General features: G+C 42.3%; 1 pseudogene; it reads left to right on the top strand.

Moving 5' to 3' along the window:
* Positions 1-239259: 239259 nt before the first annotated feature.
* Positions 239260-239377, top strand: LOC126413707 (5S ribosomal RNA; annotated as a pseudogene).
* Positions 239378-288358: the final 48981 nt, after the last annotated feature.

Here is a 288358-nt window from a genome sequence, read left to right on the forward strand (position 1 = left end):
GAACTGCGACCTTCCTGACAGGAAATGACGAATCCAGTCGTACAACTGAGACGATTCCCCTTAGGCCCTTCAGCTTGATTAGAAGTCGCTTGTGAGGGACGGTGTCAAAAGCTTTCCGGAAATCCTGAGTTCCCCTGTCGATAGCGGCACCTCACTACGTTAATTTAAATAGCGTCTTTACTCGAGTGCTATTAATACCGGTCGTTGTCTGCCTCAAGCAGTTCAGGTCGCAAGTTTGGGTCGCGAGTTCGGGTCTACCAGTCAGATGGAACGCGTCTGGAGCGCAGACCGGACCTGCCTGTCTGGGAGTTGCAATGCTGCACTAGTGCAGCCGGGTGGAGCAGCAGTAAGGTCGACCTCCACAAGGCTCGCCCGACCATTGCCGTGCCGAGCCGGGCCACGGTCCTGGTGGATCGTCTGTCGGTCGTCTTACCGGACGAGGTGTTTTGGCTCGCCGATCGTTCATGAGTCGGCTGTGTGTGTGCATCGACTCCGGATTGTTTTCGTGTGTGCTTAGTTACTTTTGGGTATCGTTCAGGTCTTCGTACAAGTGTTTGTCAGGTTGTGTGTGTAGTTGCTGTCGTTTCCACTGACGACGATTTTCGATGTTGTCGGCATTCTGCGGAGGAGTCGGTCGGCTGCTGCGGACCAGGGAAGATATCTCCGCGCGGTGCAGTCGGCTGGGTCCGCTGGCGGTCCCTGCGCAGTGTCGGAGCGTGTGTGGAGCTGTCCGATCGCTACGAGCTTCTTGGTTCACCGACCCAGGACGTCAAAGTTGAGTAGTGGTTTCAATTACCCAAGCCACGTCCACTATGTTGTGGTGGTTAGTTACGGTGGTTCGCCGTTGGGGAGGTTTTCCTGTGAACAACATCGAGTGTTTCTATTACTGAAATTTAGCCGCCATTAGGTGCAATTAACTATATTAGTTGACTACAATTCGTGGGCACCAGCGGAATTTTCTGCCTTGTGGCCGTTAGTGTTCCGCTTACCTGCTTGGCCACTAACGTAATTTCAGGCAGCGTCATTTCCCCACCTGTTGTCGCTGTCCCATATGATGTGCAATTATGACAGCTAATAGATATTTCATTGTGGATTATCACGTTCATAACGTTTTGTGTTTGAGTTCTCATGTACTGATTGATGGCAAGCAAGTCATTGTGTCAGTCGGTCCGTGGCGGTCCCCTGGTTGGGTTCCGACGGATCAAGCGTAGTTGGGTTCATCACCTGTCTCACCTAAGTGAACGAGGGCAGACCGACCTCCCTGGAGGCTTCTGAGTGCTGTTGTCTTTATCGTCTTTCCCACAAGTGTTTAATTATCTGTTTTCATCTACTTAAAATTTAAGGCTTATAATTATATTTTTTTTAAATTTTTGCAAAATTAATTGTGGGCTTTCAGTCTGGCAACTTTGTTCTTAAAATTGTCTTTCAAGCTTAAACATTGCGTCCCTCTGCCTTTAAAGATTATAGTAATACATTTCAAAAGTTTCAAACGTAATTGTGGCCTTCAGCCAATTGTATTGCACCTTGCATATGTTTGTTCTATCTACTTTGCCTTGACGCTTTCCACCTAGCTGTGATATATGTTTTTTAATTATTTTGTTCGTTACTTTAATTGCATTTTTATCTTGTAGATTTTTGAAGTTTTCTTGTTTGGAGGCCTTCAGCTGTGAAAGAGTTGCACTTGGTAGTGATTCGGCTATGCGCCGCTTTGGTTGTAAATGTGTTATTAAATTACAATAAATTACACTTAGAAGGTGAAACTAATTCCAACCTTCTTTGGCCCTTTCCACGATCCTAATTACCTGTTCTGCCCATCGGGTTTAGCAGGGCATTTCACTGGCCATTTCATAAGGTGGGACATGGTTCTTAATACGATGTGTCATCATTACGGCTGGCAGTTCATGCTCTCCAGTGTGCTTCCACACCAACCACAACGTTGGTAAGGAGTTTATGTGGTAGGGCGCTCCATTCATCCAAGCAGCTCGGTTGAGAGTTCGTTGGTGCACGTTGACGTGCTGCTAACACTTCTCCCTAACGCACCACACACGTACTCGATCGTATTTCACTCGAATGAATGCGCAATCGAGTCCATTCGCCGAATATGCTATCGTTTCAAGAGCTTCTCTACTGGCGCTGCTCCAAGCGGTAGCGTATTATCTTCCATAAAAAAAAATAATTTAGGGACGAATGCAACACCGAAACGAGGCACGCTGGGAAGAAGTATAATTCAATTATCACATTGACCGGTGAATGAATCGTGTTCAAAGGTTTGGAGGTCTGTACACCCATGAAACAATATGCCCTCTCACACCATAACATCTGGACCACCAAGACAATCATGTTCGACAACGTCGGACGACCCTCCATATATCTTTCCAATGCTCCAGGTGTTTTGGTTTGGGGAGACATAATGTTGATGGGCATTCTGACCTCCACATTATGTAACAGGTATACTAATCGGCCAAAATTATTGTGACACTGCAGTCCTTACCCGTGTGCATCTTTTCATGGGTGAATTCGGCTCTGGCTTCAATTTTATGTGTGACATTGCACGACCGCACCGAAAAGCGCAATTAGAGTTGCTCTTGGAAAGAAAGGTTAATCACGGAATGGGCTGCCCGTTCCCTCTGCTTAAATCACATCGAGCACGAGTGGGGTGCGCTGGAGGGACGTATTGATGCACGTCCACTTTCGACAACAATCAACGGGCTGTTCTCAGCCGAATTGGTGGAGGAATGAAACTCTCTACAAGAACGCCTCACCACCCTGCTGCCCAGCATGGGAACATGGTGCAAAGCATACACGGCCGTCCGTGGTGATCACCCACCCTTTTGAAAACCAGGTTCCATCATTCGTAATGTCCAGGGGATTATCATAAATCGTGGCGATTTCAATGTAATTATTTTGTTTGAACAAAAGTGTCATTTCTGTATTTCAGTCAGTTACCTTCTGTACCACATAGTAGCAAGTCTTTCTATGTATGTTTCGGCAAGCTATGTTACCTGTTAGTGACATATCGTGCTTAAATTTGTTTGCCCTTATGTTGTGCTCACGGTCTATTTCTTCTGTAAATAACTCCTTCTTTCCACTTAAATCGTTTGGAAGAATCCGTGGCGTCTCTGCAGAAATTTTACTTGCAAATACTGTTTCTTGTGGTTACTATATTACACAGGGTGCATCATAATTAATAGCATAAACGTATACAGTTGAAAGTACTGATGCTAGAAGCAAGAAGTCTCATTTAAAATAGGCCCTCAAACGAACGGCTTGTAATGTAAGAGAGACTTTGTGTTTCTCAGCCACCAGTGATTTGATGCTGTGAATATATGTTTCCTGTTAGGAGTAGTACTGTACAACATTAGGGAAAGTAATTAGAGATGCTTTGGTACAAGTTCAGGTATTTTGAAGAAACGCGATAACAGTTACATGACTGTACTCGCAGTTAAAATTGGTGGTCAAGGCGTCGTCCTTCTACCTCTATGCAGGCTTATACCCGTCGCCGCAATGAGTTTTGAATATTTTCAAACATGCCTGGAACAGTTGAAAATGCTTGTCAAGCCTTGACAAGTCTTTGTTCCATTCTTAAATCGTGTGGACACGATCATTAAGCCGGCCGGTATGGCCGAGCGGTTCTAGGCGCTTCAGTCTGGAACCGCGCGACCGCTACGGTCGCAGGTTCGAATCCTACCTCGGGCATGAATGTGTGTAATATCCTTAGGTTAGTTAGGTTTAAGTAGTTCTAAGTTTTAGGTGACTGATAACTTCAGATGTTAAGTCCCACAGTGCCAAGAGCCATTTGAACCATTTGAAAGACCATTAAAGTAGCCCTAAAACACACAACAAGGAGTTCATATTACGCAATATTAGAGGCCACGTACCAGGTTTCCCCGCCGTACCCATTTTCGACCACGTCGATGCGCTACCTTTCGTCTCACCTTAGCAGCAAAATATGACGCTGCTCCATCATACATGTACCACATCTTCTGTCACTTCTCTAAGGAAACATCGTCAAGAGATCCTGCAAGATGAAGTCACAGATACCGAATGTAATACCGCCAACCAAGTTTGTTTGGTAACATGTACGGCCAAATAAGGCGATCACCTTGTATCTCTAACAACAAATTCAAAGAGGAACGTCGCTGATGGTGTGGAGACTCATGCACAGCATTTGATTTGGAGCCTAGATGACTCCAAACGTGAGAATTATGATAACTTAAACACGCTGTAACGAGTGAACCCTGCTCCATTTGTAAATCAATACTTAAGATTGTCTACAACCTGTTGTTGCACCCACTGACACGTTAGTCTAGGACCGAAGTCCGACTCAGTAAGCCTCTGAACTCGTTGTAGGTGGTACTGGTGCACTGGACTCCGATGCGTTAGTCACCAAACGGTACCGAGGCTCATGCCAGGAATTTGTCTGGCAAGTCTGCTACGGAGTGAGTTCGACTGTTCCCGGCATCACATCTTCAAGCTGAGGTGTGACCGTGCAGGGCTATCCGCTCCCGCAGCCTGTGTAAAGCTCCCAGTTTCTCTGAGGCGTTGGTGCACCCTCATAAACGTTCGACTCTCGGGGTGCCTTCTGGCAGGGTATGCTTCTTGCTACAGTCGTGCAGCCCCCTGTGCATTTCCGTTAGCCCTACTATACACGAAGGATATCCACCCACACTCGTAAGACACAACTGACGTTTGGCAAACAGCGGATGTGTGTAGCACTCTTACAATATACTGTACTGTTTACAACCCCGCGTTTCGGAAATGTAAATGAAAACCACAGGACAGATCAGCATGCAGTGTTTACTCAGAATCACGTCAGTAGTAGCTAGTAAGCAAAAAGTCACAACTATCTCGGAAACGGTTCATTTACAGATCTTTGTTTATGGAACCGTTTTTGCTCCTGGAATCGTGTACTGCATGAGTATACGCCAATAATTATGACACACCCTCCATGCGTGTTTTTCTTACAGTTTCAACTATCGCACTCAAAAATTAGAGATATGTAATCCATTTTTTTCTATTTGCGGACACTTATCAGGAGTCCTGGTACAGGCTGAAGCCTCTGCGACGCACTACATTATCACACCACCAAACGAGCCAAAACGAAGTGTTTCAGCCCACTGATATTGTGGGATACAGTAAAATTCATTTTCTACATTAATCACTCAAGCGTACTACAAAAATTTTCTGAGGAGGTAAAGGAAGCGTGGTAGGAAGCTGTCCAAGGGCGTGTTTTTGGTTCACGAGTACTGTCACACTTGCTGTGTCTTTGGGTCATTCACAGTGCACCTAACCTCCTTGACATGGCACTCAGTGACTTATTCGTGTTTCCTCGGATGAATAAGGCAGAAATAGACTTATACAACCAGTATATACCCCCACTCATCCCTTGCTGGGAAAAGCGTTTCGGACAGAAGGGAAAAACACCAGGGCAATTTTAGATGTCGCAACTTGTTTTTTCTGAGATTATAAGTGAAACTTTATGGTTGCTCCTCGTATAGCGGCATTAATAAAGCTTGAAATGCAACAAAAATGCCTTTGTACCTGCTAGTGGTTTAGGGCGAGGAGTGAGGGGGAGCGATAGAAAATTTAAAAGATAAAATAGATTATTACAAAAATGGCTTTCCATTTAAGATCAACAAAACCAAACAAAACGGATTCAAAGGCTTCAGAAGCTGCTATTGAGCCTACAGATATTAAATATTTTTAGATCCGTTACTGAAATTATATTGATTGTCAGAATAAATAAAGGAAGGATCACCAAAACACTACTTGACTCTTCATCATCATCAGTGTTGTGACCAGACGAAACTACAATTGTCCAGCCATAACTGTGGGTTCTTAATATCTTTGAGAGAAGGTTCATAGAACTAGAACACAGGAAGTAGTTCACTTTATTTGATAACTGAATAAAAGATTAACCTTGGTACAGGAGTACCAGGTAATTTACAACTGTCATTAAATAGCAAAGCATCACACAATGCACTAATTAACTAACTCTTCTCTTCAGGTACAATATTCAATGTTTACTAAAATACATGTTGATCGGAAACTGTAACAACTCGTCGGTCCTACATTATGAAGTTAATTCCGTCAGATGAAGTCACGAACTGGAGGCAGAGCTCTTCCAAGCTCGGCTCTATGTTGGCCTAAGTGCGAGGGCACTGCAGTGCCAAGTGGGGAGGTGTGGTCATCAGGAGCGCCTCCTATGCGTAGCTGCGGATTGCAGGGAGCGCTCGCAACATCTGTAGTTCGATATGCATTGCCAACTTTGGTGTGGCACTGTGGTGTCTGATAGATACCACAATCAACACATTGTATCACAAATTGACAACAACTTCGTTGCAGACAACAACTTCGTTGCTATGTGGTATATTAATGGTACTCAACAGAAAGCGACGTTAAAACTGATATGGTCATTATTTTGCGTCATAAACAAAGCTGCTAATTTCTATGTTGATAAAAAAAAGTTACAAGCGTTCTTTAGACGTCTAACGATGGGCAAATACGTTATTTAAGGATACCCACCTTCTAGATATCCACGAGGTTATTATAGTAAACTCGAAAGACTCAGAGAAAGAAATCACGTATTTTTCATTCGTATTTTACGTAACTTGTTATATGAAACTATAATTTTTTCTGCATTTTATTCATAAAAAAATGAAGCACTCCGTAATGCGTCTGAAGATAGGTTTTGAGCCCGATACCGCTTCTCATTATAGTAAACAAACATCCATTTTGCGGCTTCCCCGTCGATCTATTATGAAAAGGATTGTCATAAAAATATTTTTCTGCTGCAGAGCACCGTACGCACAAGTTAATGAGTGATCGGTACAGCCAAGAGATGAATCACTCTTCTCCCAGAACTGTCTTATCATGAACGGCCAGAAATATTAGTCTTACTGAAAACAGAGTTATTGAAGGGATATCTATCGAAGTAGAAATATTAAACAGAGTGTAAGTATACATCTCAACTTTAAAATTTTCCCGTTTCAAGGTGCCCTTCAGTGTCTGCCGCAAATCTGTTTGACCTAAACTTGAGCGGCATAGCAAACAGAGGCAGAGTGTGATGTTCTGGTCACTATTGTTGCCCTTCTTTCACTGAGCTCCGATTTTCACATTTCAGAAGCCCAGTTCACTATGTGGTAAAAAGTATCCAGACACCTATAAGTGGAAATTCATATGGACTGTGTTAAATCTTCGGCTTTATGACGGCCGTAACTCTGCTAGAGACCCTTTCAGTGGGTTGTCTCATTGTATACAGAGGAATGGCCGCTCAGCCTTTCTCAAGAGCCGAAGCTGGAGATGTCAGTGACGTTGGACACTGGGATCTGGAACGAGGTTGCCGTTCTAATTCATCCCCGACCCGTTCCGTTGGGTTTAGGTCATGACTCTAGGTAAGCCAGTCCATTTCAGGAATGTTGTCGTCCACAGATCTTTGTCTCAGAATTGCTGTTTTATGACACGGGCATAGTCATGGTGATACAGTCATCAACTCCGAATTGTCCGTCTTCTGTACACAGTACACACTACCGTAAAATTCATTCATATCCTTGCACATTAAGCGTCTCATAGCCATAAAGAAGAACCCCATTCCTGAACAGCGCTTTCTCTGTACTTCACTGATGACGCAAGACGTTCTACGAACATTTTCTAACCCCAAACGCCTCCGTAGGATTTCCAGGGAATATGGCATGATTCATAACGGCAAACTACTGTTTTCAATCATCTGCGGCTCATTACACCACCTCAAGCGTTACTTAGAATTGACTTCACACATTTTTCGCTTATAAAGAGCTGCTTGACCGTTGTACCCCAACCACCGTGCTAATTGGATAGCTGGTTGTAACTCACGGGGGATTCGTTCCGCTGATTTCATGCATTATTTCACAACCATTTTCCACAATGTTCGGCGGGCTCTGTTTGTCAGTACATGATGCCTGCCTGGTCCTGATTTAGTTGTGGTTGTTGCTTCCTATTCACACTACACAGACAGATTACCAACAATCAACTTGGGAACATTTAGAAGGGTTCGAATGCTCCTGATAAATTTGTTGTTCGGAAGACATCCAATGATTAGTCACGTACGAAGACACTAATGTCTCCGGACTGAGCCTATCTGTTGTTACTGCTTCCCTACTGACAACACGATGCTCCCTATCTCCTTTTATACTGGCGAGTACATCGGTCGTGAGATCTAGGGGTTATTTGCGTATTAGATAGGATTGTCCGGACGCTTTTGATCGTTTAGCGTGCATGTCACATATAACAAGGAAAATTTATGCCTTCTTCCAGAACTTATTCAATCTGTGCATTAGTTTGGCATATCACCTAGCTTGACATATCACCTGTTGATATAAAGTGCATTCTAAACAGTAACCAAGAATTGGAGGAAATTGCAATATATCAATGTTTTTTACGAAATCAATGCCGTCGGCTGCTTATATACTCACTTTTGTCTGAAAATGACAAACCTGTAGCACTGGTTGTCATTCACTGGATTGAAGTACCCTATTACTGGAGACTCTTTACTACCGCCAACTCTTAGCTTTGTGTTCATTTTCACGTGGGTGTAGTGTAAACCACCAGACGGACATAGTTGTGTTAATGATGAAACGTTTGTCTAATCACAGTTTGTTAAAATGTAGTGGTAGGTCGGACTTTAAAATTAAAAACATGACAGCTTGTGTTTTCGGAGCTGCAGTGCAAGAACATAGCAATTGGAACCGAAAGAAAGTACTCAATTCTCTTCTTAATGGGAATATTGAGCAAATTTAATAAAAGAGGGATTACGTCTTTATTTGTTGTTGATTTAGTTACATCGATATTTGTTTTTCTTTTTCTGTATGACAACAGGTTCCACAACTAGAGCAATTTATAACCTTATTTTCGTGCAGTTTTGACTGTTAAACCATTTTAATATACATGATCTGAAGCAATTTTTCCCAAGCCATAGTTTTGTGCAAAGCACGGAGTGAGAAAAATAGTGAATCATGTAAGCCGTCTTGCGAAACGTTGATTACTCATAGTACCAATCAAATATAACAATTTTTTTTAAACAAGCAGGCACGGCACCGACATAACATAACGTTTATGGATCGTCGTATACATTAAAAAACCGAGTTGCACTGCCTTACGATAGCGCGTGCCTTTTTTGTTATGTGTCTCTTCCCCTAATTTGTAATCACTTCTCAAAATGATCTTGTAGGAGTTTTACTTTTTATGCTGTTTAATTTGGACAAACTTAGTTCTTGACGGCACCTGTTTTAGTCCAGTGTTTGAAAATGGCCTCCCACGAGGCACGCTGAATGGCAGTGTGTTTGCGTAAAAGTTTCGCTATCAGCATTGCTGGAATGTGGCTGCAGTGCATCCCAGTATTGCTGTACGGCCCAGCATTATTGCTGATGGAGCTAGATGTCTCACGTAGTTGCCGAAGTATAGCTGGAGCGTTCGTCGTAATTAGCTAATCGCACGGTTTAAATATAGATCGTCTACGTTACAGCCGGGACGTGCCACATTTTCTGTACAAAATCATGTCGGGTTTGGAAAAGATCTTTCTTCAATCACAATTCTTACGTCACATTTCACGGTCACTTCTGTTACACCACTACTTGTAGTCACCTTGAACAGTATGTTACGAAACACTAACAAACCCATCAATTTCATACATTTCATGGCCATGGACACCGCCAAACAGGATTGCCCCTTTTGGGCACTCTGTTATTTCCTTAAATTTCCCCATTTTTACACCAGCATCTACATCTACACTTACATGATAACTCTGCAATTCACAATTAAATGACTGGCAGAGGATTCATCGAACCTCCTTTAAGCTACTCCTCTGTCGTTCCAGTCTTGAACAGCGTGCGGGAAAAACGCACACACACCTTTGCGTGAGAGCTCTGATTTCTGTTATATTATTATGATGATCATTTCTCCCTGCGTAGATGGGCGCCAAATAAATATTTTCGTACTCTGAGGGGAATTTGGCGATTTGAATTTCGTAAGAAGGTCCTGCCGCGGGGAAAAACGTCTTTGTTTTAATGACTGCCACCAGAAGTCATGTATCATATCCGTGGCACTCTGTATCTTATTTCGTGATAATACGAAACGAGCTGGTCTTCTTCGAACATTTTCGATATCCTCCGTCAATCCTATCTGATGCAGATCCTACGCCGCACAGCACCGCTTCAGAAGAGGGTAGGAAAGTGTTGTGTAAGCAGTCTCTTTAATAGACCTGTAACATGTTCTAAGTGTTCTGCTAATAAATCGCAGTCTTTCGTTTGCTTTCTTCGAAACCTGCATGATCGTTCCAGTTCAAGCTATTCGTAATCGTAATCCCTAAGTATTTTGTTGAGTTTAAAGTCTTTAGATTTGTGTGATTTATCGAATAACTGACATTTAGCGGTTTCATTTTAGTGCTTCCGTGAATGAGTTCACACTTTTCAAGATTTAGAGTCAATTAACGCTTTTGCACCATACAGGTATCTTGTCTAAATCACTTTGCAATTCGTTTTGAACAAATGATGACTTTATATTATGGTAAATGACAACATTATCTGCAAACAATCTAAGAGGGCTGCTCAGATTGCCTCCTAAATCGTATATGAAGATCAGGAACAACAGAGGGCCTAAAATACGTCCTTGGAGAACCTCAGACATTATTTCCGTTTCACTCGATGACATTCCGACAGCTATTACGAACTGTGAACTTACTGGCAGAAAATCACGAATGGACTAACACATCTGAGATGATACTCCAGGGGAACGATATTTAATTGGAAGTCACTTTTGAGGAACGGTGACTAAAGCCATCTAGAAATTTAAAAACATGGAATGAACTTGATGTCCACTGCCGATAGCACTCATTACTTCGTGAGAATAAAGAGCTAGTTGTGTTTCACAATAACGACATTTTCTGTATCCATGTTGGTAATATGTCAATAAATCGTTTCCTTCAATTTGATTCATAATGTTCGAGCACAAAATACGTTCCAAAATCCTAAAGTAGATCGACGATAGTGATATGCGTCTGTAATTCAGCGGATTACTCCTATTTCATTTCTTGGATATTCCTGTGATTTGTGCAAATTTCCATTTTTTCGCACAGTGTCCGCTTGAGACACGTCTCACCGATCGCTGCTGCATTACTCTCACTTAGAGGCAGCGCATGCGCAGTTGAGCACGTAATTCGATCGCTGCGCCATCCGTAAGAGCTTTACGATTCATCTGTGCGTGGGCACTGAGTTGTCAAATTTTTTCTCCGAAGAGCTTATTTCGTTTGGCCGCACCGTATCTACCTCTGTCCGCGTATGAAAATGATTTCCCTCTCATACGTACCCTCGCTTCCTCTTTCCTTAGCCGGCAGCACTTGCAGTGCCGAATTTCGTTATTCAAATGGTGAAACGTATTTCGGTTCAGTTTGAAAGCTGGCACGAATATTTAAAGACAGTCGATTAGTCTGAAGTCCATAGGAATGTAGCTGACAACCGGAAAGCTATGAAGTTCATAAATACGAGCAGAGCTATGGAAGATAGAATGAAATTATATGCAAAGACTGCAGTCTGAAAACGGACATTCTCTTTGCTGCTGTCGTGTTAAATGATCTGTAGCACTGAGCCACTATTGTGTTCTACATAATTCCTTAAGATTCCAAAAATTTTTGTAAACTTCATCTGATGTATTTCTATATTCATGGACAGCAAATAGACAACAGTCGTATTTTTAACTATTGTGTTTGTATACATTCCTTTCGATATCCGATAACTCTGGTCACGGATGTATAGCATTTATGAAATTCATAACTATCTTTCCGTACTGGTGAAACACAATAAAATATAAATATTTGGTTGTTATTCCACACTTATTTTAATGAATTATTAATGGAATGAATCCACACTTATTTTAATGAATCCTTATACCGATACATCGAAAACTTATGATACCAGCCGGCATATCAATACGAGATGCGCTTTACAAGTATCCGTTTGTTTAACTTCTGTACGATTTCAGAAACCAGAGAGTCACAAGTTTGGTTGCTACTGGTTTATAGTTTTTCATGTTGTTATTGGTCTTTCCAGTCCTCTGACGAGCAGTTTTTATGAGATAATCAAAAATCGTGTATCGATGTACTAATGAAATTTTACAAAAGGGTATTTATCCAGCATCAGCTAAAGAATTTAACTTTCTGAAGCTGGTAAAATATCCTTCTTCCGAACTCTATTAATCTGACCTACAATCGTATAGTCTAGTAGCCAGTAGAATAATAGCTACCTTTAGATCACGTAACTAATGAGGTAATGAATACAATTAGGGAGAAGAGAAACATGACTAGAAAAAGGAATCATTTGATAGGACCCATTCTGAGATATCAAGCGATCAGCAATTTGGCACTGGAGGGAAGTGTATGGGGTAAAAATCGTAGAACGAGACCAAGAGATGAATACAGTAAGCAGATTCTAAAGGATGTAAGTTAACAGTAGTTATTCGGAGATGAAGAGGCTGCAACAGGGCAGAGATGCACGGAGAGTTGCTTCGTATGTCTTCGGACTGAAGACCACAACGACAACAACGTTTCCCGTAGACATCTTTCATGAATCATAGTCAGCGGTCCTTGAAATAAAGCAACGAAATTATAATTGATGTTAATCGGAATAATGAGTTCTTCCCTTACTGGTAATCAGAACTCTGTATGATGGTTATTGTATAGCATAACCCTTGTTAAGCTTGCATGTTACGTTCTGATTAGATAGTGTAAGGCGCCATATTGTCTCCGAAGACATATTCTGAAACGACTAACCACTGACCAACAATAAATACCAAATCATTTAAAATAAAAGTTCCGATAGTGAAATTAAAACTCGGAAATCGAAAAGTATTTTCAATTGCCGCACCCTATACGGGACAGACAATTTCTTATCTTTACACTCTCCAGCATAATTTATGAACAACTTCGTTTCACGTCGGACATCGAAAAACGAATAATAGCAATTCCTCTGATTGATTAGCGCACGAGACTGCTGCAGCACTGATTATACAATGTATATAGGGTGAAATTACCGCAACTTATTTCACGATATACTATACTCTCTGTTTGCTTTAAAAAGGACACGTCCTGTTTCCGTGCTATATCTTTGCCTGGTGGAATGAAAAAGAAGCAGGCCGGTGTGGCTGAGCGGTTCTAAGCGTTTCAGTCTTCTAGTAAAATAGTCCGCTTTTATCCCCTTACAGGCACGAGTGTGACCCAGAAATGTGTTACCGTAAACGTTGCCCGACAATAGTGCCCGGATATGCTACAGAGCGCCGGCCGGAGTGGCCGTGCGATTGAGGGCGCTACAGTCTGGAACCGAGCGACCGCTACGGTCGCAGGTTCGAGTCCTGCCTCGGGCATGGATGTGTGTGATGTCCTTAGGTTAGTTAGGTTTAAGTAGTTCTAAGTTCTAGGCAACTGATGACCTCAGAAGTTAACTCGCATAGTGCTCAGAGCCATCTGAACCTTTTTTTTTTTTTTTTTTTTTTTTTTTTTTTTTTTTTTTTTGCTACAGAACAAGTGCTTGCAATTCATGTGGGCAGCAGTGTTTCGGACATTACTGAGCCATATTGTCGGCCATATACAATTTCTCATACCTTAACAAACGGAACTACAGCGATACATACAAATGCGAATAGCGTAAGTGCAGTTATTTTCATTGGTGAGTGAGGACAGTGTACTGAACACCACTACATTAGTATTCATTTTCAGACTAATAATTACAGCTGCTGGGAGTAGCATGTTTTGAGCTTTGTTAGTAACCCCGAGTACAAGCGGCAAGAGCAAGCAATTAATGCATATTTTGCCCTGGCAGCAGGTCAGGTGTTTAATCGTGGACGCAAACTGGTTAGTGTACACTGACAAGCACAGTCCACTTAGTGGCGCAATACGACCGTGCAGAAACCATCAGGTAACAAATTATGTGATGTGTTTGTGGGAAGACTGTTAGATGCAGAGAAAACAGAAACAACTCACTGAGCTTAGCACATATAAAGGTACCAAATATCACGTTATCTGCATTTATACCACTAACACCCTGTATTAAAATTACAAATTCAGCTAGTTGTGGGAAATTCATAGTAGCTGAGGACTCACAAGCAGCAAAATTTGTAACTGTTACACCAGAGAGTTTTCGCTAAAAAGAATTGCGACCCACCGCTAGCTAAATGGTTGTCGTATGATGGCTGATATGTACCGAATGCTGAAAATGTGTGTGTGTATGGAAATTATCTCAATGGCTCTATACCTTACGGGCCTCTTCAGCTGAACTCTGCGATGTACACACCATTAGAAATGCCAAATCACGACTCGTGAACTCGCGAAGAATAGATTCTCGGCGACAAAGCTGGTGCGGACGCAGTCGGTGAGCGGACAGTAAAGCATTTTAAGCCGGTACGTTTTAGTGGCGGACCAGTTTCTCGCGATAAAACAGCGCCGCCTTGCCTCGCAGACGCGCCCGTGGCCAGATTTGCATACACAGAGCGTCCGGGCCGTCGTTTAGTGCCCTCTGCCTTATAAATCGCACGGCCGCTTCCCCGTGGTTGGCCCCTGCAGCGTCTTCCGCCTCATCGCGTTTTACAACGCCCCGCCACCGCCGTCACTACCGCAGCTTCACAACCCGGTCGTTGCTCTCCCTCGTATCGCGTAAACACATTTGTAATGCGTTTTAATGTCACCTACTGCAGCATTAAATCTTAGTAAAATAACCAAGAATATTTTGCTCTTTTTTCATACTTTGCAGTAAGGTCCTTGTCCTTCATTAAAGCGATTTCTTCACACAATCGTTTCTTTTAATCACTAAAAACTTTTATTGGAATTGTCCCAAATGGACGAAATACAGGTCAGAAAACCAGAGATTTTCAATATTTTCAGCAGTCTCCACCAGTTCCGTGTTGTGATGCCACGTTCTTCGACGGTATATCTACACCTACATCCGCATCTACGTACGTCCTCCGCAAGCTAGCGTACGGTGGTTGTTGCAGGGTACCCTGTACCATTACCAGGCGTTTCCTTTCCTGTTCCACTCGCAGAAAGATCGACGGAGAAACCACTGCCTATATGAGTCCTAATTTCTCGTATCTTATCTTCGTCGTCCTTAACGCGGCAGCAGGACCTTTCAGCAGTGAGCTTCTAATTACGTTAGCCGAGTGGTCTAAGGCGCTACAGTCATGAACTGTGCGGCTGGTCCCGGAGGAGGTTCGAGTCCTCCCTCGGGCATGGGTATGTGGGTTTGTCCTGAGGATAATTTAGGTTAAGTAGTGTGTAAGGTTGGGGACTGGTTACCTTAGCAGTTAAGTCCCATGAGATTTCACACACATTTTAACATTTTTTTTTCCTAACTACGGTTCTCTAAATTTTCTCAATAGTGTCCTTCGATAAGAACGTCGCCTTCCCTCCAGGGATTTCCATTTGAGTTCCATAAGCATCTCCGTAACATTTGCGTGTTAGTCGAACATACCGGTAACAAATCTAGCAGGCCACCTCCTAGTTGCTCCGATGTCATCTTTTAATCCGACCTGGCGCTGGTCCCAGACGCTTGAGCAGAATACGAGATTTCGTCGAACTAGCGTCTTATATACACTCTCCATTACAGATGAACCACTTTTTCCTAATATTCTCCCAGTAAACCAAGTCGACCATTCGCCTGCATGCAAATGCGTCTAAGCACTGTGCAACTTAACATCTGAGGTCATCAGTCTCCTAGACTTAGAACTACTTAAACCTAACTAACCTAAGGACATCACACCATCCATGCCCGTGGCAGGATTCGAACCTGCGACCGTAGCAGCAGCGTGGTTTCGGACAGAAGCACCTCGAACCACTCGGTCACAGCGGCCGGCCATTCCCTTTCCTACCACATCACTCACATGATTTCACATCGCTTTCCAACAATACATCCAGACATTTAAACGGCGAGACGATGCAGGGCACTACTAATTCGGAAATTAGCGTTTGGTTTTCCTACTCATCCGCATCAGCTTACATTTTCCTACATTTAGAACCAGGCGATATTCATCACGCCAACTAGAAATTTTATGTAACTCTTTTTGTGTTGTCTTACAGTTACTCATCTTCGACATCTTTCTTCACACCACAGCAAATATCCGCAGACTGCTGCGCACCCTGTCCGCCAAGGCAGTTATGTATATACAAGATCACAGTGGTCTTGTTAGACTTCTCTGGGGCTGCCTTGATAGGTAATACCGTGGTATCTGATGGACACTCGCCGTCTAGGACAACAAGCTGGGTGCTATTACTTAACGAGTCTTCCAGCCACTCGCATATGTGAGAAAGTATTCCACATGCTCCTACCTTCGTTGACCGTGTCAAATGGTTTTCGGAAATCTGGGAATATATAACGACATATCAGTACTTCTTCATCTGCTAGTAATATTACTTTTAGTAAATACAATGAATTAATCATAAAGTGAGACATTAATGACAAATAAAAGAGTCTTATTTATAAGATATGAATCCAAAATATTTCAGCATCTGGAGAAACGGATATAAATTACAATATCGTAGTGATGTGATTTCCATCCTTTTTCTTTTGTCACTTCCTTATCTTCCCACCTTTCCTGTTAAGGATTATGTATCATTGTGAACATATAAGAGTCCTCATAATTATTTACTTCCTTCAAGTAATGACTTTTGTTTTTATTTCTTAATTTAACCCTCTTTAATATGTTACTGACTGTTGATGAGTTTTGTTGCATGAGTGCGAATAATCGGCATGGGCGTTATTTGTTTAGCCGCCATTGTGGCCATCCCACGGAGGTAACTACGAGTTGTACAAATTAGTTAGAACCTTATTATCTTTTGATTGCACAGTGCTAGTCAAATTACCGCGATTACGGTAATGCAAACGTTCACGATCACGAAAATATGATGCCAAGCCAGTAATTAGGAGAGGATAGCATTATATGACTTAGAAATGTAAATCCGTCGACCTTTCGTCAGTTTCACTCGCCCAGTGATAATTAGGTTGCACTGAGGGTAGCTACCAATCCATCGGCCACCGAATCTGTTGTTGAAAAGCGTACAAACACTTCGACTGAAATGTGCAGGAGCTCCATGGTGCATGAACCACATGTTGTGTCGTACTTGTAAAGGCACATGTTCTAGCAGCACAGGTGGAGTATCCCGTATGAAATCATGATAACGTGCTCCATTGAGCGTGTGGAAGAACATGGGGCCCATTCAAGACATCACCAACAATGCCTGTCCAAACGTTCACAGAAAATCTGTGTTGATGACGTGAAGTCAATATTACCTTCCTTCAATTGGGCCAACTGGCGGTGAATCGAGGAAGTACAGTACTTACTGACGAAACTAAAATGAGCTCTAACATGGAAATTAAGCGTTTCTGGACACATGTCCACATAACATGTTTTCTTTATTTGTGTGTGAGGAATGTTTCCTGAAAGTTTGGCTTTACCTTTTCGTAACACCCTGTATAAAAGTACACGCGTATCCAAGAATCAAAATCCAACCTTATGTCAAAATTTCAAACCCTTTCATCAAAAGCTTTCGGAGATCTGCGATTCACAACATTATAGTTCGTATATAACTACAAACGTACACGTTCGTTTCTTCTTCATTCATTGCTTTCGGATTTTGACAAAGCACTGCATTCGAATCCTCTCGCGTTTTGTATATGTAAAAGAGGAAACGTTACAAAAATCTAAATGTTGGTTTGTTCAAAAACGTTAATCTCCGAAAATTCTGGACTGAATGCTTTGAAATTCTCTCAAAACGTTGCATTCGAACACAGGCGTGTTTTATATATATAACTAGAACCTTCTGACAAAATTTCAAAACATTCCGTCAAAAACTTTCGCAGATCTGCGATTAGGAGCATTATAGTTTGTAGATAAGTACAAACGTAGATGTTCTTTTCTTCTTCTAATCACAATTTTGACACAACACGGCATTCGAGTACTCTCGTGTTTTATATACCTACTGGAACGCCACGTGGTATATATATAATATATATGTTGTAAAAGGGGAAACGTTATGAAAATTTAAATGTTAATTTGTTCAAAACTGTTGATCTTCGAAACTTCTGGATCGTTTGCTTTGAAAGTTTGACACAATGTTGAATTCCAATATGGGCGTCTTATTAGTTACCTAACAATTTAATATATTTATATATTTAATTCATATTATATATAAGTATGTATACATAAAACATTATCGAAAGCGGAACTTTTGTTATCAAAAATCTCAAAACGTACCTTTCCGATTTACACCTTACCGTAGTAAACGTTTAGGCACTTATACAAACACACACACACACACACACACACACACACATATATATATATATATATATATATATATATATATATATATATATACTTGTGTCAAAAATTAAAGCAAGAAACAACTATTTCCGCGTCCTGTGACTAATTAATGATGCAATTATACAAACTATCGACGGACAACCACGCCGACGAATACGTCACGGTACCTATTAAACGATGTTGTTTAGCCGGATAGTCCCACATCCACAATCGCTGTGTACACAGTCAAAGACAGTGTAGTGTGGCACAGAGAAGACGCCTACGGACTCTCTGCGCTGGAAGACTATAGGAAGAACGGAAGCAGGACAGTCGCAAACTGATGCGGCCCGATTTGGTCTGGAGAGTGATTCTCGACGGATTCACATCTGTAGGGAACATGGAACACGATTTCGTGACCCAAAGAATGTTGAAAGAGACCGATATCGCGGAGGATCTCTGAAGTTGTGGGCAGGAATTATGTTGACCGCTCGAACACCTCTTCAAGAAAGTGTACAGGTGACTCGACTAGGTTTAACTACGTGACGAGATCTTAGGACCTCATTTGCGGTTGTCGTGACTTGCTCTGGGCCCAGACATCATACTGATGGAAGATATTGCTCGACCTCATATAGCATTGGTGGTTGATGTGTTCTTGGAAACGGAAGATACTGTACACATGGCTCAGCCTACTCGCTCTTCCGATCTGAATGCCATGGAGCATGTCTCTGACGCACAAGGAGACAGGTTGCATCCACCAGCCAGACTTTCAAGCATTTCTGCAGGAAGAATGGGCGCTATTGCCTCGACATGAGACTGATGATGGTTCAGATGGCTCTGAGCACTATGGGACTTAACATCTGAGATCATCAGTCTTCTAGACTTAGAACTATTTAAACCTAACCAACCTAAGGACATCACACACATCCATGCCCGAGGCAGGATACGAACCTGCGACCGTAGGAGCAGCGCGGTTCTGGACTGAAGCGCATAGAACCGCTCGGACACAACGGCCGGCTGATATTGATGACATCATTCAAAGCATACCAGTATACCCCGTCACTGTCAGCACTGTATTGCTGCCACAGGTGGTCACACTCCATACTGAGCACATTAACCAGCTGTCGGAATGTGTGTGCAAATCTGTCAAGATGAAAAAAACGAAGAACATTTTTGTCTACCGTTATGCATTTTACAATTATTTACGTTCTGTATTCTTTACATAGTTTCTATATCACTATCACCTGTTTACACTGCTTTGTGGTAAAATAAACACAGCCTTTCAAAATTAAAGCGTTGAACATAAGCACTAGTGTCCGAATATATATATATATATATATATATATATATATATATATATATATATATGTATATATATATATATATATATATATATATATATATGTAAAAGCAAATAACAATATATATATACACTCCTGGAAATTGAAATAAGAACACTGTGAATTCATTGTCCCAGGAAGGGGAAACTTTATTGACACATTCCTGGGGTCAGATACATCACATGATCACACTGACAGAACCACAGGCACATAGACACAGGCAACAGAGCATGCACAATGTCGGCACTAGTACAGTGTATATCCACCTTTCGCAGCAATGCAGGCTGCTATTCTCCCATGGAGACGATCGTAGAGATGCTGGATGTAGTCCTGTGGAACGGCTTGCCATGCCATTTCCACCTGGCGCCTCAGTTGGACCAGCGTTCGTGCTGGACGTGCAGACCGCGTGAGACGACGCTTCATCCAGTCCCAAACATGCTCAATGGGGGACAGATCTGGAGATCTTGCTGGCCAGGGTAGTTGACTTACACCTTCTAGAGCACGTTGGGTGGCACGGGATACATGCGGACGTGCATTGTCCTGTTGGAACAGCAAGTTCCCTTGCCAGTCTAGGAATGGTAGAACGATGGGTTCGATGACGGTTTGGATGTACCGTGCACTATTCAGTGTCCCCTCGACGATCACCAGTGGTGTACGGCCAGTGTAGGAGATCGCTCCCCACACCATGATGCCGGGTGTTGGCCCTGTGTGCCTCGGTCGTATGCAGTCCTGATTGTGGCGCTCACCTGCACGGCGCCAAACACGCATACGACCATCATTGGCAGCAAGGCAGTAGCGACTCTCATCGCTGAAGACGACACGTCTCCATTCGTCCCTCCATTCACGCCTGTCGCGACACCACTGGAGGTGGGCTGCACGATGTTGGGGCGTGAGCGGAAGACGGCCTAACGGTGTGCGGGACCGTAGCCCAGCTTCATGGAGACGGTTGCGAATGGTCCTCGCCGATACCCCAGGAGCAACAGTGTCCCTAATTTGCTGGGAAGTGGCGGTGCGGTCCCCTACGGCACTGCGTAGGATCCTACGGTCTTGGCGTGCATCCGTGCGTCGCTGCGGTCCGGTCCCAGGTCGACGGGCACGTGCACCTTCCGCCGACCACTGGCGACAACATCGATGTACTGTGGAGACCTCACGCCCCACGTGTTGAGCAATTCGTCGGTACGTTCACCCGGCCTCCCGCATGCCCACTATGCGCCCTCGCTCAAAGTCCGTCAAATGCACATACGGTTCACGTCCACGCTGTCGCGGCATGCTGCCAGTATTAAAGACTGCGATGGAGCTCCGTATGCCACGGCAAACTGGCTGACACTGACGGCGGCGGTGCACAAATGCTGCGCAGCTAGCGCCATTCGACTGCCAACACCGCGGTTCCTGGTGTGTCCGCTGTGCCGTGCGTGTGATCATTGCTTGTACAGCCCTCTCGCAGTGTCCGGAGCAAGTATGGTGGGTCTGACACACCGGTGTCAATGTGTTCTTTTTTCCATTTCCAGGAGTGTATGTATATATATATTGTTATTTGCTTTTACACCCTCATTGGACCGCTTTAGTCAACAGCCAACGCCAACAGCTTTGATATATTCTTAATCTGCGACTATGTCCTCGCCTTTGTTATGCCATTGACAAGATAAGTGCCTCAATGCATATGTTATTGTTCCCTTTACTGTCTTAGTAATGGTTTCCCCTACGTCTTCTTATTTGTAATTTTTCTTTCTTTTCTCGGTGTCTTTCAATGCAACTTCAACGAAACTCTATGTATCAAAAGTATTACTTAATCGACTCTTCTCCTTCAAATTTATGGCCTCTAATTTTGTTTTAATTTTTTGATTACAAACAGTCAATGTAAACCTTCAGTATTAATGGCATAGTAAAGTCCATATTACGTGTACTGTGTCCATCTCAAGGGGAAAATTAAGAAAAGAAAGGAAAGTAAAATGAAGGAATCGATTACATGTAAGTAGAGCTTTGTCGTTATCTTCTATAGAAAGCATAGTAGACTAAAATGAGATCGTCGCTATGATTTAAGCATTCTCCTAAATGTGCTTAGCGATTAAAACCAGTCAGGTATAACATTATTCATTTTGCTGTCATCAAATTATTTGTAAATCTTGCTGTTGCTCTGTTGGAAATATGCCTTCTGTTCATTGCCACGACTAAATTACAACGAACGACACATAAAGTAAATTTAAAAATAACTATTTGGCTCTTTTTAGACAGCTGGCTCCATATTTCCGAATAATAGTCGAAGAATTTACGCCATCTTAAAAGGAAACTCTTCCTTAGATGAATTTAAAATGTATGTGAAAACATTCAACTAGTGTACCTTACGAGCGTTAAACTGTTGCACCTCACGACAGGGTTTGCGAAACTGTAACTCACATTGTACGAACCAGACAGTGGTACAGTAGCCTATACTGTATTATCGATGGCTTTCGTGATGCTTTAGAATCGACTAGTATTTCTTGCCTACCAGATATGAGAGCAACTCTTAAAACGTGAAGTTGTCGAACCGCTTGTCTTTCCAGCATCGGAAGCAGGGGCTGTGAATAGATTATAGCTTTACATACACTCGATCGATTATTTAGACTTCCTAGAAGGCATGCTACGATGTAATTCTATCGATGCAAACCTGATGTACGATCTACAATACAGTGTGTTTGTAGTAGAGAAGAATGAAATGTGCATACCACAACCCTTCACAAAGCAGAAGTTTTTGGCTACAATGACCTCATTGCCAAGAATAGCGTATACAAAGTACACGGTGAACAGCATCGGAATGAATTATTGAGAGGTGTCGGCTGTGATGGAATTATTGCCGAAATAAGATTCAATTTTCTATGCAGATGAGAGCGTTCAACTCAAGCTGGCCTCAAATACACGGTCAACTCAAAGGGAATATCAAGACCACCTAACAACTGGGTCGCAAAAAAGAGAATGGGTAATACTGCGGCTACTTCTCGGGCAAACTGCGAGTGTTTCCTTACTATCAAAGGTTAAATGAAGATGTAAAAAAAAAAATAATAATTTGCACAGAGACACTATTATTACATGATTACCAGGACAGATGAGAGATTAATATTACGGTAAGTTTATGATTCATAATTTAAGGATGAAGAGGATTTTCCACAAATTGTAAACAAATCTGAAGAACATAATCGGAAGCCGCTATTAACTCTTCACGTCGTATATTCAACCAAAAAAATCATTTCATGTGGGAAACAGAATTATTTTATACCATTACTTGGTAAAAGTGGTAAAATGCGTAATTAAAATACTGTCTCCCAGCAATTTTTTCCTGTAAGATCTCTACAGCTTTCAGCAACCATTTGGTACAATATGGAGACCAGCTGCAACACATGCATCGTTATTATGTTGTGACAAAACATGTCTTCTTAGTGACAGGGCGAAAACTGAGGTAATGTTAATTAAAATTTCCACAAAAAATGTGTTATTGAAATAAATCCTAAATCACAATTTCCTTGACTTTAAAATTAAAAACTCTCCAAAAAATGTTCAGTTTTGAATAACTACGAAGATTTGTATTTCATAAGGAACAGGAAACTAACATTGTCCTCATTACGTATGTCTTTCGTTCAGTGCCAACTGAGTAGTGTATAATTCCTTCGTTCTCTAAGAGAAATGTACAGAATGAACCAGAACTACACCGAAAAGATTACCCAGGTTGTTTAACGATATTTTCTATTTTGGTATAATCGACCCATGGTTTCCGGTTATGCAATTGCCTTTCGTTCTATTTCTTAGCCTCATTTATCTTTCCACTTAAAATATCCGAATATCATCCTGGGAATGTCGACGATATGCACTGTGTGTCTTGTTTGGAAGCACTTGTTCCACCTGCTCATGCGACTTCTTTTTGGAGTACTCATGGTACTGTTGTTGAGAACAGCACAGCCCACTTTACTCTTCGAACACAAGACTGCATATTGTACTGCTGACTTCCGTCTCATCTCTTTCCCTTTTTTCTCTGTGTTTTGCGTTGTCGTATCACAGACTTTTTCGATATTGCGAAGGTTTTTTCCCGTAAATAACGCTTAAGTGGGATGACAAAAGGAATAGTTTTTTTTTAAATTTATGGTACACGTCTAGTTCTGCAGGACCAAATTCAGGAGCATATCTCCAAGGTCATGGAACGTGTCAGTGCATGAAATTACAACATAAATGTAATAACAGATAAAATAAAATGTTTATGAACCCAAAAAAAGGCAAGTTACAAGCATATTAAATGCAATGAACAATATAACATAGGAATCAGCTTAATATTTTAAGGAACTCCTCAACAGAATACAAGAAGTGAGTCATGAGGAAACTACTCAGTTTTGGTTTGAAAGCGCCTGGGTTGCTGCTAAGATTTCTGATTCCTTGTGGTAGCTTACTGAAAATGGATGAAGCAGTATACTGCACACCTTTTAGCACAAGAGTCAAGGAAGTGCGATACAAATGCAGATTGGATTTCTGCCTAGTATTAACTGAGTGAAAGCTGCTAATTCTTACTGATAAGCTGATATAATTAACAAGAAACAACAGTAAAGAATATATATATATATATATATATATATATATATATATATATATATATATATATATATATATATTGAGAGGCCAACGTCAGAGTCCCCATACTAGTGAAAAGAGGTCGACAAGAGGTGTTCGCGATCTGCCCGTTTCTGAGCCAATATATCCATTGAGAATGGGAAGAGTTCCCGCAAAATATAATACCATACGACATAAGCGAGTGTAAATAAGCAAAATAGCCGACTTCTCGTATCGAACTATAACTTACTTCAGATACTGTTGGAATAGTAAAAATAGCAGCATTAAGTATTTGAACAAGAGCCTGAACGTGGGCTTTACACGACTCGTAGAGTTTGAGCTGTTCAGTTTCATTAATCATATGCCCATTCTGTGAAATTAAAATATCGGTCTTTTTAACTGTGTGTTGGAAACTGTGAAAACTGAGTCTTAATGTGATTTAGCAATAGTTTATTTTCTACAAGTCGTGAACTTATGTCATGAAGTGCGCTATTCAAATAGTGCACATCATGACATAAGCTATTGTTGTACACAGCATCCTTTAGTGTCATCAGCAAACAGAAATATTTTTAAATTACCTGTAATACTAGAGGGAATATCATTTATGTAAATAAGGAACAGGAGTGCCCCGAACAGCCGGCCACTGTGACCGAGCGGTTCTAGGTTCTGCTGTTTGGAACCGCACGATCGCTACGGTCTCAGGTTCGAATCCTGCCTCGGGCATGGATGGTTATCGTATCCTTAGGTTAGTTAGGTTTAATTAGTTCTAAGTACTAGGGGACTGATGACCTCAGATGTTAAGTCCCATAGTGCTCAGAGCCATCTGAACCAATTTTTTTGTCTCCAACACTGATCCGTGGGCACGTCCCCATTTGACCGTACCCTACTCAGAGTCCACATCACAGCCATTCTCAACACTTTGAATAACGACTTTTTTGCTGTCTGTTGTTAAAGTAAGAAGAGAACCAATTGTGAGCTACTCCCCGTATTCCATAATGGCCCAACTTCTTAATCTAATTACTCTGTACCACGGGTCACTTTTACTAAAATATTCAGAAAATGTCCATGTACAACCTCCGTAACATTGTTGGTGGAGTTCCTGATCAATATATATATATATTAATGGTGATAACGTTCATGGTATCCAGTTTCAGGCGTCTTCGCAAGAAAGGACTGATACTGGACGCTTCATCGTTAGTACGATACAGGTTCATTTTTAAAAGCTGTCAAAAGTAATGTAGTATGTTGATGATGACATGCTCCTGTTTCTTGTAAAGTGTTTCATTTTGCACGGACTTTAACATTTCTGTCAATACCAGTGTTCCTTTACGTCGTCGTAGAAAAAATCAGATGTTCAAATGTGTGTGAAATCTTATGGGGCTTAACTGCTGTCATCAGTCCCTAAGCTTACACACTAATTAACCTAAATTATCCTAAGAACAAAGACACACACCCATGCCCGAGGGAGGACTTGAACCTCCACCGGGACCAGTCGCCGTAGATGCTATTCCACCGCTTTCTAAGGACTCACCAGTTTTTTAAGAGCGTTTGCTGCTGAACAATGAATTTGTCGCGGAGAGGATTGTGCTACGCAAACATCACTAGGAACGTTTCTGCTGGCAACGGCAAGAATGATATAAACTGATTTTTCTTTTTAGGTCATCAGTTATCTGACTGATCTAAACGCAACTGGCCACGATCTCCTTTCTTGTGTCAACGTGAGCGTTTTCCACACATTCTGATCATCACCAATTCTGCGAAAAACCTCCTCATGTCTAAATTTTCAGAACACGTTTGAATCGAATACGCCTCAAACGAATCGAGTTTGTTTCCTTCCTATTTTGCCATAGTCCCAGATCATAAACGAGGGATCTCAGAAGATTCTTTTCTCAAACTGAGGACCATGTCCACTACAGTTTAAGAACTTATTTGTAAGATGTTCGAATCGTTTTCTTAGCAAGAAATGTTTCTGTTATTTGGCTCTGAGCACTATGGGACTTAACATCTGTGGTCATCAGTCCCCTAGAACTTAGAACTACTTAAACCTAACTAACCTAAAGACATCACACACATCCATGCCCGAGGCAGGATTCGAACCTGCGACCGTAGTAGTCGCGCGGTTCCGGACTGAGCGCCTGAACCGCTAGACCACCGCGGCCGGCTTCTGTTATTTATACGTGACTGACCGTAATAATTGTAATTCGAACTATTTTATCCCGCTGTAATAAACTCTCGTAAAAATAACTGTCTACGATGTTTATGTTTCAAAATATAGCCTACGGAATAGCATTATAACTGCCATGTTGTTTACATCGTTCGACACATGCTCACTGCATCACTGATCTAATACGGCTGTCAGCAGCGCTATTTGCTCTTTATACGTCAGTGAGTATGCTGTGGTAAAGACGTAGGAATTGGGCTGTACAGGAAAAGCAGAAGGGAGCGGAAATGATACAGTATTACAGAATATCCGATAAGAGATGAAATGAGAAACGGAAATATCTGACAAAGATTAAATATTTTTTTATATAAGTGAAAGGACAAACGGTAAAAAGTAACTGATACGAGCACATCTTGCGAAAATTGGTTTGCTCCAGAAACCGACCTTCGGAAGTATACTGGTGCGCAAAACTTCAGGACGAAAAGTAAGTTTCGCATGATGTGCCGCAGTCAAGAAACATACCTTGATGAAAACTGGACCATAGATGCTACATAGGGAGATGGTGTCTCCGATCCATGTTATAGTGAATATCACCACCATGCATCACAGATATTGGCTGATTGACACTTTTTCCCCATGTTTCAACTGGCTGCTGTTGCGGGACCAGTCCCATATGGTGCTTTAGCCACGCTGACCTCACTCCTTGTCATGTACAACTTTCTGTGCACGACTAGACGTCTCGCAGCAAGCTACCGCAATTTCATGCATTTTAACCAAGGAGTTGATAAGATACGCTACTTTATCTGGCTCGTCACTGAAGGGACTTCTGAGCCCCACTTAAGAAAAAAAGCGTAAAACTGCTGCAACCTGTATTTTTAGTTTCGTACATTGTGAACGCGTCGCAGAACTTCTGCAAGTGATTGTCTGTGGCTCCAGAGATGTGTGTAGTTGAATCTTAATCATTCTGTGCTTGGTTTTGCGTGCTTTCTGTGGTAATTTGGTCTTAATTATTGGCTCCAATTTCGTCGTTGATCTAAATATGCTAATAACTGTTCGGAAGCAGAAAATACTGAAGATTTTTAGAAAACTTTCGTGTAAAATGGTCTGTACTCGTAAGTTTTGCCAGGTCGATAGCTTCATGTTTTTGTACGACATGCCATGGCAAGAAAATGGGAAAACAAGGAGAAAATGGAGTTACTCGAGAGGTTTCCACCATTTAAAACTGATGTATTAATTCAGGAAAGTAGTGATTGTTGAACCTAACACATTCTTGAATTATTCGAACTCACCAAATCACGGACCAAGCAAACAATAAATGACACCATGCCATATGTCATTGTAAACAATATTTCCACTTATGCTCCAGAAGCTGATGAATTTGGAGATGGCAAAAATAGCTAGAAATATCTCCTAATTATCTTCAGAATAAAACGCGAAAGAAGGGGTTTTTACTTTCAAAGGAAATTAGAACCCCAAATATTGGAGGTCAAGCCAGATTTTAGTGCCAATCGTGGAAAACGTGAAAACTATTCTATTTGCAATATATAATCAAGAATTCATTGGATGTGTTCCCAATGTAAGCTGTTTTTATATGTGAATGGGAGAAATTTTTTTTTTATCAAACCTAGTTGTTAAGAAGTAATTTTTCTCTTTGACTAGATCAAGATGGCCTGAAAGGACTCTAATGTTCCTTTTCCAAAAAGAATGAAATAAAATACCGGAAATAACCTGTAAAAATTCAAAAACTGAGAGTGGTCATTCGCGACAAAGACTGAAAGTTCAGTCCATAAAGGGTTTGGAGAGTGAAGAACACTGGTCCCCCTTGGAGGATATGCGAGGACCACTTTGCAACTTGATTGGTGTGACCTCCAAGAGACGGCGCCGTCCTGGTGCCTCCTCCTTCCCCTAGACACAACGTCCTCCACCACCCCCCACCCCAACCCCGCTCCTCCCATTTTCCTCCTCAGACCACGACCAGCAGCAATCACGGCACGGCGACGCCTCCCGCGGGGCCGTCGCGACGTCTTGTTAGCGGGAATTCATTTGTTTCTTCCGCTGCCGCCCCACCCCCACCCCACCGGACGCTGCAGCCCTGGCTGGCCCGCGTGGCAGGGGAGCGCTTTCCTTGGCCCTTATCCCGAGTGCCATCTGCTTCCGATCTGGAGCTGTTAAGCGGGGGCGGCTGGCGGCGGTACGACCCCGTGTGCTGACGGAGGAGGAGTGGGTTTATCTCGGGAGCGCCAATCCGCAGGAGTAGATAGAGCCGTGGCCCTATCAGACGATCGTTGGAAAGATTTTTCTATCTGCCTTTCCTCTGCCCACCAGCTCTGGCGCTCTCATTCCATCACTGTGTGTCTCTCTCGCACCCCGTCTCTTTCTCTTTGTCACTGCTTCTTTCTTGCTGGCACGCTCAACAGAGTGAACGTCGTGAATGAGAGCATTCACCAAAAAAGAATTATTTTTAAAATATAATTCAGTCAACTCGGACGTTTAAGTTAACATCCTCACTAAGCTTTGCTAAGGCTGCAGTAGAATGACGTTGCGTAGAATTGACACCCAAATTTAGGGTTAGCGAAATGAATTTCTTCCAATCCATATGGGGCATGCAGCAAACCAGTGCTTAACAGTATTGGTTAAAAACAGTCTTGGTTACAATTTTAGTTTTTTAATTTTCAACGACGCGTTTCACCTTATTTAAGGATCTTCAGGTTATCTTAATTTGGTATTTTTTAGAAGAATCCTTTAGTCAGTGTAGCCAAAGGGCATCGTAGAATAAATCAGGCCTACGTCGCCTTCGTTAAACTCAGTAAAAACTTTTCGCGTCCATCTAGAAAAGTTTTTACTGAGTTTAACGAAGGCGATGTTGGCCTGATGTGCATGATTCTCCTACTGGATGTGTACAATTTCTCTACTAGGTGCCTTCCATTCCCCTAGGTGGCCAACTGTGCCCATTTGGGTGCCTATCATCCTCTGCAGGTGGCCACGATTCCTCTTTGGGTGGTCACTATTCTTCCTTTGGGTGGCCACCATTCCATTAATGTATGGCTACCATTCCACTAGGTGGCTGTCATCCCATCTTTGGGTGGCTATCATTCTCCCAGGAGGCTACCGTACCTATTTGAATGATCTCCATTCCCGTACCAGGTTAGCCAACAATCCTCTAAGTGGCCACCATTCACTCTTTCAGTGGCGAGCATTCCCCTTTGGATGGTCACGATTCCCCTACTATGTGGCTACCATTGCCTTAATGGAGGGTTTCCATTCTCCCTTCGTGAGCACCAATCCCCTAGGAGGCAAACATTCCTCCTTTGGTACACAATTCCTCCTAAGATGTCACCATTCCCCTGCTAAGCGGCTACCATTCACCTATTGTACTGTTTCTCCTGGGTGGACTTGGGTGTAAAAAAATGCAAACTAAATATTACGATAAAGTTTATAAGTAATCTACAAGTACGCCAAAGAAGAAATGATAGAAATTCAATGGACATGTTATTCCATGGGCTCTTGCGGTTCTATGCGTGAACTATCTTTCCTTTGTCATTCGCTTATCTTATCTGCTTGGATTCGGACCTAAGAGGACGTTCTAGTGTAAAGCTCATCTTGCTGTACCAGCTGATAATGTAAGCTTTACTTAAAACCCGAAAAATATAATGGTTATTTTGTCAATAGAATTTGTGTATGTGGTCAATCAATTGGTAGTCTGATAACTGGATTAGTTTTAAGTAGATATGGGTCTTAACAAAGAATTTTCATTGTTAGGCGCCATCTTAGAAAAATCTTTAACATTTTTCTTTTAGCTCACCTACGGTTAATAACATTCCTACATCAGTTATTTCTCTCTTATACTGAGCCATTGCACCAATGTGTGTTTCTTTTTTTATATATGTCACGGCTCATATTCATTCTATTACATTACACTGATAGCGAAGAAAAAGAGTCACAAATAATTTTTATTTTATTACATTACACTTGGCGCCGGTAGTAAGTGTTCTGCAGCATCTATGATTAAATATCTAAAGAATTCTTATCAGTATATATTTTTGTGTTTAAACAGCTCGGTGGGTATTCACCAATAACTGAATAAACGGAACACTTACTAGTGGGGCCGAAATCGAATCTGGAATCCTACGACCTATCTCCATTGTTGTAATTGATTACCTGTATGTATACCAGAAATAGTGAATTGCACTTAATGCGTAGAACGTTTCCATTTCATGTACCATACGCATGGGAACTACGGCAAGCAAGCTGATAGAAAACTGAGTGAGTGATTGCAGACCGACGCTGTTTCTAACATCTGACATAGACTGTAAGATAAGGAACCGAATGCACGCGACCAGGTTTCTAATTAAAACTAGTTACTAGCACCTGGGCACATGCAATTAAAACAATCTGTACACATAACTTTCTTCTAGTTTTTCAATTGTGACTATTAGTGTAGCGAGTGTTGGGTAGTTATAGTCTGAATTTTTGTGTGTGAAATGATTAGTATCAACTAGCAACATGGTTAGGCCAAATACTAGACGTAAGGTTGAGAATAATGAAAGTGATGACAATTAGAGAATATTCCTGGATCACTGACAGAAGGTTCGGGAGCTAATTAAAATGAACAAGCTACGATCCCACATGATAGTGTAGAATCGCAGATTGATATTTCTCAACCGAGTATACAATCGCTGAACGGACAAGAGAATGTCGAGACCGCGAGAGAAATCAGTTGCGACAAAGCGGACGAAAACGTCCACACGCAGGTCGGCTTTGCAAATCCAAGCGTCATGCTTGCACAGCTATTCCGGAAATTGGAATTAGTGGAACAGCAGAGGAATAGAGAGCGCGAGGAGGATATCCAACGCCAGAATGAGTATTTCGAAAAAGTTGAGACTACCCTAATCGGAACAGTGGACGAGCGGTTAGTCAAACGCGAAGAAGCGTTGATACAAAAACTGAATCGCGCTCTTGACGGTAGGGATCACCGCATATTAGAACATGTTAACAGCGAGATAGAATAAGTTGATTCTGAGGTATCGGAAGTGAAGAAAAAATTACAGGAATTACCCCATAAAGTAAATACTTTGGCAGGAGAGGTATCAGAGGTCAAAGAGGTGCAGGAATCTCTCGATGCCAAAGTTAAGCAGTTAACAAAAAGGCATCGAGGAAATACCTTTAATTGTTGAGCGAAAGGTAGAAGCTGAATTGAAGCTCGTAATGCTTGATCATGTTGAACACAAGAGTCAGCAAGGTACCTCCATGAGCCACGAACCTGTAAGACCCGAGATTACAGAAAAGCCCGTGAATGACTATGACAATAGAATCATGAACTGTGCCGAACCTAGTCCCTGTTGCATTAGTTCATGTAATGCTCAGCAGGGCGAAAGTTATGCCTCAAATCGAGGCGCGTGCGGAAACCCACTAGCAAACAGTGTAACAGTCAGTCCATATGCCGCGAATACAGGTAAAAATAACCCGATAATTGTTCGCAATGAAACACACACTCTGACCACACTAAAACAGGAAGAGTCTTTACTGAAACATAGACAATTTCAGGTATTTTCCGAAGAGAAAAAATCCTATCATCCAGTAATAAATGGTTCAAATGGCTCTGAGCACTATGGGACTTAACTTCTGAGGTCATCAGTGCCCTAGAACATAGAACTGCTTAAACCTAACTAACATAAGGACTTCACACACATCCATGCCCGAGGCAGGATTCGAACCTGCGACCGTAGCGGTCGCGTGGTTCCAGACTGTAGCCCCTTGAACCGCTGGGCCACTTCGGCCGGCCATCCAGTAATATTTATAAAAATTTAAGAATGTGTTACCTGCATCGTGGCAGGAAAGGCAAATGATACAGTTTGTTATCTCATATATTACCGGAGATGCCGCTTTATGGGCATCTGAAGTTGCAGAGAACGGTTTTTGTGGGCTCGAGCAACAGTTTTTGGCCAAATTTTGGTCGGCTAGTATACAAAAGAGATTGCGGAAACAGGTATACAATCCGGAGATGTACAATTTCAAGCAAGGAACACTTAGAAAATACTTTGAAAAGTATATTAACAAAACAAGGTACTGGCCCAAGCCGATCGCTACACGCGACGTGCTTAGGATACTGCAATCTAAGGTGCCGATCTCAATAAGGAGAGAATAGGTACACGTACCTGATAATGATTTAGAGACATTCATGTCGGTTGTGGATTCTCTGATGCAAGAGGATGCACAACAACAAAGCAATAACGGTGAGGAGATAAATAATAACCATAAACCTAGAAATAGCGGTGATGGAAATCAAAACCGAAATAATAATTGGGGACATGAAGTGGCGGCCATACTTATGAGAGAGCTAATGGACAAAAAGGAGGTAATTGGAATAGAGGAGCCCGCATCTCGTGGTCGTGCGGTAGCGTTCTCGCTTCCCACGCCCGGTTTCCCGGGTTCGATTCCCGGCGGGGTCAGGGATTTTCTCTGCCTCGTGATGGCTGGGTGTTGTGTGCTGTCCTTAGGTTAGTTAGGTTTAAGTAGTTCTAAGTTCTAGGGGACTTATGACCACAGCAGTTGAGTCGCATAGTGCTCAGAGCCATTTGAACCATTTTTTGGAATAGAGGAAGTGGTATGTCGAGCGGTAACTGCTCGCCCAATAAGGATAGAAATGAAACGATGAATCGAAAAAGTAGAAACGATGAGAATTACGGAAGTAATTTTCAACCTAAAAATATGAAACAAAGTGGCCAGTGGCGTCAGAATGTGACTGCTAACTGGTCGGCGCAGTCAAATAGACCGGAGCAGGGAGTCCCGATTAATAGTGTCGAGGCTATTCCTATGCATGGGAATACTGCGACGCCAACATGGGTTAATAAACAAAATACCTCACAAAACAGTGCGAATAGACAGCACAATGTGCAAATAGTAGAAGTTACCGAGGAGAACCAGTCAACAAACAGCAGGGGGTCGATGTAAGCCTTATAGCCGGCCGCGGTGGCCGTGCGGTTCTGGCGCTGCAGTCCGGAACCGCGGGGCTGCTACGGTCGCAGGTTCGAATCCTGCCTCGGGCATGGGTGTGTGTGATGTCCTTAGGTTAGTTAGGTTTAAGTACTTCTAAGTTCTAGAGGACTTATGACCTAAGATGTTGAGTCCCATAGTGCTCAGAGCCATTTGATGCAAGCCTTCGGCACTCGACCACCAGGAATAGAAGCGATGACAGACACGAAAATAACAACAATCGGATTGCTATGCTGCGCTATAGTGACGGCCTGGATTTGCGGGAGTATGGATTTGCGGGAGTAATTAATCAAAGAACCGCGTAAATGTTCTGACCAGCAAACAGAGATTGTGCAGGCCGCAGTACAAGTGAAAGTAAACGGTGTACTTGCTAAGGTTGTGATTGACACAGGATCGGCTCTGTCAGTCACGTCTGAAGATTTCTTTAACGTTATTAACGACAGTAAAAGACTGCCTACGTTGCCGGTTCAAAATTGTAAAATTACGGGGGCGCTAAAGGGAAATGCACAAAGTGTCAAGGCCCAGGTGCAGGCAGGAATAGAAATAGTCAATGATGCGATATTATGCACGTTCCTCATTGTTAAAAATTTAACTGCGACTTGCATCCTGGGATTGGACATCCTGAGGGAAAGGAGTGCTATAATCGACATCCCTCAGGGCTGGCGCTTCCTGCGAACGCCTACCAAGGATTTGCAATTACCATTGATAAAAACAGTGGCAAGGCACAGTAGGTATTGTCGGTGGTTCTTAATATTCAGGATAATGTACCACTAAAGGCGTATCATGAAACAAGTGACCAACGTGACAAAGAAGTCGTTCAGATACGACAGGAAATTCAATCCAAGGTTAAGAAGTCAGGATATTTAACCGATGAGCAGCAGCATGAACTCTCTAAATTATTGACTGATTACGCTGGCATACCTTTAAAATCACCTTTACTTTAGCAACAAGAGAAATACATAACTTGCGATGAGGTGCGATGCTGAGACCCGTCGTATGTAGAGCAAAGCTGAAGAATCTGGAGCGGAGCTCGTAGAGCACAGCGCCGGGTAGAGGGCGCTGTCGTCGGTGTCTCGTAGTGCCAACTTATGAACTTGCCGTGGCATCGTTGCTGTCGATACCACAGCGATCACCAAGTACTTAGTTTCTTACTATCATGTAAGTTGCTACCTGCTCGATTAGCTCGGTGGATTTTGGCCTTACAGGAATATTTATTTGAAATAAGACATGTAAAGGGAAGCCAAAATGTGGTGGCGGATGCGTTATCGCGTTTACCACAGGGCATAGGCGAATTCACTGAATTAGTTGAGCAATCATCCGAGTGTAAAGTACTGCTGTTGCAGGATGGAGCTCGACGACAGAAATATTTGTCTATGTTTAAGAACATAGCGAATTTGCAAGAGGCACATTCGCTGTGCCGAACTGTGCGAGAAATAATTAACAGTGGGAAGGATAGTGAATTACAGAGGCACTATAAAATCAAGGACAATGTTTTGTTCTACAGAAAGAAATCTAATTGTGAACAATGGCTTGTTTGCATTCCAGAAGGGGGCTTAGAAAATCTAATCTAGTATACACACCATTGTTGGGGACATTTCGTATAAAAAAGTGTACAAGAGAGATCGATACCTGTTGCTATTATCCAAACCTACAGAAACATGTACAGAGGTTAAAACGCAGCTGTACCACGAGTCAAAAGCTTAAAGTCACTAATATAGGCACAAGATGGGAATTGCACCTTATTATACCAAATAAATCACTAAGCCTGGTATCAGTCGATATCGCAGGACCTTTACGCACTGCTCGCGGAGATGTAAAGCGTATCTTGTCTATATAACTATGTGAAGTAATATGCAATAAAACGTGCCACATCTATCCCTATTATTAAGTGGATATCAATGGAATTTGTTCCGCAAGTGTGCAAGCCTATTGCTAGCTTGTCAGATAATGCTTCGTATTTTAAGAGTACGAAGTGGGAAGAATTCTTTAGGGATGAGGGGATCAAGCACATATTGATATCCCGCTTTAACCCACAAGCAAGTCCTGTGGAAAGAACTTTTCGGGAGTACAATAGATTCACGAGGACATGTGCTGCAACTGAACATACGAAGTGGAGTGAGTACCTCAACATCATTGAGCAAATATATAACAACTTGCCTCATGATGCCACAGGTTTTACACCAGCAGAGTTAATGGTTCACCATCCGGAGAGAAATGAATGGCTTGAACCCATACCTCAGCTATCCAGAACAGAAAGTCACGAGGGAAAAATAAAAGAGGTGCTGACGGCTTTGAGTCAGCAGGCGGCTCTCAGGAAGCTACGATATGACCGACAATCAAAAAAAGGTGCAACAATACCGCGAAGGAGACCTCGTATTGTTAAAGGCGTACCCATAAGCATCAGCAATGAAGAAAGTAAACCGAAAATGGCAAATAATTTACACAGGACCGTACAAAATATTAAGAATTCCAAATGAAGGACGCTATATTCTGGGGTATACCGACTCCGGAAAAATACGCGGGTTATACCCACACAATGACTTAAAATTGTACATATATACATACATTGAGAAAGAGAACATTTGTTCTTGACTTGTAATGTACATAGTAAAATACTTTAGTAAGTAAGAAATTTAATATTCATGTGTCAATAGCATTGATATTTTTGTAGTTTTAGGATAGAATACGGTGGTAATAAGACGTTCAGTCTGAAGGATGAACTTGATTTCGAAACAAAAGAAGTAGCAAAGAATAAATTGCATTGAAGGTAGAGTTAAGAGACAGTTGTCAGTTTTGTGTGTATATATTAAGATAAGAATTTCTTGGGCATTTTTTTTGTGAGTAACCAATTTTAGTAAATAAAATGTGATTTAATATTATGTGATCAAGAACTTGGCAGAGTACATGAGAAATAATAATATGTACTAGTGACTAATAATTGATTTCTCGGTGTGTGAATATAAACAAGCATATTATGATTACTTAAGAAAACTATTGAGACCACATGACAGTTTGTTTCTTCCATTAGTGGCCTTTAGCCATGTAATTCCATGCGTCTCACAGGCACTATTGAGAACTAAAGAGAACGTCTCATGTAGAGAAAGTAACTTCATGACACCAAGTTTAAGGTTGAAGTCTATCAGGTAATGACGCGTACGAAAACATGGATTGTATCCATGAATTTGGGACCTGGTCTTCGGGCAAACGGTTCCTCACTTAAAGTTTAGAATAGTTAAGGGTGTGGATCTGTGATGAATGGCTCATAGCACACATGTAACTGCCTGAGGATCGGTAGTGCAGACGGCCCAAGGCCTACTTTCGGCATGAAAGGTTGAGGTCAGTTGATGACAAAATCTTATAAATAACATCAAATTCTAATGTGGACAAAATGTTAATGTCATGACTTGTCAAACTGAAAATGTAATGTCAATCTTAACAGGATAAATTAAGTTTCAATAGAAACTATATGTGAAACTATGCCAGAAGCATCAGCGTGTGCTATGTCAGAAAAGAAAAAAATACTAGCAAACGTATCAAGACCGTGTCAATGTGCATTTTGTTTATCAGTTAACAATTTAAGGAGAAAAAGACTCTACAATTGGAATGTGACGACTGACATGGTAATTTATTTTGTTCTGATATAAAAAAGTGGTTTCAAATAGTTAATATGTGAAGACTATAGCTGTGCAGCAAAGATGACTTGACGAAATAATATGAATGGTGACATCATGTGAAGCTAAATGTTTTACACGGGGAACTCGGTAGTAAGTGTGGACCAAAGTGAATCTATATTTGGACACCAACCATTGTGACAAGGTAGAAAACTTAGTGTATTTTATACAACTGTGTACGTGCGTGTTACGGACGACGGAACAGGGTTGGAGTTTATGTAAAGTGAGTACAGAAGTTCACAGGTCATTCTAAGAGTACCAAACTTAGCTAGTCACGGAGCAATAAACTGTATAATTTTCTAAGGAAATTGACAGAAAACACATCGTGTCCCGGAAACTGTACTAAAGGTTACTCGGAAACTTGAATACGTTACAGAACATTGAAACAAACACTCGTGAATTAATATTGAATGAATGAACTTCTAATAACTCTCACTTCCCCTTAGCCGGTAACATCTGTTACGGAATTAGTTATGGGTTACTTCATGTACACGCGCATTCTACGGACACGTTGCTGAGACGGCTCCCAAGCAGAGGCGAAACTGCTGACCAGGGGACCAACGGCAGCCGCTCAACAATCGCCTGTCCGCGCGTGCCGGGTGGCGCATGGCACCTTCGTCACGTGCAGCCGCGCCACCGTCTTCGTTACATCTGCGGAGAATCGACTATCGACGACGTGTATTGCGTGTGATTAGTGCGTGTCTTGTGGTAGCAAGCTCCAATTATAGAAGTCAAAATGTCTCTGCCACGAAAAAGTAAAAAGCATGCGCCGATTATCACATATGAGTAATTTGTGTGGTATATATCAATATGTAACTACTGTCACTGTATTTTCTTTGATTGTACCTTTTCTCTGACCTAATTCACTTGGGGAACATTCAATTAATATGTCCTTAAGGAATAACAATATTCAGGTTTTATTTATTTTTTTAATTTTTTTTAATTTTTTTTATTTTTTAACACACTGGATAAATGTTGTAATAGTCCGAAGACCCTGGGTTGGTTTTTGACTCCCGGTTTGCCCCCCGAATGGGAGGGGGTTAACATAAGTCGATTTCCGGTGAGATTAGTCAACATTTTTCCGGACTGAAACTTCTGTCCCACAAACAAGAAGATTATACTTGCTCTCCCTTACCATTTGAGAAAACACATTTTAAATGATAATATGCGCAAACTAGTTTTAGAAACTAACGTACAAACATGCATGTACAATCGTGTGGAAGAACTAAACAGTACTGTGGTAAGTCTGGTTCAAATTCACCCTTTTGTCCCAGCCATACCAGGGGGCCATAACACTATTTCTCCTGGGTGGACTTGGGTGCAAAAAAAATGTAAACTAAATATTATGATAAATTTTATAAGTAATCAACAAATACGCCAAAGAAGAAGAGATAGGACTACAATGGACATGTTATTCCATGCACTCTTGCGCTTCTATGCGTGAACTATCTTTCCTTTGCCATTCGCTTATCTTATCTGCTTGGATTCGGACCCAAGAGGACGTTCTTGTGTAAAACTCATCTTGCTGTACCAGCTGATAATGTAAGTTGTACTTAAAACCCGAAAAATGGTTATTTTGTCAAAAGAATTTGTGTATTTGGTCAATCAATTGGTAGTCTGCTACCTGGACTGTCTTAAGTAGATATGGGCCTTAACAAAAAATTTTCATTGTTAGGCGCCATCTTAGAAAAATCTTTAACATTCTTCTTTTAGCTCATCTACGGGACGAGCCGTCGGTTAGGACAATTAATCTTATTTCAGATCCCACGAGACCGGACGCAGTTACTAACAATGTAACAATTTTACTTACACATTGTCTTTATATAGCGAGATAACATCCCAGGCAGAAAAGGTCTGGTCACAGGATTCCAGTTCCATTATAGGATTTCATTTGTAGATGCTATAGGATTTAATTTGTAGATGCTACTTTTGTTACCTTGTATTGGGGAATCGAGACGAAGCCACGATGATAAGTTACGTATTGCAGCAGTGTACAGAGAACAGACTTGGCAAATATTTTCTAGTGCAATAAGCACGCGACTTCTCAAGAGCATGGAATAATATCTGTAGTGTTGGGTAAATTAGTAAAGGACAATTAATTATCGACGATTACGTAACTACCCTGAGAACTGAGCTAGTTTACTCAGTGCTTATACACGTCAGGCTAAATTAAACAACATATTACACTGTTAATAATATTCCTAGATTAGCTATTTCTCTTTTATGCTGAGCCTTTGCATTAATGTTTCTTTTTTACATAAGTCAAGGCTCCTATTCATTCTATTACATCACACTGATAGCAAAGAAAAACAGTCGCAAATAAATTTTATTTTATTACATTACACTATTGACCACCATTCCCTTGTTACTAATGGGTGAGTCAGTTAACAAGGGTGAACGCAATTATTCTATATCTTTGGAATCATTAATAAACACTTGATGCATAATAGGATGCCGTTTAATCAATGATACCAGTCCCTTAATTATGAACTCTGAGAACACTGTTACCTGCTTGACATCTGGGCTGCAACTGACAAGGTAACTGACACTACACCTCTTAATACTGAATATCACTGCCTTCGACATCGGGAATGACAGGGTGGACAATATTTATTTCCATGCACACTAGTAATACATCTTCTTTCTTGATATCACACCACCTGTCTCTCTAGGATTTCATTTGTTAAATGTATATCCTTCAATTTCGTTCATTGTCATTAATTTTCAGTAACATAAAATGTAATGCAGTGCACTTCCAGCAAGACCTTGATCAAGTGGCGATAGAGTTATGGCATACGTTCATTCTTGGAAACTGGTGGAGATAAAAGTTCCAGAGGGGCTTACATGCCCTCATCACTTGCTGATTTTGCTGGCGATTGTTATTACATACAATTATTATTTCCACGTCATATTCATCGTAATCATCTATCTGATTTATAAACCACATTAAATTTCCAGGCAACAACAGATTGCAGGGGAGGTACAGTTCTCCCTCCAAGTATTGCGTTGATACATTTCAGCTTCCTTTTGCTTTTAAGGTCAAGTCTCGGCTTGCTTAGTCAACATCAAGGTAAGACTTGCTGATGTCTGTGAATGTGCATTGATGCAGTCCTCAAGCATGCTATAATTCGCTATGGGGAAATGCTTATCAGTAACTGAATGTAAAATAATGCATTTATCTCCCTGTGTAAGTCCACACATTATGTGGGATAATGGATATATTTCTGCTGAAAATATGTCTGCATTCTTCTCTTGAGCGATCACCATCTAACAGTTCAACTCATGACATGCGAAACGTAATGTTAGCTCATTCTAAACACTTGTACAAAGCATATGACTTGAGATTAGTGTTCTTCAGTAATTCATCTTTTGCTATAAAGAAACATCCAAAGAGACGCAGTGAAGCTGGATTCTTTTATGGTAATGAAGATAAATCTGTGTGTTTCCACTGTGAAGGAGGCTTTAAACGTTGGGATGAATTGGGTAACCCATGGGCTAAACATACTCTGTGGTTACCAAGTGTTTGTGATCCTTGTGATGGGTATTGATAGATACCACATCCCCTGAATAAAGATGGGTTAATTACAATGAAGGGGATAGCTAATATGAAGTTTCTCCTAACATTCAGGAAGACTGAACAACTGTTAACCCCAAACCAGCAAATGTTGTCATCTGAACAATAAGTAATCACGGGGGCTTTTAACAGTGCTCGCCTCTGTAAAACTTGTTTTCAAGAAGCGATGGGAGTGCCATTCTTTCCACATGAACACATCAGTATTTGCAATTAATGTGCACTTTTTCTTTCCTCATCCAACATGTGCCAGAATCCTGTTTTAGCTACATTAAGAGTATATTTGCCATAATAGATTCAGTATCAATTAATAGTTTTGACATGTAAAATGTATAGCTAATAGACATTTCCTTTACTTTGTCAACTATGAAAAGTAAATCACTCCTCTTGAAAGAATATCATTCTTTTTTTGTAATAACACATTTAGGTAGAACAAGCTTGTGTAACTCTTATGAGTGCTGCATAACCTAAGAGTTTTTGTTATTCATAGCACAGATTCTGCATTTCAGTAAGTGATATAGACAATTCAGATGTGGTGTAAAATTTGAGAAATGTCACGTACACTATCATAAATGATAAATAATTTTATTTATTTTCGAGATATTTGCCATGTCATTGTCTCTGGAGATGATATATCTCTCCCTGTTCCCATTTTTTGTCGTCTCGTGAAAGAGTGTATAAACAATGCTCTCCTTTATGCAGTTAAGTGATATAAAATGAAACACATTATTCCTTTCTAAAAATATACATCCTTCTTCCTTTCTTTCTTCCCTAAAAATCACGTTGTGCGTGTTTTGGCACTTTTATTCAGTGTTTGTATAATTGATTACAGGTTTTTAGCGAGCCATAATTCTGAATGATGCAGCAAGTTGCATAACACTTGTCATGGATTGCATTTTTTATTATGCTGTATTATCTTTTCTCCTCTCCTGTATTATTGTTGAAAAGAACGTTAAGTGATAACAGCACACATCAGCAGACTAAATACACAGCACGTATTTGCATACTGCTGCAATTCAAACACTACATTTTCTGATATTGTTGACGCATCTGGAATACTGTGGCTTTCACCAGCATTGATTTGAAACTTGAAGCATTTTTTACTTAATTGCAACGAAGTCCAACCTTTGCCATAATTTTTACCAACTATATATTTCTAGTGTTTTCACTCTACCCTTTCCTGGTACATACTATAGACATTACAACCATGTTTTATAGACAAATAAGAATGGAAAATCAGTTGCTGTACCACTGTGGTAATCGACATAACCATCGCACTTTCAGTCTTGCCAAAGTATTTTGCATATATTTTAGAACATTTTGGCATTTGACAAATACTGTAGATGTGTAAAGCTGTTAGTTTAAGGCTATGTTGTGTCTTAAACCAAGTGTAGTCCAAAGGTCGGACACTCAACGTTTTTGACAGTGCAGACAGCTGTATGTGACAGTAGCAGCAATTCATGGTGCTAACGTCAAGACTTTGAAGCTTCAACAATGAAGCCATATGTTAGTGACAATATGAAATTGGGATATAAAGCAGCAGTTGATTTTATTCCGTGGTTTCAGGTTTTAGGTTTTACAGGACAGTATTTAAGGAAAAACTCATGTTCTACAACTACGAGTTTCTAATTTGCTATTCATATTTTATAATCAAATGTTGGTTTTATTTGTAGAGGCTATATTATTTACTCGTTCCATTATTCAAGAGTGAATGATATGCAGCTTCGAATGAAATTTGCTGATGTGTCTGGTGAACAATTTCAAAATGGATCCTTTTTGGAGGTAGTTAAAGCAGACTCTTTGCGATTTATAAAAACATAGTTCATCATTTATTAAGCAATTGAGATGCTCTGACCTACTTTTTAATAAATATTTAGGATACCTTTGAGCACAATTCAGGTGACGCTACTCTATAACAGTATTAGTAGGCTCTGATTGGAGAAGAGAAAGGTGTGTGATGTATGTTTTCATATACAAGTATTTCGAGGCATTCAGATATTTTTAAGCACAGTCTAGATGGGGTTAAATTGTAATTATCTCTTTCGTTTTAATAGGTGGCTCTGATTGTAGGAGGGGAGAGTAGGGTGTGCAATGTATTTTTTTTAATGAATAATGCAGGCTATATTTTTAGCATATCCTAGATGGGCTTACATTATAACTGGCTCTCCTATATTATCAGGCTCAGACTAGAGGAGACAAGTGAGAAAGAGGTGTGAGATGAATTTTTTATACAAATAATCCAATCATTTAGATACCTTTGAGCACAGTGCCGATGGGGCTACATTTTAAATGGCTCTTTCACTTCAGTGGTAGACTCTGACTGGAAATGAGCCGACAGAGTTGGAATACTTTGCACTCTATGTGAGTCTGAGCAGTGCGTGGCTCGTGTTCCCGCCATCATGTAATTTACACCCTGTTTTTAACGTACTTCCAGCCAACTATGTTAATTTAAATTACTACTCTTACTGAGTAGCTGCTTTGCCTGATCGTGAGCGGCGCTAGCAGCGCGTATCGATATATCCCCTCTCGTTGTATCTTTGTTCGACTGCTATTACTTTCCGGTTCAAATAGCGAGTTCAGGTTTACCGGTCGGTGGGAATGCGTCTGGAGCGCATTCCGGACCTGCCAGTCGGGGAGTTGCAATGCGGCACTAGTGCAGTCGTGTTGGAGCGGCAGTGAGGTCTGCGTCGACATGGCTCGCCCGACCATTGTCGCCACGCGTCACTTGAGCCGGCGCACAATCGCGGTGAATCGTCGGTCGGTCGTCCTACTGAACGACGCGTTTTCGCTCGCCGATCGTTCATGAGTCGTGTGTGTGTGTGTGTGTGTGTGTGTGTGTGTGCGTGCGTGCATCGACTCCCGATTTGTCTTCATGTTGTCGGCATTCTGAGGGAGTCGGTCGGTTGCTGCTGACCAGGGAAGTTATCTCCACGCGGTGCAATCGGCTAGGTCCGCTGGCGGTCCCTGCGCAGTGACGGAGTGTGTGTGTGTGGAGCTATCCGATCGCTACGAACTTCGTGGTTCACCAACCCAGGCCGTAAAAGTTGAGTAGTGGTTTCAACTACCCAAGCCACGTCCATTCATGTTGTGGTGGTTCGTTTCGGTTGTTCGTTGTTGGGGAGGTTTTCCTGTGAGCAACACAGTGTGTTTCTAGTGCTGAAATTTAGCCACCATGCGGTGCAATTAACTGTATTGGTTGACTACAATTCGAGTGAACCAGTGGAATTTTCTGCCTTGTGGCCGTTAGTGTTCTGATTATCTGTCCTGGCCGCTAACGTAGGATTTAGGCAGTGTCTGTTCCTGACCCGTTGTTGCTGACCAACATGGTGTGCAGTTTTGGCAGCTCAGTTCACATACGCGTTTGTTTGGGGATAGTGATACTTGTAATTTTTTGTGGGGCCTTGAACTCTCCTGTACTCCGTCGTGGCAAGCAAGCGGTTGGTCGGTCGGGCGGTCCGTGACTGTCCCTTGATTGGGTTATCCAGTGTAGTTGGGCTTACCACCTGTCTCGCCTAAGTGAAGGAGGGCAGACCGATCGCCTGGAGGCTCCTGAGTGCCGTTCTCTTAATTATCCTTTTGGCAATGTTAATGTTACTGTAATTTAACTGTGTTTCATTTTTTAATTGTGCAAGGTTAGTTATGGGCCTTCAGCCCTGGAAACATGTTCTCAGAGTTTCCTTCAAATCCAGACATTATCGCCTTCTGCTCTTGAAAGGTTATTGTAATTTCCTCTGCAAGATTTTACAAGTTATTGTGGGCTTTCCACCGTTGGTGTTGCAAAAGTGAAATTTTTAAACTTAATGTATTGTTTTACCTATTGTTGCAATATACAGGGTGGTCCATTGATAGCGACCGGCCCAAATCTCTCATGAAATAAGCATCAAACGAAAAAACTACAAAGAACGAAACTCGTCTAGCTTGAAGGGCGAAACCAGATGGCGCTATGGTTGGCCCGCTAGATGGCGCTGCCATAGGTCAAACGGATATCAACTGCGTTTTTATAAATAGGAACCCCCATTTTTAATTACAAAAGGTGGTTCAAATGGCTCTGAGCACTATGGGACTTAGCTACTGAGGTCATCAGTCCCCCAGAACTAAGAACTACTTAAACCTAACTGACCTAAGGACATCACGTACGTCCAAGACCGAGGCAGGATTCGAACCTGCGACCGTAGCGATAGTGCGGTTCCAGACTGTAGCGGATTGGCAGCATAGTTTCTGTTGATAAAGGAAGTGAGACTGAGACCAATCACGACATATTCATAGCATCTGTCAACCAGGGAAAAGCGTTCTACAGTGTCAGTTGATGCAAGGTATTCAAAATTCTGAGAATGTTTCGTGTATTACGTAAATAATTACGAATGTTTCAGTTGGACAACTTTTTTCGCTTTGTGATAGATGGCGCTGTAATAGTCAAAAACGTATAAGTACGTGGTATCACGTAACATTCTGTCAGTGCGGACGGTATTTGCTTCGTGATACATTACCCGTGTTAAAATGAACTGTTTACCAACTGCGGAAAAGGTCGATATCGTGTTGATATATGGTTATTGTGATCAAAATGCCCAACGAGCGTGTGCTATGTATGCTGCTCGGTATCCTGGACGATATCATCCAAGTGTCTGGACCGTTCGCCGGATAGTTACGTTATTTAAGGAAACAGGAAGTGTTCAGCCATATGTGAAAGGTCAACCACGACCTGCAACAAATGGTGATGCCCAAGTAGGTGTTTTAGCTGCTGTCGCTGCTAATCCGCACATCAGTAGCAGACAAATTGCGCGAGAATGGGAAATCTCAAAAACGTCGGTGCTGAGAATGCTACATCAACATCGATTACACCAGTACCATATTTCTATGTATCAGGATTTTGAACGTAGTGTAAATTTCTGCCACTGGGCACAAGAGAAATTACGGGACTATGACAGATTTTTTGCACGCGTTCTGCTTAGCGACGAAGCTTCATTCACCAACAGCGGTAACGTAAACCGACATATTTGCACTATTGGGCAACGGAAAATCCACAATGGCTGCGACAAGTGGAACATCAGCGACATTGGCGGGTTAATGTATGGTGCGGCTTTATGGGAGGAAGGATAATTGACCCCCATTTTAATGATGGCAATCTAAATGGTGAGATGTATGCTGATTTCCTACGTAATGTTCTACCGATGTTACGACAATATGTTTCACTGCATGACAGAATGGCGATGTACTTCCAACATGTTGGATGTCCGGCAGATAGCTCGCCTGCGGTTGAAGCGGTATTGAATAGCAAATTTCATGACAGGTGGATTGGTCGTCGTAGCACCATACCATGGCCCGCACGTTCACCGGATCTGATGTCGCCGGATTTCTTTCTGTGGGGAAAGTTGAAGGATATTTGCTATCATGATCCACCGACAACGCCTGACAACATGCGTCAGCGCATTCTCAATGCATGTGGAACATTACGAAAGGCGAACTACTCGCTGTTGAGAGGAATATCGTCGTTACCCGTATTGCCAAATGCATTGAGGTTGACGGACATCATTTTGAGCATTTATTGCATTGATGTGGTATTTACAGGTAATCACGCTGTAACAACATGCGTTCTCAGAAATGATAAGTTCACAAAGGTACATGTATCACATTGGAACAACCGAAATAAAATGTTCAAACGTACCTACGTTCTGTATTTTAATTTAAAATAATCTACATCTTACCAACTGTTCGTCTAAAATTGTGAGCCATATGTTTGCGACTATTACAGCGCCATCTATCACAAAGCGAAAAAAGAGGTCCTACTAAAACATTCATCTTTATTTACGTACTACACGAATATGTAATAAAAGATGGGGGTTCCCATTTAAAAAAACGCAGTTGATATCCGTTTGACCTATGGCAGCGCCATCTAGCGGGCCAACCATGGCGCCATCTGGTTACCCCCTTCAAGCTAGACGAGTTTCGTTCCTTGTAGTTTTTTCGTTTGACGCTTATTTCGTGAGATATTTGGCCCGGTCACGATCAATGGACCAGCCAGTATATATATTTCCTTAATTTGCAGAATTTAACTATACGGCTTTTTGCCATCTTATTGCGTTTATTTCTTTCTGTGCACCTTGTGGGCCGTCAGCCTGTTTAGCATCTTAAAACATTGTAGTCTTCCGCCTTCAGTAATCATCGTAGTATATTTGGAATTTTGAAGATTTAATCCAGCAGCCTTAAGCCGCTCCCCGTGCTGATTTCATATATGTATACGATTTATCTTATTTGTAAATTTAACTGTGTGTCCTGTCTTTTCAAAACTGAACTTATTCTAAAGCATCTGTTTGGAGGCCTTCGACCGCGAAGCAAATTTAATTCTTCCAAAATTGTATTTGTGAACTGAATGATAATAAATTACCTTTGTGAAATGAATCCGACAGCAACTCCCTTGCCCCTTTCAACAACCCTAATTACCTGCTAGCCCTGCGTGATTCAGCGGGCGTTTCAGAGTCATTTTATGCAACTAATGAATATCTTTGAGTTTCAAGTTGAGGATGCATAGTATTATACTGTATATCTGTATTACATTCTATTTGAAAAAAGAGGGTGCGTAGAAGGCCCACTATTGTACTGTTTCTATCATTTTCCATTTGTAATACTGCGCTAAGATTGATTTGAGGTAAGTAGGTGGGAGGACGAAACGGTCGTAATTTGGTGTGTATGTAAGAAATAATGTAATTTGACACTATTTTACACATCATTTTAATACTAGGCTTTGATTGATTGGTGTTTTACATTTTCCATTAAGAAAAGGGGGCCAATACCACGGTCTTGGACTTTTAATACTGCACTGTAAATGGTAGTAGAGAGAGAGAGGGAAGGAGAGAACAGAGGGTTATTAATTTCCGATTAACAGAATTGGGCTAATTTCTAATACCAGGCTCTGTCTGGTTGCAAAGAGGGGGAAAGGGGGTTGTAAATTAGTTCGAGTATTTCCATCTTCTTCGTATTTTAATGCTGCAGTATGATCGGCTTGTGACAAGGGGGGGGGGGAGAGAGTTGGAAAAGTTTTTAGATTTTACGTCTTTGCAGTTGGGCTATTTCCGCCATTTTGGAATTTTTGATACTGCTCTGTGATACGATGGAGAGATAAGGAGTGATGCATTGTGACTGGTTGGAGACTGGGTGAAGGGAGGTGATGTTAAATTTTCCACTGATGTAACTGAGCAATTTCCTCCATCTTGGTCTTTATTTCATACTGCTCTAGGGCTGACTGGATGTAAGGAAGGGGTAGAAGAGCTGGAAAGGCGTGTTGCTTGGCACAGTTTAAGATGGTGACGACATGGTTAATAGCAATGATACTACTGAGAAGAATTACGTCAACACTTGGGCAGTGACCTCAGGATGTCAGAATTCCCAGTGGGAAGAAAAAGTGGCTCAGCATCGCCATAGCCTTACTATTTAGGACCGATTTTTTTCCATCTACCTTTTTCTCTGCTGTTGGACTAGGTATTGTGTTGTCGTCGTCATCATATAATCACTAACAAGCAAGTCGCCCAATGTGGCGTCACCTAAGATTTGCAATTGGTCGCCGAAGTTCCCCAGATGGGGCCTCGTGGCCAGCAGTGCCACACCATCAATTCATATTCTGACTGTCTGTTATGACTCTTTTTCTATCTCAGGACGGGTAGAGGTATGAAGTCGAAATTTATGTCGCATACTATGGTTTACAGTCTCTTTGTGATATAATACATTTAAGCTTCTTAGTAAAAGTAATCAAAAGGTACGGCAGATTTCGTCACATTTTTTGACACTCGCAAACTCACTCATCAAAATCTATTGCTTACTTCCTATTGACCCAGAATCATAAAATTGGGCAGGAAAAAATGATTCACAATAAAAGCAAATGAAATGATCGTGTGGCATTGTTAGCTTGGAAGCCCAATCCGGAGACGTTCGGCCACCGGGTTAAGTCTTATTTTAGTCGACGCCACACAGGACGACTTGCGTGTCGGTGACGATAATGTAAGGATGATGAAGACAACATAACACCCAGTCCACGACTGCAAAAAATCTGCACATTGAACTCATTTATTGGAAGCTTTAGAGTCCCCATCGCCTAGTACTTCGTATATCTAACGTTATAAAGGGCACCGAACTCTGAAATATTTTTACAGCTCCATCACACTCCATACCTCCATTGTAATCATCATAATTGTTAGAACACCGATGTTCAATACGTCCTTCAGTATTACCATGGCAAGTGTGGCAATACTTAGCTAATCACTCAACATCAACAACTTTTCCATTCTCCAGACAAGTAGAACTTAAGACACCAATCAAGGAACGACGTCATCGACGTTGCCATGTCCCATCAAGTGCGATAACAATGTTCCTGGTTCAACTGATATTTATAGTATCTTCTACTGCACGTTTCAGAGATGCTTCAGATACAACCGTCAAGGCACCTAAAAGTATTTTTATGTACTTGCTGAACCTACTGCTTGGAGGAGGAAGGTCCACCAAACCACAAAACGTTTGAGCAGCCTTTTCTCCTTTTCCTGTTGCATGTATTGCATACACTAACTTCAAATTCATGTCAAATGAATTATGTACAATGTCTGAAGTCATTTTCGAGGTAGATTTATTGCAGGATCTACACAGAACAACTGATTTTGACGCTAAGCCCTTTCTTCAACCTTGTTGTTCAGTTACTCCCAGACGGCCTACAGCATCACATTGCTTACATTTCGCCACTTCATTTATCAAAGAAACTAAGATGCCCACATCAACAACAACAAATTCACTATAAACAGCGTCACTGTGAACACAAAAATTTGAATCACCAGGAGGTGTGCCATGTGGGAGTTTCTTCCCTGAAGATCTGATACATGGGTTATTGTCAACAGTGTTCTTGCTTTGTTTGTGAACTGGTTACCACGGAATTTCCTTTTATTGAATTTCTTGACGTGTGGCATAGTTCGTATTTATTGCACACTAAAGGATATGTACCTCCACAAATATGTATAAAACTTGGCCAACAAACATTCAATAACACGTGAACAAACTGCTTGAGGGAAACAAAAATAAATACTAGCAAAGATAATCATTTACAGACACTAGAAACCTGCACTGTCACCAACATATACAATGTGCCATACGTATAACAGCTGGAAACGGAAATAAAGTGGTCATAGCGGCTTAGATGACCGTAACTTTAAAATTTTGTATATATAGGTCATTTTTCATTTGATACCCTATAATGTATACATCAATGTAATCAGGAAAGACTATAGAATTTGATAAAGTCATAAAAATTTTCGATTTTCCACCATTTATACACTCCTGGAAATGGAAAAAAGAACACATTGACACCGGTGTGTCAGACCCACCATACTTGCTCCGGACACTGCGAGAGGGCTGTACAAGCAATGATCACACGCACGGCACAGCGGACACACCAGGAACCGCGGTGTTGGCCGTCGAATGGCGCTAGCTGCGCAGCATTTGTGCACCGCCGCCGTCAGTGTCAGCCAGTTTGCCGTGGCATACGGAGCTCCATCGCAGTCTTTAACACTGGTAGCATGCCGCGACAGCGTGGACGTGAACCGTATGTGCAGTTGACGGACTTTGAGCGAGGGCGTATAGTGGGCATGCGGGAGGCCGGGTGGACGTACCGCCGAATTGCTCAACACGTGGGGCGTGAGGTCTCCACAGTACATCGATGTTGTCGCCAGTGGTCGGCGGAAGGTGCACGTGCCCGTCGACCTGGGACCGGACCGCAGCGACGCACGGATGCACGCCAAGACCGTAGGATCCTACGCAGTGCCGTAGGGGTGTGCACCGCCACTTCCCAGCAAATTAGGGACACTGTTGCTCCTGGGGTACCGGCGAGGACCATTCGCAACCGTCTCCATGAAGCTGGGCTACGGTCCCGCACACCGTTAGGCCGTCTTCCGCTCACGCCCCAACATCGTGCAGCCCGCCTCCAGTGGTGTCGTGACAGGCGTGAATGGAGAGACGAATGGAGACGTGTCGTCTTCAGCGATGAGAGTCGCTTCTGCCTTGGTGCCAATGATGGTCGTATGCGTGTTTGGCGCCGTGCAGGTGAGCGCCACAATCAGGACTGCATACGACCGAGGCACACAGGGCCAACACCCGGCATCATGGTGTGGGGAGCGATCTCCTACACTGGCCGTACACCACTGGTGATCGTCGAGGGGACACTGAATAGTGCACGGTACCTCCAAACCGTCATCGAACCCATCGTTCTACCATTCCTAGACCGGCAAGGGAACTTGCTGTTCCAACAGGACAATGCACGTCCGCATGTATCCCGTGCCACCCAACGTGCTCTAGAAGGTGTAAGTCAACTACCCTGGCCAGCAAGATCTCCGGATCTGTCCCCCATTGAGCATGTTTGGGACTGGATAAAGCGTCGTCTCACGCGGCCTGCACGTCCAGCACGAACGCTGGTCCAACTGAGGCGCCAGGTGGAAATGGCATGGCAAGCCGTTCCACAGGACCACATCCACCATCTCTACGATCGTTTCCATGGGAGAATAGCAGCCTGCATTGCTGCGAAAGGTGGATATACACTGTACTAGTGCCGACATTGTGCATGCTCTGTTGCCTGTGTCTATGTGCCTGTGGTTCTGTCAGTGTGATCATGTGATGTATCTGACCCCAGGAATGTGTCAATAAAGTTTCCCCTTCCTGGAACAATGAATTCACGGTGTTCTTATTTCAATTTCCAGGAGTGTATGTACCATGTATCCTTAAGAATGAGTTTTACAAAGATTCAGATCTGCAGAGTGGAAAAAACACGACATGCTTCGCACGCGAGGAATGACTCCATGGTGAGAAGGAAGCAGCCACATATTCTTAATCAAACATGTCAAACGAGCTCTGATTGGTTCTCGCGAGTGGGGAGGGCTTGCAAGTGCGTACATTCCAAAATTCCCATTGGTCAGAATGGAAAATCACGCTCTTGGTGGGAGAGAACTCTGATCTTCTGTCTCAACTTTTAGAGACAGTTTACATCATTGGCTCAGCAGATCAAAATACATACAGAAGGAAATTTTTGTAATATGTTTCTGAATTTACCATTGGTGAGAACACGCAGTCTTCACTGTAATTGGGTAGGGATCTTGTAAGTGGGAGAACCGGCACCATTTCTCTAGCACCTAGCAGAGAACACTCCTACTGTGGGAGGCCAACAGAGATGACTCTTACTTTTGGAGCACAGTACAACACTTATTCTCTGGGAGCCTTGTAGCCATCTCCACCTTTGACTTGCAGAGTTTGAACTCCATCGCATGTGCTGTGGCTGGACTCAGAGTCTGCAGCCACCACTTTAGTCACCCACTATGGCAGAACGAGTACGGTCAGAATACAAAGAAGTTGCATATCCTGATGAGGCGGCTGCGAGCTTACTCATTTCTATGTTTGTTTGGCCTGAGTGAATGCACATTGACAGACCACTTGACTTACTATGTGCTTAGTGGAGAGAACTGGGGCTTTAATATAAGGTTCTGGGTATGTTATCTACGTGGCCACTTTTAATAACTTTATTCAGTATGCACACGTCCAGCAACGTGTCCTTTTGTGAATTTTATTGCAAAATTGTGCGTTCTGTGCTGACTGTCAATTCAACCCATGTCTACTTAGCGTCTTTACTTCCTGTAATAAATTTAAATGTAACCAAAGTAACCCTGAGTTTCATTTGGTAGTTAGATCAAACGCTTCTATAACATGTCCATGTGACCTATGGACTCATGTTTTCATTCTTCATAAGACCCCGCCCTTCCCCTATTATGATTCGAGACTACTGTGGTTCCCAATGCTCGCCTTCTTCATTAATTCATCTCACATAATTCCATGGGAATAGCGATCTGTTTAGTGATATTGTCACCAGTTGCATGTCTTACTAGCATCCAGCCGCAGTCTCACAAACATGCAAATAACTCCTCACTGCCTCATCTCCTATAGTAAGCTCATTTGCAGTAAATTTTGGCGAAGAGCTATGAACAATAGTAAGGCTGGAGTGGTTCTTAACATTCACTGTTACCGAACGGACCTCAAAAATACCCTTAAAAATATATGAATGTGGGCGCCATTTGAACTACTCGAACTTATCCAACAGTATAACAGTATGTATCTTTGACTAGAACCATACAAAGCCCAATTCGGAACATAAGGGCATATAACAATTTTGCTTGCCCCCTGTAACTTTTCAATCAACGTTGACTTACCAAAACTGTTATCTCCATCGTCGTATAACTTCCTCAATCAACTTTAATTTACCAATATTGTAATCGCCAAGTCAAATTAAGCGGAAGTATTATCGAAAATGAGTTATAAGTTAAGATAAGAGGCGATCAAAAACTTTCTGGTCAAAGGACGTACAGTCCAGAATCGGTATGGTTAGGAGCATTGAAGCAATCAGCCCATCGATGCACCAGTTGATGATAACCAATTTGTAAAACACCATTTCTTCTTATATGAAGAATGCCGTAACTGCCTGATGAACATCCACTTCCGAGAGGAATCATCGACACTTCAATACTTTTTTTTAAGGGACGGAAGGCGCGATAATCGCATGGGGAAAGACGAGGACTACAGGGCATGTGCTCGAGTGTCTCTCACCAGAGTTGGCTGGTCTCTCAGATCGACCACGACCAGAGTCTTGTGTCGAATCGCGAAGAGCATGGAACTCGACGAACCATTCCACAGTGGTGGTATTGAACACATATGCTGCACACACGAATTCCATATTAGTCTTTGTCTTTACGCCGGTACTTGCATACCTGCATCGAAGTCGCGCTACGTGACGTTATGCTGCAGCAATGCGCTCAAGGGGAAAATTTCGAAGGCCTCTGATGTATTTTGAAACAGTATCCACTGTAAAAATAACACAGATTGCCAGTTTCAAGATAGATAACGTTGCTCAAACATTAAAGAAATTCTAGTCACTTGCAAGTATCATATGTTCCATGATTAAGGACCTTCTCCTGTTTCCAGGTACATGTTGGTCTAGTATCTAAAAATTTGCTGTATTTTACTCACTACAGATACCTGTAACTGCACAATTAACAAAGATTACAAATACCTTCAATGTATCTCACAGCACTTAAATGTGTAGAAACCGATGTATTTACAAATACTGCGCGCAACACTACCTCACGTCTAACAACAACAAAAACTGCAGAACATGGAGGGATACGCATTCGTTTAAATGATTCTAAAATCAATCAGGACGTGGAAATACCGACCAAAACAACATAACGTAATATAATGAAACATCTGCAGCTGTCCTCCTGATGTTATGTTATGGTATTGCAACTAGTTTCGGCGATTCAATACACCACCTTCATGTCTAAACTGACGCTGAGGTGTTAAACTCCAATCGCATACACGATCCTATTCATACCCAATATCTATGAATTGGCTTCCGTAGAATACTGTAAAAGCGATGCTTTGTATGTAACCATAGTTTTTACGGTATTCTGCGGAACCCAGTTCATAGATATTGGGTACGAACAGGATCGTGTATGCGATTGGAGTTGATTATCTCAGCGTCAGTTAAAACCGAAAGATGGTGTACTGAATCATCGAAATTGGTTGCAAAGGGTAATAAAATAACATCAGAACGACGGCTGAAGGTGTTTCATTTTATTGGGTAATTAAACCTCCGAATTCCAGTGGACCATCAGTCCAAAGGAAGGACAAATAAAAAAAAACATGTGTTCCTACGTACATTAATCTCTAGGAAACCACTCTCCGCTATATCCAGAGTTGATTAATGTATTCATGCGCGTATTCGCTAAGTTATGGTGAAGAATGAAGCATGTTTTTGACATACGCATGAAACTTTCAACGGCTGTAGTTGCTGGATGATGGCACTGACCTCCTTCATGCAGCTGTTAGGGAGAAACTGGGGTGACCTGACGAGAGGGTCGATATGACTAACCATTATTTCAGATCATTCGACTAGACAGCACCACCTTACGGATAATACTAACGCTTCAGGCTGAGAGATACTAAAAATTCTGGAAGTGGAGACGCTGCCTTCAGATTGGCGAGCGTAAGACAGCTGTCCTGTACATTGGCTAATTGGTTATAATTGTGAAAATATTGAGTAAAATATGTAATTGTACGTAGAAACAGCCAAAACCCAACAAATTATCTACTCTTACATTTACAACGGCAGTTCACAAGTGTCTGGCAGTCGGTTCATCGAACCACCTTCCACCTATTTCTCTAAGATTCCACTCTCGGACAGCGCGAGAAAAACAAATGGTTTCAATATATCAGTGTGAACCCGTACTTTATTATGATGATCATTCTTTCCAATGTGGGTCGCCCCAACAAAATATTTTCGCATTCGGAGGAGAAAGTTGGTGACTGAAATGTCATGAGAAGATCCTGTCGAAAAGAAAAACAACTGTGTTTTAAGATTATCATATCTGTGGCATTCTCCACCATGTTTATCGAAAGTAAAAGTCAAGCAGCCATTCCTTTAACTTTTTTGATGTCTTCCGTCAGTCCTGTCTGACCAGTATCGTATTCCTAACAGCAGTACTCCAGAAGAGGGTGGACAAGCGTAGTGTAGGAAGTCTCTTTAATAGACTGGTGCGTTTTCTAAGTATTCTGCCAATAAATGTCAGTCTTCAGTTTGTCTGCAAATTTTCTATCCGATCCGTTCCAATTTAAGTCATTGTTAATTGTAGTCAGCATGTGTTTAGTTGTATTAACGGCATTGAGATTTGTGTGATTCCTCCTGTAACGGAAATTTAGCGGATTCCTTTTAGTACTCATGTGGATGTCTTCACAATTTTCATTATTTAGAATAACTTGCCACTTTTCACACCATACAGATATGTAATCTAAATCACTTTACAATTGTGCCATAGTGCTCAGAGCCATTGAACCATTTTTGTAACACTTCTTTGGTGAACGACAGATGTTTGATCGCAGTATATATTCCAAGATCCTACTGAAAATCCACGTTACAAATATGCGTCTGTAATTGAGTGGATTACTCCTACCTTCTTTGTTGGATATTGGAGTGATCTGTCCCACTTTCCACTGTTCGGGTAAGGATATTTCGACGATCGAGCTGTTGTACTGATAACTAAATATGAAGATATTTTACCAGCCTTGTCTGAGAGGAACCGTAAGTGATATATAATCTAGAAATCTAGACCGGAGACTTTGTGTTACTTATAATAATGGAAGCTGCTTCCCTACACTGAGGAAATCTACCTGTAAGTTACTCATGTTGGCAGTTATTCTTGTTTCGAATTCTGGAATAGTTACTTCGTCTTGTTTGGTAAAGTTATTTCGGAAAAACCGGGTTTACTAACAGTAATTCATTGGTATTAGCATCAGAAACATTAGCATTGCTATTACGAAGTCTTGCCGCTGGTGTGCTTTACATCTAAACAAAATTTCTTTGTTTTTTGTACCTGGAAACCATTTTGGCCTACTTAATGGGTTAGAATTTTCAGCGACATATTTATTACACAATGTAATAAGGCTACACCAGTTATCACCTTTGTAATTATTATAAGCGTGTTAGACAGGTACACTATGTGATCAAAAGTATCCACACACCCAAAAACATACGTTTTTATATTAGGTGCATTGTGCTGCCACGTACTGCCATACAAGCGACCTCAGTGGTTATTAGACATTGTGCGAGAGCTGAATGGGGCGCTCCGCGGAACTCACAGACTTGTAACGTTGTCAGGTGATTGGCTGTCACTTGTATCATGCGGCTATCAGCGAGATTTCCACACTCCTAAGCATCCATCCTAAACATCCACTGTTACCGATGTGATTGTGAAGTGGAAACGTAAAGGGACATGTACAGCACAAAAGCGTACAGGCCAACCTCATCTGTTGACGATCAGAGACCGCCGACAGTTGAAGAGGGTTGTATGTGTAATAGACAGACATCTATCCAGATCAACACACAGAAATCCCAAACTGCACCAGGATCCACTGTCAGTACTATGACAGTTTGGCGGGAGGTGAGAAAACTTGGATTTCATGGTCGAGCGGCTGCTCATAAGCCACACATCACGCCGGTAAAAGTCAAACGACACATCCCTTCGCTTAAGGAGCGTAAACATTGCACGATTGAACAGTGGAAAAACGTTGTGTGGTGTGAGGAGTAACGGTACACAATCTACGATCCGACGGCAGGGTGTGGGTGTGGCGAATGCCCGGTGAACGTAATCTGCCAGCGTTTGTAGTGCCAATAGTAAAATTCGAAGGCATTGGTGTTATGGTGTGCTCGTGTTTTTCATGCTGTTTTGCGTGGCACTATCACATCACAGGTCTACACTGACTTTTTAAGCATCTTCCTACTTCCCACTATTGAAGAGCAATTCGGGGATGGCGATTGCGTCTTTCAACACGATCGAGCACCTGTTCATAATGCACGGCCTGTGGCGGAGTGGTTACACGACAATAACATCCCTGTAATGGACTGGCCTGCGCAGAGTCCTGACCTGAGTCCTATAGAACACATTTGGGATGTTTTGGAACGCCGACTTCGTGCCAGGACTCACCGACCGACATCGATAACTCTTCTCAGTGCAGCACTTACTACTTAACTATACCTGATTTTGTGTTGGCGAAACGCGATCGTATCAGCGTCGGCCGCTGCCAGCACTGTGATGCGATACTGTCAGCTGAGTAGCTCCATCCTGTAGTTTGTGATTGTACATGGAGGAGAATGCAGGTTGAACTGAAGTCTTTTAGGACGACGATTTTCCCCAGTACATGTGATGCATTATGACCCAATCAAAACGATTGCTGCTTTTTTGCGACAATTTCGAAGTGTAATTATAATTGTGACGAACTTTTTTCATCATCTGTGATAGCATGTACTGGCTTCGGTTAGCTGGGCTGTAGGTTTATTTTTAGTAGGCATTTGTAATGAACTCTGACGACACACAGGGATAGATGCTACATGCTTGCAGATAATACAGTTTTTTCAAACTACTTTTTGTCCAACACCAGCATCTAGTCAGTTGAATGTATTTCCCACCAAAAAGAATAAAGATACGTACCGTATACTCCAGCCTTTTTCCCTCTAGCTTGTAGGTGTAGGATAGAGTTTGGGTGTTTCTGTCGCTGACTTCCGGTGGTATTGCGAAATTTTTTTTCCCAGTAGGATAACTCCAGATGTATGGTATGGTCAGTTTTAGCGATATATGGCAATTTTAGGCCATCCTTGTACAGCGCTATGCATGTAGTTGTGTAATTAGGACAGATCTATGTGATTAATTATGTAATTAGGATCGGTATTTGCGACCGTTTCGGGTGGTACTGCGAACTTTTTTCCAAGCATGATAATACCAGTTGTTTGGTATAATTATTTTTCGCAATTCTAAAGCGTTTCTCTGTAGCGCTATGCATATAGTTGTGTAATTAGGACCGATCGTCGTGATTACTTACGTAATTAGGAGGGATATTTGCGTCAGTTTCGCAAGCAAAATAAATAAAGTACACTAACCTAACCTTCCTCTCCTGAATCTGGAAAGTTTCCATGTGTTGGGGGTGCACTTAGGCTTCCCATCCAGTAGAATCAGGGTTCGAGTCGCTGAAAAGTTGTGTTTCCTACATGCACTAAGTGTCTGCGCACTGAATTATTTGCGGGTGTTTAAGCGTTATGAGCAAGTTTGCATGCATTATTTCAGCGATCTACAGGTAGTTTGCACATCTGCATGCTGTGTACTGGATTATTTAGGCAGTTTTCGTGTTGTCTGCGTCTGAGTACGTCAGTGTACTGAATTATTTATGAGTAGTTTCCAGGTCTGTGAACTGTATATTGTGTCCCAAGCACATCAGGGTGAGTATTTTGTGTCATCATACTAAATAAACTAGGTAAAACCTGTCGCTAAATGGATTGTTCCAATAATAAATAAAGTACAGTCGTTCCTCTCTCTAGCAGTCCAGATATGCTGATTCCTTTTCCCACCAGTTTTCCCCTCCAGACTGCAGTGGGAGATAAACAGGCTGCAGCAGATGTGCAGCTGAGAAAAACACATGACTTTATCATGATGATGTGCTCCTATGAACTGAACTGCACGATCATGTGACCTATTGCGGTGCTCTCTAGCAGTGAACTCGCGAACTAGGTCAGTTCTTTGGTCTGGTGGATCGGAGGCAGTTGTCTCTTCTGTGGTCGGAGCCTATAGATTGGTTTTGGAAATGATAGACAGTTCCAGCAGAGACAGATGCTCCCATTCATCATGTAATGCATCTTTAATGCAAAGCATTTATTAGCAGGACCATGTTCATCATCTTCATATGTTGGTGCATTAATGCTCGCTTCGATTCTTCATGCAGTGAGCTGTGGATGCACTCCTCAGCTGAATGAGAGCTTGTATTACAGCTATTAAAACTCCCAATGTCTGGCACTAAAATCTCGCTAATGGAACACTGACCTCTCAACAAGCACTGATAGCACAGCCTCTTGTGGTGGTAACACCACACTAAGCCACTAATGCTGTAGGTAGATAATAAATTTAAACAAATTTCAACAAATTTAAAGAAATTTTTAACAAATTTAAACAAACTGAAACGAATTATATTCGAATTGAATGACAACATGAGTAGCCTCAGGAATTTCTCAGGTGTGAAGTATAAAAGGGCTGCCACCACCTCATGCTTGCATTACCTGATTGGACACCTGTGCGTTTCTTGGCACCTGACAGCTGAGTCATCACTTAGCAGGGGCCACTGGTGCACCCGGACTCCTGACGACATGTGGAGAGTCGGTGGCATCAGCGTCAGGCATCGAGTGGTGGCATGTGTTTCTACTAACGATCTTTTGTTCAAACTATATTCCACCAATTTCACCAACCAATAGGATGCTGTGAATTTAAAAAAGAACGACCCCGTACATTTGAAGAATATCAATTTAAATGATTTGCATAAGTTTTTTATATCAATGTGATCTTAGCGGTACAATAGTTAAGGGGAAGGTGTGTGTGAGTGGATTCCATGGAGCAGAACAGCAGGTTAAGTGCTTAACAATAGTTTAATTTGGATAATTTTTATGTGAAATGTAGTACAATAGTTTAAGGCGTGGGTGGAAAGGAATAATGCGCCATAAAAGGGTTTCAATAACATGTGAAATCCGAAAAGCTTATAAGAAAATTTTGGGAGGACATTACTAATTGCTTAATTTGGTGTCAAAGGCGGTACAATAGTTTAAGGAAATCTGGGTGACATGGAAGACCACTTAACAGAACAGTAGGTTGTGTGCCGACAAAGGGCAGAACATTAGGTTAAGACATCTAGATTACAGTGCCGAAATGTAATGCAAGATGTTTGCCCCACGTGATTACTTCTTACAAGAATAACATGTTTTCAAACAGCAGAGAATGATGAGCAAGAGAAATCCAACCCCACAAACTGAATTTTTTTTATAAATAAACAATATACCCTTTACTTTCCTGTTATGAGATCCTTCCCCTCCTACAATTTCCATATATTCCATACACTGCCCTGAATCTGTTAAATTTTTATACAATATTCCATACACAGCAATCAATTTTCCTCCAAATGGCAGATCAACTGAGTCTTTTTCCCAACAATTTCCTGGAGGGGGGGTAAGAGGGGACTGCGGTTTACCAGAGGGGCAAAGGTTATTTAATTGATCAATTTAATTAAGTAGTAAATGAAATTGATAAGAGAGAGAGGGCTACTCCAATAACTCAGACCTGAAAGTGTACCTGTAGCAGTGAGGGGGAGGGGTGGGTTGGAGATTTCCTGAGGGGGAGGGGGAGGTGAATGGGAGGGGGTAGGGGAACAATAGGTTAAGTGCCTGTAAATCAAAAGGAAGGGTCCTTTGAGCAGAACAATAGCTTAAGGACCTGTCAATCAAAGGAGAATAATAAGTTTGCCCCTGAGTGTATACCTGCACCTGTTGTAGGCAACGCATACTAACAAAATGGACTGGCGATCGCTTTGTCGACCTACCATAGGGCACATGCTGAATCGAAGTGACTGAAATGCTATTCATTTCTATGCAACATACCTGACATACTTGTGCTGCGAATATTAACCTTCTATCTCTAATCGTCCAAGTTGTTCTGTTTTATCTGAACAATGAGTGTATTTTGATGGCGTTATGTTTACGAATACCAGAGCTTATTGTATGACACTTACCTCCTACCACCTGTACTATCACTTGCAGCTACTACCACCTATTTGAAAAGCGCAGAAACAAAGTTGTAGACCTAACAATAATTCAGGAATTATTTTCTTCATTCAAGAATTTTTTTATATCTGCGTTTACGAGACTCAGTCATGTCGATCAAGACAATCAATCGCTGTGGCGAGTTCGGCTGGCGCTTGGTTTAGAAGTTATTCTATCTTTCTCATTCCCTTCTGGGTTACGGTGAACTAGTGAAAGGTACGAATTCTGGTTGCTCCTGGCTTTGCCCTTATCGTAGGAAGACTGACGAATTGTCGACTACATAACTGTGCTTTAAAAACATTTATATCGGCGCAAGGGACCAAGTCATTATGAATAAAACAAAACGGTACAGAGGGAATTTCTTATTATTTGTAATTCGTTACTGTGATCCACTGTCGACCCACTGTGCTTTTGTTAAATCATTTTTGAGTCGCGTCGACGTAATAACCCAAGGACGACAGCTGCAGCTGAGAGAGAGGTGTTGTACAGTCATACTCATATGCCATCAGAAATCAGACTCACTTGCCGAGGTATAGTCGGGAACGAAGTTACGCGGCAGCTGACTGTCAGTCGTCTTGCAGGATTGAGGGAAAGAGATTTTTATAAATGCAGCTATAAAATATTTGGAACTGAATTTAATACTTAAAACTATATGGACGCTCTACAAGGGCCGAGTCAGCAAATCCTCAGCGCTTACGAACTGTGTAATTGTAATTCAGCAACAAGCTCGCCTTGAAGACGGCTAAAATATCAAAGCCAGAAATGTGGGTTACCCCGGTGGGTGCCTGAAAGATGATGGATGTTGGAATATGTGTTCTTCCTGTCCAAAATTCTCACTATAACCAGAAACATAGCTAGGCATATGCCGAATCCCTTTTTGGCGTCAGTGTAATCCTGCATCGAAAGCTTTCCCAAAGTCTAGAAACATATAATGGCAGATATCTACAATGTTGTCGCCTTTACTTCAGTGCATTCCACAGACCTGTTCTTAAGAACAGTCATGTAGCATATGAAGAGTCAAAAAGTTACATACATAACTGTTTTGCTTAAATATTCTTAACCATAAGATATATTCAACTGAAAATACGTAATGAGTAAACATATTTAGATATACATGATACATAAATGAAATTGAAACTGGTTCGTTCCATAAAGTTAAGTCATCGAAAGCAATTCCATGTCACAACTAAGTAACTAACTGCCAATTTCAGAACGCACCACGTAGCCGTGTTTGAGGATTTATAATGGGCGCGTGCGTCATTTGTGTCAACATGGGTTTATTATTTTGAAGTATTCTGTTGTGGTGGAGACTTCTAATTTTCTTTTAAGAAGAGCTGCTTTTGATTTATAAGGAATTTTATTCACGGACAGTCACTACTGTGTTCTCAGAACGCGTCAGGTGTACAACAATATGTTTTCTTTCGTTGTATGTAAAGGAGAACCTCTATTTATGTTGCATAACATGAATTTAAAGAGGAACTTGGTTTATCCTAGATAATAGTTTGTTTTTGAAGAAGTTATTATTCGTTAATAATTATTTTATTGTTATCACTGTCATCGATTTTCACTGAGAAGAGGCTTGTGTCCAGTAATTGCAACTTAGACAGCGCGCGGGATCCCTCTCAACAAATTCCTGGAGGAAACATTTACGATAGATTTTCTTGCGCCGTTGAAGGTGTATGCCTGAAGAGCACAAGCAATAAATAAATAAATAAAAACAAAAACAGGTTGCCTAGTTCACAAACACACGCATATCTGATGTCGCTCTGCTTGGGGCAGAGTGGGGCGGGGAGAGGATGGGTAAGGGGCTAGACTGCCCGAATAGAAGTAGTGGAATAAATGTACATAAGAGGTATTTGGTCTACAGTAGGATGAGAGTCGTCGACGAACAGTATATAGTCAGAAATAGTACCGATGTCCAGGGTTCAAATTCGCAATGAGTCCGCAGTGTTTTACGAAATCATACGTAAGGCATTACTGATGGCGATTTGTCCATTGGAAGCTAGGCGCCACCCTACGTGCTGTACTAGATGAGTAGGTTGTATTCCGGCACTGTCTCCCACCCTCCCCCTTCTCTCGCCATCAGAAACAACTCAGTACCATACACACACACACACACACACACACACACACACACACACACACGTACACTACCACTCAGTTCCCCTGACAGACACCAGACAAGCTATCCGCTCACGGATCATCAATTACAAAGGCGCCTAGCCATGGATCACTAGAATCTATATTTCGTTTTAGTAATTCGAGATTATGAAAATGGTGGAATCCAGGAAATACGTCAGGGTCATCCCGCTTCACAGTTATAATTGTTGAATATGTCTGTATGAAGTAATGGCCATCCGATCACAGTCCTGAAATATACATTAATGCTTAGGAATTGCATACCATAAAACAATTAAGTTTCAATTCTGTTACATTCAGTGTAGAGCACTACAATTTAGACACCCTGATTTTACACTTAAAATAACATTCAGACGAGTACTGCACAAGTATAAATATGATGCAGTATCTACAAACACACGTCGTTCAACCGTGAATGCGTCTACACTAAAGGTGCACTGGGGAAATATTGCGAACTTTGGGGCGGGGTAGGAGCGCACAAAATTCATCGTACCATGCAACAGAGTTGTTGTTCGAAGTTTCGTTAGCAGTCGCTAAATATTTACATTCCGACCGCGTGCTTGTGTAATTTTCGCTGCGCAACAACGTATCAGCAGGTGATGTGACTTGTACGAGACCACTAAAGCCATGTAATAACGATGAGGGAACACAAAATTAGCATCGAAATTTGTTCTTATTCCAGCTTTCGTATTCCTGGTAAATTTTTTTTTCGATAAACAAAGAAGGGTTGTGATTGTAAAAGCCAAAACTTCATAAATTAGGGCAAAGCAATTTTTTTAACTCTGAGATCCATATTTTTAATTCTTCGTCTCAGGTTCGCTAGTCAAAGAAAAACAAACGTAAAAAGTAGAATTATAAAATAATAAATGACTTACAATTCATTTCAGAGACTTCCTACTCATACCTCCATCAACTTTCCATATTTTCCAGGTATCAATGACTGCCTCTCAACATGCAGAGTCACGTGACACCTTTTTGCAAGGCTGATATGTTTGAATGTATTAGTGGGATGTCGATTCCGGCAGCACGTTTGTGTGTTTTGCGATTCTTCTAGGACAGCCAACCGGTGTGCAACACGTCTACATATACTGAAGCGACAAGGTCATGGGATAGCGAATGCACGTATACAGAAGACCGTAGTATCGCGTACACAAGGCATATAAGTGTAGTGCATTAGCGGAGCTGTCATTTGTACGCAGGTGATTCGTGTCAAAAGGTTTCCGACGTGATTATGACAGCGCGACGTGAATTAACAGGCTTGGATCACGGCATGGTAGTTGGAGTTAGACGCATGGAATATTCCATTTCGGAAATCGTTAGGCAGTTCAATATTCCGAGATCCACAGTGTCAGGAATGTGCCGAAACTACCAGATTTCATGCACTGCCTCTCAGCACGGACGAGGTAGTACCGAACGTCCTTCATATAACGACCGAGGGCAACGGCGTTCGCAACAAAAAAATGGTTCAAATGCCTTTGAGCACTATGGGACTTCTGAGGTCAACAGTGCCCTAGAACTTAGAGTTACTTAAACCTAACTAACCTAAGGACATCACACACATCCATGCCCGAGGCAGGATTCGAACCTACGACCGTAGCGGTCGCGCGGTTCCAAACTGGAGCGCCTAGAACCGCTCGGCCACATGGGCCGGCTCAGCACCAACAGACAAGCAACACTGCGTGAAATAACCACAGAAATCAATGTGGAACGTACGACGAACGAATCTGTTACCACACAGGACGAAATTTGGCGCTAATGAGCTATGGCAGCAGACGACTGGAGCTAGTGCCTTCTGTAATAGCACGACATCCCTGAAGCACGTCTCCTAGGCTCGTGACCATATCGGGTGGACAGGAGAACCACCGTACGGTCAGGTTAGTCCAGATTTCAGTTGTTAAGAGTTGATGTCATAGTTCATCATGGACCCAAGTTGCCAAGAATGCACTGTAAAATTTTTGGTGGCTCAGTAATGGTATGGGCTGCGTTTATATAGAACTGACTGGCCGCTCTGGTCCCACTGAATTCAACATTGACTGGAAATGGTTAGGTTCGGCTTCTTGGAGCCTTTTTCAGCTCTTCATGGATTTCATGTTCCCAGACAACGATGAAATTTTGGTGGATGACAACAGTCCACATCGTCGGGCGACAACTGTTCGCGATTGTTTGAAGCACACCCAGCACGACTCGAGCGAATGGTCTGGCCAGCCATCGAACATTCATGGGACGTGATTGAGACGTCATTTCGTGGACATAGTCCTGCACCAGCAAAACTTTCGCAGCTATTGGTAGCAGTATGGCTCGATATTTCGGCAGGAGGCTTCCAGTGACTTGAGTCCATACCACATCGACTTGCTGCACTATGTCGGGCAAAATGAGGTCTGACACAATATTAGGAGGTATTCCATGACGTTTGTCACTTCTTTTTACTGTAGAACGGAGAACACCATTTACTGGCGTTACCTTGAGATCGCTTACCTATTGTAAATGGCGAGCTCTGTGATTCGTTACCGTGGGCAGGCTTACCTGCTTGCATATGGCAAGTACAGAGAACTTTACAGTATACAGGAAAGAGAAAATTATGAAGCACGAGGCAAGGCGGAGTTGGCGCACGCACTCTGTGGCTGGCAGTGAAGCCCGAGCTGTGCAGCTGGTGGGCGGAAATTGGTGCAGACGGGGGCGGCAGGTGGAACCTGGGAACACATCCTGGGCCCGGCTACACGGCGGGAACTTGTAGGGGCTCCGGCCTCACAGAGCACACGGGTTGCTGCGGCCGCCACGTAGCCGTGAATGCCACACCGTAAAGTGTTATCCGTCGTGTATACAGCCGTGAAACCTACTTCACAATTTTTCAACGAAAGAACTTGTGCAGAAGTTCTTACCACAGGGATAAATTAATGAAACCAGCAGCGAAGCGTGTGCTATTCTGCATGCCTCATGATAACAGAGAGCTGATCTGCAAACTGAATGTTATTTCGTAGCATTTGTCTTGAAGCAGTGTTACAAAGGGATACAGTATACCTGCTTATTCGTTTGAACAACAAAATTTGCTATTGGGAATTCAGTGATTTTAATTACAGTTGATAACCATGCTTAAGCAAATTACTACTACCGGACAGCGTGTGAACTGCATTTCACGTTAACCTGATTGGAATTATAATTTCTCTTTTATTTAATTTTGTCGAAAATTCCTTATCTACACGTATTTTGCGGGTATAAAAATAATTTTCCAGGCCGGATTTCGGAAAGGCATGTCCACGACGGTTCGAATATTCGTTATCAGACAACTAATAGAAAAGATGCCGATGTTTGATAAGAATGTATACTTACACGTTTCAAGAAAGCCTGTGGCAGTGTCCACGGAGAAAGCAAATGGAAGGTAATGGAGTAATCGGCGGTAACTTCAAAGCTAGTCAGGATAACGAGAATGTGCAGTGAGCAAACGAAATACAAGGTGCAGATTGAATACGGGAAGTGTAAATATTTTGCAATGGAAGCATTCTCAATCAGGGAGACTGCATCTTCCCTAGCCTATTTAACTCGATATTAGAAAAGATCCTAAAACGAGCGTCATCTACAGGAAGAGGTGTAAATGTGGGTGGCATTGTGAAATTGAAAGCGTTTATCTTTGGTACTGTCGTAATATCGGAGGAGGAAGACGAACTAATGACAACTACGCCGCTAATGAAGCCGCCACAAACATTTGGTATGCGCATCAATCAAGGTAAAAAAGTGTACTATTGTAAAAAGAGAGACGAAAGGAGAGATCGCTGACAACAGAAGATACAGAATTTCAGAGGACTAGGTCCTTTTCCCGGCCTCGGTGGCCGAGTGGTTCTAGGCGCTTCAGTCCGGAACCGCGCGACTGCTACGGTCGCAGGTTCGAATCCTGCCTCCGGCATGGATATGTGTGATGTCCCTAGGTTACTTAGGCTTAAGTAGTTCTAATTTCTAAGGGGCTGATGACCTCACATGTTAAGTCCGATAGTGCTCAGAGCAATTTGATTTGAACTAGGTCCTTTACAAATCTAGGAAGTACTGTCAATGCAATGGAGGAAGAGATAATGAGCCGGGTAAAATCCACAGAGTTGTGTCTGTTCACAATGGGCAAAGTATTCAGCAGCGAATTACTACAAACAATAGCAACACGCGTACATGAAAATTGTGCGATCAGCATTAAAGTTTGTCGTTGAAGCATGGACACTGACCAAAAGGTGAAGAGAAAACTTGTAGCCCTCGAAAACAGGTTGTTAAGAAAAACCTTTGGAACCATGTCAGAAAATGAAAGTTTTGGAAAAATGAAAAAATATAGAAATCCACAAGCTGCTGAATGGATCGGTTGTGACAATTGTAATAAAAAACAGAAGAATTGAATGGCAGTGACATTTACTGGGAAGAAAAGAGCGGATAGTGAAAGCAATGCTAGAATGGAAGCCGCAGGGAACGATAGTCTTGGTAGACCACAACCGATGTGGATGGTTGGAGGCAGACCTGGAGATCCAGGAGGCCCACGAGAACATTACCTGGGATAGAGACCAATGTAAAAGGCTAAGAGTGAGGCTATGAGCCGACACCGGTTCATGTGGCTAACTTAGTTCAAATGGTTCAAATGGCTCTGAGCACTATGGGACTTAACATCTGAGGTCATCAGTTCCCTAGAACTTAGAACTACTTAAACCTAACTAACCTAAGGACATTACACACATCCGTGCCCGAGGCAGGATTCGAACCTGCGACAGAAGAAGGCCGCGCGGTTCCAGACTAAAGCGCCTGGCCACAAAGGCCGGCCGCTAACTTAGTAAGTACCTAACTACACAAGCAACGAAGAAATGATTGCGACGTTAGCCTTGTAACCCTAGTGTTGCGTTATATTTTGCCATCACATCATACGCCAGTGCTGTAGCAGTGAGCAGGTAAATGCCGTGGGAGTGCTCACTGAGTGCTTATTACGTTGGTTCGGATTGTTCACTGTCTAAAGATACTTTCTTCCGCAAACGTTCTTTGCAAGTACATTTGATATCTGTTGTCTTCACCCACTATCACAGCTTCTTTAATCTCTCTTTGAGTTAGGCCAGTTAGTGCAAATGTTTCGGTCATTAAACATTCTCTTTTCTTCCTACTGAATTTTCAGTATTGACAGAAACGTTCAGAGATTATCTATTTTCGCTGCTCCAAAGACATTCCATAAATCATGCACTGCAGACGACATAATTTTTAGGGATTTTTGGCTTTTATAAATTTTATTGCTGATAGATATCTATATCTTCGTAAAAATAAATAAATAAAATTATATAACTTGCAGTATTCTCTTCTTATTTTCGGTTGGAATTGCTTTGATCACTGGAAAGTGTTAGTAAACGTAAATCAGTTTTCTAGGGATGTTCCTTATTTCATTTCTTCCGTCTTTCAACATTACCAACACTAAAGAAAGAAAGAAAGAAAGAAAGAAAATACAAATACTGCTTTCACTCTTCGCATATACAGCGAACTTGATTTATATGTACGTCTGTTCTGCGTAATTCTTATTTATACGTATAGTTTTTTCGGTCCCGGCAAAATATAATTTAAAATTGTGTTATTTATTTAGACTTTATATACACCGCAATGCAGTTTTAAGTAATTCGCTGTTATACGTAAGAAATTCCGGTGAAATGAATGCAGTTATGTGTAATTGTAATGAGCATTATTGTCTGAAAAGCAGCCAGTGATATTTTCCTTACCTTGCTGAAGTAAGCAAATACAGCGAGCGTACTGCGCCGCGGAGACATGGGACAAAGAGACGGTTAAGCAGAGCGTGCGTCATGGAAACAAAAAAATGTTATTTTCGATTCGAGAATATCTTTTGTGGTAACAACCGAGAAGTTAAAAGTTGATATCTGATTTTATTGCTGGAGAATAGTTCAATAACTCAGTCGCTTTCGACTAGTCGTGGAGAACAGAAAACGAAACAGTCAGAAAGTGAAATTATACGAGAGGTGGATGCTAATGAACGCAAAAGAAAATCTGAAATTACTTCACACTATGTATATTCATCAGCAGAAGAAAAAGTATTCTGAACGAGTTCTTAAAACAGAGTGCAAAATCAACAAAACGCAGTCGTCGGTAAGAAGGGAGATTATAGATTTGGAAAAGGAACATTTTACATCGTTCCAGCAAACACAGGCTGCTGTTCTCCAGATCAGTGACGATATGGTGATAGCAAAGGCGATAGATTTAGCTAGAAGTATGAACATTACTGCTCATTTCAAGGCTTCAGAATGTTACAAGGATATAAAGATGGTCATGGACTCACAGGGAGATAAATTTCCGGTGAATCGAAAGCTGTAGACGACGGAACGGTGCAACACTGGATAGGTGAGGTTCTGCAGGGTATCTTAAGGGATTACCGTCTCAAAACCTACGACAGTGACGAGACCGGTTTATTCTACAGTCTGCTTCGTAATGAAACTTTAGCGCAAAAGTGAAGAAAAGTAAAATTCGCATGCTAGTATTTTTCGTCACGAATGTAGATGGATTTGATAAAGTTCCTTCACCTGTGACAGGAAAAATCTAAGAATCTGAGGTATTTCAGAGATGTAAAGACAAAACCTAAGAATACCTATGTAATAAAAATTCTTTGAAGACTATGATTGTAATGGAACAGTGGATAAAAAAAAACAGACCATTAAAATGATAAAGAAAAAAAAAGATTATCATTCTTCTTATGGACCGATGTGCAGCACGTCCAATCCAAGTAGGTGGAACCTTTCTCTCCAGACTGTACCAGTGTTCCACAGCCGTTTGATTCGGGCATTATTGCAAATTCCAAGATGCATTACAGGAAAAAAACCTTGTTCAACATGTGATAGCACTGACCGATGCAGGAAATTAAAATCTCTCCGTTAACTTACTACGAGTCGTGCAATCTGTTTCGGCTGCTCGGCAGCTGCTTTCATTCTCCACAATCAACATTTTCTTCCGTGAAGCTGGTGCCTGGTGCATTAGTGGAAGAGACTGCTGTAGATGATGATGATGACGAAGGAGACGGTGAAGTGCCCGCTAATAAGCTAGCTCTAGTAAAGGGTACAAATTTCAACAGTTTTGTACATGTTGATGAAAATCTCGCCTTGTTTGCGAACCACAGGATGAGGAGTTTGTTGTTGATGTGTGCCTACAACGCGATTATGATCAATAAGGTGTACCACATGAAAGTGACAGTGATGCAGTTGGAGATCTAGAAACGGCAAAACTAGGTCCAGGGTTCAGTGCAATAGATGTATGTAGGCGTTATATCAGTGAGAGAACTTGTGATGAAAAAGCTCCATATTCATTAATAAGTTTGCAAAATAAGGTATATGCAGTTAATGCAGGAAAAGTGGAACAAGCCAAATTATCTGATTTCCTTAAAGCAGGATCAAATTAAATATAATCTAGTTTCTCTTTAATAGTGTAACTTTGTTGTTTGTACAGCGCAAAGTGTCAAATTACAATACAGCATCTACTTTCTCCAAATCGGAACCGAATATATTTTATCTTTTAATACTAGATTCTATCTTCGTCGTTTCTAAAATTTACAGTTGTAGACCCATTGAACAGTTTCTTTTCCAGTGAAAAATACGATGTGTATTACCGTATTTAAATCTGAATTCTAAGTAATTCATCAGTTATAAGTAATGTTTTTTCTACCCCTCGTTAAACGTATAAATCAGTTTCAGCCGTAGTAAAATTCATGTGAATTTACATTGTTGCGTTCTTCACATGTAATCACACACACACACACACACACACACACACACACACACACACACACACACACACAAGATACAGAATACTCTTGCGTTATCGAACAGTTTAATTTCTGCACTGTTAACAGATGGCACAGGGAATAGATTTCATATTTCGGTAGATGGACATAAAATGATTTACAGTTTCACATTTAACACAATTAGGATAACGCAGTGTAGAATAATTAAGTATTATAAACGCAGACGACTCTGTCGGCATCTTCTCTTGTTTGTTAGCCATTGGCCTGTGGGGTTTCGGCGACCTGCGCTTATCAGACCCGTTCGATACGAATGTATCGTATCGATATTCGACACTGGCCTCTTCTGCTCTCGCACAGAGACTTGCAATAAGCAAAATCTGTACAGATACGTAGTTTCATTTACAACTTCTATTAAAATACGCTAAATGCTTTACGTAAAATAACACAAACGCAACAAACTTCACTTAGTTTCCAGGAACGTAGAGCGCCGAAAAGCTTAGCATACTATAAAATGCAAACGTCCTTGGCCCTGTTTATTAATGACAACGTTTCATGTAACACTTGTTGTCGATGTACAAACAAAATTGTGGTATTATGCATCCCGTATCGGGATACTTGTTCGCATGATGTTTTAATTTCAGCAATCCGTGGAATTAATGGCCGTGTTTCAGCTTCGCAATGCTTGAAGTCATAAAGCAAGTGACATGATATGCCATTTTTTATCCATATTTGTGAATTATGATACTGAAAAATGCTACGGACATGCCCTAGCCACTTAATACACAATCCATATAAAACGGTTTCTTATTAAGTTCGTTCTGTTTTCAGTTTGGAAAAAATATTTGTTTTATCATTGGTTCAAATGGCTCTGAGTACTATGGGACTTAACTTCTGAGGTCATCAGTCCCCTAGAACTTAGAACTGCTTAAACCTAACTAACCTAAGGACATCACACACATACATGCCCCAGGTAGGATTCGAACCTGCGACCGTAGCAGTAGCGCGGTTCCGGACTAAAGCGCCTAGAACCGCTCGGCCACACTGGCCGGCAGTTTTATCATTACAGAGACTTTCGCTTCCAAAGCCTCCCTATAAGCCCATGACAAAATATTGGAGCACACAACTCAAAAGTGATCCACTGTTCATTAATGTCTGTTTCATCCCAGTAGCTCGAAAATTACAAATTTATTCAATTAATATTCGATATTACGAATGAAAAACATCTCATTATAACATATTTAAACGTGTGAAGTCAACTCTCTTATTCTCTTTCGGTCTCACACATCGCTCGTTTATGCAGGGTCGTTTTTCTGAATAGGGAACAAATTTCAGAAAAGAATCCTTAACCTGAGAAGAGCACAAAAGGTCATATGGACGCACAGGGGAAACTGCTTTCCAAGAGGCATGTCCACTTAAAGGTGAAGATAAAAGACCTGTGACTGTGCGGAGAAGAGCAGAAAAAGCCATATGGTCGTTCGGGGCGAAATGCTTTCCAAGAGAGATATGCCTACTTAAAGGTGAGGATAAAAGATATGTAACTGTGAGGCCGGTATTTTCTTTCACGTCTCAAATACTTTCCAAAATACATCTGGCGAGGATGTTAGCTAACAAAATGCCACAGTAATGCCCCTGAAAAAATAATCTCTCCAATTGTTATCACACCCCAAAAGTAACCTATGATAATTCGCTTTATTCTCGAAGTGTCAGTAGTGTTTCAAATGGAAATGGCTCCAAAAAATTTCAGATCTACATATATAGCTCAAGAATGTAGACTTGGGACGTGGACGTAGTTTAAATCATATTTTAAGAGGCTAGCGCAACAAAAGTGAAAATGCTTTCCTCACAGCTTCCATTCTTAATGAAAGGTAATTGTCTCGCAGAATGAGTATGCAAATAGAACATTAATTATCACAATACCCTGACGCCATCTCCTCCTGATGTGGAATAACACCCGTTGCTGGTCCATTCACGAACATATATTTTAATGACAGAGCTGCTTCTAAGGTACGTTGCGGTAGCGGGTGTAGCTCAACGGCGGTAAAAAAGTGAAAAAGACTTTTCTAATGAAGAGTAAATTGAGAGGAACATTTGACTTCAGGTAGAGCTTCGAAGTAGAAAATTTAAACATAAAAAGATTGCACTTAATGCACCACGTGTCTGCGTTAGTGTGTTCAAAATAAAGTCTTCTTCCTGTTACCACATGGGTAGCTTCGGTAATGACGAAGGTTTGTAAGTACATGATAACTTCATTCCTTAGTGTGTTTTCCTGTCTAAAGAAGACCTACAATTTTAGTGCGGCTTTGAAATATGATATTAACTAGAAACACTCATTTTAATGAGAAGCATTAGACACCCCACCGGAAATATAAAGGAAATGAACATGAAAAATGGGTTCCATGAAGAAACATTTTGATATTGAATACAAATACTTAAATATCTGTAGTAGATCATGAGTAACCGACACAGGAAACAACTGGCATAAAATTCCAGGACGATTTACTACAAAATAATTTAGAATACAGTACTGCTGTACGCCACAAAAATCTTATTTTTTCGGGACCAAAAGCGGACTCCCGTACGAGCTGTACAGCAAATTTTAGCACCTAGTGACAAGATCTGTACTCTAGCGTTAAATATGATAACTATGAAATGCATTTAAGCATTTCCCATATGTACTTTTACAACCGGCTAAAGTGTAATATGAAAATGTTCCAAGAGATGCGTATTAATACTGTGATATGTGATGAATTTATGTTTTTGTTTTCTGTGTAAAGTACGTTTAGAATTAAAATCCTAATAAAAACGTTGCTCAGACTCTTTTGGTAAGGAGACCAAATGGAGACGAACTCTGTGTATCCTTTGTTGTAAAACAAATGATAATGCACTCCGTTTATTCTCGAGATTCTGTGGCCTTTTCTTCGTCTGGCTGTTGTAAGGTAAGCAAACATGTTTCTCCGTACCGTAACATAAGGATAACATGTAAGACATTTTTGAAATGTGTAAGCGGTACTTAACTGCAGTATGAGACCGGATCGTATCATTTGATAATAACCACAAGATCCTTTGACAATAATCATTAATTGAATTTATCTATATTTTTTGCTCAGGTCCGCTTACATTGGCCGTTTCTCTCGACCGTCACGGAACGGCGTAATATCAAATTTCCTATTTTGCGCTATGTACTGGGAAAAGTTTTCATAACAGTACAGGGTGATTCAAAAAGAATACCACAACTTTAGGAATTTAAAACTCTGCAACGACAAAAGGCAGAGCTAAGCACTATCTGTCGGCGAATTAAGGGAGCTATAAAGTTTCATTTAGTTGTACATTTGTTCGCTTGAGGCGCTGTTGACTAGGCGTCAGCGTCAGTTGATGCTAAGATGGCGACCGCTCAACAGAAAGCTTTTTGTGTTATTGAGTACGGCAGAAGTGAATCGACGACAGTTGTTCAGCGTGCATTTCGAACGAAGTATGGTGGTAAACCTCCTGGTAGGTGGTGTATTAAACGTTGGTATAAACAGTTTACAGAGAATGGGTGTTTGTGCAAAGGGAAAAGTTCTGGACGGCCGAGAATGAGTGATGAAAATGTAGCACGCATCCAGCAAGCATTTGTTCGCAGTCCAGGAAAACCGACTCGCAGAGCTAGCAGAGAGCTGCAAATTCCACAATCTACTACCCGAGGCGATGGCCGCCAGGTAGCCCGTGACAGAGCACATCATCACTGGCCTCCAAGAAGCCCTGATCTTACCCCCTGCGATTTTTTCTTATGGGGGTATGTTAAGAATATGGTGTTTCGGCCACCTCTCCCAGCCACCATTGATGATTTGAAACGAGAAATAACAGCAGCAGCTATCCAAACTGTTACGCCTGATATGCTACAGAGAGTGTGGAACGGGTTGGAGTATCGGGTTGATAATGCTTGAGTGTCTGGAGGGGGCCATATTGAACATCTCTGAACTTGTTTTTGAGTGAAAAAAACCTTTTTAAATACTCTTTGTAATGATGTATAATAGAAGATTATATTATGTTTCTTTCATTAAATACACATTTTTAAAGTTGTGGTATTCTTTTTGAATCACCCTGTATATCTCACGCCTATCAATGCTAGAGGGAAACAATTTCGCCCGCATAATTACTGCTATAGCATCAATAAACAAATAAAACCTAACGCTGAAATCGATAAATCAGCAGTAACAATGCTCAAACAAAGACCATCTAAAACGAATTCTACATCTACATGCATACTCCGCAAGCCACCGTATGGAGCATGGCGGAAAGTACCTTGTACCCACTATTAGTAGTTTCCTTTGCTGTTCCACTTGGAAATAGAGCGAAGAAAAAGCGACTGTCTACATGCCTCCATACGAACCCTAATTTCTCGATTCCTAACTTGTGTCCTTACACGAAATGTATGTTGGTGGCAGTGGAATCTTTCTGCTGTGAGCTTCAAATGCAGGTGTTCTAAATTTATTCAGTAGTGCTTTTCCAAATAAATGTCGCCTTCCCTCCAGACATTTCCATTTGAGTTGCCGAAGCATCTCCGTAACACTTGAATAATGATCGAACCTACAGGCAACAAATTTAGTAACCCGCCTCCGAACTGCATCGATGTCCTTTAATCTTACCTGGTGGGGTTCCAAACACTCAGGCAGTACTCAAGAATGGGTGTCTCTTGTGTTTTACACGCCCCCACGCTTTCCTAAGATTCTCCCAGTAAACTGCTGTCGACCAATCGCCTTCCCTACTACAATCCTTACATGCTCGTTCCACTTAATATCGGTTTGCAACGTTACGCCTAGAGATTTAATTGACATAACTGTGTCAAGAAGCATATTCCTAGTATTGTATTCGAACATAACGGGATCGTTTATGCTACTCACCTGCATTACATTTTTCCAAATTTAGAGCTAGCTGCCATTCATCACACAAACTAGAAATTTGTCCAAGTCATCTTGTACTCGCCTACAGTCGATGACGAGATCCTTCCGCACAACCCAACATCATCAAAAAATGCCATAAATTGCCGTTCACTCTGTCCTTCAGGTCATTTATATATAGAGAGAAAAACAGAGTCATATCACCCTTCCCTGGGGCACACCTCACAATACTCTTGTCTCTGGTGAACACCTGCACTCAAAAACAACGTACTGGTTTCTGTACCTAGAAGTGCGTTTATTTTTCGGTACAAAACATAATATTACGATAACCAAGATTATAATTATACATTGACTCTCAACATAGGGGAAAAAGTTCTTCGACATAAGCGTTTTCTATAAATACCGTGCTGATCAGCTGACAAAAACAAGAGAGCAAATTAAAATCCAAACAAAAATCAAGAAGATTTTATGTACACAGATGATGTGAAAAGTTCATTGTCCATTGTATCAAGGATAATGTAGTGCCAATTGACCCACGTGTTACAATAATAATAATAATAATAATAATAAAAGCTTACAGTCCATGTTTCTCTCGTTATCACGCGTGCCTCTTAGCGGTGCTTCCCTCCTCTCCCTCTTCCCCTCCCCCCTCCCCCCCCCCCCCGCATCCCTTTTCTCTCAGGCTACTAGTAGGAAAGGTACAAGCCCAACTTCACAAAAGAGGTAAAGACTAAGAGGCTGATGGAATTTCAAAATTCATTAGCTATTCAGTCTCCTCCCACACTGCCTGTATTCCTTCAGCTTTCATCTCACAAAGATGCCTTTTCGAGCGAGTACTACAATTAAACCGCACCGAAAGAAAAATACTGATTCGTCATCCTTCGCAACACTCTTTCACTTAAACACTTCCTTGATACAGCTTATTAAAAATGTATATATTGCTTATTTAAATAAATAAATCTGTTTATCTTTAGTGATAGTTTAAAGGTTTAAAACTCTGTACGCAGTCTTGTAGTCTGAATTGGCCTCCCAGTTAGGGTTGCCACCAGTTATTTATAATACTGTACGTGATTTTGGGCAATTTGTCTATGTAGTTCATGAGAAAAATAAATTGCATAAATATATTTTATTTCACGTAGTTCAGTTTCTTAGGATTTACTTTACATGAATCAGTGAAAGACCACAGAATTTGATCATAAGTTTGTGTATAACGGCTTGGCTGAGTAACAAAACCACGAACTCATTTCTCGTTTTCGAACACAACTTAACCTCCAGTGTCAGTATTGTCATTTAATTTAAGAAGAAACGTCGAATTGTACCATTTTGTTAATGTAGGCGAAAATTTAAGGCTACAAAATCTTTATTATAATACGGATGATTTTAATACGGGCCGGCCGCGGTGGTCTAGCGGCTCTAGGCGCTCAGTTCGGAACCGCGTGACTGCTACGGCCGCAGGTTCGAATCCTGCCTCGGGCATGGATGTGTGTGATGTCCTTAGGTTAGTTAGGTTTAAGTAGTTCTACGTTCTAGGGGACTAATGACCACAGATGTTAAGTCCCATAGTGCTCAGAGCCATTTGAACCATTTTTTAGTAGGGCAACAGCATTATTGAACTATTATATGATCAAATATATACGTCTTAGGTCTGAAAAACAGTCGACTGCATAAAAATGGCAATAAATATTTGACACACATGATTATTTTACAAAATTGTACAAATTAATTTAATTTGGGCAATTTGTCTCCGTAGTTCATGAGAAAAATAAATCGCATTAATATTTCTTAGGATTTACTTTACATGAATCATTAGAAGACCACTTCATTCACAGAGAGTTTTTTCTGTGATGAATTTTAAGTGGCTGAATGAAAGACACAAAGCCTCTCTGTATCTGATAACAATAAGTTATTTGTGTATTTTAGGTTAAATACAGACTGAAAAGATCCTGTGAAGCTATTCGACACTGACAAATATTTGTTAAACGCAGCTGAAAGCAATAAAATTTATTTTTAAACAAAATAATTAAGCAAAATAAATAAAACTTTATTTTAATACTGTGCACTTTTTTCCTAGTGTTATCTACCGATGTATTTCATTTGCTCAAAAACCGATGTTGGTTTTTAGTGCAGCTCGCACCACAGCTGCTGCGTGTGCCACGCGAAAGACGATCTTAGTACCCCTTGGCTATGCTGCACTCCATTAAATAAGAAAATGTCTCGAAAACTGTTGGATATCATCTTAACATAAGAATTACAGAGTATCAGATGTGCATACAATTATGCAGAAGAACCAAAGGGTATATTCTTTCTTTACCTGCTTGAGTTGCAAATTGAGACACAATACCAAAACGACGCAAGATCCTTGTATGGGCTATTGAGTATCGCGACGGTACAATAATGGAGAGAATTCGACACGGTTTCGTGTAGGGACAGACCTACCGCATCCAGCGCTGCTCACGTGTCAGCGTGACATTGGCTGATAGAGAGCGGTAATAATGAGTGTATAACTGCCCTGAGACTGAGTACCGAGGTCTGGGCGCCGAAAGTGAGAACTGAGGTCTCAAAGAATGAACTACTGAACGAATCAGAACTTAACAACAGGATACTGGCGGCTTTATTGCTCCTCTGTTCGAATTTTCCGCTGAGCAAGTGCACCATCACTTGGCTCCAGACCGACTCAAGTGGGACAACCTGAAAAAAATTTCCCTCTGCCTTTTCCTTGCCCAAGCCAACGGCGACCATCCCCCACAGTTGGCAAGGCGCAACAATTAGGTCCCAGAGTCAACAAAGAAGTAATATGTTGTGTACCCTTGGCACCAGGCTGTCGAATCCTTGAATATCCTTCCAACGGTCAAACTTGGCCCCCCTGATTAGTGCCCAAGGGCTTTCCAGTCAGCTTCACCACCCATTTTGGCAACATTACGGTTTATTACATTAAATGCGCTACTGACGTCGCAGTTCATGCAAATGAAGTAGTAATGGGGATGGTTTAGTGAGATGAGTAGCTACTTTGGCAGTTTGCATTTATTATGTTTCATTGGACAAATAAGCCATTTTTATGTTATTATTTCCACGAATTTATTCGCTATATGCCACTCATCCACTTCTTCAATACCTTCCTAATTTTTGTATTTGAGCTACATTTTTGCGAAGAGGCGATGGCAGCTGAAGTTTCTCGCATCCATTTCGGAGGCAAAATTCTACAGGTTGTCCGAATAACGTCATCAGACTTCTCGTGACGACGCCTTTCTTACATGTGAAACCGTAAAAAGTTGTAAAGAGACTTGGAGCCAGCGATGGAGCACCAGGACGGCGGTTATGCCATACTGAGGTCAGCCGGACGCCAGTCAGCGACCTTCTTGCTGCCGAGCAGTACGTCTTCTTCGTCGCAACCCTCCATATGACGAAATCAGGTTAGTCACCAGGATAAACAACCGTATGATCCGCAGCCAGTCGAACATTTCCGACAGAAGAGACACCACTCATATCGTTAGATCTCTGTGCGCAGCAGGTGTAAGACGAAAATGTTTCGGTGAGGATGCTCAACCAACGTCCGAACTCCTACTGGAATCAGAAATCGTGCTAGTAGGGTTTAATGGCAGGGGCGTGTTTGGGTTGCGGGGAGCGTGCAGTTGGCTTTCCGTTAGGAAAGTGTGACCCGTTTGCTGAGGCGCTTGAGGCAACCGTTCCAGAAAAGTGGAACATCCGGATTCGAGTCTCGCTCTGGCCCAAATTATCAACTCCTACCGTTGGAATGCCGTAATGTCCTGTGCGGCTGGAAGTCGTTATTTGTTTTCTATGTTTTTCTGTTTTCCATTCTTTTCACCCCAATTATTCGTGTATACCTCCCAGCTGTTACCTGGCGAACGTTGCACATGTCCAACAGAACAGACACCACTTCTGCCTATAGTGGTGGTATTATTGTTGCACGCATAAGGACCATGGAAGTACAAGAAGCCCTGTTACATGCTGTTCGCAGACACCGATGCTGCACCCACTGCAGCAATTCGTGGAAGGGTTAAGTGGTTCAAATGGCTCTGAGCACAATGGGACTTAACATTTGAGGTCATCAGTCCCCTAGAATTTAGAACTATTTAAACATAACTAACCTAGGGACAGCGCTTCAGTCTGGAACCTCGCAACCCCTACGGTCGTAGATTCGAATCCTGCTCGGGCATGGATGTGTGTGATGTCTTTAGGTTAGTTAGGTTTAAGTGGTTCTAAGTTCTAGGGGACTGGTGATCTCATATGTTAAGTCCCATAGTGCCCAGAGCCATTTGAACCATTTGAACCAAACACGCAATCCAATGGCCTCCTCTCTACGCCAAGCCGACCACATTACCATCTCTCCTGAAAAAGAGGTACATATGATTGTAGGTCATGTGAATGTAACTTGTTTCAAACCCTTTGAATCTACCACAGGTTGTGCGAAAGATATGATTGGAGACAAAACAGAATTTATGTTTTCCGAAGTGTAGGTCTGCCCTGATTATACTCTGTAACATACCAAACACTGATTATTGATATTTCTTACAAGCAATATCGACAATGGAACACAATGAATAGAAATAAAAGCCCAGCGGTTGTAAGTCAATGGTATCGAATATCACACATCTGGCAGATCCTCCAATTACTCATCACCACCCCGAATTTAACTCACACCTTCATTACGTACCTGACCTTCCACTCGACATTCTACCCACAGAAAACCTAACTTACCCCAACCAAACATTAGACACAACTATGAGTGTCTTCGTAGGTCAAAACCTAGCAACGACGAGTGCCCGTTTATCAGTAGAACATCTTTTGACCACATAAGAAAGTATCCTACTGAACATCATCAATAACGAGAAAATATATAAGCCTCAGACGTCTGTATGATTTTAGCAGCTGCAGGACTAGTGCACTTGCAATTCATGTGAAGAGTAGCCACAATCCTATTCCAAACCAATCATGGGGTTACCAACAAGAAGCGATTTGACGAAGCACAAACTGAATCTTGAACTGAGACCTCTATGTATAGTCATAAAACATAAATATGGCAAAGGAGAAAGCGACGCTGTAGGTGGAGATGGAAACGTGAAGTACTGTAACTGTAAATAAACCTGTAACTACGTCTCAGCAGAACTTGAGGCCGGACTGTCTTCCTATAAGCGAAGAATTGCAAAGGGAAAAAGCTATAAGGGCACCTGGAGCCGGAAATAGAGCGGAAGGATGGTTATTTGGAGTAAGCCGGTCAGCTATCATCGTACCACATGAAGCAGTACCTTTTCCACGTCTCAGCACTAATGCTGCGACTCTCGCAAAATCGGCAAGCAGCAACAGCATTTAACCCAACCCGAACGAGCCTGGCAGCATTTGAGCTGCTGGGCATTTGTGTGACTTCGAACCATAACTGTTCAGCGCCGTGTCGATGACGCAGCCGCTTCTACCTCTTCAGGGACACGACCCGCTCCCTGCAGTTTAAGCGCCTGGGCGTCAGGGCAGCCACGCGCTTCGTCACGGTCCCGGGAGTAGGAGTGAAGGTCCAGCCATCCCTGTCCACGCTGAGGTATCAACAGACCTCTACGCTCTGGACACTAGAGCTTCATGCAGCCTGAAGTTAAGCCTGCAGTTAAGCAGATAACCAACTCGTGACGATAACATAATAGACCTTCTGGTGACAAACAGACCCGAACTATTTGAAATAGTTAACGCAGAACAGGGAATCAGCGATCATAAAGCGGTTACAGCATCGGTGATTTCAGCTGTAAATAGAAGTGTTAAAAAAGGTAGGAAGATTTCTCTATTTAGCAAATGTGACAAAAAGCAGATTTCAGAGTACTTGATAGCTCAACACAAAAGTTTTATCTTAAGTACAGATAGTGTCCAGGATCAGTGGACAAAGTTCAAAACCATCGAACAATACGCATTAGGTGAGTATGTGCCAAGCAAGATCGTAAGAGATGGAAAAGAGCCACCGTGGTACAACAACCGAGTTAGAGGCTTTGAGGCTCTGAGCACTATGGGACTTAACTGCTGTGGTCATGAGTCCCCTAGAACGTAGAACTACTTAAACCTAACTAACTTAAGGATATCACACACATCCATGCCCGAGGCAGTATTCGAACCTGCGACCGTAGCGGTCACGCGATTCCAGACTGTAGCGCCTAGAACCGCACGGCCACTACAGGCGGCACCGAGTAAGAAAACTGTCACCGAAGCAAAGGGAACTTCACAGCGAACATAAACATAGCTATAGCTTCGCAGAGAAACAAAAATTACACGAAGCGAAATTTAGTGTGAGGAGGGCTATGCGAGAGGCGTTCAACGAATTCGAAAGTAAAGTTCTATGTACTGACTTGGCAGAAAATCCTAGCAATTTTAGTCTTATGTCAAAGCGGTAGGTGGATAAAACAAAATGTCCAAACACTCTGTGACCAAAATGGTACTGAAACAGAGGATAACAGACCAAAGGCCAAAATACTAAATGTCTTTTTCCAAAGAGGAAGACTGCACTGTAGTTCCTTCTCTAGATTGTTGCACAGATGACAAAATGGTAGATATCGAAATAGGTGACAGAGGGATAGATAAACGATTAAAATCGCTCAAAAGAGGAAAGGCCGCTGGACCTGGCGGGATACCAGTTCGATTTTATGCAGAGTACGCGAAGAAACGTGCCCTCCTTCTTGCAGCGGTGCACTGTGGGTCTCTAGAAGAGCGTAGCGTTCCAAACGATTGGAAAAGATTACAGTACACTTGTTCGCTCACTGCTTGAATACTGCTCACCGGTGTGGCATCCGTACCAGATAGGGTTGATAGAAGAGATAGAGAAGATCCAACGGAGAGCAGCGCGCTTCGTTACAGGATCATTTAGTAATCGCGATAGCGTTACGGAGATGATAGATAATCTCCAGTGGAAGACTCTGCAAGAGAAACGCTCAGTAGTTCGGTAGGGGCTTTTGTTGAAGTTTCGAGTACATACCTTCACCTAGGAGTCAAGCAGTATGTTGCTCCCTCTTACATATATCTCGCGAAGAGACTATGAGGATATAATCAGATAGATTAGAGCCCACACAGAGGCATACCTACAATCATTCTTTCCACGAACAATACGAGACTGGAATAGAAGGGAGAACCGATAGAGGTACTTAAGGTACCCTCCGCCATGCACCGTCAGGTGGGTTGCGGAGTATGGATGTAGATGTAGATGTAGAAGACCTGCCAGCAACTCCCACCTAATCCAAGTATCTGGCGACGCAGCAGCAGCAGCTTCAGAAAGGCACACAAAAGCTGACGACTGTCACACAGGCGCACGCCATGAAATGCACCTCGTCAGTCGTCGTTAGCTGCAGTCCCGAGCCAGGATTGTAAACAAGCAATAAAAAAGTGATTGCACCCCCCAATCGCATCTTCTTCAGCACCACACCACACCCCTCTCCAACACAGAATCCTATCCCACACGAAGCCATCCCTGACACCCTGTTATACATGGGAGCTGTAGTGTGCCAGACTGAACATCTTTCTTATACGTGGCAGCGACTGCAATTAGGCAAACTAAGCCCTGCAAGTCTGAACCAACAGTGAATCATTCAGCAGCATATGCTGCTTAATGCACTGGAAGTTGTAAGTTCAGATAATCTGCTGCCAATCAGTCAGCCTCTTTTCCAACCAAAGTTCAAAGAAACCGAGAAATCAGGGACGGGCTTGTACTTGTAGTCAACATGTGTGTGTGTGTGTGTGTGTGTGTGTGTGTGTGTGTATGCATGTAAATAATCAATGTGGCTCACATCTGTGAGCTTAGTGTTGCAACTGCTGTGCAATCTTCTACGGTACAGATTAGGCACTTCGTTGTAGTTTGTACCTTATGGAAACGATTACATAGCATACTTGATATTACTAATACACGGTTACCAATTTTATTAGAGGAGAACTGCCGCACTGTCAGGAAAACGATCGACCCTTGTGCCTTTTTCTTCTTCTTCTTACTCTTACCCTTCTTTCAAAAGGATGACCTTTATGTCTGTAGCCACAGCTTCCTCATTTCATCACACCCCTTCGTCTCCATGTGTGAAGATCTTCTCATTTCAGTGACCATCTATTTCATACGGCATGTTCTTTCTTTCCGTCGATCTAGCCTTCGAAACCGTATGGTAGCCAACTATCATGTCTGATTAACGCTTTCGCATCTGTGGGCGTGCATGCACGTCGTGCTACGCCGTTACCCATGTGTTGCCAAGTATATGCTCGCCGCTTCGATTTTCCTGCAGCGCTGTGGACGTCTGAGGTGCCGACCTCTCATAGCTGCGGAAGAGCTACTTTCATATCTCAGCTAATAAAGACGTTTCCTGTGCTTTTCATACAATATACTTACCTCATTGCGTGCTATCATTTGCATTAAAAAAGAAAAAGGATCATTGTGATATCTTGAATCTTGTATGAGATATGAAGATTATTATGACCACATGATTTGCGATGTTAATGGGCGCGAGCGCTCCTCCATCCTTCAGATATAGAAGCCAATAATTCCAGAACGAAATAAGTTATTATTCTGCTTTGAGTTTTAAATAAAATTTCGATATCTTATCTGTATTTAATTTACCGAAATGTATAAGCTGACGTCAACCACAAGCTAAGTTTACACAATGTGTTTTTGCCTCCGCAAACTCTTTAAAATTTCGTGCAATATTTAATTTAATTTGATGAAGCAACTTAAGCATGACGGATAATGAAAAGAAATTATTTTCTTCATCGAGTGGAGACATCACATTGTAATATGTGAAAAATCAAGTTATTTCAAGTAACAGTATTGGAAAAATCGGATGATAAGTATTTCATATAAACCGGAACGCCGCCTCTGAACGCAGGCACAACCATTTGGCAAGCAGCTCCGCCAAACCAAAAGCCGCCACAGCACGGACAGAGCCTGTTTGTTGCAGCGAAAGAGTCAAGTGTCCAACAAGCTTTGCTTTGCGTTGCTACTTTCAGTAGGTCTTTCTTCCTGAAGAATACCCCAATTGTTTTTCTATTAGTCCAGCTAGTTCTTGTAATTCTTCTCGGGAATCATACTTCGGGAGGTTCGAAGAGAGGTTTCTCCTGCTTTATTAACGCCGTGGTTTGAGATTGTACGTCAGGACAGTTCTCACCAAGGTCTAAAAAAATTTTTTCTTAGCGTGGTAATTGTGTAACCTCCCCTTAGAAAAATGTATGAATGATTGTGCTGATAAACCCGTCACGTTGTTTGATTTTGAAACAGATGAGCAAAACTGAACGTACTCAGACATTTCTCTCTTCACTTATTCTGATCATCACTAAACTGACACAATATTTTTAGCACAACGCAATCTGACTTTCAATAATCCCTACAAAAGAATGGCCCTGACTAACAATAACCTATACCTTTCATGAATCACTTACCTCACAAAAATCTTCGTTACTCGAACTACTGCAATACAGCGAGCGCCAATACTGCCAGCTAAATAAAAGATCCTAACTACTCAAGTCACTAACTACTGATAGGCATAGTTAGCAAATGAAAGATTTTGATAGAGAACAAACAATGTATTTACCTTAATAGTGTTCAAAAGTCATTATATATATCAGTTCATGACATCCAGTGTTACAGATTTACTGTCTGATGGCCACACGTCCAGATAATCCGCTTTCAAAACTCCGCCATCTCTCTCTCCCACATCCGCCACTGCCGGCGGCTCACCTCCAACTGCGCAACGCTACGCGCTGTTCACATCCAACTGCCCAACACTACAACAGCAAATATTACAATAATGCCAACCAGCCACAGACTGCACACAGCACGATTGATGTGCTTGTTCAGTAGAAGGTTCTTATTTTGGAAGGAACTCTTGGCCGATGTTGTTCTTCTCTTGTTACCATTGAGGCATTTCTTATTTTCCTTCGTGGTGCTACCGTGATAGATTTCGTTATATCCTCGATTGGTCACTAAAATTTTTATATCAGTCACTTCTCCATCTCCTTTTTTTGGTTACAACTATGACTTTTGTCTTCTTGGTAATTATTTTTAGTTTACTTTGTTGCCTCTTGATTTAAGACCTAAATCATTTTATTTAATTATTTCTATGTCAGCCACTGTTGCAATGTCATCGTCAAATCTGATGCGTTGGGTATGAATAGAGTTAATTTTGAGTTCCAGTCTACTCTTTCATTGTTGTTATTGCTTCCTCGATCAATATATTAATTAAGGTGACAGAGGACACCCCTGTCTTACTCCTCTTCTTATTTTTACTTGTTCCTTGCTACCATTAATAACCATTTCAGTAATTTAACTTGTATACATACTCAAAATTAATCGCCGGTCTCTCTTATTTAGGTCCTACTTTGCACATTGCTTTAAATGATAACTTCCAATCAAGTATGTCAAATGTTTTTTTCTGTAACAGTGAACGCTATGTGTGTCTATATCCTCTCTGTGACCTGCATCAAAAATATTACTATCAATAGTTAAAAAGAGGATTAAAAAGAAGCAAAAGAGAAATTTATTCAGTGATCAATTTTTCCTCAGAACAAGGAAAGAAACGAGAGTACAACATTAGCAACGACTCAAATATTTGAAAGAAGATTAGTTGTAAACAGGACCAAATGTCAAGGAATATTCAATAAGGACAATCTGTAAGACATGCCAGAATTTATCCAAAGTGGTACCAAGACTTAATCAAATCATTCCCTGTAACGACACACAATCCTTATACACATTCTTCCAATGCAGTATTTTCACCATGGTGTTACTGTGATGCGCATAAGTAATTGCACCAGTGTTAATAAAATGTTTTGACAGTTCTAATGCAGTCTAGTGATATGTAACATAACAACATTAATACACTGTGTATTGAAGACTTTTCCCTAGCCAAAAGCGAAAATCTGCTGTCTATTTAATGTCGCTGCTTAATGCACGCCCGTTATTCTACCGCGAGAATTTATTTACATTGTTGGATGCTGAGGAATACAGCATGTCAAGGAATTTAACACGCTACGATAAACAGGTACAGGGACTCATTCGGAGCAGATATTGTTAGAGGGAAAACCAAATTCTCCAATGCGGCAAGGGGGTCACGTTACAAGGTACGACTGCATAAACATCTAACATTCACGAATTCCTTTTTTAAAAAGCGCCTTCTGCAGCTAATTTACAATTTTCCGAGCTGAATATCAACTTTTTAATTGTCTGTCAGTATCGCTGACTAAGTACGTCCCAAATATTTTCCCGACTGCTGAAAGTAATATTAATTCTACCTCTTTTGAAACGTTTCAATACACTGAATTAAATTTGTATGGGATAATGGAATTAAATCTGGCATTTTGGGCAACCGCTACCGGTTGTGACTATCTTATTCCTTCAATAAAATTAATTAATCCGCTATGATGTATAAACGATTAACGGCCGACAAAATTTTCGTTTTATAGTAAAAAGTTCATTACGCAATATCAGTACTGCAAATTAAAAACCGTCGTGTGATGGAATACTTATCGTTCAAATCTGAGACCGAATGTTCACCAGTTACGCGTAATATTGTCTCAAGAAATGCGCAGAGCGAATTCGATATCCAGACGTTGCGAGATATTCTAGTCATACCGGTTAGAGTGTGGGCGGCCACTGAAAAAGGTGCATGTAGTCAAGTATTTCTATCATTGCGGCTGTTTCTGTTATTTTTATATTCTAACTATTTTTATTTGTGAATTTATTTGTCAACATGAATTTCTAGGTGCAGTAGACCGAAATTATAGCACAGCTGCCAACAGCGCGGCATTCAGTCGATCAGTGTTGATTCCATACTGTTACTTTGCCACCACAGTTGCAACAGTTTACGCTAGGTTTGATTAAAGAAACGTACATCACTTTTCAATCGTGGTTCCCGCAATAGTGAATATACTGTTACATCGGAGCTCCACCTCTCTCGGCAGTTTAAATGCAGTCCCCACAGTGGACTATGTGCAACACATGGCCACAGGGTATGTACCTGCTCGTACATTGGAAGTGCCGATGACTGCACAGTTATTTGACGAAAAAAGGAAATTTCAAACGGCTGTTAAACTGTTCTACCTTACAATTAGTATTGTGAAATGCGGGATTTCCGGATTGGTTGGGCAAACCCACATACTTGGGTAACTGTTCTGAATTATGTACTACACAAATCATGCAGGGTGATCAGTTCATTAACAGAGATTTGTTTAGTTGACATACACTTAACAACGATATCCTTTAATAGAATACCCGCTCGACAACAGCACTTGGTACTGATTCATTAAATATGCGATCACACTGAGTTTTCGCTGTCAGTCAAAATTTATGTAGACTTGTCACAAAAACGACTTAAAAACAGATCTACTAAAACCTCTTTGAAATATCTAAAACATGAGATCCTGACAATCTGCGTTACTCACCAAGCTTTGCAATTACACAGTTTCTTAATCAACTGACTGAGGGACCCTCATACCACTGACTACGCACTGGTACCAAGGGACTGGGGTTACCATTAAAACAATCGGTTTTCGGTTATATCGCTTTTTTTCTGCTCCAGCTAAACTTGGCTGCTAAAACCGCCTAGAATAACCGGTTCCCGAAATAATCGATTTCGGTTTTTTATTCCCATTATCTCCTGTAGTAAACGTAGAGATCGAATTAAGGCTTAAATTTTGACTGTCAGTTTCAAGATACATAGAACCAAAATATTAAATCAAATATGCAAATAAAAGGACCTTAGTCCGTCCCCCATGTCCACTTTCCTCGAAAAAGGATAAGAGATTGAATACTACAAAAAATTATCAATATTCTCCTATTGGTTCTAATCTTTTCACACTCTGCTCAAAAATCAAGTTTTAATCAGTGATACTACCATTAATCATTACAGAATTTTCCACAGAGGATAACTTAATCATAGCTAACACTTGGTTCAAGAATCACGAAAGAAGGTTGTATACATGGAAGAAGCCTGGAGATACTAGAAGGTATCAGATACATTATGTAATGGTAAGACAGAGATTTAGGAACCAGGTTTTAAACTGTAAGATATTTCCAGGGGCGGATGTGGACTCTGACCACAATCTATTGGATATGAACTGTAGATTAAAACTAAAGAAACTACAAAAAGGTGGGAATTTAAGGAGATGGGACCTGGATAAACTGACTAAACCAGAGGTTGTACAGCGTTTCACGGAGACCATAAGGGAACAATTGACAGGAATGGGTGAAAGACAGTAGAAGAAGAATGGGTAGCTCTGAGGGATGAAGTAGTGAAAGTAGCAGTGGGTAACAGAAGAAATATAGAATTTAATTGATGAAAGGAGAAAATATAAAAATGCAGTAAATGAAGCAGGCAAAAAGGAATGCAAATGTCTCAAAAATGAAATAGACAGGAAGTGCTAAATGGCTGAGCAGGGATGGCTAGAGGACAAATGCAAGGATGTAGAGACTTATCTCACGAGGGGTTACATAGATACTGCCTACAGGAAAATTAAAGAGACATTTGGAGAAAAGAGAGCCAGCTGTATGAATATCAAGAGCTCAGATCGAAACCCAGTTCTAAGCAAAGAAGGGAAAGCAGAAAGGTGGAAGGAGTGTATAGAGGGTCTATACAAGGGCGATGTACTTGACGACAATATTATGGAAATGGAAGAGGACGTAGGTGAAGATGAAATGGGAGATACGATACTGCGTGAAGAGTTTGACAGAGCACTGAAGGACCTGAGTCGAAACAAGGCCCCCGGAGTAGACAACATTCCATTGGAACTACTGACGGCCTTGGGAGAGCCAGTCCTGACAAAACTCTACCATCTGGTGAGCAAGATGTATGAGACAGGCGAAATACCCTCAGACTTCAAGAAGGATATAATAATTCCAATCCCAAAGAAAGCAGGTGTTGACAGATGTGAAAATTACCGAACTATCAGTTTAATAAGTCACAGCTGCAAAATACTAACGCGAATTCTTTACAGACGAATGGAAAAATTGGTAGAAGCCGACCTCGGGGAAGATCAGTTTGGATTCCGTAGAAATATTGGAACACGTGAGGCAAAACTGACCCTACGACTTATCTTAGAAGATAGATTAAGGAAAGGCAAACCTACTTTTCTAGCATTTGTCGACTTAGAGAAAGCTTTTGACAGTGTTTACTGGAATACTTTCTTTCAAAGGTGGCAGGGGTAAAATACAGGGAGCGAAAGGCTATTTACAATTTGAACACAAACCAGATGGCAGTTGTAAGAGTCGAGGGACATGAAAGGGAATCAGTGGTTGGGAAAGGAGTGAGACAGGGTGTTATTCAATCTGCATATTGAGCAAGCAGCAAAGGAAACAAAAGAAAAATTCACAGTAGGTATTAAAGTCTATGGAGAAGAAATAAAAACTTTGAGGTTTGTCGATGACATTGTAATTCTGTCAGAGACAGCAAAGGACTTGGAAGAGCAGTTGAACGGAATGGACAGTGTCTTGAAACAAGGATATAAGATGCACATCAACAAAAGCAAAACGAGGGTAATGGAGTGTAGTCGAATTAAGTCGGGTGATGCTGAGGGAATTAAATTAGTAAATGAGACACTTAAAGTAGTAAGAGAGTTTCATTATTTGGGGAGCAAAATAACTGATTATGGTCGAAGTAGAGAGGATATAAAATGTAGACTGGCAGTGGCAAGCACAGCGCTTCTGAAGAAGAGAAATTTGTTAACATCGGGTATAGATTTAAGTGTCAGGAAGTCGTTTCTGAAAGTATTTGTAGAGAGTGTAGCCATGTATGGATGTGAAACATGGACGACAAATAGTTTGAACAAGAAGAGAATAGAAGCTTTCGAAACGTGGTGCTACAGAAGAATGCTGAAGATTAGATGGGAAGATCACGTAACTAATGAGGAGGTACTGAATAGGATTGGGGAGAAGAGAAGTTTGTGGCACAACTTGACTAGAAGAAGGGATCGGTTGGTAGGACATGTTCTGAGGCATCAAGGGATCACCAATTTAGTATTGGAGGGCAGCGTGGAGGGTAAAAATCGTAGAGGGAGAGCAAGAGATGAATACGCTAAGCAGATTCAGAAGGATGTAGGTTGCAGTAGGTACTGGGAGATGAAGGAGCTTGCACAGGATAGAGTAGCATCGAGAGCTTCATCAAACCAATCTCAGGACTGAAGACCACAACAACAACAACACTACCATTACTTGAGCATTACGAATAGTCGGTGCTACAGAGGAAAAACTGAGGTCGAAGAACTCTGATTTTCACGTTAATTTGTATGTTTCTGAGGACTACACGACGATGAAAGCATATTGTGTAGACACAGGGAGAAAATCACCTACTTTCTGCTTTTATTGAATACTACGAATGATTTGTTGTTAAGTTTGTTATTTTTCCTGTCACCATAATTTCCTTCCACTTTTATTATTTGATAGAAATGTCAGACAAATCTTTAACCACTTAAAGCAAATCAAGCATTGTACTTCATTACTACGTCACTTGGTAAAAAATATTTCCAGTCTAGGGTTGGTAACATTCTGCAATACGACCGGCGCCTGACGTCGACAGCGAGGAACTACTGTGCAGTCCAGGTGGGTGCAAGTCTTGCTAACTGCACATACACGCATACCTTAAGCTACTACATACGGCAACAGGGATATCATTTTCTCAGCAATTTTGTACCAATCCTCATGTGTTTGTTGCTCCTTTCTGTAGGTACTGTTACTAAAATAGCACTGATCTCTTTTTACATTTTGTGTAATAACGCAATATTCCAAACCATTACCAATCTGACGAATAAAAATTAGTGTTTATTAAAAAACGAAAAGTCTTGCCTTGCATCTATGGCTAATTGCTATTTCGGTTTAAAACTCGATTGTCAGTAAAAATTTAAAAAAAGTACTGTTATGACCGAGACCTAACGAATACTGAAAACGACCTGTTACTCAGAAATAAAACACCTGCATTAGTTTTAACAGGCCAGTTTCTCCCAGCTCTACTGGTACAATGGTCTTTTACCAATAGTTAAAGTGTATGCTTTTTTTATATTAACATAATTTAATATGTCCATCCAAATAATAAAAGTAGTTGCATTACACAACAGAATAGTGACAGAACACTGAATATACGCGGTAGTAGCCGCCTTCCTTAAATAGCGTGGGTGTTAATTTGAATATCGCATTATTCCCTATGGATTTCAATCAAATCTGTAAATGTAAGACTCGTGACTGAACGCTGTGCAAGGACAAGTTGTCGAAGTTGCATAAAAAAGTGCTGTCAAGAAGAGGGCGTTGAGATTTTCCGTGTCTGGACGTTGGCTACGGGACAGAGGTGGTTAAATCAAAGGCCTTCAGTAGAAGAAAATTCCACTCACGTGACGGTCTGATTCTTCATTAGACTCCTGCGAACCTCTCCTTGTGGACGGCAATAACGACCTGGATGCCAACGACGGGGATACATCAGACTCGAACGATGCTACCTGTATTTTTTGATATGAGACGTTCTCTCGAGACATTCGTAGAGAATTGTGGGTTAAATGTGTTGGCTCCCCAATGTGGACAAATTCAGACAAAGTAGGGATTGAAAAGACCACTACGTTTGCAACTTTTTAAAATAAATTTTGATTTGACGTTCATTTCAAATTCTTAATCATACAAGTGCTTGCGGTAGACTGGTCTGTCTCTTTTATCCAGTTCATTAAAACATTCCAAAATATTTTTGGACTATTTAGGTACGGGGCAATAACTGCATCCCATTTTCCGGTGCTATTTTATGAGCTTTTTGTCAATGTTTTCGGACTCATTAACCATCGGTTTTCCTCCTATCATTTAGTTAACTTGTTACAGTTTTTAATGGAGATCAAAAATCTAGGATTTTCCCAGAACAAGAGTGCCCATATTTGACCATTTTCTCCTCTCTCTCTCTCTCTCTCTCTCTCTCTCTCTCTCTCTCTGTCTCTGTCTCTGTCACTGTATCTGTCTCTCTCTCTCTGTCTTTGTCTTTCTCTCCTTTTCTCCTTCTCTCTTTCTCTCTCAATCAGCGTGAGTTTTCAACCTATACTCTCTCCCATACAACACAACGCCGTCGCAACGGCACACGGCAGTTAGGGTCATGGAGCACTAAAGTCATGTTTCTAAAAATTGTTATTGGTTCTGCTTTCTGCATACCGCTGTGAATTTAACTTGAAATAAACGTAAGTACATGCAAAGTAAACGATTTCGTATACCAGCCAACGACCTGCAGCCCGGAATAAACACCAGTTCACTCAGTAACCGACGCTGCATCAACACATTCAAAATGGTTCAAATGGCTTTGAGCTCTATGGGACTTAACATCTGAGGTCATCAGTCCCCTAGAACTTAGAACTACTTAAACCTAACTAACCCAAGGAGATCAAGCACATCCATGCCCGAAGAAGCATTCGAACCTGCGACCATAGCGGTCACGCGGTTCCGGACTGAAACGCCTAGAACCGCTCGGTGACAACGGCCGGCACTTCATCAACACTGCTTGGAAGGAACGCTCCACCTGCTTGTTACTATATTCCGTTAAGAGGCAGCAACAATGTAAGTAGGCTGTCTAGGTTTTTATGTTGGTAATGCCATGTAGCGCTCTGTATGAAAATCACTGACTATGCTGTGTGCAGTCTGTGGTTGGTTGCCATTGTTGGAATATTCGCCTTGTAAATGTTGGGCAGTTTGATGTGAACAGCACGTAGTGTTGCGCAGTTGCAACATTTATAGTCCAGTCCGCCGTCAGCAGCCTCTCCCATACCTCCTTGGCGAAAGGTGCCCATTGTACACCTATTGGTGTACAGTTATGTATGCGCAACATTTTGAATTTTTCTGAAGATATTGATACCTGTTGTAGCCTTTCTTACTTTTTCAACCGTGCAGGATAACCCACGGTTTAGCAGCACCCCAATATCATGTAACTAGTAGCATGTACCCTGTGAACTACCATGTATGCTTACCCAAACAGCGGTTGAGTAAACAACGTTTCACATGCTGTTTTACTCCAGCATACGCAGGCTGACGCTACTTACTCAACGCACAATTCCAAGGATGGTGGACTGCTGGTTCCTGCTTCAAATGTAAGCAATTAACCAATCCGTAAATTTCGTTGAGTCCACACAGCATCCAGGTGAATGCACTTTATGTTCATCCTCACACGGGACTCTTCGCTGCCGTCCGAGTACCTCACGCCCTCTCTCGCAGCCGGTGATACAGGGCCAGCAACAGGTGACGAATTTGAAATGTGCCGGTGCGCCAGTGCAAGTGAAACCTGTGGACTTAGGAAAATATATTATCATCAAAACTTCGCTCAGCTACACTAAAGAGGCAATACTTCACGAACACCTGCGTAATAGAATGATGGTCTGCCTTTGGAACGCTTTACAGGAGCGAATCTGCCCGACATGGTTTCGACAAGTCCTCAGTAGCTTTCCGGAAGCATCTGCAACTAGATATCTAAGCACAGATCATGCAGTTATAAAGCACCCGATACCGTCCCTGACGCTTGATAACATCCCTGATGATCAGGTTCGTATGAGGCGAATTTTGTGGCCACGACGTCCTCAAACCACTGCAGCATAATTCTGGCCTTGTGACACAGTTATCTTGCTGGAAGATGCTATTGCCAATGGGGAAGACAGCAAGCCTGAAACGATTCAAGAGGTCCACGCATTTTACCCCAAAGAATATCATAGAATCGACTGGTTTTAATTTAGTTACCGACGCATCCTGGAGATGGTGGTATGGCTACCAGCCGGTACATTGGAAGGTATATTACTCTCCCGATTACAGGTCTGAAAGATGATAAGATGATGAAGTGAGCAGCATACAGATCAGTGCTTCGCAGAGGAAAGACAATACTCTTGAACCAAGAAAACGTGCAATAGGATACAAATATAGTGACACAGACTGCAGTTACAAATGACTAAAGTTGTTCCATGATTAACTCCATACTGAACAAAGTAAAATAAGGAACCGGATAAAAATCAAACTATTAAAAAGTGGAAAACACATTTTTAGTTAGAACAGGTGTTCTTACCAGTTACAACTAGATCATGTTCTGTACTTTCGTTACTATTAGAATTTATTGCTAGTTGAAAATGAATGTCAGTTAAAACTGGTTATAGTTAGACCAGACGCTTTTTGATAAAATGACTCAGTTATAACTATTTAGATGCAAGTCAAGCATCATTTAGCTTACTCGTGACGCATTAGAACGATTCTAATGGGTCGAGTGGAGTCACATGACTCGGGCGGGGCGTGGTGAATCTCCTTGGTACACCCGCTCAGTTATTCTTCTGCTAACTACAAACAATTCGACTCTAATGCATTTCGCATGACAAATCTAAATCGAGAAATGTCATGGAAAGAATAATTTTCAAAAAGGGTGTTACGTAATGATGAAGACAAGAAAAGAGAAGTAATATAATTTCATGAAAAAAATGTAGAATAATTAGTGAACGATATCGAAGAAGTACAATAAGTGGAGAAAAAGGCACAGACACAGTACAGAAGATTCAATCAGTTCAAAGTTATTAATATTTGTGGGATGCGAAGGATAGACACAAGAATAGAGGCTATTGAGTACTACTGACGTGTAGAAGAAATTTCGGAATTATTAAAGCAAATCATGTGGCAGCTAGTCATGGTGGTTGAGACTGACCGAACGGGAAGTTCATGCATATTTTCAAACATAATAATACACATGCTAAACATCGAGCTGTGTATTTTTCGAAGAACACTGGCGTGAGACATTTTGGCAAAACGTATTTTATCTACTTAAAATCAGTTTCATATTGTGCAGTCACATTACTGTGATCACCTGTCAGAAGCCTGAATAACCACCTCTTTGCAACGCGGACCACAGCAAGAAGACAGTCAATGACGTTCTGGCAACAGTCAATGGATGTGGAGTTACGCCGACTCCAGTGCCGTGGTCACCTGTGCTGGGTATCTCAGTTGAGGACCCATGGCGCGGATAGCTCGATCGAGGTGGTCCCACAGAGTTTCGATTGTGTTCGAAACTGGGGAGTTTGGTGCCCATAAATTCACGATATACCAGTCTTGGTGTTCTTTGAACTATCCACGTACACTGCGAGCTGTGTGGTTGTCCTGCTGGTAGATGGCATCGTGCCGAGAAATCTCAAACTGCATGTAGAGGTGAACGTGATCCACAAGGATAAATACAGTCTTTTGTTGATCAATTGTGCGTTCCAGAATGAGGACATCACCCAGGGAATGCCACGAAAACATTCCCCGGACCATAAATCTCCCTCTTCCAGCCTGGACCTTTCCGAAAATGGTTGCAGGGTGTCTGCTTTCAGACGGTCACCTGTCTGAAGTCACATAAAACGAGATTCGTCCGAAAACGCCACCAGTCGCCGCTCAGTGGACGTCCAGTTGCGGCAATGGCACGCAAATTCGAGCCTTCATCGCTGATTAGCAGCGGGCAGCATGGTTGCATGGACCAGGAGCCTCCTACGGAAGTCGATACGCAGCAACGTTCGGTAAACGGTCGTTGAGTTCATCTGGTGGTCAGTTGCTCAACAGCTGCATGTCTATTCGCCTATAGACATCTATGAGCCGTCATTCACTCTTGTCATCTATGGCCCATGGTGCACCACAGCTGCTTCGACACCAGGTATGGATAGCGTCATTTTGCCACGCACAGTGTACTTTAACCACGGTTGCCCAAAAACAAACTACATAGCAGTTTCGGAAATGATTCCACCCTTGCCCGAAAGCCAATCATAATGCCCTTCTCGCCATCGAATAAGTAGCTCGGTTTCCGCATCAAGACAACTGCACTGTATTACGCGTCCCCTCGACACGCTTTATTTACTCTCCACTGCTAGTGCTACCAACTGCTGTCTGCGGGTGGGTATTGCACGATGATCTGGAACATAGGTGGAGATCACATTAATGTGAGGGGACCGTATAACTGCCACTCATTTTTGACGAGCATTTGATTCTAGTAGTAATAAAGATAATCAGTGTAATCTAGTTTTAACTAGTAAGAACATGTTCTAAGTGAAAATACATATACATCGGCAATATATGAAAAAAGGGAAACGTAAATGTCTTAAAAACAAACAAAAAATAGACTTTAGAGTCTCTCCATCTAATAAATTACACGAAAGGCTAATACAAACGAGTAACTGTCATCATGACTCATATTGATATTCGTGAATATAGAAAATAACACGTCAAGGATGCTCCAGGCTTTGTCAAGGAGAAACACATTGACATTCCTACACCCAGTGTCCAAAGAACACACATATCAGAAACTCATCAAAAACCGACACACCCATACAAAATGTTGGACAGCTATTTGGAAATGCAGAGCAAAATATCAAAGTACTGGGCCTCCTAGTTAAGGTCAGAAACAATCCTACTGGATGAATTGGACGTATATTCACACCACAAATAAAATATGAAAATATTGTATAAATTGAGGCTGGAGGGGGAAGAAACGAAAGGGAAGGGAAGGAGCTATTTACGTCATCGACATAGATATTCCGTGCGGAATCATTAGCGGTGAGTGAAAAAGTGTACTGGACCGGGATACGAACTAGGCATCATCCGCTCGCTAGGTAGGTGCGTTAACGACTGCGGCACCCGGACACGGCGTTTACCACGAGAGTGCAGACTATCTTGGCACGCTACACGGCCGTCCCACATTCCCACCTAACACCACCTGTCTGCAGTCCCTGTCCGTTTTCTCCATACTTGCTACTTACAAGGGAACCTCCCCATCGGACCCCCGCCAGATTTAGTTATAAGTTGGCACAGTGGATAGGCCTTGAAAAACTGAACACAGATCAATCAAGGAAACAGGAAGAAGTTATGTGGAACGATGAAAAAATAAGCAAAACATACAAACTGAGTAGTCCATGCACAGATACGCAACACAATGACATTCTAAGCTCAGGAGCGCCGTGGTCACGTGGTTTGCGTAAGCAACTGTGGAACTGGAGGTCCTTGGTTCAAGTCTTCCCTCGAGTGAAGATTTTAATTTCTTATTTTCGTACGATTATTATCTGAAAAACTCTTATGTTTTCATCGCTTTTTTGGGAGTGATTATCACATCGACAAGAAAACCTGATTCGGGCAAAGTAGAAGAATCTTTTTACCCATTCGCCAAGTGTACAAGCTAAGTGGGTCGACAACATATTCCTGTCATGTGGCGCACATGCCGTCACCAGTGTCGTATAGAATATATCAGACGTGTTTTCCTGTGAAGGAATCGGTTGACCTATGACCTTGCGATCAAATGTTTTCGGTTCCCATTGGAAAGGCACGTCCTTTCGTCTACTAATCGCACGGTTTTGCGGTGCGGTCGCAAAACAGAGACACTAAACTTATTACAGTGAACAGAGACGTCAATGAACGAACGGACAGATCATAACTTTGCGAAAATAAAAAAGTAAACTTTTCACAGGAGGGAAGACTTGAACCACGGACCTGTCATTCCGCAGCTGCTCACGCTAGCCGCGGGACCACGGCGCTCCTGAACCCCAGCTCTTCTTGATGTTGCCTATCTTGCGCATGGACTACTCAGTTTATATATTTTGCTTATTTTTTCATAGTTCCACACAACTTCTTCCTGTTTTTTCGATTGATCTGTGTTCAATTTTTCAAGGCCTATCCACTGCGCCAACTTACAACTAAATCTGAGGGGGGGTGCGATGGGGAGGTTCCCTTGTTAGAGATTCCTGCAGGAAGTCGGCCGTAAATGTGCATCCGTGGTGGTGGTGGTTGTTGGGATGTTTAAGGGGGACTAAACAGCTAAGGTCATCAGTCCCCCAGTGCATCCGTGCAGAAGGTGTTGGAGTCATTGCCCATCGACGTGAAGCAATTATATGAATGTGTGGTGTTTGTTCTCTGGGACAGGTCTCTACCTTCAATTTACATAATATGTATCGCAGCTGCGGATTCCGCGTGGTGTCTGTTCTTTCAGACATGTCCGAAAGGACAGACACGGCGCACTCATGAAATGTGAAGATAAAATATTGAGTAGAAAACTGGATGGTAACGTAGCGAATTTTTTCAGCTGCTTCAATAGAGTCTGTAAATAGGCAGATAAAAGAGTATTACATAGCATAAGTGAGCTTGTAACTAATGTTAGAGCTAACAATGATTTATATTAAATACGAGAATACCCTCTTTGGTAAGAAACGGTGTGCATACTCTGTGGACAGTCTGTAGCATCGTATCTCTGACGACAATACGTAAAATACATTCACGACTTCCTGCGTTTCTACTTTTAACGCGTACTGTGGATTGTAAGCCGTGTAACGTGTAAAACAAGTGAATTTATTTCTGCAAAAGAGGACAGCAAGAAATCTGTAACTTACAGTTATTTCGTAATTCGCCATTATTTATAGAGTAAGATTCAATATTTAATTACAAATTTACACGTCTTTGTGTTTTACAACAAGGACACCAGAATAAACAAGCAGCTCACACATTGTAAATACCACTCATAAACACCATAAAATACAAAAACCGCATTTGAAAGTGGGATTTATATCCCTGAATGTGTCGTGGATAGAATAAAATCGTGATTGGCTGCAAACGTTACCTTACAACAAACAAAAGGGTTGTTCGTACTCGAAAGCTTTCACCACTCATTTTCATGGACAAAAGGGAATAATGGGTACTGCTGTAACTCGAATGATTCAAATGTCTATGGCAGGTTTATGTTCCGAAAGTGCTCGACGTAGCCTTCCTTTCCTATCTAGGATAAGCGTTGGTTTCTTAGTGTGAACAAGCCCTGAACCTTACCAAGTCTACACAGTTACACAAATCTACGTAATCCCCAATGGAAAACAATTAGTAATTGCAATTATTTCATTTTTATCTTTAATTTAAATCATATGACGATATTTTCCTCATGAAATGTGTATTTTATATACACTGATGACAGTAGAGATAGCTCTCCGCTATCAAAGTGTTGAGAAAGCCGTTTCAGTCATTACACATTTCCATTATTCTTAACAATAAATGCTCGATTTCACCTTTGAATCTTTTCAACACTGTTAAGTCAGTCACAAAGACGATATCTTTCTTTTTACTTTCGGTTCGCTTCATGGAGACAAAATCGCAGTCTTTATTGTATAATTAATGGCTTCCGTTAAGAATCGATGTAGTTGTTCTTCTTGGTCGCTATTATCTTTGTTATATATACAAAATGCACCCTAAAGCTTTTTGACCACAGAAACCATCAGAATATCTCAGACCAACACAATAAATAAAAAGTAATATTTCTAAAATAATTGCTATAGTGCATTGTATAAAAACAGAATCAATATAACCACATGTTGAGAAGCAACTTCGGATTTGTTAGTTACTGGGTCGGCCAGCAATGGTAGCCACAGCATAAATATCCCCTTCCGCTCCCCCCCCCCCCCTACACACACACCCCGAAGAACCATGGACCTTGCCATGGTATGGTGACTTGCGTGCCTCATCGATACAGACAGAAATACTATAGGTGCAATCAAAACGGAGGAGTATCACAGGAGAAGCCAGATTAACCCGTTGTTCCTGCAAAGATAAAAATCTGAATGACTGACCGATATGGCCATCGTACAATATCCACCGTCACGCCCTCGTTGTGCTGGTACAACTCAAATCTCAAGGAAACTACAGTCGTTGTTTTTTTCCGATTCCAACTGGGTCTACTGTCTGGCTTAATGATGGCATCATCTTGGATAAAATGTACTAGAGGTAATTTAGTCCGGCATTCGGATCTCCAGTCGCGAAGTATTGAGGAGGATGTCTATAGGAAAAACAAAGCTGACCAGAACGTGGAGTTCAGCAGCCTTTAATCAGCAGGTAGGTTAGAAAATTTAAGAAGGAAAATGGATAGGTTGAATTTAGATAGATCGAAAATACTGTAGTGTGGTGACATGAAGAACAGGACTTCTGGCTAGGTTGGTACAGGGTTATGAACGCATAATCAAATAGGGATACGGCAATAGTGGGACTAATATTGAATAAGAAAATAGGAATACGGGTAAACTGCTATGGACTGAATAACAAACGACTTATCGCAGCCAACACAGATACGAAGCCAAAACCCACCATAGTAGCACAATTTTGTATGCCAGTTTCCTTCGCTGGTGAAGACCATGTTTAAAGAAAGTATGATGAGATAAAGAAAATTATTCAGACAGTTAGGTGAGGCGATAATTTGTGATGGATGACTGGAATTTGATAGCAGCAAAAAGAAGGCAAAAAAATAGAAGTAGAAAATGGGCTGGAGGAATGAAATGAAAGACGAAGCTGCCTGATGGAACTCAGCACAGAGCATAATTCAGTCGTTACTAACACTTAAGAAACTTGAAAACTGTTGTATATGTTGCAAGAGGTCCATGACTAAGGAATTTATTGCTAGCGCACTCGAGCAGATGTAACTTCGATGACTTCCTCACACGCTGCCTGCGATATGTATGCTACAATGGAATCGCAGACCAGAGAGCAGTGTCGACTGCAATAGGAGTAGTAGCTTGCAGTCGGCAGTTGGGTCAGGTCGCTCTTAAAGAATAGTTGTCTAGTTGTATAGTTCACAGAGAGCCGGTCATGGTGAATGATGGTGGCGCCTGAGCGATGTAGTATGAGGTAAAAGCTAAAATTATTATTATTTATTGCTGCGCGCATAGCAACTTATTTTGTACTATTGTGATGTCAAAGTTACATCTAAATAATTTTGAATAATTGTTCAATAATAATCTTTCTTATAAAGATAACTTTTGACAGTAATTTATCTGAATTCAAAGTTTTTACTGATTTCTCCTATCCATAGTCATGCCAATTATCGTAAAGAAAAATCAGTTGTTTTTTTGTACATAACAAAACCTAGAGGCCAGCATTGCTCCGGGCTGTGCCAGAACAATCTCTTACAGGAGCAGATATATACGCGTCATCCGGCGACTTAATTGAGGTAAGAATTTTCAATTTATTCAGAATGACTTTTTAGCGGCATGACGCAGCATTGCTGAAATCCATATTTTCCAGTTTAGATTCACAGTCAGTTAATTATTGAAAGGTTATATATGTGTCACATTTTAATTCGGAGGTTAGTCATATTATTATTCCGAGGTTACGGAAATAAATCTGTTGGGAGGTAACAATGTCGAAAAGATCTCGGAATTATGAAAGTTTCAGATTGACAATGTAATGGTGAGACACATGTTTTTAAGTCAGATTTTAAACTGTAAAACATTTCCATGAACCAGTGTGGTCAATTGCGGATTAAAAAAGAGGGAATGTAGGGAAATTTGACCTGGATAAGCTGAAATTACCCGAGGTTATTGATAATTTCAGTGGGAGCATTAGGGAACATTGGACTCAGACAGGGGATTTTATACCATAGACGACGCATGGGTATCTTCGGTGATGGAGTAGTGAAGGCAGAAGAGGATGACAAAGTTAAAAAGGCGTGGACTGGAAGATATCATTAGATAATTAAGCACATATTGAGTTGATCTGTCGAAAATCTAAAAATGTAGCGAATGAAGCAGGCGAAATAGAATAGAAACTTCTAAAAAGTGAGACTGACAGAAATTGCAAAATTTCTAAGCAAGAATGGCAGTAGGGCAAATTGCCACGTACTGCTAAGGAAAAGATAGTTCGTATGCAGGAAATTAAAAGACAGCTTTGGAGAAAATAGAAGCAGATGTACGAATATCAGGATGGCAAGCCAGTAGTATGCAAAGACGGAAAAGCTGAAAGTTGGAGGGAATATTCTGTATATCTAACGCTGTATAAATGAAACAGTCTTGAAGTGAAATTTATAGAAATAGAAGAGGAACTAGAAGAAGATGAAACGGGACATACGGTACTGCTAGAAGAATTTACAGAGCACTGAAAGACATAAGTCGCAACGTGGTTCCTGGAGTAGATGACATTCCGTCAGAATTATTGAGAGCCGCGGCAGAGACAGTGATGGCAAATCTCTTCGACCTGGTATGTAACATAGATATGAGACAGGTGAAATGCCTTTATGTTTCAAGAAGTATTCATTTATGTTCCAGAGAAGGAAGGTGCAAACAGATGTGAGTGCCACCAAAATATCAGTTCAATTATTCATAACTGCAAAATTTTGACACCACTTGTTTATAGAATAATGGAGAAACTGGTAGAGGGTGAGCTTGGAGAAGATAAGTTTGGGTGCCACATAAATGTAACAACACGCGAGGCAACGCTGACGCTGTGAGATGGGCTGAAGAAAGGCAAACCTACCCTTGTAGCATTTCTAGATGTAGAGGAAACTTTTGACAGTTCTTACCGGATTACATTCTTTGAGATGTTAAAGGTAGCACGGATGAAATACAGGGAATGCCAGGATATTTACAGAGAATATGGAAACCAGCTATAAGAATCATCGGGCAGCAATGAAAAGGCATCAGTAGTAAAGAAGAATACGTGACTGGTTTACAACCTATACCGGATATTATTCGATCTCTACAGTGAGCAAGCAGTAAAGGAAACCAGAGTGAAATTCGGGAATGAAATTAAAGTTCAGCTAGAAGAAATAAAAATATCTGAAGTGACAGAAAAGACAGAAGAGACAGAAAAGGTCTTGGAAAGAGATAAAAATATCTGAAGTGACAGAAAAGACAGAAGAGACAGAAAAGGTCTTGGAAAGAGAATAAATCGGAATGGATAGTGTCACGAAAAAAAAATATAGGATGAACGCCAAGAAAGTTAAAAACATGGGTAATGAAACTTAGTCGAATTAGATTAGGCAATGTTGAGGAAATTAGATTGGGAAAGGGGACACTAAATATAGAGGATAAGTTTACCTACTTGGGCAGCTTAATAACTGATCATAACAGAAGCGAGACGATGTTAATTACAGACTGGCAATAGCAAGAGATGAATTTTAAACAGCTGTTATAAATTTAATAGTTAGCCTGCACCGTAGTCTTATGCGGAAGTGAAAGTTAATGTTAAGCAGTTCAGAAAAGAGAAAAGCATAAGATTTTGAAATGGTGTGTTATAGAAGAATGCTGAAGGTTAAATGGGTAGATCGAATAACTAGAGAGGTACCGAACTGAAATGGGGGTGAGGGGAAGAAATTCAAGGCACATCATGACTAAAACAAGGGTTCGGTTCATTCGACTCATCCCTAGGCATGAAGGAACAGTAAGAGTGGTAGGATAGGGAAATGTGATGTGGTAAGAATTGTGGGGGTAGTCTTAGACAAGAATATTGTCAGCAGGTTCAAACGGATTTAGGTATAGTAGCATTTCAGAGACGAAGAGGCTTGCACAAAATAGACTCGTATGGAGAGCTCCATGAAACCAGCCTTCAGATTGGAGACAACAACAGCCAAAACAACCTGTTACGGACTTTTGGACTGAAATTGCCGCCATTGGACTGCAAGTTTTTGTATTATTCAATTATATCATACATTAACGATTTCGTCTTCATAGCTATTCGTGGTCACTTTACCGTATACGAGGGTGAGTCAATAAATAAGGAGCAAACTGCGACAGAGACATCAGAGCTGTGTGTACCAGTCTGAAATTCATTTTCCTTTTCAACACACTCCCCTTGCAAACTGAAACACTTATCTCCCCCCTTCGATAAGGTGTTAAAAGCCTGCAGTTAGGAATTCTCGGGGCAGCGTTCGCATCAAGCGACAGATCTCTCTGCATTTAACAAGTTTATTCGGTTCCCTAAGTTGCTGCAGCCCACAAGACCGATGTGTCCAGTGTGTAAGAAAATACCCCTAGACGCGGTAATAGTTTACTATCACTCGATAACGAGGGCGGCCAGGACGCTCGTTGTTGGTGACTTTTTCTTCTCCTTCGTTGAATTCCTGTGTCCAGTTGAACGCAAATCTCCACGAAATGCAGCACTAAACATACACGGGACAAATCAAATTTCGCTATGGGCGTGTACTGCGGACAGTCCCTCGGCTAGTCTTCTAGACGAGTACACATTCGTTGCACACCTGCAATCTTGGCCTGACTGCAGATCGTTAACCACTCATCGCGGAATTCTGTGTGTCGGCTACCTTCCACGCGATACGTGCTTTCACCTTCTAGATACGTATAGTTGCGAAATTTAAAACTACATGCGATAATCTGGCGTTCGCAACTTATTTATTCACTCTTCCACGTATGTGTGGTCGTATACAATCGTCACCGCACTATAAAGCTAAGCTTTTGTTAAATTTTTTATGACTGTGAAGGATAGTAGGGGAGAATTTCCATTTGTTTTTAACGAAATTTCAAATGTGCTGGCCTTCTACGTCTCTTAGTGCAACTGTTACGGTTAGCATTCATAGTAATTTTTTCCGACAGTAGATGCGTGCTGTCCATTCTGCTATTTGTTGATCAGGCGACGGAAAAAAAACATCCACGCTATGGCCACATACGGGGCCACCGGTTTGCAGGCTACAAAGATATTGATTAATTGATGTCCGTGTACTGGGTTCATAAAATATTTATAGAACAACTCCCGATATGATGAATGCAAATATTCGGTTTGTTGTGATGCAATTATTCAAGCGCTGTGTAAATCGGCGTCCGATGGTATTTGTTTTGTATGTAATGAAGAAATACATATATCTGAACTGTCCAACTACCATTTGTGCACAGCGCAAACTTCCAGCGTTTTGCAGACCTACATTGATAAATAAAATGATAAGTAATGTGACTGCTACCAGCAGACAATAAACTGCGCAGTTCTAGAGAAAACATTTTCACACTAAATAGCGGCTTCCGTAAACGAATTTGGGTTATACGAGCTTTCCTGTATTATTAGTTTACGTTCTTCAACAATTCTCTTGCGGATAGCTACCACAAGCGAGTCGCTCATCTCCAGTGTAATAGTCAGGCAATAAAAAACTTTTATTAGATTGAGAGCGTCGAGATGAAAACGCGGGAATATGATACGCAGGAGATGTTATCACCCGTAATCGAACTGAGAAATTACTTCCATCTTTATGGGAAGCTCTTCACAGGAATTTATGAAAGAGTTTATCATAATTTCATGTACCATCTGTAGTGCTCTCTTCAAATCAAGTATACGGCAAAATGTGAAGGGTATTCAACTGTCTGTTAGTATATTTTGAGGTCACATAGAGAATTGTGTAGACTAGCAGCAGCGTTCACTGTGTTAACTTGCCGAATGCTTTGTTAGGACAAGTGCTGGACGGAACTGAACGAGGATAAAAAGCAAGCAAGAAATCCCGAACGTTATATAGGAATTATTTGCTTCTAGTCGTTACACTTTCGATTTGTATCACTCCGATATTAGTTTTTCTCTCTCTCTCTCTCTCTCTCTCTCTCTCTATATATATATATATATATATATATATATATATATATATACATATATATATATATAATTTTTTTAACATCTTTGATGTTTATGTGTTACGTCTACTTTCCCCGTAACGTATTCTCGTAATTACTGTCCTCGTTACGGACAGAATTCGTTTCTCTCCAATCGGTTTCGTATTAATTTATCCAAAATAACAAGGGTCTGACACCATCCATTATCTTCTTCTGGTGAGCTGTCTCCACATATGATACATGTCTGTTCGCCTATTCACACTTTTCGGTAGTACTTAATTGCTATTATTTCCAGTTTCTTCTTTTACTGTTTTACTACTTTGCGAGTTCAGCACGTTTCGTTGTAAATTACAATTTTCGGAAACCACATTCTAACTTGCTCCGGAAAATTTGAGATTATGAAATCAAAGACGATTAAAACCGGTTTTTGAATGAAACATTACATCGTGGCACAGAATCGACGAAGTGATTCCATTTTTTCACTAAATCTATTATGTTTGATAAAACCGCCTGTATGTGTGCTAGCTTGCTTAATCCTTTCTAGAAACTGCGTAGCTTTTCTTTCTAAAGGGCATCTGATTTTTTTTCTCGTGCCATACCAACATATTATAGGCTTCATTATTGCCACTCTTTGTTGCCTTAATCCTGTTACCGCTTATCCTTAGACCATATAGCGTAATACGTAGCCTTTAAGGCCTCTTTGCCGTCAGCCAGGCTGAAGGAGGCATATAAAAGCGAACAGCAGATTTATTCCAGCTCCACATTTTCTCCACTCCCCTTAAAATAAAATCGATTGGTTACTTATAAGTTACAGTACGACGTTACACAATTTCTAACAACCTCTTATACACCACTGTCCTGATATTATATTTTTGCCCTTTCCTGTAAATGTTGCAAAGGATTTGTCCGTACCACAGGGTTTTGTATCTTGCAACATTTTTCAAACTATCGCCTCCGGGCAGGTCTGTAACAGAAGTTTAATATATTTACTAGTTCCATTTCTAAATGTGCACTTTATGTAGTGCAGTAATGGGTTTAATCATGAGTAACAAAATAGTAATGCGAGTAGACTACTGTGAACAGCGTAGTGATTGCATTATTGTAGCCAGGATAGACACGAAACCCACACCCACCACAGCCGTACAAGTTTATGTGTTAACTTACCCACAGATGATGAGCAGACTGTATAAATGTGTGACAAGATAAAAGAAATTATTCACATAGTTAAGGGAGACGAAAATTTAGTAGAGATGAGGGACTGGAATCCGATAGTAGGAAAAGAAAGAGAAGGAAAAGTAGTAGGCGAATAGGGACGGTGGGTAAGGAATGAAAGAGGAAACTGCCTAGTACAGTTCTGCACAGAGCATACTTTAATCACAGTTAACACTTGGCTTAACAATCATAAAAGAAGGTTGTTTACGTGGAAGAGACCTGGAGACACCGAAATTTTTCAGATTGATTATATAATAGTAAGACAGAGATTTAGAAAGCAGGTTTAAATTTAAAAACATTTCCAGTGGCAGGTGAGGACTCTGACTAGAATTTATTGGTTATTAACTGCACATTACAACTGAAGAAATTGGAAAAGTGTAGGAAATTAAGGAGATTGCACCTTGATAAATTGAAAGAACCAGAGGTTACTGAAATTTTCAGAGGGATCATCAGCCAACTGTTGACTAGATCAGGGAAAAGGAATACACTAGACGACGAATGGTTAGCTGTAGAAACCCTTGGATAACACAAGACACACTGAATTTGCCTGATGTAAGGAGAAAATATAACAATGCAGCAAATGAAGCAGGTGAAGTATTTCATTATGGGGGAACATAGATACCGCCAACAGGAAAATTGAGGAGGGCTTTGGGGAAAAGAGAAGCAGCTCTATGAATATCAAGAGCTCAGATGGAAAACCATTACTAAGCAAAGAAGGGAAAGCTGAAAGGTGGAAGGAGAATACGGAGGGTCTACACAAGGAAGATAAACCTGACATAAATATTATAGTAAGGTAAGTGGACGTAGATGGAGATGAGATGGGAGATGTGACACTGTGAGAAGAATTTGACAGAGCTCTGAAAGGTCTAAGCTGAAACAGGGCACAAAGAGTTGACGAAATTCCGTCAGAACTACTGATAGCCTTGAGAGAGACAGCCATGACAAAACTCATCCACATGGTGTGCAAGATGAATGGGACAGGAGCAGTGCCCTCAAAGTTCTAGAAGAATGTAATAATTCCGATTCCAAAGAAAGCAGTTGCTAACAGGGGTAACAGTTACCGAGCTATCAATTTAATAAGTCAAGGTTGCACAATTCTAACAGGAATTGCTTACAGAAGGATGGAAAACTCATAGAAGTCGACCTAGGGTTAGATCAGTTTGGATTTGGGAAAAATGTAAGAAAAAACGAGGCAGTGCTGATCCTACGACTTATCTTAGAACATAGGTTAAGGAAAGCCAAACCTACGATTATAACATTTGTAGACTTAGAGAAAGCTTATGACAATGTTGACGGGAAAAATCTCTGTCAAATTCTGAAGGTCGCAGGTGTAAAATACAGGGAGCAAAAGGCTATTTACAACTTGTACAGAAACCAGATGGCAGTTTTAAGAGTCGAGGGGTATGACATGGAAGCATTGATTGAGAAGGGAGTGAGACAGGTTTGTAGCTTTCCCTGGATGTTATTTAATCTGTGTATTGAGAAGCAGTAAAGGAAAGAAAAGAAAAATTTGGAGTATGAATTAAAATCCATGGAGAAGAAATAAAAACTTTGAGGTTTGCCGACGACATTGTATTTCTGTCAGAGACAGCGAAAGACCTGGAAGAGCAGCTGAACGGAATGAACCATTTCTGAAGAAGAGAAATTTATTAACATCGCCGAGGATACATATATAAAGGACCCAACACCCTCTGCTTTGAACCAGCCAACAAAAACGGGAAACGGCTTCCTTGAGCACCAAGATATACCTATTCCCAGTGCGGTTGCGAAGGAGTGGCTCGATGTAATCAATAAATATTTTACCAATAGGACTGCCGAAACCCCTTATTGGAATTAGGGCTAGGCTTATGTCTCTTACAGCTTTCTCACTCCCCCACAAACTTCCGAATATCTTTATAATGGGTAGATCAAGTAACGTGTAGCTTGATCTAAGCAGTAGTTTTATAAATCCCCAAGTACCTGCCTACCACGGTGTTGTGGAAATAATGAAATATGCGCTCTAACAGTTCCTTGGGCAAAGAATTCTTGGGATTGGGCTCGCCACGTCTACTGTAGCAAAGCAGTCCCTTCGGACACAGTATCCACGCACCCGTTATCCTCACAAGAACCTCTACTTTATATTGGCACTCGCGGAGTCCTCTTCCTGTTTGATTTTTAAATTTGCACACAGTTCTACAGCCTCAGTCAACACCCCTGTTACCGAATCATGAGAGGAAGCCTCCCACTCCCTTGAACATCCGACTTAGGGCATCCACCGCCAGATAATCTGGGCCACTAATATGCCTGACTTCAAAGCAAAAGACGGAAATCCGGATAACCCACCAAGCATTTCATCCAGTTTTTCTGGGATGTGCCAGAATCCAGCTAAGGGGCAGGTTATCGGTTTCAAAAAGATACTCTTCGATCCAGATAGAACTTGAAATTTTTAAGAGTAAAGAGGACCGCCAAGGCTTCCATATTTCATCTCAGATGTGACAACTTTACCGGTGCACGGGCTTTTGGACGCCGCCTACCACTACGCTCTTGCAAGAGGACTGCCGCTATCCCAGAATTTGATGCGCCCGTTTGGACCATACACAGAAGCTCAAAGTTGGGAGTAGTCAAAATGGATGGACTGCTAAGGGCGGCCTGAATGGTTTCAAAGAATGGCTAGAGACTTTCATCCCACCTAAAAACGACCTCCTTCTTCCACAGATCATTAAGAGGACCAGCTAACTGTGAAAAACTGATGCACAAATTTGTGAAAAAAAATTGGCCATGCCATTACATTGGCGACATTTTTCTGATTCTTAGGTATGAGGAATTTGCAAAGATCACTATTCTGCCACTGGTAAATCTTAATGCCGTAAGCAGAATCTAGCTGCCTCAAAACAGGGATCTGATAGCGCTGACGTGAATGTAGAGGGCTTCACGGTCAGCCACACCTTTCTAAGGTGGACCAGAACTGCCACCAGTCGTTTCAGATGTTCCAAAAACGTCGCAGTATAAATGACCACGTCATCCAAATAATTATAGACACAGTTGAACTTAACACGAACTAGAAAACGAGAGAAGACGGCAGACCCCATTGCCAAACCAAAGAGGAGCCTGTTAAATTAGTATAGAGTGCAATCAGTACAAAAGGCGTTAATGTACATGGAATTCTCGTTAAAGGAATCTGATGATATGCCTGGTTGAGATCAAGAACTGTAAAAAATTCGGTTTCAGCAAACGAAGTGAATCAATTATTGACTTCTGGGAGCGGTACAGACTTTAGAACCATCTTTTCATTGACTAACCTACAATCGACGACCAGATGAAAAACTTCACTCTTGCCTTTAGGTACCAGAAATTTGGGTGAAGCATACGGTGCCACGGAAGATCTGATGGCCCCTCGCGCAACAGACCACCAACTAAACAACCACAAACTCATCGCCTTTGGTGACGGAAACAGCATATACGGAGCTTGCCTCATTGGAGTCTCATCATTAAGAAGGATCTTACGCTCAGTTTCACTGGTAACACACAGTTCGTCTGTCAACACCTCTAGGAAGGGCTAAGGACTCCCGAAACCCAGTTTTCCTTGACCAGAGCGAAATGAACGACCTCAAATAATGAGGGAGATGGTAACCACTACAGATTCCCAATGTACTTCGACAGGAGCACAAGGTCAACCTATCAACAGAACAAAATTTAAAGTGAACAACCTATCCTCACAATCCAACTTAAAACCTGTGCCTTGTATAAAATCACAACCCAAAATCAAATTTACTGATAAATTCTTGGCCACCGCCAAGTTAACTGGCCAAAAATAGTCCGAAACAATCAATTTTGCTCGCAGCTCCCCAGCCAGAGGCAACGTCCGCCCTTTAACAGCCCGAGATCCCCAGGAGGAAGAATGCAAGGAAGGCAACTTACGAACAGTCCGAAATTCCAAGTACCACCGACAGTCAAGGAGGGAAACAGACTTACCTGAATAAGTGCAGACACAGACTCCTGATTAAGTGGGGCATAAAAGTAAAGCAGAGGCCCCCCGCCACAGACTTAATATCGAGATAGCAATTCAGCAAATCACGGCCTATATACCCCTCCTGCCTCCGATAATGTTAGCTGTTTGACCTCTCCCTCCGCTAAATAGCGCATTGATGCCTCAAATCCCCGTCTTCATCACACCGGAAATAACGTCTTGCGCTTATTCTTTTGAAGGAAACAATTTTAGATTGTTGCATCATGATAATTACGGACTAACTCCACCTCCCACCCGCACCGCACATTTTAATTCACGAAGCTCAATCGTTCAGTAGTGGAAACCAAAAACATGCTTCCACTCCATTACGCTTAATGCCCGATGATAATTTCAACCTGATAATACGTTTTTGCTGATCCTTTTACACTCCATGTTCTTGCAAAATGTCAGAGGATATGCAGCTCAATATGCCACGCGTTCATTGGCACAACAGCCGAAGCACAATATTATGGAAAACTCCTAAGGCACCGGCAGGGAATTCAAATCTGACTGACAGCCATAAGATGGATTCTACCTGGCCTTCGATAGGAAGTTCCTCAATCCCCTGAAGCATAGGCATCAAAGCGTTAGCCAATTTACTGAAGGACTCCCTAGCGGGCCCCTTCACTGCACCTACCATGTTAAACTACTTCCGGCAGGTAGCTCTTAGGGAGAAGAATCTGCTCTACGCTCATTTCCCGTAAATCATCTAATCTGAAGCAGATTATCGTACCTTGCAAATCTCACACCTGTGTATGCAAGTACTGGGCTAATTTAACCTGCTCAGTATTAAGCTCAAACTGCTTTTTATCACCTAAACGCTTATCTTAATGAACAAGCTGCGAGTAGGGCCTGTAAAGTTGCTTATGGGTGGCTTGGCTAATTTTTGAAAATTCCACGTTCTGATGTAAGACCGATATAGCAGCGGCGCAATCAGCTAGCGCGGTACCGACCTCGCCAATTCTGTCAGTGATTATAATGAAGTGGCTGTCCAGACACCTGCGCACGCAGGTCGCCAATTCCGTAAAGCTTCCATCAGAAGGCGGTGTATTCCGAGCTTATACTAAACATGTTCCTTATTCAAAAGGGACGAGCCAGGTCAGCCACAAGACCCCATGCTCAGTACTAAATATCTGAGAAACAAAATCTGTGCACACACACAAGACAACAAATCAAATTAAAATGTAAATAGAAGGAAAACAACCAACAGTGAATGATGTCATGAGGACTAACTCCCCCCTTCATCAGAAAGAAGAAACACACTCTGCTACCATTCAAATGGCGTCAAGGTGCTCAGGATAAATTGTGTGGAAGAACTGAGCCTGGGTTAATGTATACTCGTCCAAAAGTGGCCATTTGCTAAACATCCACATTAACTTACAATCCTCCTCTACATTAACAGCCAGCTGTCATTCATCACACCAACTGGAAATTTTGTCTAGGTCATCTTGTATTAATCTACAGTCACTTATCTTTGATACCTTTCTACACCACAGCATCATCAGCGAACAACCGCTGATTGCTTCCCATCCTGTCTTCCTGATCGTTTATGCATATAGAAAATAGCAACGGTCCTATCACACTTCCCTGCGGCACCCCTGATGTTACCCCTGTCTCCGATGGAAACTCGCCGCCGAGGACAACATACTGGATATTATTCAGTGGCGGATTTAAAAATTTTGCGCCCCTAGGCTCACCCTATTATATGCCTCCCCCTCCACCCACAAAAATACGTTTTAAATAATAATTATTACCCGATCACATCACAATTGCCGTTTTGCGTCGGAGCGCTGTGAGCTGTTTCCGTATTCTGCTATTCGTTGTTCTGAAGGACGCGTCAGCGGTCTAGTCGCGCTCAATCAAAATGTAATATGATTCCTGAACTGTACTTGGTGTATGGCAACGGATAAAACAAACTTAAAACTGCACAGTGTTAACACATTCTTCTATCGAAAGACAACAGAAACGAACACAAGGAAAATAATTTTTCCTTTATGGCCTAAAAATTCAGCAGAGCGTCTAGGAGACAACATTCACTTTTAATATGTCATTTTATACGAAACCGTTGAAAATGAAAATGAAAAAATTGTGTTACGATGTAAAAATTGAAGCGAACGTGTCATACATTAGAAATTAATACGTACTTTTGGAGAGATGCGTTCAAAATTAAAATTAAACTGTCGTTTTACGATCTAATAACTTGGATGTGTAACAGATAAAAGAACACGTGCGGTATTAATACGTGAATCTATAGGAAAGCGGAAGAAATGAAAATGAAAACGTGATTTCAGTGCACGAACTAATAACTAAATACAGACGAACAAACACAGAACTGGATTTGCTATTACAAAATTTTCCAGACTAGTGTGAAAAAATAAAATTAGACTTATAATCGAATAGTTAACATGTAAAACATTAGGGTCTGTGTAGCTAGATGCTGCATAATAAGTGTACACAATATGTAAGGACTGAACAGTTTTGTACTGCAACTACTGCTCTCACCATTGCTGTTTCTAACGGTATTAGCAAAACTTTTACGTGTTTATCGATAGAAATGAACTACGTTATTTATTAACACTTTTTCATCTGAGAGCACTCTCCGATAACGCATATTTCCGCAATAACTATGAATTGCAGCAGACGCCAAGAATATGCATCAGCTGTAATATATTACAGTACCAGCACGACTTGTGTGTACAGCGTCATCGGCAATTTAAAATAAACAGTTAATACGTATGAAACTTCCTGCCAGATTAAAACTGTGTGCCGGATCGAGACTCGAACTCAGGACCTTTGCCTTTCGCGGGTAAGTGCTCTACTAGAGCCCGCGAAAGGCAAAGATCCCGAGCTCGGTCTCGGTCCGACACACAGTTTTAATCTGGCAGGAAGTTTCACATCAGCGCACCCTCCACTGCAGAGTGAAAATCTCATTCCAGTTAACAAGTAGTTCGTAAATCCAATGAATGTACTCTAAGTTATAATAAAAATCATATTATAATCTTTAATTTTTAAAACTAATATGAATAAATAAACAAACTCACCATTCTGCAAAGTTTGCGTCTGGCTCTGGCGGCAGAAAACACGTTGATCATATCTTCATAGTTCAGACTGTTATCAGTTAAGGAGTGAAGAATGGACAAGGTGATCAATCTCTCCTGAGACAACGTAGAATGTAGGTACTATTACAGTCTTTTATGAGCCGAAAACGAGCGTTCTGCTGAACAATTTGTTAAGTGCCATACATAGTAATATTCTAAGAGCATCGTCAACATTCGGAAACACGGTCTGTAACTCTATTTTTGTAAAAATTTACTCATTTCGACTGGTATATCATTAATCTCAGAAGATTTCAAAAGTTCCACGAAATGTACACATTCACTAGTGATGGACGGCTCTAAATCTGTGTCGTAGTTTTGCTGCACTTTCAGCAATATCGTCAGGTGAACTGTTCTTAAGTTTACTGAAAACTGTGAAGGAGTCTATAGCTTTCCTTCTTTCTCATTAATTCGGCGTACTGGGAGAAATGTTTCGACATTTAATCCTTTCTCCTCCAGTCAGAAAAACTTCTTCAGAGTCTGCTTCTTCGTCATCATGAAGTTTGCGTTTTCGTGATCTTTCATATGTACTTTCGTAGTGTACATCAGTCACAATCCCCATGGATTTATTTTCGTGATAGCCGAACAAGCCACGAATAGGTGCAAAAAATCCTACAAGTGATTCATATAATTCATGCACTATTATAGTATCAGTATTTACACTTTGCTACTTCAGATTTACACTATTAAATGTCTGGAGTATGTCCTTCCAAACTGTCATCATGAATACTGTTTATAATCTGCTGAGTTGATTCAATAAAGCTGAAGCTTCATTTCGCACAAGTATTTTTTCGAACGTATTGTTGACAGTATGTGTGAGGGCATTGATAACACCCTCCCAGTTTTCATATAGACTTACACACGCTTCTTTCTTGCTGACCAACGTGTTTTGACAAACATTTCACCGTTTTGCTTTCTGGTTTCATGAAAGAAAGAAGTGTATCCCAGCGCTATGTAGAAGCAGAGAAAAAATTATAAAGGTTTTGCACTACATTGAAAAACGAAAATGCTTCCCGAAAACAGCTTGCAGCACTAGTGCCGACTAAATTCAAAGAATGTGCTGCGCAAGGCACATAATGCGCATCGCATTTCGTTCTTTAATGGGTGCTTTGCAAACCATTGTAGGTTCCTGACATATTGCTTGCGTTGTCACATGGCTGGCCTCTGCGGTCAGTAATATCAATGGAGTTTGTAAACAGGTCGTTTAGTACGGCTTCAGCTAAGTTATCAGACTTGTTCCTGGGATCGGTAAAAACAGAAGGAAACGTTCAACAGGTTCACCATTCTCGTTCACATATCTTACTATGAAAGATAAGTGGTCACTATGTGAAATGTCCACAGTAGAATCAACTATTACAAAGAAATATCTGACCTGTTTAATTTTACTAATGATAATTCCATTTATTCGTTCAGAAAGAAGCTCTATTATTTCATCACAGATTGTTAAAGAAAGATAATTCGTATGTCCCTTCCCTGGATTTCCATATCGTTCAATGTGCTCGGCGAGGAAAGAATCAGACTCGGATATAAGTTTAAGAGACATCATAAATTGACCATTATGTAATGAATGGAATCTTTCAATGTGTCCACGTAGGGAAAGTCCACGACTTGTTAGCTTCTGCACTACTACAAACACCCTTTTCAACACACTGCGCCAGTACATTTTTTCTGTCTCATCATGCGACTCGAAATGGTTATCTATTGTTACAAATGACTTTTTTCTTGTTAAGAGTGATAACTCAGAATTTTTGTGTTCAAGAGAATTCTCATGATGAGATTAAATATCAGAAATATTTTTCCAATCTGCAATACCATTACTAGCAATCGCGGCCTTACCTCCAAACAGTTTACACGGTGCACAAAAAACAACACTGGTGGTACAGGACTATAATAGAAAATCACGAAAAGTTGATTCACCATTAAAAAGTTTACGGTAAAATACATTTTTGTTCAAATATCAGGTTTTATCGTCTACTGGTCTTACTGATCTTCTTGAATTAGAAAATTGACCGCTACAATTTTGATTAATTCCTCGTTGAAAGAGAATGACGATTGCTGATTCATTGACACACCATTCTGCCGGATCATCACTAACGAGGTTATTTCCTTTTGTAATGTCTGACTCGACGCTTAGTATTTCTTGAAACTCGAAATCAGGAACAATTTGCTTTTCTTCACTTTTGACTTTTGTTTCGTCTGTATTTACTCCTTTTACAGCAGCTGTAGTTCGATAAATATCATCCGCATTACTTGAACTCGAAGTCGAACCAGCAAAATTTATGCGAAAAATTTATCTATTGTGCCAAGCGTTTTTAGAACATTGGCTTCTCGTTCTCACCTTCCTTCGATAATTTCAGAAATACCGCCCCACTTAATTTTTCACGTTTGCTTTTTTCACTGGTATTCATGTTAAGGCACTTACAAAACTATCAACCAACAGTCAAACCAAAAAAAAAAAAAAAAAAATTTGTAAAGGGAAAGAACGGAAGACTGTATCCAGTTCCAATCGTACTACAGCGCACATGAGCACAAAGCTTTCTACTTTAAACACGGCACACGAGCGTAAGAAGTTTTTTTCTTTAAACACGGAGCTATGAACTGACCAACTCGGATTTCTCGACGTAACAGTGCTATGAAAGAACGACAATGCAGAATGATGTAATTTCACTGTCGCCTGTTTCTCTGATCTTAGTGAACAATAGAAGCACGCCTGCCGTCTGGAATTCGTCTAGTAAAGAAAACGGGACAGTCCCTTTTTTTGCTTCTGTTTCCCGCCTCTCCGGAATTTTAGCTGGGACTCAAATATATTCTCAATATTCTTGACATTGTCTTTCTAATTTGACAAGCAAATAATTTCTGCAATTTCTTGCAGTGAGATGTGCTGGATCGACTCTTATCACACCTATTCTTATAACATTTTAACGGTTTCTATGGGGAGAGAAGACCGACTACAAAGTTTAAGTATCCTTGTTGGCAATTGATGTGTTGTGCTGTCATTTGTGTGAATACTGCTGTTATGTCTACACGCAAATCCACCTTTTCTTCCAACATAAAATAAAAATAACCTTTCCTCGAAGAAAAAAAGCTTAGTTAAGAAGTTTAATACAAAATTTGCAATGCCACTAACTATTCGATTGCACAGAGTGGGAACTTTGATATCGTGCAGGCTGCAGCACAATAAATGAGAGAAATGAAAATTGGTTTGGTCTTCTTTTTTCGCCAAAAAAAATGTAACTAAGTAAATAATTAATAAAATATATGAACTGTTGTGAAGTGTATTTCACACTTTCTTAGATATTCTGCTTATGTTCTTCTCGTATAAACATGTGTTTAAAAATGTAAAACATTCCCAGTATCAACATGTTTTGTTAAATGGGTGTCATTAAATGAAAACTCAGATATTGAAGACGACAGAGCTTTCACATTCCTCGTAACTTCTACTAGAAATTTAAGTAGAGTCGGGACTTACATACTGAGGCCCATACATGTTACAGTATTTAAGAAACTCCTGATTAGTTTATCACAGCTTTTCAGGGGTCCCGGTATTTTCGCGTGGAAAATATAGTAGGGTTAAGTAGAAGCCGACAACATTCTCGGAATAATAACGATTCAAGCATTGTATTGTAGACTGCCGTCCTGACAGCTCACTTCAGAATATTTTGAACAATCATGAAGATGATACCAGACAGAGACCCAATGTTAAATTTCCATTCAGTCACCAAGTAAACTAAGTATATTTCCAAGCTTGTATTGTCGAATTTCGTTCTTAAGGCTTATTTAAACTAGCAAGTTGTTTAACAAAATTAAAAAGGTGAAAATGAGTACAGAGCAAAACATGCCGCCCCCTGTAAGATGGCGTCCCTAGGCCCGTACCTAGTGGACTTGTATGTAAATCCGCCACTGGTTTTATTACTGAAGAAGTCTTCGAGCGATCCTTCGGAGCCTGTTCCGTATGCAGATACCTTAGTTAACAGTCTGCACTAGAGGTACCGTATAGAATGCTTTTCGGAAAACTGGAAACATGGAATCTGCCTGTTGCCCTTCACCCATTGTTCTCAGTATATCATGTGAGGAAAGAGCAATCCGGCTTTCGCACGAGTGGTGCTTTCTACAGCCATACTGACTCGTGACTGAGCTCTTCCGTCTCTAGGAAATTTATTGCATTCCAACTCAGAATATGCTCTGAATTCAGCAGCAAACCGACGTTAAGGATATTGGTTGATTTCATACGGGATACTCTACCTGTGCTGCTAGAACACGTGCCTTTACAAGTACGACACAATATGTGGTTCATGCACGATGGAGCTCCTGCACATTTCAGTCGAAGTGTTCGTACGCTTCTCAACAACAGATTCGGTGACCGATGGATTGGTAGAGGCGGACCAATTCCATGGCCTCCACGCTCTCCTTACCTCAACCCTCTTGACTTTCATTTATGGGGGCATTTGAAAGCTCTTGTCTACGCAACCCCGGTACCAAATGTAGAGACTCTTCGTGCTCGTATTGTGGACGGCTGTGATTCTCCAGGGCTGCATCAGCGCATCAGGGATTCAATGCGACGGAGGGTGGATGCATGTATCCTCGCTAACGGTCATTTTGAACATTTACTGTAACAAAGTGAAGTCACGCTGGTACGTTCTGTTACCGTGTATTTCCATTCCATGATTAATGTGATTTGAAGAGAAGTAATAAAATGAGCTCTAACACGGAAAGTAAGCGTTTCCGGATACATGTCCACATAATATATTTTCTTTCTTTGTGTGTGAGGAATGTTTCCTTAAAGTTTGGCTGTAACTTTTTGTAACAACATGTTTATAGGGTGAGTCACCTAAAGTTACCGCTGGATATATTTCATAAACCATATCAAATACTGACGAACCGATTCCACAGACCGAACGTGAGGACAGGGGCTAGTGTAATTATTTAATATAAACCATACAAAAATGCACGGAAGTATGTTTTTAACACAAACCTACGTTTTTTTAAGTGGAACCACGTTATTTTGCTAGCACATCTGAACACATAAACAAATACGTAATCAGTGCCGTTTGTTGCATTGTAAAATGTTAATTACATCCGGAGATATTGTAACCTAATGTTGACGCTTGAGTACCACTCTTCCGCTGTTCGATCGTGTGTTTCGGAGAGCACTGCAACATATATCGCGTTTCTACAGAATGATCTGCCAACATTACTCGAAAATGTCCCACTGGAAACGCGTCGACGTATGTGGTATCAGCATGATGGTGCACCTGCACATTCCGCAATTAACACTAGGCTGACCCTTGACAGGATGTTCGACGGGCGTTTCATAGGACGTGGAGGACGCATAAATTGGCCAGCCCGTTCTCCTGATCTTACACCTCTGGACTTCTTTCTGTGGGGTACGTTAAAGGAGAATGTGTACCGTGATGTGCCTACAACTCCAGAGGATATGAAACAACGTATTGTCGCCTGCGGCGCCATTACACCAGATGTACTGCGGCGTATACGACATTCATTACTCCAGAAATTGCAATTGTGTGCAGCAAATGATGGCCACCACATTGAACATCTATTGGCCTGACATGTCGGGACACACTCTATTCCACTCCGTAATTGAAAACGGAAACCACGTGTGTACGTGTACCTCACCCCTCATGGTAATGTACATGTGCGTCAGTGAAAAAGACCAATAAAAAGGTGTTAGCATGTGTGACTCACCCTATATATATATATAACACTACTAAAACAGCTAAATAAACTTGGACAGTGCCTAATAATAAAATCTCGAAAAATTTAACGAATGAATACATAGCCAGTCACGCCTCCTCAAAAATGTAAACCCGGCCAGCACCAGATAAGAAAATTTAAGGAAATTTAACAACCTGTGGAACGGTTGTCTACGGCGTTGCGAAACATAACCCTAATTCAGTGAAACCTCTGCACTCACATTAATTACAATACGAAATATCGTAATATCTCTTGTAATAAAAAGGAAAATAAAACAAAAAAATATTACAATTATTGCTGCTGATGCCCATAACGAGGTTATGTAACTTAATTCTCTACATCGCAAGGTAATGCAGGAGACGGCATGCTCGGCGAACAGGTTATCGGTAGCCGATTGAAGCAGGTGTCCGGCCCACAACACAAGAGAATTATGGGGCCAACGGGTTCTGTGTCCTTTGTCAGCGACAAGACTGGAACAAACTAAGGGAGCGTCTATGCTGCGGTTTCACTAACCCTTCTCATAATCTGCTGTAATCCGGTGTTTAATGAGGAAAGGATATGCTTCGCAGGCACCATCTCCACAAAAGTCGACATTTCTTGAAGAAGAATTTACTTATCTTTTATACAATTTTAAATATTTTTACCTTATGAGATTAACTGCTGAGTGTGCAAACCACATCTCAGAGACCACCGACATCGCCCTCTCCTGATACAGCCCGTCTAACATGCTCAGCCAACTCCAAGGTCACTGGACTGACGGGCAGCATGGTAAACCCATAATTGAAAACCCAAAGCACCTAATGAATCAGAGTCTTCAAAACGCCAGACCTCCCACAAACTGGATCCCCAAATGAGAGGAAAATGCGTTGAATGTACAGATGAAATACATTTTAGCGCTCAAGGAACACGCAGGACCAAGATTGCTTACAATACTGTGTACTCGGGAAAAACTTCGGAGAGTCTCCTGAGAATGTGTACGAGTGAACTAGATATGCAGCTCTTGAGCAACTTAACGCCCGCATTAACCAAGAGAATAGTAACTGTGTCCCCTCTACGACCATTTAGCGAACTCATCTTCGGTATTAATAAACCGCTTCAGATGTATTTTGTCGTTTATTATTGGATCGCTACTGGTTTCGTGGCATTAAAAACCACGTCTTCAGATGAACATGTAACTAAAAGATTAGAGCTGAAAAACAACATTCGTTGTCCGTCAGAACACCGCCTTTCAGTTCTAATATTTTAGTTGTATGTACGGCAGTGATCCAATAGCAAAGAAGTAAATACTGCTGAAGCAGTTTATTAATATCCAAGATGGATACTCATAGCTGTGGCTGCCCGATCTACAAGGTTGTCTGCATGCTGCTAATGGGGGGACACCACAGTGGGTGCCTGGTTCATGCACACGTGCTAGCCGCTGTTCATCGGCGACGAAGGCCGGATTTTGCACGCCATTATCGCAAATGGAAGTCCACTGACAGGTGGCAGAGGTCTTTTCACAAGAATTTACATTTTATGGTCCATCTGATAGTTAGCCGTTGGTATGAACGGCGTGAAACGTTTGAAAGGAAGCGCACTGTAACATTCATCGGTAGGTTCCAGAACGGAGGAGAGAGCATTATCGTCTACGGCATGTTTTCGTGGCATTCCCCGAGTAATTTCGTCACTCTGGAAGGCACAATGGGTTAACGCAAATTCTGGACCACTGTGTCCATCCCTCCCCAGTAGTCTTAGCTGATGCTGTCTCCATGAATTTCCTTCCCATGTACGTATTATATCAGAAAACATCTAGCTTGTATATGAGTAAAGTCTTTTATATCTCCAACTATCATTATTGTTGCCACTATCATTATTATTGTTATTACAAAAAATGGTTCAAATGGCTCTGAGCACTATGGGAGTTAACTTCTGAGGTCATCAGTCCCCTAGAACTTAGAACTACTTAAACCTAACTAACCTATAGACATCACACACATCCATGTCCGAGGCAGGATTCAAACCTGCGTCTGTAGCGGTCGCGCGGTTCCAGACTGTAGCGCCTAGGACCACTCGGCCACTTCGGCCGGCTATTGTCATTACAATCATTATTATTATTACTATTATCACTATAAGTAGCAGCAGCTGCAGGAATACGAGTACTTTCAGCATTAACTTTATTGGTTCGTAGTCAGTTTTATTTATTCACATTGGCACTTGAGACGCTCAAATTATGTAATACTATTTTTCGTATTAGGAGTGTCATCTTTTAGGAAACTATGGCGTAAAATATGTAGTGCGTGAAACTCTGGTCCTATGCAAGAGAGAGCCCGATGGCCACACTCACATCAGGTTAAATAAATTACTATATAAATACTTGCAGTGTGTTTTCCTGGACACGATGACATGCACCTGCAGACCAATGCAACGTGTCCTGCAGGCATTGTATGAAGAGCACCAGGATCAGTATACCTTTCCCCCTAGGCCAACAAACTCTCCCGGTTTAAACCTGATCGAGAATCTGTGGGACAATCTCGACCGAGCTGTACACGCCATGGATCCTCAATCAAGGCACCTACTGCCGGTCCTCATGGCACTGTAGTCATCATGACTCCACACCCCTTCCACAAGCTCACTGACACTGTCCTGGCATGTCTTATGGAAGTCTGCGCGGAAAAACGTGGTTATTCCAGTCTTTTGACAGGTAGTGACATTAATGTGACTTGACAGTGTATGTCTTTTCTCTCTGATTCGATTCAGCACCTCTTCTGTAGTTACCCCAATTTCCCATCTAATCATCAGCAGAGTTCCACGGTATTATATTTCAAAATCTGATATTCGCTAAAACGGTAGAGTGCGACATATACTTTCTCCAAAGAGTTCCTAAGACTTAGATTTACGTTACAACATTAAATATGTCACTCATTCAGAAGGCATTCTTCGCTATTACGAGTCTGAATTTTATGTACGCCTTAATTCGACCATCGTGTTATTCCGCAGCCCAAACAGGAAGACACGTTCAGTACTTCTACAGCGGTAGCATCTAATCACTAATGGTTCAAATGGATCTGAGCACTACCGGACTTAACTTCTGAGGTCATCAGCCCCTAGAACTTAGAACTACTTAAACCTAACTAACCTAAGGACGTCACACACATCCATGCTCGAGGCAGGATTCGAACCTGCGACCGTAGCGGTCGCGCGGTTCCAGACTATAACGCCTAGAACCGCTCGGCCGCTCCGGCCGGCGCACATAATCACCTGTTTCTTTTCAGCACACACACGCACGCACACACACACACACACACACACACACACACACACACACACACACACACACACACACACTTATGTGTGTGTGTGTGTGTGTGTGTGTGTGTGTGTGTGTGTGTGTGTGTGAAGGGGTGTTGATGTGTGTGTGAGTGTGTGTGTGTGTGCGTGTGTGTGTTGTGTGTGTGTGTGTGTGTGTGTGTGTGTGAGGGGGAGGGTTGATGTGTGTGTATGTGTGTGTGTGTGTGTGTGTGTGTGTGTGTGTGTGTGTGTGAGGGGGGGGGGGAGTTGATGTGTGTGTGTGCATGTGTGTGTGTAATGAAGTACATTCCCTTAGTGTGTGTGTGTGTGAGGGGGGGGGAGTTGATGTGTGTGTGTGCATGTGTGTGTGTAATGAAATACATTCCCTTAGTGTGTGTGTGTGTGAGGGGGGGTTGATGTGTGTGTGTGTGTGTGTGTGTGTGTGTAATGAAGTACATCCCCATAGTGTGTGTGTGTGTGTGTGTGTGTGTGAGACGGTGGGGGGTTGCGTGTGTGTGTGTGTGTGTGTGTGTGTGTGTGTAATGAAGTACATTCCCTTCTTGACCATTTTGTTAGGGAAAGTGGGCCAGGCTCTAAGTAGTCATACTCTGCTCCTCAGCCACGGGCGGATATGTGCAATAGTATAATGGATTCTGTTCAAGGTGTCATAGTGTAGGATGTGGAGGATGTAGATGTGGAGTGGGCGTTGGGTGGGGGGAGGGGGGGGCTACGACGATACCTAACGGTTGCTGCTGAGTGTAGCTGCTGTTCCAAACAGTTGTCCATATGATCGAACCAGATGCGTCTTTACCAACACTTTAGGCAATGGGGATATGCACAGCTCCTCTTAAAAAGAATAGCTCGATGATGTCATACAGGCGAGCAGCGTATGTCTGCTTTCATACCCCGCAGATAATTCACTGCAAATAATAACCTGAAGCTGTGATCGTGTAGTCAAATAGTCTAAACATTGGGTAGCATTGCGAGTTAATAAAATACACAGAAATAGAAAATAAAAGATAAATGAATAATTTAATATAAAGGGTTCTACTCTAATTTTTGTAGCTGATGTAGATGACCGAGGATTATGTTGAAAAATTTTTATTCTCATAAGTACATAAGATAACGGGAAATGGTCCTACGGTGTTGAGTTAAAGTACAGACAAAAATACGCTCATCAAATGCAGTTACGTTGAGAGTGATACGAGAATGGCAGCAAAACAGACTCACGAAAACTACGTCCATTTCGTTGTCACCATACACGAAAGATCTACCAGCCCAAAATAGTTGATAGTTCAATACAATGATTAACAAATTAACACATGCGATACAAAAAATTGTTACACTCTGTCTATGCGCAGTTCCGTGTTGTAAGTGGAAAAAGTCAGAGTTCTACTGTGGAGCGCATTCGGACCTCTCGAATTATAAAGTCCCTTCAGAAGTATGATAGTCCATAAACAATCACCTATACGACTGAATAGCGCATGTTACTCTAGACAGGTATTTCTGCTGGCAGAGCTTGTCACAATGTGTGCAGGATCGGACTCTTGAGCTCTTCACGTGGAAAGTTCAAATCTCCACTTGACTCCAGCAATGTTCCATCACTGTCCTATTCTCATTGGTTGAAGGCTGTCTTCATCAAAAATACGTCGTTTTCATGTTATACATACATGATTTGACTCATCTTGACTACTTTGCTGCAATAAACTAATATATGACAACAACGTTTAAACGGCCGCGCGGGGTAGCCACGTGGTCTGGGGCGTCTTGCCACGGTTCCGGCGGCTCCCCCCGTCGGAGACTCGAGTCCTCCCTCGGGCATGGGTGTATTTGTTGTCCTTAGCGTAATTTAGTTTAAGTTAGATTAAGTAGTGTGTACGCCTAGGGACCGATGACCTCAGCAGTTTGGTCCCATAGGAACTTACCACAAATTTCCAAATTTCTTACAATATTTAAACAAAAAAATATTACAAACATTCGACTAAATTAAGATCATTTACAATAAATTTAAGTAATAGTTCGTTCGTAAATAAATAAGCCATTATTATTGCAAAATTGCGCTCATATTAAATGACTATAGGTTATCGCAAAATATTATTTAAATAATTATTTATGCTTTCTCATGAGATGCGTCTTTCGGTTCACTTTACAATTGTGGTGCCCACTAACACATGCGATTGATCACTTTTAAAGAATCACAGTTTTTAATGCAGCTTGCAGTCTACATTTAAATAAAGATACTGGCACAACAGTAAACTATTTACTAAATAAAAACACAAGTATAAGAAAATATGAGGTATTAATGCTACTTTCATTTGCTGTGTAAATTTGGAGAATACGATATTATGACAAACATTTGCATAATGAAAAAGATCTAAAAACGTCGTAAATCAATAAATAAATAGATACAGATCTACATCTACATCTACATTTATATTCCACAAACCACCCAACGGTGTGCGGCGGAGGGGACTTTACGTGCCACTGTCATTACCTCCCCTTCCTGTTCCAGTCACATATGGTTCGCGGGAAGAACGACTGCCGGAAAGCCTCCGTGCGTGCTCGAATCTCTCTAATTTTACATTCGTGATCTCCTCGGTAGGTATAAGTAGGGGGAAGCAATATATTCGATACCTCATCCAGAAACGCACCCTCTCGAAACCTGGACAGCAAGCTACACCGCGATGCAGAGCGCCTCTCTTGCAGAGTCTGGCACTTGAGTTTGCTAAACATCTCAGTAACGCTACCACGCTTACCAAATAACCCTGTGACGAAACGCGCCGATCTTCTTTGGATCTTCACGATCTCCTCTGTCAACCCGACCTGGTACGGATCCCATACTGATGAGCAATACTCAGGTATAGGTCGAACGAGTGTTTTGTAAGCCACCTCCTTTGTTGATGGATTACATTTTCTAAGGACTCTCCCAATGAATCTCAACCTGGCACCCGCCTTACCAACAATTAATTTGATATGATCATTCCACTTCAAACCCTTCCGTATGCATACTTCCAGATATTTTACACAAGTAACTGCTAAGAGTGTTTGTTCCGCTATCATATAATCACACAATAAAGGATTCTTCTTTCTATGTATTCGCAATACATTATATTTGTCTATGTTAAGGGTCAGTTGCCACTCCCTGCACCACATGTCTATCCGCTGCAGATCTTCCTGCATTTCCCTGCAATTTTCTAATGCTGCAACTTCTCTGCATACTACAGCATCATCCCCGAAAAGCCACATGGAACTTCCGACACTATCTACTAGGTCATTTATATATATTGTGAAAAGCAGTGGCCCATAACACTCCCCTGTGGCACGCCAGAGGTTACTTTAACGTCTGTAGACGTTTCTCCATTGATAACAATATGCTGTGTTCTGTTTGCTAAAAACTCTTTAATCCAGCCACACAGCTGGTCTCTTACTTTGTTTATCAGGCGACAGTGCGGAACTGTATCGAACGCCTGCCGGAAGTCAAGGAAAATGCCATCTACCTGGTAGCATGTATCTAATATTTTCTGGGTCTCATGAACAAATAAAGCGAGTTGTATCTCACACGATCGATGTTTCCGGAATCCATGTTAATTCCTACAGAGGAGATTCTGGGTTTCCAGAAATGACATGATACGCGAGGAAAAAACATGTTCTAACATTCTACAACAGATCGATGGCTGAGATATAGGCCTATAGTTCTGCGCATCTGCTCGACGACCCTTTTTCAAAACTAGGACTACCTGTGCTCTTTTACAATCATTTGGAACCTTCCGTTCCTCTAGAGACTTGCGGTACACGGCTGTTAGGAGGGGGGCAAGTTTTTTCGCGTACTCTGTGTAGAATCGAATTGGTCCAGTGGACTTTCCTCTGTTGAGTGATTTCAGTTGCTTTTCTATTCCTTGGACACTTATTTCGATGTCAGCCATTTCTTCTTTCGTGCGAGGATTTAGAGAAGGAACTGTAATGCGGTCTTCCTCTGCGAAACAGCTTTGGAAAAAGGTGTTTAGTATTGCAGCTTCACGCGAGTCATCCTCTGTTTCAATGCCATCATCATCCCAGTGTGTCTGGATAAGCTGTTTCGATTCACTTACTGATTTGACGTAAGACCAGAACATCCTAGGATTTTCTGTGAAGTCAGTACATAGAACTTTACTTTCGAATTCACTGAACGCTACACGCATAGTCCTCCTTACGCTAACTTTGACATCGTTTAGCTTCTGTTTGTCTGAGAGGTTTTGCTTGCGTTTAAACTTGCAGTGAAGCTCTCTTTGCTTTCGCAGTAGTTTCCTAACTTTGTTGTTGAACCACGGTGGGTTTTTCCCGTCCCTTACAATTTTACTCGGCAGGTACCTGTCTAAAACGCATTTTACGGTTGCTTTGAGCTTTCAGGGCTGATAGCTATAGAGCTTTACTGTCATCCGAGACATCGTTATGTTGAAATCGCTTGAAGCGATTAGAAGCAGTTAATTCAGAGGTTCATTATAAAAATGTATATTCGCCGTGAGATACTAACTTCTGTAGTTTTAAAGATGCTGAAATATTGTTGTGTCATCGGGTGCGCCTCACTTTTCTGAGATCGCAAAAGTATTCAGATTTGCATTAATATTTGATGTGAGTTATTGTACAATCTCAAAGAGCTGTAATTCAACCATCTTCAAGACTGTCTGACACAATGCCATTTCTTGGAGCATCTCCTGCACAAAGGCCATGCGAGTAACAGCCGTCCGAACTCCCAGCTTAGTGATTTTCCCCACATCCGGAACGGCTGTAGCGGCCCGCCCGGCCGCGCCATGCTATTGGCCCCTGGGGGCGCACAGCTTCACATACTGATCCATCTTACCTAGTACCAATTCTAGGCGGCCGACAAGCTCTCCTACATAGGCGTAACATTACAGCGGGGAAGGGTGTTGGTATATGAGTGAGAACAGCCCTCAGTCGAAGAGGATTCGGTAGACAAGTGAGTAAGAATGGATTCGGTCGACAATTACGTAATGTTACTCATTCCTTTGCCCCAGGGTTGCGAGGGTGAATTGACAGCGGAACAATGCACCGCTCTTCAGCCAAACCAGCTTAACAGATGTAAAGACGGATGTTATTTATACATAATGAATTATATACAATTGTTCTTAAATAAAGTAAAGGACTATTAACATAGATGACATTTAAAGTAACAGAAGTAGGACTGCGTTGTCTGATATTTAAAAACAGTGACAATGAATTGTGATAAAGTGAAATGAAGAAAATTTTGACCTTATGACACTGCAATTGCACTTGTTAGAAAGGACTTGCATTTTGGCAGAGTAATTGGGAAAGGGAAGGTGGGTTGGCTCTTTAGGGTACTTAAAGTGGTTGTTTTTGGTACTTACTGCTTAAGGAGATACTTGTTTCAGGTGAGTAGCGTCGTGGGGGATAGGTGTAATGTGTAAGTACGATCTGCAGGAAATCAGTGGTATTCGGGGTACAGATATGTAGGCGGGATCCACTTTAAGGTCAAGAGGGGTGATGGGGGTGGGAGGGAGTCCAGAAATCTGTAGAAGATAGAGGGAGAGGGTTAAATGTAATAGGAGAAACTTGCATCGGGGAGGATTTCTTTGTCAGGGAAAGGGAGTCTGTTGAAACTGTGCTGGGAGAAGATATGAAGAGTATGAAAGTGTAAAATGAGTGGGATGTGTTGGTATAGGTGTGTGGCGGCACTGTGGGATTTAGTTATGTGGGGAAGGGAACAATAGGATTGTTGGAGTCGAGTTTACTGGACGTATAGGATAAGAAGAGATGTTCAGAGTGGGCAAAGAGATGATAAAGGGTTCTTGTGGATGGCGGGAAGAGGATTTGGAAAGATGGCGTTCAAGGACTTGGAGGTGTTGATACATCGTTTGTGTAGTAGGGGATACATCGGGTCAAGAGTTTTTAGGTGTGTAAGATGGTTGCGCAATCAATCCCCATGTTCAGTCAAATAGCAGTTTTAACAACTGTAGTCTGTTGTTGGCTTCCCTTTAGTTTACGATAAAGGATTAGTTAGAGATACTTCGGTGTGAGTGTTATGTTACAGTCATAAAAGGCAGAAATCTTGGAGGAAGAAACTGCAGCAGTTAGTCCTAGAACTGAGGAATCTAGTATCAAAGTGGATCACATTGCACCTTGATCGAAAATTAGTTACAAGTTGATTCTATTACAGCTTTCCATCAGCTATTTGTCTCTGAACATAGTGTCCGACACGGCCAGAAGATATCCGCTTTTGAATTTGTAATATTGGGTGTTTATCATAAACGGATACTTCTTATATCCCTTCGTTTTAATCGTGGACGTAAACTTTGCCGGCACTCAAGAACTTTCAAAGACAACATTTTCATTGTGGCGACGAAAGTGTTGAAACTGCGTTCTACGTTATTTTCTTCACTTTCCTCAATTTTGCTCACTTTTAGTAAGAAAAGAAAGCGTACATGTGACATAATATAAAGAAAACTCCTTGTGGCAAACGTAGAGGACGTGAGAGCCAGCCTCAAAAGATATTTTCAAAAGTGGACATGAACCAAACAGTTTCAAAAGCTGATATGTTGATTATTAAAAGTAAATTTACTGTACAATGGTACAGTTTTATGTGGACTATCATCAGTTTAGAGTATCTGACTCCCAGATTAATTACAGATGCATAATATACAAAAATAGATCTTCTGTAGTATGTTATTTCAGGCTGCTTTGTGTGTTTGATAGTAGGCTCCTCAATTATCGGCTAGATTTCGGAGAGGTACTGGCTTCTCCAGGTACAGATGGATTTGGACGGAACTCTGAAATTTCCGGAGGGTCAAATAGAGGCTTAGGACATCAGTGTCATCTGCGTACTAGTGGAGATGAACCGGATGTGGTGGTTTGGAAATGTCAGCGGTGTAAGGGATATTATAGGTGATCAGAAACAGTCTAAAAGACTTATAAGGGTGTTGCAGGGTAGATTGTGCTCAGAAATAAATTTTAAGAAATAAAAGTTCGATACATGTGACCATTTTCGAGCTCATTAGCATTGAGGTCGTGCTCTTGCACGAAAATTCAAGTGGCTCACCAGAGACAGTGTCACCAAACGTCTACTTCGTTTAGATTCTTAAAACTCAACAAGAGAGCAGTACAGAAATTGCGCGAGGGACTGTAATAAAGATAGAGTCCGATCTAAGAGTTGAATAATTACGTGAAGCTTCATCTACGCTGTGAGAACAACTGACACAGTTTGTATCTGATATTTTGCATACTCAGATGCCCGACTGACTAACTTCAGTGATGATTACCTCGGAAACGTGGCAACGTGTCGATTTTTTCAGTAACAATTATTTCTCAGCACAACCTACCCTGCAACACCATTAGATGGTTTTTAGACTGTTTCTGGACACCCTAAATACGAGTGGAGAGTCGATGGAGCATTTGGGAATGCCTGTAGCAGGATTAAAGAAATGGAAATTTGTATTTTTAATACTGATAAAAGATAAGGGATTAGAGAAGAGAAATGCAACAAGATGGACAGATATTTACTATCAAAAACAGTCTTGATCACGATTTATTTATCAAGGTGACCGGTTTCGACCACTACTGTGATCACCTTCAGACCATTGACTAGGAACCTCTTTCCGTTGGAGAATCACTCACTAGTGATTCTCCAACGGAAAGAGGTTCCTACTCAATGGTCTGAAGATGACCACAGTAGTGGTCGAAACCGATCACCTTGATAAATAAATCGTGATCAAGACTGTTTTTAATAGTAAATGTTTGTAAGACATTGATCACTGCCTCTTCCATAATGTATTCAAAAGTAAGACAGAATTAAAGGTCAGCAGTTCGAGCGGCTTTATTTGTAGCTATAACCTATAGTTTGTAGATTTAGCATCCACAGTGGATAAACTTGGGCAAAAAATAGTTCTGATGGACTATACACAAAAAATGGCTCTGAGCACTTTGGGACTTAACTGCTGAGGTTATCAGTCCCCTAGAACTTAGAACTACTTAAACCTAACTAACCTAAGGACATCACGCACATCCATGCCCGAGGCAGGATTCGAACCTGCGATCGTAGCGGTACCGCGGTTCCAGACTGTAGCGCCTAGAACCGCTCGGCCACAAAGATTTACAAACATAGGCCTATCTATATTTTACACACTTTACTGAATTTTCTCTTGGAGTGCCGGATCGCCAACGAAATGGCACGGGGTCGGGGTGGGGGATTGGGCGAGGGGGGCGGGGGGGGGGGGGGAACAGTCCCAGCGTCGAGGCGGGGATGATTCGGGATTGGCCGCTGGAGGGCGCTCTAAGTGGCGACGTGCCCGCCTGGGGCGAAGCTTGGCGGCCGGGCCGCGAAATAAGCGCGGCGCTGGCTGCCGGCCGGACTCCATGGCCCGGAAGCCCATAAATGCGACTTTACGGCGCTGTAGCTACCCCCACCGCGCGCGCGCGCGCCACCCCGGCGAGCATTATTTACAGCGCTCGGTTCGCGCGGCGGCGCACATAAAACTTGAAATATAAACCGCAGCGTGGGCTTGCGCCCTGCGCTCTGCATTCACCTCTCGCCCTTAAACAGTGCTTAATCAGAACTCCCGAGAGCCGGCAGTGGCGGCGGAAAGCCACTGTGCGTCCCACTCTCGCTTCACCCCCCCCCCCCCTCTCTACCCTTCCTCCTACCCTCTTCCCGGCTCCCACTTTTATTGACATAAATAACTATGGAAAAGCCTTCGGATATTAAAAGGAAATATTGGATTAATTAACGAGGAATCGCCGAGAGCGTTTCTGCAGATTTAGCCGGGAGACGGCGGTAAGAAGGAGCGGGTCGCTCCAAATCACTTGAAGGGGAGGGGGAGGTGGAGCTGGGGAGGTGGTGGTTGAACAGGATGAGAAAGCAAGAGGGGAGGTCGGGGTAGGAGGTAGAGGTGGCGGAGAACTCATTTTCTGCTCAGCTGTCCCGACACATTTTTAGTTCATTACGCCGGCTCCGCTAAATTCTCCGAAACTCCGCCGTCGCCCCATTCAGCGGGACCGACCCCGCCGTCGAGGCCGCTTCCTCAACATTAATTAAAAATTCCCGCGGCCCGGCGCTGAGCAGAGCTGGCTCCTCCTCAGTTGACATCGAGTCGCCGCCGCCGCCGCCGCCGCCGAGCCTGTCCGCGCTTTCTCGCAAAGTGCCCGCCTGCTTGTAGCCGACTCCAGTAGGGAGGAGACAGCGCCAGATCTCTGACTTCGCCTTGGGAGAGATTCCGACGAAACCTTGCCTCTGACCCCTCTCATACCAAGAACGAAAAGCTTAGAACGGGCATAAGATATGTGTGCAGTCTGTCGGTCCTAGCCGGCCGTGTGGCCGAGCGGTTCTAGGCGCTTTAGTCTGGAACCGCGTGACCACTACGGTCGCAGGATCGAATCCTGCCTCGGGCATGGATGTGTGTGATGTCCTTAGGTTACTTAGGTTTAGGTAGTTCTAAGTTCTAGGGGACTGATGACCATTTGTCGGTCCTAGCGCTTAGGCTGTACGTCAAAGAAACAGTGGCGGAAATAAAAGAAAGGTTCAGTAATGAGATTAAGCTTCAGACTGAAAGGATGACGATGCCAACGTTCTCTAATGACATCGCTACGCTCAGTCAAAGTGTGCAAGAATTGTAGGTCATGTACAGTGGAGTTAATGGTCTAAAGAGGACACACCATGGACTGATAGTGAGCTGAACAAAGACGGAAGTAGTAAGCAATTGCAGAAATGAGATTAGTGGTAAAGTTAGCATTAGAATGGGGGATCGTGAAGTGGACGAGATGGAGAACTTCTGCTGCGTTGGAAGCTAAGTACCGCATAACGGACGAAGCCAAAAGGACATAATGAGCTGGCTGGCAAAGGCAAAGCAGGCGTTCCTGGTCATAAGAACTTAACCGTTATGAGACATTGGTCTTAGTTTGATGGAGAAATTTCTGAGAATCCACGCCTCAAGCACAATATTGTAGGTTCAAAATGGCTCTGACCACTATGGGACTTAACTGCTGAGGTCATCAGTCCCCTAGAACTTAGTATTACTTAAACCTAACTAACCTAACTGCCCGAGGCAGGATTCGAACCTGCGACCATAGCGGTCGCGCGGTTCCTGACTGTAGCTCCTATAACCGCTCGGCCACTCCGGCCGGCAATTTTGTGGGGAAGTGAAACACACGTTGTGGACCAGCAGGAAAAGGAGATTATAAAATGGTTTGAGACGTGCGTGAGTGCCCCACGGTAGTGTGATAGAAGCGCTACTATTTACTACTAAGTACATAAATGATCTGGTGGACTGGTTGGGCAGCGTGTACGGTTGTTTGCTGATGATGCTGTGGTGTCCGAAGAGGGGTCCAATATGAGTGACTGCAGGATGGTACAAGATGACTTAAACTAAATTTGTAGTTGGTGTAATGAATGGCCGGCTGTAGTGGCCGTGCGGTTCTAGGCGCTGCAGGTTCGAATCCTGCCTCGGGGATGGATGCGTGTGATGTCCTTAGGTTAGTTAGGTTTAATTAGTTCTAAGTTCTAGGCGACTGATGACCTCAGCAGTTAAGTCGCATAGTGCTCAGAGCCATTTGAAGCCACTTTGTAATGAATGGCAACTGGATGTAAATGTAAAAGAATGTAAGTTAATGCGGATGATTAGAAAACCCATTGCTGTTCGCATACAGCGTTGGTAGAGTCCTGCTTGACATTATCACGTCTTTTTTAATCTGAGCATTACATTGCAAAGCTGTATGAAATGGAAAGATCGTATGAGGATTGTGGTAGTGAAGGCGAATGTTCGACATCGGTTTATTGGGAGAATTTTGGGAAACTGTAGTTCCTCCGTAAAGAATCCCACATATAGGACGCTAGCACAGCCCATTCTTGAGTGCTGCTTAATTTTTTGAGATCCTCAACAAGTCGGACTAAAGGAAAACATCGAAGCATCGAGCTGCTAGATTTGTTACCGGTAGGTTCCAGCAACATGTAAGACTTACGGAGATACTTCAGAGTCTCAAATGGTAATCCCTGGAGGATGGCGACGTTCTTTTCGAGAAACGCTACTGCCTAGTCTACTTAAACTTTCAGACTTTTCCTTTCATCTATGGACCATACTTGCGTGTGAGAGCTCTTGATGTGTACGGCGTAGGAATATTCGGCTGAAGGATACTCGGCTGAGAAACTTACGATAGCTGATCCTAGTGTTTTCAGAGTGTTTATATCTTCTTCCCACCGGGTTAATGCAGTAAGAAATCTACGTAATTAACTATGATGAAATCTAAATAAAATATGGTGGTATACCAGATATCTTAACGAACTAAAGAGACACCGATGCAGCACCTTTGAGCTATGTTCAACCTGTGTATACATTAAATAACAAAATATAAATTAAAGGATAGAATGGCGTTACTCGTTACGACAAAACTGTGCAATGTACAAAAGTTATAAAATATACTGACTATCTCGAGCTATTGCAATTAAGAATAAAGTAGGCCTATATAGGTCTGAAAAAAAATTATGCCAAAGGTCATTTTATTATTTTATTCATAGTTTCATTTGAAAGAGCAAAGTTAATCTTTTACATAATAACGGGGCACTCAGAAAAAATGTTTCATATTACAATTTATGCTATACAGAGTGGCCAGTCTTTAAAGCCTTTAAGAATGTTGCAGCGTAGGTTGTGCTGGTAAATAACTGTTAAAAAAAAAGAAAAAAATTCGGTACGTTGCACAGTTCCAGAGTTAATTAGCATTGAAGTTAACCAATCGCACCACTGCGCACCCCAGTTCTAGCATCCAGCGGGATACAAATAGTTTCAGTTGTTCTCACAACATTGATGGTGGGGTACGAGAGTGCTGAGCATTTGGCTCGGGTTCGAGTCTTACTGCCATCCCATGTCCAATTTTTGATCGCTTTTTTGTTCGGTTTTAGGAAATCAAACGAAGAACACGCTTGGCAACACCGTCTCTGAAGGATCTCTTGAATTTGCGCACGCAGCAGCCTTATTGGCTAACTTCAAAATTAAGTAACTAGGAAGCGCCGCAATGCATCGAACCTGGTCTTAACAGTTATTCTATAATGCAAGGTATTCTATGATGATTATTACTTTAATGCTCTGTCACTAGATTTACTCTCATTCACATTTCTGCTTTCCAGTATTATGTTGTCAAGTCTGAATTGCAATTACTTAAATTTGAACACTGTTTTAACTATTCTTTGGTCATGATCAAATCAATTTCGTGACACAGAAAACTTTCTAGAGATGACAGGATTGAGGTTTTAGGCAGATGGGCGACGGAACAGTCTTGTCGAATAGCCAGACGCAATATGCCTACAGCTTCACTTCCCGCTCGATCAGGCACTAGATGTCGTCCACGAGGTTTCTGTACTTCTTTTCCTCACATGATGTTTTAATAGTCTGTTTTAATTTTTCTTAAATTCATTGTTAATAAGGCGTTTCACTGCAAAATACGTGTTAGTTTTTCCAGTCTTTTTAAGTATTATGCCCTTTTTGTCTTCAAAAATCTGCTTTTCCATTACAGTCTAGGTCACAGTGTGATGGTATCCAACGAAATGCAATTGTCTTGCTGTCCTCTTGTAGCCATTTCAGTACTTCTTGGACTTCTTACAGTTGAACGACTTTTGAATATTGTGTATTGATAACTGCTCATATTACTGCTCTGAAATCACAAAATAGAACTGCTTTGTCGAATGTATGCAAATAGTTGGTCGACTGCAATGTTACATATCTGATGGCTTCAACTTCAAAATTTGAGTACTGTGGTCCTAAAGTTTGATAGAAAGAGAAAACTTTGAAATATATTCATATGCCGACCTTTCCTTACTTTTTCTGTTAGTGAACCATCTGTGTGGATGTGGAGCCATTGATCTTCAGGGTATCTCACATTTATTGCTTCTAGTTCTGTAGCTCTCATTACTAACTGATCTGTTTCACTTTTTTATAGTTATCCATTATGTCTAGCTAGTGCTGCCGTTTTATTTATTTATTTATCGTATGGCAAAAACAGCAAACACTGACTAGTACATAAAGTTTAATTTACATGTATATCTAGTTAAATATTTACATATACTTTAGCTTTACTTTTTGGCACAAATTGTATACACATTTATAAATTGCGAAAATTACTAACTTAATATTACTGACTACTTTGACTGATATAACTGCAAGTTAAAAAAGGCAGATACATTTAATCATAGTTCAATATCTAGTGACTGACGCCAACTAACAGCAGAGGGAGTAGTATGAACAAAGTCACTATGTGGTCCAGCATACTTCCTCTAAGGACAGTCTCTAACAATATGTTGAACAGTTTGTTCTTGGGCCCCACAATCACAGGCTGGAGAAACTCGGAGTCCCCACTTGTGCATCATAGCGTTGCACCTGGCGTGGCCAGTTCTTATTCTGTTCAGCCTTGTCCACTCTCTGCTCTGCAGATGTAATCCTAGTAGGCTGGCAGTTGGGTCTTGAATACCTCGATGTGCTATTGTTGCAGCATTCCACCTCTTGTGCCACTCTTCTATAATGTCGAACTTCTTATCGTTCCTTCCATTATGCCACAATCTATTTTAAGAGGTCTGGGGGAGGGTTGTTTAAGACTGTATGAATTGGGAGGTCTTGTGGGTAGTCGGGTGGTGTAGTTTCCTCCATTCACGATCGATTGCTTCTTGGCGTAGTAATTCAGGTGGTGGGATGTTGCTGACGGTGTGCAGCCAGGGGATCGGGGTGGATTTTAATGTGTCCGTAGTAATCCTCATTGACTCATTGAGGTGTACGTCCAGCTTCCTCGTGTGGGCACTATCTTGCCACACTGGAGCACTGTATTCGGCAACTGGGTACACCAGTACGTAGAGTCGATCCGTTGGCACCCCATGTTGTACCAGCTAGTTTCTTTACGATGTTGTTTCGAGTATTTAGGTTGGGTATTATTTCTAACCTTTTGTTGGTAGAAGCTGACATTCAACTGCTGGTTTTCAAATCTGTTGTTTAGATGGAATGCGCAGACTTCTGTCTTTGCTGCATTTGGATGGAATCTCCATGCTTTGAAGCAAGTGTAGCAGCCGTACTAGACCACTCTCTCATGGCTACTCAAGACAACAGCACAATTATTGCAGTTGAGGAAGGGAAAAAATAAATTTTTGAACTTCAACCTTCGGCAGATAATGTTGTGATTTTATGTCTTCAACCTCTTAAATGACTCTTTTTTTCAGGATGGTGTTCTACAGCTCTTCCACAAATATGTATATGAGTTCTTGGATACTGAGCTACCACGACGATGGATCGGTCGTGCATCAGATGGCGTTCTCCAGTCGTTGTCATGACCAAGACTCCTCTGAACCTAACACCGGGTGACTTTTACTTGCTCGGTTTTCACACCCACGACATCACGAACTTAAGAAGACGTATTAGAGCAGCAGTGACTGACATTGATGCAGTCGTTTTGGGGGGGAGTGTGTGCCGGTTTGGACTATAGACTGAACGTGTTCCTTGTGACTGTCGGTTCATACACTGAATGATTGAGAACTCCTCGAGCTACTGTTTTCATACGTACAATCGTACAGTACCCAACGTCAACACAAACATATTGTTACAATCATTTCGAAGTGTCTAGACCATTTTCAATAAGACTATATATATAATGTGATCAGAAGTATCCGGACACCAGGCTGAAAATAAGTTATTGGTTTGTGGCGCCCTCTATCGGTAATGCTGGTATTCAATATGGTGTTGGCCCACCCTTAGCCTTGATGACAGCTTCCACTCTCGCAGGCATACCTTCAATTAGGTATAGGATTCAGGTGAGAACTGTGTGCAGGCCAGTCCATTTCAGGGATGTTACTGTTATGTAAACACTCCGCCACAGGCCGTGCACTATGAACAGGTGCTCGATCGTGTTGAAAGTTGCAATCGCCATCCCCGAATTGCTCTTCAACAATGGGAAGCAAGAAGGTCCTTAAAACATCAATGTGGGCCCGTGCTGTGGTAGAGCCGCTCAAAACAAGGGCTGCAAGCTCCCTCCGTGAAAAACACGACACAATCATAAAACCACCGCCTTCCAATATTACTGTTGGCACTACAAACGCTGGTAGATGACGTTCACCGGGCACTCGCCACACCCGCAGCCTGCCATCGGATCGCCACATTGTGTACCGTGATTCGTCACTCCACACAACGTTTTTCCATCTGTTAATCGTCCAATGTTTACGCTCCTTCCACCAAGGGAGGCGTCGTTTGGCATTTACCGGCTTGCTTATGAGCAACCGCTCGACCAGGAAATCCAAGTTTTCTCACCTCCCGCCTAACTGTCATAGTACTTGCAGTGAATCCTGATGCAGTTTGGAATTCCTGTGTGATGGTCTGGATAGATGTTTGCCTATTATATATTACGATCCTCCTCAAATGTCGGCGGTCTCTGTCAGTCAACAGACGAAGTCGGCCTGTACGCTTTTGTGTCCCTTCGCGTTTCCACTTCACTATCACATCGGAAACAGCGGACCTAGGAGTGTTCAGGAGTGTGGAAATGTCGCGTACAGACGTATGACACAAGTGACATCCAATCACCTGACAACGTTCGAAGTCCGTGAGTTTCGCGGAGCGCCCCATTCTGCTCTCTCACGATATCTAATGACTACTAAGGTATATATATTCCTGTGTCAGAGTGACTACTAAGATATTTGCGGCAGTGGGTGTGATCCAACACCAGTGAAAAAGTATGTTTCCCGCTTAAGGTTTCTCTAAATAAGAAGAAAATGAGAAGGACCTTTGACACTCTAGGTAGAACTTAGAATTCAAGAATGAAACATCAAAAGACTGTAGGCTACTGGCCCTGGTACGTCACTTCTTTATCATGTACAAAATAAACTATTTTCCTCTTACAACAGGGGTAACTTCTGTTAAAACGTAGGTATGTAACTGCATGAGGACTTTAATCCTTATTTATCTACCTAAAGGCGACTTCCAGTTTAGTGCGGATTTCAAATACACTTATAGTAATGAGAAACTTAAATTAATGAAGAATTTTAAAGGCACCTCACTGGAACTAGATAGGATATATTCAGAAATCAAAATGGAAAATAGCATGGGTGATTAAGAACTTTGACACTGAATACAAATATCTGAATAGCAACCATAAGTCACCAGTAACCTCAAGTTACTACACTACTGACCATTAAAATTGCTACACCACGAACATGACGTGCTACAGACGAGAAATATAACCGACAGGAAGAAGATGCTGTGATATGCAAATGATTAGCATTCACAGAAGTTTGGCGCCGGTGGCGACACCTACAACGTGCTGACATGAGGAAAGTTTCCAACCGATTTCTCATACACAAGCAGCAGCTGGCCGGCGTTGCCTGGTGAAACGTTGTTGTGATGCCTCGTATAAGAAGGAGAAATGCGTACCATCACGTTTCCGACTTTGATAAAGGTCGGATTGTAGCCCATCGCGATTATCGTATGGCGAGATCCAACAACTGTTAGCAGAATATGGAATCTGTGGGTTCAGGAGGGTAATACGGAACGCCGTGTGGATGCCAACGGCCTCGTATCACTAGTTGTCGAGATGATAGGCATCTTATCAGCATCAGCTGTAACGGATCGTGCAGCCACGTCTCGATCCCTGAGTCAACAGACGGGGACGTTTCGAAGACAACAATTATCCGCACGAACAGTTCGACGGCGTTTGCAGCAGCATGGGCTATCAGCTCGGAGACCTCGGCTGCTGCTACCCTTGACACTGCATCACAGAAAGAAGCCCCTGCGATGGTGTACTCAACGACGAACCTTGGTGTACGAACGGCAAAACGAGATTTTTTCGGATGAATCCAGGTTCTGTTTACAGCATCATGATCGTCGCATCCGTCTTTGGCGACATCGCGGTGAACGCAAATTGGAAGCGTGTATTCGTCATCGCCATACTGGCGTATCACCCGGCGTGATGGTATGGGGTGCCATTGGTTACACGTCTCGGTCACCTCTTGTTCGCATTGACTGCACTTTGAACAGTGGACGTTACATTTCAGATGTGTTCCGCCCCGTGACTCTACCCTTCGTTCGATTCCTGCGAAACCCTACATTTCAACAGGATAATGCACGACTGCATGTTGCAGGTCCTGTACGGGCCTTTCTGGATACAGAAAATGTTCGACTGCTGCCCTGGTCAGCACATTCTCCAGATCTCTCGCCAACTGAAAACGTCTGGTCAATGGTGGCCGAAAATCCTGGCTCGTCACAATACCCAGTCACTACTCTTGATGAACTGTGGTATCGTGTTGAAGCTGCACGGGCAGCTGTACCTGTACGCGCCATCGAAGCTCTGTTTGACTCAATGCCCAGGCGTATCAAGGCCGTTATTACGGCCAGAGGTGGTTGTTCTGGGTACTGATTTCTCAGGATCTATGCAACCAAATTGCGTGAAAATGTAATCACATGTCAGTTCTAGTATAATATATTTGTCCAATGAATACCCGTTTATCATTTGCATTTCTTCTTGGTGTAGCAATTTTAATTGCCAGTAGAGTACAAAATGATACCAATACAATACCACGTAAGCCAAATTTTTCAGTGCCAGTAACGGGCGTCTGTACAAGCTACAGACAAAGAAAGATAACGATCAGGGTCGTTTCTGACACAGGGAACCGTAAATATAACACACTAACAACGAAATCCACATTAAAATTGGGAATGTTATTTCGGTAGCTACACGAGGTGGCGTAGAACTCCACAAACCATTTATAAACATTCCATAAATAGCTTGGATCGCGGCAGCACGCTGGCGGCCTGTTAAGACGTCTTACGTGAAGATATGAAAGGCGCACGGACCGCCGTATTTCACCTCTCCGGCACCATTAAAATCTTTTCACCGTTGTCACGTGGCGAGGCACGGGCGACGGCGTGGAAAAAGACGGTGATGACAGATGGCACCAACCTGCGTATGTCGCGACATGCGCCTCGCGAACCACTGGGAACATCTGAATAGGATAATATTGCGCGTACTGGCGCAGACAATCTTATCACATCCGATGTCAGATTAGACATACTGTGTCAGATTACACACTTGGGCGACTTACATTCAGGACTATCCCCACTCCCCCTCCCCTGGGGAGCCACTGGGAAATGATCACTGTCACCCAAAGGATTCACCGAGGCAACTGTGCGACTTATATTCGAGGTGATGACTTAGCTCCATAGTGACACATGACATAAAAACAGTGGTAACCTTCTCTCAAGCAATAGGAGCACAGTAAAATGGTGGGAGCCCCGATGGTCAAATGTGCATCAAGCACCCACTCCTCATCTCTCTTTTCATCTTTTGTAGCTAGTTCAGTTGCGTAGGGCTCTTCATTCAAGGCCTCAGCATCATAGGAGACTGTTGCGGTTTTCTTGTAGACCAAAGTGTATTATCAACAATAATTTTGTATACATACGAGTATATAAGTGTAAGAGCCAAGTCATTTGGATTCTGTGGTGAAAGGGTTTGTAAATAACAACACTGATATAAAAAATCACGTATGGCTTAATGATAATAATGTTTTTTCTTTAACATCTTGCTCGTTTATTAATCTTTTATGGCATATCTAAAAGCGTTTTTTTTATATAAAACTATGTATTTCAGGTACACAATAAATTGCAAAGGTAATATTTTACAATTGCGTTATTGGTGTATCTAATAGCCACTCTTTTGTCTTACAATGGTTTTACTTGCAAAGGTATTTTCTTCTTATGACTATCAGATACATTCGTTTACTCTAACGCCAGAAGACTTTAAATACTACATGTCCTTCTATCTTTCTAGATACCGATTTATAAACTACTTATATTATCTTACTGATTGGTTTCATCGTCATTTAATATTTAGATATTTCCTTTCTCATCATTCTATACACACTTTTATGTCTTTTTTTGTATTTACAGTACTGATAATCAAGTCGATGATTTATGTTCTGCAAGCAATATACACATGGGAAATGGGGATTATCTGCAGCAGGTGAAGGGAAAACCACCCAAATACATACACAAAAATGTATATACAATATTCACTCCTGGAAATGGAAAAAAGAACACATTGACACCGGTGTGTCAGACCCACCATACTTGCTCCGGACACTGCGAGTGGGCTGTACAAGCAATGATCACACGCACGGCACAGCGGACACACCAGGAACCGCGATGTTGGCCGTCGAATGGCGCTAGCTGCGCAGCATTTGTACACCGCCGCCGTCAGTGTCAGCCAGTTTGCCGTGGCATACGGAGTTCCATCGCAGTCTTTAACACTGGTAGCATGCCGCGACAGCGTGGACGTGAACCGTATGTGCAGTTGACGGACTTTGAGCGAGGGCGTATAGTGGGCATGCGGGAGGCCGGGTGGACGTACCGCCGAATTGCTCAACACGTGGGGCGTGAGGTCTCCACAGTACATCGATGTTGTCGCCAGTGGTCGGCGGATGGTGCACGTGCCCGTCGACCTGGGACCGGACCGCAGCGACGCACGGATGCACGCCAAGACCGTAGGATCCTACGCAGTGCCGTAGGGGACCGCACCGCCACTTCCCAGCAAATTAGGGACACTGTTGCTCCTGGGGTATCGGGTAGGACCATTCGCAACCGTCTCCATGAAGCTGGGCTACGGTCCCGCACACCGTTAGGCCGTCTTCCGCTCACGCCCCAACATCGTGCAGCCCGCCTCCAGTGGTGTCGCGACAGGCGTGAATGGAGGGACGAATGGAGACGTGTCGTCTTCAGCGATGATAGTCGCTTCTGCCTTGGTGCCAATGATGGTCGTATGCGTGTTTGGCGTCGTGCAGGTGAGCGCCACAATCAGGACTGCATACGCCCGAGGCACACAGGGCCAACACCCGGCATCATGGTGTGGGGAGCGATCTCCTACAGTGGCCGTACACCACTGGTGATCGTCGAGGGGACACTGAATAGTGCACGGTACTCCAAACCGTCATGGAACCCATCGTTCTACCATTCCTAGACCGGCAAGGGAACTTGCTGTTCCAACAGGACAATGCACGTCCGCATGTATCCCGTGCCACCCAACGTGCTCTAGAAGGTGTAATTCAACTACCCTGGCCAGCAAGATCTCCGGATCTGTCCCCTGTTGAGCATGTTTGGGACTGGATGAAGCGTCGTCTCACGCGGTGTGCACGTCCAGCACGAACGCTGGTCCAACTGAGGCGCCAGGTGGAAATGGCATGGCAAGCCGTTCCACAGGACTACATCCAGCATCTCTACGATCGTCTCCATGGGAGAATAGCAGCCTGCATTGCTGCGAAAGGTGGATATACACTGTACTAGTGCCGACATTGTGCATGCTCTGTTGCCTGTGTGTATGTGCCTGTGGTTCTGTCAGTGTGATCATGTGATGTATCTGACCCCAGGAATGTGTCAATAAAGTTTCCCCTTCCTGCGACAATGAATTCACGGTGTTCTTATTTCAATTTCCAGGAGTGTATTTCGAAGCACACATAGTGAGCAGAAAACTTATGTCAACACATATTGTGCAATGAAGCAGTCATACTCTACCACACAATACTGTGACAAAAGGCTCATCGGACTAAACTACGCACAGTAGTAGACACCAATTATTTACATATAAATACACATCCACGTACTCAACCACTCCAGTGAATAGTGTTGAGTACAGGAGGGTCCTGACCCCACTCCACACTTCAACTGTTTGCAGGCATGGTAGGGCAGTCCTAATTTCACTTGTAGTGTAGTACGTACTTCGTGGCCACTCGATACAAATTTTACCTTGAGACTCATGTGTGGGTCTACGCCAGTTCCCTCGACAGGGTACCTCTTGTAACCATTGATAGTGAGAGCCTTTGAGGCCACAATGCACACTCTTAGCCCGCCTCTGTGTGGTATCTGCACATGTATAGTATCTAAGCACAACAAACTCCACAATCTGCGAACCAGTCTTCTCGTACTTCGTCGGGTAATAACCTTTTTGTTTTGATATTCGAAAAGGTTTATTCGTTCCATATCCAGATGTGTCGAATTGTTCGTCATTTTACCTAATGACTTGATATGGGTTGCCAACTTTCACCCATTAGATGAAGCTGTATCTGCATAAAGTAACTTGAGATGGATGAACTATGATTTACCAAAGTTGTAGTGAATGTGGTACATGGGAAGTTCAGAGAGACTCAGAACAAATATCGACGAAGAGAGGCTTCGACAAGTGCACTGATATCTTGGTTCGTCTCCACAGTGACTAGTTCTTCATTGAAAAAGGTGACCCTTTAAAATTTGGTCTGGCGACGTCATTCCACAGGAAAGCTAAAGGAACAACGTGGTATTCTCTAATATTGTCCACGTTTTTTTCCGAAAATTACCTTATTTGTTAATTTGTAACAATGTTTTTCGAAATCGCCCATTGCGAGAGCCCTATGTTCGATATTAAAAGTCAATGTACTCCTTCAACCACGAATGCTGCTTGAAGGACGTTCTGCGGGCAGTACTGACAAGTTTCATCCCCAATCTCAGACATTGCTGGAGTTTTCTGTAGTGAGTAATTTAACATTGTCTGTTCTCCAGCGTTATCAACAGCTTCGAGATTGAACAATTTCTCGGGACTAGGTGCTCCAGAAATAGTGGCAAGTCACTGTGCTCGTCGTGCAAGTTGGTGAGATATTCCAGCACTCCCTCCCTCACCAACATCCTCAGCCACATCTTTTGCTTCAAATTGGCGATTTCCTCCTTAAACATCAATCGGAACCCACCTAAAGCCAGACTTTGTTGCATGGCTTACCCATAGAGTTTGTTTACATGTAGGTAAAGGATGTAGCTTAAATGGCCAGAAATCTTGTTCTCGTCCTCAGCTATTTGCAGGTTATTCAGCTTGGCGTACCTGAGCAAGCATTGGCGGAGCTTCCTGCATTCCTGGAATCGAGGAAGAGCACACGTCAACGTGGGTAAATGAGTCATGGGTCAATGGAGATACGAAGGATACAGAAAGAAATGTGCCCAGGCATAAACTGCAGAACTTCTCAACAATGTCCTTGAGTATTTGTATGTTGGTGTTCATTTATAATTTTGACTATTCATCTAAGTTAGTGATACCGAACTCATGCCAAATATTCACAATGTTCTCATATTAACCGTTATGGCAGTGTCCGTTACTTTACAGAAGAATGTGGTTATGGTATTAGTGCTATTTTGTGGAATCTCTGCCTCAAATCCAGATATTTGTATGGACGAACCTGCTTCTTCCCCACGAACTGAAACTTTGCATTGTTGGTATATGTGATTTTTATATCCTGAGGACGCATTATTTCAAAAAATTTCTGAAGGGATACTCTTATGACATGGAGCGAATCCAGGAAGCAGGTGGTTATTCTTGGTACGATTCCACTTCAGAATGAGATGTACTCCTCAACAGTGTCAGGAATAACACTATCTTCATTTAACTCTATGTCAGCCGAGTGTTGAGCTAGATAGTGTGTACCACTCCCACTGAAATTGGGAAAAAGGTGAGTATGTGCTATGGTAGTTGCATTCGTTGTGGGATGCACTGCCTCACTTTGCCGGCCGGTGTGGCCGTGCGGTTCTAGGCGCTTCAGTCTGGAACCGCGTGACCGCTACGGTCGCAGGTTCGTATCCTGCCTCGGGCATGTATGTGTGTGATGTCCTTAGGTTAGTTAAGTTTAAGTAGTTCTCAGTTCTAGGGGACTGATGACCACAGATGTTAAGTCCTATAGATCTCAGAGCCATTTTTAACCTCACTTTCCTGTTATATGAGAATGGTCTCTACGTGGAGTCTTTCCATTGGCAGCCCACCAGTATGACACTCAGCTGCCTGCTTGTTCAATGCATCACTCTCCTCTGAGTTTATCACGACGATGTTGTCACTAGAAACGTGATCAACTTCTCTTGGAGGTTTTTCGAGAGTAAGCAGTCATCTCAGAGGATTACAACACTTTTCCGTAATGACTTCTGACGATGGATGTAATTACACCATTTTATTTGTGGGCCGCAGCGCCGATGCTCCAGGGCCAGAGAGGGCAGGGCAGATGTGATGTCTTTTAATGTATGCATGACAATACACAAAATATCTACTACCGGAGGAAATTCACCTTAAAGATACAGAGACCACTACGCAGCAAAAGAGTAGTCGTTTACATAAATTATAATAATGCATGACCGTAAAATGGTAAACAGAGAATGAATACAGGAGGCCGCAGGCAGGCAGATACAGCTATCTGGTCAACCCCAAAGTTTCGGCTCAAACTAACCTACCACACAGCACTGTAGCAAGGAGGAATGAAGCCGTATCAACGCAGGCTGCGCCTTTGACTATCCATAATTAACGTGCCTTCAGTCTCCGCCAAAACAGACATTGTTATACACTGAAGCTCCAAAGAAAGCGGTACAAGCATGCGAATCAAATACAGAGACATGTAAACAGCAGAAAATGGCGCTGCAGTCGGCAACACCTATGTAAGACAAAAAGTGTCTGGCGCAGTTAGATCGGTTACTGCTGCTACAATTGCAGGTTATCAAGATTTAAGTGAGTTTGAACGTGGTGCTATAGTTGGTGTACGAGCATCTCCGACGCAGAAATGAAATGGGAATTTTCCTTTACAACTATTTACAGAGTGTACCATGAACATCAGGAATCCGGTAAAACATCAACACTCTAACATCGCGGCGGCCGGAAAGAGATCCTGCATGAACGGCACCAACGACGACTGAAGAGAATCGTTCAACGTGACAGAAGTGCAACCATTCCGCAAATTGCTGCGGATTTTAATGCTCTGTTCTCAACAAGTGTCATCATGCGAAGTATTCAAAGAAACATCATCGCTATGAGCTTTTAGAGCCCAAGACCACTCGTGTGCCTTTGATCTCTCCACGACACAAAGCTTTACGCCTCGCCTGGGCCCTTCAACACCGACATTGGACTGTTGATGACTGGAAAGGACGACTCTCGTTTCAAATTGTATCGATTGGATGAATGTGTACGAGTATGGAGACAACATCATAAATCCACGGACTCTGCATGTCGCCAGGGGACTGTTCAAGCTGTTGAACCCTCTGTAATGGTGTTGGCATGTGCAGTTGAGGTGATATGAGACCCATAATACGTCTAGATACGACTGACATGTGACAGGTTTACATAAACATACTGTGTGGTCACCTGCATCCATTCATGCCCATTGTGCATTCCGACGGAATGCGACACCCCATACGTCCAGAATTGCTACAGAGTGGCTCAAGGAACACTCTTGTGAGTATAAAGATTTCCGCTAGCCACCAAACTCCCCAGACATCAAGATTATTGAGCATATCTTGAATGCGTTAGAACGTGCTGTGCAGAAGAGACCTCCACCCCCCTTGCACTCTTACGGATTTATGGACGGTCGCGCATGATTCATGGTGTCAATTTCCTCCCGCATTAGTTCACACATTAGTCGAGTCCATGCCACGTCGTGTTGTGGCACTTCTGTGTGCCCACGAGGGCCCTACGCGGTGTTAGGCATGTGTACCAGTTTCTTTGGCTCTTCGATGTATATGTCTGAAGCACTCAATCTCCGGAGCGTACACTCAAAACAGAGGACAAATTTACGATAAATAGGCTTAACAATCAGGCAAACCATAAGCAGTAGAATCTAAAGGAAGTCTAATGTACATTGATAAGAATTATGCTCTCCATGTAGTTAACAGAGACCCCCTGTTTTTGTCCTTTACCAGCAAACTTCTCATGGTTTCATCTATAGTAACCTCAATACGCAATGAAAGTATTTAGATTTTTTTTCTGTTTTTAAATGGCACCACTTTACCCCACATCCATTTTCGTTCTTACGATTTCTGATACTTATGGGTTGCAACTACTACGCACTGGTTGGTGAATGATACATCATTTAGAATAAAATTACATTTCCTCAACTAATGGCAGTGTGACAAATTCGTCTTGGTTCTCCAGAATGGACAATCGTTCCGCTGAAATTCTACTGCTCATGTCATTTTCTGCTATAGTCCTAAATGCAGGTATCTTGTGTGACCACATTGTATCCAATTTTTTTTACATTTTCCACATTTTTCAATATTTATAAATTTCTTATATATTCCATATTCAAATATACAATTGCATATATATATATATATATATATATATATATATATATATATATATATATATATGGTGTTTTCAGAAGTGATGATCAATATTCAATGATAGGACAGAAATTATCATTGAAACAAAAAAGTCAAGTAAACATAAACTCTAAAACGTATACCTTAAGAGCTATGAGCGATTCCTGATCTCTGATACTGTGAAATAAATCTGTTCAACTGCAAGATCTTTGCTTTCCATGTTTTGGAAAGTGGTAGTATGGGCCAAAACAAGAAAAAAGTGCTCTTAACTACACAGATAAGAGCTATGAGCACTTCTTCATCTTTCATACTTTCAAACACAATTCTCGTAATGCTTATTGCCGCTTGGGGTAGCCGCATCCTGTCAGAGGCGTTTTGTCGCGGTCCGGGCGGCTCTCCCGTCGGAGGTTCGAGTCCTCCTTCGGGCATGGGTGTGTGTGTGTTGCCCTTAGAGTAAGTTAGTTTAAGTTAGGTTAAGTAGTGTGTAAGGTTCAAATGGCTCTGAGCACTATGCGACTTAACTTCTGAGGTCATCAGTCGCCTAGAACTTAGAACTAATTAATCCTAACTAACCTAAGGACATCACACACATCCAGGCCCGAGGCAGGATTCGAACCTGCGACCGTAGCGGTCGCTCGGTTCCAGACTGCAGCGACTAGAACCGCACGGCCACTGCGGCCGGCTGGTGTGTAAGCTTGGGGATCGATGACCTCAGCAGTTTGGTCCCATAAGACCTTACCGCAATTTTTTTCTAATGATTACTCCTGTCATATGCCTGAATATTGACCATCACTTCTGAAACACCTTGTATATGGATGCTGTTGGGGGTAGTGTGTTCATGTTATTCAGTTGTTAACTCACATAGCACAGTTGGGCATCAACGCCGGTACGGTGTAGCATCGGATTTATTTTATATCAGTGGAGGTTTGCAGTATATCATACTCGAGGAAGCAGGTGGAATGTTGCTATTATACATCCAAAAGTCACTGTACTTCCAGACTATCATTGTTCGCCACAGGCCAACACACAAAGTAACATAACTGCACTATGTGTGTTTACAACTGAATAACATCAACGCACTCTGTACCAATAACAATCTATTTTCATGTACGTGTGTGTGTGTGTGTGTGTGTGTGTGTGTGTGTGTGTGTGTGTGTGTGTGTGTGTGTTTTAGTGTTGGTTTTGGAACTTAACTGCTGATATTTGGAGCAGTAAGTAGATATCCTAACTGGGTTGGACTCGGTTGCAACGTCAGATTGCTTTAAAAGATATAGCTGGTTATGTAAGCAATGAGTATATATTCGTGCATTTAAATGTGGAATATTAAAAATAGACAAATATCGAAAAACGTGGAAAATGTCAAAAATCTGGTAAAAATCTGGATACAATCTGGTGACACTGGACACGTGTATTTTTATTTAGAGTACAGCCGAAATATTACTTAAGCGATACATGAAAGTGTCTGAAGAGAGCTCTTGGATACTTTCCAACAGTCACAGCACCGTCCATCTAACTGACAGAGATTTGCGCTAAAGGTTGAGAGAGAGGGGGAGAGAGAGAGAGAGAGAGAGAGAGAGAGAGAGAGAGAGAGAGCCCTCCCTAGACCCCCTCGGGAAATAAGTATACGGATTTTGTTAACTATACAGAGGGAGGGATACACATAGGGTCGCAAGCGTACGTATAAAAACTCATTATACGGAAGGCATAATTGGTTGTGAGGAACTGTAAAAAGAAGATATATAGGAGGGGGAAAGACACAAAATATGTCTTAATAGTGAAATGATGGTGCGTTCTGAAAATCCAAGACGAATTTCTCATAAATTAGTTCTGTGCATATGAGAAAACGTTAATGCTATTTTAGTCCACATGCTGTGGCGTTCTCCACTCAGTACATGCTAGCTGCAGGTTCACATACTTGGAATCATAAAAAAATATTTGGATGTGGTTTAAAGTAGTACCATTTCAGAACCAAAATAACCGAAACACACTGATTACATATTGATGTTACTAGAGATGAGATCATGAGAAGTTTGCTAGTAAAGGATTAAAAGGAGGGAGAGCCTCTATGGACAACATGGATATCATAATTTTTATCTGCAAGCCATAAAATACCTCCTGATGCTACGGATTATTATTTGTCTAATTGTTAGCCATATTTATCGTGCATTTAACTTCCTATTACAGACTGTTCTCTCCGGCGGGATCAGTTGTGGGGAAGTTACTGCTTTCGCCTAACAGAACGTCGACGGTTTTGATGGAGGACGAATGTACGTTGGCAGTAGAAGGTCAAGGGCTCCGTCAGCATTGATGCCGCTTCATATCCCCTCTCTACTGCACTGTGCAGGGTCGTCGAGCAGATGCGCAAAACTATAGACCTATATCTCTGACGTCGATCTGTTGTAGAATATTAGAACATGTTTCTTGCTCGCGTATCATGTCGTTTTTGGAAACCCAGAATCTACTCTGTTGGAATCAACATGGATTCCGGAAACAGCGATCGTGTGAGACCCAACTCGCTTTATTTGTTCATGAGACCCAGAAAATATTAGATACAGGTTCCCAGGTAGATGCTCTTTTCCTTGACTTCCGGAAGGCGTTCGATACAGTTCCGCACTGTCGCCTGATAAACGAAGTAAGAGCCAACGGAATATCAGACCAGCTGTGTGGCTGGATTGAAGAGTTTTTAGCAAACAGAACACAGCATGTTGTTATCAATGGAGAAACGACTACAGACGTTAAGGTAACCTCTGGCGTGCCACAGGGGAGTGTTATGGGACCATTGCTTTTCACAATATATATAAATGACCTAGTAGATGGTGTTGGAAGTTCCATGCGGCTTTTCGCGGATGATGCTGCAGTATACAGAGAAGTTGTTGCATTAGAAAATTGTAGCAAATTGCTGGAAGATCTGCAGCGGATAGGCACTTGGTGCAGGGAGTGGCAACTGACCCTTAACATAGACAAATGTAATGTATTGCGAATACATAGAAAGAAGGATCCTTTATTGTATGATTATATGATAGCGGAACAAACACTGGTAGCAGTTACTTCTGTAAAATATCTGGGAGTATGCGTGCGGAACGGTTTGAAGTGGAATGATCATATAAAATTAATTGTTGGTAAGGCGGGTACCAGGTTGAGATTCATTGGGAGAGTCCTTAGAAAATGTAATCCATCAACAAAGGAGGTGGCTTACAAAACACTTGTTCGACCTATACTTGAGTATTGCTCATTAGTGTGGGATCCGTACCATATCGGGTTGACGGAGATAGAGAAGATCCAAAGAAGAGCGGCGCGTTTCGTCACAGGGTTATTTGGTAACCGTGATAGCGTTACGGAGATGTTTAGCAAACTCAAGTGGCAGGCTCTGCAAGAGAGGCGCTCTGCATCGCGGTGTCGCTTGCTCGCCAAGTTTCGAGAGGGTGCGTTTCTGGATGAGGTATCGAGTATATTGCTTCCCCCTACTTATACCTCCCGAGGAGATCACGAATGTAAAATTAGAGGGATTCGAGCGCGCACGGAGCCTTTAAGACAGTCGTTCTTCCCGCGAACCATACGCGAGTGGAACAGAAAAGGGAGGTAATGACAGTGGCACGTAAAGTGCCCTCCGCCACACACCGTTGTGTGGCTTGCGGAGTATAAATGTAGATGTAGATGTACTCAGAGCTGAAGCGTGGGGTTGTCCAGATAGCTGTCTGCTTGAATCACCCTGTGTCCATCCTTCGTTTAACGTTTTATGGTTGTGTCTTGTTATAATTTAAATAATTACTCTCTTGTTATAAAGTATGCTGGGTGCCTTTAAAGTGATTTTTCTACATTAATAGAGATTTTAGGTTGTATGATGCATACACAGAAAGAAATCACGTCTGCCCTACCCTCTGGCCCTGGAGCATTCACGCTGCAATACACTCTAAAATAGTGTAATTACATCCACTGTCAGATGGTATTATTGTCAAATGTAGCGTCATGGGCCTTTGTCATGATGTTTTGTATGAATTATAAACTAATCTATGTTACGTCTGTGGGGTCTAATGCAAAATACAATCTACCTCTCAAAAAGTTATTATTATTTAACATGGAAATCGATTATGTAAACGGTATAAATCCACCCCACAGATCGCTAACACCTCATGGGCTGGTAGCTTTTCGCTGCAGCCTCACCCCTTTATCGCCCAATAACTTCTGCAGATTTTCAGGCCATAGCGAACACCCAAAGCTACAGGGCGTTGTGAAGCGCCTGCAGTGGTGAATTGAAAATTATTCTCCCTACCTTCCGTTACTGTTATCGGTATTATTACGAGAGCAGTGTGTAGATGACTCTGAGCAACACCTGCTACTTGTACTGATGGTCTCTGTGCTATTGGATGTCCACAGTACTGGCGTTACAAGTAAATATATGTGATATTCTGTGACAGGAACGTCTGATGTGTTGCGTAATGAGTCGCAGATGCCGGTTGCTGTGTACAGGGCACTCAGTGCATCGATAAATTCTTTTTAAAAGGGAACTGGGTGCCCACTTGTTGGACCAATGCTTGCGCCTGCACTGAAATACAACCCTATAATTAACACATAGACGGATAGCTTGTGCAATATCAGTACTGTAAGAGGTCCGAGCAGATGTAATTTCGATGTATTGCTCATGCGCTGCCTGCGATATGCAAGGTCTCTGACCAGAGAGCAGTGATGACTGCAGTAGGAACTGTGTAGTTGTAGCAGTAAGTTGTTGCTAGTCTGGAGTCTGCTCTGGTCTGGTATGGTGTATCGTGTTGGCTAGCCCGCTCGCGGTGCACTGATGCCAGAGCCTCAGTATTATTGTATAAGGTAAAAAGCAACCTCGCGCATATGTAGTAATGTTATCTCAAGTCCCATGTAAATGTTTTAAAAACTCTCGTAATAATAATCTTTCTCATAAAAAGTAACTTTTAACAACCATTCATTTCAATTTAAAGAATTTACTAATTTCTCCCAACCATGATCATCCCGATTATTGCAATAGAAAAATCAGTTGCTTCCTTTCATAAATGACAGATAGGTTCGCCAGCATTGCACAGAGCTCTGCCGGAAAAATTTATTGTAAGAGCAGATATATCCGGCGACTTCATTGAGGTAAGAATTTTTCTTTTTTTATTCAGAATGATCTTTCAGGGCCATGACGCAGCACTGCTATCGTCCCAAATTTACCAGGTTAAATTCACAGTGAATTATTGAAAAGACATAAGTGAGCGACAATTTAATTGAGAGGTTCCTTACATTATTTTATTACCAGGTTATTGAATTAATTTTTTTATTGGGACATTACACTGAATGTGAACGACAAAATTATGATATTTACTGTTGAGAGGTTTAGGAATTTTTCTATTATGAGGTCACGCTAAATGTGAATGAATTTTGAGCTTAGATTAAATCAGAAAGAATGTTGTGTGGAGGCAAATGTGAAAAGAATTTTGTAGAGAGGTTATAAATGTAAATGAATTTTGTGGGGAGGTTACACTGTGAAAGAATTTTGTTTTGAGGTTACACTAAATTAGAATCATACTCATATAATTTATTTTTTTAATTTTGTGGGGAGGTTACACTTGGCGACCCTGCCAGGATCGTAATTCTTTGTGAATCTCTGGGAATAGTCATATATCTGCTCTTATTTACTTAAATGTAGTTTGCATCTGGCGCAATTCATTTACTAATTTGTCACCTTTTCTTTCACAGATCATCGGCAATTTATTGCCCTTTGTTGTAGTTGTGTCTGTTTCATTTTTGCTTCGTCTTTGTTTCATTTTGTGCTTAATTTTGATTTGTGAAAAATGCCGCAAAAAACTGTAAACAGTACATCGCGATGTGCAACAAGTGAAAAAGCTGACTCGAATAATTTGACCGATAATACTAGCGACACTCAATGTCTTAATGATAGTCCTCCATTTACAGACAATCAGTGTGTACCGATCACTAGTAATGATTTTAATTCTAATGATGGGCATACAAATTCAATTATGTCCTCAGTATATTTAGCAATTGATGACGCAGCACATTCCGATACAATGAACGCTGCCCAGTTTGACACACCCAGTTTGCAAAATTTATGTAATGAACAGATAAATGTTTCTAATGAAAATGAACAGTGTAGTCAGAATACGTCAGATTTATTTGATTGCGGTGTAGTGACCAACAGCGCACGTCCAATTGGCAAACCTTTTCAAGAATCACAGAATAACCAAATGGTTACACAAAACGTGACACATGCAGATACAGCATCACACAACATAGAAAATAGAGTCACTAATTTTGGCTGGGATCAAGTTATCGCATTATTACTTCAACTCAATGAAAAACACGACAACTATTTCAAACAACTCAGTGGAAAACTAGACAACAATTATAAACAACTTAATGAATCGTGCAAACAACTCAATGAAAAATATGACAGGTCAATCAAACAATTTAATGAAAGTTTCAAACAGACGAATAAAAGACACGACAATCTTAATGAGCAGAACAAACAACTTAGTGAACAGGTTACAGCTGTTACCATGCAACGCCATGATACTAAAGAACAATTATGTGAGGAAATTAAGGCTTGTGCTAGTAACAGTAGTGAAGAAATTAGATCTGTTGCACAAGAATTAAGTAATACACATGCAGCCACAACAGAATCACTTAGAGATGAAATTAGCGCAGTCGCTAAACAATGTTCTGAAAACGCAACACAGTTACGCGATGAGTTTAAATTAATGTCAGCAGAAGTTTCACGCACTCTGGATACGGAAGTCGATAAGAAATTTGAACAACAGATCAGCCAAATTGACGAACGTTTTAAAGTGACAGAAATGGAAAATGTTTCAGTCACTAACACGTCACAGCATACGCCAGATTCCGAACATTTGTCACACTCACACAGCCAGTGTAACTTAGGTAATTTACAGAGACTACGTGACTTAGAATCCGAACAGACACAGACAAATAGATTCTCACACAATCCTGAACCTGTTCAGACATACAGAGACGATAATTTTGATTATAAGCAATTTTTATCCCTAAAAAAATCTAAGGTATTTAAAGATGACAGAACACAGAGTCACGCTTTCGACTGGATACGGCAATTTGCTTTTGAATTTTTACCGCCATTACCTGTAACGCAGAAACAAAAATTTATTTGCAGCACGTAATAGACCTCAGGGGATTCATTACACTTTGATGAATATGTGCCGTAGCGTGCACAGGGCCCCGAGCCGTAGTAGTGCTATTTCATCTTTAGTTTTCTGCGCTGCTGCCTTCTCTTCTACTATCCTTTATATCTATCAAAACAGCTCCTCAACTATCCATCTATCTAGAATTAGGAATGAGTAAAGAAAACCAGATATGACAAGTTTTACCCGAAAGTGACCATTTTCATTAGACACTCCAGAACTACCAGCGTAATTTTAATGAAAGACAGAAGTGTAATCATCAGTATGTGTAAAAATATCAGCAACAGGAACCACTTTTTGGTAACAATAGAGGGTTTCCTGACAACCGCAACAAAACCAACCGGTTAGCATAACTAACCAATAATGTAATGTGCAAGGTCAACCAAGTTTTAATGTTTCGCCGCCTACACGTATAGCGTCGGCTCCGCCAAATAGTAACGCACAGCAACAAGGAAGTCACTACGTACAGAAGACACATCATTTCAATCCCTATCGCAACGCGCCGTATAGCAATGATTATTATGACAGACGTAAAAGTAATGAGCACAGTTTTCAGCGTTAACAGTCGGTCTTACCAGCAGCAAAATCATCCGCAACAACAGATTATCACGAATGAACCAGACAGTCGGTATCATCCCGAACGTAATACGTCAGGACGAAATAACAGAACAGTACAAATAGTCGAAATGCCACAGCATCCTCGCGCAAATACGGCACGTCAGAAAGAATTTGACTAGATACGGTGCAGAATGAATCTTCCAGCAACGTAAGCAATATTTCGGATACACAGAATTTTGTTCACGAAAATGTTATTACTTCTGACGACATCCGAGACACACTTTTGCATGAACTGTATGTAGACGACATTCTTATTGCGGAAGCTAACTGGTCTGAACACAATTTGATTCTTGAACAACTGTTACGAACTTTTCGTGCACAAGGGCTCACAGTTAATCTTAGCAAATCACACTTTGGCAAAACTTCTATAAAATTTCTTGGACATGTAATTTCAGCAGAAGGCATTGCGTCTGACACGGAAAAACTTCAAGCTTTACGTGACAATACTGTACCTACGACGAAGAAACAACTACGTAGCTTTTTGGGTTTAACTAACTTTTTTCGTAAATTTATTCATTATTCTGCTTTAGACACCCCTAGATTATGTCAATTGACAGGTAAAAACACTATCTGGTCGTGGGATAGCCAAGCGCAGTCTGAATTTGTCAATCTGAAACAAGCTTTGTTGAATGCACCACTTTTATCACATCCAGATCTTACTAGAAATTTTTCCATTGCCACCGACAGTTCCAACACCGCTTTAGGCGTACACATTTTTCAGGAAACTGAAGAAGACGGTACTACAGTAATTAAAAATATCGCCTTTGCCAGTCGCATTCTGTCACTTGCTGAACGCAATTATTCGGTTACAGAACGTGAAACATTATGTGTTGTATGGGCATTTACGAGATTTAGGCATTTTCTTTATGGAAGACACACTACCGTTTACACAGATCATTTACACACGACAGTTTAAGCAGATGGAAACTTTATTTACAGGAATTTAATTTTACAATTGTTCACATTCCCGGTACACAAAATATTGTAGCAGACGCACTATCCCGTTCTCTCAGCAACAATCAGCAAGACATCGCAACCTTACTAGAAATTTTTCCATTGCCACCGACAGTTCCAACACCGCTTTAGGCGTACACATTTTTCAGGAAACTGAAGAAGACGGTACTACAGTAATTAAAAATATCGCCTTTGCTAGTCGCATTCTGTCACTTGCTGAACGCAATTATTCGGTTACAGAACGTGAAACATTATGTGTTGTATGGGCATTTACGAGATTTAGGCATTTTCTTTATGGAAGACACACTACCGTTTACACAGATCATTTACACACGACAGGTTAAGCAGATGGAAACTTTATTTACAGGAATTTAATTTTACAATTGTTCACATTCCCGGTACACAAAATATTGTAGCAGACGCACTATCCCGTTCTCTCAGCAACAATCAGCAAGACATCGCAACCAACTTCTGCAAGGCAAATTTTAGCGTCATGTATATTCAACAAATTGCATTTGAAAATTTCATTTCATCTTCATTACGAGACGTAGCACAAGAGCAGAGTAAAGACAACGTATGGAAAGAAATTAAACACCTTTGGCAAGATAGGAATAATATTACCATTAGGAACCATTACACTGTACGCAATAATATTCTGTTTCGTCGCTCTCACTCTGACAGCAACAGTTCGTTACTGTGTATTCCTGACGAGCTTGTTAACAAATTAATTTGGTATACTCATTTAAGTTACACAAATTATGGAGCCAGAAAATGTTTTCTTATACTGAGACAGAACTGTTATTTTGCCAACATGGAGAAACGTATTCGGCGAGTTTTAGCGTCATGTAAAATCTGCCAGAAAGCTAAGTCAGACACGACTTCACATATTCCTCCGTTACATCCCATTGTACCTGTTCAATTGAGACACATGGCCGCTATAGACATTTTTGGTCCGATTACCAGAACTAATAGAGGTTTCTGTTACATCTTTGTCACTGTTGAACTAACTTCGAAATTTGTAACCTTCACACCGTTACGCAAAGCTACTGCTAAAACTATTTCGAATGCATTTATAAAACATTTTCTATTTCAAGTAGGGCATGTATTGAAAGTAATTTCCGACAATGGACCACAATTTCGATCTGCTGAATGGACACGTATGTTAAAAACAAGAAACATTACTCCGATTTATGTATCCAAGTATCACGCTTCTTCGAACCCTTGTGTACGACTAATGAAAGAAATTGGTAAACTATGTAGAATATACTGCCATAAAAAAACATAATGATTGGGATACACACATACTGTCATTCCAGGATGTAATTAACTCGATACCAAATGAATGTATTATGCTATCTCCGACTGTTATATTGAAAAATGTTGAACCACGTAACAAAATTAAAGAATTAGTATCCTTTCCTACATCTCGTCGACTACGCCACCATGAAATAATTGACATTGCGCTGAACAACATCAAACGTGGCGCAGAGCGCAGGAGAAGACAGCAAAAACAGGTTTGTACACGTCGTGACTTTCACATTGGACAGAAGATGTTAGTACGCACACATTATTCATCCAACAGGGAAAGAGTAGATGCAGTAAAATTGAGCTTCTATACGCAGGTCCATATCGAATTCGCAGCATTCCTCACCCCAATGTAGTACACGTCGAAACTCTGAGAACCAGAAAAAGTAAAAGCAATCACCATGTCTCCAATATTAAACCCTTTATCGAATGAACATACTTTATGATTTATCACACTGTAATGCCATTTTCAGATATTTATATGAACACTTACTGATGATTATCGTATTTGTTCTTGGCAAGTGCCCGGCAAGATAAGGTTAGCAGGTCGCTTTTCTTGTCGTTATATATCAGACCGTGCACATTTTCCATTTTTCGTGTATGTATGTTTTTCTCTCTTGTTTGTATGCACTACGAAATCTTTAAGATGACTTTGACATTTTGCCTTATGACATCTCAATATCTTGACTATTCTACACTTTTGGCTACTGCATTATGAAACTGTGTGTACAGTTTTGCACCTGAACACTGTCTATGTTTTTAACATAATACGTTTTCTGTCATGCTATGCTGTATGCTTAATTATATCACTAGAAACCAGTTTTCATTTAATGAGTATATGATTTAAATGCAAGATATTAATCCTTATTCATAATTTTCAGAAAGCAATAACGTGTAAAAGAAATAAATTAAACAAACCATAGTGGATTACTATGAAATGGGAATTTGACCTTCGGAATGAACGAAAGAAAATGGAATACCTTGTGATGAAGAGTAAATGGATCAGAATTAACAAGCATTAATAAGAATATACTATACACATCGTATGATAGCAGTCTTAACTAATTTTTTTGTTTCACAATACGAGGCGATTGATGCAGGCTGTCAGACAGAACTACACATCTTAGTTTTAGTGATGAAATATGCTAGAAATAAGAAACTCTATACTATGAATAGTTGTATGAAGTAAATGGTAATATGAATAATGAATAATGAAGTGTCTTTTTTGCAGATTATAATGAATGATGATGAATAGTTATGTGAAGAATATGCTAATATGAATAATGAGGTTTTTCTTTGCAGCTGATGATAGTAATGAAGTTATGGTAATATGAATAATGAAGTTTTTCTTTGCAGATGAGGATAATGACGAAGTTTTTGTATTTACTGTTAGTTAAGAGATGCTATGTAGTTATTTAAGTATTTGTTGCAGTTCGTTATGACAGTATGTCTTATGTCGCATGGTATAATGACTGAATGTTTTGGAAAGGACAGCTAGAGTACATACATACTGAGTACACGTTTCATTACCTGTTAATTCGAAGTTCACTACTTTTCAGCATAATATGCGTTTCTTCTTTCAGCTCAATAATCCATTTTGTATTTTTTCCAGGAGAAGCTATTCATGAAATTAATGTGCTATAAGCAGTTAGTTATTAAACCTGTTCTAGTACTTGCATTTTTTTACCCATTAGTGTGTGTCATTCATGAATGTGATCACATATACTCTACTTGTTTCATAACCTTGCTACAGCTGACCCATGACGAATAAACGTTACTAATCGTTATTTGCAACAATAAGTCAAAAGCAAATATTTTCGTGCCCCAGCAATTAATTATCGATCCCAACGCAATGCATTGCTGGCACAAAAAAAAAATGTATTACCAGTCCCAAATGATGCTACCAGTTTAAAAGATATTTGTAGTTCTAAATATAATGCAAATTTCTCAGATGTATTAATCCATTATATCTGTGTATTATTGGACCACAGACCTTGTGTAATAGTTACAGTGTGTTACATTTTAAATATGTCCTATGTCACTTGAATGATGAGTTCTGAGTAATACTGAATGATGTTTTGTAATAATGCATAAATGGTATGCCAATAATTTCTGTAAATAATATTTTTGTTATACTCTATAAATGCTATGCCAATAATTAACTCTCATTTTCAATCATGACTTCTGAATAGTACTGGATAATGTTTTATAAAAGTATATGAATACTTTGTAACTGGCCAATGAATGCCACTGTTTTTTATATTTTTAAATTTATCTTACGTCACTTACATCCTACTATATATGAGTACCAGTAGCTTGATGCTACACTCATTAGCTCCTGTTTTGAATGATGACTTCTGATGGTTTGTAACTGGCCAATGAGTGCCAATGATTACTATAACTAGATGAATTATGTAAATGGTATGCCATTAATTAACTCTTGCTTTGAATGATCACTTCTGAATAATGCATAAAAATGGTTTGCAACTGGCCAATGAGTGCCAATGATTACTATAACTAGATGAATTATGTTAATCCTATGCAATTAATTATCTCTTGTTTTGAATGATGACTTCTGAACAATGCATAGATATGGTTTGTAACTGGCCAATGAGTGCCAATATTTAGTGTAATCAGATGACTTATGAATAATGTTCTGTAATACTCCATACATAGTACAGAAATATTTAGTAACTAGGCAATGAGTGCCAACAATTACACAAATCGGTTGATAGACTAATGTAATTCTCAATTATGACTAGCATAAGACTTCATGTCCTTCACCTTCTGACCTAATTACCAGAAATTACTGCAATATCCGTTTGTCCTGTCCATCCTCATGATCATGGAGCACTATATTTGGATTTTGCACTAATTCTACGTTGGTGAAAAAGTATCAATTCTGCAGGAGTGTGGTGTTGACACATCATGCTGTCCACCACCTTGAACGATGGAGATGTTATTATGGTCCCACTGTTTGGTGTACCTAATGTACTACCAAGATGATAAGATTGAATATTAATACGACATTTCAGTGTCTTGGCTACACTGATTAATACTTCAGGGAAGAGAACTTCAGATTGTCTCACTTGGTGTTGTGCTTCTGTAGAAAGATATGGACTTTCAATGCAGCTACGTGCAACCTGCTGTGCTACAACCATGATGCAATCCTTCCCTTTCCTTTCCTAGTTCTTGTAAAATGGTAAAATATATATATATATACAGTGCGTGTGCACTTTATGTCATTTATTAATAGGTTTTGTACTCATTGCGTATCCTAGTTCTTGTAAAATGGTAAAAAATATATACAGTGCGTGTGCACTTTATGTCATTCTTTTCGTATAGATGGCGCTCCTACCTTGGTGTCTCCCTAGCCATCGTACTGTAGGCTCAAGTTGTCTCACAGCCCTCTCTGCTGTAACGTTCCAGGCCACGTGCCGGCGCTTGATGTTACGCCGGAACAACTAGCTCGATCTGTCCCTCTGAGTTAAGGCCACTAAGATCTTTGCTCGTGATTGTTGATGGCATGGGATGGGGCGTGTTGTGACTTGGACGTTGGGGAGTGGTAACTGAGCGAGGAGAACAGCGTGAGAGGTCCGCCCGGTGAGTAAGGCCAGCATCTGCGCAAGCATCTGGGGCACGGATGCCGGTGAGTGGTTGCTGAGCACTTTTGTGGGCCGATTTGAATCCGTAGCTGACTTCCAGTGCCGTTTTCGTGCGTAGCTCTGGGACGTGACACACTGATGAAAGAAATGAAGCCACATTCGCTGTGCTGAAATCAGGACCCCTTTTGGAACCGGTAAGCTTCAGTTTCGATTCGTGACCTTCAGTTAAGTTTAGGATTTTGAGGTCTCAACTGTTATTTTCTTATTGATACCTATAGGTTAGTTGCAATCATTGCGACTTTTCAGCTGTTCTGTTTCACCACTAGTTGGTTCCTTGAACTGTGGCTGTGGCCTTGGTCGTTTGTTGACAGATTATCTAGATTATCTTAAACCGTGCGAGCCGATGGTGTTTACTGAACCGGATCGATAACGTGATTCATCTATGCAATAGCCGGACCCCGCACCCCCCGTCGTCACGTACTACCTAGATGGTAAGGCTTTAGCCGACTTCCCTACCAAACGTCTTCGTACCACACATAAGTACCTTCTCTTGCAATACGGCCGGGTGCCGGTTTTGAGTTACCTTCGGGTGTTGCAGATGTCATCGCTCTGTGAATTATATTGGCTTAGAAGGTGACTGGGTCTCAAAATTTGTAATCGCTGAGGCTATGTAATTAGTTTTGCCAGCCTAGTTTTTTCTGGCGTTTCGCCGTCGTTGTAGAGGTGGTAACTTGCAGTGACGCGGCTATACCGTTTGGCAGTTCCTCTTCGAGCGCCGAGCGGGAAGGTTCCTGTTTATTACCCTTGCCGCAGCGTCGCTTGTGTGGAGTCTTCCTCGTTGGTGTTGTTCTGTTTGTCGACTGAGTCGTAGCGCCTCCGCTCTGCCTTTATTGTCTCTCTGAGTTCGTCTACTTGCAGCGGCGTCGGTCGCTCCGCTATGAGTACCATGGTCTCCACGTGTATTCCACGAAAACGTACTGTGAGCTATACTTCCAATAAAACAACGCGACACGTGCAGCCCAGTTCTCTAGAAATTCACGACTGGCGTGTCTATACAATGCGTGTGAATTCTGATCAGCTCCACATCGCTTATTTTGATGCTGACGAGTACTTGTTTTACGTGAAATTTATGGATCCCCTTCACGTTGAACGATTACTGTCGCGACACGGTTCTCAAGTCCCGTTCAGGCGTCGGGGTAATTTCGTTAGTATGTTGTTACTCGCAGATGCCGAAATCGAATATACCATTGTTCGAGTGTTCAATCTCCTGCCGAAAATTGAACAAAATTTTCTAAAGGCCATATTGACTCCTTATGGTAACGTGAAAAACGTTCGTCGTGAACGCTGGTCTACTCGACACAGATAAGTGTTATAGGGGAATTCGTTCCGTGGAAATGCATGGCAAACGCAATATTGCATCATATTTACAAGTGTGTTGTTACCGCGTCCGTGTCATGTATACTGGTCAACAGGGACCCTGATTCCTATCTTATGAAAGCGAACACGTTCGGTCTAATTGTCCGCGGAGGGTTTTTGTATGAAATCCGTCATTAGTGCAGCGTCGCAAATTGAAGATTGCTGATCTTGTTCCTTCTACTCCCGCCATCGGCCCTACTTCTGCTTATAATGAACAAACAGTCAGTTCTGATAATTGTGTTAATGAATTTCCCCCTTCGCCTCTGCGACAGGTTCAGAATCCTATTGGCCCCAGGATAGAACTTACAATGGCGACAAACAAGCGACGTCGCACTCTGGATGGTGATGGTGAGGATTTGGTAACCTTCTGTGCCAGCCTCATCCGCATCGATTGTGTCCTCTGCTCCTCTCGATGCTACGATACCTTCCGTCTGTAGTAAGGGGAGTGGCGAAGAAGTTATCTCCAGCATCCCTCCTGCTGCCTGTGTGTGAAAGAGCGGAGTCTCCCTCTTCGTCTTTGTGTCCTCCGTTACAGTCTGAGACGATGCAATGTCCTGTTCCTTCGTCTTCAACCGCCGACGGTTTCCTGCATTTGTCGACTACAGCAACTCCCGAGGAAAAGAAAATTAGCGACTAGGTATCAAATGTTGTATTGGTAGTTCCACAGAATGCTTTCGCCTTAGTGACTGGAATTGCATTACATGACCATAGATCTGTGGGGGTGGGGGGGGGGGGGTGACTCTGTGCCTATGACACCTTCCACGCCTCCGTCTGTAAAGGCCACGATCCCACGCAGCCGACAGAAACAGCGTATACAGCATGACCGTGCAGTGGCACGTAAGAAATTTTTTAAAAAAAGGTTGCGATGACGGGGGTTCTGGCCCCCGATGTCTGATTCCTCTGTGGATTCCGCAATGGCCTTCACCCTCAGCTGTGTACATAATTCTACTCGGAGGTTCCGTACATTCCTGTCCTGCTGTGATCAATGACCCAAGCCTACTTGTTCCTTTCCTTAAACTTTGATCGTGTGGAATCCGAATTGCGATTGGCTTCGCTGCGTAAGTTCATTTACCATTCATGTGGGGAGATAGTTTTCTTACAGGAGGTGTTATTTAGTAATTTCTCCTTACCTGGTTTTCGTATGTCTTTAATTTAGCACCCGAATATTCTACGGGGACCACCTTATTATTTCGCGAAAACATTCCTATTGCTGAGGTGGAAATGTTGGATTCTGGCAGGGGCATAGGTCGTCTAGTTTTTAATCTTGTCTTGGTTCTTTTATATGCCCCTTCTGGCACTGGTCACTCCGTGCCTCGTTCGCGTTTTTATAAAGAGGATATTGTTTATCTGTTGCGTACGAGTCCTCCGGGTATTCTGTTGGGTGGTGACTACACATTCGTCCTGCGGATCAATCTTCAAATTTTAATTTCCGTCGCGAATTACATGAATTGACCCGCTCCTTACGCCTGAAAGACGTCTGCGTATGTAAATACCCAACATCAATTGAATTTACCAACTTTACTGCGACTTCTAGTAGCACCTTAGATAGATTTTACTTATCGGACTGCCTGAGCGATAGTATTCTTCATGTTGAAGTTATCCCAGCTTCCTTTACGGATCACTGTGCTGTGCCACAACTCTCAGTCTTGAACGGCAACCAGTCAAATTGTTTCGCCCTCCGTGGATGCTAAACGTCGCTCACCAAGCAGACCCCTCTCTCGATGACGTAGTGCGAGTTGTGTGGGAGCGTACTCTATGGTCCACTGGGAAATACTCTTCTACCCTTGACTGGTGGATACAGCTAGCAAAACCGATGGCCAGGCAAACTTTGATACGTTTCTGTGCTGCCAAAGAGCGAGACTTTCGGAGAATTTATGAATATTACTATTCCATCCTGCGTGAACTTTATGCTGCTTCGGATCACGACTCTCTGTGAATTGCGTGTGTTAGGCGTGTAACAGCAGCGTCGTTAACCTTGAAGAGAATACAAATGGAAGGTCTGAAAATCCAATCGAAGCCGCGTTCATTGGTGACGGAAGAACTGACTTCCTTATATTATTTGCTTCTGCATCTTACCCGTCGCCGACGCTCTTTTATTCATTCTCTCACGACAAATGATGGACATATCGTAAAGGAGCAAGCTGATATAGTGCGTATCTTACACCAGTACTAGGTAGACATCTACGATATCGAGGAGTCCAGTGAAACCTCTTACGACCCACTTGTCAGCATCTTGGATACGACAATTACACCTGAACATAATGAAATACTCTTAGCTGCCTTTCAGCCTGAGGAAGTTTACTACATTATCGTGGGGTCGCCTTATCAAAAGTCCCCGGGTCTAGATGGACTTCTAAAGGAATTTTACGTGCGCTTTTGCCCGTTGTTTGGTGCTACCTTTGCCTCCTTTTTGAATCAAGTGTTACAGGTTAGAGTAGTTCCACCCTCGTTCAAAGTGAGAAAAATGGTTTTAATACCGAAACGTACTGGGTCGGCTGCCCCTGATCACTTTCGCCCTCTTCCTTCGGTAAACTTTCATTATAAGACACTGGTGAGGGCAATTAATAGGAGGATGTGGGCTCTGATGGCTACGATTGTTGCAGAACATCAAAGCTGCGTACCTGGTCGTACCATTCTTACCCCTATAGCCGAGTGTCGTGACGTGGTTTCGGTTATTTCTGTAACATCCATCCCTTGTGCCTCTACTTTTCTAGACTTCAGTAAGGCATTTCATCGTGTTAATCACCACAATCTGTTTCGGATTCTGGAGGCGGCTGGTTTCACTGTTGACACGCGGCGAGTACTCTCAAATCTGTTTACGGGTATTTCGGCTTCGGTGGTTGTTAATGGCTAACTGACACCCCCAATAAATATCCGTAGGGGAGTGACTCAAGGTAGCCCGCTGTCAATGACTTTGTTTGTGTTGTCTCTGGTGCCCCTCCTTCGGATGCTAGCATCCGAGCTGACAGGTTGGACGCTTTCTGGCGGGACTATAGCTGTTTCTACTTAGCAATGCTGCTGAGATACCTCGACTGAAGGCTGTCATCGATGATTTTTGTCGGAGTTCATATGCAAAACTTAATGAATGTAAATGCAAGCTTCTTCCCTTGCGAGGTTTTGATAACGCGGTTGTTCCATGGGCAACTGCGGTGGATCGGCATACGTCTCTCGGTATCATCATTGATCGTTGTTCACTCAGAATGGCGGCGGTCGACTGGAAGTCTGTTACGGAAAGAATTCAGGGAGTGATATTAGAGCATGAAAGGCGTTCTCTTACTCTGCTCCTGAAAGTCTGGAGCAGAGTACTGGATACACATTTCTTATGGAAAGTTTGTCACGGGGCCCAAGTTTATGCGCTTCCCTCTATGACGGCGAAGAAACTACAACAATTGTCTGGTCGTTTCTTATAAAAAAGACATATATTTCGCTTACGGTATGAGGTGATCACGAAGCCTCCCTCCTTTGGCAAGGCTGGACATGACTCACATACGTAGGAAGTCGCAGATGTTATATGTGCGTCGTACTATTTTGACGATGACACAAGAAACTCACACATTCACGTCTCATCTATTTCTCTGTGTCCGTCCTGCTAATCTTGAACCCCCTATTGATGCTGGTCGCATAGATTACAAGTTAAAACGCATTCGTGACTTCTGTCTTACGGTGAGCTATTTAGAGGCTGACATCTTATGGAGACCTGTCCTCGCCATGAAAGTCCTACAGACTCGTAGGGAAGCAGTCCCTTGCCCGAACCTCGTTGAAAGAGACTCGCCGCAAACAGCATGGACGAAAGTTTTGTTCAGTGTCAGTCTTCCGATTTAGCCGATGTGCGTAGCGTCCTCGTGGTTAAAGGTCCTATATAACTTGATTCCTACGAACGAGTGACTTTTCCGTATGGGGCTTAGCGACACGGTTTTATTAGTCGTTGTACGTCTCCCGATACGATACGATATCGCCTTACTTGTGGAGATTATAAGGCAAACTGGACTTGGATCAGGGTACAATTGGCTTTCCTTACTCGATCTTCTGAGACTGCCTACACTACGGACATCAGTGTGCGCCCAGATTCTTCTTTCTTTCCGCGGTCGAAAACCTATACCGTTATGTGGTTTCTGGGACATTTCGTTCATTATGTTGTAGAAGGCGAGGGGGACGGTCACATGAACTTCATGCAGTACGTTATCATTGACTATTGGACATGCTTTCGAATGCCTCGATACCAAGACCTCTCCGCCAGCATGTTGTATCTTGTTTTTCGTCGTCAAGGTGTTGGTTAATTTAATTTATTCTGATGATAAGTGTTTTTCTTTGTTATGTATGTTCCAATCTGATCTGCTTCGGCTTGTCCTCCCCTGGTTTCTCTGTTCGTTTTGTATTTTTACTCAGGATCGCTCCAGTTCTATTGTCAACTGTGTATCGACGACGTATAGACACACGTGAGCGTATACAATCCTCAGTTTGTCTCAGTTTACTTGGAATTTTTCATAGTTTGCCATTTAGAATGTAATCTTGTTTCGTTTTCCTACTACTTTCAGATTCAGTTATAATATACAAAAATACATAAAAAACACAAAATAAAGAAATTAAAAATTACTAAAAACCATATAAAAATAATTGTTGATACATAACTTGTGAGCTTGGAGGTGGTTTGTCGGCTACGTTCTCGTTTTTTTTTTCTTTTATTTGTTGTTGTGCTATCATAATTAATTTTTTCTCCCTTTTGCTGCCTGTTTTACATGATGATATGATAATGGTCTACTGAAGTGTCATGATGGTACCAAGTCTTTCTGATAATAAAAAGAAAATTAAAAAAATTGGCTAGTTACTGTTGCTTTTCCGTAATTAACCTTGCTGTGTCTATCTTTTCCGGTCTGTACCCAACGAAAGGTGGCTTGGACGGCCGATCCTCTTGTAGTAACTTTTGCTGGCCTTCCTATATGGTGTAGTCTTGTGCTCCTTGGGTATGAGCCTTCTGGTGCACCCCTTGTGAGGAGGCAATTCAAACTCTTGGTTACTTATCTGAGCAGTGCTCTACCACTTGCCCGCGAAAGGCAAAGATCCCCAGTTCGAGTGTCGGTCCGACACACAGTTTTAATCTTCCAAGAAGTTTCATATCCGCGCACACTCCGTTGCAGGGTGAAAATCTCATTCTGGAAACGACAGCTGGCTTGCAAGCCCTATCGACTGCTCAAAACTTGAATGAGCTGTGCAGGGTCCTCGTTGGCGAATTAAATATTATTCTCGCTGTCTTCCGTTACTGTCATCATTATTATTATTGCGGAAGTAGTGTGTAGCGGATTCTGAGCAACATCTACTGCTTGCATCGTTTATTTACGTGCGTTACTGAAAGATATGCATGGTATTCATTGATAAGGGCGTCTCACTTGTTGGGCAGTGAGCTGCAGATGCCGGCTGTTGTGTACAGGGGTCCCAAATCATCCGGAAATTCTTATTACTTTTTAAAGAGTTAAACTGGATGCCTCACGTGTTGGACCAGTGCATACACCTGGTCCGAAATACAAACATATTAATAAAACACTGTAGCACTGTGCTACATCAACGCCTATGCTTAATCACATGCTGGAGCCATCATGCCTAAAATCATGTGACTAGACCTATGAACACTCGTTTCTGTTGAGTTAAAATAAGCTAAGGAATGTAGTTTTCGACTATAAATGCAAGTCATTTCCTTGTGAGGAGTCCAGCCTGTGACTAAACAGCAGCAACATAAAAGCTTCGATAGAATCGGAAAAGATAATATAATGGAAATGTTGGCTCCTCATGGTCTAATGAGCGACCATGATCTGACTCCAGTCATCATACAGGTGTGAAGACTATCTTTTTTTCACATGTACATTTGTACTAATTATAGTCAGCTTATGATAATTCATTTCTTGATCCATTGCTAGTTTAATGGACATTTAGGGACTTCAAGGTGCGTCTGCAAGTACTCCACAAGATGACTAGATAATGGTGCATTCGTCGCGCCATCCTGATTCGTCACCACACCTACAAAAACCGCCATGGTATGGAGGCATCACCCCTGCTCATTTGGTAGTAAAGTACATCTATGAACCGTCGTTTCTAAAATTGCGATGAATCTGCAGGATATTCTATTAGAAGACATCATAGCAAATAACGATGTGACGACTGGTTTGCAGGCTTATTTGCCTGTCTCTAATGCAGAAGGTAAGTAAAAATTATAGACAACTACATAAACATCATTTTATTAATCATGTATGTAAGTAAACAATGTTCCTCCTTATGTCTGTGCAGGTGATTGCAGGCCGCATGCAGACAAGTACTTACAGCTGGCCGCGCGGGATTAGCCGAGCGGTCTAGGGCGCTGCAGTCATGGACTGTGCGGCTGGTCCCGGCGGAGGTTCGAATCCTCACTCGGGTATGGGTGTGTGTGTTTCTTCTTAGGATAATTTAGGTTAAGTAGTGTGTAAGCCTAGGGACAGATGACCTTAGCAGTTAAGTCCCATAAGATTTCACACACATTTGGGAATTTTTTTGCTTGCAGCTTCAGCAACTGATGAATATGATGCTTTCGTCACCCCAGCCCGATATGCCGACGATTTATTCACCGCGTCGCCTGGCAGCACTGCCGCAGGGTCTTTCATCATCATCAGCATGGCATAAGCCTGTGTGCCGATGCAATGGTACTGTCTTGTTTCGCCATCTTTGTCATGGACGTACATGGCATTCGACATTGTTTCGACGTAACTCTGGACCCGGCAGTAGTAGTAGGCCAGCCTACTCTGTTGCAGATCACCAGTAAGCCTCGCACCCGCAGTGCACTACTCTGTGGTACCTGGCTATTTTGGAGACAGGATATCACTTGCCCATATAGATAATTCAAACGCAACCTACCAAGATTTTGCGACTTTTCTCGATGCCTGCCATAGCGTTTTGGAATGGATGGTCTCCAAAATTTTCAACGATTCACGGTATCAAACCGTTAACAGTAACACAATTCTGTACCGTACACTACCACTTCCCCCAAAATAGGGTAGTGATGCTGGCGAGGAGAAGAGCATCTCCAATTGTGGGGGAGAAAAGGAGTGATAACGCAGAGCTGTTCAATCCCCGGCTGATTTGGAATTTTTGTCAATAGTGTCGTACCTGGTCACTTTGCCATCTTGCAGGATATATACCCACTCGTCTTCAGTCTCCTTAATAGGATGCAGTTTTATCCCCCTTCCAAAAAATATTACCGCTAATCACGCATGTATTAATGTCCATAATTAAGATAAGGATGTCTCTTGCTTTCCATGGTCACTTATGTTATATTATGTCATCCCGAGTGTACAAGTAAATTCTCAATATCTGATGTCCGTAAGCATTATAATTTCCAGGGCATCTCGTTTCCCATAAACCTCCAGGACATTCCAAACTTGTGCAGGCATAAACCTGAATAATCGATTCACGTTTTCACTGTGGGAGTTGATGTACCAGAAGATGAAGATGTCCATGAACATACTGTGCAGAACAAAGAAGTGAAACATAGAGTAGTTGGACACCTATACTTTCCCATATTATTAAACATCCCAGACGTGTAGACCTATTGCTAATCTCGATGAGCAACGTAAAGTGTAGATCAAAGACATATCTCGACTACTTTCCTTCCAGTTGAGCAAACATGAACATAAATGACATATTCTGCTATAGCTGTGTTCAGTTTGATTAGCACGAATGAGCATCTTGAAATGATTCTTACTAATTGCTCTAGCCAGTAATCGGTACATTTGGAAATGCCTACCGAGGAGAAACAGTTCTTAAAGTTTAAGAATGCCCACCACCAGGAGCCGATTTCGAGTGCCTTCTACCTCTTGTGGCACATTATGAGGAGATCCCTCTGCATCCCATATCATCACAGAATGGCATATACCATATGTGGCACCATGTGAAGTTTTGTGCCAGTGTGGCTCTAGTCGAGACAAATTCGAATCTGACTTTAAAGATAAGCCTGCACGATGGTTGCTCGCTGAGCTGAAAAAGTTTCGTGAGAAGACGACTGCATTTATAGTTAGGACGTCCCCATGATCCACTCGGAGGATGTGTGTGATATCATAGATCAATACCACCCTCACCAGTGGCTCTCACAGTTGGCAACGTAAGCAAACATTCTGACAGACACCGAAGCAGCCTCGCATGGACCCGGCGGATCCAAGGATGTGCACCTGCTGAGCAATGCCTTCAGCAGCTCTGAGTGTGTGTGCCCCTGCCGCCACAATATACACTATGTGATCAAAAGTATACGGAGATCTGGCTGAAAATGACTTAAAAGTTCGTGGCGCCCTCCATCGGTAATACTGGAATTCAGTATGGTGTTGGCCCTCCCTTAGCCTTGATGATAGCTTCCGCTCTCGCGGGCATACGTTCAGTCAGGTGCTGGAAGGTTTCTTGGGGAATGACAGCACATTCTTCACAGAGTGCTGCACTGAGGAGAGGTATCGATGCCGGTCGATGAGGCCTCGCACAAAGTCGGCGTTCCTAAACATCCCAAAGATGTTCTGTTTTACTTTTGGCACTGCACACGCTGGCAGGTGACGTTCACCGGGCATTCACCATACGCATACCCTGCCATCGGATCGCTACATTTTGTACCGTGATTCGTCACTCCAAACAACGTTTTTCCACTGTTCAATCGTCCAAAGTTTACGCTCCTTATACCAAGCGAGGCGTCGTTTGACATTTACTGGCGCGATGTGCTGCTTATGAGCGCTCGCTCGACCATGAAATCCAAGTTTACTCACCTCCCGCTTAACTGACATAGTACCTGTAGTGGATCCTGATGCAGTTTGGAATTCCTGTTTGATGCTCTGGATAGATGTCTGCTTATTACACATTACAACCCTCCTCAACTGTCGGCGGTCTCTGTCAGTCAACAGACGACGTCGGCCTCTACGCTTTTGGGCTGCAAGTGTCCCCTCACGTTTGCGCTTCACTATCACATCGGAAACAGTGGACGTAGGGATGTTTAGGAGGGTGGAAATCTCGCGTACAGGAGTATGAGACAAGTGGCACCCAATCATCTGACGACGTTCAAAGTCCGTGAGTTCCGCGGAGCGCCCCATTGTGCTTTCTCATGACGTCTAATGACTACTGAGGTCGCTGATGTGGAGTAGGTGGCAGAACAATGTACCTAATATAAAACAGGTATGTTTTTGGGGGTGTCCGGATACTTTTGATCACATAGTGTGCGTTGGCCGCCGGCAGCTGCACAGCAGAGTCTGTCTCAGGCCTCGACAGTGTTCAGTGTTAATGAGCCTTAAACACTTCGCTCGTGCATTAGTAATGGGAGTCTCATACTGCAAGATGATCTAGTGTTTGCATCTTAAAACTCCTGTTTAGCGCATTTATTTGTTCGCTAATCATTTCTGCTCCTGCCCAGCTTTGCTAAGACGACAGCTGCTGCACCGCTCTGTTGCCCAGCTCTCCTTACCGTTGTGTCCGAAACATACACAACAGATAATGCAAACATTCTTATTTCTTCGCCACAGCACGAGTGGCTGTGTGTCAAATGATTCACACTTCGCGCCCGGAACATTTAAAATATGGGGAAATTTTAAAAGCATTACGAAGATAGGGTACAAGTGGCGGCTGCCCCTCACAAATTTCGTAGGTTATGTAAGCAACTAGGACAGACGTGCCATCATTGGGTGACCAATTTGCAAGTCATTCCTATGCAGTGTAGATTGAAATATGTAACGGTACCTGACAAAGGTTCAACCTTGCCGATTCACCCGACAGTTCCTTGAAGAGGTGTTTGAGTGGTCAACACAATCCCTGCCCACACCATTGAGGATCCTCCTCTCTTTTCACAATGTTTGGGTGCCGACATCGTGTTTCACGTTCCCTCCAGATATGAATCTATCGATAATCACTCTCCAGACCAAAGCGAGATTGGAAAGCGCATTGGACCCCTTTTCTACCAACCAGGTGGGCATGTTGACGACTCCACTCTTGACGTTCCCTTCCGTGAAGAAGCGTCAGAGGCGCGCGCGCGCACACACACACACACACACACACACACAGACAGAGAGAGAGAGAGAGAGAGGGAAAGAGCAGGCTTTTGAAAATAAAGGCCACTCTTCTGAAGCCTGAACACCCTTTGCCTCGATAAACATGTCCAGTGGATGATGCAAGGTCAGATACCGGTTGGTGTGCTATACTAATGCAGTACCGTCGTGCCCTTACAGCCAAATAACGGAACTTTCTTTCTGACGTCACACTTGGTCCGCCCTGCCGCGGTCTTCGACTTGCAGTTTCGGTATCTTTAACTGTCACCACGTCTGAGAAACAACGGAACGATTCACATTCAGCCATCGGGCCACATCATTTTGCGACTGTTGTGCTTCTATCCTTCCTATGGCCCTCCATCCCAAAGAGCCTGGTTAGCGTCTTCTCTGTGTCATACTGCACTGTCTGTGGCTCTGTACACAGCAATTGGGGATGCTGGACTGTTCGGCAAACATTACTCCTTTTGATAGGTGTCTTCAAGTCATCGTTTGCGTGGTTGTCCGTTGGCCGAAATGCAATCTTCCGTTTAGAACACGACCACACGGTCATCTGTCTACAGTTTGTATGCTTATATCGTGGATTAGAAGCAGGACAGAGGAATTGCCGTTTGTTGCTTTAGTTTTGAACACCAGAGTATATACAAAGACAGAGAAAATTATTACATAATTTGTTTTTGTTTATAACAATCCTACACCTCACCATCACGATGCTCAGACCTCGAATGAAGAACGAAATTAGAATTATATTAATACCTTCAGCTGCTAAGGGGCGTTGATATATATCAACGGGGACAGTTGAAAATGTGTGCCCCGACCGGGACTCGAACTCGGGATCTCCTGCTTACATGGCAGAGGCTCTATCCATCGGAGCCACCGAGGACACAGAGGATAGTGCGACTGCAGGGACTATCTCGCGCACGCCTCCCATGAGACCCACATTCTCATCTTGTATGTCCACACACTGCACTCGTAGTGCCCCACCCCAACACACTCATTACTCGTGGGAGACATTCTTACCAAGATCCGTAAGTGTTCGTTGAATATGTGTGCATCCGCACAGAAGAAGAAGGTCATAGCCGGTGTTGCAGGAACTATATACTTATATGGATATGTTGTCTGTTCATTCGGAACTGAAGCCGTCTAGAACGAAATAAGAATTATATTAATACCTTCAGCAGCTAACGGGCGTTGATATATATCTACGGGTAAGAATGTATTCCAAGAGTAATGTGTGTTGGGGTGGGACTCTACAAATGTAGTGTGTGGACAGACAAGGTGAGAATGTGGGTCTCTCTGGAGGCGTGCGCGAGATAGTCCCTGCAGTCTCGCTATCCTCTGTGCCCTCAGTGGCTCATATGGGTAGAGAATCTGCCATATAAGCAGGAGATCCCGGGTTCGAGTCCCGGTCGGGGCACACGTTTTCACCTGTCCCCGTTGATATATATCAACGCCCGTTAGCAGCGGAAGGTATTAATATAATTCTAATTTCGTTCTAGACCGCTGCAGGTCATCAATGGTGTCTGTTCTTTCGGGCATGTCCGAAAGAACAGACACGATATCCATATAAGTATATCGAATGAAGAAAGTTACGCACAGTTGGGCTAGTTATAAGAGATAACAAAGAGAGTGAGGACGGGTCTTGATCCACACAGGCCCATTGTGGCTCCCACTATTTTATTTTGCTCTCATTGCCTGAGACAGGGTTCCCACCATTTTTATGTTATGTGATGACTACAGAGCTAAGTGGATATAAGTCGCAAAATTGCCAGGGCGACCCTGATCGTTTCCCGGTGATTTCCCTGGGGAGAGGGAGTGGGGTTGCCCTTGAATATAATTCGGCCAAGTGTGTAATCTGACAGCTTATGTGATAAGATTGCTATCTGCTCCCCCACCCGTAGTACTGTCCTGCTCATCTGTCTTCAGCTGTATAGCCATCAACATGAAGCCGGTATACTGCACGAGTGTCGGTGAACAATTACGGTTACCACAATTAGCAGCGCCATCCCGATAGGGATTTCTTCGTCCACACCTGCGGAAATTATTATGATCATCTGTCTCAGGTACACCATTGCTAAGGTGAACGAATGAGCTTCTCAAAAACTGTCAGGGCCACAGTGACTGTTTCTCGTTTAAGTTACCCGTGGAGAGGACAATTTTAACGCCGCCTTTAACGTCAGAAGGATTATATTCTCTTGGTTCAAGTAACGCTCGAAATCAGCAGATCCATTAGTTAAAGCTTGCATAAACAGTCTGTGAATCATTTCACATTCATTCACAATCTGTTTGGAATAATTGTGTTTTAACTGAATTAATTACTGTGTTAACCGATTGACTGGTTCTGTTCAACACCTTCCATTCATATTAAATAACTTCTCTGTGTAAACCTCCATTTTAGGATTTAGGGCCTTATATTATTCACAGTCGCAGTTAAAGTTGTGAACACTAAATTGTAGCTTGGATCTTAAAGGCGTGTCCGCCTCTTAATTAGTTTTTAGGCCGGGTAACATTTCAGATAGACAGAGTTTAACATAGCGTTTATGGAATGAACGATAATATTATCTGAGAATGACATATTTGACACATTATTGTCAGAATTTTTGTTCCTTGTTTTACATTCTTAGCAGAATTGCTTCTTCTTTCATGTTATGTGAACCTGGAATAGAACATACATTGCAGTGATTCATGTATTTAATTATCTTCGCAGCTTTTGAGCTCTATTTTTCTGTCAATGCGAAAAATTCACTTGCACAGTTTGCTCTTGTGATTTGAAAGTACGAGTATATGTTTTTTGCAGCATGTTAAATTTACTACAAAATGCGCAGAAAAACAAAATTACTAATAACAAATAGAGAAGAGGAGAAACGCCGAAATAGTTTTCCCTGCTCTTTATTTACGAAATTCGATTTGCAGTCGGCCCATCTTTATATTATTGGTAACCACGCTTTAGTGCAAAATCATTGGCCAACGTTAGGTGCTTCTTGTGGCAGTCAGTGTAGTGGCAGCTGACGACACTACGTTTTCCAAAGGCGATTTCCCCCATCACGGCCAGCTCAAGGTTCACATCAGATGAGTGGCTATAATCTGCTGCTCTCTAGTCTAACGGAGAACTGGTACGTTGTACAATACGTTTGGCCACTATATGACGTCGATTTACTTCCTGGTTTGGTTCAAAATTATTCCGGTAAATCCACTCGATATTTTGTTGTTATTTAAAACAATAAACTGGTAGCCAAGGTCGCAGGAATTCTTTTTATTCCATAGTTATCTGTATGTGTCCTAATATCCGATGATGGCGGCCTTAGTTTCTCCGAAACTGGTGATCATGGAATAAAAAGAATTCCTGCGATCTTGACTACCAGTTTACTGTTTTACAAGCGTCTAGATCGCTCCCACATAAGCACAATGTGCTCCTTACTAATTTTCGTTGTTATTTAGGTTAAATATTCTAAATTATCTTCATTGAGAGAACGACATAGAGGTAAAACATCTATGGTAGTGAGTCCAGAAAGCTCATTCCAGCAGAAACTGCAGCTTACCTCGCCGTTTACTTTGCGAAGCCTCTGTCTTGGTCGTCAATGGAACATCAAGGGAGGATTATTCGACGCATCTGTATGCCGGCTTACCGGCAAAGTGTAAGCCTCTAAAGCGGAGGAATGCGTCAGTTTTCAACTGTAATCTCGCTGGTGGCAAGAGTTTTACCTCTTCCGTTAAAGAGTCACTAGGAAACAGATCGACAGTTCGTAAAGAAATCCTAACAAAACTTCTTCCCTCATAAGTTGCCACCTTAACTATGTGCCCTGTAAATGAAAAGATGAAAATCATGCTGAATCGCACATTTGTTAGTGTCTGCTTTTTGTGCTTCTGTCTATTGTAGTGACTTAATCGTATCAGTGAATGATTTTCTAGCTGGGTTTTGTTATATATCTCCTCCTTCAGCAACACTTGTATACTTACGTGGTAGTCATTCCTGTAGCGCTACTTCAATATGACTGCGGACGGAATGTAGAAACAGAACGTTTCGAAGCTGGAAGTGCAAATGTGTGACGACTTGGAATACTTTATTTTATTAAAAATGACTATTTCCGTGTGTTATCATGATAAGGTGTAGCTGATTTGCATTATTAGAGTGTATACGAAATTGAATTCTTTCTTTAATTTATAGCACACAGCAGATAAACGTAAGCGATAAATAAATCAGCAGCAGTGTAATCTCCTACATTATCTAAAACTGTTTGACAACGTTAGGACAGTTTTTCGACATCTCTTCTACAGGCAATGTATTGGAAGTACTTCGCTTTCTTCCATGTTATCCTATGTTAACAGAAAGTACACATCTGCAGTATAACGATAAGTAGAGGATTCTTGCAAATTCCATCACCGATGCTGCATATTTTCATCACGTTCAGTGCCGTTTGTGTTCCTCAAGTATTATTTATTTGGTTTGATTTTTATGTAACCGTTTAAGTTGTCGACTTAGCTTGGCATGCTACGGCACAAGTGAAAATTTAATATCTCCCACAAAACCCCACATTAGTGAATGAAGTGTTTGGGTTACTGTTAGAGAGTGAAAAATCTTCATTTCTCTTTATGAATTGTGTGTGTGTGTGTGTGTGTGTGTGTGCGTGACGCGCGAAGTGCTCATAAATAGGCCTCTTTGCCATGACTCTCAATCTTACATACTAAAGTTTAAGAGTCATGATGCAAGGGAGATGTCCAATACTTCTACGGGTTAGTATATTCGCCGACTTCCAGCACCAGCATCCCACGAAGAGGGAGAAGTCGCACCTCATCCAGCCAGCAGAAGAGACGCGAGTATGGGTGGTGGTGGTGGTGGTGGTTAGTGTTTAACGTCCCGTCGACAACGAGGTCATTAGAGACGGAGCGCAAGCTCGGGTTAGGGAAGGAGTGGGAAGGAAATCGGCCGTGCCCTTTCAAAGGAACCATCCCGGCATTTTCCTGAAACGATTTAGGGAAATCACGGAAAACCTAAATCAGGATGGCCGGAGACGGGATTGAACCGTCGTCCTCCCGAATGCGAGTCCAGTGTGCTAACCACTGCGCCACCTCGCTCGGTGCGAGTATGGGGGCATTCTGCAAACACACAGGCGTGTTGACTGGTGGATGCCTTCGGTTCCCTACGAATGGACACCTTACAAGGGACCAGTGGACAATGAGGAACGTGCTGATAATTTGTCCCCCATCCCAACACACACACACACACACACACACACACACACACACACACACACACACACGCACTGAGATAAAGCACAAACACAAAAGCGTTAAGAAGAACTGTGTGAAAATCATGGCTGGCAGCAGCCGTATTCGCCTGCCTTACAAAGCAAGAGACATGCCGATAATTCATGGAGCATTGCAGACCCTCAGACGAAGCATACATACAAGCGCAAAGAATTCGCACAGGGAGCAACGAGAAACTATGGAACTGAGGTAGAAGTCAGGCTGCTTAAAATAATTCTTAGACGAAGCACACACGTAAGACTGTCCAGGCCTCATGCAGAGACACTGCAGTTATAAAGAAGTGTTGTGTGGCTGCTTTCACCCAAACATCGTGTCGATGGGAGACCTATGCTCGGAATAACCTCGACAGAGAGCACGTGTGAAAGACGCGCCGGCCGCGGTGGCCGTGCGGTTCTAAGCGCTCCAGTCCGGAGCCGCGCTGCTGCTACGGTCGCAGGTTCGAATCCTGCCTCGGGCATGGGTGTGTGTGATGTCCTTAGGCTAGTTAGGTTTAAGTAGTTCTAAGTTCTAGGGGACTAATGACCACAGCAGTTGAGTCCCATAGTGCTCAGACCCATTTGAACCATTTTTGAAAGACGCCAGTTCCCGAGTCACATACCAGCCCACAGAGAAGAAAAAAATCTCCATCCTGCACTGGGAGGCATGGTCACGAAATGACGATCAGTCACACGGTGGCATTGAAAGTTAGTCAGCCAATGACAACGCCAAGAGGAAAAATTCGAGGGTCTCTGGACTAAGCAGAGTGATGAGAAGTGACAGGACAGTCGGTGAGACACTGCGGAAGCAAGGGGAAATGAAGGCTCTTTCCACCCATAGCCTAATTAATCTGCTGACTTACTCCCAGCCGAATGTTCATCATCAATTTGTGACTTATTCTTGGCCTGATCTTAAGTGGACGAATCCTTGTAGGCCAGTGCTTGGAAATGAGCTACTCAACTGAGTATTACAGTATCACTGTCTAACATCTGCCTTCCGCTTATAATTCGGCTCTGAAATCGACGGTGACCTGTCAACGCGGGGACTGGCTGGGTACTCGCTACAAAGCCACGGTGCTCCGGTGAGGGTAGCAGACTCGCACCGCATAGTTCCGAGGTGACGCACCGTACCGTACCGACGCAGAGTCTGCCGTCGTCATCACCACGCGGCAAGTGACCCGTCCCCCACCCCTCTCCTTCCCCTCAATAACTGAGTTGTGTCGACATCTAGTCAAATCAGCCCTGAGATTCGTAATTACATATATATGAAATAAAAGCAAACATCTCATGTTTGGCTAAATGGTTCAAATGGCTCTTAGCACTATGGGACTCAACTGCTGAGGTCATTAGTCCCCTAGAACTTAGAACTAGTTAAACCTAACTAACCTAAGGACATCACAAACATCCATGCCCGAGGCAGGATTCGAACCTGCGACCGTAGCGGTCTTGCGGTTCCAGACTGCAGCGCCTTTAACCGCACGGCCACTTCGGCCGGCCATCTCATGTTTAAGTCCTCTAATTAATCTGATTAATCTGTTCAACTTGCTTATTAATTTCAAAGTGTTGCCATCTAATTGGCAGTTTGCACTTTACGTGATATCATAGACAATATGAAGGATCCTCCACAAGACTCTTCTCATTAGCAGTTTCGATCAGTGTCTAGAAAAGGCAACTAACTTGTAAACCCTTTGTTGTTTTCGATTTCAGTTGCAATTTCTTTTTTATCGTTATTATGTCAGATATAGAGTCCTTTCTCACTAATATGAAGATATTCTCTTCATTAACACTCGCACAACCCAGGCACGTATTTTGTACCCACCTTTTGAAAATATTGTAATCTAGTCAGTTACGTTATATTTTAAAATTCTGAAAAATTATTCTTATTGTTTGCAATGCTTTCTTCTACTAGATACTATACATATTTTAAATTTTTCAATTAAAGTGTACACAAAAATTTGATGCTAAAAAAGTACTTCAGACCCAAGATCGCATTTAAATATTTATTTTCAACTCATAATCAGTTTCAGCAGTACTTTGCTGTCATCTAACGATCTGCACCACGTGATAGACACACACTTCATTTTTTATTGAAGGCAACGTGCTTTGGTATTTTAATTCCCTTCTTCTTTGTTGTTAGTAAGAAGTGAAAGTCCCCTAGTACTTGGCCAAGCAACTCGTTATAAATTACAGACTTTCTGATCACTGCAGCTCGTAATACTCGAGAAATAATTGCAGTGTGTGCTTAAGTCATATTGCAGATCCAAAGATGACAGCAAAGTACTTTTTGAAAGCGGGCATCAATACAAAATAAATGTTTAAATGCGACCTTGGCTCCTAAACAGTTTTTCCAATATTACAATTTGCAGATCGCCCCCTGATCAGCATATCAAAAATTTGAGTCTTAGTAGATGTCACTTTCCATAATGAACTTCATATTCAATATATTCAGGTTCACGATCTTATTTAGACATCAGTAATTCTAGAAAATGTGTTGGGACTAAAATCCTTCAACAGTTAACGAAATTTGCATTTTTTTAAAAATATGTCTTGTGGTGGTCATAAAGTACTCCATCTTGGTAGTACACATTATTGAAGATGCATTGACATTCCTAAGAGTGTGTTAAAACTTATTTTCATGTCCATGTTGTTAATAAAAACAACAAAAATTAACGAATTTTGATTTTTACCTCTTTTAAGGAGGGCATAAACTACCTCCACCATTCCCAGTTGGTAATTCGTGTTATGGAAAATGCATTAGTATTTATAGATTTAAAATTACAGATTGCTCAGTGGAGCTAATTACACTTTTAACCTACGCCTCCCACGAAGTAACAAGGACAATTAACCGATGAACATTGTTAAAAAATTAAAATAATGAAAGCATCTATGCGTGTGCTGGAGCTCGTCCTTTCAGCATGTTACCCCTTCGCGGCGGTTGTAGACATTTGCGCATCTCATTTCAACAAATGTTCCGCTTCGAAGACCGCCTATCACCTCGCCATTCTTAAAGTGTTTGCCACTAAACGGTTGTTTCATCTGGAGAAAGTGAAGTGAGTAACTGGGTAGCATGTCGGGAGAATACGGGGTCTGAGGCGTATTTTGACGGTCCAAAGAAGCTACATGTGTAATTATGTTCTCTGTAGAGTGAGTTGGGCTGTTGTCGTGGAGGAAAAACGTACCCTTGGGCAGCATCCTGCGACGTTTCGTCTTGACAGTCCCTAGCAACCTCGTCAGGAGATTTCTGTTGTATTCTCCTGAAACTGTATACCCCTTACGATCATAACATTTTTGCACCACACCGTTGAAGTCCCAAGCGTCAAACAGCATCACCTTGCCCGATGATAGTAGAATCCCCGCTTATTACGGCGGTGGAGATTCCTCATGCAGCAGTTCTTCATGGTGTCCAGCCGACTATAGACGTTCTGTGATTTGGCTTGGCAGAAATGCATCATTTCTGCTGCCGTCTTCGGTATGGCTGGATCTACATTTAAGTGTGAGTTGTCACGAATCCGGCTGGCGGAAACCTTTCCCATGCATAAAATGCCGTGCGAGATGATGAAAATTCATACGTGACTGATTATTCACTTTTCCCACTACCCCTAGATCGTTAGCCACCGATTGCTAGATAACAAAGCCTCCGTATCTCTTGCGACCCCCTGTTTTCCACATGTAGATTGTAAACCACCTCATTGTCCACCACTCAGATTGTTTGACCACAGTGGATTGTCTGCGCAAACGAGTCACTGTGGCATATGATGGCGCATCCTCGACGTACACTTCCCACAACTCAGTATGGACTGTTACAGTATGTTGTGATTTGGCAAGACAGCCAAGCCACTAGGAGGAGAAGCCGAAAGGCACGCGTTTAAGCTCACGCAGGCTGGCGTGAGGTCTGGAACAGTTAAAGGAGTTGAGTCTAGTAAAAAAGTACGTAGCTTCTGGAATACTTAACTTTAATCCATAATTGGTGAATATCGGTCTGACGGTACATGCATCACAAGATAAATAGCAAATGATAATGGCGCCGTGCTAGATCGTAGCAAATGACGTAGCTGAAGGCTATGCTAACTATCGTCTCGGCAAATGAGTGTAATTTTCCAGTGAACCATCGCTAGCAAAGTCGGCTGTACAACTGGGGCGAGTGCTAGGAAGTCTCTCTAGACCTGCCGTGTGGCGGCGCTCGGTCTGCAATCACTGATAGTGGCGACACTACGTATACTACCGGACCGCGGCCGATTTAAAGGCTACCACCTAGCAAGTGTGGTGTCTGGCGGTGACACCACACAGTATTGCCCTCTTTCAGATTCAGGGAAAGAATTACGATCCGATATTCCATTTTATCAGTAGGTTGCGCCATTTAGCTTGGGCTATTCTAGAGGCGTGCTACGATACTGCAGCGCGGATTTCACTGTTTATCAGGCCGCATACACCTACCTGTAAGCAAAAAATGTTAATTATCTACATATACATCTACGCCATAATCCTGTTATTCACAATAAAGTGACTGGCAGAAGATTCAATGAACCACCTTCAAGCTGTCTGTCTGCCGTTCCACTCTCGAACGGCACGCGGTAAAAACGAGTACTCAAATTTTTCTCTTATTTTATCGTGACGATCATTTCTCCCTAAGTAGGTGGGTGCCAACAATGTTTTCGCAATCTGAGGAGAAAACTGGTGATTGAAATTTCTTGAGAAGATCCCATCGCATAGAAAAACGCCTTTTTTTATGATTGCCAGTCCAATTCACGTATCATATCTGTGGCACTATTTCCACTACTTCGCGATAATACAGAAAGAGCTGCCCTTCTTTGAACTTTTTCTGTCATCCTTTAGTTGCGTGATGCCGATCCCACACCGCACAGCAATAATTCACGATAGGGCGGCAAGCGTAGTGTAAGCAGTCTCTTTAGTAGATCTGTTGCACCTTCTAAGTGTTCTGCCAATGAATCGCAGTCTTTGGTGTTCTCTACCCACAAATTTATCTATGTGATAATTCCCATTTAGATTATTTGTAACTGTAATCCCAAAGTATTTAGTGGAATTTACAGCCTTAAGATTCGTGTGACTTACCGCGTAATTGAAATTTAGCGGATTTCTTTTAGTACTCGTGTGAATAAGTTCACAGTTTTCTCTATTCAGGGTCGATTGCCACTTTTCGCACCATACAGATACCTTATCTAAATCATTTTGGTCATCTGACAACTTTACAAAACGGTAAATGACAGCATCATGTGCAAACAATCAAAGAGGGCTACTCAGATTGCCTCCTATGTCCTTAATATAGATCAGGAACAATAGAGGGCGTGTAACACTTCCTAGGGGGACACCGGATATTACTTCTGTTTTACTCAACGATTTTCCATCTATCACTACGAACTGCGACCTTTCTGACAGGAAATCACGAATCCAGTCGCACAACTGAGGCGATATTACATAGGCACGCAGTTTGGTTAGAAGACATTTCTGAGGAACGGTGTCGAAAGAATTTCCAGAAATCTAAAAATATGGAATCAATTTGACATCCCCTGTCAATAGCACTCATTACTTCAAGAGTATAAAGCGCTAGTTGTGTTTCACAATAATGATGTTTTTTCAATCCGTGCTATGTATCAATAAATAGTTTTCTTCGAGGTACTTCTTAATGTTCGAACGCACTATATGTTCCAAAACCGTACTGCAAATCGACGTTAGTGATATGGGCCTATTTTTCAGCGGATTACACCTATTTCCCTATTTGGGTATTGGTGTGACTGGAGTAATTTTCCAATCTTTCGGCACGGAACTTTCTATGAGCGAGCGGATATATATAATTGCTAAATATGGGGGTATTGCATCAGCATACTATGAAAGGAACCTGATTGGTATACAATCTGGACTGGATGCTTTGCCTTTATTAAGTGATTTAAGCTGTTTTGCTACACCGAGGATATCTACTTCCATGTTTCTTATCTTGGCAGTTGTACTTGATTGGAATTTAGGAATATTTACTTCGTCTTCTTTGGTGCAGGCGTTTCGGAAAAGCGTGTTTAATAACTCTGCTTTATGTATGATCAGAATCTCTTTGGGTTTTCAGCCAGATTCCGAGACAGAGTTTCGTTGAGGAAATTATTAAAGGCATCTCACAATCTTTGAAATTTGGCATGCTTGTTTCGTTGCTTCTGCAACAGCGATCTGACCCGTTTTGGGTCACCACTTATTAATATACGTGGTATATCTCTCAAATGCCATCGATACTATCTCTTTGAAATAATTCCACATCTTTTCTACGCTTGCAAGATCAGATCGGAAGGAGTGGAGATTGTTTCTTAAAAAGGCGTTAGGAACATTTTTATCAGCTTTTTTTAAATAGATGTACTTTGCGTTTCTTTTTGATGGTTGTGGGTGTTATGGTATTCAGCCTAGCAGCAACTGCCTTGTGGTTGCTAATGCCTGTATCCGTCATGATACTCCCTATTTGTCCAGTATTACTTGTTGCTAAGGGTCAAGTATGCTTCCGTAACGATTTACGCTTCGAGTGGGCTCATGAAGTAGTTGTTCAAAATAATTTTTTGAGAAAGTATTCAGTACAGTTTCGGAAGGCGTTTTATGCCTGCCGCCGGCTTTAAATCTATAATTTTTCCAGCATATCGAGCGTAGATTGAAGTCACCACCAACTGAATTTGTATGAGTGGGGTATGCATTTGAAATGAGACACAGGTTTTCTTTGAACTGTTCTGCAACTACATCTTCTGAGTCGGGGGAGGCGGGGGATGGAGGGGGAGGTAAAACGGGACCAATTAATAGTTTAGTCCGATTGTCAAGCGTAACCTGTACGCATGTTATTTCGCAGGAACGATCTACTTCAGTTTCACTCCAAGGTAAACTACTTCTGACAGCAATAAGTACTCCACCACCAATTGTATTTAATCTGTTCTTTCTGAACAGTGTTAGATTGTTTGAAGGAATTTCAGCTGAACTTATTTCCGGCCAGCTTTCCCTACGTATAACTATTTGAGCTTCAGTCCTTTCTATTATGGCTTGGAGCTCTGCTTCTTTCCCAATACACCTACGACAATTTACAAGTACATTACCAATTGCACCTACAACTACCTTACTGTGTTTTACCTGTCCCCTTTTATACGGACACCCTTTCTATGATTTCCTGAGACCCTCTAATCTAAAAAACCGCCCAGTCCCTTCCACACAGCCCCCGGTACCCGTGTAGTCGATTCATGTGTGTAGTGGACTCCTTAGCTATTAAGCAGAGCTCGGAAACTCGCCTCCCGATGGTGCAAGTCAAGGAATCTTCAGCCTACATGGTCACAGAGCCGCCTGAGCCTCTGATTCAGACCCTCCACTCGGCTCTGCAGCAAAGGACCACAATCGGTTCTATAGACGATTCTGCAGATGGTGAGCACCGCCTTAATCTCGCAAGCGAGACTGGCAGCATTTACCATTTCCACTAGCCACCTGAAACCAGAGAGAATCTCCTCCAATCCAAAGCGACACACATCATTGGTACCGACTTGAGCCACCACCTGCATTTGGTTGCACCCTGTACTCTTAATGGCCTCTGGAAGCACGCTTTCCACATTCAGAATTACTACTCTCGGTATGCACACGAGTGCGCACTGTCTTCCTTCCCGTCCTTGGCAGCCATGTTTCTAAGGGACCCGGTTACGCGCCTAACATTAGAGCCTCCAGCTACCAGCAATCCCACCTTCTGTGAATAGCCAGACCTTGCAGGCCGAGAAGCTTCCTCTGGAATAGGTTGGACGACTGCATCCAGCTCAGAGAGTTCGTCAGCTACACATAACGTATGAAACCTGTTCGTCAAACAAACTAGAGAGGCCCTACGATGGGCTGCTCGGAAGGTCTTTCGCTGCCTGCCAGACTTCGTAATTATCTCCCAGTGGACCCCGTGTGAGGGGTCAATCTCAATTCAGGTATAGTACCCTGGGTCGCCACACAGTGGACCAATTGGGGCATATGTGGACGTGCTCGATGTCCCTCGCAACCCCTGTGTCTGACCCCCTATGGTGATACCACTTGGCAGCAGCCTCAAGCCATGTGACAGAAGCCAACACCGCCTGGATATGTGAGCGAAATGTCACCAACTCAGCTCGCATCTGTACACAGTAATCACAGTTCCTATCCATTACTGAAGTCGCTCCTGTTTGAAGCTCGTAAAAATAAGTAAGAAACGAGAGGTGTAACTTTAAATTTTCGGAAATGAAAATTACAATCTTTTGAGAACCCCCTCATATCTGGTTTACTCTAATGTACTTAAAAATGATTTTGTTTTCATTTGTGTCATTTGGTGACTTGAAGTCAGCATCAAGCGAGATAGTGAAAAGTAAGTCACTTCCTCTGCATCTGGGATGACGGCAGTTCTTCACTTCATCCAATTGTTCATATATTTCTCTGTCAAGGTTAATAGACGAGGTAGATAAAGTAATGTAATATAATCGGTGGAAATGAATGAAAGTGTGGGGCATATTGCCAGAGGTCTCCCAGGAGCGCACAGGGCTGGACGTCGTACGTCGTAAGGTTAGCGTGATTATAACGCCAAATGGGCCTGGCATCACAACACGATATATTTGAAGGACCGGAAAAGGACAGTGCGTATCAATAAGCGAGTACTTTGTGTTACGGTGCTCGCTTATTTCCAAGTCCGTATCGATCCTAGTGCTGAGTTTTCACTCAGATGGCGCTTTGGCGTTAGGTGGTTGTTTCCGTGTGTGATCGCTGGCCGGGGCTTAGCTGGAGGCGTGTGTGGAAGGGAGAGGTGGCTGCCTTGGCGTGAAGACAGCTCGGCTCGGCTGGGGTTGTTTGCGTCTGGACGCCGAGTGGGGCCCGGTGGGAAGACCGGACCGTGATTTTACGGTTAATAGTGTGGACAGCGGTGTGGTGTGCCGTTTAACTTGATTCGCAAGGGAGCAAAATCTCGCCTGTTGTAGTTTGTCGAGCCTGAGTTTGAAATACCTTCTATGTGCGACGGGATGTCATTTAGTCCTCCTGTCTCTCCGTCGCTGGGATTGCTATCCTCGTTTACTGTCCCATGGATGTATGTCGATGGGCTACCCTGCTCTCCGTATTCTACTAGACGCTGGTGATGTAAGTGCGTCGTTCAGCGGCACGTTAGTCTCGGTACTTTATGTTTGATCTTAAAGTGCATAGTCTTCGAGTGGAACTCCTTAGAGTTTGCCTTGCGCAGTTAGATTGGAGTTTAGTTTGTCATGTGGTGCTTCCGCTTTCCGTCAACGAAGGTTAAGCTTGATTCGGCACTCCGTGCGACGCTTGGCACCTCAGCAGGCGGGTCGGAGCCACCTTCGCGACTAAACGGAAGCTTTTGGACTGAGAGGTCTTGTGTTTTGCATATTGTTCATAAATTGTTGTTTTTGTGTTAAGTTGGCTGAGGTTTCTTATGAATTTCCCGGGATTTGGTCTGTTGTCCGGCCCGGACTATGTCTCGTTATTTTAAATGTTGGTTCTTGTTTTGGCTTACTACGAATTTGGTTTACTGCCTGGTGATTCTGGTAGTACGCCGGGTCGCTGCGGTTGTGTTGCATTTTGTATGGGGCTGTGTGCTCGGAGCCGTGGAGTACCATTTGTGTGAACTGCTTCACTGGGGAGTACTGATCGGACCATTCTTGGTCCTCTGCTGTATATTATTTTAAAGTAACATTATCACTTAAATGATATAATTCTTGTTTCGTTAATTGCAACTTAGGTACTGAGAAATTTAATCTGTTAATTACCGGAAGACCTTAAGCTCATAGTCATATGATGTGATTTTCTTAAATTATTGTATTTTTATGTCATTTCATTGTTTTCTGTTAATTTGCTAATTTGCTGATCACTGGTGTACTGTTCCAAGTATTAAAATGTTTCAGGTACCTATTACTTGGGTGGAACGCGCGGAACCGCAACGGAGAGAGTTGTTGCATGCCTTACGTGTCCGTTGTTGGCGCGGCCTCGTGTCCGTTGTTTGCTTTGGTGCACCTGAGTTAAGTATTGTGTTGCCTCCTCCCTTGCGGACCCGTCGTGTTCTTCTCATAAACATTTCCTTCAAGGCATTTTAGTTAATTTTATCTTAGTATTTTTTTATTTCTTGCATTGGTAAAATTGTTTGGCCTTCATTATGCACACTGTTTGTCATAGCGGAGTTGATGTGCCATTGTAATTTATTAAACTCCATTGTGTGTGCCCTTTGTGATACGTATTGTTTATTGATTATGGCAATTATAATGTCTCATATATCATGATGTGCATGTGTAATGGTGCAATAAATGGATGATTGTTATTTCTGTTTTGGCGCCCTTCATGCCTCCTTTCTTGTCCCTGTTGGTACGCTATCCTTGTACTTGTGTTGGTAGATGCCACATCACTTTGGTGGTGATCTTCATTAGAACATGCCTCGGAGACAGCATGTGGACAACTTTACACGCGGAATAAACGTCGGGAGAGAAGAAGGACGAAGATTGCAGAGTGTAGCCCAGGATTTTTTTATTGCTCACAGCATTGTTTCACGTACGTAGGGATTGGGCTGAACCAGAGGCGCTCTGCCCGAAGAAGGGTAAGTGGCCCACCACGGTCAACAGCAGCAGCAGACGACAGCAATATTTTGGAACAGGCAAGAAGAGGCCCACGTCAAACAGCGGGTGCAGTTGATATCTTATTTCATAGGACCGAACGACACGTAGTGTCACGCCCCACACAGGGAGGGCGATTACTCGGAAGTGATCTCCCTGCCAAGCGATTACTGCGTTATGTTCCGTTGACATTCGAGCATCGGCAGTAACGTTTGCAATGGTGCAAAGCATACGGACTGGACAACAACGAGGAGTCGTGTCGTGTCCTGTTCTCGGATGAGAGCAGATTTAGTCTCAGTAGTGATTTTGGATGTGACATCATATGGAGAGAGGTAAGAACACGTAATGCACCCAGGAACACTGTCGAACGTGGTCGTTTTGATGGTACGGATGTTATGGTGTGGGAAAGCATAATTTTGTATGGGTGTACAGATCTCGAAATCCTTGAACACTGTACACTCACCGCTCACCATTGTACTACTTTCCTATGTGCGTCCTTTCTGCGGTTCTTTCGGCCCATACTACATTTTTATGGATGATAATGCGCAACTGTATCGAACAGTGCAGATGAAGGAACTGTTGGAAGATGGGATATTCGGTGAAGGGACTGACCTGCCCGTTCCCTCAACATAAATCCCTCCGAGAACGTGTGGGACGCATTAGGGAGGCCTACTGCAGCACTTCCACGTGAAAGTCAACCGCGCTGGTAGTGGAATGGAACGCGGCATCACAAGAACCCTGTACCAACTTTGCGGCCACTGAGGGATAACTTTGAAGATCATGCGTTACTGTGCCTCGTGATCAACCCATTAAGAACCACATACTGCCATTTTCAATGTCCAGGAGACCATAAATCACGGTCACTTCAGTGTTATTATTGTCTTTGCATAAAAGTGTCATTTCTCGTCGACTCACTGCGTATTTCGTTTAGTTTCCCTCTGAACTATGTCGTAGCAGTTCTTTCTATGTATGGACCAAGTTTCTTCGAGGTGTGTTTCTTGACAGTGACATACAATGAGAAAGTTACATTCGTGCACACCAGTGCACCAGTGTACTTAGATTTCCAATGATTATCCTAAATTACGCAATGCGAATTCGTGGTTATTCCTTAAAAAGGGCAGAGACGATTTTCTTCCGTAGTTCAAGCTTGGGCTCCAATCAACGTATCATTAACGAGATAGTTGGCAGTCATGATCAAGAAGAGCTAAATTTTTTATTTCCAAATGAGCTCCCATTCTTTCACTTTACTCTAGGCTAGATATTTTTTTGCGTTTTCATGAGTGAAGGCTGTCGATACCAGCGTCAGCCGTCTGCCACTCGCCGACAGCAAACTGATGTTTTGGATATTTTGATCTGGGCTATCAATGCTGCTTTAAAATTCCTTGTCCAGGCGTGTGAACATCAAAGGATTACTGTAATGCAAGCGCGACGTGTTTCACTGCCCACGCTTTGCGTCATAGCGCCTGTTATCTCCGTCCTTCGCGGTTTATTACTTCTTTCTGCTTTTTCTTAAATAATTCCATCGTGTTGCCGCTGTAAAATGGCTGTAAAAGTTGTTTGTACTGTTCAAACACAGAAATTGCATTCGATACTAGTATTGCAAGTCATTGGATATCCTTTGCTTTGTTTTAGCGCATTACACGACAGTAGTTCATCTTTCAAAGCCTTTACAGTCCTGTTTGATTTCGTTCAGTGTCGTTGTAGACTGGAAGTACAAAACTGCTGACATTTCATCCGCGTTGTACGGTTACAAATGCTACACCATCGCAATAACTCCCTCACTCTCCCTCCCCCTCCCAGCCCCACTTTCTCTCTTTCTCTCTCTCTCTCTCTCTCTCTCTCTCTCTCTCTCTCTCACTACTTCTCTCCTTCTCTCTCTCTTCCTCCTTCCTCTTACACACACACACACACACACACACACACACACACACACACACTTACGGTACTGAAATAGTCTATATATTTTTCTGTCGTGGTCTGATTCATAAAAGTGTGCCTTATGAGAGGCTCTGTTAGTATTTCTACGACCGACACAAACGATTTAAGTGTTTCTGCAGCGCCGTCAGTACTGAGGAAACGTCAATGGCAATAGGCCAAAAACAGAAATTAATACAAAAAGATGCCATCGTGTACGTCACAACGAAAACATTAGATACTGCTTCACATTATACACAAAAAATGAAGTCCTGTTTACTATATTATGTGGTTTGTCGAAAGATCAGTGGCGCGTTAGGAATGAATTTTCTTTAGAGTATATAAGTGGTAAAGATCAATTTCTGTAACGCAGCGCCTCGTGCCAAGCAACATAAGAAAATCGCACACTCGCAAATAGCGAGTACTGAAATATTGAAGTGGTATACAAATACTTTCCCGCAGTCACGTATTAGGTTTAGTGGGGTACCCAAACATCAGTGCAGTTAGCACTTCGGTGGTTCTTTCGATAAAACCTCATCAGACACTCGTCCCTGAACCTTCCCAACTGAGATCGTGTTCTGCTTGTGATTTAATATCCCGAACCCACCATCTACAGCTGAGTATTCTGTGTGTTTCCCTTGTCTTATTTAGGCAAATGCTGGGATGATCAGTGTGAAAAGGACACGGGACATATTTTTCCCATCCTTACCTAACCTATACTTGTGCTTCGTCTCCAGTGACCTCATGACTGAATGGAAATTAAGCTCTAATATTTGTTGTTTTTTCGTGTTCTCTTCCTGTCGATCCTACCATGAACGGAGCGTTAAATTATTAACTTCTCGTCCTTTTCCTCCTACAATTTTTGGGTGAAGTTGGCTTTGGGCTGAGAGTTGTGCACCGTGGGCTTATTATATAAAGCCGTATATACACAACGGGTAAGTGTTTCCATACAAACACAACGGCGTCAATAGAATGGTAGAGAGTTAATAATAAATCAACATTATGAAATGATAATTAAACTGAAACCATAGCTGCAAACAGGCGTTGATATACATTATTCGGGACACGTTGAAAATGTGTGCCCCGACCATGTAAGCAGGAGATCCCGGGTTCGAGTCCCGGTTGCGGCACACATTTTCAACATGTCCCCAATGATGTATATAGACGCCTGTTTGCAGCTAGGGTGTCAATTTAATTATCATTTCACTCTAGAGAAGCTGCACGGTCATCAATAGTATCTGTTCTTTCGGGAACAGATACTACCTTCGCATATACACTCCTGGAAATGGAAAAAAGAACACATTGACACCGGTGTGTCAGACCCACCATACTTGCTCCGGACACTGCGAGAGGGCTGTACAAGCAATGATCACACGCACGGCACAGCGGACACACCAGGAACCGCGGTGTTGGCCGTCGAATGGCGCTAGCTGCGCAGCATTTGTTCACCGCCGCCGTCAGTGTCAGCCAGTTTGCCGTGGCATACGGAGCTCCATCGCAGTCTTTAACACTGGTAGCATGCCGCGACAGCGTGGACGTGAACCGTATGTGCAGTTGACGGACTTTGAGCGAGGGCGTATAGTGGGCATGCGGGAGGCCGGGTGGACGTACCGCCGAATTGCTCAACACGTGGGGCGTGAGGTCTCCACAGTACATCGATGTTGTCGCCAGTGGGCGGCGGAAGGTGCACGTGCCCGTCGACCTGGGACCGGACCGCAGCGACGCACGGATGCACGCCAAGACCGTAGGATCCTATGCAGTGCCATAGGGGACCGCACCGCCACTTCCCAGCAAATTAGGGACACTGTTGCTCCTGGGGTATCGGCGAGGACCATTCGCAACCGTCTCCATGAAGCTGGGCTACGGTCCCGCACACCGTTAGGCCGTCTTCCGCTCACGCCCCAACATCGTGCAGCCCGCCTCCAGTGGTGTCGCGACAGGCGTGAATGGAGGGACGAATGGAGACGTGTCGTCTTCAGCGATGAGAGTCGCTTCTGCCTTGGTGCCAATGATGGTCGTATGCGTGTTTGGCGCCGTGCAGGTGAGCGCCACAATCAGGACTGCATACGACCGAGGCACACAGGGCCAACACCCGGCATCATGGTGTGGGGAGCGATCTCCTACACTGGCCGTACACCACTGGTGATCGTCGAGGGGACACTGAATAGTGCACGGTACATCCAAACCGTCATCGAACCCATCGTTCTACCATTCCTAGACCGGCAAGGGAACTTGCTGTTCCAACAGGACAATGCACTTCCGCATGTATCCCGTGCCACCCAACGTGCTCTAGAAGGTGTAAGTCAACTACCCTGGCCAGCAAGATCTCCGGATCTGTCCCCCATTGAGCATGTTTGGGACTGGATGAAGCGTCGTCTCACGCGGTGTGCACGTCCAGCACGAACGCTGGTCCAACTGAGGCGCCAGGTGGAAATGGCATGGCAAGCCGTTCCACAGGACTACATCCAGCATCTCTACGATCGTCTCCATGGGAGAATAGCAGCCTGCATTGCTGCGAAAGGTGGATATACACTGTACTAGTGCCGACATTGTGCATGCTCTGTTGCCTGTGTCTATGTGCCTGTGGTTCTGTCAGTGTGATCATGTGATGTATCTGACCCCAGGAATGTGTCAATAAAGTTTCCCCTTCCTGGGACAATGAATTCACGGTGTTCTTATTTCAATTTCCAGGAGTGTAGTTAATTCAGCATTACTTTCCCTACTAGGAAGAAGGGAAGCAGAGTACTACAAGCATCGAAGGAATTAACAGAACTGAAGTGTAGATGAGAGGTACATGTACAGACAAACAAATGATTACAATTTCAGAGAAAGTCGATGTTTTATTCAAGAGAAAGAGCCTCACAAATTAAGGAAGACAACAACGCGTCGGCTCCTATGCATGCAGTGTTTCGGCTTGGCATTGCTTGATAGAGTTGCTGGATATCTTCATGAGGGATTACTTATCAAATCCTGTACAATTGGCGTTATAGATCGTCAAAATCTTGAGCTGGGTGGACGACCCTGCTGTTAATGCTCAAACGTTCTCAATTGGGGAGAGGTCTGGCGACCTACTGGTCAAGGCATGGTTTGATAAGCACCGTAACAGGCAGGAGAAGCTCTGTCCCTGTGCGGGTGGCCATTATCTAGAAATGTAAGCCCAGAATGGCTTTCCATGAAGCGCGACAAAACTGGTCGTAGAATGTCGTTGACATTACGCAGATGACAACTTGAAAAGAAATGCCACCCAAGACCATCGCTCACGGTTGTCTGACCAAACTGCGGTTGACACTCAGGTTCACATCCCACCACCGTCCAGGGTGTCTCCAGACACTTCTTCGCTGGCCATCGGAGTTCAGTTCGAAGTGAAACTTATCACTGAAGACAATTCTACTATGGTCAATGACATTACAGGCCGACGACGTGTCTGAAACTCCCAGCACAGCAGTTGTATACCGAACTGACTGTCGTCCGCCACACAGCCCGACAACCAAAAGTGAAGGTCTCGGCGTGACATTTCTTTTCATAGCAGGATGTCATACGTGACACTCATTCAAAACAGCTGCACGTCGACGATGTTTTATGCCCCCTTTCTTTGCGCTCCATGGCAAACCATCATTTCAGAAAGATGACGCCCGTCCGTGGTCGACAGGAGTTTCTACAGATAGTCTTCGTGCTTGCCAACTCTAAGTTAGTCAGCATTGTCGTCGGAGATCTCCACGATTGAGAGCGTTTGAAGTATTATAGGTAGGGCTCTCCAACCAGCTGGAAATTCATCGTGCTAGAGCATCAATTGGACAGAATTTGGCACGATATCCCTCAGGAAAACATACAAAAGCTCTGTCAATGAATACCAAGCCGAATGACTGCTGCTTAGAGGGCAGAGGTGGACCAACACCTTATTGATTTACTCAATTCGTGAAGCACTTGAATAAATCATCCAGTTTTTCTGAAGTTGTAATCATTCGTTAATCTGTACTTGTAAATCACATCTACCGATTTACTTCCCATTCGAATAATTACTTCGTGAGGCGTCGGTCTTTTCTTGCCCTTGGAGTGTGTATATTTTATTTTTTTATTTACTCGTCAAGTTCCGTAGGACCAAATTGAGGAGCAAATCTCCAAGGTCATGGAACGTATGAGTACATGAAATTACTACATAAACGTAATAACAGATAAAAATAAATGTTCAGCAACCTTTAAAAAGTCAGTCCATAAGTTTAAGTAAACTTTATTAGCAATACAATAAGAATCAGCTTAATTTTTCAAGGAACTCCTCGACAGAATACGAGTGACCCATGAGGAAACTCTTCAGTTTCGATTTGAAAGCGCGTGGATTACTGCTAAGATTTTTGAATTCGAGTGGCAGCTTGTTGGAAATGGATGCAGCAGTATACTGCACACCTTTTTGCACAAGAGTTAAAAAAGTCTGATCCAAATACAGGTTTGATTCCTGCCGAGCATTAACCGAGTGAAAGCTGCTTACTCTTGGGAATAAACTAATACTGGTAACAAGAAACGACAATAAGGAACATACGCATTGAGAGGCCAGTGTCAAAATACCAAGATTCGTGAACAGAGATCGACAAGAGGTTCGTGATAGTTCACATATTCCCCGAACCGCTCGTTTCTGAGCCAAAAATATCCTTTTAGAATGAGAAGAGTTAGCCCAAAGTATAATACCATACGACAATAGCGAATGAAAATAAGCAAAGTAGACTAATTTTCGTGACGAACGATCGCTCACTTCTGATACCGTTCTAATTGTAAAAATGGCAGTATTAAGTCTTTGAACAAGATCCTGAACGTAGGCTTTCCAAGACAGCTTACTATCTGAACGCCTAGAAATTTGAACTATTCAGTTTCACTAATCACATGCCCATTCTGTGAAATTGAAACTTCAGGTTTTGTTGAATTGTGTGTTAGAAACTGTAAAAACTGAGTCTTACTGTGATTTAGCGTTAGTTTATTTTCTACAAGCCATGACTGAGGTCGTGTACTGCACTATTTGAAACCGAGCCAATGTTGCACACAACACCCTTTTCTACCAAGCTAGTGTCATCAACAAACAGAAATATTTTAGAGTTACCCATAATACTAGAGGGCATATCATTTATATAAATAAGGAACAGGAGTGGCCCCAACAGTGGTCCCTGGCGCACCCCCCACTTGACAGTACCCCACTCAGATCCCACATCACAGCCATTATCAACATTGTGAATAATGACCTTTTGCTGCCTGTTGCTAAAGTAAGAGGTGAAACAGTTGTGAGCTACTCCCCGTATTCCATAATGGCCCAACTTTTCGAGCAATATTTTGTGATCAACACAATCAAATGACTTAGTTAAATCAAAAAATATGCCAAGCGTTCGAAACCTTTTGTTTAACCCATCCATTACCTCAGAGAGAAAAAAGAATACAGCATTTTCAGCTGTTAAACGACTTCTAAAGCTGAACTGTACATTTGATAGCAAATCGTGTGATATAAAATGATCAATTATCCTTACATACATAGCCTTTTCAATAACTTTTGCAAACACTGATGGCATAGAAATACGTCTAAAATTATCTACATTATCCCTTTCTCCCTTTTTATAAAGCCACTTTACTACTGAGTACTTTAATAGCTCAGGAAACTGACCATGCCTGAAGGGAAAATTACAAATATGGCTAAATACAGGGCTAACATGTGCAGCACAGTACTTTAATATTCTGCTAGACACTCCATCATAACCATGAGAGCCCTTAGTCTTCAGTGATTTAATTATTGACTCAATCTCCCTATAGTCTATACTATATATAGTGCATGCGGATTCCTTAACCATTCAGGGACACAGCTTATTTTTGTTTATTTACTGCAGTAATCTGAAAATTTTTCTCTGCAGAACAATTAAACACCATAAGTTGGATACCCAATGGATTGCCTTTTGCTGAAGTTCAAGAACAGCTTTGTCAACTTTACCGTAAAGAAACACCAAAGTGAACAACCATTAAAGGCATGGTCACAAGTTCTAGCGAACTGGAAATGTTTATGACGCGAAATGGGTTTTTTGTCTGTCGACGCCGCAGAGGACTGTGAAGCCCATACGACGTCCAAAAGCGTCGACACGTCGTCTTAGCCGCGAACACGGCATCCCAAAGTCCACCGAGTGGCAAACCTTGCTCTTCTGGTTGAAAAAGAAGGCTTGAATCTTAGGACTGTGTGACACACCGGTCCATATGCCTCGACTTAACTGAGGCAGTACATTTGTTGGCACAAATCCTGTTCGGTGATGAGGTCACATTTCATACCTATTAGACTTCGTTAATCGCTACAATAGCAGGATGTGCGCTGGTAATCAACCAGCAAACACCGCCATGGAATGAAGCGCAACACTACAAACGTACACTGATGAGCCAAAACATTACGACCACCTGCTCAATAACTTATTTTTCCGTCTTTGAAACGAAATACATCACTAATTTTGCGCATAAGGGATCCAACAGTTTGTCGGTATGTTTGTAGACATATGTGGCACTATATGTCTACGGAGGGGCAATGCACTTCGCGTAAGTAATGGGTGGCTGATTTGCGTACTCGGTGATGGCGCTCATTAGCGACGCAGATGGGTCCGATAGGATTCACATCAGGGGAATTTAGTGGCCGAGACTTCAAAGCGAGTTGAAACACGTATGTAACATAGCAGCGATGGCGAGGTATTGTAGCATCTGTGACCAGAGAGCATGCGCTTGACCGCGCGAGTGTTGCGAGCGGGTCTCAGTCTGTCAGTCAGTCGTTGCGAGTCTGTAGCTCTGTCTAGTTGAGGGCAGTACTCTGTCTGTAGTCGTGGCAGTCGGTAGCTCGGTTTAGTTGCGAGCGGTCGGTCAGTAGTAGTCGTGCAGTGCAGTTCGCTAGTTGTCGCTATGCAGAGCAGTACTCTGTCAGTAGTCGTTGCGAGTCTGTAGCTCGATTTAGTTACGAGCAGTCGGTCAGTAGTAGTCGTGCAGTGCAGTACGCTAATAGTCGTCATGCAGAGCGGTCGAACAGTAGTAGCAGCCCAGTGCGGTTGTGTGATGTAGGCGGTCGGCAACACTGGTCAAGATGCTGAATGAGGTATACTGTTAATTAATATAATCATTAGATAATGTAAAAATTTGTTTATTGTAATTAACTTCCAACAAATGGCCCAATAATAATTTTTATTTTAAAAGCATTTTTTCAAAAATTTTATTTTTTATTGAACTAAAGATTTCGTTGCACTTCCCATTTCATTCAACTTCTTTTAAAGAAAATTTTCAGTAAAATTACAGAAAAAAGGAATATTATTATTTGCAATGCAGTTCCTCCAAGCCGTGCGCAAAGATAAGAGCAGAGATTTGACATCCAATTATTCTGAGGTAAGACTTTAATTCCGATTGTTTTACACAGGGTCAAAGACCGATATTTCGGTTTAATTGAATTTTCTTATCACTGAATGGACTTTAATTTTTTTGGAAGAATTTACATTTGAGTCAGATTGCGAATTTCACATTTTTGTTGCCATTGTCAGTACATTTCATTGTGGGCAGGTTACGCTTAGAGCAGTGTCCATTAGCATTCATAATTAAATATTGTCATATTTCTTTCTTTCAAATTTTTGTAGGGAGGTTACACTCGGCTCCCATTTCTATATAATATTGTCATTTCATTTCTTTTAAAATTTCGGTGGGGAGGTTACACTTGGCGACACCTAACCAGGATCGTATTTCGTTGAGAGTCTTTTGAAAAACAGTCAGATATCTGCTCTTATTTGCTTAGATATAATTAGGATTTGGCGCAACGCTTTTATTAACTTGTGACTTTTTTTTCTACAGGTCAACGGCAATTCGTTGCTCTGTTGTATTTGTGTGTTGTTTTTGCATTTGTGATTATTTGTTTTGTGAATAATTGACTGTTGTAAAAATGCCGCGAAAGACTATGAATAGTGTACCGCGAGGTATTACGAACGAAACTACCGATTTAAACAACTTTACCGATAGGACATGTGACACGCAGTGTAATCATGACAATCCTGCGTCCACTAACAATCAGTGCATTCCAACCACTAGTGATGACTTTTACCTTGATAATGAACAAACGAACTCGATTGTGTCTTGTGTTGATTTGACGACAATCGATGACGCGGGACGCTCTATTGTAATGAGCGCTGCCCAGCTTAACACACCCGATTTGGAAAATTCAAGTAACATACAAACAAATTTTTCGAATGAAAATGGTCAGTGTAGTGAAAGTACGACGGATTTATTTAATTCCGAAATAGGGTCTGACAGTGTATGTTTAACTGGCAAACCTTTTTGTAAATTACAGAATGACCAAATGGTCACGCAAAACGAGACAATTCCCGATCGACCATTGAACAGCACAGAGAATAGAAATGCTAATTTTGAATCGGATCCAATTATGGCATTTTTGCGGCAAAATTTCAAACAGTTTAATGAAAAATTTAATAAACATGAAGAAAATCTCAAACAACAATTTAGTGAACAGGACAAAAAATTTAATAAAATTGATGAAAATTTTAGACAACTTAGTGAGCAGAACAAACGGTTTAATGAAAAATTAGACGACAATTCCAGACAGCTCAGTGAACAAATTAGAGCCGTTGCCGCGCAGTGCCATGACACTAAGGAACAGTTGCGCGTGGAAATTGAAGCTTGTTCACAAAAAAATAGCGAAGAAATTAAGTATGTTGCGCAAGAATTAAGAGAAATGCAAACAGCCGCAACAGAAACACTTAGAGTGGAAATTAGTACAGTCGCTAAACAATGCTCTGAAAAAGCTACACAATTACGGGACGAGTTTAAAGCAATGACGGTAGAACTTTCGCGCACAATGGACGCAAAGATAGACGCGAAATTCGAACAGCAGAACACTCAGATGAACGAGCGCTTTAATCAGCACATACAGAACAGTGATACGCGTTTCCGCAGATTTATTCAAGATCAAAACAAAGTAAAACGACAAGTCATGGAAACAATCACTGCACAAAGACAAGAGGACAAACGTAAAATATTCGCGAAAGCGAAGACGTATGTAGACAATAATATTACTACAGTGTCCGACAAAATTAATACCATAGAACAATTGAACGCGGAATTACGGGATGAAATTTCTGATCTTAAATCAAAAACAGATACACACACAATAAATATTCAAACAGTGACAGACAGATTTGAACAATTAGATCTAACACAGGATTGCGATGTCGTCAAATCTGACGTTAAAAAACTGAATGAAACTACGCGTAAATTGCATAAACAGATTAATGCTACTGACACTAAAACTGACGATCAGGCAATAATACTGACTGAAAAATACGATGAATTGGCCAGTCGTATTGATGCTATCGAAAGTGCTAATGATAATAAATCGGACGATACTGCACCGATTTCATTTAACCAAACACCTGAATTTCAAAATTTACAGCAGACAATTAATGAGATCGATTCGTCTAATAACACGTTGCATAGAAAATTGTCGAATTTACAACAAGAAGTAACAGAATTAAAAACTATTTCAGTCACCAATTACACATCACAACAGACGCCACTTTATGAACATTTGTCAGACTCACGCAGCGTGTATAATGTGAACAATTTACAGAGACTACGCGAATTAAAATCCGAAAAGCCACGCGACTTAAAATCTGAAAAGCTATGCAACCTGAAATCCATAATTACACAGACGAACAGATTCACACACAAATCTGAACGTGTTATCGAATTCAGTGACGAGAAGGTTGATAATAAGCAATTTGTATTTGTAAGAAAATGTAAAGAATTTAATAATGACAGAACACAGATAAACGATTTACACAGTATACGACAATTTATCTTTGTACATGCACCGCTATTACCTGTAATGCAGAAGCTAGCTTTGAACCTGAGGCGACAATTTGCTATTGTATTTTCATCAGCATTACGTATTATGCAGAAACTGGAATTAGCATGCAGACAGCAATTTATTTCTGAATTTGTACCGCCATTGCCTATAACACAAAAGCTAAAGATTATTTGCAGTGCGTAATAGACCTCAGGGGATTCATTACGCTTTAATGAATATGTGCCGTAGCGAGCATAGGGCCCCGAGCTGTAGTAGTGCTGTTTCATCTTTAGTTTTCTGCACTGCTGCCTTCTCTTCTACTATCCTTTATATCTATCAAAACTGCTCTTTAACTATTGCTCTTTGTAGAATTAAGAAACGTATGTAATGAAAACCGGATATGACAAATATTTTACCGAATGTGACAATTTTCAGTAGGCACTCCCGTAATGACAACTACCGCCGTAATTTTTAATTACAGATAAAATCGTAATCATCAGTATGTGTAAAATTAACAGCAAACGCATTTTTTTGGTAACAATAGACCTTTTCACCACAACAGCATGAAAGTGAGCCGCTTAGCATGCCTAACCAACAATGCAGTCTACAAGGTCAACCAAACTTTAATGTTTCGCCGCGTGCACGTATAGTCCCAGCTCCAACAAATAGTAACGCATGGCAGCAAAGAAATAACTACGTACAGATAACACACTATTTCAACTCGTATCGCAATGCGCCGTATAGAAATTACTATCATGACAGACGTAAAAAAAAAAAAAAAAAAAAAAAATGATGAGCACAATTTTCAGCGTACATTTAATAACAATCGATCTTTTCAGCAGCAACAACCTTGGCAACAACATATTATGATGAATGAAACAGACAATAGGTGTCATCCATAGCGTAACACGTCAGTAAGAAATAACAGAACAGTTCATATAGTGGATATGCCACAACATTCTCCCGTAAATAATAACACGTACGATAGATTTTAACCAGATACAGCACAGATTGCATATTACAGTAACGCAAACATTACTTTTGACACGCAGAATTTTGCTCACGAGAATGTTATTTGAAAAATGCTCTGTTGAATGCACCACTTTTGTCGCACCCAGATCTTACTAGAAATTTTTCTATTGCCACCGACAGTTCCAACACCGCTTTAGGCGTACACATTTTCCAGGAAATTGAAGAAGATGGTTCAATAGTAATTAAAAACATCGCATTTGCAAGCCGCATTTTGTCACCCGCTGAACGAAATTATTCTGTTACAGAACTTGAAACATTATGTGTTGTATGGGCTTTTACGAGATTTCGGCACTTTCTTTATGGCAGACATACCACCGTTTACACAGACCATAGAGCTATACAATTTTTGCTTTCAGCTAAATTTACTCACGACAGATTAAGCAGATGGAAACTATATTTACAGGAATTTAATTTTACAATTTTCCACATTCCCGGCACGCAAAATGTTATAGCAGACGCACTATCGCGTTCTCTCGGCAACAATCAGCAAGACGTAGCAACCAACTTCTGCAAAACAAATTTCAGTGTCATGTACATTCAACAAGTTGCATTTGAAAACTTTATTTCATCGTCATTACAGGACATAGCACAAGAACAAAATAAAGACAACGTGTGGAAAGAATTTAAACACATTTGGCAAGATAGGAATAATGTTACGATTAGAAACCATTACACTGTACGCAATGACATTCTGTTTCGCCGCTCTCATCCTGACAGCAACAATTGGTTATTATGCATTCCTGACGAACTGGTTAACAAATTAATTTGGTACACTCATTTAAGTTACGCACATTACGGAGCACGAAAATGTTTTCTTATACTGAGACAGAACTGTTATTTTACCAACATGGAGAAACGTATACGACGAGTTTTAGCGTCTTGTAAAATTTGCCAGAAAGCTAAATCAGACACCACTTCACATATTCCTCCATTATATCCCATTATACCTGTTAAATTAAGACATATGGCCGCTGTAGATATTTTTGGTCCGATTCCCAGAACTAACAGAGGTTTTTGCTACATATTTGTCGCTGTTCAGCTTACTTCAAAATTTGTTACTTTCACTCCATTACGCAAAGCTACTGCTAAAACTGTTTCGAAAGCATTTGTAAAACATTTTCTATCTCATGTAGGGCATGTAATGAAAGTAATTTCTGACAATGGATCTCAATTTCGTAGTAGCGTATGGACACGCATGTTACGAGCCAGAAACATTTCTCCGATCTATATATCCAAGTACCACGCTTCTTCGAACCCTTGTGAAAGATTAATGAAAGAAATTGGTAAACTGTGCCGAATATACTGCAACAAAAGACATATTGATTGGGATACACACATACTCTCATTCCAAGATGTAATTAATTCCATTCCAAATGAATCCACTATGCTATCTCCGTCTGTTATACTGAAAAATACTGAACCACCTAACAAAATTAAAGAATTAATAACATTTCCTACATCTCGTCGATTACGACACCACGAAATAATTGACATTGCGCTGAACAACATCAAACGTGCCGCAGAGCGCCGGAGAAGACAGCAAAAACAGGTTTGTACACGCCGTGACTTTCACGTTGGACAGAAGATACTAGTACGTACACACTATTTATCCAGCAAATTAAAAGGTAAGTGCAGTAAATTTGAACTTCTATACGCAGGTCCATATCGGATTCGCAGCATCCCTCACCCCAATGTTGTACACGTCGAAACTTTGAGAACCAGAAAATCGAAAGGCAATCACCATATCTCAAACATTAAACCGTTTATTGAGTGAAACCACTGTATGATTCAACACACTATGATGCCATTTACTAACGCAATTATTTCACCTGACTAATTACTGATGATTATCGTATTTTTTTCTTGGCAAGTGCCCGGCAAGGTAAGGTTAGCAGGTCGCTTTTCTTGTCGTTACACATCAGACCGTGCATATTTTTTCAGACACACTTACGTATTTTATGACTAATTATGCAATGTTAGCTAATGACATGCTAATTTCATTACATTTTTTTTCATTAAAGGCTTTAATTCCCGCCTCTATTAACTACACTACATACAAGCTGAACACAACGAACGTCACATTTGTCTTTTTATGTATGATTGTATTCCAGTTTTGTTTATATGCACTGTGAAATAGTTAAGATATAACACACACCAGTCGACTTTGACATTTTTTTTTGCCTTATGACATCTCAACATCGTGACTGTTTTACATTTTTTGCTGCTGCATTGTGATATTCTGTGTACATTTTTGCATCTGAACACTGTCAATGTCTTTGACATATTACGTTTTCTGTCATGTTATGCTGTATGGTTAATTGTGTCACCATAAACCAGTCATTATTTAGTGGGTATAGGATTTCAATGCAAGACATTAATCTTTGTTCATGAATTTCAGAAAGAAATGATGCGTGTAAGAAATAAATTCAACAGAAATGGGAATTTCACCTACGGAATAAACGAAAGAAGATGCAATAACTTTATGAGGAAGAGTAAATGGATCAGGATTAACAAGAATATACTATACTCATCATAGAATAGCAGTCTTAACTAATTTTTTCTTTCAGAATACAAGGTGATTGATGCAGGCTGTCAGACTGAACTACACATCTTAGTTTTAGTGATGAAATATGCTAGAGATAAGGAATAGTTGTGTAATGAGTAATGAAGTGATTTTTTGCAGATGATAATGAATACTGATGAATAATGATGAAGGATATGGTATTATGAATAATGAAGTTTTTATTTACAGGTGATGATAATAGTGAAGTTATGATATTATGAATAATGAAGTTTTTCTTTACAGGTGATGATAATAGTGAAGTTATGATGATATGGATAATGAAGTTTTTTTCTTTACAGATGAGGATAATGTTGAAGTTATGTATTTATGCTACGTAGTTATTTAAGTATTTGTTGCAGTTTGCTTTGACAGCAGGTGTTACATTGCATAGTAGGATGACAGAAAGTTTTGGAAAGGACAGCTATGGAACACAATTTATACACATTTCACTACCCGTTAATTCGAAGTTCACTACTTTTCAGCATAGTGTGCGTTTCTTCTTTCAGGTCAATAATCCGTTTTTGTATTTTTTCCAGGAGAAGCTTTTCATGATACTTACTAAACCTGTTAGTTATTATACCTGTTCTAGTACTTGCATTTTTATTTTTTACCCATTTGTGTTTATCATTTATAAATGTGATCACATATAATGCCTTGTTCCATAATCTTGCTACAATTGACTCATGACGTATGACGTTACCTATCCTCATTTGCAGCAATAGGTCAAAAGCAAATAGTGTTATGCCTCAGCAATTAATTATCGATCCCAACGCAATGCATTGCTAACAAAAAAATGTATTACCAATCCCAAGTAGTGATACCAGTTTAAAAAAAATTCTGAATAATACTGATTAGCTCTGAATAGTATGTCGCTTGAGTAATGACTTCTTAATGAGACAAAAAAAAGTATATATTTAAGATAATGCTTTGTCACCAGCTAATAACTGCCACTGTTTATTGTAAGGAGACTACTTATAATGCCTGTGATTATTAATGCTTTGACTGTAATTAACTGATTTTAATAATGACTTTGTAATGATCTGAATACTACTGAATGAGGAACACTGTTTATTGTAATGAGATTACTTATAATGCCCATGATTATTAATACTATGACTGTAATTAACTGATCTTTAATAATGACTTTGTAATGATCTGAATAATGCTGAATGATGAACTATGTTTTATTCCATTCAATACTTGCTGGCCACTGAGTGCCAATAATTAATGTCAGTCGATGAATTGTTATTAATTATGCCATTAATTAGTTCTTGTTTACTATGTTCATACTTTGTAATTTGAAATGAATGTGACTGTTTAATAATGCTTTGTAATTAGGAAAAGACTAATGATTCTTACTAGATTGGAATGACACATAATTAATTAACTATGCTACTGTTTAATTATGCTTTGTAATTAGGAGAAGACTAATGATTCTTACTATTGGAATGACAAATGATTAATTAACGACAAATGATTAATTAACTGTAATTAGACAAATGATTAATTAACGCCAAATGATTAATTAACTGTAATTAGGAAAAAGCTAATGATTATTACTATTGAAATGACAAATGATTAATTAACGATGCCATACTTTGTTATTGGAAATGAATGTGACTGTTTAATAATGCTTTGTAATTAGAAGAAGGCTAATGATTCTTACTAGATTGGAATGACACATAATTAATTAACTATGCTATTGTTTCATAATGCTTTGTGGTTAGGAAAAAGATAATGATTATTACTATTGGAAGACAAATGATTAATTAATTATACTATATTTTGTAACTGGAAAAGAATGCATTTATTTCATAATGCTTTGTAACTAGGAAAAGAAGGCTACTGATCCTATGTAAAACAATTAATGAACATTTTTCTGTAATACTACATACTTGGTACAGAAATGTTCAATAACTGGGCTATGAATGCCACAAACTGCTAATTAAGTGTAATTGTCAATATTATGTGACTTGATGTCCTTCACCTCATGAGCTAACTACCCTGAATTACTGCAATGTCCATTTGTCCTGTCTATCCTAGTGATCATGGAGCACTATCTTTGGTTTTGCACTAATTCTACGTGGGTGTGCCTTGTAAGAGCGTGGTGTTGACACGACATGTTGTCCACCACCGTGAGCGATGAAGACATTATTATGGTCCCACTGTTTGGTGTACCTAATGTACTGCCAAAATGAAAACATGGAACATTACTACGACAGTTCAGTGTCTTGGCTACACTGATAAATTCTGATGGGAAAAGAACTTCAAGTTGTGTCACTTGGTGTTGTACTTCCGTGGAAAGATATGGACTTTCAGAACAGCTGTGTGCAATCTAAAGTGCTACAACCATGATGCAATCCTTCCCTTTCCTATCCTGATTCTTGTCACATAAAGAAAAAAAATTTTTTTTGGTAACATCATTTATGTTCATAGGTTATACATTTTTCGATTCGCTGAACTCCAGTGCGAGTACACTTATGTCACTGGTCGACATGATGTTTGCCATTATGTTTATTTGTTGTGAAAATGCTAAAGACATTTTTCAGTGCATGTGCACTTTGGACATGATTTTTTTGCCATTATGTTTATTTATTGCGAAAATGCTAAAGACATTTTTCGATTTGTTCTGAAGTACAGTATATGTACACTCTTGCCTTTTATATTGTATATACATTTTTTTATTTTCTGAACTACAGTGCATGTGCACTTCTGTTAGGTGTTAATATGTTTTCTACTGAACTTCAGTGCCTGTACACTTATCTCATTTTTCAATATGATTTCTACTATTATGTATATTCAATACTTTAATACGAATGCACTTATGTCATTTGTTACTAATTGTACATACATTTCATCAATTACTTATATGTTCTCAACTGCAGTGCATGTGCACTCATGTCACTTGTCAACATAATATTTTTTGCCAGTCTGTTTATTTGTTCTGAATATGCTAAAGAATTTTTTTTCAGTGCCTGTGCACTTTGTTATCTGTCAAATAATTTGTATATACATTTTTCTGATTTGCTACTATGTTTTGTACTCACATTTTGTCTTTGTCTGATATATTTTGTACTTAGTGCGTGTGCACAACATTTAAATATTCTGTAAGTTGTAGAATTTTGTTAATTAAAGAAAAATTTTGCCGCGCTTGGCAAGTCCAAATGACTCACCATCGCTGCCAAATTTTTGCCCCCCCAGTGGAGGGTTATGAAACACGTATGTAACATAGCAGCGATGGCGAGGCATTGTAGCATCTGTGACCAGAGAGTATGCGCTTGACCGCGCGAGTGTTGCGAGCGGGTCTCAGTCTGTCAGTCAGTCGTTGCGAGTCTGTAGCTCTGTCTAGTTGAGGGCAGTACTCTGTCTGTAGTCGTGGCAGTCGGTAGCTCGGTTTAGTTGCGAGCGGTCGGTCAGTAGTAGTCGTGCAGTGCAGTTCGCTAGTTGTCGCTATGCAGAGCAGTACTCTGTCAGTAGTCGTTGCGAGTCTGTAGCTCGATTTAGTTACGAGCAGTCGGTCAGTAGTAGTCGTGCAGTGCAGTACGCTAATAGTCGTCATGCAGAGCGGTCGAACAGTAGTAGCAGCCCAGTGCGGTTGTGTGATGTAGGCGGTCGGCAACACTGGTCAAGATGCTGAATGAGGTATACTGTTAATTAATATAATCATTAGATAATGTAAAAATTTGTTTATTGTAATTAATTACCAACAAATGGCCCAATAATAATTTTTATTTTAAAAGCATTTTTTCAAAAATTTTATTTTTTATTGAACTAAAGATTTCGTTGCACTTCCCATTTCATTCAACTTCTTTTAAAGAAAATTTTCAGTAAAATTACAGAAAAAAGGAATATTATTATTTGCAATGCAGTTCCTCCAAGCCGTGCGCAAAGATAAGAGCAGAGATTTGACATCCAATTATTCTGAGGTAAGACTTTAATTCCGATTGTTTTACACAGGGTCAAAGACCGATATTTCGGTTTAATTGAATTTTCTTATCACTGAATGGACTTTAATTTTTTTGGAAGAATTTACATTTGAGTCAGATTGCGAATTTCACATTTTTGTTGCCATTGTCAGTACATTTCATTGTGGGCAGGTTACGCTTAGAGCAGTGTCCATTAGCATTCATAATTAAATATTGTCATATTTCTTTCTTTCAAATTTTTGTGGGGAGGTTACACTCGGCTCCCATTTCTATATAATATTGTCATTTCATTTCTTTTAAAATTTCGGTGGGGAGGTTACAGAGTTCAGTATAATGCTCCTCTGACCACTGCAACACGGTTCTGGGTCCGAGACAAGGACAAATATACTACTGAAAGATGATATAGACTTCGGGAAAGATATTAAGCGTGAAGGGATGCAGTGGTTTTACTTCGATTACTACCACAGGTCCCATGAAAGCGCAGGAGAACGTATAATACTGCTCCCACCAGCCTGCGTCCATGGCGCGATGAACTTTTCGAGCCGCCATCAGCCTCGGTGACGGCGTTTTTGGAGACGACCATCGAGCTTTTCAGAATTTAAACGTATTGTACACCATGTGCAAGATAAGTATCTGCCTAGCAAAAGTGTAGGGGAGGGAAAGGATCTACGTCCGTACAACGAACATATTAGGAAGTCGCTGAGAAAGCAGAGAATCTTGCACAGTCGTTCTAAACGTAGTCACTGCCCCGCTGACAAACAGAAATTATGCGAAATGAAAGCAGCTGTCAGAAGGACAATGAGAAATTCTTTTAACGAATTTGAAAGAAATATTTTATCTGCAGATTCTAAAAATAACCCCAAACAACTTTGGTCGTACGTAAAATCTATGAACGCTACAAATAATTCAATACCTTCTCTTGCTGACAGTACGGGTAATTTAACTGACAATGATAAACAGAAGGCCGAAATTCTAAACCTAGCTTTCAAAAACTCGTTTACGGTAGAGGACTGCAGCACGATTCCCCCCTTTCAATTATCGAACAAACGAAAGGATGGCTGACATAGTGTTTATTGTATCTGGGATTGTAAAACAGTTAAGATCCTTAGACGCCAGGAAAGCATCTGGCCTAGATGGTAACTGCGTAGGATTTTATGTTGACTATGCCACAAATATAGCACCATTATTATCTATCATCTATCAGAGATCACAGCGGAAAGTTCCACGGGACTGGAAGAAGGCCCAGGTCATAGCAATATATAAAAAGGGTAGAAAATCGGATGCACATAATTACAGGGCATTTTCACTGACATCGATTTGTTGTAGAATCATGGAACATATTTTGTGTTCAGACATAATGACCTTTCTAGACTCTGAGAAGCTCATCTGCAGAAGCCAGCACGGTTTTAGGAAACAGCGGTCATGCGAGACACAGCTGGCCCTCTTTGTGCATGATATACAACAGGCTCTAGATACCGTCTCCCAAGTTGACGCCATATTTCTCGACTTTCGAAAGGCGTTCGACTCCCGCATTGTCGCTTCCTACGAAAATTACGCTCTTTCGGTCTATCCGATGACATATGCGGTTGGATAGAAAGTTTTCTAACAGACAGAGAGAAGTAGGTCGTCCTCAATGGGGAGACTTCAACAGAAACAAGAGTAACGTCAGGTGTGCCCCAGGGCAGCGTAATAGATCCGTTGTTTTTTACGTTTTACATAAACGATCTGGTTGATGGTACTGACAGCGGCATTAGACTGTTTGCCGATGATGCTGTAGTCTACAGGATAGTAGTATCACACGGAAGTCGTGAACAAATCAATGAGGATTTGCTGAAAATAAATGCGTGGTGTAATGACTGGCAGTTATCTCTCAATATTAGTAAGCGTAACCTACTGCGTATAACAAGGCGAAAATACCCATCAATGTACGAGCACAAAATAAATGCCTAGTCTTTGGAAGCGATATCATCCGTCAAGTATCTGGATGTGACTATTCGAAATGATCTTAAATGGAATGATCAGATTACACATGTAATGGGTAAGGCGAACTCTAGATTGCGGTTTATCGGTAGAATCCTGAAGCGACGCAGTCTTTCAACAAAGGAAATAGCTTACAATACGTTAGTTCGTTCAGTCATGGAGTATAGTTCGTCTGTATGGGACCCTTACCAGTTTGGTCTGATTCAAGAGATTTGGAAGGTACAAAGAAGAGCGGCAAGATTCGTGAGTGGTACATTTAGCCATCGCGAGAGCGTTACAAATCTCATAGAAAGTTTGAAGTGTCACACAAAGATAGACGGCCCGCTAAACGGAAGGGGCTACTCACTAAAGTCCGAAATCCGATTTTCACCGAGGGTGTAGAGCATATATTATTACCACCAACTTTCAAATCGCACAATGATCACCATTCAAAGATAAGGGAAATAAGAGCTCTTACTGAGGCTTTCAGACAGTCGTTTTTCCCTTGCGCTATCCGCGAGTGGAACACAGGGGGAAAATATGACTTTGGCGCGAATTGTGACCTCCGCCACACACCACATGGTGGCTAGCGGAGTATATATGTAGATGTAGATGTAGACCTAATGTATTCGCTCCATTTTACTGCAGTAGTAACTGACGATGTTATTCGGTCAACATGTTATCACATAGGGGTGGTCTGCTGCGGAGTTCCATGTTCAACACTGTACCATGAGCGGTGCGGCCAAGACACTTGCGCACGCACCAGCATCGTGCTCTTGTGGCAGAGATTCCACAGATCACCAACTATCTTACTTTAAAGAGCCGACAAGCCTCTAAACACCCCGTTCCGTGAAGAATTTTGACGTCCAATCATTTAGCGCAGTGGTAGTTTCACTCTCCTTCTACCTCTTTCCGTAGTTGCTCACGACAGTAGCACGTGAACATTCGACCAGCATCGCCGTTTTCGAGATACTCATTCACAGGTTCTGCTTAATAATAATTTGCCCTTTCTCAAAGTCGCTTATGTCAATAGATTGCCCCGTTTCCAGCCCATATCTTCGACAGGGTGACCCCCGTCCTTGTCTGCTCCAGTTACATACGTCCGTTACCGCGCCAAGTGCCCCCAACGCCTCCAGGCGGCATGCAACGTCGCGGTGGGCAATGCTCATAATGTGTTGGCGTATCATTGTAAATGGGTGGCTGGGCCTCACTCAACAGGCGTATTTACGGTCCATTCTTGTTTTGCTGACGCAATAATCATGTGACCATCGTTCCGGGACACACTTCAGCAACTCGTGCAGCCCCAGTTATATGACAACATTTTGCATTCGGTGATGTTTTACCAGGACGGTGCTCCGCCGTATATTGCTCACGTTGTGGGCAAGTACCTCAAAGAGACGTTCGCAGGACGTAGGATTGCAGCACCACAGTTCCGGGTAGCAGTGACCCTTGGTCTTACCCTTCAGAGGCTGTCCGCGGATATTTGAGTGTTATGGAATAAGGGACCCATGGTCTCCATCAGATCGTTACGCAGTTATATAATTTCCTTTCATTTCTTGCCCCAGCTAATTCTGTATCTGTATTGCACTGAAAGTAGTGCTCATCAGTGCAACTTTCTATGGTATGCGCTGTGTTTTCATTCGCTCACGGTACCTGTCGTGGGCAACGGTACTGTCTTCCTCACCCCAAGCCTACACGTATGCATTCAGTAGTGCTCAGTTGTTTCTAAGGTTCAGTTTTTCGGCAGTGCTAGTTGTGCATTAACAATGATACAGAGCAGTGCTATGGATGGATTTAATAATGCACCTCGTCTATAGATTTTCTCTACGCAAAGGAAGGACGGCACGATGACACCATGCTGAGCTGTTACAGCACCAACGGTAACCACATCAAAGTACTTTGGCAGACAGGGGTTGTAGAAATACTCTGTGTTGCGTATTGTAAATTTTGTATATTGCATATTACAGACTTCTTCACTGTTGTAAAATTATTTTCACATTAAGAAAGAGTAACTGTGATAACAAAGCGAATAAGCCAAAATTATGTTAATATTGCATAAGGAACTGCCAGAGACCATGGGTCCCTTATACCAAAATTCTCAGAAGGTAGACCTATACCTGAACAATTTCTGTAAGTTTTTCGTGAAGTTCTGACGTTATATATAGCGCGTGAATTATATATAAAATTTAAATGTATTTCAGCCCCTTTGATACATATTTCGGCATCGAGCAAGAACAACATAATAGAAGACAATACGTTCATCCTCTCCATCTATTATGCATTACCGCCCGGCAGTCGTATAAATACAGTAAAATAAATGAATAAAATCACAGCAGTACCTACCTCTGCTACCAAGGACCTCCAAAAGCAACATTTCACTGCTACGTACAACAGGGCTATCAGGGCTATCTAGTGTACACGGATAAGAACAGCAACACAAAATTCAGAAAACTAATACGTATGAACAATAGTTAAAGACACCTTCAGAATACTTACAAACGTAATACAGGATTACCTCTTGTACGTTCGTAGAACACGTCAATAGCGAAATACCCCCTGCAGTTTCATTTTCACGTAGTTCAATGTTTATGACGTCATATCTCCAGAAGTACGTGATGTAAAATGACGTAATTTTGGTTTCACTTTCGATGGTATATGTGGTCTACAAAAGGTGACGTGAACACGGTTATTAGCAAAGGAGTAAAAATTTAAATCGTCCCGCTTCATGTGGTAGTTTTACTGCATGGACAGCGAAAATCTAGTAAACAATAATTTCCTGTCATTTTGAGGGGGTTGTAAGCGCGAAAAAGTTTCGTAAACATTTGTAATTATGTGTGAAGTTTGGTGCAGTCACTAAATGTTCTCATTCTTAAACACTGGGCGACTAAAGTACGGGTATTCGAGCGTTGTGGGACGCTATGCTTTTTTACCGACACTCCTTTGATAGACAGTTGGTTCTTACCCCCAGCGACTCTCTTCAGACAGTAAATGATACGCGTACGAAGTTTGGTTGTAATCAGTCCAGTGGCGCAACAGACGAAGTCGCACACGCATGCATGCATACATACACACATTTTTATAATATTTATCAAATGCACTATTTGAATACCTCTCCACAAGTGGTTGGGTTGGGTTGTTTTGGGGGAGGAGACCAGACAGCAAAGTCATTGGTCTCATCGGATTACGAAAGGAAGTCGGCCGTGCCCTTTCGAAGGAACCATCCCGGCATTTGTCTCCGCAAGGGAAAGGCGCTACCAGGGAAAAATAACGAAAAATATTTTCAGTAATGCTTTGCACAGTAAGCTGAAATGTAAAAATCAGGATAAAACACTTTTAAACGAATGATGAGATGGCTATCCAGCTACAATCTGATGACTTGGAGTAAAATCAAGGTCTTATCCTGTAAAACAGTGAGAAAAGACGAGTCACGCTCTCACTATTCTTCATAGTCAAGGGAACAATTTAACGTTAATTTTTCATCCAGAACATCGTGTTAGGGAGACAACAGGAAGTTCTTGGCGTAAGTAGGCATTGATGGAAGCGTGAACATTGTCAATGCATGTGGGGTTTTTGTGGTGGCTCTTGTTCGAATAGTACTTTTTCCGCCATTGCGAACAAGCAGGCAGTTGGTCATTTAACAGCAAACCTTGTGGTGGACATATGAGGCTTGAAAGATACGTGCAGCTGTTCGGGAAAGGAACATCTTGAAACACTTCCCGGGGACAGAATGCGGGCCCAAGAATTTCTCCCATGGTGTTCGGACAATGCGTTCAATCGATGAGGCGGTAAACCGTTCTGCCTGGATCTACCAGTTAGGCGCCTTTTGCAACAGCAGAGGCTGGGGCGCAAGAGAAATCTAGGTCACCCAGCCTACGTGTTAAGACAGCGTCGTAAACGGCCTTTGTGAACAGGGATGCCAGCCATAAAATTTCGCAAGTTTCCACGTTCACCGTGGACACGATGCTATCGAGGAAGCCGGCATGAGATACTGTCCCTCAGCCTGGTTCATGCCTTCAAAACAGTTTTAGAAGGGACGCAAATTTATGGTGGCTGTGAAACGACCTATGTTGGAACACAAAAACAGTTCTCTTGGTTTAGCCAGGGCCCCTGGTGGGACATTCCATTACCTTCACGACGTCCAGATAATGATCTCTGTGTTATATGTGTTGTCCACGTTAGAGTTTTACGGTAACTCAAAATAACACGCTGCCTAAAGTGGCCATGGAATAAAACAAGTCCGGAGCACAACGTCTCCTCCTATCTTTGTGGGAATTGGCGAGTCAGTGATTGGTCGCTTCTCCTGAAAAGAGATGAATCTTATTAACTTTGATTAGATTGGCCGATGAGCAGAGCAGACGAGTTGGAGGGGAGACATGGAGCTCGTGGAGTCTTGTTGGCACGAAACCCTTGCTGAGGAAGTTTCGGGAGTGCTTTTGGGAGTTTACAGAGGTTGGATGGCAATGAGGTGAGATGATACTTGGTCCTCTGATTCAGATGGTTGTCTGGAGTGGATCTTTGGATCCATACTCTTGTCGGGAGACGAAACTGGTTTTTACTTTCGTTCTGAGTGGGGTGCGCTTTTGGGACACTTGCTCAGAGTGTGATACTGCATTACCACTGGTCTTGACTGGGTAGTCTGTGGTGAGGATTTATCTATAGTGACAGTTTAAACCTCAGTCATCTGGGACAACATATTGTGCCGAGGGCATTCTTATTGGTGACAGGTCAACCTTTTGACGCTGCTCTCCTTGGGTGCACTACCTTATAAGTGAGTCAGATTGGTTCATGGTAAGTCCAGCGAATGGGAGTGTCACACGATGGAATCTGCCGAGATTTCACAGCTACGCTTGAGAATATTTGCGATCCTTCTAAGAGATCGCTACGCGCTACTTTGCACATTTCGCGCCCGCGGTAGGGGATTACAGGCACCGCACATCGGTGCTCTGCAGATGCTTGAACCATGACTAATATCCGAGACAGCGCCGCACCTCGAGAAAACCAGTATTGTATTGCTGCTCTGGCTTGTTAGGTGAAACAAGATCACAGTCTTCCCACTTGTTCTCAGCTGTACCAACGTAGTATAGCTTCTGTATAGAATATATTTATGATGGTCTATTATGTGTTAGATAATTTCAGATTGCGTTATACATATTTTGAGCCAGACTGAATAGATCAGTCAGTCAAACCTTAGTCTTTGCCAACCATTCGCCACACAGGGTTGTTAACTCTTCGTTGCATTTCTGTGTGCCGTCAGATTATGTTTTATTTTTGCCATCATGCTTAACATTTATTTGTGTCCAATTTTAACCAACAAATTGTACCATAACTTTTATAAAAGATCAATCCTATGTTGCTTTATTAATCACCCATCAAGAATTGACAAAAAATAGACAGTGGCCCCATTTCATTAACACCTATTTCAGCATTCAGGTTCATTTAGATTCTGATAATTGTGATGACGTCTAATGCAAGCTATCACCAACAAATACAATTACCAGGCACAGTCAACTGAGCAGACGCTAGGGACAGGTAGTCAAGTGGAATTTTACTAGTTAAAGTGACTGCTCTCAGGGCGGTGACTCAAAGTCCTTTGTCACCTTTCAAACCAAACTGCAAGTCCAGTACAGTCTTGAAACCACTGGATTCCACACTGAAGGCAACGTAATATCTTGTGGAGTACTCAGAACCACACAAGAAGAGTTTGCGACAGTTGGTACCAGAATTACCATGGCTGTCCGTCCGCAGCAGGAACATTGCTGCGCGTAAACCAATCATGTCGCCCGCGAGAGTCACACCGCCTAGAGCGTCAACGCCTTCAGGAAGAGAGTGACAAGCTTAAGTAACCGAGAACGAGCAGAATTTGTCAGCTGAAAGTCTTAGGTCTTACTAGGCTGTTCCTGGAGAACGCTCGTCATGTCTTCTAGTCTTAAAGTCGTCAAGTGAGATAGAAATTGGAAATTTGTGGTAAGTTCCTATGGGACCAAACTGCTGAGGCCATTGTTCCCATGCCCGAGGGAGGACTTGAACCTCCGACGGTGGGCGGGGGGGGGGGGGGGGGGGGGGGGGGGAGGGGGCACGGCCGCTAGATAACAATGGTTAGTCTTCAGTAGAAACAGAGCATTGAATGGAATTATCGTGTAAGGAAAGAGACCACCTGCCTAGAGATGTGACTGAGTCCTGTTACTTCGAAACTGTTATTAAGCGATAAGTCAGTTGTCAGTTTAGAGAATATTATTTACTTTGTGTTCATGGAACAGTAGTCAACGCAGGACAGATAGGCTAAACCCGTGTTCTGCAATTACTGAAACCAGCCTTACCAAAAGTAAGTAATATATTTTACTGTTCTCTGTTCTTTGTTACCTTCATTATTTGAGTGCTGACCTAGACCACTCGCATCCGTCCTACCAGGACATATGTACTACAAATCTTTTCCAAAGGCGGCGAGATTCTGATCAAAGTGGACGCTCCCAGTGCACAACATAATTTAGGTTCAAATTCAGGTCGTTAATAAAGCAATTAAAGTCGATAAAAACAAGGGACTGCGACGTGGCTAGTCATTGTAATGTCCCAACAGAGATGCTTGCATTTTCCCGTAACTAAGCATATATCAAGTTGCCAGTGAGTATTTGTATGGAGTGAATGACAAGAACACATGTGTAGACTAGTGACTTTCATGAGTATTAAAGTAAAGAAAAAAAAAAGAGATACGGGTTGAAACCTGGTGTCATCAGTTAGCGTACTGCACCCGAATAGCAACAAATTTACGCCCAAAAATACGTCAAAATCATTATCAAAATTATATGGTCTCTCTCCCAGATACACAGAGCAGAAGTCTGTGACTGAACACCGAACAACAACTACAATAGCTCATTCTTAAGAATGGTTTTCTACAACTTCCCGCCGGCCGAAGTGGCCGTGCGGTTAAAGGCGCTGCAGTCTGGAACCGCAAGACCGCTACGGTCGCAGGTTCGAATCCTGCCTCGGGCATGGATGTTTGTGATGTCCTTAGGTTAGTTAGGTTTAACTAGATCTAAGTTCTAGGGGACTAATGACCTCAGCAGTTGAGTCCCATAGTGCTCAGAGCCATTTGAACCACTTTTTGCAACTTCCCTTGCACACCAAATATCTGTGTTAAACTTTCTTTCACGACCTGTATTCCATCCATCTAGCGCTACAGCACTAGCGTGCAGTGGTGACCTAGTCTACGAATGGAAGTGATGCAAATTAGCAGTTACTAATTGTGTGCTGAAACAAGAGTGTATCTGCGACTCTAACGGAATTTAAATGCGACAGTGCTGCTGTTTTAGTTTATATGACGCTTGGTTATGGATTATAATTTGTGCTATGATAGTGTTCTCGCTTTTCTTTTAAGTTTCACGTAAATGCTCAAAACGATCGTTTAAGTGGTGAATGTGTTTTGATGTGACATGTTATAACGTTTGAGCTGTTTTAAATGAGCAGAGAGCTGGTAGGAAATTACTTAACAAAGGTATTATTTGCATCGTCATTCCTCCCATTTTTGAACCATTTTAGACAGAATCGTTTATGCAAGGTTTCGTCAACGCAAAGGACACTATCATGCATCATAGACAATTTACGCCGTTAAATCATCTTTAAATGTCCCTTTCCTTTCAAACCACTGTATTTATAATGACTAGTGTTAAGTAACATACACTATTGGCCATTAAAATTCCTACACCAAGAAGAAATGTAGATGATAAACGGGCATTCATTGGACAAATATATTACACTAGAACTGACATGTGATTATATTTTCATGCAGTTTGGATGGATAGATCTTGAGAAATCAGTACCCAGAACAACCACCTCTGGCCGTAATAACGGTCTTGATACGCCTGGGCATTGAGTCAAACAGAGCTTGGATGGCGTGTACAGGTACAGCTGCCCATGCAGCTTCAACACGATACCACAGTTCATCAAGAGTAGTGACCGGCGTATTGTGACGAGCCAGTTGCTCGGTCACCATTGACCTGACGTTTTCAGTTGGTGAGAGATCTGGAGGATGTTCTGGCCAGGGCAGCGGTCGAACATTTTCTGTATCCAGAAAGGCCCGTACAGGACCTGCAACATGCGGCCGTGCATTATCCTGCTGAAATGTAGGGTTTCGCAGGGATCGAATTAAGGGTAAAGCCACGGGTCGTGACACACTTGATATGTAACGTTCACTGTTCAATGTGCCGTCAATGAGAACAAGAGGTGACCGAGAAGTGTAACCAATGGCACCCCATACCATCAAGCTTCCAATGTGCGTTCACCGCGATGTCGCCAAACACGGATGCGACCATCATGATGCTGCAAACAGAACCTGGATTTATCCGAAGAAATGACGTTTTGCCATTCGTGCACCCAGGTTCGTCGTTGTGTAGACCATCTCAGGCGCTCCTGTCTGTGATGCAGCGTCAAGGGTAACCGCAGCCATGGTCTCCGAGCTGATAGTCCATGCTGCTGTAAACGTCGTCGAACTGTTCGTGCAGATGGTTGTTGTCTTGCAAACGTCCCCATTTGTTGACTCAGGGAACGAGAGGTGGCTGTACGATCCGTTACAGCCAGGCGGATGTGATGCCTTTCATCTCGACTGCTAGTGATACGAGGCCGTTGGGATCCAGCACAGCGCTCCGTATTACCTCCTGAAATCACCGATTCCATATTCTGCTAACAGTCATTGGATCTCGACCAACGAGAGAAATAATGTCGCGATACGATAAACCGCAATCGCGATAGGCTACAATTCGACCTCTATCAAAGTCGGAAACGTGATGGTACGCAATTCTCCTCCTTACACGAGGCATCGCAACAACGTTTCACCAGGCAACGCCGGTCAACTGCCGTTTGTGTATGAGAAATCGGTTGGAAACTTTCCTCATGTCAGCACGTTGTAGGTGTCGCCACCGGCGCCAACCTGATGTGAATGCTCTGAAAAGCTAATCATTTGCATATCACAGCTTCATCTTCTTATCGGTTAAATTTCGCGTCTGTAGCACGTTATCTTCGTGGTGTACAATTTTAATGGCCAGTAGTGTAATACAAATCTACACGTTCTCTTGTCCATGCATTTCTCAGAAATATGTCATAGGAGACGTGTATATATCGTCAAATACGAAGCAGAAGAGGACGGTGCCATACAGATATGTTTGTACTGACTTGAACCACACGTTAACTACTGCGTATTGCTTCCTTACTTCAAAGATGATTCAACTGCACACTATAATATGTCGTAAATACCGTTATTTTACGTCACTCTGTGACATTACAAGGGATGAGTCCTCTAAGCATTACATTTAAGTTTAGTTGTGAGGTTGGTAGCTGGCAAGCTGTCTTGTTGTGGTCGCGCCATTTAAGTCAACGGGTGCTGGGCAGTGTATTCAGGCCTTGCGACTTCGATATCCCTAGGTATTAAGGAAAATGAGCTACCGCCTGCTTAAGGAAATGAAGCGAACTGACTATGTTAACACGTTGAATTCACTAAAACCTACATCCAGAACGCTACGAAAGTTCTGAAGACCGAGTAAGTAAGTAAGCAGGTTTAAATGAACGTAGACTGCGTCCGTTATTCAGAGATGAAGAGGCTTGCACAAAATAGAGTAGTATGGAGTGGAAAGCTGCATCGAACAGGTCTTCTGACCGAAGACGACAGTAACAACATATACTTTATTCAATACGTTGTTTATAACAATTAGGGTAGTCGTTTAACAATAATAGAAACATGGTAATTCTCTAGATGATAGTAAGATCCAACCAGCTGCATGCTATAAGTGCATATTGTGTGTCTATATCATTTGTTATCTATTTTATAAACAAAATTTTACTAAAACGTTAGTCATTTGGTTGATAATGCAGAGACGATCGAGATACATGCTGTTGCTTTGTCTTGTTATAAATATCCAAAAAATGAATTAAACAGCTTCTGGTCACACTGGTTAGTGTTAACAGTTTCAAGGAAAAATCGTGTTGCACCACAGACACCAGACTTCGCGCACCAAACACCACTGTTGACATTAACCAACTGCTCCTCAAAGAACTGGATTTTCTGATGCATAATGGGGCATTCCTTAATAATGCATGACACTAAACGTTAGGGTACAGAGGCAGGTCGTTTTCTATAACGTTTCAACACTATGATCATTTAATTCCCACCTGTCTGTGTAAATGGCATTGAGATTTCGATGGACCGAATTGCAGGCTTTCCATCATTCAAGCAATGCTTTCTGGTGTTTGAACTCTCTTCAGATAATTACAGTTATTGTTTGTTACAAAGCATGTGTTGTGCCAGTTTGCCATCATGCCCTTTTATGTAGACATGAGGAATTTTGGCAGAACCGCAGCTAAGGTCGTCTTACCAGAACAGTTTCAGCCTTAAAATGCTGAGCAAATAGTTCAGCATTAAGCTTTTCACGACCAATGAACACATGACGCATTATCGTGAACGCCATTTTGTTTTAAAGTGAACTGGTCACTAAATACGTCTGCTCCGATCACTCAAGCAAATACAATGAAACAGCTAAATACTTGGGACAGAGCATGTAGGGCATGTGCATGTGCTGACGTATCATAGCGCTCGACAGATGCATCGAAATCATGGTTTCCATCATTTTCTGTGATGGGCACTTGTACCGTTCATTAGCACGGATCAGTTCCGTGTCATTCTTATAAATTAACAGTGCGACAAAAAAAAAGGAAAAAATGACATACTTTGAAAAAAGGAACCGGCAGGCCAGTACTGTTCCCACACAACATGCCCTTGATGGGCAAGCAGGAAAGCCTGTAGGCCAGGGGCTGGAAAAAATCGTTTTTGTCCATGGGGTGGAATTCGAGAGATGTGACGTACTTCTACAGACAAACAATTGATTACAGTTTCAAAAAATTGGATTCTCTATTCAAGAAAAAGAGCTTCACCAGTTGAGCAAGTCTGAAATTCATTGGTACAGCTCCAACCCTTATTCTAGCAATTACTCGGCTTGTCACTGATTGATAGAGTTGTTGGATTTTCTCCTGAAGGAATATTGTGCCAAATTATGTCCAATAGGTATGTTCGAGCGTCAAAATCTCGAGATGGTTGAAGGACCATGCCCATAATTTTTGCAACCTGGAGTAGTGGTGTGGCGATGTTGCTGGCTAAGGTATGGTTTAGCAAGCAGAAAGATAAGCAGTAGAAACTCTCGCGGTGAGCGAGTGTTCACTATCTACCTAAAATGTAAGCCTAGGATGGCTTGTCACCATGGGCGACAAAACGGGACGTACATATCGTCGACGTACCACTTTTATGTAATGGCGCAGTAGACGACAGAGCAAAGATATCCTGTTATGAAATGAAGTGGTGTCCCAGACCATTACTACGGGTTGGCGGGCCGTACGGCGTACGACACATTGGTATGTCACCGCTGTCAAAAATGGTTCAAATGGCTCTGAGCACCATGGGACTTAACTGCTGAGGCCATCAGTCCCCTAGAACTTAGAACTACTTAAACCTAACTAACCTAAGAACATCATACACATCCATGCCCGAGGCTGGATTCGAACCTGCGACCGTAGCTGTCGCGCGGTTCCAGACTGTAGCGCCTAGAATCGCTCGGCCACTCCGGCCGGCCCACCGCTGTCCCTGGCCTCTCCAAACAGTCTTCACCGGTCACAAGTCCTTCGCGATACGTCACTTTTTCTTTTCTTAGAGTGTATTTTCTGGAGCAGTTTTAATTTCCCCGCCCTGTATAACAAGAACTGAGTCACTGGCCGGCATGTCGGCGGTCGCCACCACCAATACTCCGCTTCGACCTGTGCGCCGTCTACGGGCTAGACACTGCTGACGCAGGAGATGTCTGCAGCCGGCGAATGAGTCGGCGGTGGCCGGGCTCCGGATGCTTGCATTTAATTAGACGCAGCCTCCCCCGTCTCCTCCACCTTCTACACGGCAGCTATTTTCCGTGCCCGCCAGCCAGCGTTTGCCCTCCGTCCTTTTCTCCCTCCCTCCCTCCCACCCTCGCTCAGTCCGCCACTGTACTACTGCAGCTCGCGTCACGTGCGGACCTAGCTTTGCAGCTTGCATGCATTACAACTCGCACCGCGGCGAAAGGCCAACTGTGGGTGCTGCAGTGCGCGGTGAATCGGAGATACGCGACTCTTGTGTGAAACAGTGAAGCGCGGGCGCTACACTCAGCATACAACCGCTCACTGTTTGTTGTTTCAAAGGACAGATGCCAAGCTACTAGATACATCTACCTACACGCACGCACACACACACACAAACACACACACACACACACACACACACACACACACACACACACACACACACACAAACACGAGCGCGCGCGCGTGCTCGCGAACGCACCCACGGTGTGCCTTACTCGCAATCTACAGATCTACATCTACGGTGGCGTGCTGAAATTAATGCCTCCCGAATTTTGTATGTGAAAACTCTTAAGGCTTTTTAAATGAAAAACGTCCTGCACCTGGGCTGGCCAAGAATTCGCTCATGTGAAACGCCCTGGCACGAGTGCCATATAGCTCAGCCTGCCTAGCACAGGACATTTCCCTCGCGCCGGCCGGAGTGGCCGAGCGCTTCTAGGCGCTACGGTCTGGAACCGCGATACCGCTACGGTCGCAAGTTCGAATCCTGTCTCGGGCATGGATTTGTGTGATGTCCCTTGGTTAGTTAGGTTTAAGTAGTTCTAAGTTGTAGGGGACTGATGACCTCAAATGTTAAGTCCCATAGTGCTCAGAGCCATTTTAACCATTTCAGAAATGGTTCAAATGGCTCTGAGCACTATGGGACTTCTGAGGTCATTAGTCCCCTAGAACTTAGAACTACTTAAACCTAACCAACCCAGGGACATCACACACATCCATGCCCGAGGCAGGATTCGAACCTGCGGCCGTAGCGTTAACCATTTCCCTCGCGGCCACGCACGCCACACTGTTTACGCGTTCGGGGGGGGGGGGGGGGGGAGGGGGACAGGCAAACTACGAACGTGCAGCATTTAAGGGACATGCCCTTGCACTCCGTACATCTTGGTTTCGTATTTCACATTTCTCAACAACACAGATTAAAAAATAAACAAGTTATCAGTATCACTGAATTATTTTTGGCGTGTTGAAGACGTGCAATTTTTATCTGATACAAAAAGCAGACAATTGCACAGATTTTGGTACTCCGGTTGCCACGTAAACGTCACTGATTTAGTTATAATCGAAAAAACGTCTTTACACGTGTATGTTGGTCGAAATATTATAGTAGTTTCGCAACTTTATTATGGAGATGTGGTAATTCAAGCAATCTAGAAAATTATGCGGATTTTTATTCAAAATGGGAATGACCTTCCAGATCAGTGAGTTATGTCTGCACACGCACAGGAGTGATTTCAGCTGAAGCGGCAAACGCTCTCGAAAACAGCTCGAAACATGAAAGACTGGCAATGTCCTCAAAACATATACTCTCCATGTAGCTTAGCGAACAGGACTGTTTTCCTCACAATGCGTCTCTTGTACAACGTGATTTTCTCTTTAAATGCATCTCCATCAAATCAAAATGGCTCTAAGCACTATAGGACTTAACATCTGAGGTCATCAGTCCCCTAGACTTAGAGTTACTTAAACCTAACTAACCGAAGTTCTTGGGGACTGATGACCTAAGACGTTAAATCCTATAGTGCTCAGGGCCTTTTGAACCATTTTTGACATCACATACATCCACGCCCGAGACAGGATTCGAACTTGCGACAGTAGCAGCAGCGCGGTTCCGGACTGAAGCACCTAGAACCGCTCGGTCACAGCGGCCGGTTATCAAATCAAAAAGAAGTTGTTTCTCAACTAGGAGTGTCTTACTGTCGGCAGTGTGCAGTCGACTCGAGAGGTGCACAATTCATTCCGGGTGTTCTAAGTTTGGTTCCTGCACTCCTTTTTCCTCATGAATTCAACAAATGTAGAAAAATCGTTGTAGGCATGCCCCTTGTCTTAACCAATGTGCTTTGCCGTAATCTACTCGTATAAAGTCTCCGTACTCTTCGTTCAGTTCCATCCAAAAATGTAGCAACTGCCATTGGAATAACGCTTCCGAATTCACAAATTGTACTAATCGTACCATCAGTTTCTTCACGTTCTCTATGCCCGCAAATTTAGCACAGAGTGGTTCTTGAGGTACAGAACAATGAATCCCGTCTCTCGGTCATCGAATTTTTTTGCGTTTTCATTGCCACCTAAATTTTTAAATGTTTTAACACGGTATTGTAATGTCATTTCATAGTATAGTTGCCGTACCGGTTGCTTATGAGACTGCACAATACATACCGAGAACTCTAATCCCTCTCTTCTGTCATTTCCATTCATTTTTGAAGACTTATGGCGGTAGATCGCTAGACTTCCTCTTTTCGTGCAAACAGCCACTGGATCTGTGAACTCCTTCATGCAACGAACAAATGGCGATGAAAAAACAATGCTGACAATACGATTCCGCGAACTGAAGTGAGCTGTACTGAGCGAAAAATACACTGCAGTACTAAACGAAATATTGCGCTGTTCCGGGTACTTCTGAGAAGGACGAAGACAGGCCGGACCCTGGCCCGTATCCGGCTCCCACACTCAGCACGTGTGAAATTTGGCACGCCGTAGATGCCCTATTCTACACCGTCATTCGTCTCGTGTACATATTTATTTCTCAACATAATCACCCTGAACACGAAAACATTTCTCCCTACGAGAAACAGTTTGTTGACAGCGTCACTGTAGAATGTTTGACTTGTTGATGGAGCCACTATGTCACCTCCGCTTGCATTGCTTCATCACAATCAAAGTGAAGTCCTCGAAGTTGTTTGTTTGGAAATTTGTGGTAAGTTCGTATGGGACCAAACTGCTCAGGTCATCGGTCCCTAGGCTGTCACACTACTTAATCTAACTTAAACTAACTTACGCTAAGGACAACACACAGCCATGTCCGAGGAAGGACTCGAACCTCCGTTGGGGGGAGCTGTGCGGACCGTGACAAGGCGCCTGAGACCGCACGGCAACCGCGCGCGTCGAAAGTGTTCTTGTGTCCGGTATTGCAGCGTCATGTTCGAGGAGGGGCTGCTCCATGTGTGGACTACGAGTTCAAAACGCAATTATAGCATCGTGTTTCTCGCGCATCGACGTAGTTACACTATATATCACCATGCCACTATACCAATGTCCACTAGTAGATGTCCAGGTTCATTTGAAAAGTTGGTGTAGGTGACCAGAAAAGACACTGTGGAACCATAGATCATCCGAATTATCGAAAATCCGGGAAATATTGTAGTTCAAAAAATCGATTTGGTATGAATTTACCAAAGTTATAAGTTTTTGAACGCTTTTTTTATGAAAATTTCAGTATCCACAATATCCGCGGAAAAGTTTTAACTAGCTACTGACAGCTGTCGTATTCCATGTCGATTTCTGCTCCCTCGTGATCAACCGTGGGTCGTTTCTTGTGATGACTGGGTGGCGGCCACCCCCAACTCTGGAAGGCAGCTTAGCGTCTCATTGTTTTATAAAAGTACCGTAGTTGGTAACATTAAGCCGGGATCTTACGCTGTGGTAACGTATGCTGCTCCCAAGATCACTTAGGATAAAATATTTTGGCAGTGAATCCGGTTAATCATTTTCGTTTCGCAATGTAGGTAATCTGTCCAGGAATTAAATTCAATTATCAATACAGTTATATAGCTCAATAGCACCTGTGTAAATCTTTTACCGGTTTCCTACTTAGTTTTAAAAATTCGGATTTGTTTTCCGCTAGCCACCCACGTTAAGACGTCATGATTGTGCCTTGCAGATTTTCTTGAGCAGAATGAACGATCACAAGTCAGGCTTGACGGCAACCGCACACAATTCGTCAGAATTATTGGTGAACTTATCTTCTACCGTTTACCCTCCACAGATGTTGCGAGAGTTCGAATTTTTGATAAGTTCACAAGAGCAGCCATGTCGGATTTTTCCGATGGCACGATGCACTGTACGTAGGACGAATTAAGTAATCAATCGCCGTAAGGAACGATAAGGTTAAGGTGAACGTTGTTTGTTATATGACTGCTAAACATCGAGGAGGGAATACCTCGTTTTAATAATTGTCCTTTTCATGGAGTACAATTCACTAGACTTTTCGCCTACACGTATCCCACCGCTGCTTCCAACTTCTTGTGATTAATGAGAATAGTTGTTCCTGCTTGAGGAATGTTGTTTTAAACCATTAATGAAATTCATTACATAATTATTTGTTCTGAAGTCATTTGATCAGATTCTGTTGCAAACTTTCAAAACATCATAGGATCATGTACAATTATGTTTTCTTCCTGACTTCAGACGACATTGCACCCTGTGAAATTCAATAATGGAGAGGCGCTGCCCGCCCTTGGTGTGAAGCTCGGTAACTCCGCCAAGTCCATTTGACTTGGCGAAAGTTGTACTTCACTTTAATTCCAGAATTAAGGTCAAATCCAGTCAATCAAGTAATAAAACCACAAGCGGACATCTTTTATCCACGTCATTTACAACGCATGCCGGCCTTATTACCTAAAGACTTGCTTCCGTGATTCGTCACACAGGCCACCATAGAACTGTAATTTCTGTCATCCATTCTATTCCCCCTTTACGTCTGGCGGTATCGTCTATCTGCACAACACACACCTGTGGGCTACAGAGGTACTCTAGGAAAGCTTCTCCACCCACATCGCCCATATGACGTTTCTTTGCCTTTATGCTGTTAGGGGCCGTTTTATGCAGTTTACCTCAATTTAGCAAAATCCATCCGTATTTGTATTTTGGGCTGCAGATTTATAACAAAATGGCTCTGAGCACTATGGGAGTCAACATCTTAGGTCATAAGTCCCCTAGAACTTAGAACTACTTAAACCTAACTAACCTAAAGACATCACACACACCCATGCCCGAGGCAGGATTCGAACCTGCGACCGTAGCAGTCCCGCGGTTCCGGACTGCAGCGCCAGAACCGCTAGACCACCGCGGCCGGCTATAACAAAATTTCAAATGATGAAGAACGTGACAGTGTGTACCCAGAAGAGAGAGCCAAACAGTTTATCAAAAATATCATTCAGCACTTTCAGGTACGATGGGTGGAAGTAAAACTCATGTTTATGTGAGTATATGACATAGGAGATGCGGCAGCAAGTGAAGCATAGTTGCTACCTCACTGCCTATGTTGCACATTATATATTAATTGGACAATGAGGGATAGAAACTTCGTAATAATAAGCTAAAATAGAGAAATACATCTGTTCCAACCCTCCGATGCGTAGCATAGCCCAATGGCTCATGGCCCCTCAAGTCGCAGGAAGATCCAGTTCTATCTATCGGTTGTGATGCACCATTATTGGTAAAAGTCTTTCATCAGATTATGTGTTATACTCTGCTGGAGAGCAATGTGTTAAAACCTAGTTGCTCTCCTTCCTGTTTTGGTGCCGTTGAGACTAAACTCGAAAATGTGTTGAAGTTTTGAGTGATGAGGGTTACTACTCAAAGGACAGGAAAATTGACTTTAATGTGTGTCATACTTCTTCGTATCAGTGACTTAACAGCAGTGAACATAAAACTTTGACGTATTTTATTATTTCTCGTTTATTTTGTGTTAATGTGGATTTTGTACACAGACCTTTCAACACACTTTTCACTTACTTTGGCGGTATTGCCGCCAATGGCTGCCGTGTTCCGCTTAGCTGGGCGCTTCGGTAATCCGTGCAAAATCACGAAATTGGTCAGGTGAACCGTGCATAACGTTGCAATCCTGTGAATCGAAGTTTCCCTCGACACTTCCTCACATATGGCTCTTGTGAGTTATGCGTGTCAAAGATAGTGCATTAGTTTCATCCATGTGGATTTGGGAGCACGATCTGGGAAAGGACGAGAGTCAGCATTCATACCCCTAGATAAAATTACTACACCAGTAGACCAGTGTCACAATTACATCAACATATTCTAGAGACAAGTCAAATCATTACTAAAATAAGAGCTACTAGGTGCCCCACAAAGTCCAAAGTGCTAACTTATCAAATTTTTAACACAATGTAAACTCTGCAGGCATTTGGTAACATAGTAGTCTTTACGGAGACAATGATTATTGATACACCTATTGTTATTCGATTTTTATTGATGCAATTTGTTTTATACAGACGGTCTGGTCACTTTATTTTTGTTTATCGTTTTTACAATTATTTATTGCAAAAATGGTTCAAATGGCTCTAACCACTATGGGACTTAACATCGGAGGTCGTCAGTTCCCTAGACTTAGAACATCTTAAACCTAACTAACCTAAGGGCGTGTCACACATCCATGCCCGAGGCACGATTCGAACCTGCGACCATATCAGGAACGCGGTTCCGGACTGAAGCGCCTAGAACCGCTCGGCCACAGCGACCGGAACTCCTTACAATTAATACAATAAACATAGCTATTTAGGAACTACAGTATAAAATTACACGAAACCGTTGATCACGTAAGAGAAGCACTACCGTTAACATAAAACTGCCACAGGAGAAACACAAGAAAACTTAGCATTAATATCTCTTTTTTAAATTTTAATTCCTTTGTTGATACAGCCTTGAAACGACACAACTGTCATAGAACCACCTCATGCCATTCACGGCGTCGGCCTCTGACGAGCACGATACAGTGCGAATACAAGCCGTGATACACACCAATTTAGTTATCTTATTTAGCAAAACTTGTATAGAATAGTTAAACTATTAAATATCGAGTAGTACTCTGGAAGACCCATGCAATTGGCCCCTAAAGCGACCACTGTCTACTAGATTAAGAAATTTAATATTATACGATTACGACGCTGAGAGATATGCAGATATATACATGTTCCCGAGGAATCAACTAAAATACATCACTGAGCGTAATTTAAAAGCATTAGGTTGTTTTCTAATTGCCGCTGCTTCTGACCAGAGATGCATACAAGTGGTAACTTAACTGAGAGACCTACTAACTGCTTATCTATAGGAATATGCTAAAAAAAAATAAAAAAGCTTCTGAACAGAAACCTCTCGTTATGAGCCAGTTTGCATGGATTCCTAACCAAAAATTTATAGTTAGTAACTAAACAAGTCCGTTACAGAGTTAGTGACAGCAGAACTAAATTGAACATGACAAGCTTTGTGTGAGGAACAGATGAGAACGAATACAGGAAAATTTTTGCAAGAGAGCGACTGCAAATACTTACGTGAAAAGAGGCTAACATTTATTAAAGCAAATATGTTTTCATCGTACAAAGATGTAGTCTCACAAAGGACATAAAGTGGATGTCCGCTACAGTACGTTGGTGGCAATGTTTCCGCACAATAGATGTAGGGAATTAATTCGCCGGCGGCGCACAGAGTGGCGGGGTGCATTCATAGTGTCACTTTCATCACTTTGTGTGACGCCACCACTCCGGCTCGCGCCACAGCGCGCCGGGCATTAACGAAGCGTGTGACGCAAGCAAGTAACCTGAGTGCGCGCTACGACTGTCTGGAAAAGCGCGCCCGCCCCAAACCGCCGCCACCGACCACAGCGCAGCCTTCACTCTGCACCACTACCTGCACACGTGTTTCCATTTTCAAACATTCCCGTAACAGAATCAGTAGGTCCTCTCATTAAAATGGAAGTGCGATCAGATATCCCCGTATTCAGCTGGAATATCGCAGCTGTAAAATCCAATCGTTTAATGCATCCTAAACCAAACGTATCTGGGGGATTTCATCAAGCTCCTAATCGCGTTTTGTTCTGAAAGAGCTGTTCCATATGTCACGTGGAGCATTTGTTGCTATCTACATTTACATCTACATACGTAGCCCACGTGCGAGTAAATATTGTAGGTCCCTATATTCGTATCATTATCTGCACCCATCCGAATTACGATCTCGCTGAAGTAAAAAGATTGACTGTACCACTCTTAACTTAATTCCTTCTCATACAATGAAGGCTTTCATGACCGGATGTTCCAGCTGCTGAGAATTCTTCCGGGTTGTATGGCCGTGGTCCATGGAACTCTTCAATCCCTGACGTTTCGTCCAAGGCTACGTTGGACATCTTCGGAGGTGCTCCCGACTATGCTGAGTCTTGCCGACTTCTTTCTGATGTCTCCAGTAGACGACTTGATATTATGTAGATGGCAGGGTTGCATTAATCTACTTCCAATGTTAATATTCTAAATTTACGAACAATTTTTAATGATTCCCTTTAAATTTCTGTCTTTATCATTAGCCATTGATCAACCTACCAACTACAACTACAATACAACGACGTCGCGTTTCCTTCGACTTGCCTTTTCAGGCCGAGTTTATGTAAATACGAGACAACAATACCTCTTTCAACACCTCGCTTCTCATCTGTAGATGTGATCCTCTTTCTCAGTATTTTCTCACCATATGTACATCCTTTGTTTCTTTCACAATCCTTTCCATCCAGATATTGTGTGTTTGGTACAAGCTGTATGTGTTTAGCATCACTTCAAAGTGTTTCACCAAAGGCTATTACTTTGTTTCTCAACGCTGTAATTCACTACCACTAGACAATTTCTCCAGCTAATGCACCTCCAATTAATCACATTCAACAATTCTACGACTCGTCGCACTAAGCGATAGTTTCGCAAATTTTGATCTGAGTCAGGGGCGGTTTATGAGTGCACGGGGCCCTTAACATTGATAATCAGCGGGGCCCCATGTACTTTTCTCACATTTTTTTAAAGTATGTTATTTTATTTCGATTTCAAATTTCAAGATAATTTACGGTAAAATTGTTGTTGTTGTCTTCAATCCAAAGACTAGTTTGATGCCGATCTCTACGCTGTTCTATCCTATGCTGATCCCTTCATTTCTTTATAGCTGCTAATAAGCTTACTGGTATAAATTTCCTAATTACATCTATGCATTTGGAACTGCAATGAATTAGCATAACAGCTCAAACTGTTTACAGATAGGGTGGAGAACAACTGCATAGCCCTCTCTACATCTACTAGACTACTCTGCAATTCACATTTAAGTGCTTGGCAGAGGGTTCATCGAACCACAATCATACTATATCTCTACCATTCCACTTCCGAACAGCGCGCGGGGAAAACGAAGACCTAAACCTTTCTGTTCGAGCTCTGATTCCTATTATTTTATTTTGATGATCATTCCTACCTATGTAGGTTGGGCTCAACAAAATATTTTCGCATTCGGAAGAGAAAGTTGGTGACTGAAATTTCGTAAATAGATCTCGCCGCGACGAAAAACGTCTTTGCTTTAATGACCTCCATCCCAATTCGCGTATCATATCTGCCACACTCTCTCCCCTATTACGTGATAATACAAAACGAGATGCCCTTTTTTGCACCCTTTCGATGTCCTCCGTCAATCCCACCTGGTAAGGATCCCACACCGCGCAGCAATATTCTAACAGAGGACGAACGAGTGTAGTGTAAGCTATCTCTTTAGTGGACTTGTTGCATCTTCTAAGTGTCCTGCCAATGAAACGCAACCTTTGGCTCGCCTTCCCCACAATATTATCTATGTGGTCTTTCCAACTGAAGTTGTTCGTAATTTTTACAAAAATGGCTCTGAGCACTATGGGATTTAACATCTGAGGTCATCAGTCCCCTAGAACTTAGAACTACTTAAACCTAACTAACCTAAGGACATCACACACATCCATGCCCGAGGCAGGATTCGAACCTGCGGCCGTAGCAGTCGCGCGGTTCCGGACTGCGCGCCTAGAACCGGGAGACCACCGCGGCCGGCGTAATTTTTACACCCAGGCACTTAGTTGAATTGACAGCCTTGAGAATTGTACTATTTATCGAGTAATCGAATCCCAACGGATTTCTTTTGGAACTCATGTGGATCACCTCACACTTTTCGTTATTTAGCGTCAACTGCCACCTGCCACACCATACAGCAATCTTTTCTAAATCGCTTTGCAACTGATACTGGTCTTCGGATGACCTTACTAGACGGTAAATTGCAGCATCATCTGCGAACAACCTAAGAGAACTGCTCAGATTGTCACCCTGTAAACGTAGGCTGTGATTGCAGAACGTCTCTGTTAAATAAAGTGCGTATGTTAGCACACGGTTGTCGCTATGTATGGTCGTAAATGGACAGTTCATTTAAAACTGCTTGCTGTAATCAAACCCTGCACTACAATTTTTACCCCCAAAACTTTCTTGCATTAATAAATTGACGATTCCTTGACGGCTTAGGGTGTGTTGTACCTTCTAATCCCTTCTTTTATTCAAACTGTGCAACAAATTACTTTTTTTCCTCAATTCGATTCAGTAACTCGTCACTAGCTAACCGATCTTTTCACCTACGAGGAGCGTTCAGTAATAAGTGAAAAACATCTTTTTACCTGAAAGCGGGAGGGTTTAAAACAATAAACTGGTAGCCAAGATCGCTGAAATTCTTTTTATTTCATGGTTACCGGTTTCGGCGAAACTGAAGCCGCCATAATGGGATCTAGGGAGGACAGAAAACACTATAAAAGTGGGCTCTGATTCCACTTATATAACATATATACATATAAATTTAAATACATACCTGAGAACACATACATATTACAACATCAATGCAAACAATAGTGATTTTAATAGTTGCCTATAACACGCAGGATTAACAAAGTTGTTGCAAGTAGCAGATAGGCGTCCAACACAGATGACATTATAAATGTTAAGTGTCTCCACCACACACAAGCGCAAGCTAGATACTACCGCAACTCCGGCTCTGTTCTTACACTACAGGCCGCGTCGCGAGATGGCGCTAGCAGAAGAGGCGCCAATGACTGTCACAGCTCGCGTCATAACAGGCTCTGCATGTGTGGTAACACTACGTCATTAGGGCTTGTACATAATTCTGAGACCGCCTAATTACACAAGTACACATCTGTCTGGTCATAGATAAAACCTACCAAAAGTCACATATAAATTTAAGAACACTGCAGGGTTACACAACTGCATATCTCTCTGGTCTTATATTAAAAAACATACCAATAAAATACGCATTGCGTATGAGCCTATGGGTTTTGGTCTTAAGAGAACCACTTAATATGAGAAGTACAACTATGTGGCAGCCTCATGTAAATGAACCACAGTCATCTAACAAAACCAATATAAAAAATTTATGCCAACTTATGTCGACTACATACTTATGTAGTCGTAAAAGACCCTATTCTGTGGTGTACTTGGCGATCACCGGACCAAAACCAAGAAAACGTAAAACGAGTGAGGGGGGGGGGGTGCCTATCACCCTAAAATAGGACATTCTCCCCATAACTGCGTTCTCATGGTTCACTGTTGCTTCAAAGGGCTCTATAGGACCTCGTCAAAAATACTAAAGAAATTGTTGTCGGCACATTCGGGTTGATCATTAAGAAATAAGTTAGGGTATCATTTTTTGTTTTTATAAATATGAATTTTCTAGAATATCAAGCTTCTTTCCTTTGGGGGCCCCATGCAAAATCTCCATGTCTCGACATATATCCAACACCTTATGCTTAGACGCCCGCATATGGTCTCTAAATACAGTCTTGTTATGTGCATTTGTGTGTTCTCGAAAACGTGTAAAAAACGACCTTCCTGTCTGCCCGACATAGAACCCTTCTCACTCACCGCATCGTATTTTATAAACCCCTGTGCTTTTGTATTTATCTGCTTGGCTTTCTATAGCATGTCTAAGTTTCGACCGTAGGTTACTTTTTGTATTGAACGCGAATACCACCTTCGACTTACGCAATTGTTCACTTTTATCTGATATCGGGCCATTATAGGTCATAGGGACATATCTTTTCGGATTGGTCGTACTAGATAACTTGTTCTTATTTTTATTTCCGTTTACATTCTTATAAATAACGTCGACTATCGATGGATCGTATCCATTATTTTGTGCTATGTATTTCAGTGTTGCTATTTCTTGCTTTGTACTGTCTTGTTCCAGGGGGAGTTTTATAAGTCTATGAATCATCGAATGGAAGTAGGCCTTTTTATATTAGGGAGGGTGACATGATTAGGAGTTAATAATAAGGTCTGTAGAGGACGGTTTCCTAAAAATGCCGAAGTTATGGTGGCTGTTCACTACCGTAATCGCCAAATCTAAATAATTAATGCTGCAATTGCTCTCAAGTTCAAGAGTAAAAATAATCTGATTATGCATCGCAATAAGACCTGAAAGGTATATGTTAACGTCTCTGAGATCGCCTCGGATTAGGGCAATGACACCGTCAACATATCTCTTATAGTATACAGTTTTCTCTTTCAAATTTGCATTATTACTGAAAAACTTATTCTCAAGGTGGTTAATAAAAACATCTGCCATTGTACCTGCAAGGCAATTGCGCATCGCAAGCCCATCAAGATAACAATATATTTTATTATTGATCTGGAAGTAGTTAAACGAGAGACTCATTTCCAACAGATCAATGATTTCTATTATTTCTGCTTGACTTACTTTCTGATACTTTAAGAGATAATATCAACGCATTCTTTACTAGAAATATTAGTATAAAGGTTTTTTATGTCAAAAGATACCAACATCGATTTTTCCGGTATACTAACATTTTTTTAAGAGTTCATTTAATTCGGTGCTATTCTTTGTAGTGAAAACTGTTTCAAAGACATATAGTTCTTTAAGTTATCTGTTAAGAAATTTGTTTAATTTAGCATTTGGGGCGTGCCTCCCGTCAACTATCAGTCTCACACATTTATCACTTTTATGGGTATTAATTTTCAATCTTGATTTTGGTAATTAGAATGCCATCATTTTTAGACCATATTTTGTTTTACTGTCGAGGAGAAAGTCCGATTTATCAATTTGCTTCCTAATCTCGGTATTAAATTGATTAACCGGATTCTTTGCTACTTGCATAATATTCTTTTCTGCATAGAAGTGTTCAGCCTTAGTAACTTAGCGGCTTCAATAATCACGATGGCAGCATTACTTTTATCCGCTTGTACCACTATGGGGATATTCTCGGTTAATTTCTTATTCATAGAATCTAAAGTTTCAATTTCATTATTAGTGTAAGTTTGACGGTGTGAGCTGTTCTTAAGTATTTTAGCTGTTCTTGTAGCGGTCGCGATCACCTCATTCTTTTTCAAGCTATATGCGTTAAAGGCTGTTTTGGTTTCCGCAATAATCTCATTTAATCGTCGTGCGTTATATTTACATGGCATATTATACTGTAGACCTTTTGCAATAGGCTACACTCTTACTGATTAAACACAACAGTCAAGTTTCCGACCTACTTGCAAACAAAACAGGATGGTTTTATTCAGGATACCCAATAGACGATATTATTCCCCACTCTTTTGGTTACAAAACCCTATTTTTCAATATAATCTTCGTTCAATGCGACGGCGTTACGGCACTTTATTGGGCAGGCGTGTATGCCCGCACGGTGCTATTCTACTGGTCGATGTCGGAGCCAACGACTTGCTACACCAATAACCGCCCCATCATCCACGTACTGCTTCCTGCAGAGTGCAGTCCGCACAGATGACCCCCGTTGCCTTATTTGGTCATTTGTTTGACCGCGAGGAACCCAGAGTTCACACAACTTTGAGTACCCAACTGGAGGTCGAGTGTGCCAGCACTACCAAAAGATGCGCCCAGTTGAGCACGAGTGTTTGTGATCCGTCCATCACCTCGAATGAGAGTGTGCGCACTTTCCAATACTGCAGATGTCACAGCTGCGTGCGGCATGACGGCTCGCAGGAGATTGGACAGTCTTGCGCGACCTTGCTGCGATGGTATCAGACGCTTCGCCCAACGATTCATCATGCTTTTGTTTGCTGACGGAACTCCCTAGTCACATCTGCAAGCACCGATTAATATGTGTGATGCTCTGGTTTTTTGCCAAAAGAAAGTCAGTGACAGCTGTCTGCTTGGAACGCATCTCCATTACGGAAGCCATTTTGAAGGATACGTATAGCGCCGCCATCTATCGGAACTTCATGAAACTACTGCGGCTGAAGCGGGAATATTCGACGAAGTCCCGCAACAGATACTACATTTTCTCAACCGAAACTGGCTGAGAAGAAAAATATGTAGCATTAATTATTGAACTTCCCTTGTGATTTTTAGCATTCTTCTACAATACCGCGGCAACGGCCTTGCCGCAATGGATACACCGGTTCCCGTGAGATCACCGAAGTTAAGCGCTGTCGGGCGTGGTCGGCACTTGGATGGGTGACCATCCAGCCCCCATGCGTTGTTGCCATTTTTCGGGGTGCACTCAGCCTCGTGATGCCAATTGAGGAGCTACTCGACCGACTAGTAGCGGCTCTGGTCAAAGAAAACCATCATAACGACCGGGAGAGCGGTGTGCTGACCACACGCCCCTCCTATCTGCATCCTCAACTGAGGATGATACGGCGGTCGGGTGGTCCCGATGGGCCACTTGTGGCCTGAAGACGGAGTGCTTTTTAAGTACTACAGTACCGCACTTCGAAAGTTTCTAGGGTTCCACTTTTCACTTCCTTACAAGACTCGACTCCAGACAAATACTTGCAGAAAAATCTCCAAAGCACTTTCATTCATAACTGACGTTAGCAACTTTCTATTTCTGAGAAATTGATTTCCTGCTGATGCCAGTGCGCAATTTAACGTCATCTCTATTTCGACCTCTGCAAGCTATTTTTCTGCCGATGTAGCAAAACGTATTGACTCGCTTCAGAGTATCATTTCAAAATCTGGTACCATCAGCATCAATCTACTTAATTTGACTAAATTTCATTATTTTATGTCCATCTGAGAACCTCTTTCCTAGATACTTCCCATTCTATAAACACGTTGTCCTTTTCTTATGAGCCCTGCACGAGATATACGTTGGTGGTAGCATAATGTACGCAAAGTCTTCCAGTGCAGGTTTACGCAACATGGTTTGTACAATAACTACGTCGTCTTTCTTGCAAGGATTCACAGTTAACGAACACTTCTAATACACAGGTTCGTATTTCTGCAGCGGCATGTTATGATCCCAATAGCGCTCCCCTGAATTTATTCAATGTCGAGAACAGTAGTTTAGAATTGGTTGCATTAGCTACTTGCATGCGATTCCTTTCCTTACGCACCACACTTTCTCTAGACATCTCAAAAAAAAAAAAAATCTAATTCTTCCATTCATTTTTCCTAACACTGATTTTTTGTGATCGACAGGTTTCATATTCATTTTAGAACTATTGTTTAAATGCTAATATGGTGTGGTGAGCTCAAAATCTTCAGCACTAATTTTGCTGCTGTTACACCACCATTTTTTCCCAAAATGTCCAGAAACTGATGTAAAACTCGGAATAAAAAGACAATCACATTGGAATAACTTATCCCCACTGATACACTACTGGCCATTAAAATTGATACACCAAGAAGAAATGCAGATGATAAACGAGTATTCATTGGACAAATACATTATACTAGAACTGACATGTGATCACATTTTCACGCAGTTTGGGTGCATAGATCATGAGAAATCAGTTCTCAGAACAACCACCTCTGGCCGTAATAACCTCTGGGCATTGAGTCAAACAGAGCTTGGATGGCGTGTACAGGTACAGCTGCCAATGCAGCTTCAACACGATACCACAGTTCATCAAGAGTAGTGAGCGGCGTATTGTGACGAGCTAGTTGCTCGGTCACCATTGACCTGGCGTTTTCAGTTGGTGAGAGATCTGGAGGATGTGCTGGCCAGGGCAGCAGTCGAATATTTTCTGTATCAAGAAAGTACCGTACAGGACCTGCAACATGCGGTCGTGCAGTATCCTGCTGAAATGTAGGGTTTCGCAGGGATCGAATGAAGGGTAGGGCCACGGGTCGTAACATACCTGAAATGTAATGTCCACTGTTCAAAGTGCCGTCAGTGCACCCCATACCATCACGACGGGTGATACACCAGTATGGCGATGACTAATGAACGCTTCCAATGTGCGTTCACCGCGTTGTCGCCAAACACGGATGCAACCATCATGATGCTGTAAACAGAACCTGGATTCATCCGAAAAAATGACGTTTTGCCATTCGTGCACCCAGGTTTGTCGTTGAGTACACCATCGCAGGCGCTCCTGTCTGTGATGCAACGTCAAGGGTAACCGCAGCCATGGCCTCCGAGCTGATAGTCCATGCTGCTGTAGACGTCGTCGAACTGTTCGTGCAGATGGTTGTTGTCTTGCAAACGTCCCCATCTGTTGACTCAGGGATCGAGACGTGGCTGCGCGATCCGTTACAGTCATACGGATAAGATGCCTGTCATCTCGAATGCTAAAGATACGAGGCCGTTGGGATCCAGCACGGCGTTCCGTATTACCCTCCTGAACCCACCGATTCCATATTCTGCTAAGTCATTGGATCTCGACCAACGAGAGCAGTAATGTCGCGATACGATAAACCGCAATCGCGATAGGCTACCATTCGATTTTTATCAAAGTCAGAAACGTGATGGTACGCATTTCTCCTCTTTACACGAGGCATCATAACAACGTTTCACCAAGCAACGCCTGTCAGCTGCTGTTTGTGTATTAGAAATCGGTTGGAAACTTTCGTCATGTCAGCACGCTGTAGGTGTCGCCACCGGCGCCAACCTTGTGTGAATACTCTGAAAAGCTAATCATTTGCATAAAACAATATCTTCGTCCTGTCGGTTAAATTTCGTATCTGTAGCACGTCATCTTCGTGGTGTTGCAATTTTAATGGCCAGTAGTGTATATGAAAGAAAATGTAAGAAGTCTCCAAGAAGGATCTCGCACTGAGCTATAAGTGAGCAGTCGCACTGTGTCACAAGAGCTGGGAGGGTAGGGGAGAGAAGTCAGTGGAGAAGCTGCAAGGCCGAACTTAACGTAGTCATACTCTTCCGTGCTTTGAGGTAACCGCCCCTAGGCACTGGAAGCTGGAGTCGCAACGCAGGTAATATCTCCAGGCCAACGGCCTTGCCGCAGTGGTAACACCGGTTCCCGTCAGATCACCGAAGTTAAGTGCTGTCGGGCTGGGCTAGCACTTGGATGAGTGATCATCCGGTCTGCCGAGCGCTGTTGGCAAGCGGGGTCCGCTCAGCCCTTGTGAGGCAAACTGAGGGGCAACTTCATTGAGAAGTAGCGGCTCCGGTCTTGGAAACTGACATACGACCGGAAGAGCGGTGTGCCGACCAAATGCCCCTCCATATCCGCATCCAATGACGCCTCTGGGCTGAGGATGACACGGCGGCCACTCGGTATGCTTGGGCCTTCATGTCCTGTGCAGGAGGAGAGTTAGGTAATACCTCCAGGTGGTGTCAGGAAGACCTAGTCTGACTTTAGAGAGCAGTTCGTGATCTATGGATGGGTGCAGTTTTGGCGGTGTCTCAAAAGAATGTTGCTGTAAACAGGACGGTAGAAAACCATACCTCGCCAAAATACACTGTCCATTACAGACGACTTCCGAGAGTAGGGTAGGGAACAAGCACGTTTATGACACTTTTGAAGATTGCGGGACACCGCCACCGGTTTCAGGCTATGCAAGACAAAAACGCTAGCGCAATGTGAAAACTGCTACAACTGGCTAAAGTAAATAATTTAGAAACGGTAGACATTAGAGAGAACAATGTCTGTACTTACAGAGTTTGATCCTCATTGGTCATAGACAGAGGTACATCCTCATTGGCCATAGAAAGAGCACAGTTTGTCAGTGCCAAGTGTTACGAAGCTTGTTTCCGTTCATGGGCCAACATCAGTTTTAACAACTTCTTACTGATTGGTGTTCGGAATATTTATCGCTCAGCCGATGAGAGTTATGTGCTGACAGAAAACCGCAGAGACGCGAGTCCTCACTGTAGGAAGCATATGATACTTCGATGCAGCCAGGAGCCATCACGAGACGAAGTCTTCGAATGAGCGCCTCCACAGATATGCACCTCTTCGAGCGGACTTGATGAGCAGGCAGTTTGTTGGCACGAAACAATTACTGATTTTACAGCCTTTTCAGCCACCAACAGCAGATTAATATGGTGAGATATTTTCGAAACCGCGACAGAAACTGTGGGGAAAGGAGAGTCAATTTTACCTGGATTCAGTAATTTCGAGGTTCATTCTGATGAACTGCCTGACAGCTAAACGTTCAATATCCTTTCAACTGCTGCCATACATGCTAATGAATACCATTCCGTAGCGTTCTGCAGCCCAAATTGACGTTAAGGTTAGAAAAGACCATTATTCTCTTTTTCAAATTTTGAAGTACTTTTCTGGTGGCTACCACTGCGCCTCAGTGGCGTGATGCAGGTTATATAAGCAGCTCCGCAGCAACGGGTGTGGATCCCGCGTTCGGTTCCGCTGAGCTAGGGACGCCATCCACGAGGCTGCTGTTTAAGTAACGCCGTCAGAAGTTTAAAGCCGACCAGTGGGGCAGCAGAGATCAGTCACGTGGAGTGTGCGGGTTGGCAGGCGAGACAGCGGCCGCCGCAGCGGATCTCTGTCTCCAGCCCTCTTACCCTCTGGACGTGTCGCCTGCTCCTCCCATTGAGGTCGAAATGCTCTCCGCCAATAGGCGCCGTTCCCTCCGCGGTCATAGCAGACGGTAGACCGAATGAACCCCGTAGGATAGAAGAAGGAAAATCTCCATTTTTTGACAACTTTACTTTTCATTCCACGTGCTAGAGTGGACAGCAACAGTCCTGGATGCCCACTTCCTCTCATTAGTCATTGCTGACAAGTACAGCGCTTTCTGGCCTGAAACAATAACCATTGGCAATCACAGTAAGACGTTCCTGAATATAATTGTTTCATTTGGACACACATTTTTTTAAAATCATAATTCACATTCGTCCTCCAGGCTTGCCCACGCATTAGCTTACCATTGTCAGTGTTTTTCAAACCATCTGTTACGTCTATCATGCATTTTAATATAACAAACTGAGTTAATTTTAATTATTGTTTGTTTTTATACATAACGAATACCTTGAACATTATTTTGGAGGGCAATGATGTAATTTTCAGATACTCATTGACAGTTTCATACATCTACACTACATTGCCAACATATATCATCTTTCCCCCAAGCCGCCACTTACACAATCAAATAAAATCTTGAAAAAATATTTATTTTAGTTAGTAATCGTAACTTTTGTTTTGCTGGCGGGTTAGAGGATTCGATTAAAAGTATCACTATCAGGCCATCCTGTGATCAGAAAATCATAGTACTTACTTCAAATAATAACGTATGAAACAAATAAAAATATTTTCTCTCTGTAATATCAAATGTATTGCATGAAGTGTCGCTTACTCTTGGCAGGTAATTGTCACTTTTGCTTCCCAAGCAAAGGGATCATAAACTAAATGCAAAGCATAGTACTAAGCATTACATACATGGAAATTGCTGCCACAAACGATAAAAATGTAAAATGTACTTAGCCAGTTTCATATATACAATTATTTCCTGTCATAATACGTAAACTTCCTTGTAAAAGGTATGTCGACGAATTGATATTGTTGCTTAGAGGTGACGGTGTGGAAATGCTACATACGATGACGAACTTCAGCAGTCATCATCCTAAATTAAATTTTATCATAGAATACAAACAGGAAACGGTGCTTAATTTTTTAGACTTGCGTACAAAGAAGGAGAATTTCAAAATACACAGAAAGCCCACTATTACGCTGTCGTAATTAACAAATCAACAGCAGGAACAGATATTCCACAGGGAGGAAATTACCACCTACTAATCGTAAGTAAATTACGGAGGTGAATATTCTAAAGCAGACTGCAACTGTCTTGACGATAGGGTTGAGGAAACTGAATGCCTACAGAAAACGGCGGAAAGTAATGTTAAACAAGACTTGAGTGAGAAAAAGGTAAGTGACTACATGGGGGGCATTTCAGAAAATATCGCAAGATTGTTTGGAAGAAAAAGTTAAGGCAAACAAAAAAATCTACAAAGTGATTGCATAATGTGGCTTCATACAGCGTTGACTGCATAGAAAAATCATTAAAATCAGGTATCTACAACATTTCTACTAACTAACGTAGTATTTTTATTTTGTCCAAACGGTGTGGAACTTTTCTTCCAGGTTTAAAGAACACGCTGAAAGGCAACTAAAGAAAAATCATCATACGCAAAACAACCCTGCAATACAGGACGTAGGGAATAATCTTGAAATTTCGTCTATTGTTCCTAAAGCTCCACTGATGACCATCTTAGAAGAAGTGAAAATACACGATGACACTAAAAGAGGAGAGGATAAGTTAGACCGTTATCACAAAGGCTTAGGGAAAATAAATTCCTAGAACTATTTAACAGATGGCTAGAAGAGGGCCCCGGGAGGTTGATTGCTAGATACACTTTTGATGCATAATATAGTGATCTTGCTAATAATCTCCCATACAATTTTCAACTTTTAATTTTGCATACTTCAATAGGCTTCTGCTTACCCTATGCTACTTACTTTTCACATAACTTTGCCCTCCCTCTTCTTCCTCTTCCGCCGGCCGTGGTGGCCGTGCGGTTCTACGCACTTCGGTCCGGAACCGCGGGACTGCTACGGTCGCAGGTTCGAATCCTGCCTCGGGCATGGATGTGTGTGATGTCCTTAGGTTAGTTAGGTTTAAGTAGTTCTGAGTTCTAGGGGACTGATGACCTAAGATGTTAAGTCCCATAGCGCTCAGAGCAGTTTGAACCATTTGAACTTCCTCTGCCCCCCCCCCCTTTCACTTCCATGACATACAATATTATTATATGGAAACAGCGCGACACAACACAGTTGTGGCCTTCTGATGTCAATGCCGATCGATGCAACTTCTTACAACTGAAAGATATGTACGAGTGTTGTTACGCTGAGCGTGGAGGAAATGTGATACTGCGCCCCCGCCAGCTCCGGCGTACAGATGGACACTGTTTGGTCAGAAATAAAACTGGAAATGCAGCTAAAGATGGTCAGCTGACAGTTGCAGAGTAATACATAGCCATATCCCGGAGCTCTTCCTCTTTATTCTGGATATCTTTTCCTAAAAGTAATTTCGGATTTACAATGCATCAAGCCATTAAAAATGGTTCAAATCGCTCTGAGCACTATGGGACTCAACATCTGAGGTCATCAGTCCCCTAGAACTTAGAACTAATTAAACCTAACTAACCTAAGGACATCACACACATCCATGCCCGAGGCAGGATTCGAACCTGCGACCGTAGCAGTCACGCGGTTCCGGACTGACGTGCCTAGAACAGCACGGCCACCGCGGCCGGCATCAAGCCATTAAAATTACGACGAGTATTACATTAAATGATTCAGGATCATATTGATGTTTTATAGTGAAACAAACCATAAACAAATGGGGTATGTAAATATAGATACCTAGATTTGCTGCTTTCATAAATTTCATGTTTTATGCTATTTTTATTCATTAGATATTTTTCACAGTGTGACTTTTTTGAAGATGAAAAACAAAGAACCGCTGTACATAGGGATCAGTTTTCTCACGGCTGGCCGGCCAGAGTGACTGAGCGGTTCTAGGAGCTACAGTCTGCTGCCGCGCAACCGCTACGGTCGCAGGTTCGAATCCTACCTCGGGCATGGATGTATGTGATGTCCTTAGATTAGTTATGTTTAAGTAGTTCTAAGTTCTAGGGTACCGGTGACCTCAGATGTTAAGTCCCATAGTGCTCAGAGCAATTTGAACTATCTCACGGCTGGAAACTGTTTACGTCTACGTACGACTTAGATTTTCCCTTTACTTTTAGTTTTTAACTCACGTACTTGGTGAGCGACAGTGATGACTGTGTTTCAGTGGTAAGAGACAACCTACGAGGGTTGCCCACGAAGTAATGCACCGCATTTTTTTTTCTCATCCGAAAACTATGCTACGGATGAGAAACGTTACGTACATAATAATTGAAGTCTCCTGAGTGAGACGCCAAATTTCCGTCACTTCCGACTGATAAGAGTAGCTGTTGGACAGTTTCGAAATGTCGAAATGTCGATGTACGTTAAAGCAACGTGCCGTCATTGAATTTCTCACTGCAGAGAACGAGACTGTTGGGAATCCTCAGAAGTGCTTGTGCAAAGATTATGGAGTATCTGCTGCCGACAGAAGTACAGTTAGTCACTAGGCACCTAGGTTGACGTCATCAGAAGGCGCTTCGGCAGAACCGTGGGGTCACCGCTCTTCAACCTTCACTATTTGTTCGTAGTGTGGAGGACGTTCACTTAGACTAGAGGCTGTTTGCACAAAGTAGGCAGTCTAGCGATCTATCGTCTGAATCCTGACGGAAGAAAGGGATGAGTATTCTCAGTTCGCGTAAGTGACAAGTAATGCATATTTGCTATGAAACGACATTGCAGTACCGCGTAGAAAGAAATACGTAGTTCACAACGAAAGAGCATAAAATTACGAAGATCGACAGATGGTATTCACTGGTTTGTATATCAAAAACACTTTGTGTCAAATGTACCGGCCTGGAACACGTGAAGGAATTAGTGGCATGAATACTAAAATTTCTGAAGCCATACGCATTGTTCCTTGGTCAGTTGCAACAGTTTTCAGTGGAGCTGATTGGAGAATATGGAGATTTCACTTGTTACTCCAAAGTACGTAGGTTAAGGTACGGCTGGAAGTACGTAGGTTAAGTCAAGGGGTACGGCTGGAGCGATTTTTTTATTTAAAACTCGCTACTATTTAATTTTTTAAAGGAAAAAGAAGTCCAGGAATGAAAATTAATACATCCGGAATGGTGTGCAGACTTCTCATTTTAAATTGATTTGACTACAAGCTGCACACAGTAAGACATTGCAAAGTAACTTCTTCTGTTTTGACTGAGATGCATTTGGAAAGAAAGTCGCGTTGTAGTAGGGACACATTCTGACAAAAGCAGTCCATTTCCCTGGGATCACTGGAATTTAAGAAAAGGCGAGGTTTGTAGAATTCATTGTGATAATAAGGAGAGTTGTATAAAAATTTTCAAGACACTGTCGCTCCTACTTCTGTTTCAGAGTTGTTTTCGACACCGTTTGCCGTTTCACTTGAAAGCGACCATGTGCGTGTGCAGATGTAATTCATTGACTTGCAAGTTAATTCCTGTTATGACAAATTACTTTATGTTAAAACTGTCCGTGACGCCTTCATTGCTTTCCTCACGAACAGTTTCCACATCTCCATAATGAGATTACAAAGGCGCGACAATATTTCAATTGAGATACTTGTGTGAAAGACCCGTTTTGGGTTATGATATTAAACAACTCAGTATTACATGACAACTTAAGTTAGGCACTATGGGAAATTGTCGGTACCAGATAAAAATTATGTCTCCAGTGCACCAAAAATAATTAAATAATACCGGAAACTTGTTTTGTTTATGACCTGCGTTGTTGTGATATTTGAAATTTAAAACCAAGTCGTACGTAGTGCTACTACACTACCATTTAAATGGGGTACGTTTGCAGTTTTCCCCTCTTCCCCCTCCTCGCATTGAGGGTGGCATAGCGGTGGGGGAAATATAAGGCGAGGCTGAGTGCTTTGACACCCGTGCCTGGATAAGCCTCGCGAGCTGAAATCTTGTCCGTACATGCTCTAAGGGGGAAAAAATGCCCCACGAAGGAATTATTTGAATGCGTCAGAAATCAGTATACGTGATAATATTGACACACAACCAAATGATTACGACTTCAAAAAATTGGATGATTTACTCAGTAGAAAGAGCATTGCAAATTAAGCAAGTCAGTAAGGTATAGGTCCATCTCTGGCACTTAGGCAGGCAGATAATAGGCTTGTCATTGATTAATATCAGGCCAAATACATATGGCGCGCCGTATGCGGTCAGGCATTTTTTTGGAAATTTAAACCAGGATGGCTTGCCGTGAAGGTGAATAAAGTAGAACATAGAACATTGTTGACGTACTGCTGGGCTGTAAGATGCCACAGATGAAAACCAAATGTTACCTGTATGTGCGTGTTTTTTCTTTTAATTTTTTTTTATGCAGCCTGACATGAACTACTCCCCTGTGCCAACCTCTTCATCTCACAGTAGCGCTTCCAACCTGCGTCCTCAATACTTTCTGACTGTATTCCAATTTCTGTATTCCCCTACAGTTCTTGCCCTCTTCAGCTCCCTGTAGTACCATGGAAGTCATTCTGTGATATCTTAACAGATGTCCTATCATCCTGTTCCTTTTCCTTGTCACATATTTCTTACCTCTTCGATTCTGCACGGAACCTCCTCATCCCTTACCTTATCAGTGCACTTGAATTTCAACATTCGTCCGTAGCATCACATCTCAGATGGCAATTCTCATCTGTTTCCGTTTTCCCATAGTCCTTGTTTAACTACCATATAATGCTGTGCTCCAGACGCACATGCTCTGAAATTTCTTCCTCCAATCAAAACCCGTCTTTGATGCTAGTAGACTTACTTTGGACAGAAATGCCCTTTTTGCCAGTGCTAGTCTGCTCTTTGTGCCGTCTGTCATTGGTTATTTTGCTGCCTAGATATCAGATTTCCTTAACTTCATCTACATCATGATCGTCAGTCCGGATATTAAGTTTCTCACTGTTCTCATTTTTGGTACTTCTTTTTACTTTCTTCTTTCTTCGGTTTACTCTCAATTCATATTCTGTACTTATCAGACTTTTCATTCCATTCAGCAGATTATGTCATGCTTCTTCACTTTCACTGAAGACAGCAACGTCACCAGCAAATTGTATCATTTAGACCCTTTCACTCTGAATTTTAATTCCACTCCGGAAACTTTCTTTTATTTCTATCATTGCTTCCTCGATATATAAAGTGAACAGAACGGGCAAAAGAGTACATAATGTCTTACGCACTTTTCACATGGAGCACTACGATCTTGATCTTCCACTTTTATTATTCCCGCTGGCTCCTGTACATGTTGTATATTACCAGTCTCTCCCTAAAGCTTACCCCTTTTTTTCTTCAGAATTTAGACATTTTGCATCATTTGACATTGTCAAACACTTTTTCCAGGTCGTAAATCCTATTAACGTTTCTTGACTTTTCTTTAGTCTTACTTCCATTATCAACCACACCGTCAGAATTACCTCCCTGGTGCCTTTACCTTTCCTAAAGCAAAACTGATCGTCATCTATCACATCCTCAATCTTCTTTTCCAATCCTGTATATTATTCTTGTCAGCAACTGGGATGCATCCTGTTAATCGGGATAATTTTCGCACATGTCCTTCTTCCAGTCTTCGGAATTGAATGGATGACGCTTTTCCGAAAGTCAGATTTTATATCAGCAGACTTCTACACACCAAAGTGAATACTCGTTATCTTGCTTCTTTCTCCCAATTATTTTACAAATTCTGATGAAATATTTATTCTTTCCGCCTCATTTGATCTTAAGTCTGCCAAAGCTTTTTTAAATTCTTAGTACTGGATTTCATAACTCTTCCAAATCGACTCATTTTTCTTCTTCTATCGCATCCGACAGATCTTCCACCTCTTATAAGCCTCCAAAGTGCTCTTTCCAGCTATCCGCTCTCTCCTCTGCTTCTAACAGGGGAATTCCCGATGCACTCTTAATGTTACCACCATTGCTTTTAATTTCACCGAAAGTTGTTTTGGCTTTCCAATATGTTGAGACAATCGTTACGACAATCATTTCATTTTCAATTTTTTCACATTTTTCGTGCTACCACATAGCCTTAGCTTTACTGCACTTAATATTTATTTCATTTGTAAGTGACATGCATTTCTGAATTACTGAATTTCCCTGAACATTTTTGCTCTTCCTTCTTTCATCGATCAACAGACCTTTTTCCTCTGCTACCATGGGTTCTTCGTAGTTACCTTCTTTGAATCTGTGTTTTTCATTCCAACTTCTGTGTTTGTCGTTTTTAGAGATGTCCTTTCCTCTTCATCTAAACTGCCTACTGAAATATTCCTTATTACAGTATGTACATTCTTAGAGAACTTCAAGCGTATCTCTTCATTCCTAAGTACTTCTGTATCACACTTTTGTTGCATACTGATTTTTGCTGACTAATCTCTTAAACTTGAGCCTGCCCTTCGTCACTAATACAATATGACTGAATGTGTACTTAACTCCATTATTGCAAAACTCAATTAGTCTTTCTTCTCTCTCATTCCTAGTAGCAAGCCCATATTCTCCCGTAATCCTTCCTTCTATTCTTCTCCCTATAACCACATTCCAGTTCCCCATGGCTATGAGATTTTCATCTCCCTTTACGCACTGAATTACTCATTCAATATCCTCATATACTTTCTCTATCTGTTAATCCTCACCTTGCGACGACGGCATGTATACCTAAACTATCGTCGTCAGTGTTGGACTGCTGTCGATTCTGATGAGAACAAACCTATCACTGAACTGTTCACAGTAACTCACTCACTGCCTTACCTCCATATTCACAATGAATGCCAATCACGCTACACCATTTTCTGCTGCTGTTGATATTACTCTGTACTCATCTTATCACAAATCCTTATCTTCTTTCCATTTCAGTTCACTAACCTCCATCTACCTAGATTGAGCCTTTGCATTTCCCTTTTCAGATTTTCTAATTTCCATACCAAGTTGAAGCTTCTGACATTCCATGCCCTAGCTAATAGAACGTTATCAGTTCGTTGGTTATTCAGTCTTTTCCTCACGGTCACCTCCCTATTGGCAGTCCCCTTCCGGAGATCCGAATGGGGACTGTTATCCATTTTTTTCCAACGGAGGGATCATCATGACACTTTTTCAATTACAGGGCACATGTGCCGTGGAAGGACATTATGTAACTATATTGTAACGGTTCAGATTGCCTTCTACATCTTCAAGGGACTGATCATTGGTGATTCTTCCGCCTTTACGGGCTGCTTCCCACTCCAACGGCAAGAGAGTGCCTTGAACCTCCTCTGTCACCTCCTTTGACTCTTTGACAAAGCTGTTGGTGGGTTGAGGGTGACTTCTTATACTCTAAGTCTATGGCCACCACTGCTGACTTTCCTCCGAAATTAAATTGGTAGCGGGTTTCGAACCTGGAACCAAGGACATTTTTATTACAAATCAAAGATGCTATCCCTAGACTACGAGTCCTGCTACAAAAAAGAAATGGTACCCCAGACCATCATAGCTGGCTGTCAGGCCATATGGGTGGCGACACTCAGATTGGTATCCTACCACTGTCCAGTGCGTCTACAGACATGTTTTCAGCCTGGAATCTCATTGACTGGAGTAGAATTGTCTTCAGAGGCCCGTTTCGAACTGACCTCAGGTAACGACAAAAGACATGTCTATAGATTCCCCAGACAGCCAACCGGACTGTCGCCCGTCATACTGCCCGACTACGACGAGTAATGATCTGAGTCGCACTTTCTTTTCACAGCAGGAGCCTTTGGATTGTCATCTGCGGCACCCTTTGGTACATCGGTATGTCGGCGATATTCTATACACCGTTTTTTGCCCTTCATGGCAAGCAGTCCTAGACTTATGTTTCAGCCAGATAATGCCCACCCACACATCGCGAGAGTTTTTACTGATTGCTTTCGTATTTTCCAAGCACTACCTTGGACAGAGCTTCAAAGTGCTCTCGTTGATGTCGAAGATTTGCACTCTGGAGTCTCTTCCCCGCCCCCAGGTCTATCTGAAGTACTCGCTGACTCACAGGTGTTAGCTGTCTTCCCCATTTTGGAGACTTGAGCCAGAAGCCATGGTATCTGCCATAGGAAGGGGATGGTCAGCAGCAGTGGTCCCCCTCCCCCGTGTAAGGCTGAGGTTGGACAGCATCCAGATGATGCAGGTCAAGCCTCCAGCTTACCTGTAGTGTGTTGACAGCTCTGCTCTCCATCAGCCATGGCTCTGCAGAGAAACTGTCTGTAGGAGCATCCTTCGAGCTGGATTCGTAGTTAAAAAGACGATCGAAGACAGATAGGTATGCTGATGGTCGACCTCCATAGCCAACCCTCTCATTGGACACCTGAAATTGACTCTAGGGCTGACACTACAAAATGGGCAGTCGGCAATGAGCACTCAGCAATCAGACATCTGTTAGGGATGGTAGGGTATTTATGCTAGCGCTTCTAGGCAGTGGAGATGGGTATTAAATTATGTGTCCTGGTTTTTCGCTTGCTTTCAGCTCTCCTAGTGACTTCACGCTTTCGCAACTTCACCTTTCAGAGGCTCTTTTCTGCTGGTTCGACACCTGAATACTTATTTTTGCGTGTTCCCTCGTCTTCCTTATGGCACTCTCCTTTCTAAGTAGTAAGACGATATCTCTCGGCTTCCATGATACCGTTATGCTCCACTTACAGACTTCGGCACAGTGTCGTTGCCCAATGTTGGCAGTCTGCTTACGAGGGTTGGAATTTTAATAGTGGCAGCTATTTATTTACAGCTCGTACAAAATAGATACGTGTTTCAAAGTTTTACTGACCTTCAAAGTAGTCACCAGCACTGTGTATAACCCGTTACCAGCGACGAGGAAGCGGTAGGACCCTCTTAGCAGTGCCAGATGTGTTTACAGTTCGAGCGGCGCGGTCTGCTGCCCGACAAATTTGTAGCAGTTCTGAAGCGAATTCCATGAAGTGTTTCCTTCAGTTTAGCGGTCTAACTTACGAGGGCTTAAGTCAGGGGAATGCCGTAGGTGATATAGCACTTTGCAGCCCCATCAGTCAAGCAAATCAGTAACATATTGCACTGTACGTGCTTGAACATTGTCCTCCAAAATGATGGTCAGGTTCTGCAGAAAGTGTCATCACTTCTGTCTCTAAGCTGGTCGTATGTTGTGTTCCAAAAAAGAACAGCCTAGAGACAGAAGTGATGACACTTTGTGCACGACCTGACCGTCGTTTTGCAGGACAATTCTCAAGCAAGTGCAGTGCAAACTGTTACTGATTTGTTTGACTGATGGGGCTGCCAAGTGCTATACCACCTACTGCTCTCCCCTGACTTAAGATCTCGTGAGTTCAACTCGATTTCTAAACTGAGGGAAACACTTCACGGCATTCGCTTCAGAATTGCTACAAATTCGTCGGGCAATGGACCACGCCGCTCAACACAACTGGCACTGCTCAGAGTATCCTACGACTTCCACATCGCTGGCAACGGGTTATACACTGTGATGGTGACTACTTTGAAGGTCAGTAAAACTTTGAAACATGGGTCTATTTGGTACAAGCGGTACATAAATAGTTGCCACTATTAAAGTTCCAACCCTCGTATTATTGACACAAGAGGTTCGATTTCCAGGAATTGCCGAGATAGAACTTGCACGAATTTTCTGTGTCCACTGTGGATACTGTCCTGTGACGTAAAAATATACTATCTGAATTTAACAATAAACATCACTGTCGTGCACAACACCGTTCTCCTTCCATCTGACACTGGAGTTGGGCAAGCACCACCGTGACGCTTTCTTGCTTACTAAACCAACCTGTAGCGAAACGTACCGCTCTTCTTTGCTTCCCTGTTAACTGTGTGGTTCAAGAAGCACTAATGAAATATTGGCCGAATAAGGCTGTGTAAGCTACCTCTTCTGTGGATGAACTATACTTTCTTAAGTTTCTTCCACTGCTAGCCGCACCACGTTCCGCCTGTGAGTGGTTATTGTACATTGACATCGAACATCGACGGTGGTCACATTAATGTGGCTGAGCAATATATAACTGACAGAATTGTACCGATGGCATGGAAAAAGCCGGAGTGACGTTCTGTCGTAGGAAGCCATAAGCACTTTAAAGGAAGAGGTGGATGGAAACAAAGAGAGCTCACCAGCTGAGAACAAAGCACCAGTCGGTCGTTATCGATCAGACAGGAGACAGCGCAGTGTGGATGTAAGGCTGAAGTGTTTTCAGTGCTAACGAATTAAGGCCTCGCATGGATGCTGATTCTGCATTTAAAGATGTGGAATGGTAATATTATGCTTCATGGTAACGGGGAAAAGAGCCATGTGTGAGCCATTAAAAGCTGAGTCCACGGAACGCTCGATGATGCCGCCACAGCGGTTAGCTACGTCGACTCCACACAAAGTAACATTCTGTCCTCATTAGAAGGGCAAAAAATGCTTGCAGCAGTATCTTCTGTGTGCTTCGTCGTGAATATATATAGTTTAACTTACGTCTTACGTGACTGTCGTGACTGTTACTGATACAACTCTTACTACCTTTGATACAACTCTTACTACCTTTGATAAAATCCTACTCCAAATCCTGAAATCGATGTCAGTCTTAAAACAATTATCAAAAACAATAAAATCTGTTCTGACAAAGACTGTCAGAGATTAGAAAATTAGTCGAGCTGCATGAGAATTAAGTTACATATTTAACAACAGTGAAAGACAAAGATTTGAATCAAACTGTTGCGTAATATTGGAGTAAGTCATTACTCTCAAAATAACTTGAACGTGATGACACTATTCAAGGGCTAAGTTTTTATAATGAATTGCATGGGTTGATGTGTGGCAAGATTAAGTTCATCCATGTGTACGTTTGTTAATGGAGTAGCTATGTACAGAAATAATCCTGATCATATTGAATTCCACAGCTGATTAAAACTGACATTAACGATTCACGAGAACCACCGCAGCTGTACTGACACACATTCATTCTGTCACGACCAGTTTCGTTCATAAGAACTTAATCAGGTGGCCGATTTGTACCAGTATCATGATACAAGACGTCTTGTTGCCTTAATCATTTCCAGATGTTGTCTGTAACGTTGCATAGACATATCATGATACTGGCACAACTCGACAGTCTAATGATGTTCTAAAGAACGAAACTGATGATGACACAATAAATATCAACATAGCCGTGGTGGTTCTCACCAGTCTTTAATATATAAAGAAAGCAGGTCTGCAGGTTATCTTGAATGCTAATGTTACATGATAATCTATTCGGAACCGTTCAGATTGTTTTCGCAGTTGATTTGAGGAAGTGAATTTTTTGTTACTTAATATTTTAGAAAAGAATTCATTGCATGAAACAGCTCTGTCTCAAAACTACACTCTAAGAAAACAGCGAAGGCGTTTTTCGAATGTGACGGAAACCGGGAGAACTGATGTGCATGTACATACAAACAAATTTTAATAAATTGAGAAAGCTTTAATGCTTTATGCAAGGGGAAGACTTTCACAAATTCAGCATATCAGTAACATGTTGGGCTATTTCTGGCCGTTACGTAAACAGTAATTCGGCTTGACTTTGACTGAGAGAGTTGTTGGAAGTCCTCCTGAGGAATGATGATGATGATGATCATGATGATGATGAAGTCCCATACTCCGTAACGAAGAGTAGGGTATGATTCGGGAGACCTGCACCGCCATACTAGGCGAGGTCCTAGTGGAGATGGTTTGCCATTCCTGAGGAATATCGTGCCAAATTCTGTACAATGGATGCGTTATATCGTCAAAATTCAGAGCTGGTTAGAGGATGCTGCCTACAGTACCCCAAACTTTCTCAATAGGTTAGAGATCCAGTGACCTTGCTGGCCAAAATATGATTTGGCAAGCATGAAGACAAGCAGCAGAAACTCTCACCGTGTGCAGCGGGCATTGTCTTGTTGAAATGTAAGTCCAGAATGGCTTCCCATGAAGATCAACAAAACAGGGCGTGAAGTATCATCGACGAGCCGGTGTGCTGAAAGGGTAAGGCGGAGGACAGCGAAGGGCTCCTGCTACAAAGAGAAATGTGATTCTAGAACATCAGGTGTGGTTATCTGGACATGTGGTGGGCGACTGTCAGACTGGTATCTCATCGTGATCCGTGGCGTCTAGATACACGTACTCGGCCTGGAATGTCACTGACGGGAGAAGAATTATCTTCAATGATGAGTTCCGCTTTGAACTGAGCCCCCATGATGCACGAAGACGTGTCTGGAGAGGCCCAAGAAAGCAGTGGTACTCCAACTTAACTAGCGCCAGCCATACGGCCCGATAACCAGGAGTAATGGTCTGTGGCGCCATTTTTTTAATACCTCTTTGGTTGTCACTTGTGCCATCCTCACAACACAGAGGTACGTTGACGATATCCTACTCCCCGTTCTGTTTCCCTCCATACTGGGCCATACTGGGGTTACATTTCACCTGGGCAAAGCCAGCCCACACACAACAGTTTCTGCTGCTTGTCTTCATGCTTGCCATACCTTACAGTGGCCAACAAGGTCCCCGGATGTCTACCTGACTGAGAACGCAACCTGGGCCCCGCAACAAGCTCGAAATTTTTACTATCCAACACGCTAATTGGACAGAATTTGGCATAATATCCCTCAGAAGGACATCCAACAACTTTATCAATCAATTTCTAGCCGAATAACAGCTTGCACAAGTTTCCGAGGTGGAACAACATGTTATTGACTTGCTCAGCTTGTGAAGCTTTTTCTCTTGACTAAATATTTGAGTTTTTCCAATTTTTCTCACTTTGTAATCGTATATCTTTTCTCTATTTGCACATCACTTCTTGCGAGTTCTGTCACATTCGGATAATTCCTTCTGAGAGATGCCTTGCACGTGTTCCATCCATAATGTATTTCACACCCTGTTTCTAACGTACTTCCACCTCACTACGTTAATTTAAATTACTACTGTCACCGAGTTGCTGCTTTGCCTGACCGTGCCGGCCGGTGTGGCCGTGCGGTTAAAGGCGCTTCAGTCTGGAACCGCGTGACCGCTTCAGTCGCAGGTTCGAATCCTGCCTCGGGCATGGATGTGTGTGATGTCCTTAGGTTAGTTAGGTTTAATTAGTTCTAAGTTCTAGGCGACTGGTGACCTCAGAAGTTAAGTCGCATAGTGCTCAGAGCCATTTGAACCATTTGCCTGACCGTGACCGGTGCTAGCAGCACGTATCCCCTCCCGTAGCATCTTTACTCGACTCCCGGTAGTTGTCTGTCGTAAGGCGGTTCGGGCAGCGAGTTCGGGTCGTGAGTTCGGGCTGCCAGTCAGTTGGAACGCGTCTGGAGCGCAGTCTGGACCAGCCTGTCGGGGAGTTGTAATGCGGCACTAGTGCAGTCGGGTTGGAGCAGTGAGGTCTGTGTCGAAATGGCTCGCCCGACCATTGCCGTCACGCATCACGTGAGTCGGGCCACGGTCTTGGTGGCTCGTCGGTCGGTCGTCCTACCGGACGACGAGTTTTGGCTCGCCAATCGTTCATGAGTCGGCTCTGTGTGTGTGTGTGTGTGTGTGTGTGTGTGTGTGTGTGTGTGTGTGCGCGCATCGACTCCCGATTTGTCTTCATGCGCCGGCCGTTGTGGCCGAGCTGTTCTAGGCACTTCAGTCCGGATCCGCGCTGCTACTACGGTCGCAGGTTCGAATCCTGCCGTGGGCATGGGTGTGTGTGATGTCCTTAGGTTAGTTGGGTTTAAGTAGTTCTAAGTCTAGGGGACTGATGACTTCAGATGTTAAGTCCCACAGGGCTCAGAGCCATTTGAACCTTTTTTTTTTTTTTTTTGTCTTCATGCGTGCTTAGTTACTGTTGGGTATCATTCAGGTTTTTGTCAGGTTGTGTGTGTAGTTGGCGTTATTTCCATTGACGAATATTTTAGATGTTGTCGGCATTCTGTGGGATTCGGTCGACTGCTCCGGACCAGGGAAGTTATCTCCACGTGGTACAGTCGGCTGGGTCCGCTGGCGGTCCCTGCGCAGTGTCGCAGCGTGTGTGGAGCTGTCCGATCGCTACGAGTTTAGTGGTTCACCGACCCAGGACTTCAAGGTTGAGTAGTGTTTTCAAGTACCCAAGCTACGTCCATCCATGATATGTGGTTCGTTTCGGTGTTTTGCTATTGAGGAGGTTTTCCTGTGAGCATACGGGACTGATGACCTCAGATGTCCCATAGTGCTCAGAGCCATTTGAACCATTTTGAACCTGTGAGCAACACCGAGTGTTTGTATTGGTGAAATTTAGCCACTATGTGGTGGAATTAACTATATTGGTTGACTACTATTCAAGTGCACCAGCGGAATTTTCTGCCTTATGGCCGTTTGTGTTCCAGTTACCTGCCCTGGCCACTAACGCAATTTCAGGCAGTGTCCTTTCCTCTCCTGTTGTCGCTGTGCAACATGGTGTGTAGTTTTGACTGCTTAATACATATTTCATTGTCGATAATCACATTGGTAACTTTTGGTGTTTGAGTTCTCATGTACCAATTGGTGGCAAGCAAGTCGTTTGGACGGTCGGTCCGTGGCTGTCCCCTGGTTGGGTTCCGAAGGATCAAGTGTAGTTGGGCTCACCTCCTGTCTCACCTAAGTGAACGAGGGCAGACCGACCTCCCTGGAGGCTTCTGAATGCCGTTTCCTTTATTGTCCTTCTCACCGGTGTTTAATTGTCTGTTTATAATCTATCATAACCAATGATTTAAAAAATTCTGGCTTTTACTGGATTTTGTGTATTTTTGAATTTTGGAAAATCAATTGTGGGCCTTCAGCCACTTAAATCCTTATACTGAAAAACAAAACAAAACCTTTGAAAGGTTATGGTAATTTATTTTAAAATCTTGAAAATTTTTTGTGAGTCTTCAGCCGTTTGTATTGCATCTTGTTTATGTTTGTCTGTTCATTCTTGCCTTGAGGCTCTCAGCCTCGCTGTGTATGTATATCTTAATTATTTAATTTGCAATTTTAACTGCATCTTTTTACCACTTAAGATTTATCTAGTTGCTAGAAGATTTCACGTTAGGAGACCTAAAGCCGTGAAATAATTGCCTTTTTTAAAGGTGTTATTAAATTACAATAAATTACGATTTTGAGTGAACCTGACCGACACCTTATTTGGCTCTTTCCACAATCCTAATCACCTGTTCTGCACTGCAGGTTAAGCGAGCATTTCACCTTTCTTATCCTTTTTCTATTTTTTACTTTTTACTTTTTGTCGCGTTTATTAGTGGGGAAACTTAATTCCTCATTAAAATTTACAGTTTAAAGTTTGCGACCGCCTTTATTACTAAAATATGTGTCCATTTTCGGCAGGCTGCCGTCCTATAACTCTGCAATAACTAGTTACAGCTGCTTTGTGAGCCCCAAAAGAACAGTTTAATATCTGCACTTTTCTCTATGTGGATTCTAGTGATTTTTGGAGAGTCCGATTGCCTACGTAAACCATTTGGTACACGATCAAGATTATTGCATAATAAAAGAAGAGAGAGTGTGTGTGTTGCAAGTGCCTTAGAAGATCTAGGCCTACTTCCATTTACGGCGAACCTGTGACCGAGTTAACTAGAAGACGGCGCTCACACGCAGACTGTGCTTCAGCGCCCACCTCGCTTAGCTGTTCTCCCTCACTGCACGCCTGCGGCGAACACAGAGCGCCCGAGACGTAGGAGCAGGCGGGGCCCGCCGACGGCCGCGGCGCAGCGCAGCAAGTGTCGACAGAGCGGCGGGGATCGTCTTGCAAGAGGCGTCCATAATGGGCAATTACGGCTAATTAGTTTCCTTAACGCCCTGGAACCTGTATTTGCGGTCCCGACGCTAATTACTATACGGCCGACACTGGGGAAGAAGAGCTGGGCGGAGCCACCGGAGGAAGAGGAATTGGTGCAGACGAGAAAGGGGACCCGGCAGAGGAACTGCGCAACAGGGCTCCCCGGCGCGACAAAAAGCGCCCGGAACATTATCATAGCCGCAGATGGCACCGGCTCCCCCGCTGGCGGGCTACGCGTCACGACTCAGCAGGGAGTCGATGAGTGTCGAGAGTAATGGCGCCATCGTCTGAGACCATGGAGCAGGAACGGCAATTATCGATGAAACTACAGGTTCTCGGTTGTATCTGTCCTTTTTCTATCTCGTTAAAAACTCTCAGAATAACCAGTTTCTGATATTAGGGATTTTCGATCTCTATTTTTTCCAGTAATAAATCTGGACTTCGAGAAAAGTTGAAATAATAGAATGGAGCAGAAGATCTAAGAGATCTTGGTCGATGTAGGATTGAGACTGTGACAAAATCCTATCTCAGTGACACCAGCAACACTGTCGAAGGCGAAGCAGACGCACGTGGCGCATGCGACAACGAAAGGTCACAAATTGAAGCAATAACAAAATTACGGCTTCAGTTACTGTCCAAAGTTTATAGTACGATACTAGATTTATAGATGTATCAGACAAGTTTATCTTCCCTTCCAAGGAACTTTTTCAGTATTTTCTGCTTATATGATGTCCCAAGTTTGTCGTGCCTCCTCCCATCTTCCAACTTTTAAAGCAAGCAAATAGGGCATTGTGTCCGAGCGAGGTGGCGCAGTGGTTAGCACACTGGACTCGCATTCGGGACGACGACGGTTCAATCCCGTCTCCGGCTATCCTGATTTAGTTTTTCCGTGATTTCCCTAAATCGCTTCAGGCAAATGCCGGGATGGTTCCTTTGAAAGGGCACGGCCGATTTCCTTCCCCATCCTTCCCTCACCCGAGCTTGCGCTCCGTCTCTAATGACCTCGTTGTTGTCGGGACGTTAAACTCTAATATCCTCCTCCTCCAAATAGGGCATCGTTCTTCACTGCAGCCGCACTTCTGAAAAGACCATGTAACCATTCTGTAACGTAATTGGTGTCCTAAGGCAACAGCGTGAAACTACTGTACGTACCAGATGTGGCCGAGTCTTTCACACTGCACATACATGCATACCGTATAAAGGTGTGTACGCACTAGGCCAACTAAGGCCGACGAGCGACAGCCAGTCGCTTCGTGGGCCGGGACTTGCTTAGTGTGTACGGGCGGCAAGTCGGAGCCAACGAAGCGCGGTTGCGCGGTTCGGTCTATTGGCATTAACATCAAAGCGTTGGCGGCTGGTTGGCTTTGAGACCCTTCTCCTAATACGGACGCCAGCTCGAATGTTCGTTGGTTGACTAGTGATTTGTAGCGTCTCTATAACTGGTGTGTATTTACGTATTTCAGGATGGCCATAATTTGCACAATACATGTTTTACTGCCCGATTTAGATCTTTAATTTAATAAGATCATTATTAGGAACGCCGTAATTTGCAGAATTTCTAATAAAATAACTTACAGCTTAAAGTACAGTAGTTGGTTGTTAAATTAAAGAGCGAAACCAGTCTATAAAACTTACTGAGTCCGATTTGTGGCTGTCCTGAAACATTTAATTTCAACAGTCACTGTTTTCCCTGCAGGCAATGCCTGCTCTCGCTTAGAGTGTGTATTTATTTTGTTTAAAAATCTGGAGTATACATTGGAACACGGAGCGAATATTAAAGCTGTTTGGATGATCTGAAAATGAGTTCTCATACCCGAAATTGGTCGTCAATTAAATAAAAAGAACTGAATTTCGCAACTATGACTGTATTCTACATCAAAGCTGGTAGAGTTTCATCGTGAACGGCAATGTTTATGAGCCCCTACGAACTGTGATTGTAAAAACAAACCGAAAAGAAAACAAGACGCTTAGGGGGAAATTACTCAGCTATTAGAAAGTGCTAAGTCTCATGTTAAAAAAATTGTCTTTGTTGACATCTTTTCGCCGTGAACGACAACGGGAAGCAAACAAAATTAAAAGTGACTGCTAAGTTTCTATTGCAGATGCAGCTCTCTTAAAAAAGAGGTGTTAGCTTCCGAAATTTTAGGGCCTACACAATTCTATAACAATTCGAAAGCTGTAGCTTTCATTCGGAAAAATCATGAAAATTCATCTTTAATGCCAAACATTTTGTCCCACCACACTGCCCCTTACTATTAATAGAGGTCGTTTCTCCTTCTCCTTTCTCTGATGATCAGCTTTTTGCAGTAAAATAAATTCTGCACAACTGGTGCTAAAACCTCTTGTTCCCTCTTGATATCAAGCGTTGAAATTGTAATTCAAACGCTATTTTACAACAATAAAAAAAGAGAGCAAACGTTTGTATGTTATCAGAGCCAATTGCGATTCCACATACGCTATGTGATCAAAAGTATCCGGACACCTGGCTGAAAATGATTACAAGTTCGTGGTGCCCTCCATCGGTAATGCTGGAATTCAATATGATGTTAGCTCTCCCTTAGCCTTGATGACAGCTTATACTCTCGCAGGCATACGTTCAATCAGGTGCTGGAAGGTTTCTTGGGGAATGGCAGCCCATTCTTCACGGAGTGCTGCGCTGAGGAGAGTTATCGATGTCGGTCGGTGAGACATGGCACGAAGTCGGCGTTCATCCCAAAGGTGTTGTGTAGGATTCAGGTCAGGACTCTGTGCAGTCCATTTCATTACAGGGACGTTATTGTCGTGTAACCACTCCGCCACAGGTTGTGCATTATGAACAGGTGCTCCTTTGTGTTCAAAGATGCAATCGCCATCCCCGAATTGCTCTTCAACAGAGGGATGCCAGAAGGTGCTTAAAACATCACTGTAGGCCTGTGATGTCATAGTGCCACACGAAACAACAAGGGGTGCAAGCCCCCTCCATGAAAAGCACGACCACACCGTAACACCATCGCCTTCGAATTTTACTGTTGGTACAGCACACGCTGACAGATGACATTCATCGGGCACACGCCATACCCATACTGTGCCATCGGATCGCCACATTGTGTACCGTGATTCGTCACTCCACACAACGTTTTTCTACTGTTCAATCGTCCAGTGTTTACGCTCCTTACAAAAAGCGAGGCATCGTTTGGCATTTACCGGCCTGATGTGTGGCTTATGAGTAGCCGCTCGATTATGAAATCCAAGTTTTCTCACCTCCTCACTAACTTTCATAGTACTTGCAGTGGATCCTGATGCAGTTTGGAATTCCTATGTGATATTCTGGATAGACGTCTGCCTATTGCACATTACGACTCTCTTTCACTCTTGGTGGTCACTGTCAGTCAACAGACGAGGTCGGCCTGTACGCTTTTGTGCTGGACGTGCCCATTAACATTTCCACTTCACTATCACATCGGAAACAGTAGACCTAGGGATGTTTAAGAATGTGGGAATCTCGGTTACAGGCGTATGACACAACTGACACTCAATCACCTGACCACGTTCGAAGTTCGTGAGTTTTAGGGGTGCCCGGATACTTTTGATAACATAGTGTAGCTGAAACCCTTGACCCCAAAGTCCTTCGTGTGGTGTGGATGAGAGGCCGAACGCCAAAACATTGACGACCAACATTCGGCCATATCCAGTCTCTGTCAATCGTTGACCTTCGTTGGTCTAGTGTGTAAGCGCCTCAATAGGCCACACCACGTGGCTACTGAGACATTTCCTCAGCAGTGCTCTACCGGTTATTCTGTCACGTATTTGTTGCTGTTTTCCTACTGTAAAGGTTTTATTCAAATGCTGCTCATCGTTTATCCCATTTTCTATAGTAATCCAGTATTTTCTGACTTAACATACGTCGTCTAAAAGAAAAGCGTTTTAAAAGCCAAAAGCTTTAGCAGTGTTGCTATGGCCAATTTATACTGCAACTTTTTGTCCAGTTATTAGTGAGAAATGAAAAAAAAAAATTATAAACGAGGTCAAAGAAATACCAAAAAAATAACAATTATTCAGAACTAAAACATCAATATCAGTTTTAACCGCTCGGTGTTTCCCATCCTTACCATGGAGACACTTCACAGAAACACCGACGCTTTGAAACCTGTCTGGCCACCGCCAGTTTCAAGCATTACGATTTTCTTTCATTTTTACTAACCGAAGTACCACATATCTTCCTTATCAGCTTCGGTTATGCACAGTCACTGATTCAAAAAGCAATCTGAATGCCATGGAGGGCAGGAACTACGGAAATACAGGAGTCAACTTGTCGACAACATAGTCCACGAAGTAGCGAAATGTTCTCGAAAAAAGTAGTTACATTTACTTGCTTCGGATAAAATCTCAGGCAGGCAATTTGTATAACAAAACAGTAGACTTGCTGAGGACGCTGCTGCATCTGCAGCTTACCATGATATCCATTAACCATTCACAGGTTTATAACATCAAGCAAAAACGGAAGTCAGCTCACTGTGTGAAGAGAAATAGGAAATATGAAACGTAATAAAAGGAATCGTTATTGATGGGTTCAAACCCACATGCATCACTTTTATAGATTTAATAACATATCATTATGCAGCAGAACTGCACCGCCAGTCACTAGGATTAGATATTTTTTAGTCTTCTCACTGCTTTGGTCATCTCCGAGTAGCAATTTCAGCCTGTGCGCTCAATTACTTGGTGGATGTATCCCAATCGCTGTATTTCCTTACACTTTTTCCCCTCTACAGTTCCCCTAGTACTATGGAAGGTAACCCCTGATGTCTTAACAGATGCCCTATCAACCTGCCCCTTCTTCTTGTCGTCCGTGTTTTCCGGATTTACCTTTCCTTGCCGATTCTGTGGAGAACCTCCTCATTCCTTACCTTATCATTCCACCTAATATTCAATATTCATCTGTAGCACCACTTCTCAGATACTTCGACTGTCTTGCGTTCCGGTTTTCCACAGATCATGTTCCACTACCATACAATGCTGTGTTCCAAACGTACATTCTCGGAAATTGCTTCCTAGCCCCGCTTAAAACTAAGAAATTCAGATACTTATCACTGCAGTTACTCACATCATGGAGATATTAATAATATAATTTTTTTCTTGTTCCAAGTTCCACCAACATAGAGAACAATTACACTCAAATTTGAGGGAACTTTGGGTACCAATCGGTAAAAGTATTATGGTCTCCTGAGAAAGAATGATTACGTAGGTTTTACATGCTAATAAAATTTACTTTAGTAATTTGAAAATTTGACAACAAAGCTATAGAGTAGGTGGAATTACAATTTTTGTATCTCAAGATGCTTAACTTTACACATCAGTTTTAAAACATTTTTAGGGACAATATAAATTAATTCTTCTGTGTTTAGCAAACAAGGAGCTTTTCCATTTTTGGTAATAGTGAAGAAATACTCTTAAATTATCTTAAAATGACACGTCACTTGCATAGTAAAAAGAAGTATATGTTCAATTTCTTTTGGGACTATTGATGGATAAATGTCTAATTGTTAAACGCTATACAATGTCCATTGGTTGCTCATTGGCCTCGATATAATTTCAAGTAACTTATACAGATGAAGTTTATTGCATTACACTACTGGCCAGTTTCGGGCAGATACAATTTTAAAATGCAGTTGCGTCACCGAAATGTGCGTGTCAAATTTAAAAACAATTTAGTGCTGTGTGGGAACAGAGACTTGTTTCGCCATACACACACGTCAAAAAATCTGCATTTATAAACTCGCACGTTACATAATGTATCCGTATATGTAGGTGATGTGATGTACAGATTTCCGAAGAGTGTGTATATGTATGACTGTGTGTGTGCGTGTGTGTGTGTGTGAAGAAGTCTCTGTTCCCACACAGCACTAAATTGTTTTTGAATATTACACCCTCTTAACCGACACAACTGCATCTGAGAGAAGCTACAGGTCGATACTGGCCAGTAGTGTAAGGTAACACATGATGAGATAAAAATTATCACATGTAGAGAATTTGACAGCCCACGGAGGACTTTCAAAATAGTTCTAACTCTCAGTAGGCACATAGCGTAATTTCTGATGGCTTAACAATGTACTCAAGTTGACAGCAAGATGTCTGTTAGCTGCTGCAATCGAACAATGTTGTTATGATTCTCTCCTTTTGTTAAACCATTAACCTCTGTATTTCCCTGATTTCCGTAACTTAGGCTTTTCATGTAGATACAGCCGTACATTACGATGACGGAACATATTATCAATGTTTACTTGGCAGTACATATTTCAGTAATATCAGCAACCACTATTATTTGGAAAGTCTTACATTGGAGTTGAAAATTTTTAGATACACAGCAATTATTTCTTGATTACCTATCAAAAATTATTAGGTGAGGAAGGGTCACAAATTATATTTGGGTGTACGTGGTTTAAGGAACTCATGTAGAAACATAATTCCAAAAACCAAATGGTTTGTTAACATTTTTGTCCCATGTGACTGCTGACAGTGTTAACTGACTTTTTCTTAGTTCACCTAAATTTTCCTGCCCCAACACAACGACGATTCTCATTATTTTAACTTTTACATGGTCTAAGTTACGCATTCCTACAACATGCTGCAAACTTTTGCTACTGTAGACTCTACATAAGCTCAATTTTTCGTTCTGTTCTTCACAAACACATCGATATATAAATTAATACTCGGCAAGACTACAACAGTCCGTCCACCCGCTTAATAATGTGTTGTTACACCTTTGGAATACAATAAGAGGTTCTGTGTGAAAGGGATTCGACAAGGTCTGGCATTTTACGATGTTATATGGCATGAAGTGTCTTCACACACGCAGGTCTCGTAAATCACGAAACAGGGTTTTGAAGGTGAGGACCAGGAACGAGATGACATTCCAGATATGTTCCAGCGATATCAGATCAGGAGAATCTGGTGCTCAAGATATCAATTTGAGTTCGCTAGCATAGCACGATTCTGGCCTTGTGAGAAGGATGGTGATACTGCTCAAAGATACCGTCACCACCGAAATCAAGCACGAAGAGATGCAGCTGGTCTGCAGTATTATTCACACAGTCCACTTCTGCTGTGGTGTCTTCGATTACTATCTCATGTCCCGTTAAATCCAAGTGAAAGTTTGCCACACCATAATACTGCTCCTACCGTCTGCTTCAGTGACGTAAAACCTTTGAGCATTGGTTCGTTTGGAGGATAGCGTATCCAGACACGATAATGCATTTCTACAATCTAGAGACACTTTTCCATTGACCGTCGGTCCCATCTCGGTGATGCCACGTCCCCTGCGATCGTAAATGATAATGTTGTCTCAACGTTGGAACACTTTGGAATCGTCTTCAACGGACCCCCTTGTGCTACAATGTGCGCTGCATAGTGTGCTCTGAAACGTCATCGCTGTATTCTGTCGTCATATCTGCCTCACATCGCTGTCTATACTGATTTACACATTACACAAGTCTCCGAACATCAACGTCCGTGACGATGAATGGACCGCTCACACCTGGCAGCCTGCTTATGGTTTCACTTACAATAGAAGCTCAAGACCTTAGTAACCGAACATACGACTGACTACGCCGTTGCCTAGCTACCCGTTCACACGCGCTGGCCTTAACAGTCTTCTCTCTGTTAAAGAAGTCGGTTATGTCAATAGTTCTATCCATTTTCTGCCTTTGTCTCTTCTCCACTTATACAGGATGTTATTGGTATAAGTGCAGATATTTTTATTGGTGACTGAGTACGGTGTACTAAACACCATTACGTCAGTAGTTACTTCATTTGCAGACAAAAATTATAGCTATTAAGAGGAGTATGTTTTTAGGTTGGTTAGTACCTCCAAGTACAACTGGCAGAGCAAACCTTAACGCTTACTTTCCCCTGGGCAACAGGTCAGGTATTAGTGTGTGGGCGCTTGGACGCAAAACGGTTTGTCCTACTGATGTGTATCCGCTTGGTGGCGGAGGTACAACGGTGCAGAAAACATCAGATAGCAAGTGATGTGACTTGCTCGCGGTAAGACTGTTAGGCGTAGAGACATAACAACTGACATACTGAAATGGGTACATATCAAGGTACTAAACGGTCACAATATCTGCACTTACACTCTTAACATCCTCTGTATTCTGTACTTGCCACGTGGCGTGCCTGCTATACCACTACACGGCCTTCAATCTCCTGGTGAGATGAGGTCACAACGTTTTGGCTCACCGGTGTATACACATCGCAGAAAAAATTCTCCCAGAAACTATTTACGATACCAGTGTCGCAGAACTGACTCTTGTTACTGAACATTACAGAAGGTGCTGAAAATGCCACCGTTGGTGTGGATGCAGTGTGAAACGTCCCCTTTTGAAAAATTTATATGAAACGTCCCCTTTTGAAAAATTTATACATGACTGTGCTTAAACTGACACACAATATTTTTAGCGCAACGCGATCTGACTTTCAAAAATCCCTACAAAAGAATGGCCCTGACTAACATTAATCTATACGTTTCACAAATCACTTACCTCACAAAAATCTTCGTTACTCGAACTACTGCAATACAGCGAGCGCCACTACTGGCAGCTAAATAAAAGATTCAAACAACTGAAGACACTAACTACTGATAGGCACAGTTAGCAAAAGAAAGATTTTGATAGAGAACAAACAATGTATTTACCTTAATAGTGTTCAAAAGTCATAATATATATAGCAGTTCATGACATCCATTCTTATAAATTTACTGTCTCTGTCCAGATCATCCGCTCTCAAAAATCTGCCATCTCACTTCCCCACATCCACCACTGCTGGCGGCTCACCTCCAACTGCGCAACGCTACGCGCTGTTAACATCCAGCTGCCCAACACTACAATGGCAGACAACAATGCAAACTAGCCACAGACTGCACACAGCACAGCCAGTGATTTTCATACAGAGCGCTACGTGGCGTTACCAATAAGAAAACCTAAACAGCCTACTTACAAGTGCTGTGTTCGATTTATCAAACTATGAGACAAGCTTAGCAGCTCTGCTGAAGGATAGGGGCAGTAGCGTTTTCTCTTCCAGTATACGACGATTATTTAAGTGCGCCTGACCCTTCAGTTTTCCTCACAAGTAAAACTCACAGGAACGAGATCAGGCTATTTAGGTCGCCATGAGATTGCACTATCTCTGCTAGTTGTCCTCATCTCACCGGACACCTCATGCATTTGTGACATGATTGTCAAAGCGGTGATTGCTGTTGCCCTATCGTGCTCAAAATATTAGTACAGTCATCCATCTTCTGTGAGTTAATCCGTATGCGGATTATACAGTTTCTGAACATAACAGCATTAATAGCTTATTGAAAAATAGCGTTACGATGCACAAATCAAACATTGCGCGCCTAACACCATTATCGAGATTATGTAACGGTTCTTCAAATTACTAATGTGAATTTTCTGGTTCATAGTGGCGCATGTTATTTCCGTTCACATATGGCGACAGACTTAGTTGGATGTCATCTGAAGAAATGAAAAACAAAAGACATAAAAGTCTGATCACACCATATTCAGAAACTACCGGAAGAATTCAAAAGGCGAACTTTCGTCTGGCAGCTTTACCTCATGCACAATTGTCAATTTGTAAGGATACAGGTGCCGATCTTTTTCGATAATGTTTCGATATGACAACCTCTTAATTCCCAATTGCATAGACAATTGGCGTTGAGATTCCGTCGGACTTACTTTTATTCACTCAAACAATGTTATTCATCATTCGAACTACACTCCTGGAAATTGAAATAAGAACTCTGTGAATTCATTGTCCCAAGAAGTGGAAACTTTATTGACACATTCCTGGGGTCAGATACATCACATGATCACACTGACAGAACCACAGGCACATAGACACAGGCAACAGAGCATGCACAATGTCGGCACTAGTACAGTGTATATCCACCTTTCGCAGCAATGCAGGCTGCTATTCTCCCATGGAGACGATCGTAGAGATGCTGGATGTAGTCCTGTGGAACGGCTTGCCATGCCATTTCCACCTGGCGCCTCAGTTGGACCAGCGTTCGTGCTGGACGTGCAGACCGCGTGAGACGACGCTTCATTCAGTCCCAAACATGCTCAATGGGGGACAGATCCGGAGATCTTGCTGGCCAGGGTAGTTGACTTACACCTTCTAGAGCACGTTGGGTGGCACGGGATACATGCGGACGTGCATTGTCCTGTTGGAACAGCAAGTTCCCTTGCCGGTCTAGGAATGGTAGAACGATGAGTTCGATGACGGTTTGGATGTACCGTGCACTATTCAGTGTCCCCTCGACGATCACCAGTGGTGTACGGCCAGTGTAGGAGATCGCTCCCCACACCATGATGCCGGGTGTTGGCCGTGTGTGCCTCGGTCATATGCAGTCCTGATTGTGGCGCTCACCTGCACGGCGCCAAACACGCATACGACCATCATTGGCACCAAGGCAGAAGCGACTCTCATCGCTGAAGACGACACGTCTTCATTCGTCCCTCCATTCACGCCTGTCGCGACACCACTGGAGGCGGGCTGCACGATGTTGGGGCGTGAGCGGAAGACGGCCTAACGGTGTGCGGGACCGTAGCCCAGCTTCATGGAGACGGTTGCGAATGGTCCTCGCCGATACCCCAGGAGCAACAGTGTCCCTAATTTGCTGGGAAGTGGCGGTGCGGTCCCCTACGGCACTGCGTAGGATCCTACGGTCTTGGCGTGCATCCGCGCGTCGCTGCGGTCCGGTCCCAGGTCGACGGGCACGTGCACCTTCCGCCGACCACTGGCGACAACATCGATGTACTGTGGAGACCTCACGCCCCACGTGTTGAGCAATTCGGCGGTACGTCCACCCGGCCTCCCGCATGCCCACTATACGCCCTCGCTCAAAGTCCGTCAACTGCACATACGGTTCACGTCCACGCTGTCGCGGCATGCTACCAGTGTTAAAGACTGCGATGGAGCTCCGTATGCCACGGCAAACTGGCTGACACTGACGGCGGCGGTGCACAAATGCTGCGCAGCTAGCGCCATACGACGGCCAACACCGCGGTTCCTGGTGTGTCCGCTGTGCCGTGGGTGTGATCATTGCTTGTACAGCCCTCTCGCAGTGTCCGGAGCAAGTATGGTGGGTCTGACACACCGGTGTCAATGTGTTCTTTTTTCCATTTCCAGGAGTGTATTTTCCGATAGTTACAACTTTTATTGGCTACAAAGCCCTTTTCGCGCCCTTTTGTCACTAACTTTTGCATTGCGGACCTTGTTGGACTTCCAGTCTTAAACCCATGCACATGTTTCCGAGCCGGTTTTATGTTGGCATCCCTCTACATGGACAGTATCACGGCTGATCGCAGTGGATGGTTTTCAATACCACACTTTCCATAAGTGACGCAATTGACAGGCGGTCTTAACACATAAAAACAGGGAAAAAACTGCCACTCAGATATAGAGAAAATGTTAAGCATGTGCAGAGACCATGGCGTAGCTGTTCAGTTAATGCAATGTGTGTACCAGGAGAAGTGGTTCTTACATAAGTAGAGCCGTGTCAGCCTCGTGCCTTAAACTGCAATGAAGGGCATTGCTAGCAGAGCCTTTCGTCTGTATAATCGCTCAAGTATACAAGTATGTGCTCATAACCATCTTTGAATGTATTGAGTCCAACTACCAACGTACACTCAGTTGCATGTGACGCGAATGGCACGATCCTAAGCACCTCGCAAGAGCATTTTACAATTTTTTCCAGTCGTCAGTCTTTTGATTGGTTTGATGCAGCACACCATAAATTCATCTCCTGTGACAACCTCTTAATTCAGAGGAGCACTTGCAACCTACGTCCTCAATTATATACTGGGTTTTTTGCAGTCTCTGTCTTCCTCTATAGTTTTACAATTTTTACCGTGTACACCTCCCTCTAGTACCATGGAAGTTACTTCCTGACATCTTACCAGATGTCTATCGTCCCGTCCGTTCTTCTTGTCAGTGTTTTCCACATATTCCTTTCCACTCGATTCTATACGGAACATCCTCATTACTTACCTTCCCAGTAAACGTAATTTTCAACATTCTTCTGTAGCACCACATCTCAAATGTTTTGATTCTCTTCTATTCCGGTTCTCCAACAGTCCGTGTTTCAATACCATACAATGCTGTGCTCAAAACGTACGTAATCAAAAATTTCTTCCTGAAATTAAGGCCTATGTTTCATACTAGTAGACTTTCCTTGTCTACGAATGCCCTTCTTCCTAGTTCTAGTCTCTCCTCCTTGCTCCGTCTGCCATTGGTAGTTTTGCTGCCAATGTAGTAGAATTCCTTAACTTCATCTATTTCGTAACCACCAGTCTTGATGTTAAGTTTCTCTCTGTTCTCATTTCGTCTTTCTTCCATTTAATTTCAATCCAAATTGTGTAATCACCAGACTTTTCCTTCTATGCAGCAGAACATGTAATTCCTCTTTAGTTTCACTCAGGATAGTAATGTCATCAGCGAATTGTATCATTGATGTTCTTTCAACTTGAATTGTAATTCCTCTCATGAATGTTTCTTTTATTTTGTTTTGTTCCACTATGGTATTTGCACTAAACGGTTGATGATAAATTCTTGGCCGGCCGGGGTGGACGAGCGGTTCTACGCGCTACAGTTTGGAGCGGCGCGACCGCTATGGTCGCAGTTTCGAATCCTGCCTCGGGCATGGATGTGTGTGATGTCCTTACGTTAGTTAGGTTTAAGTAGTTCTAAGTTCTAGGGGCCTGATGACCTCAGAAGTTCGGTCCCATAGTGCTCAGAGCCATTTGAACCATTTGATAAATTCTACATCTGCTTCCAGAATGAGATTTTCACTCTGCAGCGGAGTGTGCGCTGATATGAAACTTCCTGGCAGATTAAAACTGTGTGCCCGACCGAGACTCAAACTCGGGACCTTTGCCTTTCGCGGGCAAGTGCTCTACCAACTGAGCTACCGAAGCACGACTCACGTCCGGTACTCACAGCTTTACTTCTGCCAGTACCTCGTCTCCTACCTTCCAAACTTTACAGAAGCTCTCCTGCGAAACATGCATAACTAGCAGTCCTGAAAGAAAGCATATTGCGGAGACATGGCTTAGCCACAGCCTGGGGGATATTTCCAGAATGAGATTTTCACTCTGCAGCGGAGTGTGCGCTGATATGAAACTTCCTGGCAGATTAAAACTGTGTGCCCGACCGAGACTCGAACTCGGGACCTTTGCCTTTCGCGGGCAAGTGCTCTACCAGATGGTAGACGCGGCCTTTGGCCATTATCAGGTGCTGATATTATAGCTTTAAGCCATGTCAGCGTAATGTAAGCTGACACACAAATGTGTTGACATGGCTTAAAGCCACCAGATGGTAGAGCACTTGCCCGCGAAAGGCAAAGGTCCCGAGTTCGAGTTTCGGTAGGGCACACAGTTTTAATCTGCCAGGAAGTTTCGTTTTCTACATCTGCTGCTACATTCATACTCCGCACGCGGGGGGGGCCCTTGCAAAATTGCTAGTCACTCCTTTTGCTTTACCACTTGCAAATTGAACGAGGGAAAACGGCTGTCTATATACTTCCGCACGAGTCGTAGTTTCTCTTACCTTCTCTTCACAAGATATATACGTTGGTGAAATTAGAATCGTTCTGTAGTCTGCTGGATATGCTGGTTGCCTAATCTTTCTCAATAATGTTTCACGAAAACAACGTTTTATTCCCTCCACCTATCCTCATATAAGATAACCTAGCAGCACGTCTCTCAATTTCTTCGAAGCCTTCCTTTAATCCCACCTGGTGAGCATACAAAACACGTCAGCAGTATTCAAGAATGAGTCGCACAAGTCTTCTGCACGTGGTCTCCTGTATAGATCAGTTACACAATATTACAATTCTCCCAATGAACCGGACTTCACCTTCATCTTCTCTACAACAGACCTTATGTGCTCGTTTCATTTCACGTCGCTTTGCAGTGTTATACCTGGATATTTAATCGACGTGACGGAGTTGAGCTACAAACCACTAATACTGTATTCGAAAATTACACTTTTTTGTGCTCGTATTATCCACATTTTTACACATTCAAAGAGAGTTCCCATATGTTTCACTGAGCCGTGCGTGGCTCGTGTTCGCGCCATCATGTATTTTACACCCTGTTTTTAACGTACTTCCACCTCACTACGTTAATTTAAATTACTACTGTCACTGAGTTACTGCTTTGCCTGACCGTGAGCGGCGTTAGCGGCGCGTATCGATATATCCCCTCTCGTAGTATCTTTGCTCGACTGCGATTGCTTCCCGGTCGTTGTCTGCCGTAGTCTACTTCAAATGGTGAGAGTTAGGGTCGCGAGTCAGGGTCTGCCACACAGTTGGAACGTGTGTGGAGCGCATTCCGGACCTGCCAGTCGGGGAGTTGCAATGCGGCACTAGTGCAGTCGGGTTGGAGCGGCAGTGAGGTCTGCGTCGACATGGCTCGCCCGACCATTGCCGCCACGCATCACTTGAGCCGGACCGCGGTCTTGCTAGATCGTCGGCAGGTCGTCCTACCGGACGACGCGTTTTGGCTCGCCGATCGTTTATGAGTCGGCTGTGTGTGTGTGTGTGTGTGTGTGTGTGTGTGTGTGTGCGCGCCCTCGCGCGCGCGCATCGACTCACGATTTGTCTTCGTGCATGCTTAGTTACTGTTGTGTATTATTCAGGTCTTCGTACAAGTGTTTGTCAGGTTGCGTGTGTAGTTGGCGTTATTTCCACTGACGACGATTTTAGATGTTGTCGGCAATCTGAGGCGAGTCGGTCGGTTGTTGCAGACGAGGGAAGTTATCTCCACGAGGTGCAGTCGGCTGGGGCCGCTGGCAGCTCCTGCGCAGTTTCGGAGCATGTGTGGAGCTGTCCGATCGCTACGAGCTTCGTGGTTCAGCGACCCAGGACGTCAAAGTTGAGTAGTGGTTTCAACTACACAAGCCAGGTCCATTCATGTTGTAGTGGTTCGTTTCAGTGGTTTGTTGTTGGGGAGGTTTTCCTGTGAGCAACACAGAGGGTTTCTACTGCTGAAATTTATCCGCCATACGGTGCAATTAACTATTTTGGTCGACTACAAGTTGAGTGCACCAGTTGCCGTTAGTGTTTCGGTTACCTGGCCTGGCCGCTAACGTAATTTCAGGCAGCATCCTTTCCTCACCTGTTGTCGCTGTCCAACATGGTGTGTAATTTTGACAGATAATACATACTCCATTGTGGATTATCGCGATTGTAACCTTTCCGGTTTGAGTTCTCATGTACCAATTGACAGGAAGCAAGTCGTTGTGTCGGTCGGTCCGTGGCTGTCCCCTGGTTGGGTTCTGACGGATCAAGTGCAGTTGGGCTCATTGGGATTATCACACACCAAATGCAAATTCTGTCGAAGTTATCATGTACCTTTCTTACAGACACTCAAGGACGACGCATCTCCTAAGTGAACGAGGGCAGACCGACATCCCTGGGGGCTTCTGAGTGCCACTGGTGTTTAATTATCTGTTGTCAGATACTTCAAAATCAAGGCTTATGAAATTTTTTTATTTTCTTAAAATTTAGAAAAACTAATTTTTAAATTTCTCTTTTAAGCTTAAACATTGCGGCCTTCTGCCTTTAAAGATTATGGTAATATATCTTAAAATTTTGAAACTTAATTGTGGCCTTCAGCCATTGGTATTGCACCTTGCATATGTATGTTCTATCTGCTTAGCCTTAGGCTTTCCACGTAGCCGCGATACGTTTTTTATTTATTTTTTACTTGATTTGCCTCTTTAATTGCATTTTAATCGTGTCGATTTTTAGTATCTGTTGTTGTTAAACATTCTGGCCTTCTGCCTTTAAAAGTCTATGCTAATATATTCTAAAATTTTGCAGTTTAAATGTGGCTCTCAGCCATTTGTATTGCACTTTGCGTATGTCTGCCGTTTTTAAAATTATTTTATTGCTATCTTAATTGGATTTTTATTTATTGATTTGGTTCAAATGGTTAAAATGGCTCTGAGCACTATGGGACTTAACATTTGAGGTCATCAGTACCCTAGAACTTAGAACTACTTAAACCTAACTAAGCTAAGGACATCACACACATCCATGCCCGAGGCAGGATTCGAACCTGCGACCGTAGCGGTCGCGCGGTTCCAGACTGAAGCGCCTAGAACCGCTCGGCCACACCGGCCGGCTCTTATTGATTTGTAAAGATTTCTTGTTTGGAGACCTTCAGATGTGGAAGAGTTGCATTGGGTAAGGGTCCGGCTATGTGCCGCTTTGGTTGTAAAGATTATTAAATTACAATAACTTACAATTAGAAGGAGAAACTAACCTTAACCTATTTGGTCTGTTACCTGTTCTGCCCAGCAGGTTCAGCGGGCGTATCACACACCAAATGCAAATTCTGTGGAAGTCACTCAAGGACGACGCATCCACCACTCAACAGCACCATCGCCAAACAGTCGCAGACTGCTGCTTACTCTATGGTTGTCTATAGAGGGTGGACAGAAACACCCTGAAAGGCTTGTAACGGTGTTGCAGCTTAAGTTGTGCTGAGAAACAACTGTTAAGAAAAAAATTCGATACGTTGCACTGTTTACGAGTTAATTAGCGTTGAAGTCAGCCAATCAGTCAGTTGCGAGCGCCAATTCAATCTGTCCACCAGAGACGGTGTTGCCAATTATGTGCTTCGTTTGGTTTCCTACAATCAAACACAAGAGCGACACAAAAACAGGACATGGTAGCACGAGCCCAAGGCTGAGCAGTCTCGTACGCTATCATCTACGCTATGATAACAATTCACACCAATTGTACCTTGCAAGCAGCTTAAATTTGCGCGCGCAAAGGCCTGACGGGCTAACGTCAATTTTAATTATCTCGGAATGGCGCAACATATCCATTTTTTTTCCTAAACATTTATTTCTCACCACAATCTCTTGCAATATCCTTACAAGCTTTTCAGGCTGTTTCTGACGGTTGTTTGTAGAGAGCAAGAGCAGGCCAGCAGGCCATTACTGTTCCTTGGAGCACTCCTGACTGAACACTCTCCGATGAACTGTTGCCGTCTGGACAACGCAATAGGTTCTATTACTTAAAAAAATCTTCGAGCCACTCACATGTCTCAGAACCTATTCTGAGTGCTCTGCAGCGGGGCACCGTGTTCCACCATTCCGTCGTAGAAGACCACATTAAAAATGTAATGGTATCGTTCTATCAGTGAAAGGTCAGCTCGTACAGAGGCTGCAGTATGCATTTGTCAAATATATTTCTTTCATAGTACACGAACAGTAAATTCAAACGTAATTAACACAGTTTTTGCATTTAGCTACATTTTACGTTCGTCAGAAGCAACGTGCTGTCATAGAATTCCTGTGCTGTGAAAACGAGACAGTGGGGAACATCCACAAGAGGTTGAGAAAAGTATATGGAGATGCTGCTGTCGATCGCAGTACAGTTAGTCGGTGGGCAAGCAGGTTACGTGATGAAAGCTGGCACAGCAATATTGAGGATTGTCCTCGCAGTGGCAGGCCTCGTACTGCACACACTCCAGACAATGTACTGAGAGTTAACGAATTGGTGACTGCTGACAGACGCACCACAGTGAACGAATTGTCACGCTACGTTGGGATAGGGGAAGGAAGTGTTTGCAGAATACTGAAACTGTTGGCATTAAAAAAGGTCTGTGCCAGGTGGGTTCCCATGATGTTGACAGTGGCTCACAAAGAAACGAGATAACGGTATGCAGCGAACGTTTGGAACGGTACGAGAATGAGGGAGATGAATATCTTGGAAGAATTGTGACATGTGATGAAACATGACTCCATCATTTTGCACCAGAGACGAAAAGGCAATCAATGCAATGGTGGCATGCAAATTGACCCAAGGAAAATTCAGAACCTCACCTTCTGCTGGAAAAGTTATGGCTATGGTGTTTTCCAGTTACGAAGGACTCTTGCTTGTGGACATCATGCCAAGTGGAACCACCATAAATTCTGATGCATATGTGACGACACTGAAGGAACTTCAAGCTCGACTGAGTCGTGTTCGACCACATCGGCAAAAGCAGGATGTTTTGGTGTTGCACGACAATGCACGGCCACATGTCAGTCAAAAAACCATGGAAGCGATCACAAAACTCGGATGGACAACACTGATACACCAGTCTTACAGTCCTGACTATCATGTCTTTGGGAAACTGAAAGACTCTCTTCGTGGAACAAGGTTTGAAGATGATGACTCCCTTGTGCACGCTGCCAAACAGTGGCTCCAACAGGTTGGTCCAGAATTTCACCGTGCGGGTATACAGGCGCTGGTTCCATGATGGCGTAAGGCAGTTGAGAGGGATGGAAATTATGGGGAGAAATAAAAATATTGTTCCTTAAGGATGTATCTACACACCGTAAAACATTCAAACACGTAGAATAAAAGATGGATTTTAAAAAAAAGTGTGCATTTCCTTTGGAGTGACCCTCGTACATGATCGAAAGGTAGCAGCTCCAAGGTCTGCAAGTTGCTAATGCCCACGAGAGCTTTGTCATGGCCTCTTGACCGTCTATACTGCATCCGCATGACCTCAAATGGCCGGTCGACATCGCGTAATCTTCGGTATCTGACAGCGAAGTTCCGTTTGGTTTTTGTTTTACGTGATTACATTTTGCCAAATACATGCGGGTATGTATTGTAGCTACGTTACATAGACAACATCACGAAAATAGGGAACCAACGAGGGTTGAGCTACAATATACCAACATGCTCTGAAATGGCCATTTATTGGAGCAGTAAAATTCCTGTCAAAATTAATATGTTGGCTGAATAAAAAAAATATCGCATGCTAGTCTCCGATTAAATTAGATTTTTACAATATTTTTATACTGTATGACATGTTTAAAATAGTCTCAAGAACGCTCTGACGGACGAATCTTGTTTCAAAGCAAAATCGGAGTGGAAAGAACAGTCTGACTTCCTGCTGCAGCACTCTGATTACAAATAATGTGGTAGAAATCAACGATTGCGTCCTTGGGCGTCACTAACGTATTCTAGTGCAGGAACTCGTCTCATACTGCCTTCGATCACTCACAATTAAAGCAGTAGTTCGCGGGAAGCCAGTTGTCTGCTTTAAAGCCCAGACAACGACAAAGTGCTTCGAGATCAAAGCACAGCGACATTGCCTCCCTCGAAGGACGTAATTACGCGAGCGTATTTGACGAGCCATTACTGTTAATGGATCGTATTTGTCTCCGGGCAGCTTCACTTACATTCTGGAGCAAATCTATCACACAAAGCTTCTCCAAATAAAGACCAGTTCTAACTTACAGTTGACTTAATTACCAATACATTCCAATATTCAAAAAAAATGTTCAAATGTGTGTGAAATCTTATGTGACTTAACTGCTAAGGTCATCAGTCCCTAAGCTTACACGCTACTTAACCTAAATTATCCTAAGGACAAATACACACACCCATACCCGAGGGAGGACTCGAACTATTGACTATTGGTAAGATGGCGGCCACTGAGTGACGCGCGTTTCTTTGGCTCGAGAGTTTTTCCGCTCATTGAAGGTGTTACAGAGAAGTGCTGCAGTCCACAACGTGTACATCCGACTAAACAAGTGTTACTTGCCGTGGTGTGTTGTTCTCCGTTGATTACCACAAGTGATAACTGATAGGTGAGTGAAAGATGGGAAGAGCACGAGTAAGCGGCAGCAGGCGAGGCTACAGGGGCGCAGGCAGCGCGGGCGCCCGGTCTCCGGCGGCAGGTAAGGCCTCGCTTCCCGACATCGGGGAGCTCGTCCGGTCCCAGGTGAGTGCGGCGCTGCACAGTAAAGACACGCTAGACGTAATAGTGCAATCCATCACGGACTCTGTGACGGCCGCGGTCATGGACAAACTGCAAGAGTCTGTCGGGCGCAACAGCACCGAAATCCAGTCTCTTAAAAAGTCCCTGGCCGTACAAGAGAAAAAAGCCGCCGACCTAGAAGCTAAACTGTCTGTGGCCACCGATGAAATTGAGCAGTATCAGCGAAGGAACAGCTTGCGCTTGTTCGGGGTAGCTGAAAACGATCGTGAAAACACCGACGACCTGGCCATTAGCCTCGTGCGTGAAAAACTTGGTGTGCAGATCGACGTGGCCGATATTGACAGAAGCCACCGTGTTGGGCGCAGGATACCAGGTGCGATGAAACCCAGGCCCATAATAATTAAATTTGTGTCATACCGGAAAAGAGCTGAAGTGTTTGCTCAGAAAAGAAAACTCGCCAAGAGTGGGTTTACCCTGAGGGAAGATCGACGCGCGAAAGACTAAAAGTTTTGAACACTGCGATCACACAGTTCGGCCTTCAAAATGTATGGACCCAGGATGGCAGGATCGTAGTCAAGACGGAAGGAGGGAGGAAAACGGTGACGAACATGTCCGAACTGAAAGACTGAGCGAAATCTCGCGAGACACAAAGTCTCATATTTTACTCTGTCTAATATAAGTTAATTTTTATTCTTTCTTTTCATTTTTTTACGTAAATATTGCTTCGTTATTTCTATATGTACCATAAGTACTCTATTTAAAATCAGTCAATTGTTTCACATAAATATTGCTTCTTTAGTTGCCTATCATAAGTGCTCATTTATATTCATATTGTCAGTCAAACGGGAATTAACAATCTCTATTAACAGGAATCTCCTTAAAACCGCCTTTCTATATCTGTTATTTTCATCCTCATCACTACCACTACTACTACTACTATCTTTTTCGTAACCACTACTGCCACTTTCCATCTTTCTTTTCGCTCCCTTCTCCGATAGCTCCAGCTTGTTTTTCACCTTTAGCCCACAGACGCTTGAGTCAGTCACGACCTTGGACACACCTGTAAATATGTCTTCCCCCGCGAAATCCAGCTTTTGTCCCTCTTCCGGCCAGCAGGTAGACGGAGCGCGCTCGGTCCTACAGGCGGCCACAATGGGACGGACCGGTTCCGGCGGCGGGCTCTTTGTGGCCCACGCGAACGCTCAGTCGCTAACGGCTTACTTCGACGAGTTCTGTGACCTGTTCTGCCAATCGCTCTTCCATATTATCCTCGTCTTTGAAACTTGGTTGAAACCAAACATTTCTTCCGACGCTATCCGAATCACTGGTTACTCTCTCCTAAGGGCAGATCGTGAAACACGACGCGGGGGTGGTGTGGGTGCCTATATTCGCTCTGATCTGAGACCTACTATACTATGCACATCGGATGCAAAGGGCGAAGGAGAAGCAGAGTTCTTGTTTTTCGAAATAAATACATCAAATCAGAAACTGCTAATTGGAGTAATATATAAACCTCCAAATGTCGGTGCTATGTCCTCCTTTCAGTCTGCCCTGTCCTCGCTCGTGACACTGTATGAACACATAATCATTATGGGCGACACAAACATCGACTTACAGTTAAAATCTCCCTCTGCAGAAAAACTTAGGAGACTGTTCCACTCCAATGATATGAGTTTAACACCGCTGGACCCAACTCATCACTTGCCACACAGCCATACACTCATAGATATAATAGCAACAAAGCGACCAGATAAAATAATTCGCGCCAATCAGACATCCGCTCCAGGACTCTCTGCTCATCACGTGATTTTCTTAAATTACTCAGTACATACTACCAAAGAAAAATCTCACCTGGTAACCTACAGAAACCTAAAAAATGTTAACCATGACGCTCTTCAAAAGGATTGCTCAGACATCCCTTGGCATGATATAAGCAATGAACCGACTTTAGACGGAAAAATTCGGTAATTATGTCGCAAAATTATTGCACTGTATGATAAACATGCTCCTCAACGCACTGTCAAGGTAAAGAGAGCTCCCGCTCCGTGGCTCACCACTGCATTACGCCAGTTAATGAATGAACGTGATGCTGCACATAGGGCCTTCAAGCGTAACCCAACTCCCGAGGCGTACGAAGCTTATAGGAAACTCCGAAATAGAACCAAGCAAAGCGTGAGGAATGCCAAAATCAGACATGCCCGCTCTGTCGTATGGGGCATATCAAAACCTGCTGCACTGTGGAAAAAGCTGCGCAGTTTCGGTATAGGGAAGCGAAGATCTGACGCTGTTTATCAAGCGTCTGCAGAAGAATTAAACGATTTCTTCTCAACAGCCGTAAACTGCCACGCAGCGACAAATTACCAGCCCCAAGATATCAATCTCTCGAGAGACAAGTTTTTCCTAAAACATGTCACTACCGGCACAGTACACAAGGCAATTATGAGAATCTCTTCCGAGGCAGTAGGAAATGATGGAGTGAGCATTGGCATGATTAAGAACGTCGTAAACACTATTACCCCAGTTATCACAGACATCTTCAACCTGTCTCTTGTCAGTAGTACATATCCTACTGAGTGGAAGCAAAGCTTAATTCAACCTATACCCAAGACTGACAACCCTAAGTCGCCAGGTGACTACAGGCCGATCAGCATACTTCCTGCAATTTCTAAAGCCCTAGAACACATCGTCCATGAACAGCTGACGGATTACCTCAAAACTCATAACATCCACGACAAATATCAGTCAGGCTTTCGAAAGCACCATAGTACAGCAACTGCATTAATCAAAGTAACTGATGACATTAAACATGCTATGGACAGACGTGAAGCTACCATCCTAACACTGCTTGACTTTAGCAAGGCTTTTGATACAGTTGACTTTGATATATTACTAATTAAAATGAAGCAGCTGAATTTCTCAAACAGCGCAATACACTGGTTCGACAGCTACCTCAAAAACAGAAGGCAACAAGCCATTTGTGGGTCGGAAAAGTCATCATGGAAAAACGTGCGCTCTGGAGTTCCCCAAGGCTCCGTCCTTGGTCCATTACTCTTCTCACTGTACATTAATGATATTTCTTCAGTGATTCACTCCTGCAACTACCATCTATATGCCGACGACATCCAACTGTACATAAGTGCAAGCCCCAAGAACATTGCTGACGCAGTAGCGAGTATGAACGCAGATCTTTGCTCTGTTTCTCGATGGGCACAGAACCTAGGTCTGAAACTAAACCCCAAGAAATCCCAGGTCATACTTATATCTCATCCAAAGTTAATCAGTCGATACTTTCGCGAAACAGTCCCTCAAATACTCCTCAATGGTACCCAACTACCATACCAAAAAACAGTAAAAGACCTTGGAATAATCTTGGATGAACACCTAAACTAGGAAGAACAAACAGTCACAGCTTGCCGGAAATCGCTCTCCTCCCTACATGCAATTCAAAAATTTAGAAAAATATTTCCAACCCATGTTAAACAAAAATTAGTCCAAACACTAGTCTTGCCTAATCTTTACTACTGTGATGTAGTTCAACATGGCACAAATAATGAAAATTCGAGATGCCTCGAGCTAGTGATGAATGCTTGTGTTAGATACGTATGCAACATACGGTTGTATGATCATATCAGTCCTTCATACTCCCAGCTAGGTTGGATACGCCCACATAAGGCACGCGATCTCCACACGATGTGCTTACTTCATCGATTTCTTAGCCACTGGTGCCCCCAATACTTATCTTCTCACATTAAACACCTATCATCATTCCACAACCGCAATACCAGATCGGATACGTCTAGCATCTTGGCTGTACCTTTACATAACACAAAATCTTTCTCCGTGTCATTCTCCATCTCAGCCATACGACTATGGAACGCGCTCCCCTGTGATCTGCGTCTTATCCAAAACCACTCAACATTCAAGAGGGAACTCAAGACTTACATATTAGGGACGGTATAGCCACCATTGTTGTGCCCCCCCCCCTCATCTTTTTCTTTCTCCTCTCCATCATAGCTTCGAATTTTACCATTCTACTTCTCTTCCTCTAACCTATCTACCTCTTCTATATCTCTTTCACCCCATTCCATCGTCTTATGTCTCTGCTTGATGAGAATAACTCACAAGCTGCAAGAATATAACGAGTAAATTCCCAACCAGCAATAGGACTGACACTCATAAAAGAAAAATATGTTTACTTTCATATACATAGTCATTATTATTATTATTATTATCATTATTATTATTATTTTTATTATTCTTGATTGTTATAATTATTTTTTGATTGTTATAATTATCATTGTACTACTTTTATAATCTCTATTTTTTTTTCTTTAACATTAATACTGTATAACATGTTATATGTCCTAATTTTCTGTAGACACTGAAATTTGTTGAATCTGAGTATGCCTGGTTAGGTGTAAGAGAGGGCCCTAATCTTGCCAGGTAAAATAAATGCATAAATAAATAAATAAACTTCCGCAGGGACCAGCCACACAGTCCATGACTGCAGCGCCCGAGACCGCTCGGCTAATCCCGCGCGGCTAACACGTTTCAAAAGCATACGAAGAAATATATCAAGAAATACCTATGTTAGTACACCGAGGTGACAAAGGTTATAGGATAGCGACATGTACATATACAGATGACGGTAGTATCACGTATGCGAGGTGTAAAAGAGAAGTGCAATGACTGAACTGTCATTTGCACTCAGGTGATCCATTGCGACGTGATGATGGCCGCACGATGAGATTTAACAGACTTTGAAAGGGGAATGATAGGTGGAGATAGCCACATGGTACATACCATTTCAAAAATAGTTAGTTAATTCAAAATTCAGACATCCCCAATGTCAAGAGTGTGATGCGAATACTAGATTTCGGGCATTACCCATCACCACGGAAAACGCAGTGGCCATTGGCCTTTACTCAATGACCTAGAATAGCTGCGTTTCCTTAGAGTTATCAGCGCAAAGAGACAAGAAACACTGCGTGAAATAACTGCAGAAATCGATGTGGGATATGACATACGTGTCCGTTACGACAAAGCGGCGAAATTTGGCGTTTATGGGCTATGGCAGCAAACGACCGATGCAAGTGCCTTTGCTAGCGGCACGACGTTGCCCGCAACGGCTCTCCTGGGCTCATGATCGATCCGGTTGGGCCCTAGACGACTGGAAAACCGTGACCTAATCAGATGAGTCCCGATTTCCATTGGTAACAACCGGTGGTAGTGTTCGAGGGTAGCGCAGAACCGACGAAGCCTTGAACCCAGGCCGTCAGCAAGGCACTGTGCAAGCTGCTGGTGGGTTCATGATGGTGCGTGATGTGTTTACATGGAATGGGCTGGATCTTCGGTTCTGTTCTGCGACTTGGATACCATCTTAAGCCATTCATGAGTTTAAAGATCCAAAAGAAACTTGGAATTTTTATGGGTGACAATGCTCCATGTCACCGAGGCACAGTTGTTCGTGACTGGTTTGAAAAATATTCTGGACAATTTGAGCGCATGATTTGGCCACCCAGATCGCCCGACATGAATCTTATCGAACGACTATGGGACCTGTTCGTGAGATGAGTTCGCGCACAAAATTCTGCACTGGTAACACATCCGCAATTGTAAAGGCAGCATGATGGTTCATTATTTCTGCAGGGGACTTCCAACGACTTGTTAAGCCCAAGACACGTGAGTTGCTGCAGTATGCAGGGAAAAAGGAGGTCCGACACATTACTAGGAGATATCCCACACATCGGTGTGTATGACCTATAAATCTGATCCTCCATTTATCAGTTCTTCAAATCCACAACTACCTTGGATTACTTATCTTTTGCTTACCATTTTGTCCAGGGCTCCCAGTCGACGTCCTCTTTTGATCTTCGAGATGATACTTAGGACTGAAAAACTAACAAAAAATTAGCGCAATTTTGTTTACTATTTTTAGTCTCCAGCACAAAATCTGCTCAACTTCAAAGTGGCCTCCTTGTCGTTGTCACCATAGTATTTATCTGAATCGAATACACATTGTGTCATCTCGAGATGCCAAGGGAAACCACCATCTGACGGTCCAATCACTCTTCTAGAAGTGCCACAGGTTGCTGAAAACCTACCCACCCTTACCTGTGTTATCATCTTCTATTACGGTCACTTTTTGACGTCGTTTTTTTGGTGGTAAGCAAACCCTGCCGCAAAATCACTAACTACTACTCTTATAATTTCAAATGGCACTGACGCTAGTTTTTAGCGTGATAGTGTGTACTAAAACAGGAAAGCCTAGCAAAGGTGAAAAATTGCTTGTGACATAATGGAACTACTGCATCAGAAGATTTTTATACTGCAAAATGGCACTGAACGTTAGTTTTTAGCGTGATGGTGTGTATTAAAACTGGATTTACGTGCCTATCAAAGGTGAGAAATTGGTTGTGACATAATGGAACTACTGCATCGGATGATACTGCCTGTGATCGTTTTCGAAACGAACTGCTTTAACAAATGGACTACTGTTTATTACAGCAACAAATGACGCTTTGGACCTATGCAAGTGGGTACAAAATTACTACACTTTTTAAGGTGGGGAACATACAGAATTGCTTTGATGGAGTTTTAAATAATGCACATGTGTCTACACATATATCAACTAATCAGAATATCATCGCTGGGTAAGCTATGTATAAGGAGTGGAAAGCATAAGGGTGCCGTGTTCTGTACGTATGTACTTCGATTCTGACTGCTGCAGGGAAGGGACTCGACATTTAAATACCATTGAAATTTCAAATATTTGAAGCTGTACGTTTTACTAAGTGAGTAGGAAAGGAGAAAATAATAGTTACAGAAAGGAAACATTTAAGCCACCTGACAAATAGCTATTTAACGTAATTTTCAGGATGTATAGTATCAAAACAGTTTAATTAATGTTGACCTATGCACAACAGACTATCATAAGATAAATCACTAGACGATCGGTAATTTTACTTGTACTATTCTCACGAGTGCGTACAATGGGAAAAGTAGGAACGAAGAGGACACGTAAAAGCGTTCCTCTCCAGTAGTTGGGTATCTAAGCTCGTACCATCGGATAATACCAGGAACAACAGCAGAGATCGTTGTGTTATGACTAACGAAGGGAGTCAAAACCACGTCTTAGATGCCAGTGTGCGCAGCCACTTGTTGAGTTCCGTCCTGGCTCTGTCTTAGAGCGGAGTACGTTCTTTGTTGGCCATATGATGTGGCAAGAACAAGTACCGTGCCAATTGGATGTAGTTTATGGCCCCTCCAAGTTAATTTTTCGTGTCCATCCAATAGGATAGATAGAAGGAGAAAGCCTGACCTCCCCTTCTAGCAAACTCGAATGGAAAACTGCCAGCTTACAACTGAGAGAGAAAGCCAATAATGAGTGAGAGAGATAGTATTTGTTTGTTTCACCTAAAGCCTGGTGCCCACTTGGAGAAATTCGTTCTTCTCTTAGAAATTATCTTGTGTCGAAACTATAAGGAGAGTCTCTCCTTCCATTAATGGAAAATTATTTGTTTTTCCACGTACCCTCCTAGCGCCAGCGGACAACGCCGTACAGGATGCTCCCATTGATAGTGGCACGAGACAGGCTTAACTGCAGTCTGGCGTTTCGCCAAAGCGTCACCAAAGGATTTTTCTTTCCACTACTGTTTCTGGCCGCCCACACAGAACAAGCAACTAGTGACTATTGTCTAGAACCGTCCTGCCCGGCATGGCTAACAGTGAGGTGAGGTTGTGTCTCCCGTGACTGATTCATCTCCGCTTCACAGGGAACTCATTACAGCCGCAGCGTACCTTGGGGTTGTGGCTAAACTCCCACATTTACGGACTTTAAACCTAATAATGGAACTAACAAGAGCTGCTATTACTCTGGCTAGGCAAGGAAATCAATGTACATTTAAAATCAGAGGATAGAAAGAATAGAATCTTTCGCAACTGCTTCTGATAATTATAATCTTTGCACACAGTTACAGAGGGCGCTAATTAAACAAATGACTTAAACAGCGATTGATGTCAATGCAACGAGCCAACTGGGAATTTAGTAGGATCGTTATAACTTCAAGTATCTGGTAACAGTGGAACACACAGTTCTAACAAATAGTGTGATGACATCGCTGAGGACCGCCATAGTGAAGAGAGGCTAAAAATTAAACAAAATATACACTTTTTTATTTGTTCATTTTTATTTCCTTTAATGCCCAGTATCAACTCAAATATCAAATAAAGCCATGAAGGGCAACCTTGGGCATAACAATGATTCACGGGAGTCATGCATATGAGAAAGCACTAAATCGGAGCTCGAATTTATAAGCTACAGACCACACATATGTACACTACTGGCCATTAAAATTGCTACGCCACGAAGATGACGTGCTACAGACGGGAAATTTAACCGACAGAAAGAAGATGCTGTGATATGCAAATGATTAGCTTTTCACAGCATTCACACAAGGTTGGCGCCGATGGCGACACTTACAACATGCTGACATGAGGAAAGTCTCCAACCGATTTCTCATACACAAACAGCAGTTGACCGGCGTTACCTGGTGAAACGTTGTTGTGATGCCTCGTGTAAGGAAGAGAAATGTGTACCATCACGTTTCTGACTTTGATAAAGGTCGGATTTTAGCCTATCGCGATTACGGTTTATCGTATCGCGACATTTCTGCTCGTGTTGGTCGAGATCCAATGACTGTTATCAGAATATGGAATCGGTGGGTTCAGGAGGGTAATACGGAACGCCGTGCTGGATCCCAACGGCCTCGTACCACTAGCAGTCGAGATGACAGGCATCTTATCCGCATGGCTGTAACGGACAGTGCAGCCACGTCTCGATCCCTGAGTTAACACATGGGGACGTTTGCGCCGCGTGCGATTAGCCGGGCGGTCATGGACTGTGCGGCTGGTCCCGGCGGAGGTTCGAGTCCTCCCTCGGGGATGGGTGTGTGTCTTTGTCATTACGATACTTTAGGTTAATTAGTGTGTAAGCTTAGGGACTGATGACCTTAGCAGTTAAGTCCCATAAGATTTCACACACATTTGAATATTTTTGGGGACGTTCGTAAGAGAAAAACCATTTGCACGAACAGTTCGACGACGTTTACAGCAGAATAGACTATCAGCTCGGAGACCATGGCTGCGGTTACCTTTGACACTGCATCACAGACAGGAGCGCCTGAGATGGTGTACTCAACGACGAACCTCGTTGCACGAATGGCAAAACATCATTTTTTCGGATGAATCCAGGTTCTGTTTACAGCACCATGATGGTCGCATCCGTGTTTGGCGACATCGCGGTGAACGCACATTGGAAGCGTGTATTCGTCATCGCCATGCTGGCGCATGGTATGGGGTGCCATTGGTCACACGTCTCGGTGACCTCTTGTTCCCATTGACGGCAATTTGAACAGTGGATGTTACATTCTCGATGTGTTACGACCCGTGGCTCTACCCTTCATTCGATCCCTGCGAAACCCTACATTTCAGCAGGATAATGCACGACCGCATGTTGCAGGTCCTGTACGGGCCTTTCTGGATACAGAAAATGTTCGACTGCTGCCCTGACCAGCACATTCTCCAGATCTCTCACCAATTGAAAACGTCTGGTCGATGATGACCGAGTAACTGGCTCGTCACAATACGCCAGTCACTACTCCTGATGAACTGTGGTATCGTGTTGAAGCTGCGTGGGCAGCTGTACCTGTACACGCCATCCAAGCTCTGTTTGGCTCAATGCCCAAGAGTATCAAGGCCGTTATTATGGCCAGAGGTGGTTGTTCCTGATACTGATTTCTCAGGATCTATGCACCCAAATTGCGTGAAAATGTAATCACATGACAGTTCTAGTATAATATATTTGTCCAATGAATACCAGTTTAACATCTGCATTTCTTCGTGGTGTAGCAATTTTAACGGCCAGTAGTGTATGTCTCAATGTATTTCATCACAAAAATTCTGATAAAAAAATAAAGCACCACGTAGGGGAGAGAACGCGATGTTAGGTCAATGATTACACAATCGTGTCAGATTTACAAGCTCTTGGTAGTAGGAGCCGAAAGATAAGTATGACCCAGCACTCCAACTGGCCTGGATGCAACCACTGATTCGGTTGAGAAGGGTATCATATGCCCATTTCATCCACTCCTAAGCCACTCTGGCCCACAAGTTTTGTAAGTGGTCCTTGATATCATGACATTCTCGATACTGGCACTGGGACAGAACTGATGACTGGTCTGGCCCAACATGTTCTGCTGTGGGACTTTTCTAGCTACAAGATTACCTCAGCATCACGCAGAGACGCGTGCCATGTGTGGACGGGCATTATTCTGTTGAAAAACGGCACTGTGATACTGTGGCATGAGAGGCTACCCCTGAGGACGCAGGACTTCCTGAAAGTAGTCATGAATTCAAATCAGACCCAATGGCTTTACACACCACAATACCACCAGCAGCACCACTGTCCCTTATCAAAACACTTGAAGGACGAGGCTTCTCTCCAGGGCGTTGTGGTACTCGCTGCTGATGAACAACCAAGGTAGTGCAGAACCATGATTTATCTCTGAACACAGAATGAAGACGTTCGTCAGCAGTCCGTACTTCACGATGAAGACGTTGCTCCAAACGAAGCCATTTGTGCTTACATATGGAATGGTTATTCCGACCCGCCAGGATAGCCGAGAGCGCTAATGCCGGCCAGCCTGGATGTGGTTTTTAGGCGGTTTTCCACATCCCCCTAGGTGAATACCGCGCTGGTCCCCATGTTCCGCCACAGTTACATGACTCGCAGACATTTGCACCACATTCGCACTATTCCATCGCTTACATTAGACACAGACAGCTGGGGTACACTAATTCCTTCCCGGGGAGTACAGGGTGGCGGCAGGAAGGGCATCCGGCCACTCC

The sequence above is a fragment of the Schistocerca serialis genome, chromosome 7 (assembly GCF_023864345.2).
Source record: "Schistocerca serialis cubense isolate TAMUIC-IGC-003099 chromosome 7, iqSchSeri2.2, whole genome shotgun sequence".
NCBI classification, from domain to species: domain Eukaryota; kingdom Metazoa; phylum Arthropoda; class Insecta; order Orthoptera; family Acrididae; genus Schistocerca; species Schistocerca serialis.